Genomic DNA, 259,221 nt, shown 5'->3' with positions numbered 1-259,221 from the left:
ACTAACTCAGCGCTGTCAGCATCAAATAAACATGACTTCTGTGTTTACTGCTTTCAAATGTCTGAACAAGGACACAGTCAAGCTGCACAACTAGATTACACCACGAGACTGGACTAGATTACACCACAGATTACACTGGATCTCACAGAGTCTGACAACCAGTCTGACATCCAGGGACAAATCAGAGTCAGAATTACACTAGCGCTCAAAAGTTTGGAATAATTATGATTTTTTTCATAATTAGAAGTCTCTTCTGCTCAGCAAAGCTGCATTACTGTTTTAAAAGTAAATGCATTTTAAAATGTAATTTATTCCTGTGATGCAAAGCTGAATTTTTAGCATTATTATTCCAGTCTTCAGTGTCACATGATCCTCATGAAATCATTCTGATATGCTGATTTGCTGCTGTAAAAAAATATTGCTATGGTTGAAAGCAATTGTGGTGCTGCTTCATATGTTTTGAAACTACACTTCCATTAAAAAAAAGTGTTTGGGTTAGATAAAATAAAAAAGAAAGTGAAAAGACATGAATGATACAGTTAAACTGATACTGTCGAAAATGTCAGTAAAGGCATGTATAATGTTATAAAACATGCATTTCAAATAAATGCTGTTCACTGAGCTTTCTATTAATCAAAATGTATAATTAAAACCACTATTTATAATTTAACACCAATAATATTAGATAATAATTAAGCAGCAAATCCTCATATTAGAATGATTTCTGAAAGATTATACAACACTGAAGACTGGAGGAATGATGCTGGTGTTTTAAACTGTAATGATATTTCACAATATTATTGTTTTTACTGTAGAGACTTCTTTCAAAATCTTACCGACCCCAGACTTTTGAATGATATGGTGTACATACAATAAAGTCTATTAATCATTAAATTTGTTGTTATCAATATAATACATGGTTTGAAAACTCTGATGCATGAAAAGCTAAAGTGTCTGGGCACAAAGTAACATTCAGCAAATCTTTAAGCATCTGAAAGCATCTGCTGCCCATTTGAAAGGGATTTATGAGTGAAAGGATGTGTAAGAGGGAAAAATTTATTTCAGGACTTGATTTCATAACTGATTATTGGATGGTGCAATGTGCTAAAGTTAGACAAAGAGAAAAGTCGAGAACAGAGATCCTTTGCTTTAGACGTGCAACACATAACTGTGCACAATAAGACCAGCAACCTGCAAGAAAGGGGTAATATTTTGACTGTATTTCACATTCTGACAGTCATCACAGCTCATAGAGCTCATATCACATCACAACTAAACCCAGCTTTCTCTATATAATCTGTTAAAACATAATATTTCCTGCATGGAGCTTGATAACACATCAGTTCTGGAAATAGAAATGGTTATGAGTGGGAGAGACGGAGCAAGAGAGAGAAAGAAAGAGAGAGAGAGAGAGAGAGAAAGCATGTAATTAGATGACTAAAGACTTAATTGTCTCTCATCTATAAAGACATTTAGAACACTCAGCTGTTCCAGCATGCAAATACAAGAGGACACATTCCCTCGCTCGCTCTCCCATCTCTTTTCATGAAGTCAGTGAATCAGACACTTATTGTAAGCGTGATACACTAATAGCTTTAACTGATTTCTTAACTGTTCTCTCAGGAGAGATCCCTCCAGGGGTGTTACACCAGCTCATGTATGCATGTTTGAGTGATATTTAGACTTTAATTGCTTTAATAAAGTGGTGCACCTTCATCCCAAACCTTTCCAAACTCATAATTAGAAGTTGACAAGTTGAGGTTAAAGCGATCGTTTACCTGACATTGAGATTCTGTCATCATTTACTCATCCGCATGTCGTTGCAAACCCATTACTTTCTTGTTTTATCTTTGGAACATAAAAAAATATGTTTTAAAGAATGTTCATGCTGCTCTTTAATATGCACTAATATTCACCGTCGAGCTTCAAAACAGAAACATAAATCATTTTACAGAATAAAGACCATCATAGAGGTAAAGTTAAACTTTAAAAGTGAGCTAAATTTCACAAAAATCTGTCTCTGATCCTCTCTTGTTGACAGAAAAGTACATACAGTACATGGCGTATGCACAGATTTGATCTTAGTGTGTTTGTGTGTGTGTGTGTGTGTGTTCACTTAAATTGACGTCAATGCTCATATTTGTAAAAACTGCCTATGACATGGAAAGTTATACACACTTTTCTATTTGGAGTATTCCCTCTTAAGGTGTAAAAGTTGTTTTTATTAATTTAATTTATTTCTTGTTTGTTTATTTATTTTTTGCTATTTTGGAATCACATTTGTTTTAATTCACAGGGAGAAAACCACAAATTAACCATGATTTTTTTCTAAGTTAGAGGGTAAACTTTATCAAGTAGACCTACATCCTTGAAAGCACACAGTTTTAGGTAACACTTTAGAATAAGGTTCCATTAGTTAATGTTAGTTAACTACTTTCGTTAACATGAACTAAGCAAGAACAATCCTTCTACAGCATTTTTAAGTCTTAGTTCATGTTAATTTCAACATTTACTAATGCATTATTTAAATCAAAAGTTGTGCTTGTTAACATTAGTTAATGCACTGTGAATTACCATGAACTAACAATGAATAACTGTATTTTCATTAACTAACATGAACGAAGATGAATAAATACACTAATAAATGTATTATTCATTGTTTGTTCATGTTAATTAATACATTAACTAACATTAACTAATGGAACCTTATTCTAAAGTGTTACCCAGTTTTCTAACATATTTTGTTAACTTCTTAGGTAATGATATGAGATAATATTTCAGATGCAGTCGAAATTACAACAACAGTTGTTACAAACAGTTTTGTAGTTGGATCATGTGACACTGAATACTAGAGAAATGATGCTGAAAACTCATCTTTAAACACAGACACACAATACATTTTTGAATATAATCAAAAAGAAAAAAAATATGATAAAAGTAATAAAGTTTCACACTTTTATTGTATTTGGGGTTTAAAAATACAATCTTGATGTGCATAAGATTATCCTTTCAAAAACATTTTAAAATAGTATAACCTAAAAATCTCGAAAGGTAGTGTATACATTGCTAAGTAGTCTGAGAATGGATCTCAGTGGAGAAACTAAATGTGATTTTTACTACCGTTACCATATGAGTCTTGCTTCAGATGTAGAGGTCCAGAGTTCAAATCCCAGACAAGCCCCCGATTACGGCCCACTTGAGCTCAACGGTCCAGGGGGTGCAGAGACTGAAACAAGCACTAGTTTCACACAGACTTTAGGTCAGAACAGTCACATTCACGAGTAACTTGATAATGACATGAAATATTAACACACCCACATCCCCCGTCCCCCAACAAGCACACACATTGAATATTAATGATCTTGCAGATTGCATGTAAACATGCATGTTGTGTATGACACATGATCATCTACTCCGAGACGTGCCGCTTTTCTTCAAGGAGTTGAGACTGTGTTCTCTATCTATCTGTCTGTCTCTCTCTCTTTTTCGGAGATCACTTGTGGTAGCTGTGTGAATTTAAGTAGTGATACATGGTAAGTGCTTTCCGTTAATTACGGCAGAGTGTGTGTGTGTGTGTGTGTGTGTGTAGGAGCGATGGAAAACTCATTAATGGGGCGGTTAATATTTGATGTGGGTTCTGCTGGTTTGGTTACGGGCTGAGTGGGTCGTAGCGGTGATGAGGAGGGTGAGAAAGGGATGCCGTCGCTGTGGTCACCCAGTGAAAGTGAGAGAGGGGTGAGAGAGGAGATGATCAGAGGAGCAGCAGATTCATTAAGAGAGAAATGGAAAAACGCCTCTGAGGCCAGATACCTCCTCCACACCTGTGTGTGTGTGTGTGTTTGTGTGTGTGTGTGTGAGGGAGAGGACATGTGTGTGTTAGTTCTATACAAAATCATCTTTACAAAATTATGATGTCTGCTTCATGTTTTTCATATTAATCCACATTCTGTAATAAAATTATTTACGGTTAATATTTAATTTAAAGCACATTTGTTTGGAAAGTCATAATTGCAAAATTAGGCATAGACTGAAATCTGTATCTGATAATCAATATATACTGCAGTTCAAAAATTTGGGGGGCAGAATTTTTTTTTTAAAAGAATTATCTTCTATAAAAAGTATTTTCTGAAAAAAAAGAATACAGTAAAAACAGAAATATTGCAATATTTTATTGCAATTTAAAATAACTGCTTTCTGTTTGAAAATTTTTTATAATGTAATTTATTCCTGTGATGCTCCGCTGTATTTTCAGCATCATTCCTCCAGTCTTCAGTGTCACATGATCTTCAGAAATCAGAATAATATGATGATTTACTGTTCAGGAAACATTTCTGATTATTATCAATCTTGAAAACAGTTCTGCTTAATAAGTTTAAAAGTTCTGTTCAAAAAGTTCAAAAGAACAGCATTTATTTGAAATAGAAATCATTTGTAAAATTATAATTATCTTAACTGTCACTTTCAATCAATTTCATGCATCCTTACTAAATAAAAGTATTAATTTCATATGATTTCTCATTTGCATATATGGTCTTTCTAAAAGTACCTTTGAGTATCATAACATGACATCAGATATGATATATCATAAGCATGATGGTATTACCATCTGATACAACACACTTTTGTTGGTTACACTTTATTTTAAGTTGTCTTTGTTACAGTGTAATTATACATTTAAGTACTGAGAAATATTAATTACCATAACGAAATGCTCTTACCTTATGGTTAGGGTTAGGATTAGGGTTTAGTTTAGTGTTACTTGCTTGTAATTCTGCATGATTAATTTCAGTTATAATAGTATGTAAATGTAATGTGTAACAAGGACACCTTAAAATAAAGTGTTACCCTTATGTCTCTATCTCCTGTTCCTTTTCCAAATAACATTAATTATGTCCAAATTGGATTTGTTAATTAAAGTTTCTCTCTCCCAGAAGACATCCCACAAGCCCCGGCATTTCTGCTCATTAGTTTCGCTTCTGAAACAGACACTTGTTCCATTCAGGCAAAGGTCAGGAGGTCAGTCATTAATGCTAAAGGAAAAAGGAAAGGTCTCCTTACGCAGAGCGTGACCTCTGACGACGGGCCGTCCCGTCCTCGTGCAACCTGAAATCCAAGAATGGCTCAGCCCTTGACCTTGGACAACACTTTCACCGTCACACACACACTTTAAGAGCTGTCAACCCTGCAAAACTCTACATTGATAATAAAAGAGTGCGAGAGAGAAATAGAGGGAGAGATAAAGGTCTTTAAAAGCTCGCAGCGCTCCCACTTTCCTCTCGGGAACGACAGGCCTAATGCAGGATGACTGCACTCTTTCTGTAAAGGAACGACAGACGCACAGAATGAAAAGAAGAACTGTCTGATGCTGAGCTGTAGTGACTTGTGTAAAAGACTGACTGAAAAAGCAGTGAAAAGAAGAAATGACGTAATGAGAAATTGTATGAACTGAAAAGCATAACAGCGCTCAATAGAAGCATTACACGGGCCTAGAAAACCTCATGAAGCTGAAGGGTCAGCTTTCAGATCATAATGTACTACTAATGTAAAAGCTAAAACAGATATTTTAATACGTGTCTTATGAAAATATGCTTGTCAAAGATTCATCCCAGAGGTCCATTGTTTTCAGAACTATTTTTAATTTGATATGGAATCTTAAAAACACTATTGATCAGCATTTATGTTAAATATCTCTTTTTTTTTTTTCATTTTTATTTACTAGTGCTATTTTTGTAATTTTATGAGTTTTTAATTTTGTATAGCTTTAATTCATTTTTATTTCAGTTTTAGTAATTATTTTTGAAACCTCAAAAGGCAACATTTGCAATTTTTCTTCGAGTTCAAGTTTTCCAATTAATATTTTTATTTTAATTAATTACAGCTTTAATATTAATAATAATAATGATAGCATTAATTCATTTTTATTAAAGTTTTAGTAATTTTTTTTGAAACCTCAAAAGGGAAAATTAGCAATTTTTCATTTAAGTTCAAGTTTTCCAACTTACATTTATATTTTGATTAATTACAGCTTTTTTTATTATTAATAATAATAGCACTAAGGGATTTTGATTGCTGATGCTTTCACCTGACAAAACCAAATTTAAACTGTTTTAATTGTAGTTTATAATGCGGATAATTCCGGTCCTTGATTCTGATTGGTTGAGCCAAGTTCAAAGCTGTTGTAAATTACTCTAAAAAAACATACACCTTTGTTTACTTCTGTGTGTTGCTCGACAACCACTTTGTTGCAACAACAACTGTTTTTGAGGAACTACATTGTTTGGTGGAAGAATACTGTTTTTATTCGGATAAAATACTCTGCTTTGCATCGTGCCTAACAACGCCCCATAAATTCACAGTAAACCACGGCTTCTCGGAGCTCATAGCTTTACAATAACAACACTTTTTGCCACAAGATGTTGAAATGGCAGTGAGATTCATTGTAATGGCTAAATATGTACATGCAGGACATTTAAATGGAGTAACAATTGAAAGATATATTATAAAAAACTAAAAACTTTATTAGTGAAAAAAAAAACGTGACAAATCTATGGAAATCTCATGTCTGAATAGAAAAACAAGTACTACAAGTACAAAACTAAATTCTTTGTTAATTTGAGAATCTGAGCGGAACATACTGTACACAAACACACACACACAATTGTGCAATGATATTTCCGTATTTTGACCTTCCATGTGCTCTTTGTGTGGGAATTCCAGGAAGTGATATGGATGTGATGTAACGCTCTAAAAGCAGTGTTTATATGGAGCAAAACTCCATTCACAGGAATAGCATCAGTAATGCATGACCACAAGTTCCTCCACCTAGAAAATTAGGACAATCAAGAAAGTTTACAGCTTAAATAACAGCTGAACAATTGTTTTAACAGAAGTTCAAGTTTGACATTTCTGCTTTTAAACCAATTGTAATTTGCAATCTAAACACCTATTCTGCGGTATGTGTATTGTGTGCAGAACTGTGCATGTGTGTATTGTGCATGTTTGTGTTGAGCATCAGCTGTGTGTCTGTGGGTGGAGCAGCTGTCATTCATTCCCCTGTGAGGGTGCTTCAGACATGTAACCTTGCTGATCGTCATCCAGTCGGCAGCGATTCAGAGGCGTTCAGATCTGACGCCGTTAAATAATAACTTCATGCACGCTGATGGGTTACAGCAGGTCACATTATACAGCCAGACACAAACATGCACATTCAAATATTATGTGCAGATCACTAAATCATGTTCAGATCTAGACACAATCACTTATTCTCTAACAATACTAAAGCATTTATTACTTGCAATGTTAATCTCAACAAATACTAGAACATTATAAAAATCTAAAGTTGTATCTGTTAACATAAAAAAAGCTATAATGAAGCTGTATTTTCATAAGGAAGTCTGTTTAAAAAGAAAAGGTGATTGCGACTTTATCTCACAATTCTAACTTTTTTCTCGTAATTCTGAGTTCATATCTTGCTATTCAGATTTTTTTCTTGCAACTGTGAGTTTATATCATGCAGTATTAATGAACTTTATATTGCCCAATACTGACTTTATAATATGCAAATGTGATTTTATATTATACAGTTCTGACCTTAACCATGCATTTGCTATTTTATATCACACAACTCTCACTTTATAACATGCAGTTGTGAGAAACAAAGTCATATTTGTGAGATAAAAGGTCACAATTACCTTTTTTATGTTTTGTTCAGTGGCAGACAATGCTGGGTAGTAACTGATTACCAGTAACCTGGATTATGAAATCAGATTTTAAAAATTGCAGTACTTGTAACTGTTTTATATTACATTTTAAAGTGTTCATAATCAGATTACAGTTACTTTTTTATGGATTACAACTTCCGCTGAAATTTAAAGTTAATATTTCAATAATTTAACAATTGTCTTTTAATGGTTATTTTGACAGGCAAACAAATACAATATTTCATTTTTTTTTTTAGATAATTTACATTTGACATTTTTAAGATTTAATTATTAGTTTTACATCAACTCACACACCCCTGAAGTTCTTTAACTTACCCCAGTTTGGGAAACCTTGGTGTAATGTAATTTTGAATGCATTTGATGATGTTTTTTATTATTTATTTAAAAAAGAATCCCATTTAAAGTTAGGTCAAAAGTAATCCAGAAGTAGTCAGAATACATTACCTGAAGAGTAATCTAGATTACATTACTGACTACAGTTTTCATCATGTAATTTGTACGAAAATGTGATTCCATATTTTAATGAACTATTGTTAACAAAGATGAATAAATACTGTAACAAATGTATTGCTCACTGTCAAACGTTAACTAATAATACTTTTTGTATTCTAATAGTCTTATAACGCTCTTCTCTATATTTTGCCCTATATTATGAACCACATAATGAGCCATCATTATTTTTTAATATCAGCCCATATGCTGTAAAACTGAAACATGCAAACATAGACAAGCAGATATGAAACAAATGTGTCAAGACACAAGAAAGAAAACCTACGAAGTCGAAGAAATGAACTAGGCTGTGTATTAAACTGAAGCATTCTGAGGAAAAACAAACCAGTCAATGGCTTCAAAGATGTTTCAGTTCTTGGAAATGAAGTTGTTTGCCTTTGTTTCCGTGTTATGACACATGAACTACCCAGAGATGGCTTGTTGATTTATTGATGAACTCCTATAAGAGGTGGATCTCTGTCTGTCTGGAGAGATTGAGAACGTCTGACAGTAAAGGTGCTCTGTCTGAAGTCTGCTCATCTCTCCAAACTTTCAGATTTATGCTTTATGACAAGGTAAAGGACGAAGCCACGGGTCAGTGTGTGTGTGTGTGCGTGTGTGTGTTAGTCCTGTCAGGGCCGGTTTTGTTTATTCGTGTGTCCTGCGAGATGTCAGACTGTTATCTGGAGGTATAAGTGTGTGAGGGTGTTATAGCATCATCTCAAAGATATATACAGTAGCATAAAGAACAAATGTGAGTCTAACACACACACACACACACACACACAAGCAGATGCCAACAAAAAATACACCACATATTGCATCATATTTCAGTGCTTTCAGCACATTATTTGATTCTAATTGTGTACTATAACGAGAAAAAAAATATTAAAGCAATTGTAAAGCATCCTTTTTAATATTCAAGGTATTTGATGTCCTTATTTCCTTAATCCTAAAGTAATATTAATAATTAACTAATATAGAAACCATTTCCTTCCAACTGTGCACTATAATGTGAAAAAATAGTATTAATTTATGCAAAAATGTATGTATGTATATACACTGTAGATCACAGATCATAGGTAAATCACATATATGTGATTGTGATTTTAATAAAACTAAAATAAATAATTATGTCTGAACAGAATGATTTTTGTAACAGTTAAACAGTAATGAGTGTATATGTATACAAAAGTAAAGTCAAATGTCAAAAGTATTGACATATGTATACACATTTCTTCATGATCACCCGGATTTTTCCTCATGAGATTCACCCACTAATATCTACTCAGACTTTTTTGGGATGAAGGTGAATATTTAGATGAGAAGAAGTTCAAGATTTGAAGAAGAGTTCCTTTCTCAGATTATTACTCCAACAGGTGAGTCACTTCACAATCCTGCACTGCAGTAACAGTTTTCTTTTCTCATCTGAACAGACTCTGTTCCTGTAATGACTTACTCCTGGCCCAAAATATCAGCAGCTGCGCACCTGGAAACCTCTGGCACCTCCACCTGTCCTCGTCCCGTATCAGCAGCAATGTCATGTGATTGAATGTGTCCTCCACCCACAGCACCGCACACACACACACACACGCACACACACACACACACGCACACGCACACGCACACACACGCACACACACACACGCACGGTTACTTATCAAAATGAGGACGCACCATATGCTTCTACTGTTTATATATAGACAATTATAATCATCCCTGGATGTCCAGAAAGATAGTTTTGGCAGATTTAGCTTGCTTCTGGACACAAATAAATGCTCAAACTAGAGAAAAGTAAATCTATACCCTCAAACGCTAGACAATTATTAATAATATTAATACTTTAATCCACTTAAATGTATTTGTGAACATTTTATTTAAGATCAAGAATATCATAATTTTCATTATTAGTTATAAAATAGATATATAATAATAATGATATTATTAAATGACAAAATATTATGATTTCATTTAATACACTTGCAGTACATCTTTTAAGAAAAATGATTAAGTGTTTCCTCTGGTAATTCATTCAGGTAATTTCTTCAGGTATATATCATTTTGTGATTTTTCTTTTTTAAATATGGTTTGCTTGTTTGTTCAGGTTCCTGTGTGGAATAAAAGAGTCGTGTACCCTCCAGTGTTTGTGATCTTCAGGTAAAGCATCATTCATAGTCATGTGAAAACACTGCAGGATGAATCACATGCTAAAGTTAATACTGACTGTTAGAGATCTGCTCATGAGAGAGAGAGAGAGAGAGAGAGAGAGAGAGAGAGGCACCATGGGAAAGGCCTACTTTTCTGCCCATAGACACACAGATTAAAATAACCCAAAACCAACAAAACCGTCCTGCATGTGCATTTCTGTGTGTGTGTGTGTGTGACACCTGGGCATCAACCGGGGACACATCCGGAGTGAGGCAGGTGTGTGTGTGTGTGTGTGTGATGTGTCCAGGTTGTATTTTGGGGCTTTCTAAAAGCGGGCAGCATGATAAGTGCCCTACAGTCATGTGAAACAGCAGAATTGTGTTTAACCCTGCAGTGAATGTGCCGAGCAGATAAAGCTAACTTTTCTCTTTCTGCAGAGTTGTCAAGTTTGTCCTGTTTTCTGATCAGGTGCTTTCAAATAAAGGGGGGCGGGGGATGGGGGGGGGAGACAAAATTGGACAAAAAACACAAGAGACAAATAAACATGCCAATTAAGCAATTTTTTGCATATAATAAAAATGATTATCATTGTGTTTAATTATTATTTCACAATGCAAGAAAAAAAGATAAAGCATTTAGTTTTTCGTGGTTTTTACATAATTAAAATAATAACTTAAATGTTATAAAAAATAATATCATAATGCAAGACATAATGATCCTAAAACAGATAGGTATCTGTTTTTCCTGATGATTTTTGGGGTTAAGTACATCTTTTTTGCACAGTTAAAATAATTACTTAAATGAAAATAATGTCACAATGAAAGACGTCATTAGACTCATAAAATTTAATTAATTATATGCATTTTTAAAAAATAATACACCGTTTGCTTAAAGAAAATGAAGCTTTCGATCTGTCATGAAAACATTCACACGATGCAATGATTCAAAAAATCATGCAAAATGTTATTCATTGTTTTTTTTTCTCTTTTGTGGTAAATTTGATCTTACTTGATTATTTTTATGAGATTCACACAGTAGAAGTGATTTAAGACACATCTGCTCTATCCCGGTGTATAAATCATTCGCACTTACACTCTCACACACTCACACACACTCACAAGTGTGTTTGTAACTTTATCCAAACTCTTCTAATTACATTGCCCCACACAACTAATTGATATTCCCTCCAGTAGAGATGAGTGTGTGTTAATCCACTAATTCTTTTCAGATATCTGTTACTCATTGGTAATCTTGATGCCATTGTACATAATTGGTTGCAGTGTGACATGATGCACACACACACACACACAGGCCGCTGATGGGAGCGTCACCCCCGCGAGGAATCGTCCGATCACCCGCGATCAAACCCCACACAGCTCTTCTGAGGTGTTCATGACATGTGACCTCAGGTGACCTTACAGGACCAGCACTAAACTAACAACACCAAACACTCAGCACTGGACCAAATAGTTAACTACTATTTATGTTTCAAGAAATTAAAACTTGTATTCAGCAAGGACGGATTGAATTGGTCATTTAAATCATTTACAGTCTCACTAATGGTTTCTATTTCAAATAAATAATGATCTTCTGAACCTTTTATTCACAGAAAGATTTTTTTTTTTTTAGAAAAATAAAATGTATCACCATTTCCACAAAGGTATTCAGCAGCAGGTATTCAGTGTTTTCAACAATGATAATAATCTTTTTTTATTTTTCTTAAGCAGAATATCAGAATGATTTCTGAAGATCATGTGACACTGAAGACTGGAGTAATGATGCTGAAAATACAGCTTTGATCACAGAAATAAATTACATTTGATAAGATATCCACATATAATAAAGTTCATTTAAATTGTAATAATATTTAATAATTTTACTGTATTTATAATCAAATAAATGCAGCCTTGGTGAGCAGAAGAAACTTCTTTTAAGAAAAATCTTTCTGAAATCATTAGTGCACTATAAGGCTACAGAGGAAAAGTGAGCGTGATGTACAGAGAGATCCTTCTCATAATGAAGCTTTAAAATTAAAAAATTAAGATTTTATTTCTGGCCATGTATGAAGCAGTATCTATGACAATGTGAGGATCAGTAAAGAGAGCAGCAGTGTGTTGGTGTGTCCATGGTCATCACATGTTAACCGCTTCCGTCACTATCAGTGCTCTTAAACTCACACATTTACAAGAAGTTGACAAGAAATCCTTCAGAAACGATAGTCTTACTCAGCCTGTGAATTCCGACTACAACTTCTCTGTTTTGTGTGACTCCAGTGAGATCTCAGAAGCCCAACTCGCCCGACAGAGGTTCAGAGCCTGTTGAAAAGTGCAAGCCGTGCTGTGCTGTGATGGATAAGCACTGAATTAGTCCGGCTAAATCCATGTGCACTGATGGGAACAAAGAGGGAATGAGGAGTCCGGACATGGAGCGGAAACACTGCATTACAGCAAAGCCTGGGAGAATGAAGCTGATGCAACAGCCCAGAGATGACCAGCACACACACTTCACACGCCAACACATCAGTTTATCAACACACTGCTATTTATACCATATCTTTTGACCAGATCCTCAGAATTAAAAATAAGAGATTGTTGCATTAAAACATTTTTTTTTAACACAATTTCTTTTTTTAAATCACCATTTGAGCAGTAAAACAAATGCTGCAGTACCACATGTTAAATATTAAAACAAATACACTATTTTCAGATGTTTAGGGGCTTTTTTCTGCTTATCAAGGCTGCATTTATTTCTCCCAAAATACTGTAAAAACAGAAATATTGTGAAATATGTTTACCTACTGTAAAGTATGTTTTCTAGTGTAATATATTGTACAATGTAATTTATTCCTGTGATGCTCCGCTGTATTTTCAGCATCATTCCTCCAGTCTTCAGTGTCACATGATCTTCAGAAATCATGAAAATATGATGATTTACTGCTCAAGAAACATTTCTGATTATTATCAATGCTGAAAACAGTTATGCTGCTTCATATTTCTGTGATAAATGTTCTTTTTCTGGATTCTTTGATTAATATAAAGTAAAAAAAAAAAGAATTTATTGAAACTGAAATCTAATATATCATTATAAATGTCTTCACTGTCACTTTCAATTTAATGCAGAATAGAGGAAGTATTTTATTTTATTTTAAACAGTAGTGTATGGCATAATCTGAATTTCTGGAAGCACTTTATATTACAGTCCTGTTACTCGTTTAATATTATAGTAATTAGTTACTAACCCTAACCCTACTCCATGTAGTTACCTTAAATTCCCTATACTTTCTTATGTAGGTCCACTGTAAGGACATGTAAGTGCACGTACTGTAAAATAACAACAATGCAACCAAATCTGAATATTCTGTTTTCTTTGTTTGAGTATTTAAAAACATATTATAATCATGCTATTATAGTGTAGAATTGGAATGAACAGACTCAGTTACATCATCATCATCATCTCTCTCTCTCTCTCTCTCTCTGTGTGTGTGTGTGTGTGTGTGTGTGTGTGTGTGTGTGTGTGTGTGTGAATGGTGGATGTCCAGAACTGCCTGAAGTTAGACCTTCTTGTCACTCCACCATATGCCTCAGCCAGTCGGCATATGTCTGACCAACCCATTTACCACACACACACACACACACACACACACACACTGCCAGAGACCTGCTGCTTTAAACATTTATTTCATGCCGCATTGTCCATTTAAACCACTTTAAATTAATTGTTCACCACCCAAAGATCTATTTAAAACTCTTATACAGCTTATGCCATAAAACACAGTTACTATATGTCAAGCTACAAGAAAGACAAAAACATACATATATAAAAAACATATTCAAGCTTCCTCAACTACTGTCAGGTAGCATTGTTCAATTAAAGATTTTTGCACTTTATTTGTACATACACATACACACACACACACACACGTCCAATTTTTTTGTGCTCTACAGTATATATTTTGAAAGAATTTACATGTGTATATTCATACAATTTATTTTATAAATAAATAAATGTAATATATAAACATAACCTATTTTTATATATTATAAAATACATACATCATGTGAAAAATAGGTTATGTTTATATACATGTGAGTGTATTTATATAATACATATATACAGCACACATACAAATATTATGTAAACAAAAACCTTTATTTTGGATGGAATATATTGTGATGAATCGTTTGACAGCATTCATTTATTGCATCAATACAAATATGCATTATGTTTTCAGTCCTTTTCAACAAGTTCACAGAAAAAGGTCAAAATTGATGTTGTATTGTTCTATACACTAAATACTCATTATTCTCTATATTAGAAAGAAAGACCAAGCAACTACCTGAATTAAACATGACATTTTAAAATAGAAAGATTAAAATAGTATTTTCCTGTAAGATGCACACAAATAATCTTTATTTTATGTACAAACTTTTACAAAAGTTTAAAGTGCACCCAAGATAAACTAAAGCTTTAAAACCATATTTTTAATGCAAGTTTTGCATCAGCAGTTTTCTGAAAGTACTCATAAAGAAAATAATGTAGACAAGAACAGATCACTTGCAGTGTGTGTGTGTGTGTGTGTGTGTGTGTGTGTGTTCTGGACTAAACTGGGTTCTGCTGGCAGATGGATTTAACTCCCTGAGAGCCTAACCAGCTACAAATAGCACCAGTCTCTCTCTCTCTCTCTCTCTCTCTCTCTCACACACACACACACACACACACACACACACACTTGTCATAGCATAGACAGTAACAAATCACTCTCTGGATTTATCACTTTTACACACACACAGACACGTCTCTCTCGAGCGTGAGAGCTACTCAATGTTAAGGAGGCTAAAATTAGCACTAAAAAGCTGATGAAGTTTACAGCCAAGAACACATTGCTGGACAAACAGGTGGGAAAAAGAGAGCAAAAGAGGACATTCTCTTGTCCAAATTTTCTCCTGATGCTCTGAGGCTGGCACACTCACGGAGACCCTGCTGAGAAACGGCCAATCAGAGGGAAGATCCGCCCCCAGGAGCCGTCCAAACACATCACATCTCACGACCAGAGAACGTGGCACCACACTCCACACTGACCAGCTTCATATACACCCATCCATACATCCATCCATCCAGATAGATAGATAGATAGATAGATAGATAGATAGATAGATAGATAGATAGATAGATAGATAGATAGATAGATAGATAGATAGATGAAATAATCTTACTAAACATGCTTGAATTATATAAATTAATAAATTGTATTACCATTTTACAGTTAAGAAAAATTATGTATTTATACCTAAGTAAAATTATATAATTTGAAGGGATAGAAATTATATTAAATGGATTGCTATGATCACAAAACAGTCTGAAAATGTTACAAGCAAAAGTTCTTAATGATCCTAAAATATGCAAATATTACATTATATATATATGCACACTGTGAGCTGTGAGACTCGCGCGTGTGTGTGTGTGTGAGTTCGTGTGGGTCTCTGTCAGTCACAGGGTGTTTAGCGCTGATCTCTGTCTGTCATTGTGACTCTGCGGGTGTGAAAAACTATCAGCCATTAGATCCGCGCTGCTGTCACCTCTGTCCTCACTTCTGTCCTCCTCCATCCCTCCATCTCTCTACAGACTCCCCTCTACGTCACCTTTAACCTCTCTCAACTCCACATGCACATTTCTCTGGATATCTAAATAATCAAATCTAAATGTGACTGAGATGATCTACTTATAATTATTGCAGATGAACTCAAAAAAACTCAGCAAGAGAAGACTTTCAGGATTGTTAGAATAAAAATAATGTGATGTACTTAAATTGTGTTTTACAGTTGAGGATAGGAGATGCTTTTCAGTTCAGTTTTCAGGGTAACACTTTAGAATAAGGTTCCATTAGTTAATGTTAGTTAACTACTTTCGTTAACATGAACTTAGCAAGAACAATCCTTCTACAGCATTTATAAGTCTTAGTTCATGTTAACTTCAACATTTACTAATGCATTATTTAAATCAAAAGTTGTGCTTGTTAACATTAGTTAATGCACTGTGAATTACCATGAACTAACAATGAATAACTGTATTTTCATTAACTAACATTAACAAAGATGAATAAATACAGTAATAAATGTATTATTCATTGTTTGTTCATGTTAATTAATGAATTAACTAACATTAACTAATGGAACCTTATTCTAAAGTGTTACCGTTTTCAGTTTTGCTAAATTTGAGTTATTTCACACACACACACACACACACACACACACACACACAGAGAGAGAGAGAGAGAGAGAGAGAAAGAAACTTTTGAAACAGTCACACCATGCAGTTATATCTTTGGATATTATAATTATGAAGAATACTGAAGAAAAAAACAATAAACAATGCATGTAGAGGAGTCTGGACAAATAAAATAAAATAAAATAAAAATAGCAGATTACAGGTAAAATGTCAACATTTTGTTTTGGCAAAAATAAACTATAATTATTATTGAATAAATGTACAAGATTTAAATATTTAATTTGCACCATTAGACAAGAATAGGTCCGTTCCATTCTTAAGAGTCTCCAAAATTAATGTCACTTATATATATATATATTTACAATAATATTTAATCAGAACTTTTGATCGGCTGAAGGGTTTTTTTGCATCTACCAGCAGAGGCAAACTGAACCAGGCCAAAGCCTAAACCCACACACTTTCTCTTTAAAACCAAATCACAGCAAATCCTGTTGCATAAATTGTCGAGTGCTATGGCTCAGGCAGGTGTGATTTCTGCTCCGTCAGTGATGTATCTGTCAGGTAGTAGTGGGGTACTACACAAAAATCACTTACAGCACTACGAAAAGAGCAACATCTGAGCAATTAAATATTCCGACTTACACAGAGTCACACTTAGTCACTGAATGTTCAGTGCATCCCAGAACAAAAGCTTCACTGCAAACACCACGCAAAAAGAACAACAAAACATGATGAAGGTGTGAAAAGAGAAAATGGATAAGCAACAGAAAACACACATTAGAAGAGAAACAATGAGAACTGGCTCAAAGACTAAACCTGAAATAGAGCAGAAAGACTAGAGAGAGAGGAATGGGCTCTGAACAATAGTCTGCATGTGGGAGGACGAGAATCTCCAGAAGCAAACACAGCACAAGAGAAGAGCAGAGGGATGCTGAGTAAAGCAGCAGCTGCTTAGTTAGAGGGCTTTTAGTCAAGCATCACTATTGGATCTTATCTATTTCTCCTACTTAGGGTTAGTGATTTGAAAACAACAAATAACCCCATCTTTTCCCATCTGAGTCATTGAATCATTCCCTAAATCATTACGTTTCTTGTAGAAAGGTGTACTTTACCCAACTTACCTGAGTAACTGCATAGCAATGTGTTAAAAACACACTCTTAACATCCACCTAGCAATGCTCTAACATAACTTCATAGCATTATGCCAAAACCACCCATAACACCCTAGCAACCTAAACAACCATAAAGCAACCCTCAGAATTGCACATGGGACATTATAGAAACTGTATAGTAAAATAAAACACTCCTTTACAACCACAAAGCAATACTTTAGCAACCACACATTATTTCTGTACATTCTAACAGAATTGTGAATGGTGTTATCTCATGCAATTTATTTTTTATAGTGTTCAGGGTAAACTGGCATATAGTTGCTAGGACATTCTGGCTGTTTGTGAAGATGTTACTTTGTGGCTGTTTAGGTGAGTGCTTTTTTTTTTCAGATGTTGCAATGCAGTTGCTAAGCTGTTGCTAAGACGTTGTGAATTTTTTTTGCATGTTACAGTGCAGTTTATACGCGGTTGTGATGCTTGAGTACACATCACTTGTTAGGTGCTATCTAATGCATTTTTTTTAGCATTATAGAGAATCTCCCAACTGACTGCTGCACATGACATTAATAACAGCAACAGTGTGAGACAGCGCTTCAACAGGTGTGTGTGTGTGTGTGTTTACCCCTCCAGTACTTCACGTTCCATCCATCTTCCCTTTCTCTATCCGTTTCATTTTTGGAAAGCGTGATGCTGAGCTCTAGATCACCATGGAGACCCTGACTCTCTCCAGGAAACACCTAAAATGCTTCAAAGCGCTGATGGTATGCCAATCACCATGGAGACTTCAAGTGTTCAGAACCTGCCCGCCGGACACACACACACACACACACACACAACAGTTTTAATGAAATCTGACATCTTCACAGTTTCGTGGGTAAAAACAGAAGTGCTGATGTTTGGTTGTTATTGAAGATTCTGAGCTAAGATTAAATTTAGTTTCACAAAAACTGTTGTGGCAAATACTTCAGAAACAGACAGAGGGAATGCAAGCAGTGGCAAAACTGGAAGAAAAGCATCACCATTGCTAATGCTTATAATTAGAACTAGCATTGTGATCAAGTGTGCTAAAGTTCAGTGGGAGTGATTCAGACATATTTAACAGAGCAGAAGATCACAGATCAATTTATTACACAATACTTCATGAATGCACCCTTCACTAAACATTTATACTTTGCATTAAGAAAATCAAACCCATTCATATTTTTTGCATTGCATTTAAGCACATGAAATCTGATTGCATTATTGTAATGCAAAAAATTATGTATTATTTAAATTGTTGCATGTTTATAAATTGTGAAAGTATTTGTTGTGCTGCCTTTAATTTATGCTGATATTAAAATTAAATGCAATTATTGCACTATAATACTCTTTACTATGATGCAGTAAAAATTATATTTAAATTGTAAAATATATATACAGTACATCATGAAAATGAATTTGATAATGAATTTGTTTACTGCTACTGCTAATTTATGCTTTTTATAAATAAAAATGTACTATAATACTTGTTACTGTAATGCAGTGAAATATTTAAATTGTAAAACATTTATAACTTGTGATAATTTGATGTTCTGATTTTAATTTATGCTGAAAATTAATTTATTTACTATAATACTCTTTACCACGACACAGTAAAAATTTAAAATGAAAAAAAAATCAATTGTAAAATATTCATGATTTATGATAATATTTGTTGTACAAATCTAACGAGAATTTAAGACGGATTCCTAAAAGACTTGAAAGTCAAACCCCCAGATGCATTACAGTGATGAGGATTTGGTAACAAAATGTGCTCAAATATCATAAAATTGTCACGAGTGCTGCTGGAGAAGATCAGGCACTCACTGAAACAGCATTCACACACACAAGCAAATAAAAAAGCTCTTCATACAGGAAGATGGAGAAAGTTAGTGAGCCTCTGTGTGTGTGTGTGTGTGTGTGTGTGTGTGTGTGTGTGTGTGTCTATATGACCACAGCAGAGCATCAAGTGACACAACGCTGGAACACTTGTGCCGTGGGAGGGAGAAAAAGAGCGGGAGGGGTGAGAGAGAGCCAGAGGGATGGAGAGAGATGAGAAAAGTGCAGCACTGATAGATCTGATGGCAGATGAAGATGAAGCCAGCAGGTGCATGAGAGAATATCCCTCGCTCGTATTGGGAAGAAAAGAAGATCTGAGTGTGTAGAGAAAGAAAAGAGGACAGTGGAGTGGAGGAGAGAAGCAGGAGGACACGCACGACTCCAAACTCAAGAGTTTCTTCATGACTTTCTGTCCATCATGAGCTCACTGATGCTCTGATTCAGTCTGAACTCACTGTCCGTTCACTAGAGAGACTCTCGGAGCGTTTGGGGCCGTTTCTCCTCCTCTGATCTGGAATATACATGCTTTCGCAAGGGGAAGAATGAAAAAACAGGTGGAACGTAGGATATGAATGTGAGATGGACAATGTGTGTGTGTGAGGTCGAGATGGCAGAGCTCTGGATCCCCATCACGAGCTGCACAAGCGCTCATCAAATGCTCCAGTTTGGATAACGCACCACAACGCCACAGCACACTTGCCTTGTCTTTGTGCACACACACACACACACACAAACATACACAACACACACACACTTTCAGAGGGCGAGGACCCCTTACAAAAAGCAAGGTAAGCAACATATCTCTAAACTTTACTACTGTTTTCAAACGTGTTACTGTTTAATATGATTCTTTCACTGCTAGAATCTTAGTTATATGCACAGTTATTACATATTACATCATTGCTGTCAATGCAAATTAAGACAACGCTCTAAAAATAAATCGAGAAAGTTTGTAAAGGGTTAATCGTGATGCCTGCATAACAGCTGGGGTCTGTGAATACTGCGGGTCTAAAGAGAAGTATGAAACTAAAAATTATTTTAGAAACAATAAACATAGGGACTCTGTATGAAATAATCAGATTAAAACATTTTTTTTAAATAAAATTTTATAATTATTCAATAAAAAGACAATATTTTAAATCATATACAATATTTACATTTTTAAAAATTATTTGAACTCCCCGAGTTGAGAGTTGAGAGTGAGTTATTTTAACTGCAAGTGCATAAATGTTTTAATGTGTGCTGGGAATAATCAGTCTTCATAAGAACATCGTTAACTGACCTGATTATGATGACCTGATATTGAGCAGAAAGTTATGCATACTAAGTGCTTTTCAGAGCGTGCTGTAAGTAAAAATGAGCCGTACTGCCATTCTGTAGTGCAAGAATGAACTCAATGAAGCTGTAAACTTTCACACGTCTTTATCTCCGACGAGTCCCACTTTTATTATCTCCCTGACATTTAGAGATGCCAAAAGTGAAGTCCATCATAACATAACACATACGAAACAAGCACGTAATACACAGACTCCAGACAAACCAAAATGCTAAAACTTTCTGCATTTACTTATGAATCATTTTCTGAAAATGAGGACGTCCTGAAGTGTCCCCAAAGGGAAGTTTTGTCCGATTTTGCTCACTTCTGAGGACAATTTTGTCTCCAGAGTCCCCGCTCTCACACACACTTCTGTTCAGGAACTACTTCAGATGTAGAAACACTGTGCAGATGAAAGTGTGTGTGTATGTGTGTGTGTGAGATAGAGTGCGTGACAGTCCTGGTCATCTTGCTGGAGAGGTCAGAGCTCCCCTGACCCCTGGTGGTGCTGGACTGCGCAAACTCATCTGCTATTTTAGTGATCTACAAAGGTTTAAATGCTAAAGAGTCATCACTGTCAGACCAAATCAACACATGCAAGGTCAACGTTTGCTTTAGAAAATGTCTGTAATTCTGATCTAAGAGTACTGCATCTCATCTACAGTTTCTGAACAGAATCTCACCTGCCGTCTCGAAGGTTCTGCAGAGTCAGATGATGATAAAAAAGCAATTCAATCCTGCAAATGATTCAATAATTCATTGACCACACAGTAACCTGATTAAGAGCTGGCAGCAAGAATTTGAGAGTGACAAACCGTCGGTTTTATCAGTCGTGACTAGAAATACTGTCAACATTACAGCATTACACTACACTGTTGACCTTACGTAGTCTAGTCTTTTCAATCATATTAAATATTTTTTTATGGACTTGACATAACTGTAAAAAAAAAAAAAAAAAAAATCTAAATTTCCACACATATGTTCAGTGTACATTAATGTCAGAAAAATAAAACTTAAATGCAGTTTGAGTAAACTATTGTACACTGTAAAAATGATTTTACTGCTGGTTTAATTAATTTAACTTAAATATGTAAGTTTACTTTTTTGTAGCATTAAATTGAGTTCCCAGCATGCAGGGATGCAGGGCTGCATCAGAAAAGTAAACGTTGTAATTTTTTTATTTTTTTTATTTTTTTTTTATGTTTTTGGGGGAAAGCCCTAAACCTAAGTTAAGTGATTTTATTCAAGGCAAAAATATTATTTAATATTGCTAAATTTACCTAAAGAAATTTTTGAGGGACTTTTAAGGGTTAAATCAGGTATAAATATTTATTTCGGGTATATTTATGACATGCAAAAGAGTTATTTTAAACATGCAATCAAATGTACATAATACTTGCTTTTTATAAATATTAGTTTGAGAAATGTAGACTTCTTTATGTGTTAAATTTAGGAAGTCTTTCTCAACGCGGGATGAAATCTACCCGAACAAACAAATTGCAAGTGGTAAATTCTATAGGTTTCTATTTTAGTGAGGTTCAAGGTTTTTTTTTTTTTTGCAGTGTAACATTGAGCATTACGTCAGTGAATACAGAAAGCTAATAGCAAACATTGTAAACTTCAGTTATCTTTACTTTCATGCAACAACAGTTCATTTGAGATTGAATTTGCAACTTTCCCATAAAACACCACCTCTGTCATAACCGTGACCCATATTCTGTTCCACTTGGGTTCACGGACAGACATCATGACATTCTCCGGTCAAATCTGCTGCTACAACCTAGAACTCACTGTTCCCTCACAAGTCAACTACCTCCTGAGGGTGCACCGTAGCCCAAAAATCAGCAACACACCACTGTACGTCACAACTTACATCCAGTTTGGAACCTTCTGCTAAAAGAACGCCTCTTGTTCATGCATTCATTCACTTTAGAGCTATTTTAACCTGAGCTGACCTTTGGTGTAATTTTATGCATTTTTAACCTGAATAAAAATTACATTACGTAGAAATCACATGCAACACATTACAAGCATTTGCATTATATTGCATTGAAATTAAGGTTTTATTCTGTGTAATTTATTTGCATTTAATTCTGTTGCAGGATTTTGTTCTAAAGCGTTCACAGGCTTTCTGTTTCTATCTCTGTTATCTGAGACAGCTGTGGTAAAAGCCCTGACAATGCTGCCACTGAAATGATGTGAGACACCGAGAGCTCAGATACAGGCAATACTGCAGTGTTTCTGTGTGTGTATGAATGCATGAGTGAGTGTGTGTACAGATCAGGTATCATGTTGTTCAGCCACTAATTGTAACCCTTCTGCCTTCTACCTGCAGACAGCATAGAGACGCTTCAGCCGCTGTAATTATGTAATGATGTTATCAAGTATCACATCCAACAAACAGACCCTGTCCTGAAAATTGTGAAAAGGGAGGAAACTGAAAAATAACAAAAAGTGCATTCTCTTCAAGTTAACCACAGTATAGACCCAATAAACACAATCTCTGTAATCTTTTATCTAGAAAACAGAATTGCAACACCCAGGTAAACTAATAAAATGACAAGCACACAAAATAATTACTAAACAAACTAAAATTAAAATGAAAATATAAAATATAAAAGCGCAAAACATTAAATACTATATATAAAAATATATATAAAAATATCTTTAGAGTAATATTCTCATATATATCTCATTTTAAAACAACACATAGGCAAATGGTGAGCAAAATGTAATACTGAATATTAAATTGGCATATGAGTTTTAATTAGTCGTGATATTGTTCATTAAAAATATGAAAAATCCTTTTTTTTATTGAAATGAAGCTGAAATAAACTGAAATACAAATATTAGATCAAACTCAAACTTACAAATTCTGCATTCTGCATTCTGCAATAAAATAAATAAGTTAATCTAAGAAAACAAATAATGAAAATGACTAAGCTACATGAAGTTAAAATTAAGACTTTAGTTTGAAGGACTTCTATCAAGATTTTTCAGTAATCTGTCATGCAAATTATAAGTAATAATAAACTCAAATAAATCGAGTGTTCTCCAGAAGAACAGGTATTAATCTGAAGAATAAGTGAAGAAAAGCCAGCGGTAGTGTAAGTGTGACAGTAATGACGACTCTGTATGGTTCGCAGAAAGAGGCCAGACAAATAAAGCACCAAACCTCTCTGAGAGCGGACTGTGTATATTTAGATTTCAGGCCACGGGGTTTCCTCCCTTCTTGGTCTTTGTCATACATCAGCTCTGTCTCTCTTCCCTACTTTTTGCTTCATAACCTTCATTTATTCCACGTCTTATGTTAATTTTCTGTCTATCCCCAGCCAACTCATGGCCCTCCCCCTCTTCAACCCACTTAGCATCTCTAGAGGATTGTGGGATGGCACCCATGGCCAATGCCTCATGCAGACACAGGTCTCCTGAGTGTCTGAATGATGTGTTTAAAACTCAAGCGCTTGTGCGCAAACACTCTCAAACACACACGGGGCACAAGCACAAATTCCCAAAAAGTTAACTCCCCTTTTACGTCATTTTTACTTTGGTGCAAATATTTCAAAGGGTAGGAGTTGGGTCTCCTGAGGGACATCTGCGGTTATGTGTGTGTGATTTGATAGCCAGAACATATCTGTTGTGTTAAGCAGCTTTAAAACAGAGCTCTCATCAATAATGCACAAGCTGAGAACAAAAACACATACATGAGAAACCTGAAATGAAACCTGTGTCCCGCCTTGACCTTTACACACTGCTATCATACAAAGTTCTGTGCAACGACAAGCTAATGTCAGACAGAGAATCTGATTGTTTCCTTAAAATGAGCCAAAAACAAAACAGCCTCTATCACTCTTCATGATCAGTTTTTGTATGAAGATAAAACACACACCATCTGAAAACCAGGTGAAAATAATGTAAGAAAATAAATTCCATATGGCACGTTTTAGCTATAAACCCTAGTGAGCTGCCTTCACATAAAGCATTTTAAGGCATCATAGAAGCAATTTTGATGTCAAAGATCTCCTTTCACTTACATTCTAAGGCAGTATTCTTTACAAAGAAAGCAATCCTAAAAAGACCTGCAACAAACTCAAAGAAAACAAAAATGAAAATAATCAAAATGGCAGAGAATGTAAGAGAAGTTTTGGTTGTAAATACTTATATTTTTTACAATGCAGAAAAAAATAGAACTTCCATCCATAGCCTAGCATCTTGCAAACATACAGAGCACCCTAGCAACCACCTAGCAACACCCCCAAAAAATGAACACTGTGACAACCACTTAGCAACATCCTATAAAACATCCAGAAATCTTAGCGACCACCTACAGTAGGAACACCCAAACATTCAGCACACCGCAGCAACATCCTAAAAAACAACGTCCTAAGAAAGCTTAGCATCCACCTAGCAACACCTTAACAACTAGCAACTATCTAGTAACACCCTAACAAACATTCAGAACACCACAGCAACATCATAGAAAACACATAGAAAGCCTAGCAACCAATTAGCTAACACTCTAACAAACACTCAGAACATTATAACAACATCCTAGAGAACACCCACAAAGACTGGAAACCACCTAGAAACACCCTAACATCCATCAGCCTCTTAGCAACACACTAACAAACATTCAGAACAACGCAGCAACATCCAAGAAAACACACAGAAAGCTTAGCAACACATTGCAACACCCTAACAACTAGTAACTACCTAACAACACCCTAACAACTATCAACTACCTAGCAAAACCCTAACAAACATTAAGAACACCGCAGCAACATCCTAGAAAGCACCCACAAAGCCTAAAAACCACCTAGAAGCACCCTAACATCCAGCTATCTCCTAGCAAAACCCTAACAACTATTGACCACCTAGCAACACATTAACAAACATTCAGAACACCGCAGCAACATCCTAGAAAAAACACAGAAAGCTTCGCAACCACCTTGTAACACCCTAACAACTAGCAACTACCTATTGTAGCAACAACCTAACAACTAGCAACCACCTTGCAACACCCTAACAACTAGCAATCATCTACTGTAGCAACGACCTAACAACTAGCAACCACCTTGTAACACCCTAACAACTAGCAATCATCTACTGTAGCAACATCCTAACAACTAGCAACCATCTACTGTAGCAACGACCTAACAACTAGCAACCACCTTGTAACACCCTAACAACTAGCAACCATCTACTGTAGCAACAACCTAACAACTAGCAACCACCTTGTAACACCCTAACAACTAGCAATCATCTACTGTAGCAACATCCTAACAACTAGCAACCACCTACTGTAGCAACAACCTAACAACTAGCAACCACCTACTGTAGCAACAACCTAACAACTAGCAACCACCTTGCAACACCCTAACAACTAGCAACTACCTACTGTAGCAACACCCGAACAAACATTCAGAACACTGTAGCAACCCCTGGCAACATACTAGAAAACACACAGAAAGCCTAGCAGCCACATAGCAACACCCAAAAAAGCCTAGCAATGTCCCAACAAACCATCAGAACCCCCTAGCAATGCTGTAGTAAACACTGACAACACAAGAGCAAACACATAAAATGCCCTTAGCAACACCTGGCAGCGCCCTAGTAAAAAACTCTGAACACCCTAGCAAACACTCTACCAAAGATTCAAGACACCCTAGAAACCATCAATGCCCTAGAAAACATTTAGAATATGGTCGCAACCACCTGGCAACATCCTAACATACATTCAGAACACTCTAGCAAACACTCAGAATGCCCTGGTAATGCCTAGCAACCACATGGCAATTCCCTAGAAACCACCTATCAATGCTCTAACAAATACTTTTAACACCTTTTATATAATTATAAATGCAGCAAATTACTTGAAAGAATATCTGCTGAAACAATTACTTTGATATATGAATGTTTATATGTGCAGCATCTCTCTCAAACGGCACCATTCTTATTTTTAGCTTTATGAACTGATACAAACATGCAGCACTAATGATGTGTTTCATTTCTCAAGGGTCTGAGGAAACCGAAGGGCTTCTACTTGGGATTGGACTTGTCCCAACAACACTACAACTGAACCACCCACCACCCTGGACTCGTACTACTACTAAACCGCTCCAAAAGAGAGGAAACACCAGATCGCAAAGATAGGAAGGCCAAGGAGTGCTAAAGAGAATGAGCGTGGGTCGGATCGGTCGCTACAGCATCGTGTCGACGGAGGAGGATGGTCTGCGCTTGACGACCATGCACGGTGGAGGGATGAATGGATACGGCAACGGCAAAATCCATACTCGGCGGAAATGTCGAAACCGCTTTGTAAAGAAAAATGGACAATGCAATGTGCAGTTCACCAACATGAACGAGAAGTCCCTGCGGTACCTGGCGGACATATTCACCACTTGTGTGGACATCCGCTGGCGCTACATGCTACTTGTTTTCACGCTAGTCTTCGTGATTTCTTGGTTAGCGTTCGGGTTGGCATTTTGGGTCATTGCGCTTCTTCACGGTGACTTGGACAACCCGGCAGGGGACGACAACTTCACGCCATGCGTGCTGCAAGTAAACGGCTTCATTGCAGCATTCCTGTTCTCCATCGAGACGCAAACAACCATCGGTTATGGTTTCCGCTGCGTGACGGAAGAGTGTCCTCTCGCGGTGTTTCTCGTGGTCTTCCAGTCCATCGTGGGCAGCATCATCGACTGCTTCATGATTGGGGCAATCATGGCCAAAATGGCACGTCCCAAGAAGCGAGCACAGACTCTGCTGTTCTCGCATAACGCCATCATTGCCATGCGTGACGGAAAACTGTGCTTGATGTGGCGGGTGGGGAACTTGCGAAAGAGCCACATTGTTGAGGCACATGTCCGAGCGCAGCTTATCAAGCCGAGGGTTACGACCGAAGGCGAGTACATCCCCCTCGACCAGCTGGACATTAACGTTGGTTTCGACAAAGGACTTGATCGCATTTTCCTAGTCTCGCCAATCACCATCCTGCATCAAATCGACCAAGAGAGCCCTTTGTTCGGCATCAGCAAGCAGGACCTAGAAACAGCGGATTTTGAGATCGTGGTCATCTTGGAGGGAATGGTGGAAGCCACGGCGATGACGGCGCAGGCGCGAAGCTCCTACTTGGCTAGCGAGATCCTCTGGGGCCATCGATTCGAGCCGGTGTTGTTCGAGGAAAAGAACCAATACAAGGTTGACTACTCACACTTCCACAAGACGTACGAGGTGCCGTCCACACCGCACTGCAGTGCCAAGGACATGATGGAAAACAAGTACCTGGTGGTGCCCAGCGCTAACACCTTCTGCTACGAGAACGAGCTGGCGATCCTGAACCACGAAGAGGAGGAGGACGACGTTCCAGAAGGGATAAAGCCAGAGCGAGCAATGAGCCTCAGCCCAGAGAGAACCCCTCGACATGAATTCGAACGACTGCAGAACCCTCGCTGCACAGAGCAAAGGTCATACCGCAGGGAGTCGGAGATATGAACCTTTAGTACAAACTTTTTGATACTCAAATTTTGTGTCGCATTCCTGGAGATACTGGAGCTTCTACAATGCAGAACAATGCAAAGTGCCAAACGGAGAGAGTGAGCGCATGAATGAGCGAAAAAAACAAATGGGTGAATGTGTGAAAGCTGGAGAGACGCTTCGTAAGAAGATTCGAGAAAGAGAAGGGCAGTAGGAATCTTTTTTATCCTGCATGGAAAACTTGAATCTTTTCCTCATTTTGTTTCATGAAAATAGTTTAGATGTTAAACTCTTCATTCTTAAAGAGATAGTTCACCCAAAATCGAACAATCTGTCGTCACTTACTCGCTCTTGTGTCGTTCCGAAATGGTATGACTTTCTTTCTTCTGTGGAACAAAAAGGAAAGATGTCAAAAATTAATATAATTGTAAAAGTGCATATTGTAAAAGTAAAGAAACAATTATCTATTTATAAAAAAATTATACACTTCCATAGTATATATTAGTGCTGTGAAACCATTAATCACGATTAATCACATCCAAAACAAGTTTTTGTTTACATAATGTGTGTGTATTTATATTTATTATGTATATAAAAATACACATACATGCATTAAAAAAATAAGTTGAATTTATCTATTGAATATATTTAGAAATAATTTAAATTATATGAATATACATATACTGTATGCATGTAAATAAATTTAAATATTTTCAGAATATATACATGCATGTGTGTGTATTTAGTATACAGTACACACACATATATTATGTAAACAAAAACTTTTATTTTGGATGCAATTAATCGTTTGATAGCACAATGTATAATATATAAAAAAATCGTATTTTACATAAAAATATTTAAAATTTGCATTCCACAATAAATTAATAAAAGCATACACGTTTGAAACAACATGAGGGCATGAAGACAATGACAAAACAATGAAAAAAATATTGGGTGCACTATTCCTTTAATGTGTAAATATTTCTGCATAGATACATGGTTTTGTGTGCGGTATTAATTTCTAGTGAGAGAAAAGCAAAGGCAATGCTACCTATACAAAGAATTAAATTAATATTTTTATTTTTGCATTCAATCCGAGCACAAATGACAAGCAATGTCACACTATCCCTGGAGGTCTACACACACATTGATCAGTGAGACATGATAAATTCCCCTTTACAACTGCACTAACTAGACAGACCATGTGAACAATGTGAGCACCTGAGTGTGAATGTGTGTGTGTGTGTGTGTATGTTTTTGTGCAGCTGAGCACAATGCCTCATGTGAGACGCACAAGGAGATGGTTGAACGGCAATCACTCCTAAAATGATGACAACATTCTCTTGCATATGTTATATAGATATATTTACAGCAAACAGATATTTATATATTTAGGTAGATAGATATATAATTTAGACATTATCAGTTTGCACCACGTAACCTAATATAGCAGCAGATCTTCAGAGAAGTCAATGGGTAAAATCGTGTTATTTAGATACTTACATCTATTTTCCCTGAGGCTCTGACAGAAACGCCTGATAGAAAACTCTGTGTGGATCCAGAAACTTCCCTTCAAAGGACGTACTTTAAAACATTTACCTCCGTCTTAATGTATTTCATATTTATGCTGAACTTTTCCTGAACAGAATGGGATTCAAGAATGCCAACATTTTTGCATTTCTATAAACATAAAAGAAAATTACACACCTAACTAACTTGAAACGTTAAGAATGAGAATGATAGTGTAAACAATTTACTGATCTATGCACACTGTCTGCAATCTGCATTTCATTCTCTCTTTTCTATTATTGCGACAAAAACCTCACTTGAAGCATCTGTGACACTTGACCACAAAACCAGTCATAAGATTTATACATCAGAGGATAATAAATAAATACGCTTTCCATTGATGTATGGTTTATTAGCCTCTGACAATATTTGGCTGAGATACAACTCTTTGAAAATCTGGAATCTGAGGGTGCAAAAAAATTGAAATCAATATCAGAAATATTCAAAACTAAATATTTAGAAAAGTTTTTATATTTTTACAGTAGGAAATCTACAAACTATCTTCATGGAACATGATCTTTACTTAATATCCTAATGATTTTTGGCATAAAAGAAAAATGTATCATTTTTACCCATACAATATATTTTTGGCTATTGCTACAAATATACCTGTGATAATTATGACTGCTTTTGTGGTCCATGGTCACATTTTAGCAATTCAAATAAGGAATGCTTCAGATTAAATAAAGCTGTCAATGATTACAGAAAATATTCAAATTTAATTGGCATCTCATGTAAAAACAGACAAAAATCATGTTTACAGGAATGCAATAAGAAAGTAGGCTGTATGGGGCAAGGCATTAAAATACAGTGTCTTTGATTCAAAACCTAATGAGCTGTCTACATAGGGAGACTTTGAGGTGATCTCAATGTAAAAAAAAAAAAAAATAATGAAAAGAAAACGTATTTTGGCCAAATTCCAAAGCACCATCTTTTTTTGGTTGTACACAGCGAATCATTTTGCAAATTTGTTCAAATGATTGGATTCAGGGTTTTGGAAAACTTCTCCCACAATGTTGGAAGAGGAAAATTTCATTCAGTCTGTTTAAAAAGACTACATTATCCAATATCTGTACTACATTTTATGTTTATCGTTATATTTTATGTTTATCACATGAATTCATTGTGGGTCTTGTTTGAAATGACCTCTATGTAAAGCCAAACTGATCACTTATGAGGTCTCTAAATTTGAGTTAAAATGCTTAGAAAACAGACATCAGGGCTGCTTACTAGGTTTAGGGGCAGAGATATTGCTTATGAAAGTATCACAAAACATTATATATGCTGACATGTAACTACAGTGTGATAAAATCACTGTTTTATTTGATGTGTACTGTACAGTTAAATCCAATTTCTCAGATCCTGTCATGACCATTTGAAGGCAGTAAACACATGAACTTATCCACAACAGAAAGTGACTTTTACCTAGAGAAAACGCCACCTATAGGTGTAAGAGGGGTAGGGCACAAGCTTTAACAGAGGGACAAATTTATAATTTGGTGTGTCTGATAACATGCCACAAATAATTATGGTGGAATATTCTATTAAGAAGAAAGACTAAAGACAAAATTCACAGACAGAAATAATCACTCATTAGACAGTGTGGCTCAGATTGAATGCTGCTGCATTTCACAAAATACAGTACATATGTGTGTGTGTGTGTGTGTGTGTGTCTTATGCCATCTGTTTATGACTGAATGATAGCATGAAGGGCACATTCATGAAGCAATAATGAAAAGATCAAAGCAATACATTATGTATCAACCACAGTTTATCAGGACAAAAACATTTCGATTTTACCAGTTTGAAGTGAAGCAATGTATTCCTTAAGAAAGCACAGAGAATTATAACTTTTGTGAGCTGTACAGTACAACTTTTTTTTTGTATAAAAGAAAAAAAAAGAAAAAGAAATGAAGACTAGGTCAGTCTCTGCTTCTGCTGTTTCACTATTATTCCAAAGCCTTTTATATGAAATTATACACATTCACTTCTTATATGGATGAATGATTGGAATTTTAATATCCTATATAAATATTAAAATTTGATTCATTCAAAATTTACAATCAAGGGAAACTGCAATGCAAAAGATCTTGGATAGTAACTATGAGCCACAATAACAGAAACCTACAGGTCAGGTTTGTTCTTATGCGAATCGCTTTGCCCGATGCATGGAAGATGACGTATAAAGAAGCAAAGTGGTAATGCTACCTTAAGCTTTGCAGGTGTTTGTTAACAAAAATGCCTCCAAGAAACCAAACTGTAATGGATGAACACTGTAATACACTTTTTATACATCAGTCTTTGCAGATGTTATCATTTAACATCACAGCTTTGACTCTATGATGCATTTTAATGGCTTAAAAGTGAATGTTTATCATAAACTGTGTAGAAGAGTTGGATGTCTTATGAATTGCAAATAATAATTGGGGAAATATTTTAAACCTAGGCTGCTTTTCTAACTTTGCCTATGTATTCAATATAAAATACTGCATTATACAAGGGAATTATACAGGCCATGTTAAACCTGAAACTGAATATATGTGGGTCCCACAACACAAAATTAACAAAAAGAATGATTGGTTATGGAACAGCCACACAGCTGAATTATATAGAAATGTTGTGGGGAGTTGAGTTACTGTAGGTAGAAATGGGCAAAAACAGCCAATTTAGGAGACTGAAAGACAATGACAAGAAACGCCTACGAGACTACGTGATTTCTGCCAAAGAGAACGACATGCTACAGAAGCGAATGTGTTTTTCTGTTTCATAGCAGAAAACTGGATTTTAATTTGTGTTGTACTGGGATTTTTTTTTTTACCGAGACTCATTGGCCTGGTTATTACAAATTAAATCACATACAGTATTGCTGACATGAAGATCAATGTAAATGTTTATGGGGTGTACTTACTTTTTCACATCAACGTCATCATGGTTGTGCACTATTCATGCCTTTTGAATTCATTCTTTTCCTGACTCTGACCTGAGAGAGCAAACATGAAGAAGAACTGCAGTTTGGATTCAAACTTTAAGTGGAAGTAGAATTAAAGGGCTAGTTCACCCAAACATCATTATTTCTCACCCAAACATTGTTCCAAACCTGAATGAGTCTCTTACTGCTGTTGAACATGAATAATACGGGTTACTTACCAGACAGTTGACTTCCATAGTATTTTCATTCCATACTATGGAAGTCAGTGGCTACCATGAATATGGCTTACGTAAATTCTTCAAAATATATATCTTTTTTTATGTTCAGCAGCAGAAAGAAACTGCTACAAGCTTGGAACCACTTGAGGGTGAATGAATAATGACTCACCATGCAACCGGAAATGAAAATCTTCTGACTATCGTTTAAAAGAAATTCATATTCTGTAACTTTAAACTACAAGGTAAAGTGTAAATGTTGGCTTGACATAGCCTTCTTTGAAAGTTTTAAATAATGCTCAAAAAGCCTTTTCAAAGAATGTTTGAATGTTTATAAGGCTTGCAAAGAGTTAGTTGCTACGTCTGACAAGCCATGGCACTCTCACGCTACACATCACGTTCAAACACAGTGAAAAACACAATCACAGAGAGGACACTGACAACACACCGACAGACAAGACACAGCAGGTTACTTTCAGTGTGAAGCAAATACTCAGTTTTAAAATCTGGTCTTTTTAAGTTAGAGCGGCATGTGAAGCGATTACCTCTTGCACTTTGCTAGTTATAACACAAAATAAACATGAATGAACATCTGATGGTATCCTGTCTCATAAAGAGGTTACCTTTTTTAATTCAAGTCTAGTAATGTTAATCTACTTTTCTGTCTGTTTATTTTATTTTATTTTGATATCGCCTGTTAATCAACCTCCTGGACAATTATCCACCATCTTATTTTTTTGGTACAAAAGCTGCGTGTTCATTTTAAACTTGAATGTGTGGGGCTTCCGGTCTCATTGCTTCCAGTTATAAAGTTATTAACTCTACACAAACAGTCCATGGTTGTTACTTGATGTTGCAAATTAGTATTTGTTATATTATTATTTTAATTAATTATCGTGATAATAAACTAACTGGTATCGTTTATCGTCTAAGGTTACTTATCTTTGTCATTCTCCAGTTACTCGCCGATCGTGGCAAATGAACCGTAAGTCTCGCACTTTCACATAAAATAGCTTACTTCTGAGATGAAGAATGAGGTGGATACAGTTTAGTACTGTACATATTTGAGACTGTGAAATGATGCCATCTACTTGACTCCCAATGAAATCATCAAACAGGAAATCAAAAGTCAAATAAAACAAGGAAGGAGATACAGGTAAGACATCATTTGTATACATTTCATACTCTCCATCTCGTGATTTGTCCTCCAGAGTTCAACTCAATCTGTGGATCCTTTCAGAATGTATTTAAAATCTCTCTCTCACTCTCTCTCTATATCATAAAAATAAAACTGTAACTGATGTATAAGCAGACATTTCAAATAGAAAAAAATTATCAACCACTGAATAGATCAAACTGAATGCAATTTCAAGATTAAGTTATTTACTAATTATTTACTCTCTTCACATTTCTTCACAAATATAGGTTATATGGGTTGTGAAAGATCATTGCATATCAAAAATAAAGTTTCCTAGTGGGAAATAAATGATCTTTTAACTTAAATCAAGCTATGCAAAAAAAAAAACAATTATAATAAAAATAATCTTGTTCTATTCACCGTCACTTAAATTATGCATTATCATGTGCGGATTTTAAACTAAAAAGGACAAATGCATCATGCATGTTCAAAGATAACATATTGTTTTTCTAAAATGCGAAGGCATTTTTGCAGCAGAAATCAAGATTTTTAATTTCACAAAAGATGTCATTATCAAAATGTCAGAGATTCTTTTTCATATAAAAAGCTGCATAGTTACCGCTGGCTGTCAAAGTCAACTGCAATTGTCTTTGTTTATTAAAACATCTTATAAGAAAGGTGAGAATTTAAACTCGAGTCCCCTAACCAAAAATACCAAGATCACTTGAGGTAAATTAAAGACTGAGACAAAATAAAAGACCTGAATCGTGACTGCCCTCTGCTGGCCAGGACAAACATTACTTCTTTATACTTTCTTTACTTGTATTTCTCTTTTCTCTACTCAAAGCTGATCTAGACAAGTATATGGAAACTATCCGAAGCTCTGTTAATTAATACTGAAACAGTGAAAACCACACTGTATTTTTGATTCAAAAACATTTTTATTATTACAGATGTATCACATTCAACACACACCAAAATAATTTGTTTAGGTGAGATTAGGTGTAGACATAACGCTTATAGATAGATATAAAGATTTTTTTTTTCCTCTATGCAGACCGAGAGAACAAGATAAAAGGAATCTTCTCTAAAACCAATTATTTACAAAGCAAATAACGAATATTATTATACAGTGAGTTTTCTTTGTTGTGTGTTCAATACTTTCTGAATTCTGGAGCAGAAGGAATATGGAATCACGTTTCAGAACCAGAACACAGAAATTAACGACTCAAAGTGCTTCATATTCATGCAAAGGCCAGTATTAAACAGCACGAACGCTGTCCCGCGTTCAGATCGAATTACAAGACGAAATAAGCTCACTATCAGTAGCAGAATGAATTTATGCCAAAACATCCCACAGCAGAGATCACGTTTGGATGCTCGAAATTTTGCACGTCCGAATAAACCAGAAGCAACACAAAAAGCACTTAAAACAGCAATTAGATTCTCCTTATAAGTAAAACTCTCTGACGATCAAAAACACTCCACAAACACACTCACGTTACCCAGCTTATAGAAACCACCTCATTTCATCTCAAGGTTACAGTACTAGAAAGTCTGAAAAAGTGTTATCACGTACACGACGTTACTCATATTTACAATATCATTGGCAAAATAACATCTCTCTCTGTCAGTAATTCTTTTTTCTCTCAGAATAATCATAAAAATGTCACCAGGGCAGCCCTATAAAGACAAAACAGCAGCCATTCAGAAGAGACTCAAATGAGAAACACACACACACGTCTTGTAAGTGTCCTAGTTCAATACTGAGTGTGTTCATATTTACTGTGATGATGAGGAACAGCTTCAGGACTTCTAAAGACCAAAAAACACCAAGCATATAAGGTTCACCGTAGCTGAAGGTTGGCAAGAATGGTCTGTGTCAACACTGAAACATGTCATTCCCTTAATTCACACAGACAATATTAAAACACAATCAGCAAGCTACCAACCAAGAAGATCTAAACGAAGAGCGAGAATACAAAAAAAAGAAGAAAGAAAGTGTGTGAGGTGTGTTATATCTTTCTGGAGTCTTTAGTTTCGAATAGCTTCATCCTCTCCTGTACGGTCAGTCCCTCTTTCAAACTCTGAAAAAGAAAGAGAGAAGAAGTTGAGATTACAATTTTTTCCATATTAAATATGAAAATAAAAACAATCTTTAAAGACTTCAGTTTGCACACAGAATACACTGTACACAAAATTTGCAACTTTCATTTGCAAAATTCAACTTTGATATCATTGCTAGCTGAGGCCATAAAGGTGGTTATGCCAGATATTGAAAAATTATTTTACATTTCCAAAAATATTTCCAAATTTGATGCCAGTATAATTTTGAATTCAACTATATTTGCTGCTTTATTAAAAAATACATATTCTCTGCTTTATATAATAGCCTAAATTAAATTGTAATTAATAAATAACTAAAAATAAAATTCAATAATTTAATCTAAAAATGCTAAATATAAACATAAATAAACACATAGATGAATAATAGACTGCATGTAATGTTACAGAACTACACACTGCAAAAATGATTTTCTGTTTAGTTTTTCAAATTAAGTGGCCAACATAATTTCCAGTTAAATCATATTTAACTCCGCTGTAAATAAAAGACTGTGGTCTGGACATGCACATTTCTTAAAGGGACATTCAGGGAGTTTTAAACCAAAGCCCGTTTCTATGTTCACTTGGTTTTCTCTAAACAGTTTTAGATCCATTGTCTTTATGTCTGTAATTCACTGGCTGGGTTTCTGTCATTTTGCAACGAGACACCAGCGAAAGACGTTCACATGAACACACTGTACACACACACACATGCACGCACCAGTGTCCAGTTTCTGTATTATTACACTATTAGATCTGTCTCAATGCCTTTGAGACCTAAACAGGACACATGACTCTTCATTTCCTCGAGTCTTTAAATAATGAAGAATATTTCAGCAGGATTCGAAGATGTTATTTAGTGACAGTTTACCCCAAAACTACACCCAAATGCATTTAAAACTAATTAAGAGTGTCCCAAGTACAGTTTGGAAGTATTAAATATCCTTAAATATCCCTTTAAGTCGTATAATATATTCACAAAAAACGATGACACACAAAGTGTATTCAGACGGTAAGTGTTTTACACACGAGCTACTTCAGCATTTACAGTAGCTGGTCAGATCACATCTCAATAAGTCAGTGTTTTTATTTCCTGAATGAATTTTTGTCACATGTGAACAACTAAATGCATTGTAAATGCAACTGTTAATTCACAAACAATTCCGTTTGTGAATTACAAACAATACCGTCTAAATATAACAAATTTTTACTTAAACACCAGAACACAAACCACACACACAGAAAACAAGAAGAAACCCAACATAACACTCAGATAAATGTGATCTGTGCTGGTTATGTGTCGACCAGCCAGACCGGGTTAAGTTACAGCTGATTTGTTAAACTGTCAGGGAGTGTAGGGCTCATGCCGGATTCAAAGGCTGTGTTCACAATGGACTAAATACTGCACAGTATACAATTCATACCGCCTGGCATCTTAAAAATAATACTGCATTTGAAACAGTATGCATTTTTTATGCTAAAGCTTCCAAACTATATTGTTGAACTCAGAGCATGTGAGTGGCATCCAGTGCTTCTGGGTTACTCACAAAACTGGGAATGAAAGGTCAAGTACAGTATGCTGTGCAATAAGCACCATATCCCATGCAAACACAGCCGTACTCTCACAAGAGCGATACCTGCTTCACCTGTAGGACCTGATGGGGTCACAGCGGTCAGCTACACCCGACCAACCCCTCACTCTCTGCCTGACAGGACAACGCACACATGTGAGGATACACACACACACACACACACAATGTATACAGTGTTCCGTAATCCACACACAAAAATACCAGGGCTGTCACTTAAAAAAGTACAGCTATTTTAAATTCTCTAGCATTTACCTGTTTACATTTATCATTTATCAGGAAAAAATGTGCATTAAAAAAAAAAAAATTGTAAGTACATGCATACAAGAATTTGGTCTGCCACAAACAAGCCAAAAAAAAAAACCCCCCGGAATATACTATGGACTTTTTGTAGTTTATTCGATGATTTATTCAAATATGATTTATTTTAATCGACTGACAGCCCTAATAAACACAAGTATATCTTTCTCAAACACTCATATACACGGCATAACATCAAACAATCACACAAGCAACATCATTTTCTACATAAATGTACAGAGGAATATCAATAGAATCAATGGATGACGAGTGTATATTTATGACACACTTTGACCTCTCACCTTTGACCTGACCCCACGTATCTGTTTGGATTTCTCTTTCTTCAGGAAATCTGGGTTACTCTTTGACTTCATAATGTCTGCAAAGGACACAAATAAAGAAAAATATATATAATTTAGTTTTTGTAAACACTCTTACTGTAAAAAATTAGATGATCAAATATGAAATTATCAGCATTAGCCAATAATAGAATACGCTTGATTAAGATTAACATGGACAATTAACAAATGTAATCTAGGTTTTTTTATTTTTTTGTGTTAAACAATTCTAATTGTACAGCATATAGCATATAAAAATAAGACAATAAAAATAATAATCTGTTTGATTTCAGTCTATGTAATCTCAATTAAACTGAAAATTAAAAATGTAATACTCCAGCATCAGACACTGAATAATTGTGCCTTTTTGTACATTTGTGCACTATTAAAGAAAAAGTCACACAGAACATGGGGATGGTTAAATAATGAGAGAATTGTGTAAATTTCTGTAAATCTCTCACCATATCCGGGAGTAACCGCACTTCCTTCAGCGTCTAATTCCCCAAGAGCTTCTGTAGCAGCCAAAAGTTTCTCCCTCAGCTTGTTAATGTCACAGTCCGCTTTAGCTTTGACGATACTCAGCTCTGTGTAAATGTCCTTGTACTTATCCGAAGCATACTTCTTATCCTGAAACACATGTGAGTGACATTGAGCACTTAAAGAGAAACACGTACAGAGCGTGTAAGTGTGCGTGTATATTACTCGAAGTGCCGACTGCAGCTCGTCTTTGAGAGAGTTTATTTCCTGTTTGAGGTACTGGATCTCTGACTCCTTCACTCGCAGCAAAACCTGCAGCAAAACAATGTTTAGATGTTGTGCATGATGACATTATATGATCTAAATTTTAGATGACAGAATGGGTGATGTACCTCCAGTTCATAAATGTCTTTGCCTTGTGTCGGAGAGGAAGTCGATTTGTCTTCACTGATGCATGAGTGCATTCTGGTGATCTCTTCATTCAGACGATGATTTAGTTCCTGTAAACATAAACCATGCAATGTTTTGTTTATATGATGGTGGCAAAATGTATTAGCTTCTACCAATCCTAAGGCAAGATCATTTTTCATGCACTGGTCATTTTTGAGATTTTGGCTTTTTGTAATGTGTTGTTTTCAGAAAACATCCAAAAACCACATTTAAGAGTTTATGTTATTGTACTTTATTTTTGCATTTGTAAACTTCAATTACAATACATACATAAAGGCCATTTGCTTCAACAGCACTTGCATACACCAAATTTTACAGGTTGATTCCCGTTAATATTCTGATGGTGTCTGCTGAAGGGGTTTGTTAATATATAATTTGCCTATATATTTTATTCCTAAAAATGGTTTAAATGTGTTTTATTCTGGCTGTTGATTAGGTTTTTCTGATTAAAGGAATATTTAAAAAAGATCCTCCGAAAATCCTCTCTGTAACAATCTTTGACCCTAATGTCATCAAAATGAAATATTTTGGACAATGCTTTATTTGCATATTATTATAATAACATTACACAACAAAAATGTTTGCAATTATTAATGTACCGTATTTTCCGGACTATAAGTCGCACTTTTTTTCATAGTCTGGCTGGTCCTGCGACTTAGTCAGGTGCGACTTATTTATCAAAATTAATTTGACATGAACCGAGAGAAATGAACTAAGGGACATGAACCAAGGGAAAACATTACCGTCTCCAGCCGCCAGAGGGCGCTCTATGCTGCTCAGTGCTCCTGTAGTCTACACTGAAACCATAGAGCGCCCTCTCGTGGCTGTAGACGGTAATGTTTTCTCTTGGTTCTTGGTTCTAAAGACATGTGACTTATACTCCAGTGCGACTTATATGTTTTTTTCCTCATCATGACGTATTTTTGGACTGATGCGACTTATACCTAGGTGCGACTTATAGTCTGAAAAATACGGTAATCAGTCTACCTTGGGAAGTATGATTATTCGGTGTCTAGCCTTAAATTCTGATTTTCAAACCCTAAAGAAAATTGTATTTCTATCAACTTGTCAATTATTATAAGACGTTTTATTTTATATTTCAAGCTGTTCCTCAAGAAAGCTCATGGAGAAATGTTCTTAAAGTTCATGTTGACCTGGTTGTGTATATGCAGTTTCTGGTTCTCCCGCTGGCACTGTCCTAGTGCCTGTCTCTCTGCTTCCAGCGCTTGAGCCAAATGTGCGTTTTCTAAACACTTCTGAGAATACTGCTCAGACAAAACCTCCAGCTCACGATGGTAAGACTGCAACTCCTCTCTACAAGGACGAAATGTAAAAAAAAAAACACATCAGAACTATTGCATGACCACTCGCTTGGTAAAAAGCATCAGTGAATAAAAGCAGATCTTCCTAGTGACTAGTGAATGTTTTGTCCAGATAAGGTGATGTTTAGCATCTTACTCGTACTGTCTGTGCAGCTCCTGAATGTCTGTGCTCACTCCACTCATCTGCGACCGCTGCGTTTTCTCCAGTTCCTCGCGATGAGCATTTTTCATGGCCTCAATCGCTATGCACAAACAAAACAACCTACTGTGATGCTTCAATTCCATGACATTAAACATTCATTATACAACTAGATATAATATTGCATTAAACATTACACTCCTCAATTAGCATTCACACTGACATAAATTTGGTGCCAAAAGTAATTCACTTTCATATTTGTACTTTCACTCCCCTCGCCTACAATTCCTGCCGGCCTGAGACTCAAACCCACAGAATTTGGATTATGAGTCCGAATTTCTAACCATTAGGCCATGACTTCCCCTTTTGGTGTATACAGTGATGCATTCATTACCAGCAATAGTGGCGTTTGTTTCCTCCTCCAGCAGTCTTTCTTTCTCCTCCAGAAGTTTCCGGATTTCTCGCTGATGCTGCCTTTGGATGTCCTCGATCACCTTCTGATGCGTCTCCTCCATCGCTGCAAAACCACGCTCGCATGTCGCCTGCATTCCACATTAAATATCAGATCACATATGCATACAAACACCAAACAATCTCTACTCTAAGCAGGCTATGTACTAGGGCTGGATATCTGCAATTGATTCCCTGAATCGATTTAATTTGGATTCAGATTCAGTTCATTACATCTTGGGTTGATGGTGGACAAAGTGTATGATTCACTCAGCGAAGCCAATATTTTCACACTTTTAATAATCAATTTTGGAAACTGTTTATTCATTCACTGAAAATGTAGAAGTTAAATTATTTTAATCAATATAGTCAAATTGTACAAATTCAGAAAACCAATGTCTACCCAGACCGACTTTTTAGAAAGCTATGCCAACTATGGTGTTCACATATTTAAAAATTTATTTATGAGATGAGAGATGAAAGTAAGCACAGAGGAGTTAAAGGAAAGCAGCAGTATCGACAGGGTTAACTAGAGAGCATTCATGTATTCAAACACACACCAACACAATGCTAAAGGTGTTTTTGAACAGAGGAAGTCCTCAGCAAGCATGGTACAATTATTTATGATACTTTTGTCTGTAATCATTTGTACATTTGTCGTGTGTGCTCAAGACTCCCAGTGCTGCTAATGTGCACTAAAGCATAGGAAAAAGGGGAAAGCATAATGGTTATGAGGCTACTGGGTTGCAATGGTAATCTTAGCTTTATTTTTTAAATAACATTTTAAGAAGCAAAACCCACTTGATGGATATAATAAATAATAGTGTAGATTTATAATTTGAAATGTGTACTGTTTCTGAAAATTGTATAAACAAATACAATAAGAAATACTCAGCTAAAACCACTGCAACCCAATCTAACAGTAACAACCTACTGAAGGTCCTACAAACATGGCGCTATGGTGGTGAATGGGTGTGACATTCAATTTGAAAATTGAAAGGTTAAACCTTGAGGCTGTCCAAGTCTCGCTGGTATTTCTCCTTCAGGCTTGTCAGATCTCCATCCAGTGGTTTCTGATCCAGCTCCTCCCTCATGCTGCTCAACTGCATTTCAAGCTCCCGGATTCGGAGGAGCGACTCCCTGCACGTTACCTGATCAGTTCCATCCTCTTCCTCCATCGGACACGAGTCAGCCTCATCTTTATTCTCCACTTGTTCGCTTCTCTCCTCTAGCGAGCAGACGGTCTGGCTGTAGCATTCTTGTAGCTTGCGGAGCTCCACTCTGTTGGCGTGTTCAAGTTCCTGGACCTTACTCTGAAATTCCTGCTCAAGTTTTCGGATTTGCTCCTTGTGCCTCAACTCAGCATCTTCCATTTCTAGTAGCAGGGTCTCCAGCCTGTGTTGGCTATTGGCAGCACTCTCCATTAGTTCAAGCTCTCTAGTTATCTGCTCCTGCTCGGCCCTTCCCATCTCATCTGCATGCCTGCTCTTGAGCTCTTCTTTCTCCTTATGAAACGCCTCTTCCAGCTGGGTTAAGTTCTGCCGTTGCTCCTGGAGCTCCCTGAGCTTATAGGATAGTTCTCCTCGAAGCATGTTGTTCTCCTCCTGCAAGGAACTGATAGTGCCAGTGAAGCTAAGATGTTCTTTCTCCAAGCAGCTCTGGTAGTGCTTTTGGATGGCTGCAACACTCTCAGCATGTTCCTGGACGAGCGCTGCCATGTTGCGGCTAGTCTCCTGGCAGAGAGAAAGTTCCCTTGTGTGACCTGCTCGCAACCTGCAAGCAACATATGCGACCTGCGCCTGCATCAAAGCTTCTCGCATGCAAGCAGCGCTGGAGTCATCGCGCCACGAGCTCATCTGGATGGCATCCGCAAGTCCAGAAAGTGAATTTTTTTCTCCTTCCTCGCAGATCTTCTCAATTTCCTGAGAGAGACCACGGAGGGCTTTCGCTTGCTTTTTGAGTTCAGCGATCAGATTTTCCCAGCTTGTTTGCAGATGCGATTCTGATTCTGCAGTATAGGATAACATGCCGCCTGCTAAATGTCTGTGGACAATCTCTGCCGCTAAACTCTGAGCTTCCTCAATCTCAATCTGCTCCATATAGGGGACTAGTTCAGGAGGGGCGATGTCACCAAGATGACCAGAATCACTTTGGGTCATACTCTCAATGTAAGCGCATTCGGATGCACTAACAGCATCTTTCACAGCCATGTCCCTTTGTTTCAAAGTCTCATTCGCCTGGAGCAAGTCCTTTTGAAGCTCATCAAATTTTTCCTGGAAGTTCATTGTCAGATTCTGAAGTGAATAGGCAAGCTCAGCACTAATGCAGACGTTCTTGATGACATCCTGTGAAAAAGCACTATTTGATAGTTTACTCGTCTCAAGCTTGTCCATCTCTTCCAAGAACATGGTCTCCAGCATAAGTTTTCTTGTAAGTACATCAGCATAAACAACTGAGAGACAGCCATTGCAGGTCTTCTTGATGTTTTCAGCATCCTTGTGAATGGAGTTCAGGGCTGACATAATATCAGAGTTCAGGTCTTGCAGAGAGAACCCCATCTTCTCCAGAACCTCAGCTTCGAATGTTAATGTTCTGGCAAATCGCTTTATACCTTCCTGCATTGATTGCATATCTGGTGCATCAAAGATCTGGCACGACTCATACAATGTGCCTCCCTTCCTCATGTACATGGTGGCACAAACCAGACGCTTCTCTACTTCTGCAAGGGTACAAATGAGAGATTCATCAGAACTGGTATCTTTCTGATTACTGAGAATTTCTCTGACTCTTTCTGTGCATGACTCTACTAGTGCCAATGCCCTCTCATATTCCTCACTGTCCTGCTCGCCAAAAGTCTTGTTGAGGAATTTCTGACTGGGTTCATCCATTGATAATTCATCACAGGTTTTAGTTGTGTAGTCCTCCATGGTTGCTCTGGTGCTCAGGTGTTCCTGCATCACTGAAAGATCTGGCTGGTCCCGTATCTTCTCTGTGAGGTGCCTGAGCTTCTCCTCTGTGGCCAATAGCTTGGTTTCCAGAGCGTGTATAATGGAGAGGAACTTCTCTGGATCTCTACACTGCTGGAATGAACTGTCACTGACTACACTGATATCTTGGGACAGGCTCAGGTCATGCATGTGGTCTAGGCTCAGATCTTGTGTCAGATCCAAAGATGTATTTTCTGTCTGGAACTTGTCTGCTCCCTGGGACCGGTGATAGGACTGGCACTGAATGGTGGAAAAGCGAATCCTCTTGCGTTTTACCAAGGACATTTCCGTCTCGGATCTGCTTCTTGCAAGCAGGAGTTGGGAAGTGCTTGATGATGAGGAAACATCATGTTGCATCTCTTTCAAACCATCAAGCAGGTTTTCCTGCGAGCGACAACGTCGCATCCGGAGATCTGCATAACCGAGCCGCAGGGCGTTGAGGTGTTCCTCCAGCTCAGCAATCCGATCCTCTGCAACCACCAGTTTTGCCTGAAGTTCCTGTTCCGCTTTACGAGACTCTACCAGTCCTGGATAATCACACTCCATTTTTGAAAGAAGTTCCTCTTTTTGCTGCAAGCAAAGTTCTGTTTCTTCTAGACTACTGCCTAGTGCTGCCATCTTGATGAGGGCCTCGCTCAAGTCCTGCTCCTTCTGCCTGATTAGCTGCTCGTACATTGCCTTTGTCTGCTTCACTTCCTCTTCCTTCTCTCGTAGCACATGACTTATCCTAGCAAATTCTTCTGAGACACGCTCATACGAGCTCTCAAGAGAGTGATAGTCTGTTTCCACCGTCGTTAAACATGCCTGTTGCTTTCCTACCTCTCGGTCGGCCTCTGCAATCTGATTGAGGAGTTCCTGACAGCGGCACGTAAGCTGGTCACGTTCCTCCTCCAGCCTCCTCACGCTCTCTCGCAGCATTTCCACCATATTCGTCTGCGCCTCCAACTCCTGCTGAAGACGAAAAACTTCCTCCCTGAGTCCCACAGTTTCCATCCCACCGCTCCCTCTCAGCAATGCCTCCACTTGTTCTTGAGCCTCTTGCAGTTGCTCTTCTATTTCACGCCTAATCTCTTCAGATTCCGCCAATCTCCGGGTCAGTCCCTGCCGCTCCCGCTCGTGTTTCTCCTCCAGGCTCCGCTGGTCTTTCCTCTCCCGCTCCTCTCTCATATTTTGAGCTTCCTCCATGGAAATCAGACGTCCCGTGGCCTCAGCGAGTCTCTCTTGTAGCCTCTGCACCTCTTTGTGTTGGTCCCTCTGCAAAGCTTGCTTCTGCTCGAGCTGTCTCAGTTCCTGGCTCTTCTCTAACAAACTTGCCTCGACTTGCCGAAGACGTTCCTCACTCTCTCGCAGCTGCGACCGTAACGTCGTCTCATTGCGGACACATTCTTCCTCACGTTCCTGACATCGAACCCGCTCGATTTTTAGCTCACTACGCATTCGTGCCACAGCCTGCTCACTCGCTATAATATCTGCCATGGCAGCCGTTAGCTTATCCTCCAAGGCCTCGATCTCTGCCTCATGGTGTCCTATTATATCTTTCGCTTCGCTGTAGCTACGCCGCAAGCTGCTAACTTGTTGATTGGCCTTATCCTGCTTCCATCGCTGGGACTCCAGTTCGGACTTTAGATCCTGGTTCAGCTTGCTGAGTCGCTGCCATGGTGCTCGGTGAACCGCAGTACACACAGCATCAGGCGAAGGCTTTGTAGCGGTCGTGTCACTCTTTAAGAGATTAAGAGCAAAAAGCAATTAGTAAAAGGAAGTCTTCTTTTTTATGGCCACAGACATGATGCTCAACATCTTCTGGGCTGTGGCTGGGAACCCGGGAACATTTGGAGTTAAATTTCTGAAGTTACATACTTACTCAAGCTTTCCACTGTGCTTTTTCAAGATGACATCAAAGATGGAGAGAATGGTGCTCAAAAATGAGGGAAAAATGTGAACAACACAATTAAAAAGGGAAATAAGTGATCTAAAGAGGAACTATCGAATGCAACTATGAAATGCAACCTTGTGATGATGGATAACACAAATGGAACTGTACAGAAAAAAATACAAGAGGGAACAAGAGAAGGAAGAAGAAACTAATGGAATAACACGACGCCAGATTATTACACCGCAACTAAAGAAAAATGAAAAACAGAGTAATGGTAACACCATGCAAATTATGCAAAGAAGAGAATGACAAGAGATACAAAAACAAACAAAAAGTAGAAAAGCACAGCTGAAAGCTTGTCAGATGTTGTTATCTTCAGCAAACTTGTAGTTTGGTTACAAGAATTTTAATCAAAACCCAGTCAGAGCCCAGGGAGAGAAAGACATTGCAGTTCAGTTAGTAGCACTCATGCAGTTTCATTAACACCCCAAAAATTATATTAGTTTTGAAATAAAAAAAAGCGAGAGATACAAACACAAACACTACAGAAGATTTAGATTTTTGTTTATTTTCTGACTAGGTCCAGTTGATCTGTTTGGGTACCTGGAGTACGTATCCTTCCCTGGCACTCTGTTCTCTTCCACGGGCATCCTGAAGTTGCTCTTGTAAGATGCTGTTCTGCTGCTGGAGTCTCGCCAGCTCCCTTTGTGCCTGACCTAACTGTGGACATCAGGCAAAAGATCTGAAATTATTACTTATCAACATTTTAAGATGGAAAATGAGGAAAGAAAGAAATTCTGATGTTTCTTACCTCTTTTTCCAGTGCATTGGTCAGCTCTTGCGGAAGGGCTCTTTCTCCAACAGGTACATTAGAGCTGCCAGTGATCGGTACCTGCTTTTCCTCTCTGAGGGGTGTTGTTTCTACCTGATGCCACCTCTGCTCAATTTCCACTTGGACATCAGAGTTTCTGCGGGCCGTGCTTTGACTGTCAACCTCCTGTGCGACTCTGGCATGGTCTACATCCATTCTCACCTGTTCCTGTGGTACTTTATGGGGGAGTTTTGATGGGGGCTCTGCCATCGTTGTCGCATTGACTTTGCCTATATATTCCTGCACAACTTCTTCATCTTGCTGTGGCAACTTATCAGTATGGCTGGTGGTAGTAATCGAAGAAGACGTCTGATGAGAGGAGGTGCTAGAGATTGGAGAGGAGTCACCGGTGGACGTGGAGGAAGAGGAAGATGAGATAATGACTGAAGTGTCTGCCCTCTTTATTGAGGGTGGTCCGCTCTCGTTTTCCTGTCCTGGGCGGAACTCAGACCAGTCGAAGGTTTTAGACCGTCCCTCGCGCTTGTTTACCCGGCTCTTACGGTGATCAGAAGTAGGCACGGAGTCTGTGATGTCCTCGTGCGACTTTTTAGCTCCAACTACAGAGCTGTTAGAGAGTTGCGAAGAGTTAGAAGGTGGCTGGATATAGTTTTGCTCCACATTTGATCTGGTTCGCTCTTCTGGAAGGGAACTGTGAGGCAAAAAGATACTGAATCAATACTCTAAGTATCTGAATTACTAGTGGTGTTTGCTAAGGCGAGCATCACAGCTACTACTTCAATGTGTGTTTTATCGCAAAGCATTGAGGCATATGGCATTGTGGGGAAATCTGAATTATTCTATAATTGTGGACATAACTGTAGCAAGATGTGTTGTGAAGATATGTGCAACAGCTGTCGAAAAACACATACCCAAACCGCTGAAGACAGAATGGTTTGATTAATGGGTAGTAGGGTGAGGAAAACCATCTGGTCACTGCATGGCATTCAACTACTGTCAAACATGTCGGTAAACACTCATGTGTGCCTGCGCTGCAGGGTGCAATCTAAAAATGGGCACTGATGCAATGCTATTTTTTCATCTCCTTCAAAGAAGCAGCTGGTGTAACTTCACAATAGATGGAGAGACACTGGCGAGTCGTGAACATCAAAATGCATTGTACCAGTCTAACCTAACTAGCTGCAAATAACTGTTTAGTTTTAATGCACTAAATTCTTTCATTTAAGGAAAATCTTACAACAAAATTCGCCTTGTTTTTCAATTGGATGATTTTATTACTGGATGATTTTTTTTTCTTTTTGGCCAAAAACAATAAGTATCATCCAATAATACATGACTGACAACTTTGAAAACAAATGACTTTAGCTTTGTTAGTTTTTGTTAAATGTCCACAATTAAGAGGTTTAATTTAGGTATATCTAGTGTGAAGCTGACAAAATGTCCATTCGTTCAGGCAGGATTTCACACATATGACTTAATCGTCTCGCGTCTGGTTAGCAAGTGGTGTGAACCAGCTGGGAAGTCAAATAAGGTAAATGTGTTAAATGCACTGAATAAATTAAAATCTGTAAAAACGGTCTCAAAAATGAAAAGCCCAAAACAAAACATCAACAACAATACCGTAAATACACTGTCCAAATACACAAAGCGATGGTGTAACAACTCCAAAATAACCAAACATACATTGCAAAGGCTCTTCTACTCCATTTATCGCCATAATCGTAATAACACCATTAAAAATACTTAATTAACATGCTAAATTAAAAGCTCCATTATAAACAGAGCAGACAACACAGCCAAATGGGAACAGGAATTATTGACATAGCAGACAGAAGCCAGAACATCATAAAAGCACATTTCTACATTCAGCTCAGACATGACAGCAAACACACACACACACACACGGTTGTTTTTGTGAAAAGTGTGTTCATCCCATAGGTGTAATGGTTTTTATACTGTAGAAACTGTATATTCTATGGCCCTACACCAACCCTACCCCTAACCCTAACCCTCACAGGAAACTTATTTTTTTGCATTTTTACTTTCTCAAAAAAACTAATTCTGTATGATTTAGAAGTGTTTTGAAAAATGGGGACATGGGTTATGTGAAAAGTGTGTTCATCCCATAGGTGTAATGGTTTTTATACTGTAGAAACTGTATATTCTATGGCCCTACACCAACCCTACCCCTAACCCTAACCCTCACAGGAAACTTATTTTTTTGCATTTTTACTTTCTCAAAAAAACTAATTCTGTATGATTTAGAAGTGTTTTGAAAAATGGGGACATGGGTTATGTCCTCATAAGTCACCCTCTCCTTGTAATACCCGTGTCATACCAATGTCATTATAAAGAGTTGTGTCCTGATATATCACAAAAACAAGAGTACACACACACACACACACACACACAGGTTAGAATAAGAACTGGAAATGCCAACCTTGGCATAAGAACCGAAAGTTTCAGAGACACATTTTTCCTGTAACCGAAGCAGGCAAAACACAAGGAAAAAAATTATACATGTAAGTTGGGAACAGAAGAAAAGAGAAATAATTACAAAAAAAAAATAATAAAAATGTGGAGTTTGAGGAACCATTTAGGAGACAAAAAAACCTCAAGAGGAAATATGAAAGTTGACATGCGCTCAAATGCTTGGTATGTATGTAAATGGTAAGTATGTACAGTTTATGTAAGGTTGTGGATCTTTAAAGGTTAAATTTGTCATTTCTCTGCCATTAGCTGCAATAAACCGAACTGGTTCACTATTGGACAGACAAACAAGTAGTCCAAGTCCTAACCCACAGCATTAGTGGAGCCAGTGTTGTTGTTATGCCAGTCGAATAGATTGAAAAAAACAAGGTCCAAAAATGACAGACTTAACTTTAATATATTCTAGAATAGTCTAATTAATACAGAGGGAAGTTTACTGTATAAATGTTTGATGTTCTCTCCTTTTTTTTTCACACTAAACATGATGTAGAAGCTCACCGTGTGACATCAGGAGCGACAGTAGGCCGCATGTTCTTCAGAATGGCCTGAATCCAGTTCCGACGTATCCCAGAAGTCATAGCAGACAGCGTGAATGCCCCTTCCTTACTCTGAGAGGAAGACGAGCACATGAAAGATCAGATCAGTTAACACATGCATGACAGTTAAACAAACATTTCTGATATTGCTGTTCAATTACAATACAACTATAAATCCATGTTTTGACCAATGAGTTTCTATAACTGACTTTTCCAGACATGATTGGACAAGGATTATTTAAAAAATAATAATGATAATAATTGAAATATAATGTTGTACTATATTTTTAATAGCTTGCAAACATCCAACAATTCCTAAAATATTTTAGATGCAAAGAAATATACTGTAAACACATATAATAAATTGTCAGAGCATAAAAATGCTATTAATTACAGGAAATCAGATTTGTAATAATTGCAAATATTTTTACAGGCCTAGAAATCACTATTCTTTGATATTTCTACATGCTACGACTGTGGGACACTGTAAATCACAAAATAAATCAACAAAATAGTGTCACAGGCCTCACATCTTTTATTCAGAAACAATATTATTCCACAAGAAACTGTCCAATCACATACATGAATAAAACTGATATATAGAATAAGTGAAAACTAAGATCAGACGAGGTAGAGGAGTTTCAGACGTGAGTTTAGCATTCTGTATCCAAGGCATAAAGATAGCAGGCTGAAGTTATATTTACAGTTGTTATTCATTTCTTGACTCTGACGCCCCGCTGTTCGTCTGTACACAGAGACGGCCAACGCTTTCTGCTATTTCTGACATCTCTAAAATAACTTTCAAAACAGCACCGGGGAACCTACAGTTATTCGCCACCTCGATGAACAACACAGCATCAAGTACATCTCAACAGCTTTATTAATAAAATACAGGAGCAAGCATTTGTAAATGTAAACTACTGCATTATATTTGTACTTCTTTTGAAGTCTAAGTGGTGCTTGCCTGTGCAAGATTTGATGCCAGGATGTTAAGGTGTTCTGAATGTTTTTCAGTGCACTGCTAGGGCATTATGGGGGATTGCAAAGTGGCCCATATCCAAGCATCCATGTGATATTGTGGTGTCTAGACATGGCCTGGGATTCTAAGTTAATGTATGTATTTTTTTTGCATTGACCAGATGAAATATAGAGTCAAATCTCTTATTTGCCATATAATCCACTAATTGCCATTTATGAATTTTATAGTACAGTTGTTGTTTGAAATAAACCCATTAATTAAAATGGTAATAAGTGATGACAATCTGAAAAATAATGTAATTTTTATATTAAAAACAACTATTTGATATTAAAATACATCTATTTTCCCCATTGTGAAGTCGAAAGAGTTTCAGACGAGCGTCTGATGTGTGGCATTGGACCTGCAGGGTGTTATTTCATAGAGATGTGATGATGTCACTGCTGCTGACAGATCAGGTGACATTAGTGATGAAACAAAGCTTAGTGAGGAACAGCGTTAAGGTTAGAGATAACATCACCTCAGCTTTATTTAGGTGGGAAAACATACCATTGCAAACCTACCAGACATATTTGTCTAGCATCAATACCTCAAGAGCGCGGGGATGGGCGGAAACATATATTGAAGTATGAGTTAGGGTTAGCTAAAATAGTCCTGTCTGTTGCCCTGATGTGGTTCATTAAGCAGTTTTGGTAATATACATTATACCAGTCCTACTCACAAGGATTTGGAAGCCATAGTTCCTCTGAACTTGGAATTCGGTCACATCGTAGCACACTGACAGATCGATCTCTCCGTCCAGATCAGCGGCCTGAGAAACATGAGGGACATCGTTAAACAGTCACAAGATCAGAGTTTATTGGCTGATGAAAACACGTACCTCTTCAGCGATGGAGTCGCGGTAGAACCTCAGGCTCTGATCGGTCAGAACAAACCAGTGTTTCTTCCACTGAGAGACGGAAGCAGAACAAACTTTTTGAATAACCTCCATATTAAATATTAATATGAAGCACAAGGGCATAAATTCCTGGCTTGAAAAGCTCTTTGAAGAAATTATTTTAGACTCACCAATCCATCTTCGTATAGTTTGGTCATCCATCCTTTCTTAAAGTTCAGCAGGTCCGGCTGAAAAATAATAGATGAAATTAATAAACTACCAACATTAATAAAAAAAACACAGTGCTGCAACAAATGCTTTTAAGCAGGGATTGTTTATTTAAAATAGATTAAATATTCAATTGAAAAATACATTTTATTATGTATTTTTTAAATCTAATCCAGTTTGATACTCATTTAATTAAATGCTATAATTCACTGGAAATTGTTTATATAAAAAAAAAAATATTGTGTTTTTCTGATTTGTAAGTATATTTTGCCTCTCAAATATAATTTATCTTGTAGCCAGTTCATTTCAGACCATCAGAAAAAAGAATAATATCTTGCCATATTTTATATGTAAGATTTTTGTTCACTATTCATGATATTTAAATTTATTTGCTATTTAAAAGGAGTTAGGGAAATGTTGTTTTAAAAAACTTTGCATGCAATTTGAAACACATAAACACCTTTGAATAAGACATTTAAGAGTTAACATCTCTTAAACAAAAAATAATGTAACTCATGGATTAAATATTAGTACAACGCAACAAATATGTATATTCAGGAGAGTCTGCATTTAAAACCCAGTCAGAAGGGTCCCGCACAAATACAGGCAGTGGCACCTCACAAAGCAGTATACAAACTAATCTACAACCTAAAACACCACAACCAATAATAATACAAACCCTCTACCATCTAATGCAGGTGTTTAGAGCAGATCCAGTCAGGCTGAGATCACACCCACCGGCCGTTTGCTAGTTAGCCGTTAGGTTCACAGTACCTTAGTCTTGTTGAGTTTCATCTGTGACCTGTTCTTCACACGCTTCTGACTCACATGCCGTCTTTCTGTGTGTATGAACATGAATCTGTGTTCTCGTGTGTGTGTGTGTGTGTGTGTTTGGGCATGTGTCGGGGTCTCTGGTCCTAACACTCGAGCGAATGCTATTTATAATCAGGGGTGGTGTAGTGGTTCTGTGTTGGGTTCGTATGAACGAAGTACTAACAGCTGAAACACACAGACACTCCTTATAAATAATTATGCTGTGTTCTTAAGAGCAATTAACAATAGAAGAATATTTTATAAACACACTTATGTTTATATGACACTAGCATACATATTTTTATTTTAAAAATTATAAATTAATTTTATATTTTTTATATAAAAATATGTATGCAAGTGTCATATAAACTTAAGTGCGTTTATAATTTATTTATTTTGTTCTATGTTGTATGAGTACTATGCCATACTTTTTTAATTTTGCATGTAATGCGGTCTAATTCTAACCAACAATGTAAAGGTGAAATATTTATTGTGAAAATCATAGTCATAGACTCTTGCATCTTAATGAACTACAGCAACACAAAAGGAAAGCTGATCCAGAGGTCAAGTAAGTCTTTGGTCATGCACATCAGTTTTCAAAGGCCCCCTTTGGGACTTTCACACTGTAATGTACATTAAAATATGACACAGACATGCACAACAAATTGTTTCTGACTAAAGTCATAAATTAAATGACGATGATACTGAAAGATGTGGCATTATTTGAAAAGAAACTCAACTTATTCTTAATGAAAAAAAATGACATTTCTATATATTCACAAAATGTACAATATGGTGAATTTTTCACTGATTTTAATTCAATTAAAATAAATAATTACTTTATTTAAAATAATAAAAAAATCATTTTTATTTGATTTATTTACTATATTTTTAATTAAATTATCCCTTAATGTTCACCTACATAAGTTACATTTTGTTGTTTATAATTTAATAAAATAAAATAAAACTAAATCTAAAATCATGATACCTCACGATCATGTCATGCATCATAACCAGTGCTATATGATAAAATACATTAATGTATACACAAAATTGCAATTAAAATTCTTGTCAATTATAGCCACGATTAAAAGACAATGATGTGTGTTATATGTGTAGTCTTACAGTCATGAGTGTCTCTGTGGCTCTGCGATCCAGACTTTTGGCCCTGCGATAACCAGCTAGTGAAGAACCATCATCTGTCCGGCCTTTAGCTGAATCCAGTGAAAATTCCTATAACAGATTAAGAAAGAGATGAGAAATTAATGAATTCAAGGAAATTTTACTGCTATTAGGCCTTCTTGAAATTTCATTACAAAACATACAGTGACAATCCAATTGGATGAGATTAAAAGCTCTTAGAACTGGCAGACTGCTTTAACAATACAAAGCAATTCACTGAACATTAAAAAATTTTTGTTTATTCATTCCTGCACACTCAAAGTGCTAAATACTGCAATTTATACATCAATTTCAACAGATGCAGTTAAATCAGAAAAAAAAAAAGTTAAATGAGTACCTGTTTCTGATTGGAGAGGCGTCGCTCATTGCGTCCTGCTCTCTGATTGGCTGTTTTAGAATAAGAAGGGGCGGGGTCTGTTGAAGAATTAGTTGTGTCCATTTGCTCTGGAGTGCTGACAGTGTCATGACACTCAAATCTCTCGATGACCTGTGAACGTCTGCTGTAAAAAACACCCAGAGAGGTCAGAAGAGAAACAATGGGAAAATATTGCATAAACACATGCTTTCCTTTCATCACAGATCTCCATACTCTATCTCTGACTCCAAGAAAATGCTATAAACTATAAAGTTAAATGCAATGGATAATTCATTAGGCTGGTAATGCACATACATAATAAAAATTTTCATTTTCAATAATAAGCAATAAATGCACTCAACATTTCTGTCTAACACTGAGGGATGTTTACATCTACTGAGGAAGGATGCTGGAGAATATTTCATGGAAAGATGGGAAAAACATTTCCTCTGTTCATTTCTGGTCAGTCAGCTGAAACTGACCATTGTGAATGACCTTGACACGGTCATAAATCAAACAGGAAATGTGGCTGGAAGTTGTTTCTCACTGTTTTCCCTCTATTATGAAGTTAAAGCTCTCTAGATTGCCTCAGAATGGCTCTGTTTTAATGAATTACATTCAAAGCTGATGTAATGTAATTATAGCCATCTTTTTTATAATGCAGCAACTCTTTAGTGTTTGAGCCTGTAAGGCTTTTCTCAACAGCAAGTATCTGAGATGTTAGCATGTCACTGATTTGTGATTGTTTGTCTTATAAGAGCAGATGGTAGAGCAGAGGGACAGACACAGGAAACCAGCGACAAGAGCCATGAGCCGAACCCCAGACAGAAATCAGTCTTTGTCCCTGTGTACACCCATGTGTTAGTAATAATTCATCTTTTACACCTGTTTCACACCGAAATGAAGCAGCAGCATACATGTATTGTTTTCACACAGCCTTTCTGATGCACAGAACTAAAATAATTCATTAAAATACATAATGTCTTTACTTAAAATAGATAAATTAAGATAATTTTCTTTCACCCCTTCATATTTACCAACATAATGGTTCCATTTTATTGTTAATTTAATTAGAAAAATTAGAAGAATTACATCCTAAAACCTTCTACCTCTGTATCACAACCATTAAAATACAACGCTATTTGATATGACATTACCAAAAATACAATACTGTAATTAAAAAAATATTTTATTTATAGCAATACACTAATGTTATTATATTAATTTGCGTGTTCTGAAAATTCTGAAATAAATTACTAGAATTTAATGAAATTTTAAAATATATTCAAATAGAATACATTTCTTTTTAATTGTAATAATATTCATAATATTACTGTTTTTACTGTATTGTTTAATCATATAAATGCAGCCATGGTGAGCAGAAGAGACTTCTTTAAAAAAAAAAAAAACTTAAAAGTTCCACAATTTTATTAACAGAACTGTACTTATATAAAAGCTATTTGTTATACATAAAAAAATAATAAATATATATATACATTATATTTATTAATATGAATATGTATTATAAATTATATATACATATATATTAAATATATATACATATATATTATATATATATATATATAATATTATTAAATATTTATTTGGAGGGGCCCGAGAATTATTATTTAATAAAAGTATCTAAAATCAAATTTACATAATCACATTTACATTTAAATGGTACAAATCTCAGCTAAATACAACTTAAACCCTAAGGTCAGGTTATAAACTGCTTAATCATCTATGCATCACTGTGCTGCTTAGGTGGCCAAAATAAATAACTATGTGCTGCTTGCGTTGTGAAAAAGGCCTTTGTTTTTATGTCTCTGATTCTGAGATGTACGTGTGTGTTATAGTTTGGCCCCAGCAGGTGGAATGAAAGTAAGCAGTGGGCGTGTCAGTGGGCGTGGCAGGGCGCGGCACAGGGCAGGAAGTGCAGAGTTTCAGAAGAATCCCTGAAAAAAGAGAAGAAATAGATCAAATAAAAAGCATGAGAGAGAGAAAAATCTGAAATGAGAGGAAAACAGTGCAGAACATTTTAAATCGCAGATACAGAACTGAACTGCACAGCATTCAGGACTGCACTGAGATTCCAACAAAATGGAAGAGTGAGTAGGCTGGAAGTTCAGTTCTACACAGTGTTCACTAGGTGGCGCTAAAGCTGCGAGAATGAGATGAATGTCATGATTCTGAGTTTCTGCATTGGTTTGTCCTGACTCTCACTGACAGGTTGTTCCTGCCGGCTCCAGCAGGTGGAGATATAACCTTCACGCTCGCTCTGAGACGTAAACACAGCAGGCGTGTTGGCTCGGATTGAACGAGCAGATTGTGTTCATACTGCAGGGGAAGTAGCTGCGTATCTTTAGTTCCCTGTTCAGAACTGTCTCTCCTCAATTACAATCAGACTACGAACTAGGTTAATGATGCTATAAAACATGAACGTCTCTTAACAAACGCTTCATTTATTTAAGTAGAATGTCTGTGTCATTGGCTCTGGTACAAACTCTAATGACTTATCTACCTAGACAGCGTTTTTAGGCATCATTAGCACAGTACCAATAACAGATACTGTAACCTTTTGCATAAATTAAATTATAAGATGATTATACTGAAAAGTACAGATAGACTCTAAATGCAACTTTATTTGGGTGTGCTGCGTATTTTTGTGCCAGTTAGAGCATCAAGTAACTAACTTAATGTTAATAACGCAATTACATTTCTTCTATTGGAATACACTGAGAGCAAATGTATTTTATTCAGAATGGATTAAAAAAACACATTTAATTAAAAAATGAATGATTTAATGGTAATTTTGTTATAATATTACTTGTTAATATTCATTTTAATATTTTTTTTAAATATAATTGATATTAGTTTGAAATACTGATATTATTATTTACAAATATTATTGATGATAATATTATGAATGTTATTCGTTAATTATATTAATGTCTATTATTAACCCTTTAAATATGGGTATTAAGCCTAAATATTAATACACAGTTAACTGAACCTTAAAAAAACAACAACTAAAAAACAAGTGAGCATGTGTGTTTATATATTTGATATATCAAGCTTTTATGGCTCATATAGTATGATATAGAAGAAAATGTAGTCAGGATTTTATTCAGAAGCCCTAATTGAGCAAAGACATGCAATTTGGTGCAGTATATAATGTTGATCATTTAGTAGCCTTAGAAATTTGTGTCTCAAATGATACAGGAGGCTCAGAAAACCAGACTACTGGAATCAGCTGAATGTGTTTTAAGTGCTGTTTAAAGGCCGGGACACAGCAAGCCAATGGTTGGCCGTCGGTGAGAAGCTGTAAAGCTAGTTGTGTTGAATCAGCATCGAGGCGAGTGAAAACTCTTTAGACTGGATCTTCAGTTTACTGAATGAGTCAGTGTCTGAGAATTAAAGCAAAAGTGATGAAAACTAGCAAGTAAACAGAACAGACAGAAGGCTTATCTAATGTTACGTGATCATTCCATTTTCATAATAACATGAGGTGCTTAAAATGAAGAAATTTATCAACATAACTGATATTCAAAATGGTGAGCAACCGGTGCTTTGTTTACGTTTCGTCTATCTGTGTATATCTCGTATATCTTTGTTTCGGGTTCTCCTTTTGAATGACGAATATTTACTATTGACAGCTGCTAATGTAGACAGCTAATTCCTCTCACGTTTTAGTTTGCAGTTCTTTGTATCAAGTTATCTAGTTCTAGTTAGTATCTAGTACTTAATGTATATGGTTCTTTGAAGTCGGCTTGGTGTGTCCCAGCCAATTACAAGAGCTGCCACTCATGTAGAGTTTTCAAATCAGTTACTCATAAAGATGCTGTCTAAGAAGATAGTGTTTGGAACAGAGCCTTTGCATGTGAATGAAACCGTACAAGGTCATCACCTGCGTTCACGTCCGAACAGCCGTTCCACTTCCTCCCTGCCCGGGCTCCTCGTGCGTGCTCGCAGCTCCTGCCGTTTCTGACTGGATCGGTATGCATCCCGGTGACTGAGTCTCCGTGCTCGGGGCACATCTGCCAGGGTGGCATAACCCTGCACACCTCGCCCCGCCCTGCCCGAGGCTCCGCCCACACAGCTCTCCGGACCCTGCTCAGAGTCTAAAGAGCTCTGAGAGGAAGACAGGGACGATGGGAGGACGTTTGCATGTGAGTTTGGACTGGAGAGCCGGTCTGGGCTGGGAAGGGGACAGAGAGTTGCATCCGAAGAGGGCGGGGAATCCAGGGCTAGAACGTGCTCCTCTGATTGGCGGAGTCTCTGTGTGTTGTGTTTGTGAGCGCAGGCGTTATGTGCAATGCTGTAAGTCTGTGTGCTAGCAAGGCTGTATGGGTCATGTGACGTGTGTTTGTGTGAGCTGATTGGAGAGCTGAAGAGCTTGTGATCAGAGGAGAGATACCTGGAGCGAGAGGAAGAGGAGGATGTGGTTGAGGAGGAAGAAAGCAGATGCTGCTGTTGCTGATGTGGTGGTGGTGAAGGCTCTTGCTCCTTCTGGCGATGCTGCTGCCGTTCCTCATCATCTTCGGGTTTCGATTTTTCCAGCGAAAAATATCCACTCTCCACCCGTGGCTTACGACCAGCACTTGCATTTCCTGAATCTGAGCGTGAGAAAGAATGAAAAATCACAGTCAGTACCTTTATAAAAATACACCAGGGTAACATTACAGCTGCCAAAATACCTAGTTACTACTGCAAAATCATACTAAATGAATCTGGGATCTCTTTCAAGCCAGTGTAAGACGTTTTCAAAATCTGTCATTTAGTTTAATAACAAGAGTGGTGACTAACAGCAGGTCACCGCAGTTTTATTGAGGTAACAATCACTGTAGAATTTTGTCTGAAATGATGGTTACTGTGGTTTTTGTGATGGCAGTGGGCAAATGTAATTAAATGTTCTTTTCTGTGTTTACCCAGAAATCTGAGGTCAACTGATTGTATTATGTGTGAAGTGGACATTTTCCTGTAAGATCAAAAAAGCCAGTTTCCTGGGGATGTAAATCATTTTTATAATCACATGTATTGAACATGATGGCATGTGACGCTACAGTCAGAGTAGATATTTAACAAGATATTAAGAAGAAAATATGACCAAAACTCACCACCACAACATAATGCAAGTGTCTGCCCATTTTTTTTTAGAGGCCATGGTTCCAGAAGCATTTTTCCCATTCAGTTCTCTCAGAGATTTTTAAAACCTCTTTGTTTAAGAGTTATAAGCCATGAACAGAACCAACTAGCCATAAATCACAACAGTACAAACTGATTTGAAGCAAAAAAAAAAAAAAAATGTGAGAGGCACAAGAATGTGACCTTAACGGCTTTAATCAGGGAAAGAACTACAATCCCATGAGGCACTGTGAATGACAATCGAAAAATGAATGTAATACTATTGATTGTGTATTTAGAAAACATATTTTGCATTTATTGCAAAATATGCACATATATACAAATATTTAAGTAGACTGATTATGCCATTTGCAGTTAGTTGACTGGTGCTTAGGGCCCTATCATACACCCGGTGCAACGCAATACACTTTGTGTTTAGATCATTAAAATAGGGCCCTAAGAGTTCTTCTCGTTGTATTTTCCTTGTTTTAATTCTCTGACTGGTGCCAGAATCAGGAGTAATGCACTTTTAACACTAGAAATTTTGCTTTTTAGGATGAACAGTTCAAATAATTCAAACTGATGTCTTCACCAAACAACAAACTTTTAGCTCACAGTGGGTCTGTCTTTAAAGGTCCATAAAGTTACAAATGAATGGGATTTTTACTTTTGGAACTTGCTACAATGTTGTGGGTGGTTGCTATGAAGTCGCTAAGGTGTGTCGAGTGGCTGTTTGAATAGAATGTTTCTGTTCTATTTTTCAAATTTGAATTTAAAATGTATTTTGTGGATTGCAAACTTTTGTTGGTTGAATGACTGGCACCCAGGTTCACACAGCATGTCATAACCTTGTTTTTGTTCATTTCTAATGAATTCTGAGTGTTGGTACCCAGCTGACTCAGGCTGCCGGTGCTGCAGCTTGTGGGTAAACTGGCTCGACTCCATGTTTCCTCCTGCCACAGGGTGGCCCTGGTGGATGGCACTCGCTCTGCGTGAGCTATAGTGCTGGGGAGACACACCATACTGCTGCTGGTACTGGTGACCGTCACCTTCGCAGGACCTGGCTCCTGAACACAGAGAGAAAGAAAGAGACATACAGACAAGCATAATATTTAACTAACCCATAGTCAAGAACAAAGAGCTCTTTGATGTCAAAAACACCTGTGTGTATGTGTGTGTGTGCAGACAGATACACACATGAATGTAACTGTCTAAACTTGCAGGCTGATAACAAATGAGCTATTGTGCCATGATTTCATACACACGCTGATTTACACTCAGCACCACACCCCACACTAAACACACACTCGCAGATTAGAGTCTGTGTCTTTCCTGTTTCCACCTGACCGCCCACTAATACCTTTTTGATTAAATCATAAAGTCACTCAGTGCATTTTTCTGCATGAAACCAAACACACACACACACACACACGCACACAAACACACACCTGCGTGAGCCACCCAGCGTCCCAGCAGAAGCACACACATGAGAATCATTTACTAGATAAATTACAATGAGGTTTCCAAAAACACCCAGAATTCATGTATTGATCAGATCCCTGTGCTGCACTCTGATTGGTTGGATCATGCTGGTCCTGGACTTACAATAAAGCCATTGATGTTCTGCTGAAAGCAATGACCTGTTAGCAGATCAGCAGCCTGACAAAACACAGGTCAAGAGGTCAGGGAAGATGTAAAGCAATCCTAACGCTACAAACACAATCTGCTTAAAACGCTTCATTAATGTATTAATTAGAGGATTGAGCAACAGAGTGCTGCGCAGGACAAAACTTGACGGGCGGGTAGAGACTTGTGTGTGCGGGATCTGGGAGAATAAGGGTGTACTCAACACTAGGCTATCTTAACAGTGCCTGAACGCATTTGACCCAAAAGCCAAGTTCGTTTGACTAGTGTGATCACTCCGTGTCATTCATTTAGCCGTCCTTGGCTCGGTTGGAAAAGGTGGGACAGAGTGCGGTTCAGTTGGGCCTGCATTCTTAGGTCCTCCCCAAATGCTCTCATTGGCTGAGATGGTCTTGACAACCATCCCAAGCCAGTACTGATCAACATCCCACCCTCTTATATAAATATATATATCAACTTTTCTCCTAATTTATGTCCTGGTTTTCCAAGCAAACTAAGCCAATAAACCATATTATCTAAGGAATATGAATAAAGGATTTTCTGAGCTACCGGTGCATGAAGATGAAGAAACACCTTCAGACTCCAGAGTAAGTTCTTTTTGCAGTCATTCACCAAATGAGGTGAGTGAAAAACTTTGCGAGGTTTTGCATGTAGGTGTGTGTGTGTGTGAGTTTGTAATTGTAGTTCAAGAATAAAGACAAATCTCATGATTTGTACAGCAAAACTCACATCTGTTACAACCAGACGAGGACACTAATTCCAAACTCTAATAGATACAACACTGGTCTTTTTAATTTTGGTCTAGTGATGGTTTAGCTGGAGGACTAACAAGTTACCCAGTAATATACTGGCAAAAATGCTTGCTGTTTAAGCTAGTTAAAGCTAAAACTAAAACGTTTAAGCTGATTTTAAGTGACTAAATGATTCATCTGGGGTGAAATTGTTCTTTTAAAACCTCTCGAGTATATACGTGTACCTGTGGCGTTGGTGTTTCCACTTTCCGTTTCTTCTTCTGGTTTTGTTTGTTGGTTCGTGGGAACACCATCAGAGCCTCCTGCCACCTTAAGACACAAACAACGCTTGGGAATTATTTCAAAACACAATTAGTTAATAATTGCTTATATAATTATATAGTCTGAATGATGAGTGTAGTTCACTAATTACAATCAGTGAGTGATCATATATTTTATGTCTTAAAACCAAACCCATATCAAGCTTTACCAGATGAACAAATGAGATAAACACAAATTGTCCTTTTAATTAGGATCATGACGTTCATAAATAAAAACTCTTTTGTGTTTCTTGCCAGTTTTGACATCTCGATTATAAATTGCTTGATATTGCACATTTGTACTGTAAGTCACTTTAGATAAAAGCGTCTGCTAAATGAGTAAATGTTAATGATTAAATGCATGCAAGTCACAATTAAATCTCCAATAGTTCAAAGTGAGAATGTGCATGCAGAAATGAAAGGGAAAAGATGTTTTTTTACTCAAACATAATTAATCGTGGGATGTTAAATTTACATTTTTGTCCCTCAGAAGCTCATCACATCATATCTTATGATAAACTGTGACAAAATATCTTATGATAAACTGTGAGATATGAATGAATGATGCTTCATCTGTGTGTGTGTGAGACTCACCCATGTATGATCTCTTTGCTCTCAGCACGTATGTAATGGTCTTTCTCTGGCGTGCAGATGCACAGCGAGTGTTTCTGACCCGTCCGGCTCTCACCGTCCACAACATCCACACACTGATTCAGGTTTATGGTGCCCTGTGGAAGAGTGCTGGCCTGAAACACACACACACACTCAATTAGATACATAAACACATTTGATAACAATAATAAATGTTTCTTAAAAAGCATATCAGAATGATTTCTTAAGATCATGTGACACTGAAGACTGGAGTAGTGATGCTGAAAATACAGCTTTGATCACAGGAATAAATTATATTTTAAAATATATTCACATAGAAAATGGTTCTTTTAAATTGTAATAATATTTCAAAATTATTCTGTTTTACTGTATTTTTAATCAAATAAATGCAGCCTAAGTGAGCATTCAGAAACATTAAAACTGACTCTTGAGCTGCAGTTCAAGCTAAATATATCCAATCACACGTGTTATGTCTGATTTTAATCAAGTATGTCTACATAAATAATGTCATGAATAATGCTTTGTACAAAAAACCTCAACAACAACAAAATCTCCAATTCATCATTTGACGAAGTCAGACAAGATGTGTTTGATTACGCGGGTTTAGTTTGATGAATGATTTATGAATTACATAAAATAAGAGCATATTCTTTTAGAATTATTAGATTAGGTTATTCTAATTATAATTGGCTTAATATCAAATCAACAGAAGTCTATGCTACGTGCTCATTTAGGTAGGTAGTGTAAGTAAACATGTGTGTTTGTGTAAACGTGGTGCACATGACCTCCCTCAAACACACACCACAAAAACACCACAAACTGGTTCATTCTCTCTGTATTTGTCATTCCCTGACGATCTCATCCAAGTTTCTCTCTCACCTTCTTTCACAACATCTCTCGATATTTTACTACTTGTTCAAGACTAGTTGCAAAATTCCTTCTTTGTTGTGCAGCCAGCATTAACACACTCTCTCTCTCACACACACACACACACACAATAACTCTTTCAATGGGAAAGACTGACACACACAGAAACAGTGACCAAGCAACACACACATACTCATCAGAAATTTGGAAAGACGAACAGCACAAAACCCTGAAAAAAAGAAAAAAAACAGGCGTTTCTTTTCCAAGGTTGAGTTTCCAGCTTCCTTTTAATGGCTTGTTTACCATGTTTCACTCCGGTGCTGCTGTTGAACGAGTTTGTTTGTTTTAAAACCACTGATGACACGATGCCGACACGTCTGAGTGATGACAGCGGAGGTGCAGATAAGGCTGCTGAGGCATCATGGGACAAATTCAAGTTCCATAAAAGAGACATCATCCATTTTTAAAGAACTGTGGGGGGTTTTAGTCTACGTAATAATCCCAGCAGGGTTCACTCGCAGCCAGAAAAACCCTTCACCTCCCTTATCATGTGGCCTAACCAAACCTGACATCTATCAGCTGCTTGCTTTCTGTTTTTCAGAGTGAACTGCTTCATATAGTAACATATTTATTATGACATACCTTCTGATTGAGCATTTTCATTTCTTATTCAAAAATACTCTTCGCAGCATACATTGAACTGTTCATGTTCAAAGTCAACAAACACATTTTATTACAGACTGATTTTCTGTGAATCATATTTGCAGATCAAAGTTCCTCGAGCACAAATATTGTGTTTGACTTCTGCCCTCTATTTACTGCCAGACTAGTTCCAACTAACTAACCACCGCTGAACTCGTTCATCCACCACCTGTGCTCATTGTGGTGCTACATATTTAAAATAATAATAATAATAATAATAATAATAATAAAAAGTGACATTTAGATCTGGAACCACGTTTGAAAGTATATGTGCTCCTGCAGTTTAACAAATTCATTTAAAAAAGTATTCATACTCTATGTAGTTCACTAATAAGTTCATTAAAACTTCCAGTTTTAAAAGTAATTTTAAATTAAATTTACATTTTAAAATTTAAATTGTAATCATTGTAACATTCTATAATTCACCTGAAAAAAAAAAAATTATATATATATATATATATATATATATATATATATATTTTTTTTTTTTTTTTTTTTTTTTTTTTTAAGTTTAAAATAATTGTACTTTAAAAAACTAAACATTATTTTCAGGTGAATTATAGAATGCTACAATGATTACAGCAGGGCACTTCTTGAAACTTTGTCAACTAATCATAAAAAATATTATCTAGATCACCTTTGACCTAAATGGTTAAATGGTTTATTTAATTTAAGTTAAATAAAAAAATTGTGGACACACTTTATTTCAAAGTCCAATTCTCACTATTATCTAACATATTTGTCTCAATAAACTAATCTGATTCTTATTAATACTTAGGTAGTTGTTTAAGTTTAGATATGGGGTAGGGTTAAGATATCTTAAATATGGTCATGCAAAAAAAAAGGAATTAATAAGCGCTTATAAGTCAATTCACCTTTATTTATATAAGGCTTTTAACAAAAGAGATTGTGTCAAAGCAACTGAACAACATTAATTAGGAAAAAAGTGTGTCAATAATGCTAAATGACAGTTAAAGGCAGTATAAGTTCTAATGAACATCCAATATGCTAGAAATATTAATGCTAGATAATAGTGGGAATTGGTTCTTAGGAAAAAGTGACTACATTTTATCAAAAAAACCCAGTTTGGAAATCTCTGGTCTAAACGGTTAATAAACTAGGAAAAGAAAGACATGCGAATGAAGTGGGAACGTTGTGATGATGATGATAAATCGCATTAAAACTCCTCTAGTGCTGCTCTGCGTCCCGTTGTCTTTAGAGAAGTGTCTCTGGGAACGCTGCCCGACTGACTGAGCGTTTTTTTACGCAACACAAAGAGACTGCTGAATCTGTGTTCAGCAAAGCCATGTCCACAGGTCAGCATCAGGGGGCGATTCTGGTGAACGGGTCACTGAGAACAGGCATTACAGCATGTGCGTTCAATAACCGGCCGTTTAATCGCAACACAAGCATGCATTCACACACAGATGCAACTGGTCTGAAAATAGCAGCCAGGCTTCTGTTGTAATCTTCCTCTCATCCTGTTCTTCCCTCCTACACATGTCTCTCTCTTTCTCATGGCTCTAAGTCCAACGGGGGCGGACAGCAGAGGAAGAGGAAGGTGAACGAGAGGATGATAGGGAGACGAAAAGGCTGTCAACTGATTTTAAATATGCAGCTATATTAATTATGTAGCCGAACATGCTGATTAATTCATGAAAGTACTCCACTCATTGCATACATCACCCACAAAATAATACTAAATAAGCACCATCCTACATTTTTTTTCAATTGAATATCATGTTTCAAATTATATATCACAATTTCATTTTCACTTTAAAGTTCATTTAAAATTCAATTTAATGTTGTTGTATTTCCTATTGAGATGTACAAACCCGTATATTGGGTCAGTTTACCAGATGTCGAATGCTTATTTGGTGACAAGGTTAACATTTGTAAACAACATCAGTTAACATGGATAATACTTTTAAGCATTTATTAATCTTTGTTAAATGTACATTTAAACATTCATTAATATATCATTAAAATCAAAGGTTGTTAATTTTATTTAATGGAGCTCAGCTAACATGAACTAACAGTACAGTTCGATTTTTTATTAAATGATATTATCAAAGATGAATAAACACTAAATAAATGTGTTGCTAATTTTTAGATAGTGATAGTTAATGTATTAACTAAAGTAACTAATGGGAATTTATTTAGCAAACATAAGTAAAAGAGAGAAGTGGTGCAACTGATCATTAATCTCACAGTTCGGATCATATTACATGTTTTGAATCACAGATCGAGTAATTTTCTTTATTTTTTAACACTAAGCACTTCATCGGGACCACAGCAAAAACTAATTGCTTAATATTTTCACAGACAAGTGAACAGTCCGTAATAAAATGAGAACAAATAAACAAATTATAACTAAAAAAAGGGACAGTTTAAGAGAGTCAGTGGGGTCCAAACAACAACAAACTTCCTCTGTACTGACAAAAACACAGTCATGTTTTCATAATATCTTCTTTTGTGTTCTGTTGAAGAATGAAGGTTGGTTTGGAGAGACATGAAAGTGATTAAACAATGACTGAATTCTTCCTTTAATGTTCTGAATAATCCTTGATGGTCCTAAACAAGCCTTTCTGCTTATTTTTCAGTAGATTTAGGGGTTTCTTAGACATGTTTTCTAATATTCACCGCTACATTCTGTATAGTAAGGTTTGAGTGGTCATTATGGAAACACATGCTGAAGAGCAGCTCTAAATATAGTGTGAGACTCTAAACGTGTTCAAGCATTAGGCGTCCAGTCCACACCAGACATCCTGACCTCTCACGAGACCTTTTCATCCACTTCAGCACCTGTTTCTGAAGGGACCGAAACCCTGCTGATGACATCAAAACACACACTCACACGACTAAATCATCTGCATTAGAAAGCATTTCAAGAGAGTCTGTGTGTGTGTGTGTGTGTGTGTGTGTGTGTGTGTGTGTGTGTGTGTGTAACAAATAGCAGTGCTGTTAGTCTGAATTAAACAACAACTCTATCTGTGTTATTTTAATATTATTTGTGTGCTATTACAGAATTTATTAATGTTTTGAACTAGCTTTTTATTTCCATCTTTTATAAATTTTAAGTTTTAGTAATTTTGTTTCATGTGTAAATCATTGTGTTTACTTTTAGTGTAGTTTAATCTTTTTCAATTTAGTTTTATTTAGTACTTCAGTTTAAAATTACATTTTTTGTAGGCAATGCAACATTTCTCATTTTCATTCAGGTTTTTCATGTGATATCTTATATCTTAATTTCAATTACCATATATATATATATATATAGTTACTTCATATTAATTACATAATTACATATTACAATTACATTAAAACACTTAAAATGCACAAATTCACTTTATTTCTTATTTAAATGTGCTGCAGGGATTCCCAAACTTTTTTTTTTGTCAGCAGAACATCTTTCACTAAATATATTTACTTCAAGATTTTAAGGTAACTAATTTTTTTTTTTTTACATTTTCATGTTCATGTAACAAATTAACATTTTTAATGTAATGGTTTTATGATTTAATTGATTGCTTTTCATTAAACTTGATGTAATAATGCACTATAATGTTGTTTCTAACAACAAATAGAATATATTTTCTTATTTTAATACAAGATTATGCTATTTAAATAATGTGTTAAACGACTAGGGTCAAAAGTAATCCAAAAGTAATACAGAAGTAGTGAGATTATATTACATAAAATGTGTAATGTAACAGATATCGTTACTAACTACAATATTAACCATGTAATTTGCAATCAGTGATGGACTATCCTACAATTTGTGCACTGGCCACTGGTTACCATTCACTTTAGTCTTTCCCAAAATTAGACATGACCTAAGAAACAGTAGGGGAGAACCGGGGCGAAAGTAACACGGGACGAAAGTAACAAAGCGATTTGCTCCGAGCCTCTTTCTGCATTTGCATTCCCAGCTATGTCAGCATGTTCAGCATGCAATCTAGGGCTGCACGATATTGGGAAAAATTTACATTGCGATATTTTATTTTTCTGCGATATATATTGCGATATGAAATAAAAAACTTTTCTTACAAACAAAAATGGGGTGAGCACACTTACATTCTCATTTTAAATGATTTAAACATCGACACCATCGTGTCAATTGATTAATATGCGCGAGGGAGAGAGAGCAAGACAGCGCTCGTGTTGTTTGAAGACATTGAGTGTGCGGCCAGGGCTCGCTTTGCGCGCGCGCACGCTCTCTCTCTCAGGCCTGTGACAGGTTCAATATAAATAGGCGTCAGCTCTATTTCTAGCATGCACGTGTTTTCCGTGTTTTGTCTCATGCAGGCAGTCTGCAAGATCTAACCTGTTAACATCGGAGCCGAATTAAAAACGGACACGCCACGCAGCTGAGACGCTTGCGCCACGCATCTAGTGTGTCGCCGGCCGCGCGCTCGCGCTTTCTCTCTCTCGCACTTTCTCTCTCTCGCGCACGCTCTTTGGCCCATACAGTTAATGAATAACGGATCAACTACGACAGCCTACATCGCACATCCTGCGATGTGACTATCGTGGATTTGTACATCGCGATATCGATGCTTAAACAACACATCGTGCAGCCCTAATGCAATCCTTGACGGAGCTGAGAAATATCACGCGATTTCCTCATCGAGTTAGGTCCGTAAAACTGTTTTCGAGTACAAAAAGTAAATTATTGGAGCGGTAATTTTTTTTTATTAGTCGTGTTGTTTTTCTTGTTTCATTTGTCAAAGTAATGATCAATCTACAGGTTATTTAGTGTTATTGAGGTTAAATGTCAGGAGTTCCTGTCGGGACGAAAGTAACAGTTGTTACTTTTGTCCCGCTACAGTCAGAAAAATATTTATTTTGTTCCAGTGCAAGCTATACTGTAAATTTCTATGTCTTGCATCATTTCTTACAAATGTTTATGTCATATTATACCAAAAGAATATGTCTTATTGAGGGTCAGAAAGACAGACAGAGGTCTGGTTTTATCCAGATGTTTTTGAGAGGGTGTTTCTGGACATAGATGAACATCACTCTCTGGGCAGCTGCTACATCACATTTATATTTAGGTTTTAGCCATATCTTAGCCTTTACACCTCCACCTGTGAATTTGCAGTGTTTCCAGATGTTTTAATGCACATTTTTAATTTATGCATAAAAACAACTGGATGGAAACATAAATAGGCCTACTGTTACATTGTGTTTAGAGTTTTTTTTATTATGCTAATGTGATTACATTTTTATATTGTGCATTCTGTATAATTTTTTTATTATTATATAAAAATACATGAAATTTACAATAAAAAAATACAGTCAGGTTTTAAGACATCTGATGAAACTTAAACTTAAATTTAAAATGAAAATATGAACATGTAATTTTTGAAAAGATAAAGGACAAAATATGTTTGCAGTTATTTATTAAAAAGGTCACAATTAGGTATACTTAAGAAAAATAAGACTAACAGAAAAAAATCTAGCTTATATTGTTGTGTTACTTTTGACCCACCTGTGTGTTACTTTCGTCCCAACCGATGGGGTTGAAAGTAACAATGTGCAACTTATGTTCAAAGTGAAATAATACTGAAGTCTTTCTACATTTCTACAAAATACCACCTGGTATTGCTAGACCACACTTCTGACTTACTGGCCACAGCAGAAATATATCTGAAAAATGGTACTTTCGCCCCTGCTCTCCCCTACAAGCAACTGACTGCAATGTCCATCAATCATAGCCTCGTTTGTGTCAAGTTAAACACAGCATCTGACTACAGTCTGTATCTACTAGAGAATATTATCACTCTCTTATCAAATACTTCTTATTTGTTCTTCTTTCTCTCTCGGCTGCGAGCGCTTCTCCAGTAATGTGTACATTTATCTCTGTTCCTGGATGTCTGAGTGTAGGAGGGAAGTGGGCACAGATGGATTGTGGGTAGCTTTCGAATGCAGCGCCGCTTCACCCACCCACATACATACTCACATAGAGATCATCATCATCCAAGCCGGATCAGACCTGGCCTTCATCAGTTAAGCAATGATGGACTTTATGTTCATTTAGTTCCAGAATCACACTTATGTAAACACACACACACACACACACACACACACAAAAGAACTCACGATCACGTGTGGGCTGAAGTGGTGCTTAATAAGAATCACAAACACGCATGAATGCAAATAGAGCCAAACTGCTTTTCATCCTTTATGCTGCTCTTTGTACATCCATCACTCACTTCCCTCGTCCTCTCCGAGAGAAAGAGAGATGAAAGAGAAGTGAATGAGATGAGCGAACAGAAGAGGAGGAACCAGCCATCAGCTGAAAATACACCTCTGTATATGAAAGCCTTTAATGATATTCTAGATTCACCTTATGACTGAGTTATTTGATCTGAAATGGCTTGCATGAAATGCCTTTTCAGTCAAAATATCCATCATTTCAGCCATCTTTGCCAAGAAGATAAGGAATATTCCTGGTTTAGTACAAGTTAAGCTCAATTTGTGGAGTCAATTAACAGAAAAAACAACGTCAGCATCTTAAAAACAAAAACAAATGATTAATCTGGTTTACAGCAAAGCACTTACAATGGAAGTGAATGGACAATCTGTAACATTCAATGTTTCAATCTTACGTCATATGTTTTGTGTAAACAAAACAAAACAAAAAACAATACCTAAAACCCTAAAAAGACCCAGAAATGACAAGAATGATTAGACAGCTCAAATAATACACAATAACATTTAATTTTAAGTGCTTTTATAAAACTAAGAGCTTCAAAATTTTAATACCTCTAAAAATTGGCCCCATTCACATCCACTGTAACCCAGATTTTGGTTTTTCTAAAGAAAAACAAGGACAAGCTGAACTTGTATTGAACTTGGCATATCCTTCAAAATATTCAATGAAAGAAATACTTTCAAATGCTGTAAAGTTGTGCACTAAATGAAGTAGTATGCCATTAGGAACATCGTGTTCTCTCTCACGATTATGCATCATGAATCCCTGAATCCAGCCATATTATACCAAACAATGCATATACAAACACACACAACATACAACAGACAGGCAGCAACATAAACACCCTGAAGGTCTGTCCACACAGAGCCGCCCACATACTGCAGACAGAACATGGCATCAAGTACACAACCGTATGAGAATAGTACACACTCACCATGTCATCCAGCGCGTAACGCAGGAGTCCATGCTCATACAGAAGGAAAAAACGCCTCTGCCATTTCTGCAAGAGAAGACATTGACACTGCATGAGTGAAAGTGATGCCACCTTCATGTTTTAGTTCTGGAAAGAGTTTTAAGTTTGACTTAAGTGTCTGAATAGCTTTTTAGGGCCAGTTTATATAAAGGATAATGTATATATCATCACACAAGCTGATTGATATGGTACCTGCATGACTGATTTACAGAAGTCAACTGGCATTTTCCTCAAATAATAAACATTTTCTGTTTTCAAATATGTTCATTTGGGGTAAATATTTAGTGATAATTTATTTTATTTACAAACACAATATATTGTGTGTATTTATTTATTTATTGACTTTGGAGATTAGCACTAGCCATTTGTTTGACCACCTCATCCTACACGTACATACTTGTATATACTACATATTATTTGGGTTATTTTTATCATCTTTCCATTGTTTGTCAATCTGTGATTTCCTGTTTGCTGTCGAATCGTTTCTCATCCCACAAACTCCCTCCTGCTGTTTCTCATGAGTTCAGCTTGAGAGAGAATGAGAGTGAGTCAGCGACTCTACGGCCCCCTCAAACACACACACACACACACACACACACACACACACACACACACACACACACACACACACACACTTGACTCTTCGTCCCTTAACAAGCATTCATACTGTCCAGTAAACACACACACATACACACACATACGACTTGTTTGTCCCTTAACAAGCATGCATACTGTCCAGTAAGCACACACACACACACACACACACTTGACTCGTTCGTCCCTTTAACAAGCATGCATACTGTACAGTACAGTATGTGATAATAGTGCCCCTGTTTATAAAGAGTGCATAGAAAAGGTTCTTTATTTTGTCCTACGAATGAAATTTAGAATGTTTGTAAGTACAAAAAAATATGTATTTATCAAACATGTGCAAACGTGTGCACCAGTAAGTAATCATTGTTAATAAATCCCACTTTTTCTTAAAGGGACAATAAGTAACTTTTTAGGTATTTTATTATCTAAAATCAATATTTTTATTCATAAATATGCCCCTCAATGGTGTACAAATACCTATGCCAATGTTTAAACTAATCCTCGTAAATGAAGAATTAATTATCTTTATATACATGGGACGGGTAGGTCGACGGAGGCTTCCATGTAGTTCCGCCATCTTGCAAAACTATAATAGCAGAGAGGAAACGTAATAAAAGGAAACGTGACCGTAGATTACAGAAAACAAGAGTTAATGCCGGGGAAGCTTTTTCTAGGTGGAAAGAGCTAATGCTGGATAAAGATTTCAAAAGAGACGCTGAAGTGGCCAGTTTTCTTCTCGACAGGTAAGTCAGTGTTACAATCTATATTACATTATTTTTTTATATCTAACAATGCACATTATTCAGAAAATATAACGTATAAAGAAGACATAACTACTAATTACAATATTTCATGTTTTCCACAGTCAGTAATTCATACTGTAACATTCGTTTGTTTATGGTCATGTTGCAGTTTGTTTGAAATAACACACCTGTTCACCTGAAGGAAAACTTGACGAAGTGCTATTAGAAGACATCCCGTCAAAGCTTTTTGGTACATATCGCCTACCGTAGATGCAACGCGCATTTGAAAAAGCGAGGCGCTGGAGAGCAAAATTAGTTTGAATGCAAAATACAATTTCACCACTAGATGGGAGTAATTCCTACTTACTGTCCCTTTAAGCACCATGCTCGATCATGTTCCTGGTCATTTTCATTCAGATATCCCTCCAATAAACCATATATGATGATAAAAAAAACCTCCCTTTATTATCACGTGAACATATACGTCCTCACCGAAGAAGAAGCCACTCGGTGTTCTCAAACACGTTCTCTGCCCAACGCATGGTTCGCCAAATCTTCCAGCAAAGCGAGATCAGCCATGACCATATGACTACATTTTAAATTGACTACTGTCCTTCATAGCTTTTCACTCTAATTGTGCAAATGTTTAAATTGAAATATGAAAATATTAATTGAGTATTTGCAATTAAAGGACACATACGGCAGCACTTTCTTGTTGTAGTGTCGCCATTCTACCACTAGATTCTCTGCATAAGCATTTACACACATTCTTATGTATAAGATCCCACACATCTGTGCATACACACTGTTGATAAATATTATGCATGACATCTAATATGTTCTTTAATATATTAAACGGCACTAACAATCATAATTTATCTCACGTTTGTTAAGATGGATTTTTTTTATGTCCGAGCTTCCAGAGAGCCAATGACATGCATGTATAATTAACCATAATACATATATTACATAATTAAAACATACATTTTGAATTAAATAACTGACTAATAAATTATAAAAGAAACATTCATAAATATAGCTTTAAAATAAGACCATATAATAATCATGCTCTAGAACTGATCTTAAATTATTTTACTAACTTCATAATCAAAGAAATTGAATTGATAATCAAAATTTTTGTATTATTTTTAATTGTATTAACAATCACATCTAATTATATCTATCTATCTATATATATATATATATATATATATGGACCTGGACTTCAATAATATTTAATGCAGGTAAGAACTAAACTTGACTGAAAAGCACATTCTGGAAAATGTAAAAAAAAAAAAAAAAAAAATTCTTTAATAGTTTTGCCAAAATGAATTTGCTAGGTACATAAGTGCAGAGCTGCATTATAATCCATATGCAGAGCAATTATACGAACCCGTGATCTGTGTAGAGGATTGTCAAAGTTTGTTCCTTCAGGTGCCAGGAGCAGCCATCCACCGTAGATGGGTTTTGCCTGAAAAATCAAACACATATGACGTAAAAACAATGAGACCATGCTTCAAAACAACTGATCAGTTTTTATATAAAAAAAAAACCTGATCCTAAATATATATAAATGCACATAAAAACAAAACAAACTGTGGTTGGTTGTTTTAAATGTCAGTCAGATGGTCTTTTTTGTCTGCAGTGTGGAACAGACTTCACTCCTACAGTATGTGAAACCCTGGGATATGAGAAAGTATCTTAACATTGAAAAGCAGATTTCACCTTTAAAGAAACATGCCAAAGAAAAGCACCAAAACAGGAATAACTTTTCTGCATGTGACCCTCCTGTGACTGCACAACAAAGTGCCGACGGACGGATTTGTAATATTACAGAAACATCAAAGAAAGCACGCATGAGAGAAAAATGAAACGCTAGGGGAAAATTAAGGTTCCTCTTCCAAAGCTCAGCAGACTTACTGGAGATCTCAGATAGATTTCATTTTAGTACCAACTTGTTTTTTTTGTTTCTCCTAAAATCGAGAAACAAATGAAATATGAAAGTATAAAGCTATAAAATAATTGGTCAAGTTCTTTTTTTTTTTTTTTTTTTGGCAAATCTTGTCCAGTTAAGTTGAAATCTCTTTTGAAACTCCAGAAAAGAAACATGAGATTATATAAGTGTCTTTTTGTCTAAGGAGAAACATCTGAGAAGCAGAACACTTCTGTCTGTTTGGGAGAAACAAATGAGGAACTAAAGAGATCCGAGTTGATTTTTCTCTCCTAAGGTATGGAAAAGAAAGAGCGAGCGAATGAATGCCAGTTTATCGTCTGGTTAAAGGAATGTCGGTTTGACAACTTGAACGATGGCCCGTGAAAACGTCTAGGCAAAAGAAAAACGTTAGAAAAAAGTAAGATCAAGTGCAAGAAGAAGGAGACAAAAGTGAAATTGATTCTTCTAGTTCTTGCACAGCTTCACTGTACTGACTCTCCCAAAAATAACCCTAAATATTAAACGTATGCGATTAAATAACCCAAACAAATTAAACAGCACGTGCATCGTTTCAGACTGAGTTTTGTAAACTTAAGCTCAGCATTCAAAATAATCTTCAATAACAATGACACAGTGAACTGTGCTTGCTACAGCCTGATGAAAATAAAACGTACCGAAAGGTTTAAGACTATGCTTTTCCTTCAGGAAATGCAAATCTAGTTTCTCCTGATCTCCTGCTAATGGGAGACTCTGTGCTCTGGGAAATCAGGGATGAGGAGCGGACAGGGACGCAGAGAGAGAGAAAGAGAGAGAGAGAAGGGCTAATGTAGGCCAGATTTTCCTCTTCAATGGTTAAAGTTTGTTCTGTTTATTTTTACAGCCCCCCTTTTTCTCTCATAACAGCAGAACTGAGTGCCGACTGTCTCACAGAGAGTGTGTGTGTGTGTGTCAAGGGGGAGGGTGGATTCTAATAGCATGACAAAAAGCATGGACATAAATATGTGTGGAATGAACAACTCGGAAAAACCTGACCAACTGCAGCGAGACAGAAAGAGGGAGAGAGAGACGGATATATTGACGTCTCTCGGACCTGAATCATTATGACACCTGAACAACAACAGCTAGCACAGGGTTTTGCATTTTCTGATGACAATGTGAGCAATGCTTGCCACGCATGATGCTTTCTGCATCTGAATCAAACTGTGCATTTAAGTGAATCGATTCATAACACAACAGTGCACTGAGGTCTTTGTGCAGCTTTTTCAAGTACTGCAATGTTTTAGTAAAGAATATCATTTTGAATGCAATCATCAAGTATGCATGAAACTCTAGACTCTGGAGATAAACCTAGTTATGTCTAGATAAAATCAAAACTGACTGAAGATCTAAAGATTAGTCGTAATATGCTGAGATTAAATCCCTGTATCCTCATAATTATATTACTTTATTTTCACATTTTTGATGTCATTCTCAAAATACTGCTCAAAATACATTTTAACCTTGTAATGCTAGGAATTTATATGATATCTATCTGATATCTATATGATATTTATCTTATAGTTTTGACTTCATATTCAAAAGTTACAACTTTTAATCTTGTATGTCTATGCCTTTAATCTTGCAATTTTGACTTGATTTTCAAAATTACTACTTTATTTAATCATATAATGCTATGACTTTATTTTTGAGTATTTGAGCTTGTATTTTTTTCACTATGCTTAAAATTTTACAACTTTATTCTTGTTTAGCCATGTAATTTTTTATATTTGTAACATTTTTACATGACACTAAAAATCCAGTGGATATAACTCCCTTAACGTTATTCTAAAATAATAATTTCTAAAACAAAAACAAAAACATACTCGAACACCTGTAATTCAGAGACATTTCTCAATGGATAAAATTAAGCCTGTAGTTTTTAATAATCAAATATCTCTGATTTTTTTTAGAAATACATCACATCTCAGAAGTAGAATGGGTTTCTTTAAAGCAAGAAGACAGAAGAAATTAGAATTAAATGCAAAAGAAATTCTGAACCTTTAAAAAAAACGTAAGATCCATAAACATGAGGATAAGACTCTTAACATATGACTGTGACTGCCTTAACAGGTGCTAAAGACCTGATTCACTTCACTGTCAACTCAATTTCTAAGTGCTTTCTAAAAAAAGACTTCTGTGCCGCTGTGAGGCTCATTTCACTGGCTTTCTCCCTCACATTCAAAGACACAAGCGCTTGCTTCCACGTCCAAATATTCAGTCTTGCTTTGCTTCATCACTTCTCTCTTTGATAACAATCCAACCTATACAGTGAGACAGATGGCAAACGGAGGCCACGTCACTTAGTAATATAGCCGAGACCCAGCTGTGTGTGGTAATTTTGAAGAATCCCGTCTGGAAACCCCCCTGTATCTGCGTGTGGGCTTACTGTAAAACAATTCTGGACTTGGAAATAAAGCTTAAAATAGTATAAAGCTCCGATATGACACATACCTTAGGTCTACAGCTGGTGAAACAACACTAAACTATGCAACTAATTAGTAAATTAGCAGACACTTCTCTAGTCAAACAGGGTCAATTCTCTTGGACTTGATCAAGGTCACAATGGCAATGGGTTCGAACCCACAACCTTTTAATTACAGCCCAGATATTAGCCATTGCAAAGCTAGGTGACTAGTTTAAAACTTCTAAACACCGCGCGCAGCAGCTTGAAGCCAAACGGCATCATTAATTACTACTAATCACTAATTAGTCATCTGTCTGACATCTTTACCCAAAGGTAACCCAAGGGTAAGTGCCTCGAACAGAGCTCTAATGGTAATTAGAATGGATTAACCTCTCTAGGGTTTGAACCTACAACCTTTCAACCAACCCTGATATTTAACCACTACTCCCAAGCACATGCCGCGGAAAAAAACAGATGTTATTAGTTAAAACCTGTGGTCTATAGTTTCACAAATAGGGGCTAATTAAGTGAAGTGACATTCAGCCAAGTATGGTGACCCATACTCAGAATTTGTGCTCTGCATTTAACCCATCTGAAATGCACACACACAGAGCAGTGAACACACACACACACTGTGAACACACACCCGGAGCAGTGGGCAGCCATTTATGCTGCGGCACCCGGGGAGCAGTTGGGGGTTCGATGCCTTGCTCAAGGGCACCTAAGTCGTGGTATTGAAGGTGGAGAGAGAACTGTACATGCACTTCCCCCACCCACAATTCCGTCCGGCCCGAGACTAGAACTCACAACCCTTCGATTGGGAGTCCAACCCTCTAACCATTAAATGTTACTTTATGCATAAACCATGGTTTTTCCATGCTACATTTACCCCCAACAAAACAATGGCTCTACCACAATACAAGTATTAAAAAAAATGTTTTTAAATACCATGGCATTATTGTAAGGTAGTCATACTGCGCTTATAACCATCCTCTTAAATAGGCTGAGCATCAAATTCTAACGAGCAGCTAAACCTGCCATCACTATAGTACTTTATTGTTAGTGTAGTTTTGAAGTAGTTTGGTGGTTTTTGTTTTACCATAGTATATTACCATGTTTTTTATCATACTTCATTTATTTCCAACAATACCATATTTGTCTTTAGACAATGGAATTATGGTAAATTATTTATATTTTTCTTACTCTCATCCTCTTTGACATTGTTACCATGTCTAAAAAGCACAGTATCACCATGGTACTTTATAGTTAGTTTAGTTTTGAAGAAGTTCCAGCGCTTCAGCTTGGCTTTAATACAGTATGTGACCCTGGACAGAAATCATTCAGTTGCTTTAATATATATATATATATATATATATATATATATATATATATATATATATATATATATATATATATATATATATATATATATGCGTGGGTTTCGACGAAAATAATTGCACATCTCAGAACGTTCGTCAGCCAATCAGATTCAAGCATTCAACGTCCCCGTAGTGTATATGTATATATATAATATATATATTTTTTTTTTATAGTTACTTCGTTTTATCGTTGTACATCTACTATATACAGTAGGCTATGGTGTATTACGATGGTTTTTATCATACTTCATTTATTTCCAACAATACCATGATACATGCCCACAAAACATGGTATTATTATTTACAAAACATATTATGATGTTATTTATATTTTGCTAACCGTCATCTCCTTTTACCATGTACTTTATTGTTAGCGCAGTTCCGAAGCTGTTTACTGGTCTGTAAATTATCAGATTAATCTAAAGTAATTCTGAGGTGATTTTGCAGATATATTACCTGTGAGAAGTCTTCATCACTCAGCAGGTGCGCGTCTCGGGCTTTGAAGCAGTTCTGGCATTTACTCTTGTTGAAAATATTGGCCTGGAATTTTCTGCAGGCGTTATCTTTTGCACTCTGTGCCATGAGTGTGTGTTTTTGTTCGCGGTTTTCCGTTATTTTAAAAACTGCGCAATAATTCCAGCGGAGAGTCCTCCCGCACGCGCTGCAGTCCGCCTCATCACAAACTATCTACGATGATTTATTTATGCACAACAATCACCTGACAGGACCCACGCTAAGGGGACACTACTACTACTAATAATAAAATAATTTATTTAGCCAAAAAGTTTCAATTTGGCCGAGCTCTCCTGGGTTGATTTCTGAGGGGACGTTCCGCGCTCTCGATCCATGCGCGTCCACGCTTCCCCCGCAAGCACACGGGCACGCGCTGATGCGTTAAAGTGCGAGTTCCAAAATAATGTGGCAAACTTATAAAACCGCTCCAAGCAAGCAGTGATGGAGAGGAGGCGTTTACTTTCCACTAGCTTACAGCCCCTGACGAAGCTTTCAGCTGTAACGTTACGTGAAGACAACTATCACGAAACTCCATGCTGCGCCTCGGTGTTTTCTCTCTGGAGTTTCCGCTACAAAAAGACGGATTTTTGTCCGTTTCCCACGGTCACAGCTGATCACACGGGTCCGGCTCGACTCTCCACACACACTACACACTCAACACACACGCAGGAATGAAGGGGGCGGGGCACTACGCTACCGAAAGATACCGTGAACAAATCACAGGAAGGGATACGCCTACCGTTTGTAGTCAGAAGACGAAAGTGTCCAATCAGATTGTTCAATCGCACTGATTTTATGGGGAAACAACAAGAATCAAGGTAGGTGGACTGCGCACGGGGTAAACTGAAGTTATTTAAACTTACACTCAGGATTTTAAATGTATTTAAACTGTGTTTTTAGTGATTTTCGTTTGGTTGTAAAACAAAAAAGCACAATACTAAAAAAAAATCATGCGTTAAGATTTTTGTTAACTACCCTTGTGACGCCCCCAGACAGTGACCAATCCTACCTGAGTGGCTCTACGGTGCCCTCGTCTGGCTTTAATTAATATAAAATTTTAAATTTAATAGAAAATGTAATATTTATTATTATTAACATTAGTAGTGGTAGCAGTATAATATAATAATATATCACTAATAAAAACAATAATTGAAATGCTATTTCACTGCATTTTAATACTAATATTTTAATGCTAACTTTAATATTATATATTTATGGATAATTATAATTTATAATAAAAATGTAAAAATATTTAAATAATAAATTATATTATTATATATATCTTTATATATTTTAATTGTACATTTTTAAATATATTTTAATGAAATAATTATTTTGAATTTCATTACACTATTTTAAAATAAATATTTAAAAAAATGTAGAAATTAAACAAGTAAAAAGAGAACAGTATTCATGATCTCTTAGTGACACAAAACTTTTTTTTTTATTATTATAAAAAAAAAACTTACAAATTGCAAAATGCATATTATTCAATCATTTTGTAAGCAGCCATTAATGCAAGTTTAAAGGCAATGTTAACTTTTCATGATTTGTGGATCTGACAATGACATGACATGTAATAATCTCAAAATTAGGAGGACAATAACAGTTCCTTTGTGAAACAATGGCTTATAAGAAAACAAACTGACATAGCTGATGTTTGTCTGATGTTATAAAACAGAAGAGTGTCAATATTTCCACACCAGCTTCCATAATTTATAAGAAATGATTACTGATCTTTCACATTCTTGAAAGAATTACATTAAACTTGGTAATCAAGAACAGAGTTTAAGGAGTGGCCTGAGAAGTCAAACTCTTCAAATGAGGGTACCTGAAGTCTTTCTGTTAGCGTTAATACTGAACACCATATGACACGTTTCTGAAAGCACGCGTTTCCCTTTAGTAACATCCAATGACACGAGACACAGACTGTGAGCGATTCCTCTATGTCCTGTTGATGGATGGAGAATTGTTGATCTCCTCGTTGTCCTCTTCATTCATCAGCGGTTCTCTGTCGGTCTGAGCAGGAGCGCTCTGAGCCGCTGACCTCTTAGTCGTCTTATTCAGAGTGCTTCCCTATAAACACACATGTATCATTGCATTAAACAATAATTCATAACCTAAATATCTTAAGTTCATCATAAAACTATTTAAAAAAATGGTTCATTTTATCTACTGATTAAGATCCTGAACATTTTTTCTTTGGTATCACATGCACTGATGAACTGTGCATGATACGATCAGGAATGTGTGCAGTATTACAAAAGTAACCAGGGTTAATTTTCAGTTCATTTCCATTGCATTAGGTCATGAACGATACTGTCAGAGATACAGAACGATCCAATCCACCTCTAATGGATGCGTTTTCAAAGCCAAAAATAACCTCCGCTGTTCCAAAGCACTCCAAACTAGTGATCGACCGATGTATCGGTTTACCGATATTTTTCCCGATATTTAAGCATTTTTCCATAATCGGGTATCGGTTTTGTAATATCGGATTCGCCGATTTACGGCGCCATCTTGTGGCCGTTTTGAGATTTCCGCCATTGCAGCCCGGGCGTCTGAGGTGATCAGTCAACAACAACTCAGTGCACAGGTAAAGTATATGTTCTACTTGGTTTGCTTTAATTAATCAACTTTATTTAACATAACAGACATGCACAAATGAGATCTGAGACATAAATTCCTGATATAGTTAATTTATGCAGCTTGTTTCTAAACAATTGAGACGAACTCATCGAGTTACGTAGTGTTCGTCATGTCCTGCTCCAATAAAGACGTATCTTTAAATGAATTAAATAAAACAGACATGAATGAGTGCATGTTGAAAATAAAAAAAATGTTTTTTTTTTATTCTTTTATTATGTGTTTTATGTTCTGTCGCTGTTATTCTGTTGTACTGCGGAGCTTCTGTCACGAAAACAAATTCCTCGTACGCTATGTGTAAACATACCTGGCAATAAAGCTCATTCTGATTCTGATTCTGAAAAGCGTTGAATTTAATTCTCTATCTGTTGTATTTGCTCACCATTAGTCTAGAAGAGAAAGTTCGTTCATATTGCTTAGCAACTGACGGATGATCTGGAGGCTTAAGCACGGCCACTGAATGAAACTTTTGACAAGATTATCTTGTTTAGACACCCTAGATTATATTTTAATTTACTACATAACAATTATTTCGCTAATACACATATAAATATAGCCTACCGCTTTGTGGAAATTAATTATTTATTATCTCCATGCGCGATCGCGGTTGATTAAGTTATAATCAAACAGCACTTTGTCAGTTGGCATTTCATGATTAAACATTAGATTAAATTTAGATCATAAAATGCCAACTGACAAGTGCTGTTTAACTTTATATAGTCTCGGGAAAAAAAGTTCGTTCATATTGCTCAGCACCTGGGTTGATGATCAGGAAGCCTCAAGCAATGCCACTGAATGAAACTTTTGACAAGATTATCTTGTTTAAACACACTAGATTATATTATCATTTACTACATAACAATTATTTCGCTAATACACATATAGGCTACATATACCGCTTTGTGGAAATTAATTATTTATTATCTTCATGCGCGATCGCGGTTGATTAAATTATAGTCAAACAGCACTTTGTCAGTTGGCATTTCATGATCTAACGTTAGATTGAATCTAGATCATAAAATGCCAACTGACAAGTGCTGTTTAATTTTATATAGTCTCGGGATAAAAGTTCGTTCATATTGCTCAGCACCTGACTGGGTAATGATCAGGAAGCCTCATGCACGGCCACTGCATGAAATTTTTGAAGGAAGCAGGCTTACAGGGCAGAATGCTGAAAGACTCTGTTTTCTACACTAAAACCTAGTTCTGCTTAACTGGGAGTATTAAGTTACACTACTAAATAGCTATGCACTCCTAAATAGCCCTCCCGCCCCCACCAATATGTTAGAATCATTTTTGTGCTTTATTTTTTTACCCGTTTTTATTTTTTTACCTCATCAAAGCTTTTATTTTAAAACAAAGACACTTGCACTTGCACAGTGCACTTACATTTTTTGGACTCAGACCCCTCTATTTATTTGTGTATAAATATAAAGTTTTTTTTGTATGCAAGGAAGGAGTGATTGTTATAAATAAAATGTTTTTTTTCAGCTCATTTGTGTTGTAATAATTGTCAGAAACAGAAGTATAACAGTAAATAAATATCGGTTCTGCATATCGGTTATCGGGTACATAAACATGCAAATAATCGGTATCGGTATCGGTTATAAAAAATCAATATCGGTCGATCACTACTCCAAACTCACAGTTCATGAGTCGCTTGAGTCATGCATTAGTTGGAATCCACTGATAGCAGTTTCTCTCACTCTAACGCATGATGATAATAACAGGATCAAGGTCGCGTACACTATCACACATTCTTAAACATCATACCAATGTGAACTTGTTCGGCTCTGTGTTTCACAAACTCTTCACAGTTCTCGTTCCATCTTACTGTTGCTATGGTTACCTGATGGCTGATTCAGAGAGATGTGGCGATAGTGGGCAGATGTGTGTGTGTGTGTGTGTGTGTGTGTGTGTGTGTGTTACTGTACCTGTCTGTAGTCAACGATGTTGAGGATGATAGAGGTGACTATGCAGCTGATGGTATTGGCCAGCATGAAGATCATCATGTATTGCCATCTCCACAACGGGATCTTAACATCACTGTGCAACACACACACACAACTCACATGGTACTCAAACATACTTCAGAGAATATCATGATGCTGTCAAAAAATGTCCTTTTTGTGAAATAATCAAATGTGCATGAATAAACATAACTGTATTAAGTTTGAGTGTGAGTGCTGGTCATTTATGTCACCTGGATTTGGTTCCCAGAATCTGTCCCACCACTAGATTAGAAACGCCGATGCCGATCATCTGTACGGATGTGGCCAGTCCCATCGCTGTGCCCAGTGTGGCTTGAGGAACCACCAGCGGGATGGACGGCCACATGCTCGCCTATAATATATTATCATGCAGTGTTTATCACAGGTCTTCACTTTCTTATTTTATTCACAAAACATCTGAATCTAGATGAAATGACATGCAACACACAAACAAAATAGAAAACAGATAAAAAAATGTGAGTCTAATAGAAAGATTTATAATCATGTTATGCCATAGGGCTTGGATATATCTTTTGTTTGGCTTTATTTGTGAACATATGAATGTGGGAAATGTGTGCGATATAAAATGTATGCATTATTAATATATAAAAATAATATTAATATTATTTATAATACCAATATACATGCAAATCTATCTATCTATCTATCTATCTATCTATCTATGAAATAGTAAATATAGAACTATATATAAAAATCTCTAAATATATATATATATATATATATATATATATATATATATATATATATATATATATATATATATATATATATATATATATATATATTTATAAATAAAGTATTACTGAAGTATTAAAACACACTCACAATTGTGTGGTCTGCAAACTTTATAAGAGACCTTGTGATTGGTTAAAGTATTAATCTTATATATATATATATATATATATATATATATATATATATATATATATATATATATATATATATAATAAAATATATTTCAGTTTTTCTCTCAGGGATATAACATTTCTAATTTGTAAAAATGAAAAATGTTAAAACAACAAATCTAATAAAATTATTGCTATAATATTGCTATATTAAAATATTCTGAATACACTCCTTTCTTCTGGTTTACAGCTATCATATCATTATTAAAATGTAAATAACATACAGCACTTTAAAAGACTTTTAAAAAATGAATTAAATATGAATTTTCCATTCATTTTGTAATTCATTTTTTTTTTTTTTTACTTTTTACTTTATTACTTCCTAATCTCATCCAGCAAGCAAATCTCAAATGCCACATGTTTTAAAATGTCAGCATAATGCTCAGTGATAAATAATTAATACTTTAACCAATCACAAGGTCTCTTATAAAGTTTGCAGACCACACAATTGTGAGTGTGTGTTAATACTTCAGTAACATCGGATAACTGGTGTCTATAGTGTGTGCCATGTGTGTGTGTGTGTTCATGACTGATACTCACAGCAGCGAATGAGTAAGTGATGCCAAGCCAGATGGTAGATATGAGAGGAGGGACGAACGTGAAGGCCAGCAGACCAAACACAGGCAGTGTCAACACGGCACAGAGCACCGCAAACACACCGCGCAGCCCCACATGGTCCTACAGCACAGACACAAACACAGCTAACATTAAACACATGACTGAAAACACAACAGAGGACAACGTACTTTAGTGCCATCATATAGTGATGCTTTTTATATTTCATCATCACACATTTAATAAGTTTGGGGTCGGTAAGATTTTTTTAATCATTTCGAAAGAAGCCTCTTCTGCTCAGCAAGGCTGCATTTATTTGATTAAAAATACAGTAAAAACAGTTAAATTGTGAAAATATTATTATGATTTAAAATAACCCTTTTTTATTTGAATATATTTTTAAATGTAATTTATTTCTGTGATGTGCAGCTGTATTTTCATCATCATTCCTACAGTCTTCAGTGTCACATGATCTTCAGAAATCAGAATAATATGCTGTTTGCTGCTCAAGTTGAAAACAGTTGCTCTGATTAATTTGTATTTTTTTCAGGAGTCTTTGATGAATAGAAGTAAAAAAATAAAAATAATGAAGCATTATTAAAAAAAAAGTATGTTACTTTTGACCAATGTAATGCATCCTTGCCGAATAAAAACAAAGCGTGTGTATGTGTGTAAGCATGTAAATGTAATATCTGAGTGATATTTATCTGTGAGTTGAAAGCGTTTGGTAGTGTTTGACTTACGATGAGGATGCCGACGACAGCAGACAGCACCAGTGAACTGTCATACACAGCTCCTGCGATGTACGCCGCCTCCTTCTGACTGTATCCACTGTATTTATCCTGGATGAACTTACTGAAGACACACACAGCAGCACATGAACAATGCGTACAAATCCATTTTAATGTAGAAACATCTTCATGGTTCATAACTGTACCTGGCATCAGCGATGAAGGGGAAGATGCCATTATAAAAGAACATGATGGTAAGAACCAGCAGCCAGTATCTGAGAGACAGACGCTTCACATCCTGAACTCTCTACACACACAAAACACAGCAGCTGTATCTCTCACAACAACAAACCATTAAAACCTACCTAAAACATAAGACACACACACACACACACACACACATATATATATATATATATAAGAAAATGTAAAATATTTATTATAATAATAAATGCTAAATATTTATCATATACTTTTAACATTACACACACACACACACACACACACATATCCTGTATATATATATATATATATATATATATATATATATATATTATCATCATTATATTATACTGCAGCAATAACAAGACTAGTATAGTAGTATGGTACTCCCAACATATATCAGCTTATAGCATCTTTGTCCATCTCACCACTTTGCGTGACTCCTCCTGAATCACTCCATCCAATCCCAGCTGCTTCATGCCCATCTTATCCAGAACGCTGACAGTTATAGCCGACAGGAAGCCAAGAACACACAGGAACGTGCCTTTGCACATGAGACAGGTGCGTAAGACTCTAAACATCCCCAGAACGTCAGATCAAGAGTCTGATCGTGTGCATGCTGTGTTTCTCACCTCCCCACAGCGTCCACTGCATACCGTACTGAGACTCAAACCTCTGCGTCAGGAAGAAGTTCAGAACCGAGCCCAAGCGGGAGAAGGCCAGGGTCAGCCCAAACGCCAGAGCCAGCTCCTTCCCGCGGAACCAGAACGCTGTGATACGGTTCTGGACAACTGAGAGATGAAGAGAGACACATGATGAGATTCAACGTGACTTAATGCTTTTTCTGGGTGTGTTTGTAATATTTCTGCCAATGAAAATCCTTGTTTATTAAGTGTGTATAGAATCTGAGAAATAAAAGCACATTTATTTCAGGACTTTGAAGGGTTTTCTTTCATAATGCAGATAGATAGCCAACCAGTGGAAAAGAATGTTAAAATGTTTTACTTCTGTAATATGACATATTTCTGATTTTCAACGTGCCATGGTGTCCTGAAAATCACAACAAATTCCTTGTGCATTTGTGCGAATATAGATCATCTGCATTTACAAAAACGTCTAATCATTTTTGAAATGTTATGTGACCACATATATATATATATATATATATATATATATATATATATATATATATATATATATATATATATATATGCATGCATCCAGTGCTACTGAAAACCTCATCAAATTCCAGTGCACCCTTGGTGAATAAAACTAACCTGAACTATCCTAACCTATAAATTTAGAGCTAAAGATTTGGCGTTTCTAGAGTTAAATCTGCATAATGTCAGTGGTGTTACAGGTGAATATCTGATGTCATACTGGTCAGGGATCCGTTTCCAGAACCAAACAGAAGTCGTCCGGTCAGCATGAGGGGTAACAGGTATGTCGTGCCCTTAAAATGAGACCCCAATGCAAAGATAGCTGATCCCAGCACAGTCAGGAAGGAGAACAGGAAAACACCAACTACAGGAGAAGAAGTACAAACACATAAACACACATTCAAAAAACTGAATTCTGAATACTGATGAAATTCAGAAGGATTTCAAAAGATAAGATAAGGAAAATGTTATCCTGCTTACAGCGGTTTCCCAACTTATCAATGAGGAATCCTGCCATGATGACCACCACAGCATTCCTGGGAAAACAAGACAAGACTCAGTTTAAAGCTGATGAGTGTGGTGAAGCTTTAGAGGGTGACAGATGGAAATGTAATTATTGCTGTGTGAGTCTCACGTCCAGGCGTAGATGGCATAAAGCAGGTTGTACTCCTGTGGCGTCATTCCCAATCCTTCCACACACGCTCCTGTGCCATTAGCAGTGCTGTTACTCAGCGTCCCGTTAGGACATGTCAAATTCTGTGAGAGAAAACAAAGAAAACATTGGTTCCCTCATCTTGTAGCAAGCATTAATGTATTATATACATACAATTATCTGATTTCAGACTATATCCTTTTATCTATCCTGCTCTCATTATGTTATTTTGATTGGTTGGCCAAGTAGTTTCTGGTCACCCAATAAGATTTCACTTTAGTATAAATGTGGGTGGTCGTATATTCAGATGTATTCAATTCATCTCTCTGGTAATTTAAAGTTTATGCAGCTCATTTTTTTTTCAATTATTGCTCTGTTGTATATGTAAACGCTGCCACTTATCTAAAAAAATCAAGGAAAATGTGATTTCTAATAATATGACCAGATCTGCCTAAACTAAGGGTAAGAGACGTGAAAGTGAGGTCAAAGGTCAGTAGGTTTATGCTCACTCCCTGAAACTGCTCCTGGAGGACACTGGGGATGTCAAAGCAGAAATAAGAGCCGAAAGTCAGCATACAGTTAAAAAACAGGACCACAAACCGGTAATAGGCTGTAAAAAAACACATAAACACACAGATTCACAAGAGTTAGTCATCGTGTAAGGTTACATCAAACCAAGACAGAAAAAACAACGCTTATGAGCTATGAGTGTCTCATTAAGTATAAGTTTAACATTAAATCCATCCCATCCGCTTCTGTTTATTTTAAATGGCACTGAAAGCAGTGAAAAGCTAAATGTACCTTGTTCTGCAGCTTTGGCCATCTCGAGCTCATATAAATCGCTGCAGTCCTCCCAAACAACGACAAAGCAGACTCAATTCTTTTTGTTTACGTGACCCACAAAGGTGGAGAACTTCAGAATGCACCGGAGATATCGTATGATCTATAAATCATGATGAAATTAGTAAAAGCGTTAAACTGCGGGAACAGTCGATCCGGATTTTCTATCGACTAATAGTCGTCCGCGTTTCCCGTGACGTCACAGCATAGGCGTCATGTGACTAGTCGAATGACGTTGTTTTTCGCAGCGCTTACTCAGCGTTTAGTGTTGATTGGGTAATCACGAAACAGTCGAGACCCCAGATAACGAAGAGATTAGCTTATTTAATCATGTTTGTTTATTCGTGTTTTAAATCAAATCAGTGCTCTTTTAAGTCTCATGATGTGTAGGGAAATCTGTGGTAAATTAAAGCTCTTTAAACAGGCAAAAAAGACACAAACCCCTCAGTTTCACAGACTTAAATGTAAATCTGAGCTGTTCCAGATGAATGAAACTAGCACTGACTGATCATAAAATATATGAATGCTTTTCTTTTGTATCAAGATGGACACCAGTATTTTTTTTTTCTATGGCACATTTATAAAAAAGACTTAAATTTCCTAATTGACGTATGGCATAATCCTGGTTTAGTCTAAACCCTGTCTGCCAAAATATAAAAAAATGGATTTAGAATTTATATGTTGTTCCAGGTTTGTTCCACACACACACACACACACACAAATGAATTACACACACATAATGAAACTGAGGATGAACACTATTAACTGCAATGAATATATGTTGCAATTAAACTTTGCAATTTGCAATTTCGAAATAACACTGTGCAAAAAGCTGACTTCCACAAATTCTTAGTAATTTTCTAAACGCAATTCGTACTACTCGTGTCCCTCTCAGCACTCCGTATTTGTTTACATTCGCAGCCTGTTGGAAACTAGCCATTTACAGACAGTGTAGGAAACAATAAAACGCATTAAACGATATCTGAATCTCAATGTACATATAATAACTCGATTATCATACAGCAATATGCTATAGTTTATATATATATAGTTATAATAAATGATTTAAAGGGATGCCAGCCGTGCAGAGAGCGAACACGTGGGAGATATCAGACTCAGAGGAAGAGAGTGATTTAAATAAACCATCATCTTCATCATCAGGAGAGAAGAAGAAGAGGAGGAGGAGGACACGAGAGGAGGTGCAGGAGGAGCAGGAGAACAGAAGAGCTGCCAGAGAGAAACAGAGACAGGAGAAGAACAAGCTCAAAGAGGAGAAACTAGAAGAGCAGCAGAGGAGGAGAGAGGCAGCGGTGAGAGTGAGTCTGTTCAAACCGGAGAACTTCATCAAGAGTCTGACGCTCCAGATTCACGCAGGTCTGCTTCCCTCTCCACTCACTTCATCACACAAGCAGGAATTCATCTGGTTTTACTATTAGTTATACAATATTTACTATGTGTGTGTATTTATATATACAAGTAAACATACGTAAATTACACAAACATAACATAAACAAAAACTTTTATTTTGGATGCGATTAATCGTTTGACAGCACTACTTTATTTTAGCTTTATTAAATTGAACAGAAAGACAGAACTACTTTCCATCAGACACCAGCCACTGATCTGGTCACCAGATTTACTAGATGCCTGTACAATTCATAACACCTTTAATGAGTTCTAGATTTTATTATACTTTTTGATTAGATATTGATATCAGTGTGTTCTTTCTCCTGTCCCAGTTTTTTCTAAATTAAACTTAACCTAATCTCTTTTCTCTCCAGCGCTGCTGCGGGACGCTGGCTGTGATGTGTTACTCAGGACTTTGGATGGGTTACAGTGGAAGAACTGTATAGAGAATCAAGGTCTTCCCAACAGCATCAGCTGGACACGACCAGCCCTTCAGGTCATTATAACTCACACTGTTGCTTCTAACGTTACCTGCCCATTAGTGTTATATTATTATTGTAGTAATATAGGCAGAAGTTTACGTGCTCCTGAATGTCTCAGAAAGTGTTTGTTCTTCATGTGCAGACTGAAGATGAAGCTAAAAATGGAGTTATTGAAGAAGATCAGGTCCTGATGGTGATCTCCCATTATGAGTTTGAGGACATGGTGATGTCACATAAAACTGAGACCAATCAGCCGGTCAGTCATTAAACATATTGATATAATGTACTATTTAGTGTAATATTATGAATATTATAGAATTAAAATTAATTATACATTATTATATTTCAATTATAAATAATATTATACTAATATATTGTTTTTTATCACATGTATAATTATAATATATTATGAATTATACATGAAATGTATAATACAAACAGAAATTATGATAATTTTTTATTTTTTTACAATGAATATTAATTATAACATTTTGTATACATGTTAGTTACAATATATTATTTGTTAAATTTATAATAATATGAATATATATATATATACTTTTGTATTTTTATTATAATTTATTTTAAATAATTGATTATAATTGTAATTCTAGGCTCCCATTGGTGTTGTGTATGAGGAGGCGGAGTCTCTGTTGCAGCATCTTTATAAATACTTGACCGAAGCCTCAAGGAAATTTGTCACAGTTTTGGTGATCAGTCATCAGCAGCGGTACGCACATCTTCTCTCAAATCAACTTAACATAAGTATCACAATAATGAGGCTATTGAATGGACTTCTGTACAGATCAGGATCTGGGGATGAAGATCATTTTGACTTTCACCTCAGTCAGCATCATCTGGACACAGAAGCGGTCAGATAAATCCATCCTCACACTTGACATTTTTCAGTAATGTAAGCTTGCAGTAAAATCATGTCTTGTTTCTGTGACGGGCAGCTGCTGGTTCACCTCCAGCTCTACTGGAATGTGTCGGTGAACTTCCTGTTCGGCTGGCAGGAAGTGACCGATCATGTGGTTGCAGTTACCAAAGCTGTATCTAAGAGACCTTACAAGTGAGGTTTTTTTTTAATTATACAAAATTATCTATTCCCTAGCATATTATCTTTTGTACAAATTTAGGGTACACATTATTTATACTTCTTATTAATTGTTTTTAGAGGAATAGTTCACCCAAAAAAAAGGTACTCACACTCAGGCCATCCCAGATGAAGATTTGTTTCTTCATCAAATTTGGAGAAATGCAGCATTCAATCACTTGCTCAGCAATGGATGCTCTGCAGTGAATGGGTGCCGTCAGAATAAGAGTCCAAACAGCTGATAAAAACATCAGAATAGTTAACATCTTGTAAAGCCAAAAGCTCTGTGTTTGTAAGAAACAAATCCATAAAGACATTTTTAACTTCAAACTGCTTCTGACTAAAATATGGTCTATAATCCATAATAATCATCTCCTGTCGTCTCTCACAATAAAATACACCCACATATGTTTTGGCTTGTAAACGGGACTTGATCTGTGCAGATTTCTCTCTTGATTCAGGCGAGACGACTTTTACACTGGAAAAAGCAATATTATGGTCATTACACATTTTAGCCGGAAGCAATTGATTAACATTAAAACATTAAACGATGGATTTGTTTCTTACAAACAAGCAGCTTTTGGCTTCATAAGATGTTAACTGATGGACTGAAATAGTGTGGATTATTTCTGGATTATTGTGATGTTTTTATCAGCTGTTTGGACTCTCAATCTGACGGCACCCATTCACTGCAGAGGAGCCATTGATGAGCAAGTTACGTAATGCAAAATTTCTGATGATGAGAGAAACTCATCTACTTCTTTGATGGCTTGAGGGTGAGTAATTTTTAGCTGAATTTTTGGGTGAACTACTCCTTTAAGAAATCTAACCGCTGTCTAGTGTTATAGACCATGCATCCCGATATCCAGAAGACACTATTCTTGTGGAACGATAGCTCTGTGTGTTTTGTTCTCAGGGCTTTGTGTGGTGAGCCTGATCTGGGGTTCTGTATGGACGGCTCGTGGTCAGCAGGTGTGCGTGTGGACAGAGACGGCCGCGGTCTCGCTCAGGTGTGGACACGTCAGATCCAGCAGCTGAACCGAGTCAGTCCAGCTCTGGCCAAAGCTGTGACGAGTGTCTACCCCTCTCCATCTCTCCTGCTGCAGGTGACGTGTGTTCAGACTCTGAACGCCTCTCTTTATATGATCTCACTCTCATCTGCTCCAACAGGCCTATGAGCAGCAGCCGTCTGAAGAGGAGCGACGCAGACTATTGGCTGATCTCACTGTGGTGGGCGGAGCCAAAGAGAGGCGTGTTGGTCCTGAGCTCTCTGGCCGAATACATCGCCTTCTCACTTCCCAGAATCCTCATCTGATGCTGGATTAAGGCCAGATTTTTGGGAGAGAAAAACTCATTTTGCACTTTATCGCCAGTATAGAAGACTAACCTTCTTCTATAAGCTTGTCCCTCAAATTATTGCATATATTGAGTTCATAGATATGCCATCAATACTTGAAAATTAAACACTAATTAAACATTCTATAATGTTTGTATGGATTATTTAAAATTGACAGACTGAAAAAGTGAATTTATGATATGAATTGAAAATATTAGTCTATTAATTGGTGTTGGTGAATATTATGATTGAATTATCATGATTTTAATAGAAGATGAATTTCATTGATCGCTATTGATTTATTGATAAGATTATGCTTTTATTAAAAATTGCTTTGCATTTTATCAGTATATATGTTTGGTGAAAATTGAACAAGGTTGTTATCATTAACTAAAACTATATAAAAAAAAATACTAATTGAAATAACATAAAATCTAAAAATTTTTTAACATTTTATAATTTTGTAATTTAAGTATTTTTTTTTCAGCTAGATGCCAAGACAACAATTTCTCTTTTTCATTTAAAGCACTAAAATACCTAAAAGATATTGAAAAAAAACACAAAAAAAATGATTTAAACTTTGACTAAAATTTAAATAAAAACCAAATATAAAAATAAAATCCAACTCAACAAACAGTTTGGGATGAGTTATGCTCAGAAGTTTAATATTGGTGGAACACAAATTTAAAAAGAACAAATTATATATACATGCAAACATGCACTTATGTTTTTTTTTTACCTCAAAACATTGTAATCAGTAAGAAAACATGCAAAAGAGTACAAAACCATTCATTCATATATAGCGAGGACTCAAATATGAATAATTACAGAATGGGGTTAAACTAATGAATAAACGTTAAGTGAATACACACACAATCCTAACTGAAAACACAATCTACGGTGTTTATCATATCAGACATGCAGTTAGCTGTCATAGCAGAGCTGTAGCTCTCTGATATTGAATCAGGATAAATAATGTAACGCTGTAATTAACAGTCTGATTGACAGGCTCAGATATGAACCTGCGCTGGTTTTTCATGAACTCTTCTCTCAAAGTCTGAATGAATGAACTCAAACAAAATGATGACTACAATATTTCAATGATGCTGCTGCAAATAGTTTGGCATGTGGAAGATAAACTTCTCAAAAAAGGGTCACCTGACTAGAAACATTGGCACTGGAAGTGAGCAAGTTTATGAGAAATTTCGATCTTTAACCCCATCCTGAATCCTGAATAATGAATGAACTATTTGGAAAAAAAGAAGTAGATTACTACGGACATTGATTCACTGGATTCATGATTCACAACAAGTCCAGTGAATGTATTTTGATAGCTTGGCAAGGGATGAGGATGAATGGTTTGAGTTGAACTGATGCCGTTTGTATTTAAGCAATAGTTCACCTAAGAATGACAATTTTGTCCAAACCCACATGACTTACTTTGTTCTGCAGGACTTAAAATGAGGTCTTAAGCATAAATAAAGACTCATACATAGGGCTGCACAATTTGGAGAAGAAATTAGAAAAATGTCTGATAAAAATTGTGACTGTGGTTTAAAATGCTCTTTTAAAAACTGTTTGTAGGCCGGCAAAATTTGCCTAAAAAATATGTGATTATATTTATGACTTGTAGTAATAGTAATAATTAATAATAATAACAATTGTTGTTGTTGTTGCTGATTAGTGATAAATGTATATTTTTAACAAAAATGTTGTGTAAAATTTGTATAATTCATATCATTATTTTAGAGTATAACTGCCAAATTACAGTACTAATATATATGGCTTAATTTCTTCTAAATCTTCAAACATTATTTTTGGCAGAAAAACATCAAGGAGCCCATGAAGCCCTATTTTTGCAAACAACAGATATTTTCTAAGTGCTTCTCTTTACCAGTTTTCTTTTGTTGACATTTTTAATTAAATAGCAGTCTTTGCGATTTTAAAATCGCACAGAATCATATCACAATTTGGGTTAATCATGCAGTCTACTTGAACAAGTGTGAGTAAACCATGAACTCTGCCCTTAAATGTGACCTTTGACCTGTGATTTACAAGTACACACTGTGTGTCTCATGTCCAGCGGCAGCGTTTCCTCTGATACATCTCTAGCTCTGCAGAGAAGCCATCCGAGCCGCTCTCAGAGGCGGAGTCAGGCCAAAAAGGGGCGTGGTCTGGTGGAGTGTAGGAGGAGCATAGAATGCAAGAACCGCTGTGTTCCGGTTTACACACAGAACTGGCATCATTTCCTTTACAGTCGTCACCGGAAACAGATTCTGGCGAGCCACAGCAAGAACAGGAAGCAGATCTGTGCTGATATTTAGGGTCAGGTATGGAATTATGATCAGGGCTGGGGGCGGAGCCACAGTAGAGGTCAGAAGCGGAGGAGGGATCAAGGTAACAGGCTACATCCATTACGGAGACGCCATCTTGATAATGCGCATCATCTGGACAGGAAGTAGAATCAAGAGGCTTATCTTTACTGTGGTAGGAACCGGGGTTATCAGAGAAGGAACTAGGAATAAAGATGCGTTCGTTGTCAGAAGGATTGTGGGAAGGAAAAGGGCTTGTGTATTTCTCAACATCGCCGTCTTCTGTTTGTGTGGCCTTGTCTTCCCTGTTGAGTTTGCAGAATCGAGGGTCAGCACCGAGGGTCAGCACCCATCCCAGCTGGTTAGACAGCAGCAGACGCAGACCCGGCGGCAGAGGCAGCTCACGCAGAGCGTCTGCGCAGTTGGGCAGCATTTTGCGCAGCTGTGTGCAGCACAGATACTGTAATGTTGTGGCCGCAGAATGTGAACGGATCAGCTTCATGCTGCTCTTGGCCGCAGTCGAACACACCATCGGATACAGACGCTTATTCTGCAAGTGAGTAGCTGCTATGCCTGACAGAACCACAGACAGAGGTGAAAAAGGAAGGATAAGAAAGATTGCAGTTTCAGTAGGAAGTACACTGATAGAGGAGAGAAGAGAGAGTCTTACCGATGCAGCGGCGGTTCTTATAGAAGCTCAGGGTGCCGTGCCAGCTGTCCAGATGGACCCCGATTATGGACCCTTGACCGAACCGGGATGAAAAGTTCACCTTTGACCCCTTATGGTGTAGGTGACCTGAACCACCATAAACATAGATGAAGAAAATCAGTTAAAAACGCATAAATATGTATAAACCTAAATAATGTTTTAAAATGTTTTTGAAAATCTCTTCTGCCCACCAAGGCTGCCTTTATTTGATTAAAAATACAGTATAAACACTACAATTGTGAAATGTTATTACAATTTACAATAATTATTTTCAATTTTAATATATTGTAAAATATAATTTATTCCTGTGATGCGCAGCTGTATTTCCAGCATCATTCCTCCAGTCTTCAGAGTCACATGATCTTCAGAAATCATTCTAATATTCAGTTAAAAATGACAGCGTTTATTTGAATTAGATTCTTTTGCAACATTATAAATGACTTTATTGTCACTTTTGATCAATTTATTGCATCCTGGCTAAAGTATTGATTTCTTAAAATATATATATATATATATATCTAACTGTATCCAAACTATTGAATGGTAGTATTACATACAAATGGATAAATCAAAATGTAAGTTAAGACAGTTTTATTTAAGTCGAAACGTTACTTAAAAAGACAGGATTAAGCAGGCATGATTCAGTTTAGTAATTTTTAATGATTAAATCTGGTCAAAATAGTCCCTTATGGTAATAAATGAGTTTTACTTATGTGTTTTTTTTAATACACAGACATGTGTGGGTTATTTAATATATTTAAATGAATAATAGTGAATATAGAATGCAGGGGTCACATGACCTCTGACCTCACCTGTATAAGACAGACCCCAGCTGTCTGCATCCGTGCCCAGCAGACTGCAGAAACTATGTTTAAACTGATCCAGGTTCACTTCTGATGTCCCGACACCAACCATCTGGACCCACAAACACACAAAATACATATCTATATTGATCTGATGTTGATACATCATCAGTGATGTGATTTAGTGTCTCTGCTCATCCAGTCACCGTATCTCTCACCATATCTGTGCCGTAGACAGGAGATGTCATCTTGATTTCCCAGAAGTGCTGTCCGTCGCTGAGAGGCTTGGCTCCTCTGATGGCGGCGGTTCCACAGCTGTACTCCGAGTGGAAGATCACCTTCTGGTTAAAGCAGCTCAGAGACACTGAGGATGATTTGCTCTCCTCGTCCCAAACCCAGTCACACCCTTAACACAATGACAAACACAAGCCACCATGAGTTCAGCTCTTCACTGTCAGAGAACACAGCAGCATTCATGGTTTTTATTAAAGGGCAGTATTTTCCTCTGTACTGTTGCTGATTGTTTAGGAGTAGGACTTTTTTTACATAGTGGGTGCATTTTTCCCCCCGAAATGTTCAATTATTTATTTAACTGAAATAAATTCTCATTGTGAAAAATGATGACTGTTAAGTTAAAAAATATTTTTTTATTCATTCTGACTGTAATGTATTAAACTGTCTAATATTAATAGATGTTAGTGTTTTTCATATCTGCTTGGAAGTTATTTGGATGTGAATATAATCAGGGGTGCACATACTTTTTTCAGCCTGGTTCTCATAAGAGAACCTGGAGATTTGATTTGGTTCTCCCAATGCATATAGCGTTACCCATTAAATATAACTATAAAAAATGAATTAATAATAGTTATAATATTATTGCACTTTATTTACTTTTTTAAATAAAATAATAGTAAATAAATGAAATAATAATGTGTGATAATTTATTAAAAATAAAAGGCAGTCCTAGCATTAAATACAAATACAGTTATTTTATAGTTAACTTAAAAATAAAATGCTAATATTTACTACTACTTTCTTTGTTTGCCTCTTTAAGAAGAATTGCTTTATGTATTCCCCAATTTTAAGTCACTTTGGATAAAAGCGTCTAAAAATAAATAAATAATAGCGTTTTCATCATATTCAAACTTAAAATCAGCAGGCTTTTATTTTGGCGGGTTGCCGCAATTAAGTATACGAGCTTCCGGGTTTAGCGCCGCTGATTAAAGAACGTCAGTGGATGAATTTCTTTTACTGTCTATGGGATGAATGTCACAGTGCTTTGAAAACGACATGGCATACCCTAGATTTATGATTTCAGGTTGAAAATTAAACTTATATACTACAGTTTGTGTTCTAAAATGGTAATTGTGTATTAACAGCTGTCAGCACGCAAATGCGCTGTCAGAACATATTTATATAACAAATTTTTTATTTTGGTGGCGCATGCGGACCTGCTGACCACTTATATGCACCCCTGAATATAATGGCTTATTCTTATTCTAGTCTATGCATAGTTTCATATGTGCACATAGATTTTGACTGTGCTGGGTCAATCTGTGTTTTAACATTTTATTTTTATTTACACTACCGTCCAACAGTTTGCAAGGTCAGTAAGATTATTATTTTTAAGTAGTCTCTTCTGTTCACAAAGGCTGTGTTTTTTTTATACAGTGAAAATAGTTATATTGTTAAATATTTAACCATTTAATTTAATTTCTATTTGAATAACTTGTAAAATATAATTTATTCCTTTGATGAGCAGCTGTATTTTCAGCATCATTCCTCCAGTCTTCAGTGTCACATGATCTTCAGAAATCATTCTGATATGATGATTTGCTGCTCAAGAAACATTTCTTTTAGGATTCTTTGAATAGAAACTTCATTTTTGAAAGAAATAGTATACTATACTGTCTTTACTGTCATTTTTTAATCAATTTTTGATCATTTTTTAATGCATTGTTGCTGAATGAAATAAAATCTCATTGACCCCAGACTTTTCAAAGGTTGTGTATGACATGACTCAAGTCAGCGCAGTGTGATTCTGTTGTCTTTAGTGTTAAATGCATGATTCAGTGTGATGAGTCTGACCCTGTTCTTCCTCTCCGCAGGTGCAGCTGAGGGTGTAGGGGTTGATCTGGGCATCTGAGCTGAGCTCTGTTTGAGCTGGACACTGGCAGAAGGACTCGCCCGTTACTGGCACCACGGGTGGCAGCTCGGCTGGCACACACACCGTCACCGGCTCGTACCTTGAAGAGCTGCCCTCCGACTGACCGCACAAACAAAACCAGTCACACACCACCTCTCAGAAATGTGCAGGTCACATTTTAAAATCAAAGGAAATATTTCACAAATTAAATGTTTGGTTACACTTTATTTTAAAGCCTGAAGTGTGAGGAGCTGATTTAAAGCAGTGCTGCAACCGTTCATTTGAGACTCTGATTGGCCGGATGCCCAGGTAATGTAAAACTGGTGCTAGTTAGCTCAAAATAACCCGACAGAAATAAGCAGAGCTGGTGAGGACAGAAGTCATGCTCACCTGTGATCCCACAGATCCCTCGTCTGCTCCGAGGGGTGTGAGGGGCGTGGCTTCAGTCTCCGGGACATTCTCACTAACAACATACTTATTCCAAGACATTCCTGCAACACAAGAACAGAACGAGACCGTTAGTTCTTCCATCCGTCTGTCTGTCTGTCTATCTATCTATTTGTCTATTTATTAATCTATCCATCTTTTTTTCTTTCTATCGATCCATTTTTCTCTGTGCATCTGTCTTTCTTTCTCTCTGTCTGTCTCTATCCATTTATTTATTAATCAATCTGTCTCTCTGTCTGTCTATTTATTTGTCTCTCTGTCTGTATCCCTCCATCCATCCATTCATCTACTTATCTATTCATCTGTCTGTCTATCTATCATCTATCTTTTTATCCATCTGTTTATTTGTCTATATATCTACCTCTGTCCATTTTTCTTTCTTTCTGTCTGTCTGTCTGTCTATCCATTTATCTATTTGTCTGTCAATCCATCTATCTGTCCATCCGTCTTTCTTTCTTTCTTTCTGTCTGTCTATCCATTGATTTATCTGTCTGTGTCTATCCATGTCTATTTGTCCATCTATCTATCCATCTATCTATCTATCTATCTATCTATCTATCTATCTATCTATCTATCTATCTATCTATCTATCTATCTATCTATCTATCTCTGTCCATTTTTCTTTCTTTCTTTCTGTCTGTCTATCCATTTATTTATTTGTCTGTGTCAATCCATCCATCTATCTATCTGTCCATCCATCCTTCCTTCTTTCTGTCTGTCTGTCTGTCTATTCATTGATTTATCTTTTGTTCTATCCATCCATCTATCTATCATTCTATCCATCCATCTATCTATCCATCCATCTATCTATCTATCAGCTGATCTGTGGTTTTCTCCGCATCACTTCCTGTAGCTGCTGACTCACAGATGTCAGGTTTTGCCATGAGCTTGTTTTGCTCTGACAGACTGCCTCGGCTGACACTGTACCCTACTTCTGATCGCTCCATATGCCAGGGCTGGCAATCTGAGACTCTAGTCTTACATGCTTCATGTGACCGGCTCAGATCTCTCTGATGTTTACACCGTGAGAGCTTTCAGAACAGCCCAGGATGGTGAAGAAACTCTCAAAAGCATCACCAGAACTGGCTCTCATTGCACATGTGTACACAGAAACTGGCTTACTTCAATAAAGTGTTTGTCATATAAATCTGATTTATTAATGATTATAGGTTACGTTTCTTTACCCCTTGATATAAGTGTATAATTGGATTAAAAGACTTGATTGATTCTGTGTACGCAACACAGCCAGGTGTTCACTAATTGATGGATAATGTGTATCCAAAACGAGATTCCTGTCCTGGATACCTCCACCGCCCCGGAGCTGACCAACTGGCCCATCTGTACTTGTGTGCTTCTGGGAAATGCAATGGTGCAATAAGTTTGCATTACACTGGCATGAGCACATTTCTCATGCAAACAACATATTGACAACAAACATGATTGCGTAAAAGTAATGTGATAGGAGTAACACTACATACACTACAAGACTTTAGCTTGAAATGTGTGTTTTTTTTTTGTTTTTTTTTTGGAAGTACAAATCCTTCATGTAATTATTTAATATAAGCTAATTAAGCAGAATGCATACTAATTATACAATAATTAGTCAAATACTTAAAATATACACCATGTCACATGGTGCTTGACAACTCATCTATGCTGAATTGTTGTTGCAATTTTCATATCAACAATTAAAGCTGCTGCACATTCATTTAAATATGAATCACATTTAAATACACAGAAAACTAATTTCCTAAACCTCTGACATGAATCAAAATAATACCAATACTAGCTGTACTAAATATAATAAACTTATCTTACTAATATATACTAATACTGAATATTGTCATTAAATAATAATAAAATATGATTATAACATCTCAACTGTTGTTATTATTATTATCACTAATTACATTCATTTAGAGCTTTTCTTGACACTCAAAGCAAAATCTAGTCAACCAACAACAGGTATTATAGAGGTATTATAATAAATCACTATTATTGCTATAATGATAGGATTATTATATGAATAAATTAATAGAAACAACATTTTAGACTGCTATCTGCTGTTAACATCGAGTCCTTTCACAAAAACAGACTTTCAAAAAATCTATAACTATTTCTTTACTAAAATGATGACATAATTAACATATGAACTCCCATACCTTATAACGCTTTCGTCGAGTTTATTCGCTCTGCTTCAAACACGTGTTTCCATCAGGAGCTGTTGTAAGTGATATAGCTGGTGCGTGTTAGTTTGGTGACCTACATCTACAAGCACAACACAACACCGGCGGCCAGTCAGTCATACTACGGAAAAGGCGGAGTTCATGAATATTAATTAGGTCATGCCGCCGTTGCCTGATAACAGGAGCTCTGGGAGCGTCTAGTGACTGACCTAATTAATATTCATGAACTGAAGATTCATTGGCTAGCGCCCACTTCAATCGTTTCCTTCAGCCAATCGGGTAGCCTATTGCGCGAACGTCTTGTTAAGTAGTTAATATTCATGATATGAAGCCTTCGCCTTACTAGTGCTCGTAATTTAGCAGACGGAACAGGTCGATCTGTCTATCATCCTCATTAAAGGCCGCTTTAAGGATCAGCAAGCATCAGTGACGTGTTAAACTTAAACCCTGCAAAACATACAAATAAACGTGTGTAAGGTATTAGAGTTTTTTTTTTTTCACAGATGCTCAAATAGTGCCTGACATTATCAGGAAAATATACTTATATAGAGCGGTTGATATAAAAATATTAACAATATTATAAACAATATTATTAAAAAGTATTACAAAATTAATTATTAATCAAGTGTGAATATTTCAGCTCGACTGGGAACTTCATATAGCTACTTGAAGGATGTTAACAGGGGCGGGACTAAGTCGATAATGACCAACAGGAACGTCATATCCGCACTCATGTTTTTCATTAACAAATCTTTATGGTTATGTAAACCCAAAGCTATTATCTGTTGAACATGTTGTTAATTTTCTTATATTGAATGCAAAATTATTTTATTCATAAACAAAAATGGCTTAAAGGGATAGTTCACCAAAAAAAAATCAAAATTATGTCATTAATAAATCACCCTCATTTGGTTCCAAACCAGGGGCAGAGTTAGGGGTGGGCTAAGGGGGCTGGAGCCCCGAATGTTTTCAGTAAAGCCCCGAATGTTTTTATTACCACCATGCCATCAATGAGTTTTCATGCCCAATAAAGTAATTTATATTAGAATTTAAATAAATAAATAAATATCACTCAACAGTGTCTGTAAATTTACCCAAGTTAAGCGTTGTCATTCACACCCGACGAAAACCTGACTGACATGTAAACTGGCAAACCATCAATGAGCCTCTGTACGATCCAGCCAATGAAATGAGATCTTTTTGAGGCAGGCGGTTTGTTGGCATGTATTATTTTACTAGATCAATTTATTTGAAAATTAAAATGGATATTGCAAAATTCATCAAGATACAACAGCTTCAGGTATCTGTAACTTTTAATCTTATTTCTTTTTCGGTTTTAAATTGTGTCTGATTTAACGTTACATTTTGAACATCTAACAGTTAACGGTTGCGCATCTTGTGCAACTCCCAAACTGACTCAAATGATTCGCGATCCCCAAATTGACTCAAATGATTCGCGATCCCGCTACGAACTCCCAAGCTGATTCAAATGATTCGCGATCCCCAAAATGACTCAAATGATTCGCGATCCCGCTCCAACTCCTAAACTGGAGTCAGATGACTCAAATGATTTGCGATCCCTCTACGAACTCCCGAACTGCTTCAAATGATTCGCGATCCCTGAACTGACTCAAATGATTCGCGATCCCGCTACGAACTCCCGAACTGACTCAAATGATTCGCGATCCCCAAATTGACTCAAATGATTCGCGATCCCGCTACGAACTCCCGAACTGATTCAAATGATTCGCGGTCCCCAAATTGACTCAAATGATTAGCGATCCCGCTCCGAACTCCCGAACTGACTCAAATGATTCGCGATCCCGCTACGAACTCCCGAACTGACTCAAATGATTCGCGATCCCGCTACGAACTCCCGAACTGACTCAAATGATTCGCGAACCCGCTACAAACTACCGAACTGACTCAAATAATTCGTGAACCCGCTATGAACTCCCGAACTGACTCAAATGATTTATGATCCCCCCACTTTTAAGGCCACTGTTTTTGCTTCATGGTGCATCATAATCATTCTATTAATGACATTTACAGAAATATTGTTTATTTTGGCAACAGAATTTTTATATTTAACTAAAACGGAACCTATATTTCCATTACTTTAAATAAATATGAAATTAAATAATTAAACTTGAGGTACTAAAATAACAAAAATGAAATAAAAAATGGATAAAATCTGCACACACACACACACACACACACATACATATACATTATATATATATATATATATATATATATATATATATATATATATATATATATATATATATATATAAATTACTAAAAATGAAAGAAAAAAAAACAAAAGTAATGATTTCAGATTAAGTGAAGTCTAAATAAAAACTGATAAAATCTGTATAGACATACATTTAAAAAAAGAATAAAATAACAAAAAAATTAAATAAATAATAATAAATAAAGAAATAAAAGAAATTAAAATGGAATGTATAAAAATAAAAACAGAATCAAAATATTAATACTAAAAACTATAACAGTATATAAATGATACTAAAATATCATTGGCAATATTTACGTTTTTTTATTAGAAGTTGACATTTCTATTGCGAACGCCAGAGGCGGCGTTAGGGGTGGGCTAAGGGGGCTGGAGTCCTGTTTTCAGTAAAGCCCCGAATGTTTTTATTACCACCATGCCATCAATGAGTTTTCATGCCCAATAAAGTAATTTATATTAGAATTTAAATAAATAAATAAATAAATATCTCTCCACTCTCACGTCCACAGTGTCTGTAAATTTACCCAAGTAAGTTACGCGTTGTCATTCACACCCGACGAAAACCGCCCACTGATTCTAGTGCTTATGCCTGACATGTAAACTGGCCAACCATCGATGAGCGTCTGTACGATCCAGCCAATGAAATTAGATCTTTTTGAGGCAGGCGGTTTGTTGGCGTGTAGTATTTTACTAGATCAATTTATTTTATAATTAAAATGGATATTGCAAAATTCATCTTCTTCTTCTTCAAAAAAGGAAGTAAAACCCCCCCAGCCAAAACACTTGAACGCCAAGATACAACAGCTTCAGGTATCTGTAACTTTTAATCTTAGTATTATATTTCTTTTTCGGTTTTAAATTGTGTCTGATTTAACATTACATTTTGAACATCTAACAGTTAACGGTTGCGCAGCACAGTCTTTAGGACACACACACTCACACACACACACACACACACACACACACACACACACACCACTCCGAACTCCCGAACTGATTCAAATGATTTGCGATCCCCAAACTGACTCAAATGATTCGCAAACCCGCTACGAACTCCCGAACTGCTTCAAATGATTCACGATCCTCAAACTGACTCAAATGATTCGCGATCCCGCTCCAACTCCCAAACTGGAGTCAGATGACTCAAATGATTCGCGATTCCGCTACGAACTCCCGAACTGCTTCAAATGATTTTCGATCCCCAAACTGACTCAAGTGATTCGCGATCCCGCTACGAACTCCCGAACTGACTCAAATGATTCGCGATCCCGCTACGAACTCACGAACTGACTCAAATGATTCGCGATCCCCAAATTGACTCAAATGATTTGCGATCCCGCTACGAACTCCCGAACTGATTCAAATGATTCGCGATCCCCAAATTGACTCAAATGATTCGCGATCCTGCTCCGAACTCCCGAACTGACTCAAATGATTCGCGATCCCGCTACGAACTCCCGAACTGACTCAAATGATTCGCGATCCCCAAATTGATTCAAATGATTCGCGATCCCGCTACGAACTCCCGAACTGACTCAAATGATTCGCGAACCCGCTAAGAACTCCCGAACTGATTCAAATGATTTGATGAAACATCATCAAAGTAGTCCATGTGACATCAGAGGGTCAGTTATAATATTTTGAATCATCGAAAATACATTTTGGTCCAATAAATAGCAAAAATTACGACTTTATTCATCATTGTCTTCTCTTCTGTGTCTGTTGCAAGAGAGTTCAAAACAAAGCAGTTTGTCATATCCGGTTCGCAAACGAATCATTCGATGTAACCGGATCTTTTTGAACCAGTTCACCAAATCGAACTGAATCGTTGCATGGTTCGCGTCTCCAATACGCATTAATCCACAAAATATTTAAGATATTAACTATTTTAATGTGGCTGACACTCCCTCTGAGTTACAACAAACCAATATCCTGGAGTAATTCATTTACTCAAACAGTACACTGGCTAAACTGCTGTGAAGAGAGAACTGAAGATGAACAGAGCCAGCCAATGACTCGTTCACCTTATAACTTATAAATATTGAGAAAAGTATGGAAAAACATGTTTCAGGTCACTCAAACCATTTATGGAAATGAAGGCACCCTTAAATGGTTACTAATGTGGTTTGATAGTCATCTAGTGGAAAAGCTTGGTACTACGCCCAAACAAAATTTGACAAAATTTTACAGTTAACAGGTTAAATTCTATGCAAATCTATTCTGTTGTGCTTTTTATATTCTACTCAATTCTGTGATATTGTGCTCTATTATTTTATTCAGCTATATTCTATTATACTTGTTTTACTTGATTCTATTCTGCTCTATTCTGTTCTATTGCACTGTTATAGTACAGTCCTTAATTCCATGCTACTGTTCTTTTTCATTCTGCTCTATATAATTCTATTACACTGTGCTCCTTTCTATTGTATTTTTTATATTATGTTTTATTCAATTACATAAATTAAATTATGATCTATTCCATTATATTGTGCTTTTTTCTATTATATTGTACTCTGTTCTTTTATACTCAGTTTTACTTGATTATATTTCTGCTTTATTTTATTCATATTTATTATATTCTATTGTGCTATGTTCCATTACAGTATGTTCTGCTCTATATTATATTTAATATTATGTTCAGTTCTACGCTGCTCTATTCTATTGTGCTCTATTCTCTATTCTTAAATTTTATTCTTTTATATTGTGGTGTAATCTATTCTATTCAATTGTGCTCTGTTCTGTTATATTCTGGACTACGCTATTCTATTGTGCACTGTGTTTTTAGGAGCGCTGATCGACCCACACTTCTTCTTGTGTTGTTCCACCGTTCTCCACATGATGGTGCACAGCATCTTGTTTTGTGATTTATTTTGGTGAGTTTTGAACACAGGCTAGATGTCCAGAAGTCTGAGGTCACGCTGAAGATCAACCTGAAAAAGCGACATTAAAACAAACATATTGTGTAAAATTAATAAGAAATACTAAAGTTTCTGCTCTGTTTCGAAGTAAATTTCAATTGAAAATAATTTACTAATATTTAATAAAAATAAAAATGTTGGAATAAAAGATTAATTATAATATATTAAATTAATACTTCTTAGATAAGTTATAGAAAAAGACCAGTTATAGAAATTTTTAAACACAATATGCTAATATAGTCACTAAATCCAAAAATAAACACAGTGAGTTGTATTCACACACTTGAAAGTTTGAAAATAAAACTTTCAACTGATCAAAACGACATTTTAATTTATTTTATGAAATGCATAACAAAAAAAGCATTACCAAAATATGGAAATAACTTTTTTTTTTTCTGAGATAAAAGGGACAAATATCTCCAATGGACTTTAAGACCTTTTAATCCCTTAATTTCTACAAGGGCAAATCAAAACTTTAAAGGGCAGAAACCCTGCAATATAAACGAATTTAAATGGGATTAATTTTACTCCCATCTTCTGGTAATAAAAACAAGTAGTTTTGTGATAATTACTTGTGGAAATATCTAAAAGGTTAAAAACAACTGCATTGGAATGAGGTTAATAAATCAGTGTGGTGCAATAATCAGATTTTGTGTGTGTGTAAATGATGTTTATCGAACAGACTGAGAAATTCAAATAATTTCCTAAATTATTTTTTTATAAAATAGTAAACTAAATTCACAAAAAAAAAACTGGAAAGCTTTAAGGACGTTGAAATAATTTAACTGTAAATCTATCAGTGCTGTTGGTGAATTATTATCAAGGTTGTGACTGAAGGCAAACACACACACACACGTTTGTTTTTGTGAAAAGTGGGGACATCCCATAGGCGTAATGCTTTTTATACTGTAAACTGTATATTCTATCTCCCTACACCAACCCTACACCTAACCCTAACCCTCACAGGAAACTTTGTGCATTTTTACTTTCTCAAAAAAAACCAAAACTCATTCTGTATGATTTATAAGTGTTTAGAAAAATGGGGACATGGGTTATGTCCTCATAAGTCACCCTCTCCTTGTAATACCTGTGTCAAACCCATGTCATTATACGGAGTTGTGTCCTGATATGTCACAAAAACAAGAGCACACACGAGCTGTCAGATGATGAATAAACACAGGGAACACAGGCATGTGGAAATTACACTTGCGAGACCCATCGAGGGGCACAAGCACACCTTTAATACAACCAAACATCAGATATACACAGAAACAACCAGAAATACACACATCGAGCTGAAATACTCCCAGACGACTGCACCCCGGACGATACAGCTCTGTTCTTATATATAGATCTGGATTTATATATATATATATATATATATATTTATGTTTATATAAATATCAATTCAAAGGATCTAAGAACCTTCAAGTACATTTTCATGAACAATATTCATAATAAATAAAACCAGTGGAAAACAAAAAAGGACGTTTTAACAAAATCTACTCCATTCCACAGACAGACTCGTCAGTGCGTTTTTCCACTTCACAAACACTTTGACACCAATGTGGAAATGTATAAAACTCCCAAATCACGTGACGGGAAGAGACGTGTGTTTCCCTCTCTAACATGAAGGGAGTGAAAGAGAGCGCGTGATTGGCTAACAGATGGATAGGCAGGAGTGGAAACAAACAGAGAATGAGATCTATTACAGCATTATTATTAGGATTATATTATTATTATTCTTTTTTCTTCACAGACACAGGACGAAATCACTTTATACCGCATTTACAAGAAATAAAAACCATCAAACTGGGACGACTGTACACTTTCAGAGATAAACCCAAACGCAGAGCCTGTTATAATGTGTAGGAATATTTCCCCACATCTCAATTCTTCTAATTTCATTTTAGTTTAAGGTACCTTGATTTATTTTTTCCCCCCTTCCCACTTTTTTTGTTTGTTTCACGTGCCCCGTCTTGTGGTCCGGCAGCGCTGCATGCTGACTGCCAGTTTATTTGGTTGAGAGAATCAGGGCCACGATGAGGCCGTAGAGACCCAGAACTTCAGCGAAGATCAGGATGAGGATCATGCCCACGAAGAGGCGCGGCTGCTGGGCGGTGCCACGGACGCCCGCATCTCCCACGATGCCGATGGCAAACCCAGCCGCAAGCCCACTCAGACCCACACTCAGACCTGCGCCCAGATGCAAGAAACTCCTGCCACACACACACAGTGAAATTTGTCTCCAGTAAATCAGTGCTTAATTAAAATGCATTTATATTATTTATATTAAATAAATTAAAATTAAATAATTGCATAAATGTGTTGAAAAAAAACTATACGACCAATCTTTTCCACAATATCATAAAACTTTGGTATTGATATAAGATAAATCTGTTATTTTAGTACAATTAAGAACGTATAATAGTAATTAATCATTATGAATTGGTTTCTCTTGTCCATTTTTATTTAAAATAAACAATTTTGTTTTATGTTTATCTAATATTAATTAACTTTGTAACCTTATATATATATATATATATATATATATATATATATATATATATATATATATATATATATATATATATATATATATATATATATATATATATATATATATATATATATATATATATATATATATATATATATATATATATATATATATATATATATATATATATATATATATATAGGGGTGGTGATGGCGCAGTGGATAAGACGCATGCCATTGGTCGGAGAGACCTGGGTTCGAATCCACTGGTTGACACCAATGTGTCCCTGAGCAAGACACTTAACCTCTAGTTGCTCCAGAGGCGTGCGACCTCTGACATATATAGCAATTGTAAATAGCAATTGTAAGTCGCTTTGGATAAAGGCGTCCGCTAAATGAATAAATGTAAATGTAAATATATATATATATATAGTAATTAAAACAATGTTTTTTCAGAGTCAGAGATCTGTTGAACTCACTTGTACAGGGTGATCTTGTCTGAGATGCTGTTGGCGATGAGGACGGCCACCACCAGTCCGTATATAGCTATGATTCCCGCCATAACCACAGGAATGATGGACTTCATGATCAGCTCCGGACGCATCACAGACATGGCAGCGATCCCCGTGCCGCTCTTCGCCGTGCCATACGCCGCGCCCAACGCTGCAGACACAAAACCCACTTACTCTTCATGCACGCTTTTCATTATTACTGCAACAAAACTTCATCAGAAATATTAATAATCATATGAATATTTGGTGTATTTGATGTAATACAAATATGTTTACATACTTTAATGTTAAAAAAACACATTTTTTTTTTAAATACTGTACATTATTGTAGGTCCTCTAAGCCCCGCCTTTCTCAAACATCTTGTTCTACAAAGCCCCTCCTTCCGACAAGTGCAGTCTGCTCTGATTGGCCAACTGACCCAGTGCATTCTGATTGGCCGAACACTGCAAGCACTCTTCAGAAATGTAATGACCCTTTCCATAGTCACGAGCTTCATCTTTCAGAATTACTGTACTTATGGTCGTCCATAAAATACATTGCTGTTCTGTTGTAAGTAATCTTAAAGATTCCTAAATACATCTACTATCTGCTTTTTATTTCTCCTAGATACACAGCATCTTCCTGACATGACTGCTTCAACACTAACTGTCTTACTGAACCCACGCCTTCTTTCTTTGTGTGAACATTTGGGCGGCATTACACAAATATTTCCACATAGTGATGTAGACATGTGGAGGCGTGTTTACATGAGGTGTTTTAGGGGGGCGTGGCAGAGTCTTAACTTTGATAAAGAATATCTCTATCTATTTGAGACTTTAGTCTTTAAAACTTTAAAGAGCTTCTTACACTCCAAAGAGAAATGAACAATTGAAATTGCATCATATAGAACCCCTATATACTATACAGTTATTTGACTTTCCAATTAAAGTGCAGTAAAACAGAGAGTAAACAGTTATAGATACACTCTCAGCCCAGCTCTGAAAGGATGAAAAATGCATTAACAATATCATACAGATTTCAATAAAAAAAAAAGTTATCTGTTGTACATCGGAGGATGCATAAGATTGCATGATTTCTCAACACTGCCTGACTCTGCAGAAACAGAATGATTCACGTCTTCTGTGATGTTTCTGCTGTGAAACCAAAAGGGCAACAACATGAGTAAGAGTTTTACACTTCTGAACACAGACTGCCTGTGAAAAACTAAACCTCAGAGCACTGCTAATGGATTGCTAGAGCATTACGATCACATTCTGCAAGGCTGGGGGTCAGCTGCTTCACCTATTTTACTGTCCACAACAATGAAAACCATAAATCTGTCAACTTAGAAGATTAATAACAGAACCATTTTTAACTAAAGTTTAACAGTTGTTTCCAAAAACTTTATGAGCAATAGTAAAACTGAATACTGTATTATCAAAAAGCAATAATATGTAAACAACAATAATAATACAAAAATAATAATACAATAGAATAATTATTTTACTAACGAGCAAGCTACTCAAAATGATATCTATACTGACAAAAGAAATCTTTAATAATTTAAGCAAATAGATCTTACAGATTTTATTAATTGTATTTTTTATGTCTACATATTATTTTTATTGTTTCTTAATTTTTTTTTTTACTATTTTTTTATAGTTCATATTTGTATAATATTTCATATCTGACAATATATTTTCATAAATTTTTTTTTCAAGTAAGTATATTTTATATTTTTTTTATTTACTTGTTCAAACCATGCAATTGAACCAAGTAAGACAGGCTTTTTTCTTCTTCTAAATGAATCCTCAGTATTTTGCATGTGGCTGCAACCATTAAGAGTTAATTTTAGGACTAGTGAACTAGAGTAAGTGTTAATTCTGCTCACGCTTACAGCTTGTTCATCCAGCAATCTTAGTCTAATATTAGCTTCAAGGATTAAAGGGTAAACCCTGCTGCATTAACCACGATTACAACTACTACTGCAGCACAGAATCACACAAACTAGCCAATAACAGTGTGTGTGTGTGTGTGTGTGCCATGACAGATGGGCTCATGCGATGAAGAGCAGAATCAATCCTTCAGTGTGCAGATGGCCAATGTCCAAACACAAACACACACACACACACACACACACACACACACTATTTAAGACCAACTGTACCTGCACTGAGAACAACACACACAACATCATCAGGTAACGCAATATGATAAAGGAGTCTGATTTACTGCACTCACAGCTGATGATCAGTTCAAAAACACTGAACAAAATCTCTGTTGTCTTGTTTTTGCAATGAAAGTGCATTTTGTTTTGATGTTGATGCATCATTCATTTCATTCCATGACAGCAGCAGCTATAGCTTAGTTTCATGAAAAACACAGCTTAAGTGGTATAAATAATAATCATAAAAGAAAACCATCAAAACAATACAAATAAATCGATACATTAATTTAAAATCAATAAATTGTATTACAAATGTTATATAATAAAAATATTTCTTGCAACAGTATACAAATATATTAGTTGCCTATCAGTTTTATATTTGACAGAAAATTAAAACTTTTTCAGGGAGATGGTTTTTTTATACATGTAAAAAACAACAATAACAATTCTGAATAAAACCTATGCCTAATATAGGAGATTCATTTTAAATATGCTTTACTGTTGATGGACTTGTGTGGCCATTTAATTCAGCATTGTTAGCTCATGTCTATTTTTAAAACAAAATCAATAAGTAGACCTTTCATTTCTAACAGGGTCTGATGAAATCAGGTAAAACCATATGATCTGGCATTCAGATATAGGCTATAATAGATTATTTTTGCCATTGAAAAGTTTTGGATAATCCTAAAGAACCAGAACTGACCCTCTATTAATATGGACATTTCAACTGAAGGAAAAGTCTGGAATGAAGATGACTATCTTTTATGCAAAACATGCAACACTTATTCAAAAAACTCAATGCAATGACCAAAAATGGATAAGATGACTTTAAATACATAACTAAGAAGGTTTAACCATGCAACGGTCTTAACAGCTAAAAGTTTTAATTTTTTTTTTTTAAACATACTACTAAACTAATCAATTTAACTAATAAACTAGTGCACAATTGTGATATACTATTGCAATAACCACTTAATTTCTTCATGTTTTTGCCAATAAATGACATGATGACAGATTATATAAATAAACTTATAATTATAGCCTTCTTATATTTTCAATATCTGGTGCAGACAGGCCTTATGCATCTCACATCTAAAGCAGCAGATTCCCTCAAATATATAAATAATAAATCAACTTCAGCTGTTTCTTCTCTGCATCTGGCTTTCATGTTCAGTGATAAACTCAGTCTGGAGGCAGACTAAAGAAAGCCGTCATTACTGACTCACAAAGACACGGATGCTGCTGTTTGGAGCCGTTCTCATTAAGAAAACAGTTCAATCACAAACACACACGCAACATAACCTGCATTTGCTGACCTCACTTAATAGAATAATACACTCTATCCAGCCAGAACTGTACACATTTGAAACAAACACAGACCAGCTGCTGCTGTATTAGTCTGTTTGCATTACTGATACTAACAATAACAGAGATAACGTTACAGATAACTCTGACCAAACAGGGCTGAAGTGTGGTCTAACAGTCCAGTGGAGAATAAACAGCCTTGTGCTGGATACACACACACACACACACACACACACACACACACACAGATGCATTTGATGTCGTGACGTCCCTCACTGTAATTATGCACAATATGCAACACTTATTCAAAACACCCAATGCAATGAAAAAAAAATGGATAGGATGACTTTAAACACATAATTAAGAAGGTGCATGCAACTTAACATCTTAACAGCTAAAAGCACAGCCGATTGTATAAGAAAAAAATTTAAACATACTACTAAACCAGTCAATTTAACTAATAAACTAGTGCACTATCATTACTCATTCCCACATACATTTCAGCTTGTCTCAGCATAGCACTATTTCTGGAAAATTAGTGGTAAATTAAGGTCTCATTACAGAAAATCAACCAGAGATCCAAATTTGAGATTTATTTTCTATTTCAGGACAGTATTTTATTTTATAAAGCATCCTGCTCATCACAATCCCAATAAAGCTGTTAATGACTTAAATCTAATCTTAATAACAATATGCATTAGAACAGCTTTCAGTTTGAGGTTAATTTAACAAACAAACAAAAAATACCCTTAGGGCAAGTTATTTTTCATTGGCTCAAGTTAAAATATATAGATGTGAATCATTAACCAATTTGTTTTTAATTGGATGAATTAAACTTTTTTTTCCCCAGTGCTCCAATAAATCAGTATATAACACATTAATATAATGCATAACTACAGGCTCCACCTTAAATTCAATAGTTCAACCAATCAAACATGAGTGATGATCAATACCTGTGAAATAAATCTAGTTTAACCTTGTAAATAATCCCTTGACCTGCAAAAAAACAACAGCTATAATCTCTAAATCTACCCAAAGCAGGGAATGCATTGACTCTCACAGCTGGTTAAATCACATAAAGCTAAATTTGCTGACATGTGACAAATATATGAAAATATTTCATATTTTAAAATCAATATATGTGCACTGCAATAGTGTCAATAATTAATAATAAAAAAAGCAATTTTGCAACTGGCACATATATGGATTATGATCATACAATAATCATTAATTATGAGAAAGCAGATGTTAACTAATATGAAATGTGTAGTAATTATGGTCCCTTAAGCACGTATTTATTAACATTTTTAACAATATTTCATACGACATCAGGAATAATAGAACCAGCCCTGACAGGATTGGATTATAATGATGCAGACATCTTTTTTGACCTCACATCTGAAGGTGATGATGATTAATAAAAATTATAAAAAAGGTGTTAAATAAATACGTTAAGTGTAACGGTTAAGTTAATGTGTTCTCATAATGACAATAACGAATAACATCATTTTGAATGACATTTCCTCAGATATCAAGAATACTGTAACAACAGAGGGAGATTTTTATTACAATCAAGATGAAATAATTATGTGTAATCATATATAAATAAATGTTTAATAGATATGTTAAACAAATTTTGAAATAATATTTACCGCTGAAGACCATCGCCGCTGAGGCGCCCATCACTGCGAAGAACGACGAGTATTCAGGGCTTCCTGACGACATTATTCCTCTAATTTCACCTCAAACCTCAAAACCACCGAGCTGATGCTGCTGGAGAGGGGAGAACCGTTCAAATTAACGGGAACCGGGTTCTAGGGATGAACGGTTGGGTGTGAAACAATGGTTTTAAACTCAATCAAATGATGTAAACTGCTCTTAACGGATCCTGTAGGATGAATCTGCGGTACAAAATGGCTGTATAACGTCACCTGACAAACCGCGAGGAAAATCCCATCCGACTCCCGAAGGGGGAGGACATCGTGGAAATATGGGAATACGCGAAGATACTTCTTCAAATAGACGCAGAGAATCCATTTAAATTAAAACGAGTTATAAAACCATTAAACAGAGAGCATTTGGGTGCAATGGAGACAGGGATTTAAAGGTTTTGTGAGTGTGTGGTCTCCCCTATTAGGAGAGATAATAGTGCGCTCCGCTGCGGGCTTTCCCTTTACTGAAGATGTTTAAATCCATGCTTTTAGAATCTGGGTGTGAACAATATTATACTCTTAATAATATTTTATATATTTGTATATTTTATTTAAATAATTTAATACTGACAGGGAAAATCCTTGCAAACCTAGCCTCGCTGAAAAATATAGTACATATATTTGCAATCTAATGTAATCAGATGCAATCTAATGTAAAGCAGCATGTTTTAAAATCCCTCTTTTAAGGTTTTTTTTTTTAAAGATCAGTAGGTTTTATGCGTTATGTAACTTGTAAAGCATTAATTTGCAATCTGTCTGCAAAAACATTTAATATTCACATTGCGGGCGACACATTTCAAGATATTTTTAATTATTCAGAAATATAATTTTTGTCTATTTAACGGTTTTCGACTTCTAGATCGTGACCCTTGGGTATTGCATGCTGTTAATAATAATGCTTCTTTATAATGAAGTGATATTATGTCACCCACGCAGTGGATTGTGATGAGGAGGATTCCCGAGATGAAGGTCATTCTGAGCAGTGACGTCAATCACAGGACACGCCCACCGCCAGCAAGAATCTAAATAAGACTCTACCATAGACACAGATTATATGAGCTCATTATTAGTTTTTTTTTACGTCATGCAACTTTTTTTTTTAAATTAATATATTATATAGCTATACCTGTAATAATAAATGCCATTGTATCATATGTATCCAGCTACTGTAATTATGCCATATTTATTTCAAGTGTCAGTGTCTGCATGCCTGGTGAACACATGTTGTTCAGGACACATGCTGGAAGATCAATTAGTCTGCTCTCATTTAGCTGTGGGGTGAATCTGCATTATAAGGTCAATGATACACACATATCATGACCAGAAGAGAGTGGAGAATGGCATTTTCTCATCTGAATGTCCAATTGTTGGTCATTTCTGAATGTAATTAATTTTATAAAAATATTTCACTCAGAAAAACAAATTTTAGAGTAGAGCTAGAAATTGCACATTCACTATAGAATTTTCTATGACTTTTCCAGGCATGTAAATCACAGTTTTACAAATTTTGTATGAGTTTCCAGGACTGTGGGGACTTTGTTTACAAAAAATACAAAAACTACACACCTACATGCACAAAAACTGAACAAAAATCTTTTTTAATGACAGCTTGCACAGTTTTTATTCTTCATCACAACTGATCACTCCCTAGTTTAAAAGACAGAAATCATGACGCCTTCTATGAGCAGACCACTACCTGTTTGACACTATAATTTACGGTCGTTCTCCATGTTTTTCCATTTTTAAGACTTGAACTTCACACTCACATACACACTCAGGAAACCTGAGACACAAAACACACAAACACACCACCTGATATGGAAACACATCACAATGTATATGCACATTAAACATTCGTCAACAACCAGTTTTGATCACTGAATCTCTGATTCAAAGATATTACAGAAAAGAGCAGAATAAATCCTAACTGATACACAGAGACTGAAAACAAACAATATATTACTAATACTGATTCGCAGATGAGTAACTAACATTCGGCAACTTAAAATACATTCAGAAAGTGCAAAGAAAATGATAACTCATAAAATACTTCTCACTTAAAATAGTGCTGATTATGCTTTCATACATAGAATTCAAGCAAAGACATCGAACGATTAACAACAAGCTGGATCTCTGCTAAACTTTTTACACATTAATACATTAAACATTTGTTTAGCTAAATAAAAACTTTTTTTTTTGCAAGTATGCATGTTTTTTTTTTAGGATTTGGACCGAGTGATATGGTCATTATAGTCCACTGCTGATATTCATTCGGATACAGTGCATGTAACATGTAGAAAATTAAGATTGTATCATAATTTACTCGCCCTTATATTGTTCCAAAACTGCATGACTTTACTTAATGCATGCAAAACTAATTACAGGATTTTTTTAGGACTGTATTGCTATATTTAAAGTCTTCTGAGAGCTAAGTGTGAAAAAAGACTCAAAATGTCAAATTCTATGCACATATTCAAACTTGGTGCATCAGGTTTGAAATCATGAATATGCAGATTGTGTAAATAAGAAATAGAGAGCTACGATGTCTGTTCTTCACATAAATCTATTGTGTATAGTATAAGTGGAATATAGTGTGTATTTTTCACTTTTATTATTTTGCCTAAATGTAACTTTACTGGTGTTTTTTGTTCTTTAAGCAGCTCGGACCACTTGACTTTAACTGTATAAAAATGCTGCCTATTTTATTTTGCAATTTCTGTCTGTTTTGTGTTTCACTATAGAAAGAAAGCATGGAACAACGAGAGGACAGTAATAATAGTGAATGGTGCCAGAATGTTGATTTCTGATTTAAAAGAACATTGGAATGCCTTTGAAACTCAATAAATGCCCCAGAAGTACTAAGGAGGTTAGTGAAGAGCTCATGTTTTCTGGTCCTCTTTGTAAATTAGATTTTTCCCAAGTGGCACAAAGCTGCACAGAAGAACTATGGAAGCCCATTTCTGAATAAAAAAATTATTTTCTCACAATTCAGATTTTTTTCTTCTCTGAATTGTGATTACTCACAATTATGCAGAATTGTGAGTTATAAATTAAAAATTTCGAATAATTAATCAGAATTGCAAGATATGAACACAAATCGGAGAAATAAACTTGCAACTGCAAAAAATAATTATAATTGTAAGTTATAAACTTACAATTAAAAAAAAAATTAAGTCAGAAATGCAAGATATAAACTCGCAATGCAATTTTGGTTATATCTTGCAATTCTAACTTCGTAATAAAACTGTGAGCTTATATCATGAAATTGCAAAAGAAAAAGTTGCAAAAGTAGACGGGCTTCCATAAAAAACAGAGGGATTGGGGACAGAGAAACTTTGATCGTGTAAATCATGATAAATACCAGGGGTCATATTTCACCCCATAATGAAAATACATAATTTTTTTAAAAAATTATATATCGGTGTGTTTAGCACCACAGATGACAGATATCTGACAATTTGCTGGAATCACATCAATAAAGTCTTGGTTTTGATTAAACATGAAAGTCTCCAATGTTACTGCAGAAAAAGCAAAATACTGAATCCTTCAATACATAACTTCATTTCCGGACTAGATCAACACAGGCTTTCTGATGATATGAAATGAATCAAAATAAACCTTGAGATATGTTTTAAATAGATAAATATACACACTAAACTTCATCTTCACTGGAGCTCGGGACGGATGTTTTAGTGCACTGGAGGAGCATCATGTTTCTGTTACAACCTACATGAAGAGACGTCTATCACAACACAATGGAGCCGCTCTTATGAAGCCATGGCGTCTTTGAATCCCCAAACCTCCAGAAGAGCGATCTGGAAGCTCTCAGCACACAGCGGTGGGTTGTCGAAGGTCAGGCAGCGCTCGGTTCGGCCGTGGTTCAGCTCCGAGTCGATGTACAGAGCGTTACCTTCACCTCCTCCTTCATAAACAACACCAGACATCCCATTACAGAGAATCAGCTTTCACCGTCTTTCTTTCTATACTACTCCAAATAAACCTAACTGGATTTACAACATTCAAAACAATCATCATTTCACATGCGTCTGCTAAATAACTAAATGATTTCAAGCGAAGACTAAAATGATAATAAAGGAATCATGTTAGTGAGAAATGAGCATCTCATCACTCACCGATTATGATGGAGTCGACGTTTCCCGCCATAAACATGGAGGTGTTCCTTGAGTTGAGGTTGAAGTGTCTTGCGGAGAGAAATGGGGACAGGTGAGACGCGTCTGTGGCCGGTGTCTCGAGAGACTTCGGCCCACCGTTGTCGTTCGCTCCGGTCTGTTCATCATCTACAGCTTGAGACGAGTTCGCCAGCTCCGGGTGTTTGATGATGACCCACTCGTAACGCTCCATCTCCGGCTTCATCTGAAACAAACAAACACATTACTTCTGAAAGCACCCACACCGTTTCAGTGGTTAGTCTTGTGGTCAGAGAGCAGGAAGTGAAATCCCAATACATGCTGCTGTGGTTAAAATGTGGCTTAAGGTCTGGACGGCTAAAATATTCAAATTCTGTGCCCTGTATGATGTGAGAATGTGAGCAGAAACTTATTCAACAGCTGTTGGCAAAACAATTGAAAACCTTAACTGATGACTGGAGGAAAGAAATAGATAATGTTAAATGTAATCTCATTAATATCTGACTGTTTTCTCATAAACATAAATTATAAAAAATTTAATTACAATTAAAATCAGCTTCTCAGATGTTTTTCTTCTAATTTCACTTGATTTGCAAAGACTTGATTTGATTGGATAATTGTTTCAGTAGAATTCACTTTTTTTACCTCACTTTCGATTGATTATTAAATTAAATTTAATTTAATTAGATATAATATTTATTTAATTAATTGTACTATTTATAATTAAGTAATCATAATTTTTTATTATTTATATATAATGTATATACAGTAAATATGTATACATTTATTTGTATAAATATGTAATTTTTATTATAAATGTTTATTTAAATAAATATGCTCATTATGTATTATTATAATATTATGTATATTATATATATTGTTTTATATTAATACTATGTTTATTATAAATATTTGTCATTTTATATATATGAATATATTTGTAAATTAATATTTATATTGCTATTTTGATTTATTTACTATCCTGATATAGCTTTTAATCACTTATACTGTACTATGTGTAATTATATTTTCATTTGTTTAATAGCTTAAATTAAAAGTGCTTTGAATTTAAATAAATATACTTGCTTTTCCTTAAAAAATCAAGTCATCTGAGCTGCTATCCACAATAACTGAATAAATTTATCAGATTAATCTATGTCCCTTTTACCAGAAACATCTTTTTTTTCTTTTTTTTTTACATAACTAAGAACTCCATTATAGCTTGAGTTACTAAAGATCTATAAAATATTCCTCTGAGAATGTGACAAGATTAAACTATGATGGATGAGAGGAACTTCACACACTAATGCACTGTAATCTAATCTAATACTCAGTAAATAGTGCCGCCTAGTGAGTAATTAACATAATAATTACAAAATACTCCATAAGGATGACCCTAATTTGATTCGTAATACCTTAATTTGATTATTTATATCATATATGTTATTATTTGCAAGCAAACAAATAAAAGTCATGAAAAGAACGTACTTTAAAGACGAAACACTCTCCAGTGCCGAAGAAGCTGAGCTTGTTCCCGCCCCTCTTCCGCTCCTCCCAATCAGTGGACAGGAAGGCTCCACACATCTGGAATGTGATTGGATGAGAGGCACATCAATCACAGTCTAACTGAGATCCTGAACAACTTCCCTGCATCCAAACACACTACTATCCTTCTTACATAGGGTGCAAAAATAACCTAAATAAGCGCTAAGAAAAAAACTAAATGACAGAAACAGAGAGAAAAAAAGAGCGAGACACAGGGTTTTGGTACCTCTCCATCTGTAGTTCTGAGGAGCATTAACGTCGGCTCATATCCCTCACAGTGAGAATAAAACCTGAATAAAACATTACAAACCATATTTATAAAACAGTTCAGAAGCTCACTCGTATTTAAAGACTGTATATAGTTTAACTGAGTAATAACGATTACCAATTAATAACGTGTGTGTGTGTGAGAGAGAGTGAGCTTGTCTGTGTGTGTGTGTGTGTGTGTGTGTGTGTGTGAGAGAGAGAGTGAGAGCGTGTCTGTGTGAGAGAGAGAGCATGTCTGTGTGTGTGTGTGTGTGTGTGTCTGTGTGTGAGAGAGTGAGCTTGTCTGTGTGTGTGTGTGTGTGTGTGTGTGTGAGAGAGAGAGAGAGTGAGAGCGTGTCTGTGTGAGAGAGAGAGCATGTCTGTGTGTGTGTGTGTGTGAGAGTGAGATTGTGTGTGTGTGTGTGTGTCTGTGTGTGAGAGAGTGAGCTTGTCTGTGTGTGTGTGTGTGTGTGTGTGTGTGTGTGTGTGTGAGAGAGAGAGAGAGTGAGAGCGTGTCTGTGTGAGAGAGAGAACATGTCTGTGTGTGTGTGTGTGTGTGTGTGAGAGTGAGATTGTGTGTGTGTGTGTGTGTGCGAGAGAGAGAGTCAGAGCGTGTCTGTGTGAGAGAGAGCATGTCTGTGTGTGTGTATGTGTGTGTGAGAGTGAGATTTTGTGTGTGTATATGCGGGCATGTTTTTGTATCATATCAGGACACAACTCTGTATAATGACATGGGTATGACACAGGTATTAGACGGAGAGGGTGACTTATGAGGACATAACCCATGTCCCCATTTTTCAAAACACTTATAAATCATACAGAATGAGTTTTTTTGAGAAAGTAAAAATGCACAAAGTTTCCTGTGAGGGTTAGGGTTAGGTGTAGGGCCATAGAATATACAGTTTGTACAGAATAAAAACCATTACACATATGGGATGTCCCCACTTTTCACAAAAACAAATATGTATGTGTGTGTGTGTGTGTGTGTGTGTGTGTGTGTGTGTTTCTGTGTGTGTCTGTGTGTGTGTGTGTTTCTGTGTGTGTGTGTGTTTCTGTGTGTGTCTGTGTGTGTGTGTGTGTGTTTCTGTGTGTGTGTGTGTGTTTGTACCTGTTGAGGCTGCAGCCGTGTGTGGATGTGGTGAAGAGCAGCTGCGGCTGACATAAAGCGAAACGCTCCGGGATCCACGACCAGATATCTCTGATCTCTTTAGCGCTGACGATCTCCGAGCTGAAATTATCAGCGTTCACCGCTAACTGCACATTTTGTCTAGAGAGAACATGCAAACAATATGCATATTTCACTGTGCATCAGAAAACTAACACAACAGAAATAAAGTGGGTCAGAAAAACGAAAATGAGTGAGGAGGATGATGAAGAATGATGAAGATACCCACCTTTTGATAGAGCTAATGGAGAGCACAGAGAGTGGAGAGCAGAAGAAATGGAAAAACTAATGAAAAAAAGACTGTGACACAATGTGAACAAAATGAGGAAAGGAAAAACACAAGCAAATCAGAGGAGAGCTGTAAAACAAAGCCAAACACAAAAGATATAAACAGACATAAAACTTTTTAAGATGAACAGGGACATAAATACCTCAAAAATGATTATTTAGTAATAGTTAGTATTTAGTATCCTTCAGTACTGTAAACTACCTACTGTAAACATTTCAAACAGTAGCATCTTACATCTTAATATATATGGTAAACAAAACTTTTGAACAGTAATGTTTAGTTCAGCTAGAATAATCACATTTGAGTCTTAGAAATATTAAAAATAAGATATTTTTTGCATTTTTAATCCAATGTTGTGTATTTTTTAAATCAAGCAGAAAATCACTATTTCATGTCGAGCACTTGCTGTAAATATACACACTCCTTTAGACCTATTCATTTATTATAGAGAAATATAGAAAACATTCATAGAAACGCTGCTGGAGTGATGTATATTTAAACATAAATTAAAGTGACTTATTTAAGTCACATTAAATTTGATTAAAATAAATGGATTCAAATAAATCTTATTTGATTTAAATACAGAAACAAATAAAGGTATAAAAACTAAACGAAATGAAAACATTTTAATAAAAACATACAAATTAATTATATTTGATTTAAATACGTAATAAAATATGGAAACATGTTTCTGCCACAGAATAAATAAAAAAATAAAATGTAATTGTGATTGTAAATTGTGAGAAAAAAAGTCACTATTACTTTTTTAATAAATTTTTTTATTCAGTGTTGGAATCAGGCTTCCAAATAAATAAATAAAATAATGAAAACTAAACATAAACATTTGAATAAAAACAAATTGAATTTGATTTAAATAATGATTAACAGTACAGTTCTAAAGCAAGTACAAAACAAAACGCAGTCATGTAAAGTAACAGTCATCAATACCTCTTCTGTTTGACGGTGATGCCTTTCTGCTGGAGTGATTTCTCATTGGCCAGCTGCAGCAGTGTGATCTCTTTCCGGCTGAACAAGCGGATGGAAAAGGCCTTTTCAAGCAGCTTTTCCGGCGTCACGCTTTTCCCGATATTCTGCACGAATGCCTGTATATCGCTCCTGATCGCCGCCGAGTCCTGCTTGGTTAAAGCCGAGCTTGTTGCAGCGCTGCGCTGCTTGCGGTAGAACTTCAGTATCGCCAGCGCCACGCGGTAAAGGACCTTATACCCCTCCACCAAGTAGACGTCCATCACACGCGCAGCGAAGCTAAAAGGCAGGTCGCCCAGAACCCATCGCTGCCAGTCGGAGTAAACCTCCAGGACGTCTGTCGCGGTGGCCACCATCAGTTTATGCGCGCCCGGGCAGTATTTATGCACAAGGTCGCCAAAGGTCATGCAGGCCGATTGATATGCAAGGAAAGTCTGATCTAATAAACGGCGCCCGGGTTCGTTGCAGGCCAGCATGCGGCTGACGCTCTCGAAGCACTGCGCTTCATCGGCGCTCCAGTGCAGCAGTAGCGCGGTCACCGCCGGTAAAGACGGGCAATACGAGATATCTGGGAACTGCCCTGCGATGCAAGAAATCACAGCATGCACTGATCCCACAGATTCGGCCTTCAGACAGTAGCGTGGCACTGCCACCCCGTCCACAAACTCTGGCAAGAGGTAAGCGGATGGGTTGCGCTTGCTGTTAGCACTGCCTACGATATCGCGGTAAACCGCGGCGTCCGGCGTGACGGTGCGACACGGCAGAGCTTTGAGCAGCTGCTGGTAAACGGCCGAGCGCTGGCTGTGATTTTTGGCCCACTGGCCCGAGCGGGCGTGCTGCTTCAGCTCCTTGAAGTCTTTATATTCGATCTTACCGGGAGTCGCGTCGTGACTCACATCGCCCATCTGAGACCAGTCCACGAACACGCCACAATCAACAGCCATGACCTCTGCCTCAAGCGTCAAACTGCACAAAGAAGGACGGACAGAAACTATCTGGTCAACTAACACGTCATATTGCTCCAGCTGTTGAGAGAGAGAAAAAGAGATAATATTAAGTGATAGGGATGCACAATATAACAGTGATCATAACGAACAATGTTTGAACTCATTCATTTAATGTAAATGCATGGATGTAAAATACAATATCAGTATCAGCCAATATTAGCATTTGTACCAGCATACACCTGGGGTATAGATACTATGTTAAGACTGTGTCTTACAAACTAGTTTGATCAACTAGCAGTTGGCCTAGAAATAATCAGTCTCGCTTTTCTTATTAAAACTGGGCCAATCTACATTAACAGTTATGTCCAGTATAGATGAAAACAAATTAGATTCCATCGTTCTTAACTTTTAATCAGTTTATGCAACCGGCCCCTGAAGCACAGTAAATAATATGAATCTTCAGTTTTCAAATTCAAGAAGTACACTACAATTTGTTGCAAAAGTAACTTTTTTTTTTTGTTTACTCATTCTTTAACATGCCTTTTAGAAGCCTTTGTTAAACAAAAAATTGCTTAAGGTATAATACATTTTTGCAGTGCTGGGTATTTAGGGATGCAAAATTTAATCTTTTTTTTTTTGATACAGTAAGTGAAAGTTTTTAATTCACAATTCAAATGTATTCGAAAAAATTACATATTTCAACCAGTAAAGATGCAGAAAAGTTTAAAAATGCTATTATTTGAATTTAAATACTTAATCATATTAATGCATAATTTAAAAATAATATATATTTTAGTAACAACATAAGAAAAAAATAATTCTGTCATCTATCAGTATCTGCCTAAACTGGTGTATCCCTAATAAACACACACACTAAAATAAATAAATAAATAAATAAATAAAGGGAGCTTTTTCAACTAAAAATGTATTAATTTATATTTTTATAAAGCTTTTCTATAACACTGAAAAACAAGGTTAGGTTATATATATGAAAAATATATTCAAGAAAAAGAGAAAAATAGAAAAATAATTTGTTGGACATAAATATATGAAGTTACCCTCAAAGGAATCACATCCAATTCTCTTTCAAGCCTTCTGAGAGTCTGTCTGTGTATTTGTGCCTTTCTGAATAAGTTCATAAGAGTTTCCTAATTATACTCATTAGATTTTGTCTGGGAAAAAAACAGGAATCTCAGCTTTCCTGGCCCTGTTTTCTCCGAGTGCACTGGACTCTGGGACTTTAGGGTTGCTGTGAGGTCAGAGTCAGACCTCGTCGAATGTCAACATCATATAACTATCAGGACAAAGTGAAAATACTAATGTAGGGTAATGGAATCAGTGCTCTAGAGGTCAAGGGTCAAGAGGCTCTAATCCATTTACACCAGGACAGGTGAGCGTGCATCCGACAGGCTTCGTCTATTACTGTGCTGTCAGTTGTTTTAGCAAAATGACATGATTTCATAGTCAAACACTGACTAGAGGAACATTTAATGAAAAAATCCATAAAAGCATACCTACTGATACCATGATACATTCGTTTTTGGTCACACTGTATAACCTTATTATGTTGTCAAAGTAAAAATTAGAAAAAGAAAAGAAAAAAAGAACATTTCTAAAATAATAAAATTAAACTTCATAATATAGTAGTTTGTATAACCATAATATATAATAATATCTGAACTATTTAAACAGTGTAATAAGCTTCCAACGTCATTCTTTAAAAATATATAAATATAGTGTTATTGTAAGGTGTATGTAATGTATTTAATGATAGCGAATTAATGTAAGGGTAACGATAATGACCCACGTCAGCAGTCTGTCAGCCAATCAGCGAGCGAGAGAAGCGCATCACGCGCGCGCCGTCAAGCCCACCTGACACGCGCACTGTCTCTGCTCTAATGCTTCCGATGTGCATAAAACACATCTCTATATTTCACACGTCAACTTTCATTGACAGACATAAACATTACGACACGCACACATTTCCCTCGTCCCTATCCGCCTAATGGACGATGTTATAGACACTCACACACTAATAAATGCAAACATAACTGATGCATACAGAACACTGACAGCTCTGTGGCGTATTCGGTTTTATTTAAAGTGACTCTAATACACGTAGACGTGCACATGAAACGGCGACGCTTCAGATTAAGCTAATGTGAATAGCTCCTGCAGCTAATGTGCAGGCATTAGTGAACTACATTACGATGTCAAGCCATTTGAAAGTATGCAATGCAGCACTTCAAGTATATTAATCGCTAAAGTATGCGAGGAATTTAGAAAATGTTGATAGAAACAGAAATTTGAATGAATCCTCTTACCTGATTTGCTGTCGACTGTATGTCAGGCAGCGGGCATATTTGTGATTGCGTGCGCATGCGCAGTGAGCGCTGACGGCACATAGCACGCTGGGCGAAGAGACTTACACAAAAATATACATATAAATTAAATAAATGAATATATACAAATATGTTTGAATTTTATCGATCGATCTATCTATCTATCTATCTATCTATCTATCTATCTATCTATCTATCTATCTATCTATCTATCTATCAAAATTTACACTACCAGTCAAAACTTTGGACACAGCAGCTTTATTATTTCTCGTTTTAGTTTTCTATATAAGTATCTGTCTATTTATAATTACCTATTTTTCCCGTAATTAAAAAAATCCTCTTTTTGCATTACTAGAAAAAAGAAATGGTCATCCCGTATCACCTGACCTGTTTACAGTTTTATGGTCATCTCACTGGCCAGAGAGCTGCTCTGGTAATGAAACAATGCCGGGCCTTGTGCACAACATCCGCCCAACACATGACAGTCATTAAGATAACTCAATCAAGGCCGCATTGCTGCATGGAGACAGTTCTTCCCTTCGCAGAGATTATAGACTCACGCAATCCTTTAAATATAGATCACCTATAAGAACAGGTTTATACAAATGATTCACTAAAAACATTTATATCATCAAATAATATATTATGTAAATAAGTAAGATACACGGATGCAGTTCACCAGCAGTCCATTTTTTTTATCTTTTAATATTGCATAGATTATGCATAATGATAATGCATGGTCATGCATGGCTAATGAGTAAATAGGACAACAGGAAACCTGCTCCACATTTGTCACCAATATGATATTTTGAATAATATGGTAACCAAAGAATTGCTGGTAGTCATTGGCTTCCACAGTAGGAAAAAAAAATATGGAGGTCAATGGCTACCAGCAGAAGAATAAAAACTTTATGTTTGGAAGTTTCATTTTTGGGTAAAATATCCCTTAAAACTTCAATAATGAAACATTTCTGTTTCTAAAATCATGATAATATTGCACATTTACTGATCTCTTTGGCTGCAAACATCTGAAGCTGCTGTTATTCTGCACATTCACTAGGGGACAGATGTTAAGGGCAGATTTGAGGCTGCAGCAGACTTTAGATATTAGATCAGCCTGAGCGGTAATGCTAAATGACAGTATTATTAACACATATAAACAGAAATATTAATGTAGTTCTCTGAAGCACAGCTGCACATGGTCACACTGGTCTTCATGCTTGAATTGACAAGAACAATCTCATGCTGTTAGATTATCACAGGCACATTTAAATAAAGTCAGGACATTGACAGTATCTAGATATTATTCAAAGATGTTCTTCCAGCTAAAACTCAGTGGCACTGAGGAAAATAAGCTCAGTTGCAAACTGAAGGTCATTTCTAGCCTTCTAGCTCTCCATAATATGATTTTGACAAATAAATAACAAAGATTGTTGAATATAATCAATGGTTGTGAAACATTTTACTAATGTTCCTCCATTACAGTGCTGTTTTACACTGTAGAATTTAATCCAGCTAAAAGTAAAGATGTTCAGAACTACTTTCTTCGTTGAATTTGATTCAAAATTGCACTAACTTTGCAATACAAACAAGGTTAATGATGCTTTAAACTAAATTGTCAGCTAAATAATGACAATTATTTTCCAAAGCTGAAATTTAATTTGGTTCATAAATGATAAACTTTGCAACATATTGAACGGAACTGAATCAATATAGAACAAATATATATATACAGTACAGACCAAAAGTTTGGACACACCTTCTCATTCCAAGAGTTTCCTTTATTTTCATGACTATGGAAATTGTAGAGTCACACTGAAGGCATCGAGGGCTATTTGACCAAGAAGGAGAGTGATGGGGTGCTGCTCCAGATGACCTGGCCTCCACAGTCACCAGACCTGAACCCAATCCAGATGGTTTAGGGGTGAGCTGACCGCAGACAGAAGGCAAAAGGGCCAACATGTGCTAAGCATCTCTCTGAGAACTTCTTCAAGACTGTTGGAAGACCATTTCAGGTGACTACCTCCCGAAGCTCATCAAGAGAAAGCCAAGAGTGTGCAAAGCAGTAATCAAAGCAAAAGGTGGCTACTTTGAAGAACGTACAATATGACATATTTTCAGTTGTTTCACACATTTTTGTTATATATATATAATTCCATATATAATTTCACATGTGTTCAATCATAGTTTTGATGTCTTCAGTGTGAATCTACAATTTTCATAGTCATAAAAATAAAGAAAACTCTTTGAATGAGAAGGTGTGTTCAAACTTTTGGTCTCTACTGTATATATATATACATATGTGTGTGTGTGTGTGTAGATATATAACTAAACTGAGCTAAATTTATGAAATTTAAGTACTTATATTTTTTGGATTAAATGAATCAGCTTTGAAATAAGGTGAATATAGTGAATTATGACACTGGTGATTTCTGTAGAACTACTTAATAGAATTGAATTAATTGATGACCTTTGCAAAATTGACGGTTATTGAACTGAACTGAAGCAATACTCACTGTCACTATTGTCATTCGTAGAGCTGCTTTACAGCTGAATTGAATTTGTGTCATAATTGAAGAACTTTGTATAAAGCACTATTAATAAATGTGACTTGACTTTTGAGTATCTTGACCTAGTGATAATCATTAGGCAGAGGTGGAGCTTTACGGTGTCTTGATCTGACATGTCATGCCTTTTTATCTTCCTCTGAAAGCAGCTCATTTTCATAACGCCTTCAGACCTGTCGAAGAGCCACTCCACGCCAAGATGGAAAAGCCCAAGTTCTCTCTCTCGGCTCTGAAGAGCACTCGCGGTGCCCTGCACATGCTGCAGATCGTGATGTGTGCGGTGACGTTTGCGGTGAGCTACGTCTGGGGTCACCCGCTTCACACCTACTGGATCTACTGCATGCTGGTGTGGGGTCTGTGTCCCATCATCTCGCTGGTCATCACCATAGTGGAGATGTTCCTCATCCACAAGCTGATCCTGGGGTTCTTCATGGACTGGGACGACTTCACGACCGGCATGGCCATGATGGCGTCGCTCTGCACGTTCTCCTGCACGGTGATGTTCGCCAACTTCTACATCTGCCGGAAGTGCATCTGGGGCTGGATGGTCACCATCCTCTCTGTGGTGTGTTGTGCGCTTTACTGTGCGGAGACGTTCAGGGACAAATGTGATGCGACACGCTCTGCAACATACGTGGCTGCGCTTCCAGGCTTCATTAAGATTCTCGAGGCCTTCGTTGCATGCATCATCCTCATATCCCTGATTGGTTACGTGGGTAAACCGGCTCTGCTGTGGTGCATCGTGGCCTATGCTATTCCCTTGCCTCTAACCCTCCTGACCATCATCGTCAACATCTTGACCAAGTTAAAGAACTGTCTGCCCTTCAGCATCGATCGTTTCACAATGATTTTCCTGGTCATATCAATTCTGCTTTACATCTCTGCTGCTATTCTCTGGCCCACCTACAGCTTCAAGGGAAACCCGCGGCCCAAAGACTGTCCGGGAAACAGCTGTGTATGGAGCATCCAGTTTGTTGTGACCATCATGACCTACATTAATCTGGGCCTGTATGTTGCTGATCTGGTTTTGACCTGCTTGGGTATCTGTGGATTCAAACGCTCTCAATAGTATCAGTGCTGTATACTTTAAAAATAAAGGTTGCAAATTAAAGCCATTAAAGAACCGTTTTTATTTCCCAAAGAAGTGAACAGTTCTTAAAATAACCTGTGAAGAACATTTTAATTATCTTAAGAACCTTTTTTTCTACTTTAAAGAAGCTTTTGTGCATTGGAAAGTTTTAGTAGATTGTAAGCGTTCTGCACTTAACTATTGATGTCCACAGCATTTTTATTTTTAAGAGTCACTGTCATGGTCACTGTTTTCTTTTTTCTAGTTAATGGAAATGTTTATGTATCTTCTATTTCACTTTCATAAAAAGCTTGATTGTTCATAATAAATGAATATATTTAATTTCTGTGTTTTTATTTTTTATTAAAGATCTACATACGTTTGTGTGAACATTTGTATTTATTCATATATAATAACATTATCATGTATTTTATCATGTTAAAAGCTATTTAATTTTGGAAATAACTTAACATTTGTAATTTATTTCCTATATGTATATTATACACACACACACACATATTTATATTCTTTAAATGCACAATTCAACTTGATCCTGAATGCAAGTGTCCTGCAGATTTTAGCTCCAACTTGCCTCAACACACCTGCCTGCATATACATAATATATACATAAAACCTTGATTAGTATACATAAAAACTTGATTAGCTGGTTGAAGTGTGTTTAATTAGGGTTGGAGCTAAACTCCACGACCGAGTCTGGTGACCCACTGATCTAGGCTGTCAAGCATACACAACTATTAGCCAATCACAGCATTGGGTTTACTTTCGAGTAGAAGAAGAGACTTTCTTGCTGAGAAAATCTAATTAAATATATATTATGTAATATAAATAGAAAGGGATCATTTGGAGGTCCTTGGCATAACACTGTTTAAAAACCCTTAGTTCAAATTTCTGAGCATTATCCCTCACTTATGCAGAAAACCAGTCTTTTTGAAACTGTTCATACTTTCATTAACTCGTTAAACTAACTTTTTGTTGCTGTCAGAAAGGTTACAGTGCATTTGAGAAATGAACATTAGACCACTTTATTTAAAGGCTTTATCAGCAGTGTAAATGTAAATCAAGCAGTGTGGAGTAATGGTCCGCTTGAACACACAGCTCACACTTCTCTGGCATCAGATGAAGAACAATGTTGTTCGGACTGAGTCTCTCTCAAAGTTTCCGGATTCTCCAGATGGTTTTCTGCCTATTGGCCCTGATCATCCCGATGTTTCGTGGCCCCATGTCCAGTCCGTATGGGATCTGGTGTGAGTTTGTGTGGGTATTCGGACTCATTGTGGCTGTGGTGGTCTTCGTTATGGAGAAGTGCCTGGTGGATAAACTGATCGAGCTCCTTGTGCTGAAGCACTCTTGGAATGATCTCTCCTGTGGTTTGAACCTTCTGTCGTCCCTCATGCTGTTGTCTGCGTGCCTCATTTACTGCACCGTGTTTGTGTGCACAACATGCATCGCAGACATTATCTGCGCCATCGCCTCCATCTTGGCGTTTGGTGTGTATGTGGCAGAAACCGTGATGTTAAAACGGAAGTGTCCTGCAGGTTATCTCTCCAGCCTACGAGGCATCCTGCGCTTCAGCCAGGCATTTGTAGCCTGTCTCATCTTTACCGCGGTATACAGCTACTTCAAAGGAGTTGAAAACCGGTTCCGGCCTGGCGGTTTGATCTGGTGCATTCTGGTCTACGTGGTGTGCTTCCCTCCAACCGTGGTGGTGATCCCGTCACACCTGCAGAAGTGTGTGGATCTGCTGCGATGCTGCGATCTCAATAAGTTGGAGCTGGTGCTTGACGCCGTTGCTGTCGCTCTTTATGTCTCTGCTGCCGTCCTCTGGCCTGTGTTTGGCTATAAAAACTATAAAAGAGACTCCAAAACCCACGATTATCGATTTCATGACCTTAATTTGGTCACAGTCCTGACGTATGTGAACTTGGGGCTTTACCTCGCAGACCTCATTTGGACTTTGATTTTACTTTGTAAAAAAAACTAGACGTACTGTAGAGTCATGAATGTAAAGATGTGACCATGTTTTGAACTCTAAGGGGGAACAAACCAATTTTTGTAGGTAAGGGGGTCTTTTTATTGAAATAAATTGAATAATTCAAGCAAATTAAAGGAGTACATTAAAAGTGATTTAAAAGATTGTCTCATTACATTCAATCATAGTCCTATGCCTATTTCGAAAATGGCTTCGTTAAGATTCAGTTACAAATTAAACAATAGCCAATCAATAGCGTACTTTTCAATTCAAAATGGCTAAAGGCTAAATTTGACAAACTTGAGTAGTTCTGCATCATTGCAAAGGCTACTTTAACATTTCTATCATAAAACAGTTGTCAAAAATGACATGTTTAGCCCAGGTTTGCCAACATTCGCTTATTAGGCATGAGACACATGCTTCAAGGATCTGTCTTCTCACACTACAAGCGACACGCAACAGCAAGGTAATACAATCCCGTTCATTTTAATGGCGACCGGATGGGGCGTGTCCAGCGATGCAATAAAGTTCGGAATCCTTCAACATTATGCAAATGAAGAGCGACGCTCGGGAGCAACAGCCAATAGGATAGAAGACGGCAGAGGACATGTGATCGTTCTCCACTCAGTCGTAAATAAACATACGCAATTTTTGTTTGTATGTACAGATTTAATTTATATTTAGATTATGTTTAGTATTTTGCCTCCAACATGTTTGTATTTAGCAAAAAAGTCGCTGCTAGTGTGAACCGGACTTAAATTTCACTCCAAATCGGCAACACTGCTTGCGATATAAACACTCTAAGCTTTCAAATTTTGTAAGTTTTCACACTAAATGTAACTTAATGTGCTATAAATCGTAAAATGTAGCGCTTCATTTAAAGCCAGAGCCATTGAAACAGAGTTGCGAAAACGCTTTGATCTCGCCGCACGGTCACGTGGTTCATGGAGCGCTCCAAACAATTCAAGTTTATTTGTACAGCGCTTTTTACGATACAAATCATTGCAAAGCAACTTTACAGAAAATGAATTTCTACAATATTTAGTAGTAGCTTATCAGTGGTGACTGTCAGTTTATGTGCATATGACAGAAAGTTTCGGAAAAATTAATAAAAGACATAGTCAACCAGACGATGAATACTATTAACAGCAATTATTATATGATGCAATCACACTTGTAGCAATATTTGTTAGTTCTGTATATTTTTCACGGTTAGCATCTTCTGAGGGTCAGCATCATCTCTGTAAGCCCGTTTTAAATGATGCTAAAAAATGCATTCAACTGGATTCAACAAGACCCCCCCCCCCCCCATGTACACTAAATACACATGAATTGATATTAATAAAATCTACATTCAAAAGATTTAAATGTTCATTCCTTAAAAAAAAATAAATCATAATCATAAATTAAACTAAATGTAGTTATGTTTGAACTGAATCATTGTGTGCTAAGTGCATCATTTGTATGCTATCTATAGTCTTTGGATTATCTTAAAATGACAAGTTGATTTAGCAGTATATTTGCATGATTTTTGAATAAACGCTAAAGGACTTAAGGCACACTGAATTAATGAGTTAAACAAATTAACGCAGTTGTAGAAATCAATTCATACACAGCCAGCTGGACATGTAAGCAATATTACAGGCCTTATTTAATACATTAAATACATTGATCCCATATTCGTCATTAATTTTCAATACTACATTGAAAAATAAAACCTAACATTTTAATACTTATAAATACTTCAATAAATAAAGTTCTAGTGAGAGCTCAATACATGAAGAAGGTAAATTCTGCTCTGATTACTAAATCTCATACAATTATATGGAGGGCATTGGAAGTATGCATATAAATATGCATGTATTTAAGACATATGTTTAATGTTTATGTTTAGTATTTTGTTATCATTAGTATTTTTGGCACAAACATGAACAGGTTGTGTAATGCTCAAAAACATGACACAAAACCATGCAATATCAATCAATATTTTGGGACAATAGAGGTCCTAGAGAAGGTATATTATGCTAATAGTATGATTACTATTGCTGCTAGTGTTATTGCAAAGAGCAAGACTGTTTATGAATAAAAGACATTTAATTTGATGTTAAAAGTGATTCTTTAGCACTAGTCTAAACATGCGCTGCTCGGGATTCAGCAGTCACTCCGACTCTTTTAATGAATGCTGAAGATGACATGAGGATGAAGCAGAGTGAGAAAACAGGAACTGGGGTATTAATGTAGTAGCTAAACAGCAGATTGCACTGTACTTGATTTAATTACTAAACAATAACTGAGGGCCTTCATGAAGTCGGAGTAAATGAACAGAAGCACAGACAGCTGCTGGGATATTTATATCCCCTCTCGAAATACTGCACCGCATGCAATGAGACAGCTAAGACAACTAATAAGACACTAATAGATAGATAGATAGATAGATAGATATTTTTTTGTGATATATATATATATATATATATATATATATATATATATATATATATATATATATATATATATGTATTTTTTTTTAAAGCAGGAGACAAAGGCCAATAAATAGCTAAATAGGCTAAACAAATACATGAATAGCAAACAGATTTTAAATAAAAAAATAAACCTTTAAACTTTAATGTCACTTGCACTACAAGACATTGTCTCCTATACTGTATGAGCTTCAGACTAATAGACACTATAGAAAAATAAATACAGACGCATCTTGTATTTGCTATATAAATGTTTTTATTAACTTTATAAAGCTTCTTCCATATCAAATAATCACTCAAGTGAAACTAAAACAAACAGATACAAAATCTGGCACAAGCTCTCTCTAAGGAATTAAAATAGATGTGTCTTTTGGTGTTAAATAAAAATGAATGATTATAAAGATTATTTTTATTTTTAATTCTGGAGCACAAAAGCAGTCTTAAGTCTCTGGGGTATATTTATAGCAATAGCCAACAAAACATTGTATGGGGCAAAATTATCGTTTTTTTTTTTCTTATATGCCCGAAAACCATTAGAATATTAAAGTAAAGATCATGTTCTTTAAAGGTATTTTGTAAATGTATCTCAGCCAAATATGGTCCTATCCTGACAAAACCATACACCAATGGAAAGCTTATTTAATCAGCTTTCAGATGATTGTAACATTCCTATAAAAAAAGGTCACATATAATATGATATGATATGATATGATATGATATGATATAATTCAAACTTTTAAAGAGCAAATGAAGAAAATGTCATATCAGATTTAGACACTAGGGAGCGCTAAACGTTCACTAAATTGTGTTACATTTGCATTCTACATTAATGCATTTAGCAGACGCTTTATCCAAAGGGACTTACAGTGCATTCGGGATATGCATTTATTTATTTTTTACTACTGTGTTGCAAACAACTTTAACAGCAGTTTTACGTGAAACATTTATTTTCTTTTTTTTTTAAGATGCATTCAGCTGGTTTCTGAATGAATGAAAGTGATGGATCTACTCCTCCTGCTGTGTCTCCAGCAGACCCTGAAAGTAAATATAAAAGGCGTTGCAGTAACTGGGGGCTTTGTTTGGGCTGGACTGGACCTGCTCGGGTTTCTGTGAGCTGAAGGGATTGGGTCCGGTGTCTTTAACGTCCATCTCCAGCTCTATGAGGATCTGCAGGGAATACTGGAGCTCAGCATCACTGCAACAGACACAGCAGAGAATCAACGACAGTCATCCTCCAACCGGAGACTGTGTTTGGGCTTGGGTTGGGCAAAAATGTAAAATGCCAAAAAATGTACAATTTGAATTTAATTGACCCACAGGATGTTACAGTGAAATTGGAACAACAGGAACAACACTGAAGAATTTCATTAGGAATGAAAACATAAATGTATATGCATTTGGCTAATGCTTTAATCCAAAGTGAATTGCATTTATTAAAGGCATACATTTTTTAATGCTTTCTTTGGGAATCAAACACCATGGTCTACTTGTGGTAATACTAATAATATTGTTGATTTATTATTGTAAAATAACAATAAATAAATAAAAATGCAATAAAATATAATGTACTGTTGTAAAATAACAATAAATAAAAATCCAATAAAATATACTGTATATATACAAATTATTTTATATATCATATCAAAATATATCTAAAAATATAATATATAAATACAATATACATAATAAATATTATTAATAATAATACATATTTATTTCTTATTATGTACTGTTGTAAAATAACAATAAATAAATACAAATGCAATAAAATATACTGTATATAAATATATAAAATTTATTTTATATATCATATCAAAATATATATATATATATATAAATAATATATAAATATATAATATACAAAAAGTAGTATGCATATAAATACAAACATTATATAAGATAAGATACAGTATAATATATTAAAATTATAATACACACACACACACACACACACACACACACACATAATTTTATTAATACACACACAGATATAATAAAACAAGTATACAGAAAGTTAATCAGTCAAACCGAAGTTTTGATCAGTAAACTGAAGTTATTCTCCAAGTCATTCTCAGTTCACATGGCATGTAAACTCTGAACGTGAGTCACTCACTTGTACATGGTGAAGACGGACGGGATGTTATAGTCTCTGAGCAGCAGTAATGTGGGCAGCCAGCCCTCTCCTAAACCCTGAGACGCGTGGAACCCTGCAGCAGACCACAAACAACAGAACCGGCTCAGCAGAAAGAGAGGACAGAAGCTGACAGCTGCAGATCATCAGATCACACACACAAAGAGAGTTTAGCTACGTGATTGATAGCGTGTATATCCCCTCTTCCCAGATTAGAAGTGTGCTCATGTGTGTTTGGACATGAGGAGACCCAGAGAAACAGCAGTGTTATAAAGACTCTCGCCCCGGGTGAGAATGATGGAGCTGTGTGTGTTTGGGCAAGAAGTTCTCTTGGTTTTCAGCAATATGAACCTTGTCTGGATGAAAAGCAAGCTCCAGAATCAATTACATTTGACTATCATTGATTTAATATTATAGTTTTCATTAATATTTTTAATTAGACTTTATGTATTTTTTTATATGTTTTTATTTATATATTTTCTGTAATTAGACTTTATGCACATATATCTGTTCTGTATATTTTCTTGTTGATTTTTTTCCCATTTTAGTTAAAGTTTTCGTCATAGTCATATTAATTAGTTTAAATGTTTTTAATGTATATATATTTTTATATATATGTTAATATTTGAAGACTTGATTTATATTGTTTTCTTATTTATATATTTGTTAGCAAGCAAGCTAGGGCAAGGTTGGGGGTTCGATTCCCCGGGGAACACATGATAGGTAAAAATTGATAGTCTGCTAAATGCATAAATTTATTTAAATTTAAATGTTTTTCTTGTTGTCTGTAGTTTTTATTAATTGTTTACATTAATATTTTAAACAGACCATTTATATTTTTCCTTTTTATTTTCTTTATATTTTCTTACATATTATTTATATATATATATATATATATATATATATATATATATATATATATATATATATATATATATATACAGTATTTGTTGTATTTATTAGTTTTATTATGCAAGGCAAGGAAAGTTTATTTCTATAGCACATTTCATACTCAATGGTAATTCAAAGTGCTTTACATAAAAACATATTAACTATTTTAAATGTCTATAGTTTTTATTAATTTTATTTACTAATTAAGTTATTTTAGCACTTAAAGTTAAACTAAATAAAAAGGAGAAATGTTGACAACTAGCGGAAAAAAATTAAAAAAGTTCATATTCAGTTAACATTTATTTTATAAATAATGATTTTAGTTTTAGTTTTATAATAACTTTATTATAAATGTCATAAGACCATTATAGAAACCACTGAATTGTATTTAATGAAAATAATATTTTATTATTAATATTTCAAATAAATAATTAGCCGTTTTATCAAATTTTATAAATTAAAATAAAATCAAAAAATTGTCTCAATATTGAATCCATTGATACCTGATAGGATTTTCTGTATATTTTCGGCCCTAAATATAGATTCCTGGACACTTTAAGTAGGAAGTAAAACTTCTCAACATTTGGTGCTAAATTTTTCCCAGACGTGAAGGTTAAGGACTCAAGCATCTGTCACTGAGCCAGTTTAGCAGGTGAAACTTCTCAAGTGTTAATTTTACTGCTATGTAAATAAGTCACTGATCATTTAGCAGATGCTTCGATTCAAAGCGACTCCCAGTTCATTCATATCATTCATTTCAGCTCATCTTACGTCCAGGATTAGAACCAACAACCCTCTGGGGTTTAACCACTACACCACCACAGCGAAGTTAAATGTCTTAAGATCTTGTTGTTAAATGACAGCTGTCTCTATGAATCACTGCTAGTAAAAGTCAGAGCTGGTGAAGCGGCACCTGTCTCTACTGAGTGAATCTCCTCAAAGAATCAACTTAGTCTGAATCTAAAGATGGAAATGAAACCCCCACTGAAGCGTGAAGGGTCAAATGTCTTTAGACGACGGTGAAAACTCCTCAACACCTCGGACTGAAGAACTGAGACACACACTACACAAACCATTGCTATTCATTTCAGGGAACTGATCAAAAAACCACTCACTGATTCATTCCTTTTCAATTCACTGCTTTCTGTAGTGCACTATTATTTTTTGTATTTTCAGTTTATTAATTGTAAGATTTTTTTGTTGTTGTCATTTTGTTAGTAGCTATTTTTCATTTTATTATTTTTTAATTTCTGTTTACATTTTTTTGGTCACTTTTGTATTTATTTCACTTTTATTTTCCATCAGATACTTATATTAAATTTTTTTTTTTACCAAAAATGACTTTTACCAGTTTTGATCTCTTATGCAGTGTTAATGCATTTGTTTGTTTGTACCTGGATGAAATCCGACCACTAGATCTGGTTTGGCCGCTTCTCCTTTCTCCACAACTTCCTCCCAGAACTGATGATAGAGGCCCTTGTAAGCGCTGATGTACACCTTTCCCCGGGGTCCGAACGCTCTCAGCGGGGGCCTCATGATGGGCCCCTGGACCACCTCGGGCCCCACCATCACCACCTCCAGCCCCTGGTGCCCTGGGAACATGCGGCTGAGCTCGTCCATGTCTGTGGTTCTGGCTCCCAGGGTCTCGTTGTGACCGGCCCCCACTAGATGTACGGTCAGAGGACGGGAATACGGGTCCAGACGGGCCATCTGTATCCCGAGGCCTAGCGTCAGCGACCGAGAGAAGAACTCACTGCACACTCGCCACACAGACTTACGAAGCTCCGCCTCCTCCGGCCGCGGCCTGCAGGCATTGGTCCAGAGCTCTGTCATGTTTTGTCTGGACAGGATTGTGTCCAGACGGGGCGTCAGATCTCCCTGCATGAAGACCCAGTCATCCCAACACCTGATGTCTTTGGCGGGACGAGACCACGCCTCCGTAGAGAAAGGAAGATCTCCTATTGGAGGACAGGATGATTGACAGAACGTAACTTAGCAACCTCTCACAACTCCAACCACACACAGTGGTGGCCAAAATGATTACAACACTAGTATTTTCAGCAGCTAAAAACTGTTTTAAGTCACTTATGCATATCTTTTGCGGTAATGTGTTAGTAATATCACTTTACATTTCCAAGCATTAATTTTGCCATTGACCTGTGTGAATGAGCCACTCCACCAGTCTGTCGATGGAGACCTTATGGAGCATCTTACAGAACTTCTTATGCAGAGACCAGTCCTTCTTCTGACAGTCTTTACTGCAGTAATACACGTTCAGACACCTGGGAGCACAGAACCAGACGCTGAAGAGTTAAATCATGCTCGTGCTAAACCGATTGCATAATATCAACTGTTACGAGTCCAGGCTTCAGCAGACAGATTAAAAGGTCCGTGCCATTTTTAGCAGCTGCCCTCATCATTTCAGTACTTTAAGTTTTTATTGTGTGGCGGCATCATGCGATGCGTGTGACTCTGTCGTAAACTTTTCCCCTTTGCACAGAGGATAAAAACTTGGATCAGGCTTTAAGAGAACAGCCAGCAAAGACAAAATGAGACACAACCAAATATAATGAAAGATGATATATAATGCAATAAAAAGATATTGAATATAAATAAAATGTAATTTAAAAAAAATATTTATATTGTTTAATATTAACACACACACAAACACACACTTCAAATATATATGTAATATTTAATGAAATATATAAGCATATTATGTAAGTATACACTTATGTTGTAAGTGATTATTATAATTTTTTTGTTTGATTGATATATATATTTATTTATTAATAATATATAATTAAAAAGTTGTGTAATGTAGCTAAGTATGGTATTTTATATATTATAAAATATCAAAATATGTTATACATCTTAAATATAATTTCTATAATTAATAATTATAGAATTAATTTATTTGATAAACACAAACAAACACTATGGAATATATATGCTACTCAATTAATACAATAATAATACAATAAAATGAAATATTATAAAATATAATGTAGCATAATGTGTTTTGATATAAATACAAAAATATATATAATTAATATTTTATTTGTAATTTAAACAATAATTCTTAGTAGACTGATTTATTAACAGTGTGAACTGATCTATAATGTTGGCAATTTTGGGTCACAAAAAAAGTCCCAAAAGCATGGCTACAAATTCTTTTTACTATGATTTTACCACAAATAAACTGAGCTTACTGTAGTAAAACCATTTGTTACCAGTTACCCCCCATTTTTTGCATGGACCAATCAGAGTCTGTCTGACACACAGCACGAGCACTGAGGAGCAAACACACAGAGACAGTGCTGGGAGAGGCTGTTTATCATCAGATCGTGCAAATCAGTGGAAAATTAATAGAAATGATGATTCTGTCTGAAGAAATATGAAGTAAACATCAGTAAATATATCCATATATCTCCGCAGATATGCATCTTTGGTCTATAAATCCTTATTGACGCTGTTCAGTGAGTCTATGAACACAAATAAACGCTGCAGATGTGACTGAATATGAGTGAGTGGTGAATTTCTATTCAAAATGTGGCATAATACGGATTTATTATTTTGCACTCCTGACATAAATTACTGAATAACTGTCACTGAAACAAAGTTTTATCAAAACATTGGTCAAATATCAAAGCTAGAGTCTTTAAACTTTCAATTGTTAAATCTCCACGTTTTTACAACAATTTCAAAACTATGGATGCTTATCGTATTAAAATATCTTTTAAAATATCTGTTTTTCTCAAATCTGCAATATCTCAGAATCTCGCAAATGCACGATATATAAATCATGTCAGAGTTGTGTTATCTTTATATACATTTTGATATATTATAAAATATATAATTTATTTATTATATAGATTACAAATATATTATACATATTACGTGTAATTTTTACATTACTTATTTGATATATAAACTGTTTTATAATAAATATAACAATTCAAATTTTTATTTTTCTGTGATTATATACATTAAGATTGTTAGTTATTAATGCTGACTATTCAGAATTTTGATGAAAAACTGAGATGATAAACTCAGTGATATTTTATGGTTTATATTTCAGTAATCTTCACATCTTACATGGAGTGATGTTGTGATCTGTGTGTCTCTACTCACTTAATGCAGCGTTTGAGTGCCTTCGGGTCTGGAAGGTCAGATGGGAGTTTGGAGCAGCAGGTACAGAACTTAAACGTCTCTTCTAGATTCTGAAACATCTCTTTGTGAGAGCGAAACCCCACCCTTCCTTTGCCCTCGAGTGCAGCCCTGAGAGAGAGAGAGAGAGAGAGAGAGAGAGAGAGAGAGAAAGAGAGAGAAAGAGAGAGAGAGAGAGAGAGAGAGTCAGAGCATCCGAACACTACAAGTCCGAGCCGGTGTCCTCTAGAAGTGTGTGTTTCTCACCTGTATTCTTTGTAGTCTTTCATGTTGAGTTTTTCTAGGATGACTTTAGAAAGACCAGGAACATTACTGTCCAGAGAGTAAAAGCCAAACTGATCCGAGTAAACACTGTCTGAACTCGGAGTAAAAGAGTCTGGGAGCGCTGGAACTGGAGCGGCCATTCTGGGTGAGCTCTACACATACACACACACACACACACACACCACACACCACATACCACACACAAACAACACACACACACACACACACACACACCACACCACACCACACACACACACACACACACACACACCACAAACACCACACCACACCACATACCACACACAAACACCACACACACACACCACACCACATACCACACACACACACACCACACCACAGACACACACACATACACACACCACACCACATGCAGCACACAAACACCACACCACAGCACACACACACATACACACACACACACACACCACATACCGCACACACACACCACACAACATACCACACACACACATACACACCACACACAAACAAACAAACAAACACACACACACACACACACACACACACACACACATCACACCGCTTGTCCATTAGTTCATTAGCTCAGGAATAGAAATACATACATTTATTTATTTATTATTATTATTATAATTTTTGTACATATTATTACTATTTAATATAAGTGATTTCTATGTGAATATACTGTAAAATATTATGTATTTCTGTGACGCACAGCTGTATTTTCAGCATCATTACTCCAGTCTTCAGATTTCACACTCAAAGCAGTTGACTGAAATATTATTTCTAATATATTCCAATTTTCGCACTCAGGCCATAGAAACCCTGTGAACTAACAAACTTGAAAACAGAAATGATCAACGCAGAAAAAAATGTAAATAAAAATCTGAAAGCTTGAAAATGAATACTCACAGTGAAACAGCAATGCGTCAGTTCTTTCTGTCACATATGAGCAGCAGAAACTTGATGAAAATCCCGATCCAGTCTCAGTGTGCTGCTTCTCTTCAGTAACTCCACCTCTCTGTCATCCACTCATCCCGCTCTCCTTTTTAGGGACGAGGGGTGAGCCTGACATCCGTCCAGGTCCAGGTCTCTGGGAACATGTTCAAGTTAGCCAGAAGGTTTTCCTTACCCTGCAGATCTCCTTCCCCCAGACACTCCAGGAGCTCTAGAGTTACGCCGAGACCCCACCGGCTATTTATTACCCAAAACTACACTTCCTTCAGTGCACCCACATTTCAGTCACCCCTTCATACTGCCATATTATTAACCCTGCACTGATCCTCGCTCTTACATAGATGGAGTTTACCATCTCATATTAAATGCATTTACATGACGAAAGCACTGGGTCACTCAGGAAAAAAGTAAGAGTGTGTGTGCATGTATATGTGTATGTGTGTATGTGCATATATATATATATATATATATATATATATATATATATATATATATATATATACATACATTTATTAGGGCTGTCAAACGATTGTGATAAATTGCATCCAAAATAAAAGTTTGTTTAGATATGTGTTGGTATTGTGCATATTAAATATTATATATATATATATACACACACACACACACACACACATATACAGTTGTATATATATATAAGTAAACTTATACAATGCACGCACATATGCAAACAAAATTATTTTGGATACAATTAATCACAATGATACAATAATTGTGTATATGTATATATATATATATATATATATATATATATATATATATAGTACATATATAATTCTTATGATCAATGTATTTAAGTGAAATTTCAGGGTCATTCTTAGGACAAAGTGACAGTTGAAATAAAAAAAGTCTAAATTATTACATTTCTAAAAACTATATATATATATATATATATATATATATATATATATATATATATATATATGTGTGTGCATCTTAAATAAAATTTAGGGTAAGTTTGTTTCTGCTGTTTAGACTATAGCCAAATAAAATATTGCAGTGGTTACTGGGGACATTCTATTAAAAACCAAACTAGATTTAAAATGTATATATTATTCTACAAGTTGTATGTATTTTGGTTCTATTGGTTATACGGTGTTAAAAAAAAAAAAAAAAAAAAAAAAAAAAACCTATTTGGCGGTATTATATCTGTATATTATATCGGTATTATATCTATCTGGATCAGAGAAAATTCACAATACATTAAAAATATAATATAAAGTTGTAATGTAGAATAAAACTGTTAGTCCATCATTTCTGCACCACCAATGAATTTACAAAAAGTATAAGAACGCTGAGAACTCTATATAAATATAAGAATGTCTACTACATTAAACTGTGATATGAAAACTATTTTAACACTTAAAAAACAATACACTTCAACTTTAAGATGTGACAAATAGAAACAAGTCAGCAACTCATGTGTCTTGATTTAAAAAAATGAAACAAAGCAAAGACTTTATTAATCATTTGGTCCAACAGAACCTGAGATTGCAAACGAACCGTACAGATTTTAAACTTTTATATATATATATTTTTTGTCCAAGAATCAATAAAATATTCTACATATTATACTCCTGGTCGATAGAGATCTGTATAATTACAGCGAGTTCTTCTGATGGGATTGTGCAGAGGGGACCAGCGCTGTACAATTTACAAAAGAAAGACATAACGTGTGTGTGTGTGTGTGTGTGTGTGTGTGTGACGTCAGCCCAACACACACCAACAGAGGGAGACACTGAAGGACAACATTCAGAGGAAAAACACACAGGAGACGCTCAGTGCACAAGTAAATTCCAACACAGGTGAAAACATTCCCATGAGCCTCTGCACATCAGCTCGCGTTCAGCAGCTTCTCTTGTGCTTCTTTACTTAAACACAGCATTAATAAGTTAAAAGATGCTTCCCACATGTGCGGTCAAACACATAAACCCTTCCATTCAAATCAAGTATCGCCATTTGTCCTTACATTACCACTATACAGAACATGTGACCACAGAACAGGCCGCTGATTGGCTGTCAGAACGGCATTAAAACTAAATCTCAGAAAATACGTTGAGAACTCGGCACATTTCACCTTAAGATTAAAGGAAGAATCAAGATACAAGGAAATTAAAATTGTATTCAGGGCCTTTAATATACCCTCCCCCCACCTCCACAATTTCAGATGAATAAAAAACATTAAAAAAAAATAAACCTTATTATAGAAATGTGAAAAATCAGTGATATGATATTAACATTAATTTCTAATTATATTAAATAAAATTAAATCGTAACATTTGTATTACTGCTTAAGTGTGGTTTGAATAAAAAATAAAATAAAATAAAAAACCAGTAAACTATTGTTTTTAATTTAACATACTGGCAAAAAAACAAAAAAAAAAACAAATAGTATAGCCAGAATGCACTGTAAATCACTTTGGATAAAAGCATCTGCTAAATGCATAAATCTAAATGTAAATGTATTGAAGTAATAAGCATCTAGTAAACATATTCTTACATAAAAAAAAGAAAAAATGAAAACAAAGTGAAATGTCCAGATATGAAGGGAAAATTAAAGGGGGAAAAAAATCTAATATAACTGAAACTAATTATAGTAATAATATTAAGTATAACAATATTAAAATAAATCAGAAATGTCTAGAAGCCAGGAGTTTTACAGTAATGTGGATTTCAGGCAAAAACGTGCGTAATTGCCATGTAAGTTAAATATAATTGACACTAAAATAATAATAATAATAACAACAATTATTATTATTTTTACTATTTTTAAGTCAGAAATACATAATTTTAGGGGGAAAAAAGAATTGACATGACAAACAATTTAATACATTTGAATAAAATGAGTCTTAAAATAATATGAACAGAAGGGGAAATGTGCCTTATTGTCATAATAAAATAAAATAAATTATATATATATATATATATATATATATATATATATATTTGAAACTGAATTAATAATAATAACAATCCCTAAAAACAGGCTTCATTTTGCCATTTAAAAAAATACAAAATCTTTTAATTCTTGGTGAAATGAGCCGTGTGCAATATTAGGTGAGATCTGACGTCTGACTGAACGCAGGGAGAGAAAGTAAAGTCTGGTGACAGGACTCCAGGATGGATGTGAATGCTGCTCATCAGGACACGCCTGACACGGTTTGCAGTGGGCGGGGCTTGGCTCAGTGAGCAGACGTGTGATTGGCTCAGTAGTTCCACCCAGTCCCTCCCAGTGGCTGTGTGTGTGTTCTTCATCATCATGGGTCTGAACTCATCGTGGTGGTTTCAAGACTGGACAGTGTGTCTATGTGTGTGTGTGTGTGTGTGTGTGTGTGTGTGTGTGTGTGTGTGTGTGTGTGTGTGTGTGTGAGCGTGTGTCAAAGCGGCCGCGGTCTGTGCAGTCCGTCTGTGTCGGGCGTGAGCTGGGGCGAGTGTGTGGCTTTACTAGACGTCCAGTCGCCCAGAGACGCCTGCGCCGCTTTCCTATGAGCCAGTCTGTGTGTGATGGAGAATCCGGCGTTCCCCTCCAGCTGGGACAGGACCACCAGCACCTGCCTGAAACACAGGACAGGAGAAAACCTGTGTTAATGAATCACACTGCTGCTCTGAACGTGAAAACACACACAGAAAGCACCTTAAGGCACAGGTGAGCAGCAACATTATAATGCATTCAAACATACTTTCTTTGAATAAGAAAATCTGAAAATGCATTGTAGTGCGCTCACTGAAAAATGAACTTTATTAACATTATAAATGTATATTTCAATCAGTGGTAACAAGTAAAAAACATATAATTTTTTTGCAAACACCAAAGTCAGCTGTGAGTTGAAGAGAAAATTTGCTTAATTGCTATAAAAAAAAAGAAGAACAACAACAACAAATAATGGTTTTAAAAACAGACTTTTATAAACAATTTATGGAGGATAATTTGAGAGAAATTTACATCATAAAAATATTTAGTGTTAGAGAAGCATACAAAAATTATATAATTTAGTTAAAAAGTAAAAAGTAATATACATAGACAGTATATCTATAAATAGTTAATTATTGTTAATTATTGTTAATGTTTGTGTGTGTGATATGTATATATACGTTAAATATAAATATATATTTATAGACACTATTTAAATGATAACTAAAAAAGCATTAAGCTCTTCAGTACAGCAGGACTATGATGCTCTGTGAGACGAGCAGAGTCTGCAGGAATCAGAGACGTGAGAGAGGATGAGTTGACCTGTGCAGCGGCGGCACGCTGTCGATGGTCTTCAGGCTGCCGCGGGTCGACACCACATTGAAGCTGTCGCTACAGTCACAGGACACGTGGAGGTAGTACTTCGGGTGACGGTTCTCCACCACCACGATAAGCCCCGCCCACCCGTGAGTCAGGTAGTAACACGTCATTCCTTCCCGACCCTGATGAACAAAACACCACGTTACTCAAACTTTCTCGTTACTTCCTCTTAATTATTGTGGACCTTTTTCACATTTTCTCCAGGTTTCTCAGAAGAGGAAGTCATCACAGTTGGTTAAACATCTCTCTTTCTCTCTCTTTATACACACACACACACACACACACACAGTAAAATCTACTGTAAAATAGTAAATCAAATTATATAATATTGATAGAAAATGTACACACATGTGATTAATACTATATTTATGATTAGGTAATAAAAGTGTATTACATTTACAGATATACAACATTTTTACAATCATATAATTTATGTGTTAATTATATATAAACTATTATTATACAAAATTACTAAAAACGTCTAAATATATACATTTGTAATATATAACTGTTAATTATGTGTAATTGTTCACTTATAAATGACATTATTATAAACTATTTCTAATAGATAATATGATTATAAAATAAAAATATACTATAAATACTATTCTAGTATTTAATTATATATGCATCAAATAAATGCATAACAACAATATACATAATAGAAAATATTACATTATTCCCATGATTAAAAAAAGTTTGAAATGATGAAAAAATCTTAATAAAATACACGTAAATTGAACCCAATTTCCCATCATTCTGCTCAGTGTGATTTCTAAAAAATTAATTTTGTGTAATACACAAAAAAAAAGAATTAATAAAATCATGCAGAAACACTTCTCAGTATTAACTAGTTGCTTATTAGCATGCTGTTTATTAGGCACATATTAATGCCTTATTCTGCATGACTATATTCTAGATCCCTAAATACAGGACCTTAACAACTTCCTTACTAATTATTAATAAGCACCAAATTAGGAGTCTGTTGAGGCAAACTCTCAGTTAACAGTGAACATGTGTTCCATAATCTAAAGTGTTTGCAGTTTTCATATTTATCTTCATGCATTGGAGAAACGCTAGTGAAAGTTCTCCCTGCAGCAGGTGTACCTCATGTCTCTCTCCCTTGTTCTCCGTCAGCAGGATGATGGCGTCGGCGAGTGTAGTGGACACGGCCTCCACCTGCTCCACCATCACCTGTCTGGAGCTGTAGATGGCCAAGATGTACCCTGGGAAATCCTGACTGGGCCTGCGAGCGTTGGTGGGGCTGGACACTGTAAAAACACACGCATGCCTTCTTAAAGGGATAGTACACCCAAAAAGGAAAATTCTGTTATTAATTTCTAATCCTCACGTCGTTCCAAACCTGCAAGACCTTTGTTCATCTTCAGAACATGAATTAAGATATTCTTGATATAGACAGTAACACAACTTAAATGTTTCCTGTCCTAGAAACGGAGAAGGGACATCGGTAAAACAGTCCATGTGACATCAGCTTAATTTTTGCAAAGCTACGAGAACACTTTTTGCGCACAAAAAAAAACTTTGCATGAACACTTTTTCTCCCTCTCATCACCGTCTTCTGCCGTTATAGAGCATACCGAGATGCATTCGTGCGTGTCCCCTGAACGTATTCAAATGAACGTACACAACGCTGATTAAGTTGATCACATTAAAAGAGGAGAACACGCACATGCATTGTGGTACTCTCCATAACAGAAGGACAACAACTGTTAAATACATTTTTTAGTTGTTTTCTTTGCGCACAATGTATTCTCACAGCTTAGCAAAATTGAAGTTGAGCCACAGATAAGTTCTACAGATGTCCTTGCTAGGTTTCTGGGCCTGGGAACACTGCAGTCGTGTTACGGTTTACAGAGAGTCAGAGAGCTCTCGGATTTCATCAAAAATATCTTAACTGGTCTTCTGTAGATGACGGTCTTAGAGGTTTGGAATGACATGAGTGCGAGTAATTACTGACAGACGTTTTATTTTTGGGTGAACTATCCCTTTGATCTCATCTGAAATGATTCCTGCGGACTCTCCAGAGTGTTTGTTGTGATTAAGTGTATGTGTGTGTGTGTGTGTGTGTGTACCTGGTGTCGAAGCCCCCGTCAGGTCCATCTGCCAGTGATTAAAGGCACAGCAGACGACAGCGTACTCTCCCGGCTCCAGCATCACATCACATCCTACGAACTTCTTCACCGCGCGCTTGCTGTGCCCCAGCAGACGTCCCAGGACCAGCTTATTCCCGTTCCCAAACGAGGCCCGGAAGACCATGATGCACAGATCCAACAGGTGACTGTCGGACGTGTCTGAACGCCTGGAGGAGTGACACAGAACTGATGTTGTTGTTGACTAATATTTCATGTCTCGTTCTTTATTTATTTGGCTGGTGTTTACCTGCTGCCCTCCTGGAAGAGAGCGAACTCCAGCGCGGTTCTCTCCAGGACCGTGAGGGCGGTGACGGTTACCGGTTTATTCGCCCGGCTGGGGAAACAGCCCTGCAGACGAACTTCCTGCCAATCAGCATGAATCTTGCAGATATCCACCGAATCAAAGTACCTGCACACAGAACATACAATCACCACAAATCAAATAACAGGGTTTGTGCTCTAGATGTGGTGGTCTGCTGGATGATTGTGTATTACTGCATCAGATGATAACAATACCTGACTGGAATTCAATTAACTTTTAAATAAATATCATTATTTTGTCCATCTCATTTACAATAATTAAAGATCATGTATTAAATGTTTATAAAATTTTACAATTGTTAAAATGCTTATTTAAAATATAATATGCATTTAACAAAATTCATACATTTGTAACATTTGCAATAAATATAATGAATATAATCTTTTTCATTTTCAAGTGCATGTAGATCTCATTTGCCACCATTTAATTTAATGTACAATTAAAATGTTAAAGTAATATTTTTTATATATTTAGCAAAAAGTCTCATGTCATCATTAAATGATTTTTATATGAAATAAAATTGTAAATATGCTTTTTGTTTTAAAAAAATAATTTTTTTTCAATCTTTTTAAATAAAAATAGCATACATTTTTTTTTTATTAATATAGATTTTAATAATAATAAATAAAAAGGTGTAAAATGTGTCTTGTTTATCCCAAGTTCATCTCATTTGCTCATATGTATATAATTAAAAAATATATAGAAATGTAATAAATAATACATAATATAATACTAATGACATATGGCATATTTACTTCAAATTTTCTAATTTAAGTAGATGCTCGTCATCATTAAATATTGTGTTTATATTATTTAAAATGAATTGAAAATATATTTAATTAAAATTATTTTTTAAACAATTTTCAAATGTTTTCACTAAAATGAATAATATAATACAGTTCAAATGCACAGGCCACTAATGAGGTGCTCTTTATTTATGGAAAGCTCTGATGAAGCTCCTCTCAACTGAACACAGATGACTCACTTAATGAAGTCTCCGTACTCCATCCAGAAGACGCCTTCACTGCTGCCGTGTGCCATGAGCTCGTGACGCAGGTTCTGCGGCCAGTCGGCCCACTCGTCTGACCACGAGCCGTTCCAGGAGAACCGGCCCCAGGGGTTCCTCAAACGCAGCAGCCTGAACACAAACCAGAAGGACTCCTGATTTACAGCTCTGTCCGGTTTAATGACACGGGAGCGGCACGCGTGGCTCAACATATAAAACAACTCACTTAAGTTACTCATGCATGCTATTGCATGACCTCAGAAAACCTGTATGGACTACATTTTTTGTTCATTGCATAACTGCATGAATTATTCTCATTATATGCAAAGCAGTATGTATGTCACAGTACACAAAAATGACAGTTTGGTTTTGAAGTCATGGTTCGGTACGTTTTCAGGAACAGGAACTAAACCTACTCTTTCATCAAACAGTGGTTTACTGTACAAACTGATGCTCGGTTTTTAAATAAATGCAATTCAAATAAACAAAAACCAAATCTCTAAAGCAATGCTCTAAAGTTGAAATACATACAAATAATATGTAATACTTAAATTGCATACAAATGTAGATTATACACAAGGCAGTATCTACATTAACTTAAATCTAACCATATATTTGTTTCTACAATTTGTTCATAGTCATAACATTTATTTAGACATAATGTGAAACTAAATGCGAAGCTTATTGCGTTTATAGGACGACAGGTGCACTATATCAATGTCTAATGTTTTATTTAATTTTTTTGATTTAAGAATTGATGTTGTTTAATTGAAATGAAGAGTTTGAACTTAACTTCTGCATATGCAGAGGTTAAAACAACACTACTTACTGAACCGAAAAGCCCCACACTGAATATTTTTAGTGTGAATGTGTGAGCTACAGATCATCTTCTCTGTCGTATGGGTGAACAGACCCTTGTTGGACCTCATGCATGTTGTGAATGTGTCTGACCTGTAGCCCTGGACATCCCTGACGTCCAGTATGGAGTAGGCGTGTCGTGGGCGGAGCCCCAGAGATTCATAGACCGCATCATCCACCTTCATGTTCCCGCCTCCACAGGACGCCCCCATCAGAAAGCTGAAGCACACACAGACACAAACATCGTAACTCACTTCACAATTACACTACTACAGTGTAACACTGACTTATTTTAGTATCTTTGATACTTTTTTTTTCTTATAATTTTAAATTAGTTTACATATAGTCCATTAGAAATATTTTTTATTTTTTATTTTATTGTGCATTTTTGGTAATTTTTAATCTTTTTTTAATGTCTTTACAGCTTTCATTACATTTTAGTTCAGTCGTAGTTATTTTAGCACATCAAGCTAAACCAAGAACATTTTGAAAACTAAAATATATATATATATATATTTATTTTTTTTCGGTTTCAAAATTTTATATTTAATTTGATTTCAGTTTAAAAAAAATATTTCTAGTAAAAAAAATATATATTTTTTTAAGGATTTTAGTTAACAATAATACAAACCCTGTTATATAAATACCATATGAATATTCAAATTAAAAAAATAAATGTATAGCATATACAGCTCAAAATATTTTAACCTTGTTTATTTCTATTTTCTAGCTTTAATTATTTTTTTAATTCCACTTTTTAGTTTCAAATTCAAAATCAACAGAACTTAACACACCAGAATCACTAATAAAACAGTAGGACAGAAACTTAATCAACATTGATATTTATATTAAAATAGTAATTACTTCATTTAAAATGATTACAACAACTTTTAAATAATGGCTGAAAATATCCAACAGCGTTTCTTTTAGATATAATGTTTATTATAAATTCTAAAAAAATAATAATAGACATAATATGTATAAATTAATATTATTATCAATCTTTTGCAATATAATTTGCATTATTCTGCTGATATTGTATGTATAACGAATGCTAGTATGTGACACTAATTGTCTTGTAATTGTCAAGTAGCCCGGAAATACTTTGTATCGATCCATTTTGTGGGAATACACTTTAGATGTTCGCTCTTTTAATTCATTTATTGGCTTTTTGCCTTTATTATAAAAGGACAAAGGACTCCTTGTCATCTTCTAATGTGCCTTGAAATTAGCGAGTCCGGAGCAGTGAATAAATGACAGGGCTCACATTACAGGACAATTAGTGTAATGATCTGGAGTGTGTTTGTACCCCGCCTCTTTGCAGCTGAGCATCTTGGCCCATATGAGGTCCGTGTCGATGGGCTCTTCTCGAGGGTTGGTTGAGCTGACCTGCAGCATCAGACTTTCACACGGGGCGCCAGTGAGCGTCGCCAAACCCTCGATGGCACGGCCGGCCTGCAGCGCAAAATACGAGCCGTGCAGCTTCGCCAGAGCCTTTTCAATCAGGGCGACCCACAGCTGCCTCCGCTGAGCCTGTCCCAGAAAAAATATTTCAATTAACATAATAATACAGGCCATTAGCTGGAAGTAAAGCAACCAACAGGGATGTAATGTTTGCAGTAAAAAAAAAATGTTTTTAAAAATACAATTTAAATTTAGACATTTAGCAGATGGTTATGTCCAAAGTGACTAACAAATGAGGACAATAGAAGCAATCACAATCAATGATACACAAGTGCTAGAACAAGTCTACGTTAGCTAAAAGCAGTATACATAGTAAGTATTTATCTTTTTTTAATCATATAATAAATAAAAAGAAAACCGATATACTTGAAAATGAATGGAGCAAGCTAGTGTTAGAGGCTTTTTTTGCTTTTGTTAATCAGAAGAAAGTCAGAATTATAATTGTATAATAAATAAAAAGAAAATAGATAAAATGCAAGAAGATAAGATAAGATAAGCAAGTATGTTTGAAAAAAAGAAAAGAAAACAAGCAGTTAGTAAATAAATAGAGTGCGAGTCTGATAGGGGCAAGGTTTTTTATATAAAAGAATAGAAATAGAATAGAGAAAATATATTTAAATAAATATATATTTATAGCCTATACACACACACTACTTTGTAATAAAAAGCCTTTGTAAACTAAAATATATAAATATAATTTTAATTAATATAATTATGTTCCATATATTTAAATCCTAATAACATTTTCATGTTAATAGTAGTATATCAAATGTATACAGTTATATTCAGTAATAATAATATTTAAAATTAAAGTTAAATTCTTTAAAAATATTAAACTCTTAACAAATGTTTAAAACACTTTGAACTAATTTCTTAAATACTTTCCAGTAACGGTCTAAAATATCTGCATACATAATAAACAGTACACTAATACATACATTTACATTTACAATAAATACAACATTTTAATCTTGTTTACTTATTTTTCTGGTGCGGATTAATTTTAGATTAATTTTTGGCATAATAAAATCATTTAAAATATTAAAATTTTTACAACGTTTAAATCACTTTTTTTTTTAAACAACCGATTAAATACTTTCCAGCAAAGGTCTGAAATAATTGCATATATAATAATCATCAATAATAGCATACATAATTATCATTCCTAATATTACAAAATTATTTTACAATTGACAATTTAATGCTACATGACATTGTTTAGTTAGTTAAAGACGTGCAATTCTTTATTTTATTTAAATTACAAATATTTTTATTTAAATATGTCTTTATTTAGATACATTTAGATCTGGTTCCAATATGTATGCATCAAAACTATTTGCTGTTACAGTTAACTACAATTAATTTATCGCCACCTCTGGTTGTTTACTAGTACTGTAGGTAAAAAAATGTGCTATTATTTACTGTGTTTGATGACAATATTTGAAACTGTTCAGTGATGGCAGTTATCTCAAAAAATCATGATTAGTCTACGAATTGCAAGTATTTCTAAAATCAGTCCACACAAACCTGTGAGAAGAGCAGGAACCCGTATTCGTCGCAGGGCAGCATGTCGTCCACCAGAACCGTGGTCCACGTCCCGTCTTTACAGAGCCGCACCTGATACGCTCCCTCCTGACATATAGTTCTGGTGATCATCACACGCTCCACCAACTCGGGCCGCTCTGCGAGCACCGCCAGAGCGCTTAAAAACCTGTGAAGCACACCAGTGCGAGTTTGAGAAGAGCGACGCCGTGAACATTTCACTCCTACATCTCTAATCTGAGGCTGAAATGATTGTGTGCACAACTCATCAGCTAAAGGAGACGCCACTTGAGGTCATGTGACGAAAAAAAGTGTTTGAATGCATAAAAAGTTACTTCACGGTACTCCATAAAAAAGTAACTAATTGTGATACTTCATTACATTTGATGGGAAGTAATGCATTATGTTACTTTCTGTCACCTGAGCTTGCTTATTTATTTTTAATAATAAAACCCCCCAAAAGTTGTATTTTTGGCAACTGTAAAGGCCTTACTAGTTACTTGAAAAAAGTAATCTGATTACAAAACTCCTGTTACTTGTAATGCACTTCCTCCATCACTGTGCATAACACATACTGTTTCACATACCGTATTTTTCGGACTATAAGTCGCACCTGAGTATAAGTCGCATCAGTCCAAAAATACGTCATGACGAGGAAAAAAAACATATAAGTCGCACAGGACTATAAGTCGCATTTATTTAGACCCAAGAACCAAGAGAAAACATTACCGTCTACAGCCATGAGAGGGCGCTCTATGTCTTCATTGTAGACTACAGGAGAACTCTGGCGGCTGTAGACGGTAATGTTTTCTCTTGGTTCATTTCTCTTGGTTCATGTCAAATTAAATTTGATAAATAAGTTGCACCTGACTATAAGTCGCAGGACCAGCCAATCTATGAAAAAAAGTGTTACTTATAGTCCGGAAAATACAGTACATTTTTATTAAATGTGATCCTGGCTGTGAAAACTCAGCTAAAGTCATTTTATGGTGATTTATTTGATTTTCTACATAAAAATCATCCTTCACACAGGATAAAGAACATTCTGTAAAAATGTAATCGTGCTATCTTTAATACTGACTGAGTAAGCTCATGTTAAAGATTGAAATCTAACTCTGATGATTGTTATCTCATAATTTGATGTACAGTATCCACTAAACACACTGAGCTGTGTGCAGTAAACTAGTACTTCATTCCAAACACAGCTGTAGATAGATGCACTTCTCTTACCAGCAGTTTCCCAGAAGGCCTTGCAGTATATCTGAGGGGCGTGGCGTCCTGAACACAGACCACTTCACGCCACGATCCTTGAAGTTATTGCAGTTAATCTCGTGAGGGCGGAGCCACTTTTTGATTCGCTGCTGGACGCTGTCGTTTTCGGGGAACCCGACCGAGCGTGGACCGGGGGGGAAACTGTCATCCACGAAGTTCACCGTGTTCTACAACAAACACAAGAATTTGTGACCCTGGACCACAAAACCAGGCATAAAGGTCCTTTTTTTTACATTGAGATTTATACATCTGAATAAATGATCTTTCCATTGATGTGTGGTTTGTTAGGAGGACAATATTTAACTGAGATACAACTATTTGAAAATCTGGAATTTGAGGGTGAAAAAAAATATAAATATTGAGAAAATCATATTTAAAGTTGTTCAAATGAAGTTCTTAGCAATGCATATTACTAATGATAATACATTTGTTATATATTTATGGTAGGGAATTTACAAAATATCTTCATGGAACATGATCTTTACTTAATATCCGAATGATTTTGGGCTTAAAAGAAAAATCTATAAATATACCCCAAAGACTGCTTTTGTGCTCCAGGGTCACATTTAGTGAGATAGCGCACCCAAATCAACATGAATTTGCTATTATTAAATAATATTTACTTAACATATAAAGTTTTCAAATTTGAAATATATTCTGAATAAATATGCTGTGAAATTAATCTTAATTTTAAAATGTAGAAGTCACTCGCTATCATAAAATTAATTACAATTTTAATATAACATTTCAATAAATAGGATCTGTCCTTCACATTTATATAGATTTAACTTGTCACCATTAAATAATATGCATATATTATAAAATTTACTACAGTCTAGTCTAACAACTTTTTTTTTTACTAAATATCATGTGATATTTAAATTTAAACATACATACATATATATATATATATATATATATATATATATATATATATTTAAAAATATCTATTTAGACATTATTTCTCATTGTTAAATAATTTTTAATATTTTTAATTTTTAATAAAATTAATACATTTTACTACTACTACTAATACTGCTATTAATATTAAAACAAATAATAATATAACAAATTTTAATAAATAAGGTCAAAATAATTATTCAATAGCTTTTTTCCCTAAATGTATGACGTCATTTGCCATCATCAACTAATATGCATATGATATACACATACATTAAAGAAGTAATTGTTCATTTTTACCATTTTAACCCTAAAAATAGACAAACTTTCACCTTAAAACCTCAACTTCTGTTCACTTTGTTAGTGTGTACATCATTAAAGAGCCGACATGTTGTGCATCATATGAAGACACAGTGAAGAGTGAAGAAACATGTCAAATTCAAGTAAACCAGTCCAGGAGCTTCTGGAGCAAAAGTGCAGCAGATATTCTGCAGGAGCAATAAAGCTTCAGACGTATTCTCACGGGCAGCAGCAGCTCTCACCTGAGTTTCTTTTCTCTTTGCAGGAAACACGTGTATGCAGAAGAAATAGGGGTCATTTTGACTCCGGGGAGATGTTTAATTGCTTCCGCAACCGTTTCTAAAAATAAGCCTCCCAGGTTCGAAGCAGACGGACACAGAACGCGGCGCAACTGTGTGTTAATCCGTGTTCGAGATGTCCGAAATGATTATTTTTGTAATTTGCAAAAAATGTTTTAATATATAACGTGCAGACAAATACAGCTCAGAAGCATGTTCTAAACTTAATTTGTGATGCATTATCTTTCATTATGCAACATTTCAGAAGTGAGCACATCTGGGTCAAACCAAAGCTGCGCTCAGACCTGTTACGAAACATTCAGTCGGGCTGATCTGATCACAAGTAAACAGGCCAGAACGCTCTCAGATCAGATCACTCAGAGCATCTTCAGGGACGCGTTTACACTGGAAACACTAACACATCCTGATGTGCCCCAAAAACACTGAAGGACCATCTCGTCACGTAACACGCAACAGAAAAGCAAAAAGATGTACTTCATCTCAGAGAAAACCTAAGCATTCTCATCATGTTGCATCGAGCCTCCTGCAGAAATAAGGAAACCAGAGAACACATAAAATCTCAGATCACAAGAGGTCACTGAAGAAGCATTTGAGACCACGAGTGTCTTGAAGCAGCATCCAAATATAGATTTAAACTCTGAGATTATACTAACGAGTCATTAGTGACAGGTGATGTTGAGATCACGAGCTCTCTTTGGGATCATATTGTGATTTCTATCTTTGGTTTGAACAATCACAGTACTTTAAGAGGCATTTGACTGACCTTTTTTTTTTCTTAATGTACATAGATCTCATTTGTCATATAATAAGTAATTAATATAAAATGAAACTTTTACTAAAATATTGTAAAAAAAAAAAAAAAAAAAAAAAAAAAAGGTTTTCATTTCATTTGTATTTTATATAAAACTGACTACTTTTAATATGATATTTTAATGACATAATAATGGTAATTTGTTTTTAATCATTAAATATGTGTAGAATATAAAAATAGCTAAAATTTGAAGATATAAATTAGTATTTTCAGTAAATAATACGGTGTGAGATAATTTTTTTTCTTTTTAATTAATGTAGATGTCTTTTGCCATTTTTAAATGGCATTTTGTGTATATAATATACAATTAATTACTGTTATATTATATATATATATTTTTTATATATATATTTATAGTGTGAAAGGAGTATTTAATTAGCTTTTCAAATGTATGTAGATCTTTACATCAAGTAATATGTATATTATAAAAATAGCTATCATTTTAACATTGTGTAATAGTGTTTTTATATATAGTTAAATATTCTTCATGGATACAATGCAAAATAAGTATTTTATTTGTTTTTCATATTTATATATATCTTTTTTGTTATCATTACATAATATGTATACTGTATAATGGAAAATTATTTTTAATATGTAATATTTTAATACATGTAGATCTCATAAGCTATTTTTAAATAACGTATAGTTCATATGCACACATTTTTTTTATGTGCACACATTCACATGGGAATTATTTGTGCATTTTATTCAAAACATCTACGTAGCCTTGATTTATCATGGTTTAAGCATTAAAAAACATCTTTAACTAGAAAAATATATTAAGCACCTAATATGACACGAACAAATAGTTTTTATCAGTTACTGTAGATAAGCTCTCACTGGCATCAAACTGTGGCTCGTTTTGATTTCAACCTTTGGTTTATACCATCACCGGTCTTTAAGAGCAGAAAATACAAAGGTTAATCTGATTTGACCAATCTCAAGGCTAATATATAAAAATTAACCAAGACATATCTATTTCTCAGGACATCAGAGATATCAAGGAGTTTCGAAGTTCCTAGAAACACATCAGGAAGCTGCTGAACTTGTATTAATGAGTCTAGAAAATAAGTAAATCTAGTAAATCTCCTCTAACACAAAGTCTGAGCATTTTCTTTTCCAAGAAGGTCAGAAATATATCAAATATTCAGGAGATATGAGGCGGCTGTGTTTTTGATATTGGCTCAGCATCAGAAACAGAGCTGCGGTTTGATACCAAAGAAATGTCAACAGAACAGAGTAGCAGGATGTTTAGATTATAAGACATTAAAATATTAAGTTTTTAAATGAACATAAGGAAGCAAAATAAACCTAGCCTAATTAATAAACTACATTTATCTACATATGTTTACATGGAAAACATTGTGCATCTTTCAGGATTAAATTAAATTGACAATTTAAACCGAATTCAATAATTCTGACAAAATTTCTGTAACTGAAATTCATTATAATATCATCGTAATGTCACTTAAGCCACGTATCATTCCCAGGACTTAATTATTTGTTCATGCATTTCGGCTACTAACTTTATTTTATTTAAATAAATTCAATGAACTTAAAATAATCATTCATAAAGTTTGAAGCGAATTACAAAGGTGTTCACAGTGGGATGTATTTACATTAATCTTACGTCATAAAAGCATTTAACCACTTACATGACTAAGGGCTCTTCTTCGTGTGCATTTGAGCGTGGGGTTAAAACTAGACTAGAGCACCTCTGTTGTTAAAAACTAAGCTCAGCATTGATTCCAGAAAGAATCGCGATGCATTCCGATAATCTCAGAATCGATCTACGAATCACAATGCATGGATTTTTTGTCCTAGTCCTATTAAAACCCAACTCAAACTGACAGTGTCTTACCTCTCTACAGAAGCTGACAATATTTTCCAACAATTCCTTGGCTTCTCCCTCATCCGTGCGCCTGCGGGCCTCCACATTCATGCTCTCCCGGCGTTTGAGCGGCTTCGTGATTTTGCGCTGATTGAGGTACTGCTGAGGAGTGTGACACGCCACGCAATGCTTCATCCTCACTTCGTTCAACAGTGTGCAGGCAGGACACGTCCACTGAGAGGCGCTCTTGTCCAGCGCCAACGGGGACGAGACGGAGGAAGAGGAGGAGGAAGTAAAGGCACGCATGTGGGAGTGTGGTTGTTTCCGAGAACAAGATGAGCTGTTGGACGGCTCAGAGAAACCTTGCAATTTGGATGATCCACAGGCCGTGCAGTTGTCTGCACCCGTTGGGTTGCGCAACGTACATTTGGAACACCCCCACGAGCTGAAGTCCGGACTGGACGGTGACGCCGGCGTGAATCGCACCGACTCACCAAGTACATCTATGACGTCAGCGCCCGAACCCGGCCGTGACCTTCGACATGCATCACAACGGCCGGCGGATGATGAAGGAGGAGCTGTAGGGGCGGAGCATCCGGGGCACTTCCAAGAGGGCGGTGATGTGACTGGAGGGGCGGGTTTGTTAGGCTCCTCCTCTTCCAGCATGCTGAGGCGCTTGATTGGATAGTTATCTGATGGTGGGAGGGGCTTGGATTTGGTAGGTGGGCATGTTGAGGGTGATGTTGGAGAGGGGGCAGGGTTTGGAGGACGTCCAGGGGGTGGGACTTCCCTTCGGCTGCGAGGCACAGGGTTATTTTGAAGTGAGGACAGGGAAGGGGGCAGAAATGGGACGGGGGGCGGAGACGGGGTTTCGGATGGTGCTTGGGGTGGAGAATCTTCAGTTAGATCAATGAGAAGCGGTGCGGATGGTCCTGCTGTTTGTGTGGGAAACCCCGCCACAGGTGTGCGCACTTCTGGGACCACTAGCGCTTCGGGAGGGATTTTTGGTAAGGAGAGTTTCCTCGGACCACCGCATGCTGAGCATGATAACGCCACCGGAGTGTTTACTAAAGTACAGCGAGGACACGCCCACTCTGACGACCCCTCCCCTCCTAAAGACACCTCCCCGTTGGGTTCAGCGCACCGGGACTCCCCATTGGCTACTGGACCTTTGGCTTCTGGGCTGGAGGCGGGCTCTACTGGAGTGGGCGGGGTCTGCTTGGGTGGGAGGGGTCCGTTGGGTGTAACTGGAGCTGCTCCACACACAGTACACGAGCCTAATCCATGGAGATTGGACACAGTGCAACGGGGGCAGGACCATCGAGGTTCCTCAGCACTGCTGAGGCGCAAAATATGGTTCAAATCCGGCTTCTGCCGAGGAGCTTCACAAATAGAGCAGCGCAAGGAGCTGCTGGAGTTAAGAAACGTGCACCGCCCGCATGACCAATCAGAATTCCTCACGACTGCGGCCATCGAACCAGGAGAATGAGAGTGACTGAAAAAGAAAGAAATGAGAAACAATTACTGAATTAAAGTACACAAAAGAAAGCAGAACAGAATTGACAAAGAAAAAGGAATAAGTAGAGGGGAAATACAAATAGGATTAAATAAAGAGACGCATATGGAAGATTAATAATACAATGCACTAATAATAAACCAATATTATCAATATATCAATATATTAGCCTTATATATATATAAGGCAGGTTTGCTTGATCAAATGAAATTGGGCATATTTAAAACCAATTTATTTTATTGTTTTATGCTATGTTTGAGGCCATTTCAATGGCCTATTTTGGGTGGGTAAATTGGTAATAAAAGATAGGTAAAAAGAAAAAGTAGAAACATACCATGATGTAGACAAGCAGGATAAAAATTTTACATGCAAAAAGATGAAACCTACATATGATTTTTTTAAGGTGAATTTAAGGTGTGTGTGTGTGTGTGTATATTTTAATAAGCTGAACAAATGAATAAACATAATTTAACAAGGCGATAAGGAAAAAATGCATGCGAGAAGTCTCTCTACAGAAATAAAAATATGCAACAAAGTATTATAAAATTGCATAATATTTCATTATAATCCACCCTATTCCTTAGATGTAAACCACAAAAAAAATTCATATCAGTTGCCCATTACTATCAATTATTAAATACTCTTACTCTACATAAGAAATGACAGAGTAAAGATCAATATTTGATTAATTAAAAGACAAAATACCTAAAATGATAACAAGAGCATACAAACATGATATTGGGCAACTATGAAGACCCTTTCAAAACTGTTTTATATACTGTTGGTCTTTGGATCGGTTCCCTGTGAGCGTGCTGAGACAGTTGGCCCGAGTCTCCAAAAACCATTGCATACACGCAAGAAGACATTTGTACAGTGAGTCACAGTCATTAGCACTGGTCTAACAGAACTGGCCCTCATCCCACTCCTTACTGAGTGTGTGTGTGCGTGTGTGTGTGTGCGCATTATATGAGTGACTCAGTAGTGATACTAACCGTCGACTCAAGGAGGATCATGCTGATAAATAATGCAAAGAATTAAAGCTTGTGTGAGTGTCTGATCATATTGTGCGTGTGCGTGTTCATTCTGCAGTGCATGATGGGTGTGTTCGGTGACCTGTTTAAACTGCTGGAAAACAGCGAATTATAGGCGGAAATAGTTTTTCCAAGTAACGATCCAACAGCATTCCAACAACATAATGATTTTGGCTTTGGGCTAATGAACATCATATAAGAACAATGTTGACTAAAATTCATTTTAAAACGGTCACATCTGAGTCACTTAAGGAAAATCGAGGCAATCTGGGACAGATGAAATCTGAGCAAGGAAACCTTTCATTACACAAACGAGAAAAGGACACACAAGGTCAAAGAGAATTCATTTTTATGAAATATGAACATATGCATTCAGGTTTGATGTGTCCCATATACAGGGAGAGACTGTCACACTTTTACTTGTTTCTAAGCGTAGACTATATTCTTTAAAAGTCCTATACACACAAACCTTAAAGTCTCAGCTACAAAATAACTATTTTATTTGCATTTGCATGCCCACGAAAAAACAATGAAAGTGAACACTAAAATATGAAACCATTGTCTTAGCCAGTAAGTACTGCAATGAATACATTTCAATTCTCAACTTAATATACATGAAAGCATGTTTCCCAACAAACCAATTAAAAATATGATGACCCTGGCATTTTACTTTAGTAGACTGACTTTTGAAAGCAACACACTAAACCACGGCATGTGTGTGTGTGTGTCAGAGAGAGAGAGAGATGCACGGGGATAGTTTATTCTGAAATGTGATTGGCTGAGGAGATAGGAGCTTGTTACTATGGGAATAAATCCTCAGTAAAGCCTGAGAGAGCAGAAACTCACTTTCTCTCGATAAAACACTCAGGAAGCATCCTGATAATGATCATACACACACACAATAGAGACATACAGCTGGGTTCATGGACGACATGTCACACTGGGACGTCCTACAGCACAAAGGTCAAGATAAAGGTGAAGTGTGTTATTATATATTAAGTGGAAATGGTTGATCCACTAGGATGCTGGGCACTAGTTGACCCTCATGATCCACACGGGTTTGTAAAAAGAGTCTGAACAGAGAAGCAGCTTACAGTTTGACACGGATGGAAAGGGATTACATGAAGTGTTTCTGAAGCTGCCTGGATTCTGTTAACATGAGAAACCCTTTTAAATAATAAAAAAATAATAATACAAGGACATGTGGAGGTCTTGTACTGCTCAATCCTTATAAAAATAATATGAGGGAATTGTTTTAGCAGTAAGAATAATTCATATGCGCCATGTGACTCCAGCTGAGAGCTTGTTTCTTCTGTCTGTGGCGTGTCAGTTGTTAAAGAGGTCGCTGACAGCCGTTTGTTTCACTCCCTGAACGCCTGGAAATGAACAGCCGCGTACAGCAGATGGTGCTGTGGAAAAAAAGCGGATGTTTCTGCAAGCCTGACAGCTGAACTGCTGTTTTCTTTACATCGTATGCTCAGATGGATCAGTTAACTCGGTTAAATAATGTACACTAGCTTTTTCATATCTGTCCCTTAGGCTCACTTTCGATCACAGCCAAGGTTTCTTGTGCTAATGTTTTACTTTATGAGCGTTTTCAACCCTCTTTCTGAGCCTTAACATTAAACAGGGCATTTCACTATTGCGCAATAAAGACTTCTTTATGCAAATGACTTCACTTATTTTTATAATTAAGATCCACACACACACACACACACACAAGACTAAAAAGATGGCAATGACAAGACATCAAGTAGCAAGGCTGTTGGATGACTGGATAAGAAACTTTTTTTGATTACAAATTGTCATTTTTGATGCTCAGCAATTCTTCTCATTCACTTTAATTACATGCAAAACAGCAGCGTGAACAATCGACTGAATCTTTGCTATTGTGAGTGATCCATAGATAATAAAAGCCTCACAGACTTGGGTGAGAAAATGATGACCAAATGTTTATTTTTGAATGAACTATCGCTTTAAATGAACATCAGCGTACATGCTGATGTCACACAAACATGATTAACATTTGTGAAACAGAGAAGAACGTCAAAGATGTGTGTTATCAACACACACGAAACCTCACGGGTTCATGGGGAGCCCCTGACAAACAGCGTTAAAGGGAAAATCCTCTAGTAAAAAGATGCCTTCAGTCAGAGAGGCTGCAGTAGCATCTGCTAAAACCAAACCATCTGCTTATCACACACACACACACACACACACAAAACGTCCAAGACATTTCAGCTATACACTGTATTGACACACACTTCATTAAACATGATCCTACTGAACTACATACCTTCTGCTCAGCAAAGCTACATTTATTTGATCAAAAATACAGTAAAATGTTGAAATATAACACTTTAAAATAGCAGTTTTTTTATGTAATATATTTTAATTTATTCCTGTGATGCACAACTGAATTTTCAGCATCATTCCTCCAGTCTTCAGTGTCACATGATCTTCAGAAATCAGAATAATATGATGATTTACTGCTCAAGAAGCATTTCTGATGTTTACAGTTGTGCTGCTTCATATTTGTGTGGAATCTTTGATACTTCTTGAAATAGAAATCTTTTGTAACATTATAAATGTCCCTACCCTCACTTTTGATCCATTTAATCAGTCCTTGCAGAATAAAAGTATTCATTTCTTTCCCAAAAAAAAAACTTTTGAATGGTAGTAAAAAATTAACCAACAACAACAACAACAACAAAAAAGGACTCCTTATCAAAATTGTTTCCAAATGAAACCTAAGATTGAATTTGATCTGATTTATAAAGAAATTACTTAACAGTGGGTGAACATTTCCTTCAGAATAACATCCACAGATGAAACAGTCACAAAACCACCAGAAACTTGCACTGAAATATATATTCAGAATATATTTAGGCCTCAGTTTAAGAGTTCACTGAATTACATTTCCATGCATTTGGACTACACAGTTTTAAAAAAACTTAATGTGATGCATATTTGTCAGTGATACATGAATAAAACAGGCCAGATTTCTGTAAAAACAAACTAAATGTGTATTAAAATATGCAATAGCCAACTTAATATATCATTAATAATTGAATATTATTTGTTCCATATTTTAACCATGTACATACTTTTTAACTGAATAAATGTTAATAGTTCCACGATTCAATTTGAATGAATGCATTTTGATTGAAATCAAATCAAACTATGCCAGTGACCTTTTTCATTGATGCATGACTGACAAATATTAATCACACTAGGTTTATTAGTAAACTGTGTGATGATCAAGTGCATGCACTTTAGGCCTAAATATTAGTTTGAGCATGTAAACAGTCAATCTGACACCATGTTGACTTTAGGTCAGCTGATGAGGCGATGCACGTGTTTACCTGCGCTCTCTATGAGGGACAGGCTGCTGCTGCTGCTGCTGGCGGGTGATGAACGTGGTTCCCCACACCGGACTGCTGTGGCTGGTCCTGAGCCAGCCCATCGGAGCGGCCGGTGGGAACGGAGCCGTGCCAAACCCGTGATCTGATTCTCTATCCGTGGTCAGAGACGACGCAGAACTCCCCATTGCCACGAGCAACTTAGAAACGCACACGCTGCGTCCTTCTGTTTGTCTTTCATGCACATAAATACAGTCAAACACAGAGGTCAACGGGTCTCAAGCTCAGTTCACAGGGTCAGACATCTTTAGTCTGCCAGAGATCAACATCAGGAAGTGGCTGTGATTGACAGCGCTCATGCACACAAGCGAGTCTTATATATAATCCACAGTTGCAGTTTTCCCCAAAGGTGTGCGAGGGCCACGAGCCCTCAGGTGGTGTTTAACCTGCCATAACCTCGCCTGAGAGGAAGAACGACGGTACAACACATTACTGAAGCACTAGAGACTAAAACACTCTGTTTAGGGCTTCAAAAGAGAAAGTTTGACGTAGCGAGAAAGTTTCCAGTCTCCAGTTTTTCTATGCGTCTGGTTGAGTCACGGCGCAGTCCCTCTAATCATGTCCGCTGCCTGTCTCTCTCTCTCTCTCTCAGTCTCTGTCTGTCTGTGGCTCATCTTTCCACAGCTGTCACCGGGATTACGATGCGTCACATTTCATCCAGCCTGCAGAAGCAAATATTCCTTTCACCGCAAACAAACATCAGCGTCCAGAGAACAAGCATATCAATCTGTGTGCATCTACGCATGCGATTGGGTGCATGTATGTGTGCGTGCATTTAATCAACGATGCATGCGAAGAGCAATTTTAAAAACTATTTCTACACGGTATAGTACAACCTGTTAATAAAAAAATCTTACTTTTAATTACAATTCAAGAGCTTTTAACTAGTAGAAACAGGCCAAATTTATATTGTAAAAAATATTTTTTAAATACATTTGTTTTTATTTCATTTCAACATTTTAAAGTATTTTTGCTGATACCAATAACCACCATTACTTAATGTCAAATATGACTGATATAATGATTTTTCATGCGTTTGCATGCTTACATTTTTTTGTTGGAAAGTTCAGAAAAAATTATTATTAAAAAACACCAGTAAAAATGTAAAAATCATGGTAATATCTGCCGATACAATCTAAGCCACCAATATTCTGTGCATACCTTGTAAGCTCTAAAAAACGAATCAGTCAGATATAAAAATGGCATAACATGACTGTGCATGCATGTGTGTGCAAACCCCTGTATCCGTATCAGTGTGAATGCGGCTGCGCATGCATGTGTGTCTCCAGCATCAGTGGACTCAGATGACACAGAGAGGGTTTCTGACCCAGCGGAGGCCCTCAGCGAGTCAGACTGCAGGTGCTGCAGTGAATCTCGTCCTGCATGTGTAGATCCAGCTGCTCATCTCATCTGAGTCTCATCTAAAGCTCGTGCAGATGTTCATAATGTGACAGCGACGGCTGTGAAGGTTCTCATCTGTCTCTCCAGCCACCGGAGTATCAAGTTTGACACTCAGATCGCGACTATGAATATTTAACGGCGCAGAGAGGCTCGGGTGAGGTGCAGTGGTCTCGGGCCCGGTGAGGACATGAGTGCTCCGGTTCCGCCGGTCCTCCGGTCCGATGTGGGTCTCAGCTGCGGTCGAGCGTCAAAAGCATCGGGATGGATGAAACAGACAGATCCCTGCTGCAGTCCAGATGTGCGGTGCGGCTCGGTCCCGCTCGGTTCTTTTTGCCGGTTCGGTCACTTATGATTCGGCTGGAGCGGATGATGATGATGATGATGATGATGCCGCGCACCGCAGAAGCACACACAACAGCCAAACCGCAGCAGTGTTTTCATGCATTTCCTCACGGGAATCATGATGAAAGCATGCGTGTGTATAAAGCGAAGTTTGATGTGCATGCCTATGCTCCAGTTATTTATTTGATTCGCTTCTTAATTCAGCCCGTTTCTCTCCAGGACGCGCAGACGCGCGAGGATTACGGCGAGTCAGCAGCGCGCATGCGCAGATGTGACGCTCACCCTCTGCCACAGGACTCGGATTCTCTTGTTTATCTCGTGTATAAATATATACACTAATAATCTAGAGACAATAGGTGGGTGAATTTCACAAACCCAGTCGAGAGCACGTCTTGGTCATTTTTCATCTCAAAATCATAAAACGACATATCTAATAAATTATTATTTAAAAAATATAAACTATTTCAAAAAGTTATAAAAATATGTTTTTTTAAATTTAAGATTAATTTCCATTCAGAATGTCGTGGGAAAAGACCTAACGAATAGAAAAAAAAATGAAGGTTGAATGAGCTTTGGTGAACATATTTGGACATCAGTTGTGTGTCTTGCATTGTACTTGTAAAGCTACTCATTTCTTCTATATTATGAGACATACTGAAGAAAAGTTAATAATATTCCAGTTTAGAGCATTATTATATGAGAAAACAAATTATGCTAACTGCATTGATATGTACAGTATGCAGAAAAGGAAGTGTCCCTGTCATTGTTATTCATTACTTAGTTGCATTATTAAATATTCTTAATACAAACTTCAGAAACTGGAGCTGTGATCCATGACATAGCAACATCAGTTGAATTTGAGCAGTAGGTCAAATGTGTTGAGAGTTTGTTAGTTAATTAGGTGTGTGTGTGTAAGTCATACACAGGAGATTCTATGGAAATTAATTTATTGCACTCTCTCAAGAACTCAACTGATAAAAACCAGTCTGACAAGATCTTACGCACGCATACGACAGCTACAGATTCTTGTGGTGTGAGAGAGCCGATGTGTGAAACAACTAACTGAAACCACAACAGACTTGATTTTGGATCGTGTTAACAATGACAAAACATGCATACAATATTTAAGGCATGTGACACTGATGACTGCCGATTCAGGAGAAAATGCGTCACTGTTCAAACACACACATACGCACGCACACACACCTTCTTCATAATGAGTCTCAATGAGCTCAAAAGACTTCTACAGAGCTGATACTCAAACTCTGTGCCCCAATAGACTGTTTTTATTTTAGAGTTCTAAAACATTATTTGTGCATTTCCTGCCTAAGTTAGCTAATTAACCACACACACACACAGTAACACTGTATATTCAGAGCCAACTGACCCATGAGAGACAGACAGATTGCTGAATACATATACAGACAATCTACTAAAACTACTATACTTCATTATTCTTACAAATGAAAATTGAACATGATCTAAAAAAACAAACAAAACAAAAACAAAACAAAACAGAAACAGAAATGAGAACTACAGAGAGAAAAGATATTCAGTCTGAATGAGGAATTGATGATGATTGATAAGTATGGTTATATTATTCATAAACATGAGCTTCTTTAAAGTCATTCATATCACACACACACACACACACACACACACACACACACACTCAGTTCAGCTCAACAGTTAGATGTTTTACACAGCACTGCTTAACATACCAAATTTTAGCTTCTGAGGGAAACTTCCATATCTCCGAATTCACTTCCTAGTTCAGAAACATCAATAAACCAGAGCCTAAACCAGAGCCTAAACCAGCACGTAACCCCTGACCAAACCAGAGGTTAAACTATAAAGAAACCAGCGTTCGAGTTTAGAACGAGGAGTTCTCTCGGTGGCAGAGTGTTACATTGTATCACTTCGTCAATGAAGTTTTAAAAGGATGAAACGATACAATGTAACATTCGATGCGACTGTCGCTCGAACAATTAAAGAAACAGAACCCGCCAAAACACAGCGTATGGAAACACATACAGGCTACATCATATTACATACAGCTTGATATATGAGGTTTTTTATTGGCTGTTTAATCTGCGTTAGAAAAGTGATCTTACTTGTGAAGCACAGGGGGACCTTTGGATGGACCGATGATCTTCTCTTCCTTGATTTGCCCGTTTAACTTTCCCTTCTGTTGTCCGAAACGATTCATTTCCTCCCCAAACCCTTTATTCAAATACGTATTGACCCCCCACGAGCTCTCTCTTCCTCCAATCCATACTCGTTTGTGGGTGAGTTGATGTGTGATCTGGTTGGTTTGATAATCTCGCAGGGTTACTCGTGCTCCTCAATTGAAATAATCACAAGAAACAGATCGCCGCGCATTCGACGTAAACCCGCGCTGGAACCCCGCACTACGCTGATAAGAATGCGTAGCTCTCGTTCAGAATGCGGATTTCTCAAACTCGATTCCCAAAATGCCTTGTGTGTGTTGGAGAGAGATAAATTCTCATTGGACCGCGAATGTTGTCGGACTATAAAACAGTGTCCTTGGAATACATGGTTTTTTTCCTACAGGGGGCGCCTTACGGCTCAGAAACCTGAATCGTCATTGAGCCGCGTTCAAATCCCACGACGGTTTTTAGTTATTATTATTTTTTTAACTGTACATTTGAAAATCTAAAACTTACAACGATTCATATTTGAAAATTTAAATCACAATCTGTGTCAACAGTGTTTATAAAAGTATATATATATATTTTTAAATCCTCAATCAGCCAATCGTGATTGGTCCATCCCGACTAGCGTTGAGAAAAGTAACAGGTATCAGGTGACGTGCCGTCTACCGCAACCGCGTCTTGACAATATTTTATTCACGAATAACGACGGTATGGTATTTTAATGCTCGCTGAATTGAAAATAAAATGTAAAGGCTATTAGGATATCGTACTTGAATAATTATAGACAACCTCTAGGTCGCTACGCTTTATTTTCCACAGCCTCTCTATCTCTTTCTATGAGAGAGACTCCCGGATGTAGTTTAATCGAGTCGGTTTTCTCAACTAAAACCGAAACTGACCCTGTGGTAAATTATATAAGGATGATACGGAATACACTAAACATATCTAAATATTTTAATATGGATATATCAAAACTTTATTCTAATAATAAATAATATTTTTTTCTAATAAAAAATAGACTGTTTAAAAACGTAACAGTTTGAGGAAACATTTACTGTGAAACTGACAGGCGACACAGTGATTAATAATTTACATGCACATTGTATTTTCACTATAACAAGAAAAGCGGTGACTTGAGGCGCCGCTATTATTTTGAGGGTGATTTGCGACATCTAGCGGAAGAACGATAGTACTACTAAACTTCAGAAATAAACTGTGTCTAACTGATGGAAGATTGATTAAAAACGTTCCAAGTGTTCCATCTAGTGGTAAACAGTGGAAGTTCTGAGAAAATAAGGTCTAAGATTTCTTACTCTGTTAATGGATGCATGCCATTCTTATTAGAGCAGGCATATATAATTATAATCATAATTCTAAAGAAATATTAAGGCTTATTTGCAAGTTATAGATTAAATATATAGTTTAAAGAAAGACAGAAAATGTTAAAAGTCCTTAGTTTAATTGAGTTTGATTATATTGGAATGAAATATCTATTTAAACGGTAAGCCAGAGAATAATTAGTAATAGAGTCATAAAATAATAACATAATGCAGATGCATTTTGGTGCAGTGATACTTCAAAGGACTTTGTAGCTATTAATCCAGCGGCCACTTGCATAAACATAGTGTGTTAAGACTTTGTCTTGAGAACTAGACCAATTAGCAGTTAAATCAGTCTTTTCAGATTCAGATTAGAGCATTTTATGTAACTGATTTTTAAAGAGTCTTGCAGGAAAAAAAAGCATTTATGCAAAGAAAGCAGTTTATGCAACTGGCACCAAATCTTGGGGTTGTGGGGGAATAAAAGAAAACCCAAACTTCCCAGTTTCATTGGCATTCACCATATATTCAACAGTCTGTTCTTATAGCAGCATGTGAACAGATTTAATCCCAGTAATTCTGTGTCACCCGCTGCATTTGTGCTTGTATAATACATGTTTCAGGAAATACTACATTTGCCAGGAGTTTGGGCTTCTCCCTCCAGTATTTTTGGATTGTTTCCTATTTTGGGTTTCACTCCTATTTTCCCTCTGTAAAACATAAATAATAGTATTTATATAAGTCTATTCTGAACCTAGGAACTTTAAAAATCACATTTTGAATATACTGTTAATGTGTGCCATATGCCATTTTAAATAATATTTTTTACAAAATATTTCATATACAAAACTTCAGATTTTGAATATATTTTGAAATATCTGATGTTTGTTTGTTTGTTTGTTACGTTGTGATGACAAATAACTAGATAAAGTATACTTTTCAAGAATTCTATAAGTGCCTTTAATTGAAAAATTGGCCATATTTCTAGGGCCTGTCATTAAATGATAATAATTAAAACCCTCCCTTAATTTGGATGAACGTGTTCTTTTTGTTATGAATAGAAACTCGTTTGAACGTGTCACATCTAATTAAAATAATCCGAGACATGACAAAAAAAATCGCATTTTCATCTCGGGAGGAGCGAGAGAGACGCGAGACATACATATATATCTCGTGAGACACACACTGCTTGAGTTTTAAATCCCACAGAAATAAATTAAACACCTGGAACTGCAGGTAAATTTACAGTGTAGCACGCCGTGGGCGTGGCTTAGTGGATCAGGCTCGATCCTTATTGGTCAGGTACGATCGGTCTATTAAATAATCATCAGACTAAATAATTTTAAATAATTTTCTAAGTGTACGTTCTATTAAGTTAAAGTTTCTTAAAGGTAGTATTATCAAGGCTGTCGATTTCTAATCATATATCCACATAATGTATTAAACATAGCGTAATATAATAAACATTTTATATTAATAGACAAATACAAATAGATTTAAGACAGTTATGTTCTTTGTTTTTGTAAATTAAAATAACGGGTTTCATAACAAGATTAAATATTAAGACACAAGCCGATGACGTCGTCACGTGATGCCTGTTACTTTTTGCAGCTCAGATCAGAATGCGATAGATTTTAAAAATATTTTAGCTTTTTGACTGCTAGATATAACGATTTTTGGCAGTGAATCGTCATTTAGATATGATATGTGATTTTTAGAAATAATAATATTTAAACGAATGCACTTTTAAGTCTCAAAAAGCTAAAATCATCGGGATCTCTGTGTGGTGGATGAGCGGCCGCGCGCCCCCTGCAGGAAGAGAAGGGTGATGTCACAAAGGAAACTGTTATTATTAGTAACATAAGTAACATTTGATGCCCAAAATGTAGCCTCGGTAAGCAGTTCACTGTTTAGAGATACAGACAACAAGTGAGTGGACAATTAGATCTCAGCGAAACCGGTGCTTTTTGTATTCATCGATTAAATCAGAAGAGACTCAAAAGCGATGAGAGGAAAATCAGAGCTGAGACTCTGGAGGAGTTAAAACTTTCGGAGTTTGGGAACTCAGCGACTTCTTTGTGTTGAAGGTACGCGTGTGTTTATCAGACACTCACTTGACTGACTGTGTTTGTTGCTCTCGACTGTGGGTTGTGTGTTACTGAACTGAAGATGGTTTAGTTTGTTTATTTGGTTTGGGATTTGAGCAGGTTTTTGTTTTGCGCGCTCATGTTCAGCGGTTGTCATGGCGATCAGATGTCGCTTTGAGTTCACATTTCCAGACAGACACCGAAACAAATTGAGTGCATTCAAGAAAACTTAAAAAAAGAAAACTAATTTTGAGTTGTTTTTTTTTGTTAGGTCTGAAGGGTTTGGTGTTTCAATGTCAATAAGAATGTGTGTGTGTGTGTGTGTGTGTGTGTGTGTGTGTGTATATATATATATATATATATATATATATATATATATATATATATATATATATATATATATATATATATATGTTAATGTGTGTGTTTGATTAAATGACGAGTGATTCTCAAGTATTTTCATTTCATGTTGGAACATGACTGAATTCATATTAATTATTAGTGTAAGTATTATTGTTATTATTAGGTGACAATTTTTAAAACACTTCTCAAGTATTTTATATCATGCATATCAATCACAAATATTAATGCATTTTCTTGTTACTCTATTTGACTGATTGAACAAAATGTGCCTTTTCATGAAAGGCCAAATTATGCTTTCTTTCTTTCTTTCTTTCTGTTTAATGAACTCTCTGTGTTGTCAAGATCATATTTCATGATTTTCTTGTCACATGACATAGGCTTGACGATATCACCCATTTAACATAATTTGTGGAAAAGTTTAACATATCAAAATGACTTAAAGTTCAGAAACTGAAAAAAATGTCCATTGTGTTCAATAGATTTTATTCTTGGTGGTGCACTTCATTTTCCATGTCTTTATTGTAATGCATTTAATGTATTTTAACAAAGAACAAAAAAGCAAACAAACATTTAGTTGATGTACTAGATCTAGACAATCAAATGGGCGTCGCGTCATTGAACCGCATGTAAACACAACAGCTCATAGAAGTCAGAAATCATAAAAGTCTATGATGTTCCTATTTATAAAAAGTAAACACCGAGTGTGTGTGTGTTTGGGCGAGTGTGAGGAAGTCTGATGGTAAGGTGTGTCCTGTATACAGCAGGGTCAGGAAAAGGATGCTTACACACACACACACACACACACACACACATTATTATATGCCCATAGTGGCTAAAGGAAAGGGCCTCTATTGTTGCTTATGAGTTTGTGAACAGATGGATCCCAAAGTGTGTGTGTGTGTGTGTGTGTGTGAGTGGGAGACGTTTGGATTGAGATGCATTTGTCCAGTTCCACAGGAAATGAGCTGCTATGAAGTGTGTCATTTCCCCCGTTCATTCTGTTCAGCTCGTGAATCATTACATGGATGGTGAAGTGGACTCTCTTATTTCCCGCTGACGTTCAGAGAAGTGAGTCAGAGGCGCGGGGAAGGTGAGCGTTGAGGGAGGTTGTGATGAGCTGTCAGGTGGGTGACTCACAGGAATGACATTATCCAGTAAATATCAGCGGAAGGTTAACGCGGTTGATGGCTTGATTGAAAGATTTGCAAAGCATATGATGATGAAGTTGCAGTCATGCCAGGAGCATCTGTTCACGTCGAGATGAGACTCTGTTTGAACTTGTAGAGACGCTGGAATACGACGGCTGGCGGCTTATGTAGGGCTCACGTTAAACACACACACACACACACACACACACACAATGATGCAACATCCAGGATGTGAGATTTCCTACCAGAAAAGCATGCATGATCATACAAAGCTGTTTCCTTTGGAAGCCTGTTTCTGCCACAGGATAAAAAATAAAAAGGTAATTGCGACTTATTATGTCTCACAGTTCAGACTTTTTCAGATTTGAGACTTCGTCACTATTCTGACTTTCTTTACATCTTAATTATTAGATTATATCACAATTCTGACTTTTTTCTCTGAATTCTGTTTACAACTCGCAGTTTATCTTTTCGCATTAAAGAAGTAATTGCTATTTTTCTTACACAAGTAATGTGTAGTTTACATCTCGCAGTTGTTTCTTTGCAATAAAAATGGTAATTGTGACTTTATCTCAAACCCACAGTTTAGGCTTTTTTTCAGAATTGCACGACTTAACCTAAATTCTGAGTTGACATTTTGCAGTAAAATTATAACCTTTTTTTACTTTCTCGCAATTCTGATTTTTTTGAGTTTACATATTGAAATTCTGAGATTGTATTTTAAATTCTCTTTTCTCTGAATTCAGTTTACATCTTGCAATTCAATGTTCTGATTTTAACTCAGAATTTCAATTTCAGGTTTTAATCTCACATTTTTGTAATTTACATAAATCCAATAAGGTTTTGCAAAAAGGTAATTGCCTTTAAATCCTTTTCTCTATGAAATGCAAGTTTATTTCTCTCAATTGGTCGTTTATATCTCTTTAATCTGCATTTATATCTCACAGTTTTTATTTTGTAAATTAGATTTAGTTTTCTCTGAATTCTTCGTTTCTCAAAAAAAAAAATTGCACATTTATATCTTATATTATATTCTGCATCTATATTTCACAATGCTGAATTTATATACTGCAATTCAGGAATTTCTTCTCAGAATTTGTGAGAAAAATTCTTTATTTGTGACATAGAAACACAGAATTTTAAGGAAAAATTTAAAAATTGTGAGAAAAAAGTTGCAATTACGTACTATCATTTTTTTAGTAAAGAAGTTTCAAGGTTGATGTGTTTGAATTCATCATCTTTCCCAGACGAGACTATCCAGTGTAATCAGCAGAGTTGTGTTTTTTCAGGTTGATTAGATTGGAAAAACACACTAATTGGTTACAAACCACATTTAAAGGTGAAGAGGAACAGCTCTAGTGATGATTCCTCTTTTCCTGTGTGAAATCCTAACCGCGTGTGTCTGTGTTTCTCTCAGGATGTTCGCAGGCTGTTATGCTGATGTATTCAGTACGGACACGCTAATGGAGTAAGTCCTCATGTTTTGCATTTTATTAACACACACACATCAATATTCATCATGTTTAAAAGCCCTGAAGACAGGCCTTGATGTTCTGTGCTTTTAGACAACTATTCAGACGCCTATAAATCAGCATATATATATGAACATGTTGAGATAATCAGAATTTACGAATATTAACCCTAAAACATATTTAAAGTTAATAGTTTAATAGTTAAAGTGAACATGTGGACAACTCTAACCCATATGGGAAGTTTGGGTTGGTGAGATTTGTGATGTTTTTAAGAGACTCTTCTATTCACCAAAGATTCATTTATTTACAATACCAATTGAATTCAGTTCAATAACAATGGTTATATTATGAAATATTATTACAATTTAAAACAGCTGTTTTCTGTGTAAACTGTAATTTATTTCTGAGATGCACAGCTGAATTTTCAGCATCATTCCTCCAGTCTTCAGTGTCACAGGATCTTCAGAAATCATTCTGATATACTGATTCATTGCTCAAGAAACATTTCTGATTATTATCAGTGTTGAAAACAGTTGTGCTGCTTCATAATTTTGTGTGAATGTTTTTAAGGATTTTTTGATTAATACATTAATTTAAAATAAAAGTGGAACATTTGAAATGTATTTATTCTCACTTTAGATCTAATTAATATGTTCTTGCTGAATACAATTATTAATTTATTTAAAGTAATAATATATATGGGCCCTAAACTTCAATTGGTAGTATACATTTAACTTTTTTCAATGTTTATTTTAATGCCTTATTTAACTTGAAGCATGTTTCTCCTATATTGAATGGTATTTTTGGCTTAAAGCAGATATAATATCTCTCATTATATTGGTTAATTATCATACATAACAGGAACATTGCTCATCAGTATCTGCCATAAAATGTGCATTCATAAAAAAAAATCAGGCAATTTTTTCGATATTCTCATTTAAGTAAATATTCAGTACCTTTACTGAGATGCCTAATTAAGCTCAAATGTATTGATGCACAATTGATGAACCGTGGTGAAAATCATTCTGTTCAACAGGAAGTGCTAATGTCATTTTGCTGAAATGATGCACGCACTTCCTTTGGGCATCACAGTCCCAGACTGAGTGTCATCTCATTAGTGTTGGATTTTATAACCCATCATGTCTATAAAGGGAAACACTTCTGGCGTCACTCGATGAGGCACAGCGTTTCGAGAGTTGAAGCTGGTTAAAGGTGACAATATTGGCTTTAGCTCCTCCTACCACTCATTCATCATCATCATCATCATCATCATCACACCCACTGCAGCCCATTTGTAGTCCAGTGTAGGTGTTAAGTATACAATATCAAATAATTGTTCACTCGAAAATGAACATTTGTTTCAAATGTACTCACTCTCAGGCCATCCCAAGAGTTTGTTTCTTCGTCAGATTTGGAGAAATGTATAATTGCATCACTAGCTCACCAATGGATGCTCTGCAGTGAATGGGTGCCGTCAGAAGGAGAATCCAAACAACTGAAAAAAATGTCACAATCCACAAGTAATTCACATCACTCTAGTCCACAAATTAATTTCTTGTGAATCCAAAAGCTGTGTGTTTGTAAAAAAACAAATCCATCAAGCTATTTTAACTACAAACCATTAAAACCTCTAAAAACCTCTAGTCTTCTATAGTAATGCTTTCTCAAGTGAAAAGCTGTCTTCTCTGAATATAGTGAGAAATAGGTACAGATCAATTAATTGTGTTTTTTTTATCAGCTTTTGGACTCTCATTCTGACGGCACCCATTCACTGCAGAGCAAAACCACCAGCATCAATGATCCGTGATTTAAAAACAACATACTGGCTCGTCCAGTGTGTGTAAGACACTAGAGGGCAATGTTCCTTCTTCGTCTGTCTCTTTGAAACAGCATAATACAATAGTGTTATGACTGTTTTTGTAGTATATAATATTAATGGTGTGCTCAGTAAGGGGCAGAACATGTGTGAACATGTTCTGTATGCAGAGAATAAATATGCAGTCATTGAAGTCATCAGTCAAAATGCTTATATGGAGGTCATGCACTAATATTGAAAGGTTTTTTGTTACAGTTATTCCTCCACATATTTATTAATTTCAATGGCCAGTGATGTCATGCTTTTTTTTTTAATTGCAGTGAAAACAGTGGCTTGTTTAGTCCCTTCCCAAACTCATGCAATTGGTCAAGTGCTCGCCGTGATGCTTAGACAAGCATAATATCATATGAAATATCATTTTCCTTTTGCACAGGCTTGGATGTTTGATAGTGGAGAGTCAGGTTAGCACGCTAACAAACACAAATAACAGCTGTGTTATGAAGCTGTATTGATCGCAGCAGTCTGGTCGTGACACGTGTGCTATTTTTGATGTTTCTCCCAAAGGCAGCAGATATCACCATCATCATCTCTATTGTTGTTACCAGCATGGGTTTTTTAAAGCGAGATATCTGACACATGCTCCGAGCCATTGTCTGTGATGTTCACACATTTCTATTTTGTGCGCTCATGAACTCGCGTGATGCTTTTAATGCAAATATCCACCTAATTCCTAGTTTACAAATTCATATAACCTGATGCATTTCAAGCTATTTCATGCTGTATTGTTAATGCCATGTATACTACTGTTTGAGGGCAGTGAGACTCTTCTGCTCACCAAGGCTGGGTTTATTTGTTTAAAAATTCAGTAAAAACTGTAATTTTATGATATATTTTTACAATTTAAAATGTATGTTTTTTTATGTGAATATATTGTAAAATGTATTTTATTCTTGAGATCCTAAGCAGAATTTTCAGCATAATAACTCCAGTCTTCAGTGTCACAGGATCTTCAGAAATCATTCTGATATACTGATTTATTACTCAACAAACATTTCTGATTATTATCAGAAATTGAAAACAGTTGTGCTGCTTCATAATTTTGTGGAAATGTTTTTTTCAGGATTTTTTGATTAATACATTAATTTGAAATAAAAGTGTAACATTTTAACATTGGTGAATATTTTCGAAGAAACCATAAAACGTTTTTCAGGATTTCAAAAGAACAGCACTTGAAAATATGAAATAGAAATATCTTAAATGTATTACCTTTTGCTTTTGGTCAATTTAATGCATCCTCCTCGCTCAAAGTATTAATTTTATAAATGCTAGTGTATATATGATTTTTCATCACCCCTTTTCACTTTTCACTAATCTTCATGCAATTTAAAAGAAATTAAATTAATTTAATTTAGTAATACTGTATGTTTGGATTTCTTTGTAATTTTGGGGGGATCTGTCTATTAAAATGATTGAAACTGCATTGGAAATGAAAACCTTCATACTGTCAGTAAGCAAGAGTCTTGCAATGCAGTCACGCAGACCTGGCTTAAATGAATCCATAATGATTGCGCTTTGCTTTGATGCGTTTCATTGCGTTTTCTTTAATTAGTTTGCTTGATTTCACTCTTTCAATTAGCATGACCTGCATATATAGTACATTCTGTTACATCCATCCCCACCATATTCAGCTTCTATCAGGAGAGCAAAACCGCAGACAGCAGCAGAAGCGAGATGCTGCGGAGAGGAAAATATTCTGGACACAGTTGCACGCTTGAACACAATTTATTCTCAGTGAGAGCGGCGGACACAGCCCTGTAAATCTGCCATCAGTGTGCAATATATATGCACTCAGTTTTGCTTGCAGCAGGCAAAAATGGGCCAGCTGATAATGCAATCTTTTACCTGTTTTTTTGCATTTTCATTTACTTTCAATATCCAGCCAAGAAGTTAAAGAAAAAAAGGATGCAATAGATGAACTGGAGCACAAAATGACAAGCAATGCTCTCCTGTCCTCAGCCAGTATTGATTTTATGAACTCCACTCTCTGAAGTGCAGCCCAGGCTGCCGTCTTTATCAAAGCAGGATACACACACACACACACACACACAAACAGAGATGTGTCGTTCTGAATGCAGAACAGTTGGCAAAAGCCACTCGTTCCAGCAGCGTTACTGCCTTTCTCTGATTGATATTTTTCATCTTTACTCATTCATTTTTTGCTCCTCCTCTGCTCTAGATTATATTAGTTCTTTCAGAGCGTTCGGCACGCATTTATGAAACAGAGAGAGAGAGAGAAAGAGAGCGAGCCAGAGAGAGGCTGAGTGAGAGCGAGAGATGCAGGATGCTGATGTTGTTGCCGCAGCACTGATGATGCTCCGGAGGGAGAATGCTGAAAGAAAACACTAAACTCGCTCGCGTCCGTCTCATTGCATCTCTCTCGCGAACAACTGCTGCTGCTCCGCGCTCACTGCTGTTTCTGTGGGGATGTGAGAGAAGGAATATGACACAGCCGCTCGTGGAATAACAGCAGAACGCGGACGCACACAGGCACGCACGGGAGGGACAGAATGGCAAGTTTTGGGAAACTTACGGATTACTTTAACCGCCGGCGGTCCAGGGATGAGCTCATGGCTCGGAGGGACGGCCGTCGCAGTGGCAGTTACTGCTGCACGGTAGCCGAGGCCAGGTACTCCCAAATCACAGCGCGGTTTGAGAGTGTGTGTTCTGTGTGTGCATGGATGCATATGTGTCCTGCTGCATGAGATTTCAGACCTTTATATTGAAGATGACAGGTGTGGTTGGTAAATACTATAGTGCTATGCTGACATATAACATGTCTCATGTGGCATTACCTTAAAACAAGACAAGCACATTCAAGAATCAGTCATAAATACAAGACTTCAAGGACACTTGGAGACGTCTTTCTTTTGGCTAACAGTGTTTGATGTGTGTGTAGTGTGTCCTAGACGGTTAAAGTGCGGTCAGTTCACCTGGATGGGGCAGAAATCATCTGGTCAGTGTGCGGACAGAACAGGGTGGGATGAGAGAAATGGGCAGCCAATGAAAGGAGAGAATTTAGATGGAGGGAACAGACAGGGAACTGATTGGCCGGGATAGGACTGACTCATTTGAATGTTGTTGTCCTCAACCTTTGAAAAGGTGTAAATAGATCAGATCTGTGAATGTAGTCTGGTGTCTTTGTCTTTTACGGTTTTTATGATACATTATAGAGCTGTAAATCTGAATGAATGTGGAGCAGCTCATATCATATCGAAATCTTTTATTTTTGATCACATACTTTACTGTCTTGGCAAGTTTAAGCATGAGATTATTGGAGCCTTTTTTTCAGGAGAAATATCGGAGACGTAGATGATGTAGAGTGATGAACATTATGAAATAATTTACTCATCCTCATGTTGTTCCTAATTGGATTAGAGATTTTATTTTTATATTTGCTTTTATTTATATTTTATATTTATTATATTTTTTGTTATTTTGTGTGTGCCTTTGTCATTATTATTAATTATATATAAAAAAAAATATTTTGATTTAATTTAAATTTATTCAAGCTTTAGTTTTAGAAATTTCAGGACTTCAACTTTTTATTTCAGTTTTGACCAAAGTAATATTTAAGTTCATCTTTCTTTAATTTGAAAACATTTGAAAAATTCTGCCAAATAAAACATTACTGTACAATTTAAATAATATATAAGTTCTCACATTACTGCAGTGTTTTTTGCATTAAATTCTATTAATAAGAATAGTGTGTAAAAATCAGCCAATTTTTAAAAATGTTTAAGTTTACATTTTTAATCTAATATTTATTTTTTTTGCTTTATTTCAATTAAAAATATATTTTTAGCTTTAAGTTTTACTTGACAGTAACAAATCTGCAGTTCTGTCATTTTAAAGTCATGTAAGAACATGTAACAAGTGAAACATGGTATAAAATGAGAAACAAATGTAGGTCAGGATTTGTTTTTCTCCGGTGATTTGATGCTGGGATCCTAAAAACTCAAGCCAGAATTAGGAAAAACACTGATGTCAACCAAAGCGAGAAACTATTTCAGAGCAAGTTATTACATTTTGACAAAAGATTACAAAGACCAACATTTTTTTTCTAGTTTAATTTGGAATTACATACACCAATGAATCACAAAAAGATTGGGAACATTTAAAAAAAAAAAAAAAAAAACCTGCTCTAGTATTAAACTTTCTTTATTAAACTCATTAGTGAATATTAATTAAATCACATTTTCTTTACTACTTCAAATTTAATTCAAGTCCGTAATAAAATGTAGATGCTCTTTAATGTCATAATTTGTAACATTTGTCAGTTTTGCATACCAAGTGCATTATTTATTAAATGAATAGTTTAACTAAGCTTGTCTAATGATGGGAAAACCTCTAATATTTGATCAATAGTGAAGTATATATATTGGCACAGACCTCGATCAAACTCTCTGCAGCTGCTCTTCACATCTGCGCTGCCTGTGGCTTTTCGTCGTTTTTGGGATGTTTTGTAGTGAGATTATTGTATCTGGACTTTATAAAATGCAGAACATCTTCTGTTTGCGCTGTAGCTTTGATTTACTCCAGTGTTTTGGATGGAAATCGTGTTGCATAACCTGACGCCTGTTGAGATCAGAGACAGACGGCATCACATTGTGCTGTAGAATTTCCTCGTGCAGTTGAATTCGCTGCTCCGTCGTTGCCAGACACTCACACGTGAATGTAGCCAAATCTCTACATGCTGTTACTCTTCATTTTGCAAGCTTGAAAAATAATGTTTTTAACATTATTGTAACCTTACAGAGAGACCAATATAAACATGTTCATGCATGCATGAAACACATTGTCTTGAGACACATTAAAACTACTTTATTCCATGCATTAAGTATAGTGGCACTAATTATTAAACCATAACAATAAATAAGTAACAAATGAATGAATAATCTCAAGTGTTCAAATACACAGCCACACACATGCATACAATGTAAAGTGTTGTTTATTTTATTATTGAGTTTATTTATGCATGCATTTTAATGAATGGGACTGTGATTGAATATTGATGTATTATTGGTTCTGATTGTTCGTGCTCCAGGTCTTTGGAGCGACGGCTACAGAGGCCTCTCTTGGCCAAATCCAGGACATTACCCAGCATCCCTCAGTCCCCAGCCTCCGTCCGTGTGCAGCAGTCGGAGAACATTTGTGAACGTCAGCGGCGTCCGCGTGTTCCCTCCAGCCCTGGTGGTCTTGAGGCGTGTACCCTGCCTCCTGCAGGTACTATGTGTGTGTGTGTGTGTGTGTGTGTTTATTTCAACTGCACAGCCGTGATGGCAAAACATATTTTTCTGAACTCTGCTCTTGGTTTTAGTAAAGCTCTGTTCTTGGGTGAATCTCATGGAAAGCTCACATTTCACCGAATCATTTCTTCTGAATTAAGTACATTTAAATTTTGTTTTCAATGTTTTAATTACCCTCAAAAAGGAGTCCAGTACCTATTTTTGTAAGTTCTTAAAAAAAATGTACATTATAAATTAATCATTCTGTTTTTATGTTAAAAGTCTATAAAATAATTACATTTATTCTTAATGTTGATTCCCATTTTACATTCATAACAGTTACTGTAATATCTTGATTTGGCTAATTAAATCATTATTAAAGTTAGTAAATCAAATACTACTATATTAAATAAATAATGTAGAATTAAAATTTTCACATTACAATAATATTTAATATACTATAATATTCATATGTTTTGCATTACAGAAATGTGAATTTGTAGCTAAAATGTCGTGAAGATGTCAATATATCATAATTAAAATCTTTTTTGAGATTTCTTTCTTTTGATTGTAGGATGCTTTTGATTTTGAAATGTTGAATTGGCTTTTATTCATATATTTTTAATGCTTTAATAATTGTATGTGCTTTTGTAATTCTTATTAGATTTTTTAAATAAATATATATTTGCTTTAATATATTTTTATTTCACTTTTTGCATTAGTAGCAATTTTAGTACTTTAACTTTAGTTAGTTGGCAAAATAAAAGTACAATTAATAGCAAACATTTTTTTTTAGTTTTAGTTAACAATAGAAACACTGTCAATTCTATAATTTTTTTGTTTTACAGTGATAAGAATTAGTAGCTAAAATTGTCATGAAAACGTCAACGCAGAAATTCTTATCGTTCCAAAAACGGCTGCATTTTCTTCATGCAAAACATAATTCTTTTGTTTTTTCTTTTGATTTTAGAATGCAATATGTTTTGTAAGCTCCATCCTCTTCTCTTTCAGTCTGAATGGCTTCAGCATTTAAATGCACAACTATCCATCAGTTGCTCTATTGAGCAAAAATAAAAATGTGATTAAAACATCAGCGAGCGAGCGAGCGAGAGGCTGAACTGATAGAATTGGCAGTGTAGTTGTGAATGGACGAGGTCTGGAACGGGAAGCGTCCACGCGGCACATTCCATTCACAACATGTGTGAGCTTTACTCCATGTGTGATTGTTTAGGGCGTCTGCGCGTACTCCATATTTACTTCAGCCCGCTGCACTTGGCCAAATCCCCCCTCTCTCGTTCTTGCGCTTTTCTCCTCGATTCTCACAGCTGAGCTGCTCTTGTGTAAAGCTTCTGTGAAGGATTTTTTCACTGTCTCTCAAATGTTAAAACTAAAGTCTTTGGCTTCCTCCCCATTCTAGTTGCTTAGCAACCATAATCGCCAACAGAGGAGCATGCTGCCGTTTCAACACACACACACACACACATCGAATCCCAGCTGTCTCCCTCAGCGTGTTTGACGTGCTCATTATGTTGGGATCATGCCAAATGAGGGCCGTAATATCTGTTCGAAACTCTGACCCAGATTTGACTGACTCAAGTCTAATAAACACGAGTAACTCTGTTCCAGCGGCCTGACAGCTCCCTAACATCCTCATCTGAGAGCCACAGATCTAGCTGGCTGCCTGGGAATATCCAGCGGCGAAATAAGGTTAAATACGGCGTGTGTGATGTGTCAGTGATGTGTGATCTGTCTGTCCTCAGGCGAGATGTGGCGGCTGGAGGATGAAAATGAGGTTGTTGACCCGCGGCTGCGCTCTCAGTCGCCCTTCTCACATTTCCGGCGGCGGGCAGCGTATCTGAGGAAAAGCATCTCGGCCGATGATCACCTGGGAGAGGCGGAGTTTGAAGCCGCACAGCCGGAGGGGCGGAGCTTCGCCGATCCCAAAGTCAAACTGAAGAGGAAGTTTGTGAGTAGAAACTTAGTTTCTTTGAAGGGACAGCTCACCCAGAAATAAACATGTGGTCTTTATTTACTCAACCTCATGTTGTTACTCAAACTCTATGTATTTAAGTGCTCAGAAGTCATTTTATGCAAACTGGTGCAAGAATTACAAATTTGCGCATACAATTTTAGATTTGGACTAAGTCATTTTTGCTCACCATGGGTGCATTTATTTGATCTAAAAAATAAACTAAACCATTATTCCAGTTTTAACTGTTTGACTGTTTTCTTTTTTTATCATAGTTTAAAATGTAATTTATTTCTGTGATACATTTCTTATTTCATTACTCCAGTCTTTAGTGTCACATGATCCTTCAGAAATCATTCTAATATGCTAAAATGCATAAATTTAAAATATGCTGATTTGCAGCTTAAGAGACATTCCTGATTAATATCAGTCAGTGTTAAGAAAAAGTTTTTTTTTTTGCTGTCTAACATTTTTGTGGAAACTGTGTGGAAACACTACTTTGTAAGTTTAGCATAAGTAAAAAACGAGAAATTAATACTTTTATTTGTCAAGAACACATTAAATGCATCAAAAGTGACAGTAAAGACATTGGCAAAATATTTCTGTATAAAATAAATGCTGTTCTTTTGAACTTTGTTCATCAAAGACAAAAAAATAGCTTGTTTACCACAAATATATAAATATTTTCAGCATTGATAATAATAATAACAACAATCATTTTTAATAATTGAGTACCAATAATAAATATTTGAACAGCATATCCTCATATTTTCATGATTTCTGAAGATCATGTGACTCTGAAGACTGGAGTTATGATGCTGAAAATACAACTGTGCATCACAGAAATAAATTACAGTTTACAATATATTCAAAGAGAAAACCATTCTTTCAAAAGGTAATAATATTTCACATTTTTACAGTTTTTACTGCGGTTTTAATCAAATAAACACAGCTTTCGTGAGCAGACGAAGCTTAAATTAAATACATGAAGGAAAATTTTTGGCCGAAGTAATTCCCTAAAGTTGTGTTTCAAAATGCACACGGAGGGTTTTGTATGAATATTTAATGTAGTGTGTATAATAGCATGAAAAACGAGCCCTCATTACCTGTCTGCGGCGTGTAATAGAGGCTCAGGTGTCCGAATGCAACCTGACATGTCTTCAGAAAGAGTGTGTGTGTGAGGGTTTCACTGCCAGGATGGGCTCTTCTCTGGACCTCATGAGTCGTCTGTGTTTAGGGGTAAGACGCCTGTGTGTGCTTAAATGTGTTCCTTAATATTGTATAACTAAGCTGGTTAAGGGACTAGACTCATTTTTTTGCGATATATTGAATGCAGCCTTTCTATACGGTAAGTGATAGATAACAGATAATTATAAGCTTTTGCACAAGAGCATCACAGTCGTCACACAAATGGTGATGTACAGGCTGTGTATAAAAACAGAAATGTTGCTCACAGCAGGCAATATCAAGTCGAAATGTACTGTGTTGTTGCAAACGGTCAATTTATTAGAAAAGCACTTTAGAAAAGAGACGGTTGGATTGATTGAGAAGTTGAATGAGTAGTCCACTACTCGTGTGTTTTCTAAGCCCTTGTCCTCCTGAATCATTCAGTTTCAGCGCAGGAGTTCCATTGTACAGTAAGAAGATTATTTTGTTTTTCCTGTACTGTATGGTTTAATAGTTTTCACTTCGCTGACGCATTCAGAAACGGTTCCAGGGTTGCAGAACACTTTATTTTCAGGCAGCTTAGTTGTTACAGTATTTGTAGAAATAAACAGCGCTTTGGCTGTCGGCCAACAACAGCCGGCTTAAAGTCAGAGATTTGTTGGAGAAAATGCTGGGAAAAGCGGTTTGTGTGCATTAGTGTGAATGGCCTGCTAGATGATTGTACACAGTCTTAGTGAACTTGTTCTGCTCCATCTGTATGTGGAGATAAATGACAGCAGAGGATGTTTGAATAATTCATTATGATATTCATGGCAGGTATTTGTCATATATTAATAAGATGTTTTATTTAATGCACGGACAGTGATGCAGTAAGGCTGGACTTGTTTCTGAATTATACATTTCTAGAGCACATGCATATAGTACGTATTTCAAAGTTGTGTTTGCATGGGAAATAGAGCTAAGAAAATCATGATAATTGTTATGTTTAATGGTGATTCATGACTGTGATAAAATTCGGCAATGATACTTTACAGTTCTCATGCATCCGGGTTGGATTAAAATGAATTTGTTTTTTTACAAATACTACATGTCCAAGTCATATTTCACCCCATAATTACAATAATAATATTTGAATACATATTTGTACTTTTTTTGTTTTGCATAAAGGTAGTGTTATTTTAGTTTTATTTTAAAAAGTATTAATATTTTTTAAAGTAATTTTGTAGTTTTTGTCCTTTTTTCTGTTTAGCTTTTCTTTTTATTTCAATTGAGAAATTTTACTTTTTCAACTTGAACTCATTTAATTTTAGTTAGTTGCTGAGACAACATTTCTAATTGTTAGACGAAAAACAAAAAAAATCTTTCATTTCATATTTTACCTTTATTTCAGTTAATAAAACTGTTTTTGGAACTTCCTTTATTCTGTTTTAGTCTAATTAAATTCTTCTTGAAAACTTATGGTAAAATTAGATTTTTTTTAATTTTTTTTTTTTTTATGAAATCAGCATAAAGTTACAAGAGTACAACTTATAAATACTACCATACTAAATAAATAATTTGTAAAAAAATTTTTTATTATAAGTGCCCTAAAAATCTCTCTCTCACACTCACACATATATTTATATTTATATATTTATTTTGGGGGAGAAATAAGACATGGACATGTTTTTATCAGGTTTCATGAGATTGTCTTTTAACAGGTTCATCATACACAAATAAAACATTCTTAAAATAAGCCTAATTAATCTTATCGTGAAATTCATTTTTAATGATAATATTGGTTTAATTCAGAGATTTAAAAAATTTTTTTTTCCAGGGTAATGTTTGTGGAATCAGTTTTATGAGAGTAATTTTCTCAGTACATTTAGTGCAGGATTTTCAGAGGTCACTGAGTGTGTGTGTGTGTGTGTGTGTGTGTGTGTGTGTGTGTGTGTAGTTGTGTAAGCGGAGCTCTAGATGGCAGTGCTGAATAGGCACAGACTCTCTCTGTCAGTCGGTCTTTAAACATTGAACTGAACTCAAGATCATCACACGCCTTCATTAAGAGCACAAACACTTAGAGAACATTCACAAAAACTACAAATGCACAGAAGACGAGCATCGCTGATAGGAGCAGAAAGAAAAATCTAGAAGAAACGGTGAAGTTTAGCGAGTGTCTTCTCTTTTGTTTGTGCTTTGTGCTGTTTTCTTCAAAGGCACACACACGCACACACACTCGAAAGGCAAAAGGCTGGACATTTTTTCTTTGCAGCAGTGGTTGCTGTTGGTAACATGGTGAAACGGCGGTCATTAAGGCTCATTATGTATTTAGATGTGGGGTGTCGCTCCCAAACTCATCCTCACTCTCTTCCCTCTGAAGTTTGTCCTTCTTTTCACTCTGTCTGTGTTTTATCTGATCTGTCTTCCTAACAGAAAGCTAATAAAACTGTTTAGTTGGTGCACAGTTTTGATAAAGCGGGAGTGTTTATAAACATTAGTCTGAAGATGAATGAAACGCATGTTTGGCTGTTGTTTGTGCATGTGTGGATGGGAATAAATGATTTGAATTGGATAAACGGAACAATCGCTCAGTCTTTATCAAATCAGTTGGGTCCCATGAGAACTTGTGTTCAGACTAACAGCTAAAATCAACAAACATGTTTCATTTCTTACGTGCAGTAAATGTCAGCCAGACCCGACATGTGATTCACACGTTTGAACCAAAAATAAGAAATGAAAGAGGGTTTGTGAGAGGGGGTGGAATCAGGATTGAGTCAGGAAATATGAGGAATCCAAATGTTGATATCATTTTTGGTTGTTGTTGATTTAATCCAATTACTCGCCTGTAGTTTAGTGTGTGTCTCTCTGCAGCATTTTCACAAGAGGCTGTAAACAAACATCCTAGCAACCATTTAACAACATTCTAACAACCACATAGCAACACTGTTGCAGTTTTTGTCGTCAAGTAACATTTAAGACTCTTTTCAGAAACAAATGGAACAAATTGGTTAAGAATTGTATTTGAAATGATTTTCATTTAAATTGCTGGTACATTTCGAAAAATATGACAATGGAATTAAAACAAATTTTTGTATAAGTATAAAACTTAACGGGGTCATATGATGCGATTTTAAATTGTTGCTTTCTCTTTGGAGTGTTACAAGCTCTTGGTGCATAAAGAAGATCTGTAAAGTTGCAAAGTCTCAAATCCAAAGAGATATTCTACCCCCCCCGACTCGTTCTAACATTCTAACACATCTCTACATCACTATGTGGGAAGATTTGCAAAAGGCTGCCCAGATATTCATGCAAAGAAAGAAGGCATACCATTTATTCTCGTTATAGTATTGTTGTTGCCGCACCGCCATGACATATAGATGCTGTGTGTTTCACTGTGAAACTGAAACTACTTTGTTTGGCCTTCCAAAAGAGCACGAAATCAGCTTCATCATGCCTGTAGCTGAGGAAATACATCAACTTTGCACAGAAAAACACATCTTGAGAGTCCAAAGCATTCACTATGTGATGAAGCATATTAAGAATACTATTATATGAAAGCAAAGTAAGTTATGCAAGCAAAAATATCCCTGTATGTTTTTTTTATAGTATCAATATCATACAAACAAGAATGCTGTTTTCCTGAATATCAGCGTATGAGCATGATCGCAAATGCGATATAAATTTTATACAACTGTTCAACAAACAAGTTTCATTTCAGATACAATAGTCTCTATTTTTTCTGTTTCACCAATGAAAATAGTTTCAAATAAAGCCAAAGCAGAACATCTTTGCATCTTTGAGAAACACTGCAGTGTTTTGTTCATAAATTAATCTGTTTTAGAACGAATCACGTGAGTCAATCAATCAATGATCTATTCATTTCTAAATGAATCAAGCGTTTTGAATGAATCATTTGAATAAATGATTCAGTGAATCACTCATTAAGACTTGGACTTTGTGCCACCTACTGGACGTGACCCTCCTAAATCAGCCAAGGGACCAGGACAAAAAATACACTTAGCTTAATATAGTTTAATTATCATTATCTAAAAAATCCGTGAAAATATTTAGAATGTTTTTTTTTTTTTTTTGCAAAGTCACTGTAAAATTAGGGGTTTCAGAGCAAATTGTTCTTTAGTTGAAGCTTAAAGCTTCAGTCTCCATTCATAATCGCCTGGTAAAACAGCAACCAGTGCAGCCTTTGGAATTTCTTCTTTTATGTTTGACGGAAAAAAGAAAGTCAAGGCAGATTTGGAAAAACATGATGACAGAATATTAAAACATTAATTGGTTTAATACTGCATTGTCCTAATTTTTAAATCCTGCACTGATAAAGTCTTCTAGAGCGTGATGTTTTATTTGGGTTGCGCGCAGCAGAGCGTCTGCAGTGCTGATGTGTTGACGTATGGCTGTATACATTTACTGTGCTCACTGTGAGCAGCTCTATTCATCAGTCTTAAATAATACGGCTGCACTTACTGACCCGCACTGATTGATTTTATAGCTCTTGGGTTGAGCTAGTGTACTCGCGGCCGCTTGTTTGGGGTTTGTTGTTGCAGCGGCTGCACAGGTGGACGGCTGATTCAACTGCTGTATTTCTGCTGTCAAATTAATGATTCCTCGTTAAGTATAGCTTTGCGAGCATGCCATTTTTTTTGCAAACGCTTGACGTGTTTTCTTTGTTACTGTGGCTGTACCTGGCCTCATTACTCAAGTTTTTTTCAAATGTCTGCGTCAGTAAACCAGATTTTGTTATTATTCAGAAAGCTAACTATAAACATGTTGTCTTGAGTTAATATTTTCCATCCGAAGTGGTGGACCTGAAAGAAGCGTACCATAGAAGGAAATATTGTTATGCTAATGCATGCTATAGCACCCCTTGTGGCAATGCAGTGCATATGTGTGTTGTACTAAACAGACCCATGTCACAGACTCTAGTAATGTATTTCCACTATAATTAAGAGTTTTATTTTTTGGATTTATATATATATATATATATATATATATATATATATATATGTGTGTGTGTGTGTGTGTGTGTGTGTGTGTAATATAAAAATGTTTCTGTGTGTGGTGTGTAACATTTTTTGAATTACACACAAAGTTATACACACATATCCCTGTTTATTATGAATTGTTCCAAGGTCTGTCTGAATACTGGATTCTGATTGGCTGGCAGGTATGCAGTTAAACCGTTTAATGCACAGATAGCTCCAAGTCGGTTTAATCACCGTTCCATAATAATGAGCTGCTTTAATTGATGCACACAAACCCAAACACATCACTCGCTCGCAAACACACACAGAGCAAGAAGAGAGATTGCTGATTTCAGTCCAATATTGCGCTGCAAAGAGCAATGCTATATACACACACACACACACACATACATGTGCTAAAAAAGATTGGTAAAATGTTTTTAATATATTAGCTATTTTTTATTATTATTCTTACTATATATATATATACATGTGTGTGTGTGTGTGTGTGTGTGTAAAAAAATTAAATATTATTACTGTTCTATATACTTAATAGATTAATGCATACACACACACATATATATATATTCTTACATTAAAGTAATTTTTTAAATATTCATTTTAAAATAAATTAAATGTATTATTATTATTATCATTATTTAGTGTACATTTACAACACTTGTTTAATTTTACCCATTTTTAACAAAAAAAAAAACACTGTTTTTTCCCTTTTTTGAAAATTTGTGAAATGTAAAAAAAGTTTTCAACAAAGAAAAAACACAATGGGATTAGTGTTTGTCTCCCATGTGTCTCGAAATAAGTTTCCCTTGCTTTACTTTCCTTCTGTGTTCCAAACATGACATTATGAAAATAGTGCATGAAATTGTGCTTGCGTCATTAAAATCATCTGTGTTCTTCTCTAAAGTATGTTTCATAAAATCACTCGGTGACTGCATTCTTATTTCTTGTGTTGTTTCGCATTTAATGGATTTCGTGTCCCGCAGTATTTCTGCGGTCAGTGTGCACTGACAAACACAGCAGGCTAGCGCAGTTTCAACCGCCAACTTTCATTGAAAACGAATGACTTGTGGTTGCCTTATCGCTCCGGATCTCTTTGAGTGTGAACGCCCCTTTAAGGTGGACTGATTCAGTCGATTCCTCTCGGATGAAGTGGGCGGATTTATTACAGCTTGTTTACAGCCGATTTTTTTTGCTTTTGCCTTCATGGTCTGCAGCCTTCTGTCAGAGACTCCATTTTGTTTTTAATAAACTGACACTTATTGGTTGTTCAACGTGAAGGGTGTATAAATATATATGTGTATGTGTGTGTGTGGACTGGCTGTCTCCCAGCCGTACACCCAGAGAATGCAGCCCTTCATATGCTTACAAACAGTCCTTGGAAAATCCTACTTACACAGAGCGCTACTACAAGAAGAGGAGTGTGTGTGTGTTTATAAATATGTGTCTGTGTCTCTGAATCTGTCTACTCCATCACACACACACACACACACACACACTACATGCTCTGTGCCATGCACATTTCAGAGCAGCATGTTTTGTAACCGTGAGGACTCTGGGATTGGCTTGAGCTCCGTTTGCAGACTGATGTTTTGAATGTTTAAAATAAAACACATTGATGCAGCCAGTCAGCGTAAACACAACCTCAAATCCAGATCCAGAAGATTGTGTCATTAGACTAGCTTAGTGATTCCTCTTAGTCTCCCGACTAAACACAGAGATGATTTAATAATGTTCAAGCAGCAAAAACAGCATTAGAGTTAAGTTTGATTCAATTCTGTTCATTCAGTTCAAATTGTCCATTTCAGAGAAAGGATTTTTCTCTTGATTCAACAATTCACTTGTATCAGCAATGTTGCTTTTATAAATCTATATTTATAAAAAAAGTTTATTTTTATGTTTTTATACAATATTTATTTTTATTGTAGTAATATTTTTTTAAATATACAAAATTAAATATACATTTGAAATATAAATGTAAGTAAATATTGCTGTTAATTATATTAAATATATATAATATCTTTACATAATATCTTACTTTAGAAATTTTGCGTTTGGTCTGTTGAAATGATGTTCCTCTAAAATATATTAATTAAAATTTTATGATGATATTATTAATATTATTATTTTACTTTTTGCACAAAAATTTAAATCTTAATAAATAGTGAATTATCCTAAAAAGGCTGAAAAATCTTGAAATATTTGAACTATATCATTCAGTCTACTTCCTCTTCCAGCTCCGGGGGTGCATTATAATTGGGGCGTATCATAGTCTCTTCATTTTAATTTCTGTCAGTCTTATTCTTCCAGCTTTGAGGGGTTGAACATCACCGAGGATGTTTTAAGGCTTTCTCATTCCTGTCACGTTCCCAGACGAGTGTGAAGGAACTTTGACACCATCAGAGAACGCAGACGCTCTTCAAAGATCTTCCAGAGAGCAAAGAGATAACAGAGACTCTCTGAGCTTTTGTGTTCGAACAGACGGACATTAACGGGGCGAAGCAGAAGGTTTTCAAAGGACGTTTTCACAGTCATTCGTTTCAGTGCGAAAGCTAACTTGAACTTCATTTGGGTGTCGAGATTGCATGCATCTGATTAGATTTAATGAATGAATCAAATCTGAAATCATTAGGTAGTTAAATATTTAATTGAGTTCAATTTCAAAGCTAAATCACATTAATAAGATCCAGAAGGCTTTATGCTCACATCTTTGCTTTGTGTATTAAATGGATTTCCAACTTGTAAAACTACCAACCTCAAAAACAAAAAACAGCCTAAAACATTGAATCTATTTAAAGAGGATCTTAACATGCGCATGCATCTCATCTCAGCGTTTGTCTTTTATCATCATCCTTCTTTTGGACTGTTGTCATGACAACACCAGTTATCGAATAAATGAAATATGAAATATCAGACGCACACATGTGTGCGCACGTTTCTTGCGTGTAATCGCGAGCGCGCTCTAAAGAGCTTTCTGCCTTTGAGCGTTTGTAAATATAATGCAGATGTGAGTAATTATAGCACTGCTTGAAATCTTTGTATATAGTGAATCACTGGTTATGTCACATAAACCCTCTCGGGCTCAAAACACATGCTTTCCTGCTTTCCAAATCACATCGACTTCTAATTCTACTCATGTTGCATATTGAGCTGCTTTTTCTGTCAGTTGTTATTAGCAAAATCTGTGTTTTTATGTATGAGTTGGCTGATATTGGGAGGTGATAATATCAGGGATAACTGTATGTTTTTCAAATCAAACAGTAAACTTTGGTCGTAATGTTTAGCGATATAGCCAGAAATGATCACAATATTTTTTCCCATATCATACGATTTCAGTATTTATCATGATGTTCAGGAAATGCTTTCCAAATGTTTATTAGACCTCAAGAATGAATTGTTTGTTCAGAATTAAACACCACAGAGTAGCTACTTTTTAATTTAGGACTCTATACAATAAAATAAAAAAATCTACAAACAATGCTAAAAAAATTAATACTAAAAGTACGGTAAGTTAAGAATTACTTATTATTTTAGGTGTGTTTCCATTTTTTCTGCATTCTGTGTTTAATGGTTTTATATAAATAATGCAAAAATGGTGCGTATTGAAATGAATTAATACAACTTTAGCAAAAGCGATATTTTAAAATGTAATTAAATGAAAATAGAAAAGTTAATTTACAGCATAACATTGCATTTTGTTTTTATAAGATGCAACAAATCCGTTATTAAATATATCTTGGGATTTATGATTTTCCTTAATTTTTATTATTATTACTTGTGAATTTCATTTTAGTATATAATAGTAATATATTTGTTTCATAATTTCTTCAAGTTAAATCAGACTTTTATTGTGATGGCTTGCCATGAAGGGTTTTCTGTTTTAATTTCAATTTTAGTGTGCATTAGACCATTATTTTTTTTCTCAAATGAAGTGGTGAATTAGTTCTTATAAAGTACATATAAATGGCTAAATTCTGCATGAACATATTCTAGATCCCTTAATTCTTCCCTATTCCTAACAACTATTTAATTTAACTACGTTGCTAACTATTAATAAGCAGTAAGTTAATAGTTTATTGAGGCAAAAATCTTAGTTAAGAGTTAGTTAATAGTGAAAATTGGTCCACAAACTAATGATGGTGTGACCATCGTTTCTATAGATTCACTAGTCTTATTTATTTTAAATTTTTTTGGTGTAGGACATAAAATTATGCCGGATGGCGCTTTTCCACACTGTCGCTTTCTACCTGATGACAGATGCTGATATGTCTGAGATGGACAGAGAGAGGCTGAACTGGACTGTGTCCTCGTGTCCCGCATGTCTTTGACACTGATAACACACACACACACACACACACACATGAATCACTCATTCAGCAGACAGACGGGCATTAGACAGCAGACAGCTCTCAGCACTGTCTGACACACTGCTGTGTGTGTGTGTGTGTGTGTGTGAGACATGCAGTAGTTGATTATAAACACTAACTGGTTGATATGGTTAGAATTCTGTATGTGTATGTGTATCTAACTCTCGTTTGCTCATGAACAAAATCATAATAACATTGAGTTGAGTCCACCCCAAAATGAAAAAGTTGTCATTAATCACTTACCCCCATGTCATTCCAAACCCGTAAAAGCTTTGTTCATCTTTGGAACACAATGTAAGATATTTTGGAGGCTTGAGACTGTCCCATGGACTGCCAAGTAAATAACAGTGTCAAGGTCCATAAAAGTATGAAAGACATGGTGAAAATAGTCCTTCAGTGTTTCAACCATAACGTTATGAAGCATACAGTGACGTGACGAGACACAGCGGAGACTGTTGAACAAGGGATTGTTGAATAAAGTTTTCTTCGCTTACAAACAAACAGTAATGTACCTTTATGGACACATTTTTAAATTAAGTTTAAGGAGGCTTGTATATGGTTTCCAGTTTTTTTTTTTTTTTTATCTGTCAGAATTTACTGAAAGGTTTGTTTACTTAAGTAGCTATTTTTCTGTTTTTCCTAAATATATGCTATATTATAGTCTGGAATATTATATATTAAAATATATTAAATGCTTTTGCAGGTAAAGAAAATAAGTATTCTGTTTGGTGGCATTTCCCCTGTATCTGGGGCTTTTTGACACTTCAGCTGTCATTTTTCCATGAAACTCAGTCATCTGATCAAATGTCATGCTGATTCAAACTTCAATGTAAATGTTGAGGTATGTGTGTCAGTGTGTACGTATGGGTGTCTGAATCAGTGTATGAATGTGTGTGTGTTGGCATAATCCCGTTCAGGAAACAGGTATTCTGGGCTGCTGGCTTCTATTTATTCACACGGACACTCAAAGGCTGCCGTAAGCCTCCATTAAGACAGGAATGGAATGTATTGAGTCCTGTCTACACACACACATACACAAACACACACAGACATGCGCTTGCAAATTTCCATGGAGCAGGTCCCTACTTTAGCGTAGTTGAAAGCTGCTCTGCTGCTAACTTTAGAGCGCTTAAATATTCCAGCATAAAAACACATCAGCATGGACTACACAGATACACACCGCCATAGTAACACACACACACACATGCACACATCAACCTGCACATGCATCGCACATGCATCACACAGCACCGTTTGAAGTGCATTAATATTTCTCTGTTATCAAACACACACACACACACACACACACACACACACACACAGGTGTCCATTCATAGACCGGGCTCTCGCCGTCTCAAATCCCTCAGATTCCAGGGTCTGATCCAGGTCTCAGCGGGACATTAAAGTTTTTTCCGCTCTGGAATTTTGGGAAATTATATTCACGTCGTGCAGCGATAGCGTCAGCGCTCCGAGCACTCTGATTGGCCGCTGTGAGAGCGATAGAGGGATGAGGAGCGAGTGGAAAGTTAGCTGCAGTGGACGGCTGGGAGATGAAAGGACGGCTAAAGCTGGGATGGAGGGGTTGACAGAGAGAGAGAGAGGGCTGATATCTCTTTATCCCTGGCGTCTGGCACGCGGCGCTTTGTTCTGGATGTGTGTCTGTGTGAGGAACGGCTCGGTGGCACCACACCCCTCAGATGATAAATAATACAACTGATTTATCGCACATAATAGAATATAAAAGCAGGCATGTCCACTGATTAAAAATTACATTATTATTTCAATTTGCCGTTTTTAAATATTAACAGGAATTTAGTGATAAGATTATACATATTAAATGTTTAATGGTATAAAATTGATTTAATGCATTTAGTTCATTTGAGTAAATGTATTATTATTTACATGAATATTTAGGTATTTTGATTGAAAATTAATTTTTTCAGATATTTCAATATTAATAAAATTGTTTACATATGTAAATTATAAAATTAATTCACATATATCAATGGCCAATCAATTGGACCTCACCACATTTCAACAATATGCCATAATTTCGATAATTAAATGCATTAATATTTACAGTGCCATTTTTTTGCATATTTGTCACTATTAAAAGATTCAGAACATCAAAAAAAAATTTGTATTACACAAAGATGATGCAAATAAATACAAAATGCAGTTTTTAAATGATGAATTCATTTATTAAGCGAAAAAAGTTGTCCAAACCTGCATGGCATTATTTGAAAAATGAATTGCCCCCTCCTGTTAAATTATGAAAGAATTGTGATTACTCGCATATTATTTGAGAAAACTGAGTTAAATTTCACTAGCCACACCCAGACCTAATTACTGCCAGACCTTTTGAGTCAAGACATCACTTAAATAGAACCTGTCTGACAAATGAAGCATGCTTCAAGAGCAACACATCATGCCACAATCTAAAGAAATGTAAGAACAGACGAGAAACAAAACCGTTGACACGTATCAGTCTGGAAGGGGTCCAGCGAACCACAGTCAGAGCCATTATCAACAAATGGAGAAAACCTGGAACAGTGGTGAACCTTCCCAGGAGTCGCCGGCCTACCAAAATACTCCTAGAGCACAACAACGACTCATCCAGGAGGTCATAAGAGAACCCAGAACAACGTCTAACGACCTGCAGGACTCACTCGCCTCAACTAAGATCAGTGTTCATGATTCAGCAATAAGAAAGAGACTTGGCAAAAACGGCATCCATTGGAGAGTTCCCAGGCAAAAGCCACTGCTGACCAAAAAGAACACAAAGGCTCGTCTCACATTTGCCAAAACAATATCTTGATTATAAATGTTCTGTAGACTGATGAGACAAAAGTTGAAATTCTTGGAAGGTGTGTGTCCCGTTACATCTGGTGTGAAACCAACACAGCATCTCATAAAAGAAACATCATATCAACAGTTAAACATGGTGGTGGTGGTAGTGTGATGGTCTGGGGTCAGGACCTGGACGACTTCCATAATTGATGGAAACATGAATTCTGCGCTGTATCAGAAAATCCTGAAGGAGATTGTCCAGCCGTCAATTTGTGACCTCAAGCTCAAGCGCACTTGGTTTATGCAGGAGGACAATGATCCCAAACACACCAGCAAGTCCACCTCTGAATGGCTGAAGAAAAACAAAATTTAGGTTTTGTAGAGGCCAAGTCAAAGTCTGGACTTTAATCTGATTGAGATGCTGTGGCATGACCTCAAGCAGTCCATTCATGCTAAAAAACCCTCCAATGTGGCTAAATTAAAACAATTCTGCAAAGAAAAGTGGGCCAAAATTCCTCCACAGAGATGTGAAAGATTCATTGCCAGGGATTGCAGATGTTGTTGCAAAGGGTGGCGCAACCAGTTGTTAGTTTTGGGGGGAAATACATTTTTCACATAGTGCCAGGCAGGTTTGGACAGCTTTTTCCCTTAAAAAATAAAATAAAAGGCATCGTAGATAAATATTTAGATGAAAGATTTCTATAGAAAAAAGTCTAGACTAGATTTTAAAATACTCTAAATGTGCGGGCGATGTGCGATGAAAGCTACACGTGGCAGTTTGTGAACTAAAAAGCCTTTAAAATTTTAATATATAAATTTAATTCATAATATTTGAATTTTCATGTTTAGTTGTGCATCCCATAATAAACCAGGAAAAGACGTTTTTTTGTGTTAAATGTATAGAAGAAAGTACCTCTCACACTGATCTGTTGTGCATATATTTCGCTTTCGCAATACTCCAGCTTTGCATAATTATATTAGATGGTTTGGATGCAACAGAATAACTTCTGAATGACTCTGAATTTGATCTTGTTTACTAGTAAGTGGGTTTAGGAGTGGCGTCATGGTTACGGATCTGGGCTCACAGCCCAAAGGTCACAGATTGACCCCTGCTGTGAGTTCAATCCATGAAGTGAAGATTTACAGAGATCCCGCAGCCATTGTGCTGTTGAGCGCGCCACTTAACCCGAGTGTGTGCTGCGAGGCGTCTGAATGACCAGAGCCGCTGGTAAGATGCTGACCACCAGCACTGGATGGTCGGGATGCCAGGAGGGTGCTCTCATCCTACGATGCATTTCCCCTGGTGTGCTGTAATAAATATTTGTGTGTGTGTGTGTGTGTTTTGGGGCAGATCGCGGCTCGTGGATGCAGGAATGTGCCACAGTTATGTGCAGTTGTTCTAGTAAGAGTGATCCGGCGTTCTCTGTAACCGCTGCCACACAAGTGTGTGTTTTCAGCTATTATGAAGGAGCACAAATCAAAATTACTGTTGGAATATGAATGTATTCTGTGGAATTGATGACTAATGCATTTTCAGTTAATAAATCTGTTGTTTAAAACTCTACGCCTGGTCATGTGATCTCAATATGAGGTGATTCATTTCATGTGAAATGACATTTTTTCAGCTACTGATGTGACTGAAGGCTTTGTTATGTGTGGTTTTACCAGTGGTCAGTTGACTTCACAGCTGTCAATCATGATTTTCTTCTTGCATGTCTGTTGCAGGGGGAGGGGCATTCTTTTTATAGAAAGCTTTTGATTGGACGAAAATCTTTGTAGTTCAAGATGATGTCATCTGTTTTTCTTGTTATTTTTGTTTTTAATTTGCCCTCCCAGAAGCAGGCTTATCATTATTAAATAACATTAAAAACTAAAAATTATTTAATTGCTTGAAATAAAATAAACAATAACTGAGATAAAATATAATAAACATCTTTTTTAATTTTCTCTTCACAACTTAATTGTAATTAATAGTGCTGTCAATCGATTAAAAAAAATGAAGTAATCACTTTTTTTTTAATGAAATAAATCACAATTTAATCACACCTAAAATTAACGTTTTTAAATATACTTTTATATTGCAATATTTTCACATTCCAGCTTCGTAAAATTACCGTTTAACCCCCGATGTCACGTGGAAGGGTCAGAGATCTCTCGAATTTCATCAAAAATATCTTAATTTGTGTTCTGAAGATGAACGGAGGCCTTATGGGTTTGGAAAAACATGAGGGTGAGTAAATAATTACAGAATTAATTTTTTGGGGTGAACTGACCCTTTGAATAGAAGTTTAAGTACTAAATAACTAAACATAAATAATAGTTCGGAAAAAAAATAAAAAAAGGAACACAAATGGCTAAACAAGACAAAATTACTAAAACTTTAAAGTGAAAATAAAATAATAGAAAATATTAAAATAAAATGGAATAAAAATATATACATTTATACAAGTATAAATTTGCTAAACATTTATTTTGGCTATGTTTAGAGAAAAAATATTACATTATTTAAATGTGAAATTATGTAAAAAAAAAAAAAAAAACACTGTTATACCGTTAAACATATTTGTTTGATGTCATTTTATTTTTGGCAGTAACACTATTTATTCACCATTAAATCTAAAACTACAGTGTAGCTGAAAAACAAAATCAAAACTAGGGGGCATTTTGAGAGCAGTAGAAACACAGATGTACTCTCACACACTGTCTTCTTCATTAGCGCAGGACTCATCGAGGTCATGGAGCGCGATCGCAGTTTCAGTTACAGACAGACGGCCAGTAAAGGAAAGAGAGACTGATGCTGTGGTGATGCAACTTTAGACCTGAGCTTTTCCCATAGAGCCCCCCTCAGCTCTCACACACACACACACACACACACACACACACACACACACACAGGGAAGGTTTGAGGTGGCGCCCCGACCTCTTTATTTATTAGCTCTGCTGAGCTGTGGAGTCTGTGGTATTTTCTTCCGAAATGCCATGCATGTGTGAGTGCATTTACGTCCGTGTGTGTGTGTGTGTGTGTGTGTGTGTGTGTTTGCGCACTCAGGCTTCAGGTATTCAGCAGGTTCAGATTTTAGATCACTTCACCAACCATGACGCAGAAATAAACAGCACTGGAGAACAGATTAACAGCCTGTAGTTTATCTTTCCTACATGCCTGTTTTAATAATATTGCTTTGATTTGTTGTCAATTTTTTGTCTTAAATTTTTTATATTAATATTTATTTAATTTTATATTTCTTATATAATAATTTAATACTTATATTAGTTTAGGTTTTATTTTAATTTCATTTCATCTATTTCATTTCATTCTATTTTTATTCTGCTGTATTTAAACAAATAAACATAAACAGTACTGCTTTTCTCATTTAGTTTAGTTTAATTTAGTTTAATTTGAAGTACTAAATAACTACAAATAAATAATAATAATACAATTCTTATTTTCATTTAACATTTTAATATTTTTTATTTTAATATTTATTTTGTATTCATTTTAAAAATTATTTTTTAATATACATTTTATTTAATATTACTAATTAGAATTAATATAGTAATAAACTAAAATAATTTTATTTACTACATTTAATTTAATTTACAATTATATTTGGTGATGCAAGTGGTTCTACACCTACACATGGTTTATAATGATTTGCTACTTTTTAATTGGTCGCAGCTAGTATCAGTGGGAGGGACATTTGTATTCTTACACATTTGATTGGACAGAAATCGGTACAGTCCAGGATGAGTCATCGATATATTAAATCTGTTTTAGAAGATAAAGACTGTATATTTTAAATGTGAATATGTGCTAAAATAACATTTAGGAGTATACTAGCATATCGACTAACTAAAAAGTTAACAAACACCCACTTAAAGCCACTAAATTTGAGTTTTGATATGTTTCTAATATCATTTAGAGATTAAGGCAGTGATAAAGATCAGTATCAGAGTAATTTTGGGTTGTAACATGTTGATCTGATCGTACACCTCAGATATTGATTGCGGTTTGTTGCTGTGCATGTCTGTGTTTATGTGAGTGTTTTGTGTCTGACTGCGGCACATAAACAAACCAAATACCGTGGGAACAGAGAGGTGTGAATCAGAGCGTCTCTCTCTCTTTTACTCGGGCTCTCGGTCTGTCTCCATGTCTGGCTCCCGACTCCAAACCAAAATGACTTTTCCTCTTGTGTCAGCAAATAATCGGAGATCGTTCCTAACCCTGCGCAAGCCTATCACACACAGACACACACATGCACGCATGCTGTCTAAAGCAAACACATCAACCAATCAGTGCTTTCAAGTATTCACCAGTCCTCAGGATCTGTTCTCTGGAGTGTGTTTAGGTATTTATGTTGTTTTACTATAGTTTCTGCACTGGGACTTCAGAGGCTGTGTGTATATATATATATATATATATATATACATATATATATATATATATATATATATATATATATATATATATATATATATATATATATATATATATATATATATATATGTATATATATATGTGTATAAAATATTTTTGTTTTGTGTAATGTGTGTAAAAAATTGACATATTTTTGTTTTTTTATTTTAATTATAATTGACCAAATGTATTATAATTTGTATAATTATAATAAATTAACTCAAATAATTTATATAAAATTTAGTTTGTATAAAAATAAAAATATTTATAATTTGTATTATTATAATAAAATAATTAACTCAAAAACATAAATAAATAAATGTAAAGTTTGGGACCAGTACACTTTTTAAATTCTCTTATGTTCACCAAGGCTGCATTTATTTGATCAAAGATGCAGAAAAGGACTGTAATAATTTGAAATAAATTATTACAATTTAAAATAAGTGTTTTCCATTTTAACATGCTTTCAAATGTAATTTATTCCTGTGATGCAAAGCTGAATTTTCAGCATCATTACTCCTGTCTCCAGTGTCACATGATCCTTCAAAAGTCTTTACAGTATTTTTTTTTAATCAATTTAACACATCCTTGCTGAATAAAAAAATATATAGAAAATTATTTCTTAAAAAGATTTTCCTAACCCCAAACTTTTGAACAGTGGTGTATATTGTTTCAAAAGATGTCTATGAGTTTGAAGGCTGTGAATGGATTGAGATGCTGTAGTTCCAGCTTCCACCAGAAGGGGCGTCCTGGACCATGATAACCCACTCCACACTAGTCTCCACTCATCCACCTCTTCTTCTGCTCTCTGTTGCTCTGCCTTTCTTTATAACTTCTCCTTCCTTCTCTTTTCATCTCCCGCTTCACGATTCCAGCAGCATGAAGAGCCAGCCTAATGTTTGATGATTAATGGCTCATTTAACACTAATGAAGGAAAATAAACAGAGCGAGCTGAGAGAAACAGAACATGCAGAAGTGACATAAACAGATTTCTGTGGTCTGGATCACTCACAGTCATTGTTTTGAAACGTGGCAGCGTGCAACATTGAGAAAAGAGACCCACACCCATAATAAAGCAAAAAAACTGATAGGAACTGTAGATACGGCCGTCGTTCGTGCAGCAGTCAGTAAATCAGCGTCTGATGGACCCACCGCCGCGGCTGGCATCGGCCTGCATGCGAATGACTTCATGCGGATGACAGCATGTCTTCTAGCCCCATTACCCTGATTTGAGGTGGCTACGCTGCAGAGATTTATGGGTAGCATTGAGTCGCTCCCCACAGGAACCGCAAGCGTGGTAGATTGTGCTGTAGACACACCCTCAGCACTCACACACACTCGTGAGGTTTCAGAGCGTCTGCGTCTCCCACTGTGACTCACTTCACATCCATGATAATCGTCCAGTGACACTGAACGCAGATCTGCACATTCCCTCTGTCCACAGCATCCTCACCCAGAGGAATCTTTTATTGCTCTGATGCCGCTCTTTAAACACAGGCTTCCCGTGGTCGTGAAAATATGTCAAATGGATCAGGGAATTTTTATTTTATTTTATTTTTTATGCAGGACACGTGTCAAAAACAAATAAATAATTAATTGTTTTTTATTTTTATGCAATGCACAACTTAAAAATATAAACAGAAGAAAGTGTTTTTAATTTAATTTAAACATTTTATGCAATGCACAACTCAAAAAAACATGAACAGGATAATAATAATTATATTTTTTTATGCAGTACAAAACTTAAAAACACAAACAGAAAAAAAAAAATATTTTTGATTTAAGTTCATTTTTTTCAACGCAATACACAACTCAAAAAACATACTCTTAAGAAGCATTATGGTCGAAAAGCTTCTGCTCACTCAATTTTGTAGATAAATTAAGTGCGAATTTCTTTACAAAAGTGACATGTTAATTAAATAATTATTTTGGATGTATCTGATTATTTATGGTAAGAAAATTGTTTTATTTTTCATTTATTTTTAAGCAATACACTTAAAACAGAAAATGTTATTTTTTATTTTTATGAAATACACAACTCAAAGACATTAAATAAAATTTTTAAAGACATTAAAAAATTACATTTACTTTTTCATGCAATACACTACTCAAAACTGTAAAACACATAAGAATTCAATAATTATTTTTATGTAATACACAATTTAAAACATAAACAGATGAATTCATTTATATTTATTTTATTTTAAATAAATTTTTAATGCAATACACAAAAAAAAAAACGTAAATATTTTTAAATGCAATACACAACTCAAAACTAAAACATATCAGGGAATTTTATAATTATTTTATTTTAATAATTTTTTTATGCAATAAACAACTCAAAAGCGTAAACAGAAAAGTTCAGGGAATTGAAAAATGTCAAAGTCAGTTTTGTAAAGAAATTCACACTAACATTTGTCTATTAATAATTTAAGCAGAAGCGTTTAGATCAAAAATCTTTTTGGGGTCACGAGAGAAAACATAAATCCAGTCAAATGTTTCCAAAGGTTTCACTGCTACTGTATATGTTTTATAGTCTAAAATAAACCGAAATATGGAAGAGCAATTATAAAAGCTCTTATGTTTTGGAGAGCCGTTTCTATGATAATTAGCTCATAGCCATGCGTGCAGACGGGAGCTGAACTGCGGATCATTATGGCAAACGAACACAGAGAAACACTTTGAGATTTTCCATTTCATATAATGTGCTGCAAATGTTTCCAGTTTTCCATTTCATACTAAAACAAGCTCATTTGGTTAAAGGGGGTGTGAATGTGTGTCTGGAAGAGAACGCAGGGCTACAGATTCTGACTCTGAATTACCAGACTTTTAGTTTTGGTTAGTTTAAATCTCCCAGTGTGTGTTTATGATCATATATTCATATACAGTCAGCATCACTAGTACATTAACCTTGTCTTTCGAGTGACGTTTGCCCAGCCAGTGTTCCTAATCCCTGAATGACATTATTGGAGCTCTCTGATTGGTCGAGACACCGCTGCCATGGCAACTTCAGCAGGCATCGCTTCCCTACTATAGACAAGTGTGTGTCGAGTGTGTCTGTGTTTTAGTTAGTTTAACATTACAATTGTGATTTACAGTCCTAAAAAAATTCTAGAGTGGATGTGCATTTTCCTGTCCATGCATGGAGTTTTAGAAAGCTGGATCTGTTGAAATCTAAATTGTAAATTGTTATAGTTATTTTATATAAATAGAAATATTAGTAAGGCTGTCTGTGATTTGTCTAAATGTATATAAAAAAAGTTTTTTAAAATGTTGCATATAAAATCATGAACTAATGAGAAAATGTGCTTAAACTAGGAAAATTCATGGATATTAGTTCTTCAAAAAGTGTAAAAAGCCCTATTTTTTGTTTTGCATCTAAAAGGTGATTGTTTCTAAAAACATCATTAGTATATTACTGTGATTTATCTGTTAATGCATCAGATATTCTTTTGCAATTAAGGGCCCTATTTTAACGATTTAAATGCAAAGTGTGAAGCACACGGCGCAGGTGCACTCAGGGCCCAAATTTTGCAAGTTTTCTATTTTATCGACGGAAAGTCGGAAAGTATATTAAGTGTAGAAGAAATTTGTATTAATATTTTAATTATAAAATTTTAAATAATTGAAATCTATTTTTATTTTCTAAAATAAGTTAAATGTAATTTATTAAGTGTATTATGGTTTTCTGTTGATGTGTCATACTTTTCACAGTTAAGTTTAATACTCTGAAATTATATGTGTATTTAAAGTTTTTCTTTTAATGGTTAAAGCATATAATATATTTAAGTATAGGATTATATTTTAATATAATTTACAGTAAATTATAACCTTATAATCATTCAAAATTGTTCATAATAAGTAAATTATTATGATTTTTTTGTTGATGCATTAAATATTTTTTTCAGTTATAGTTTTAATATGATGAAAATTGTATGTGAATGCAGAGTATATAAAATGTATTAAAATATAATTAACTAAAAATGAATATTTAATATAGAGTACTTTAATAGTGTTTAAAATGTAACATTTGAAATAATTAAAATATATTATTTTCTAAAAAAGCCAAATGTACTTTATACTGTTTATGCTTTATATAAGATGTAGTGTAGCATAGTAGCTGAATGATTCTTTTTTCAAACTAGAAGATTATTTTTAAAACATGGATTATTAATTTGTAGTATTCTTTTACAGGTAAAAACTTTTTGGTATTATGTAGACTTTGTGAAGTATATAGGGAATATATCAATATTTTTAAAAATAAAATTGTAAATATAATTTATGTTTAAACTGTATGCAGCTAAATGATTATTTTTTTTAAAGTTAAACATTTATTTCAGAGTTGCAAGACATAAAAAAATATTATTATTAATACTGACAATTAAATATTGCATATTTACAAATGCATCTATTTATTTCATTGTCTGTTAGTCCAGTGCATCACTGAAGAGCAGGTTCATTCACAGAAAAGCAGCTCATTTTCAGGAACACAGATCATCATGCACAGCAGCTTCCTCACCCGAAGCCGTTTTTTTTTTAAATTGCATTTGTTCGGCTGCTAGTCTGCAAGCTTCTGAAGGAATATTTGAAGAGCTGCTAATGATGCCGCTTTAACTAAATCAATGGAACAAAAGAGAAACGGCATGACATAAAAGAATAAACGAGAGAATCAGGAGCTGATATTTCATACCTGCTCCTCTGCATTAACCAAATGTCAAAGAGAAATAAACACCTGCAGCAAAAGTGACTGACAGCTGATGTTCTGAGCAGTTTAAGATCAATACATATGGAAAATAAAACTAGTTAGTGAGTCACTGACGACAGATGAGATCAGCACCTGCTCAACAATGAGTCAAATGTGCTGCTAACACACAGCTTTCCAAGTGTGATGCGCCACTGGCCTTTAGTTTAACTTTTATTGTTGCAGCAATTAGTATTCAGCACCGTTTAGAACACCTCCCTCCCTCTCCCTCTCTCTCTCTCTCTCTCTCTCTGTTTACTGCACAGTTAGTATAGCTTATCGCCTGGCAACCACAATAAAAGTACACCAAGTCAGCAGCAGCAGAGCCAGGGTCTGATGAAACACTAGAACACCTCCAGCAGCGAGAGAGAGAGAGAGAGACAGATGTGTGTTTGAGTTGGTCTGCACCTGAAGTGAAGGGAAGACGAGTGTGACAGGTGAAACTGGAAGTGCACAGGTATGTGATCAGTGTACGTGTGTTTAGTAGTTTTGTTAAGCGGTTTTTGCGTACTAATCACACTCGATGCGTGTGGACTGCGGTGTTGAGAGATGTTCTCAGTGAGAAGTTCTGCTTTGGTCAAGGCACTCATTTGAGCTGATGAACGGTCAGTTGGTGTGGTTTGCCGCTGCTGAGGTGTGATGATGTTCTGTGACTGCAGCAGAGGAAGGTGAACAGGTGGATGAATGAGTTGGTATGAGGGAAGCGTTGAGATCTGGCTCTAGATGTTCTGAATGTGTTTCTCGGTGTCGGAGACTCTGACAGGTAAAGGTCAGGATCACAGCGGAGCTCCTCCACACTCCAGCTGATCCAACCGCTTTGAAACAACCACACACCTTCAAAGGTCACCACATCTGTCTGTCTGTCTGTGTGTGTGTCTGTCTGTCTATTTGTCTGTCTGTCTATCTATCTATCTATCTATCTATCTATCTATCTATCTATCTATCTATCTATCTATCTATCTGTCTGTCTGTCTGTCTGTCTGTCTGTCTATCCATCTGTCTATCCGTCTGTCTATCTATCTATCTATCTATCTGTCTGTCTGTCTGTCTGTCTGTCTGTCTATCTATCTATCCATCTGTCTATCCGTCTGTCTATCTATCTATCTATCTATCTATCTGTCTGTCTGTCTGTCTGTCTGTCTGTCTGTCTATCTATCTATCCATCTGTCTATCCGTCTATCTATCTATCTATCTATCTATCTATCTATCTATCTATCTATCTATCTATCTATCTATCTATCTATCTATCTATCTATCTATCTGTCTATCTGTCTATCTATCTATCTGTCTATCTGTCTGTCTATCATTTTGTCTATCAGTCTGTTGTTATTATGTCCATCGGTTAGCCACCATTCTGTCATTCTTTCAATCTAACGTTCTTTCCATCTTTCTGTTGTTATCTATTTATCTTTATATTCTGTTATTTTGTCTATCATTCTGTTTAATGTGTCTGTTATCTACCCAGCCAGCCATCCATCCATCCTTCATTCTCTTGTTCTTTCTATCTGTCGTTCTTTGTTATTCTGTTGTTCCATCCATCCATCCATCTATCGTTCTATTAATCATTCTGTGGTTCTGTCATTCCATCATTATTCCATCCATCTATTCATCTTGTCCATCTCTCATCTACCCGTTTAAACCATCATTTCATCCATCCCTCCATTGATAGTTGAATAGTGAAGGGTTAATGTAAGGTCAGGCAGACGTCTGACTGTGTGTGAGCACACTTATCTCATGCCTGCTTACCAAATGAACAAATAAAGGCCATCAAATACTAATTTGAGTTTAAATGACTGGATTATGAGAGAAGAGAGTGTGAAGTGATACATGAAGCAGATACAGTCATTATCCCAGTCAACAGTCAATATTTGACCACAGAATCGAGCGACTGACCAATCAGAATCGAATATTCCGGAGTGTAATAATCTGTTAAATGATGCAGTGTTTTGAGATGACTGTATTTCTGTAAATTGGTGGTAACGCTGTGTTTGTGTGTGTTTCAGAGTCTGGGCTCCATCGACAGGAAGGGAACGCGGCAGAGAAGGTGAGACACGTCTGTGTCATGCTCTCGTTTGGGTGATGCTAGGGTTAAACATGGCATAGGCATGTGTTTGACCTTAACTGGTCCAAGTGACCCACAGAACAGAGAGAGAATCTAGTTTTCTGGAGTAAGCATTTATAATGCCAACCTAAATCCGATTATGTGTTAGTCTGAACTGTTCGCCAAAGTGGGAACTTATTTCTTTCTTCTGAGAGAATTCAAAAGTGAGAATTTTTTTTTCCTTCGGGGCGTTTCTTCATTTTTTGAATGCATAACATTTTATTTTAGGGGTAGAGTTAGAATGTGTTTAGAGTTCATCTACAGTCAATTTAATTAGCTTAAAATTCTAATATCCATGTAATGGATTTTCTAAAAGTTGACAAAATTAGCAGATATATGCATGTATACAGTCCTACAGTACAGTACAGATGAGTTGTTGCTTTGTTCAATAACATAGATTCACTTAGTGATAATCAATAAAGAACGAAGAGATTATAATAAACATTGAGTTGAAAGTATGCTTGTCACGATAAAAACTTTTTATTGTGTGATATATTGCCCCAGAAATAATTGCCATAATCAATTATTGTCATTTTAAAGACCATTTTATGCCACTGAATATAAAATCATAACAACATAAAATGCAAGACCTACACACTTCGCAAATGACAACAAACTTTTAATTTTTTAGAATTTTTATATCATGGAATTTGAGTATCTAAATATTAGATACCTTAAAAACCTTAATAAATAGTAAATAAACTTTTTTTTTTTAACAAAAAGTGCAAAGTAACGAGTAGAAAAAGAAAAAGTAAAATACACAATGACTTTGTATGGAGATTTTTCCATCTACAGATTTTCCCGGACCTTCTTTTCTCTGTAAATTACACTATTACACTATTAGACTATTAGACACTATTGCTGAAAAACACAATCCCTACAATGCACAAAGGCACAGATCACTAAACGAAACCAAATCTGCAGATGAAACTTGTGTTACCTGTGGGTTACACATCACTTGTATTTGCACATCTGTGTTGCATCTCAACAGTAAGTGTCTTAAATATTTTAGTGCTCCGACATGTTAAATCATCTCATTATTGTGGGTCTGAGTCTGTGAATTATGAAACTGTCACACAATGTAGCGTAGGAGAGCCTTCCTATCAACAAGAACACCATGTTACCTTGGTTACTCCATTGAAAATGGCAGATCTCCTAAATCTGTCACTAATGGCTGACTAATGAGAACTGAACTGCTGATCGGATCTGATCAAAGACGAAGCCTTGTGTTCCTCTCTGGGTAGGTTATGTAAAGCTGCTTTGTGAGATTTCTCACCCCAGATCGATGAAAGCTGATGTAGTGTTGGTTATTTGGGCTAATTAGTATGTCATCATTGTCAGTAATTAGTTAGTGTGTGTGTGTGTGTGTGTGTTCTGGTTGCAAATAAACAGCTCCCTGTAGCAGTTTAACAACGAGTCCTTTCCAGAGGCAATTTTTCTTCCTTGTTGAAAGTGAAACGCTATGCCAAGCAACAAAATCATATTTAAAGATTTCACAAAATCTAAAATCAAACTGACAGCAAAAGTTCAAAAGTTTGGGATCAGTAAGATTTTTAAATGTTGAATGTAAAAGAATTCTTCTGCTCACCAAGGCTGCATTTATTTGATCAGAAATACTGTAAAATTTGTAAATATTATTTCAATTAAAAAACTTTTTTTCTACATGAATATAGTTTAAAATGTAATTTATTTCTGTGATGCGCAGCTGTATTTTCAGCATCATTCCTCCAGTCTTCAGTGTTACATGATCCTTCAGAAATCATTGTAATATGATGATTCGCTGCTCAAGAAACATTTCTGATTATCAATGTTGAAAACAGTTGTGTTGCTTCAAATTTTATTTTTCAGAATTCTGTGATGAATATACAATTCAAAAGAACATGCATTTAAATGTTTTCACTGTCACTTTTGATCAATTTAATGCCTCCTTGATAAGTAAAACTATTAATTTCTTAAATGAATTAAAAAAAGCATCCTTTTGAACATTTTAGAGACCTGTCGCATAGAGTATATCCCATAAGTTGTCTTCAAATCAAATTGAATATGAATCACTTTTTCCATTTTTTTTTACCTAAAAATGTGTGTAGACAGTTTATTTTTTGAACATAACTCTGAAATATACAATTTTGTTTGTGCATATGCGGTTTACTTGCTGCTAAGTGTCTCGGACTAAATGCTGGCAAACTTTGGAAGACTTTCCAGTCAGGCAGACAAAATGAAACCTGTGTGGCCTCACGCTCAGTTAAGTCAAATTCAGCCAGTCACTTTGTTTTTGTGTGCAATTAGTGAACGAACTGAATTAGCGAGGAATAAAATGCATGCACCGTAACGGTCTCACGTTTAAACATCTAGCAAGCAATTGTGAACAAATCACATAAACCTTAAGTTGTCAGAATAGTTATTGTGGGTTGCATAACTAAAGGGAGAAAATCAAATGAATTAGCATGAGTGATATATGGCAGCAGTGTGCGCATGTTTCTCCGTCTCTCTCTCTCTCTCTCTCGCTGACCCACATAAGCATTTTTCACATAGACAGTCTAATAACTTTAATAAGTGTGCATGTTTCAGTGTTTGGTTTTGTGGTTGATGTGTGTATGTGTAAAGGTTGACTCAGCCATGTGTGTGTGTGGAGGGGCTGGCTTTGTGGTTTGTGTCTTTGATGTGGTTTGGCCATGAAAAGTCTGACGGTTCCCCAACAGTGCCGCGCCAGACACACACACACACACACACACACACCTCAGTAAGTAAGCCCCACCAGAGGAACTTTCCCGCGAAAACATTGCCTGGCATCTCACTCATTTCTGTGTGTGTGTGGCATCGTCTTTTCCATTCTCTCGCACACAGGCTTATATATGCGCAGGTTTGGCCGGAGGTCTGGTTGTAGGTATGGAGATGACACACCGGAAACCACCGGCTCGGAGAACTTCCTCACAAACACACGCTGTTGTGTGTTACTGAGCGTGTGTGTGGTTTACATCTATAAATGTATGACACGTTCACACACTCGTGATCTGCCCCAGCAAAAAACAAATCACTGTGATGGCCGTCTCCACTGTGATTGGAATCTTGACGCCTGTGGAATTGTGGGATTCTGGAGGGAACGACAAGATGGGAGACGCTTTCGTCCATTACGGCATTCCGGCAAAGACCACAGAGAGAGAGAGAGAGAGTGAGAGAGAAAGAGAAAGAAAGAGAGAGACTGGGCGAGTAGGTGGGCCTCTAGAGAAGCCACTTTTATTTCGGAGTTCTGGGAAAATGAATCAGAAATGTGTACTAGACTGTACTATATGTGTTTATAGCTGTATTAGATTAGATTACATTCAACTTTATGTCATTGCACATGTGGGTACAAGGCAACGAAATACAGTGATATTAGGTGTTGATATTCTTTATAATCGAGAATATACCTACTATTCAGCTTCGGAATTTACTTTTTGACTAGAGGTCGACCGATGTATCGGTATTGCCGATTAATCGGCACCGATAGTTGATTGCTGAACAATGCTGCCTTTTTAAATTCAAATTTGTTTTCCAGATTTGGTCCAAATTTTGTAATTGCAATTCAAATTTAAATGTCAGGAAGAAGAATGGGAATTAATTGCAATTCAAAAAAACTAATTTAACTTTTTTTTTTTTAAACTAGCATAATCGAGACAAACGTTTAACCTTGATTTAAAGTTTTGCGAAAATTTTAAGAAGCCTTAGAATTTGATGGTGTATATAGGTGATGGATGGACAGAGATGGACAGATAGAGAAAGAGAGAAATTGTTGAATGGAGAGATGGATAGAGAGAGAGATTGAGTGGTATGGATAGATGAATGTTTGAATAGACAGATTGATAGATGGAGGGAAGGAAGGAAGGACGGATTGATTAATAGAGAGAGACAGATAGAGAAACTGAGAGAGAGACAGATAGATATATGGATATTTAAATGTACAGATAGATAAAAAGATTGATATATAGAGGGTTAGAGAGATTAATGGAAATCTGAATGTATAGATGGATGGATGGATGGATGGATGGACGGATGGACAGATAGATAGATAGATAGATAGATAGATAGATAGATAGATAGATAGATAGATAGATAGATAGATAGATAAATGGACATTTAACTGTTCAGATAGATAAAAATATTGATATATAGAGGGTTAGAGAGATTAATGGATATCTGAATGTATAGATGGATGGATGGATGGATGGACGGACAGATGGATGGATGGATAGATAGATAGATGGATATTTAACTATTAAGATAGATAAAAAGATTGATATATAGAGGGTTAGAGAGATTAATGGATATCTGAATGTACAGATAGATGGATAGATGGATGAATGGACGGATGGATGGATAGATAGATAGAAGGATAGATTTAATATATTTTTTGGGATTTGTATGGAAGAACACTTCATTTCCCAGAATGCATCACTGATGTTGAATTTATTTGAATTGTGAATTCAGTAAATTCCAGTTAAACTTCCATTGAGGGGTGTGACTGATTCAAATTAAATTCACACTCATGATTTGAAGATTCAGTCAATTCTTCTCTTCTGAGACATTTTAATGATGAGATTTGTTCTTTGAGCACACAAGCCCCAGCACTAATGTGTGTGTGTGAGGGTCAAAGCCTTTAAATGGAATAACACACATCTGATGTGTGGTATGGAGAGCTTTTGTTTTAGCCCTAACTAACCAGTTTGTGTCTGCGCTGGCACTGCTGTTTAATACTGCGTGTGTTTGGTATTTATGTGCTTGTCTAATGAGCAGCCTGGGCCGAAGCGCTGGATCTGTGCGCCCATCAACATCAAACAACACAGACAGACGCTCGTCTCTCCCTCGCTCTCCAGATCCATTCCAAAACCTAGCCAGACGCCTACCTAGACAGCATAGAGATAGAACTGCCTTCACTCAAAATACTTTGAATTGTGTGCCAAATTTCCATTAACAAACTAATTAACTTAATCAGTCAGTCACACATAAATGAAACCGGCCAGATTTGGGTTAAGTAATAATATTTTCAAAATGCATTTATTAATATTTTTATTAGTACTACTACAGAAATCTGACCTGTTTTATTTAGTATGCATTTAGAAATGATGTTATATCAACTATTTATATAGAATTGTTCTATATTTTATACAATATTTAATGCAGTTACATCAGAAGTAACTGTTATTACTTTACTTTTAAGGAAAAAGTTACAGTAAGTAATTACTTAGTAATGCATTACACCTAACACTGCTGCCAATTATGCATCTCATCAAGTTTATTCACTTTTTTTGTTTAAACGATGTACCAAAAATACCAGTTCATTTATAAATCCATTTCATTTCATCTGAATATTGCTTGTTCACCACTAGCCATATTTTAACCATGTTGATTCTTTGTAACTGAATTAATATAACTGATTTCACAATGGTGATTCTAAGCAATTTTATTAAATGTATTTTGAAAATATTCAAATAGAGGCACAAAGTTAATAAACCAAGTCATGCTTTTTTGAGTGCATGACTCTTATTTGTTGGTTATTGTGTTTTTAAAATACATTCAGTTAATTGTTACCATTACAGAAGTCTGTTTCATTGATGTATAACTGGCAAATATGCATACAATTATTTGTTTAAAGCTGTGCAATCAAAATGCATGGACATTTTATATGCAGTTCAAATACATAAATTCTTAATTTAAGCACAAATATTTTTTTGAGTGTCCTGTCGGCCAAATTCATCAGTGCATCCTTCATAAAGAAGGCAATCCCAGAATGCTTTGCGCAGCTGAGTTGATTTTGAAACAGATCTCTCGCTCTCTCTCTCGCTCTCAATCATGTCTAAAAGTGCATACGAATTAACTTGTGCTGTGTTTATGTTTGGTATTTATTTTTACTCCGGTGTTTGTGTGTATGTGTCCGTACGGCGTGGGTGAGCTCTTGAAGGAGGTGATGTCATCACTCAGGCCTTCCTACTGTAAGAAATCTTCTAATGGCATTACATCAGCACATGGGACCCCGACCGAGCGCAGTGTCATCCAGAACAGCTGCCGGCGGAATCAGATTCATCCCGCTGTCCTTCTTCCTGTCTTATTCCCAAACGGCTTCTATCTAGGAACATTCCCTCTAGAAATACGGATGCGGTCACCTCTCGGTGGCCTTGTCCTTCACTGTTTAACCATTCTTCAGTCTCACTTGTTGACAAGTTTGTCATTAAGAGATTGCAGGATCGTTCATTCACGCATTTACAGCGCTGTCAGCCTCTCACACACACACACACACACACACACACACAGATCTGCATATATAGTGTCTGCTTCTAGTGTTGTGACGACACTGTTGCTAATAACCACAAAATCAACACACACAGTCCTTCTTACATTGAGTTTTACAAGATAATCTCACAGAGGCGTTCCAGGTCATATTGCACATTATTGCGACATTAGTTTTTGATTATTAGACATATTTTCCTTCCAAGTTTTTAAAAAATGTAGCATAAAATAGTTTCAGACCTCATTAAAATCTTCATAAGAAAAAAAAAACTGTAAACAAAGTTTTAGGATTTGGAAAAATGTTGAAATATCTAATTTATTGTTTTTTTAAATTTCATTTGTTTATTATTTGGTTATAGTTTCTACCTTTATTATTATTTATAATAGTAGTAATAATAATTATATTATTAAAAATAGGCCTATTTGAGTAGTTTTTCATGATGTTTGTCCTTTTAGTTTTGGGCGAAAGGATTTTTGATTTAACCAGTATAAAACATTTACATATTTTAAAGTGATGGTTGCTTGTACTATTTGTTTGTAATTAAAGATCCAATATTTAATACACACGAAACATGATGGAACAATATGTTGGAATATATTTGGTGAAAACCTGGAAATAAACAAGATTTTAGGATTTTGAAAAATGTGAAACAATGGAAATATGTTATTTTATTTATTTATTTATTGATTTTAATTGTTTATATTTATTGTTTGTTTTGTTATAATTGTCCATATTTGTATTATTATTTATTATTAGTATTTTATTACTGTCCATATTATTATTATTATTGTATTTTTTATGTTTTATTATTTTATATTTGTATTATTATTATTAGATTTTTATTCTTTTTCTATTGTTTGTTTGTTTGTGCTTATTATTATTCATTCTTTTAGTTTTGGGCTTGAAGGATTTTTGATTGAAGTGATAGAAAAAGTAGATCTGCATTTTTAAAGTGACACTGAATTTACTGAAATTAATTGTTTGTAATTGAAGATGAAATATTTATGAAGGAACTTTGATGGAAAATGTTTGGTAAAACTCTGGACTGCTCTCAGGCAGCTTGTGTGTGTGTGTGTGTTTTAGGGAAACATTGAGTAAATCAGTGGATCTATTACAGTAATCATGCTATTTGCGTGTGTTTGTGTTTCTCAGGACTGAGTCTGGGATCGTGAAGTTCACCCAGAGACTTTCTTTGAAGGACAAACACTGCAAGGAGGACAGGAGTCAGTCGTCCAGACCTCCGGCCTACAGGAGGCGCTCTCTCAGCGTAGACTGGTAACAAAACATTTACATCAATTCACTAAATCAATCAGCTAAAAACCAGTTCGCGAGAGGTTGACCAGACAGTTTGGCTCAACAGATGCCAGAAAAGCCGTGCTGGCTCTGAACGCCGCTAGTTAGCCGTGGTTTTTCCTCCGCTCATCTCTACAGACATCATGACTCCAGCTCTGACTGTCTCTGCTCTCCACCCTCTCCGTCTGTCACGGCTGATGCATGTCCAAAACTCACAAATCTGACTCACTTCCAACATGCTTTTCTTGGGAGCTTTTACTGAGATCATCAACATGCACATTGTTTTAAAGGCACATGAATCTCTCTGCCCCTTTTTTCTTTGCCGTTTAAGAAAAATTACCAGACCTTAACCACAATTACTCATTTTGGAAATTCTTTAATGGTGCTTCAAAGTACTTTAATGAATAGCATGGTATTAAGTCAGATTTGTGTAGTGCTTTTTACAATTCACACACATTGTTTCAGAGCAGTTTTATGTGAAATCATGATGTTAATAATGGTAATGCATTTATCAGATAATATAATAAGATTTTGTTACGATACAAGCAATCAAGCAGTTGAGATTTGCTGTATAGTAAATATTGCTTTATGTGAGCATTTATGTGACTTACTTCATATATCCAACATTATTTAAAGAGCTGGTCATTAATATAGTTATACTAGCAAACATATAATTAAATAAGCTCAAATGATTTTATTTAAAAAGTTATTTTTGATAATTTGTATAAATATAATTAGACTGCATACGTAGATAAACTTTTTTGGTTGAATAAAATATGTTTATGATATTTAATTTTATCACGTTGGACTAAAATGTACTGACTTTGTTCACAATAGTATAACAGCTTCCCAAAACTGGATAACTTTTGTACTTTTTAGGGATTTTTTGTAACTTTGTTACACTTGTGGTCTTCCCAGTCAAAAATGACCGGCATATAAATGATTCATTATACTTTATTACTACCAAATATTGGATTCAATCTTTTTGACAGCTTGTTTTCTGTAAGTTAGCACGTGTTTTGTATTTCTTTTTGGAACTGATTGATCCTAGACCTCAATGATCTGAGCTCATGCACCTTGACATTGTCAAAGTTATCCAAAAAATCTTTCACTCCAAAATGGACCTACAACAAATCAGTTCCAAGAAGAAACCTGCGTTAATCAGAATATTGAATCCAAGATTTGGTGGTTATACAGCATAATGAGAGATTTACAGGCAATTTTTAAAAGGCCAGTCGTTTTTAACTGGGAAAATGTATTTAAAGGTATAGTTCACCCACAAATTAAAACTGCATCTTCTGTTGAATCGAAAAATCAAATATTTTGGTTGATGGTACCCATAAATGTGTATTGATTCCCTGTTTGACGGCTCTGGATATACTGACACGTCCGCCATCTTGGAACGGTCAACGTGACATAATTTCCATAATAATCAATGAATATTCAAATATATACAAGTGTATAACTTGCTGTTGTAGATGCACATGGTCAACGCACTCAATGGTTTGCAGACCGTTCCAAAAATGGCAGATGGCTTGGGTATCACCGCCCATAGAAACAGTATCTATATCTATGATGGTACCCATTGACTTCCATAGTAGTTATTTGTTCATGTTGTGGAATTCACTGGCTACCATTCGTTAGATTATCTTGTTTTACGTTCAACAGGAGAAGACTCTCACACAGTTTGGAAACAACTTGAGGTTGAGTAAATGATGACAATTAAAATTGTAGCAAATTTTTCCTTCAAGTAAATGAGTTTTAAAGTAAGTATTTAAATCATCTGTTTGTAAACCTGCTATGCACTTCCCAAACTGTGAGTTTATGTGCTTCTGTTTGTGCATGAGAAGAGGTGCGTGTTGGCGGTTGTGGCATATGGCAGATTGGGAGCCGGGCTCCAGAGACGTATATAGCTCCAGGGAGTCTCGGGCCGGCGTGTCCCCAGGATGTAGCCACCCTGGCTGGGCGCGATGCAGGCAGGGCCCCCCTGTTTTCAGGGCCGTGCAGAAACTCAGGCAGACTCCGTGTCACCTCCTGCACGCCGAGCTGTCTGTCGCCAGAGCCTCTTAGACAGGCCTAACATCACACACACATGTACAGGGCCGATGCACAAAGACACATCGACGCACACGCATTCATACATTGATTGATCCCGCGCTCACATGTGCGTCTCGGAACATCCCCATGGCGACGGTCTTCTGTCTCTGCCCATCAGAATTAGAGAGATTTGCCCCCTGGGGTGGGGGGCAACAGGTGGCGGGCAGTTGTACTCCACACAGCAAACAATCTCACAGGGGAGCGACTACTACTGCGTCAACACACGCGCATACCGCCGCATGCACACAAATACTCCCGCGCTTAATCTCTTAATCTGAGCGGATTAGAACGCATACGCCCGCCACAGAAACACGCAAACGTGCGATGGGAAAAGACCACGGCTTTACTGCGTTAAACAAACTCGCTCCTGTTCTAATGCCATCAAAGCGCCACCCGTTCATGTGTGCATGGGTGAGTCTCACGAAACACACTTCACGGCAAATTCAAATGAAATTGCATTTCATTTCATGAAAAAATGTAACTTTTTGGAGGTTTTTGTTTCTGACAATCTTTTATTTATATAGTTATAATGCAGAAAGTGTATATATTAAACATTATACCTTTTAAAATATATTAAAAAAAAATTTAAACATTTTGAAGACACTGCAGGCAAGAAAAGGTCAATTTTGTGGTCAATTTAGTTTTTTCTAATTTTATTCAATCCCCTCCCCCATTTTTTTCAATTATTTATTTATTTATTGCAATTTTGAGTGATGATTTTATCTATCTATCTATCTATCTATCTATCTATCTATCTATCTATCTATCTATCTATCTATCTATCTATCTATCTATCTATCTATCTATCTATCTATCTATCTATCTATCTATCTATCCAAAATATGCCAGCACAAAGAATTTACTTTTTTTTTTTTAGTAAATTAAAATTTGTATCCTTTTAATCTGTATTATGAAAATGTATAATAAGAATCAGTATTGAGAAAAAAGAAACTGAAGTTAAACATCCAGAATCTTTAAAGTAATGACATTTTCTGGTGGAAATTTTGCTACATTCTTAAAGATGTACATTGATTATACAAAACATAATATTTTATTTCTTGTCTGTTAATTTTGAGGTGAAATGTGAGATTCTGATTCTGAAGTGTGTTTGCGTGCTGAAGATCTCAGTGGTGACAAGCGAAGCGGTCGGCGTGTCTTTCAAGCGGCGAGGGAATCAACTGATTAGCTTTGATTCCCCATTGTGTGTGTGAGAGGTCGAAGGGTTAGACTGGCTCCACTAGGCCTGAAGTACACAAGAGAGAGAGAGACGGATTCTGTTGACCCTGGTAACACACACACACACACACGCGGTAATACTGTCCTTGCTGCCCCCCTCCTGTTGCTTACTGTCACACACACTCCCCCTCCAAATTTTGGCTGGTCGGACTGCAGTCTGTCTGGTGCCAAGAATCAAATTTCAGACTCTCCTTCTCGCAGCCACATATAACCCTGGGAGAGGAGTCCCTCTGCCCCTTTTCCGTCTGTCATAGCCAGCTACTCTAAAAGAAAGAGAGACGTCGTCCCGTCCGCTCTTTGCGCATTTGTCATAAAACATTCCAAATGTCACCAGAGTTTCATTTGATTGATGACGACGACGGGAAAGAATTGGCATGTTACTTCGACTGAAGTTTCTCGTCACATATTGTTATCGGTGCATCTATTGCAGTCATTTATTGCCATAAACTCCATACTTGCTGTTGTTTAAAATCAAGCGTTTTTCTAAATGTATACTTAACAGGTGAAATCCAATGTTTGATATGTATTACCTACTGGCTAGCATTACCTGATGTTCTTACTTGGTTATATTAATTCAATGCAATGCAACTGAATTGAATTACGTTGAGTCAGAGAATGTGAATTGCTCTTACAGTTGTTTTGCAATTGTGATCATTCTATGAATGCAACACAAATATATAATCGTTAGCTACACTGTAACTTCTACATTTACATTCCAGATTTTAAATTAAGTGCTAAATAACTAAACTAATAATCATGCACTTTTTTTTGAGGATGCATAATTCACAGTCAAACGTATCAATGTTGTAAATAAAACTTTTTTTCCATTGATTTTCTCTACAGTAATTTCAAACACTGTGAAAAATGCTGCTGCAATTAGTTAGAATAAATTCAAATTTGTTGCCATGCCTAAATCCACTAAATAAAATAAAAATAAACTAAATGTATAATTCTAAGCCAAGCATGAACATTTAAATTTTTTACATTTACATTTGCTAAAGTACGTACTCTGTCAAAATCATCTTTTACTAAAATCAAACGCTATATCTGTTGACATTAGTTAATGCACTGTGAACTAACATGAACATTTTTATTCATATTAGGAAAGGTTAATAAATCCTGTAAAAACTACTTTTATTGCATGTTCATGTAATGCATGAACTAATGTTAACAAATGAGATCTTACTGTAAAGTGTTAGGAAAAGAAAAAAAAAAGCTTTATCTTTGTTCTTGCTGTCAGTGTTTATCTGTTATGTGTAAAATTGACATTTTAATATACAAAAATGACATTTCATTTCTATAATCTGATGCACTTTTGCTAAAATAAGGCCTGAATAGCTATTTGGCTATTGGTTAACATTACTGAATGGCCTGAATGATGAATGGTATTAATAGAACATTTCAGAGAAAGTGCGATTTTATCATTTTTTTTTACGAAATATGATGTTTTTTTTGCTTCATGCATTGACAAATTGTGCAGAATAAGCCCAGGAACGCCATTAAGAAAGCACAGAATGTTCCCGTTGTCATTTATTTCCTGTATAGCAACATCAGATCTAAAAAACAAGTGACAAAAATACTCTCAGGCTTTTCTCGTTGTCTCACGTGAAACAAGGCGGATAATTTAGTGGCCACATTAGCAGTGCTATCGGGCAGAGTTTGATCTCGGAGGTAAATGTGAACATGTGTTCGGGGAAACGGTAAAGAGTAATCTCTTACCATCAGTGAGCTCAACACATGCACATGTGTGCGGGATTGCATGTGTTTATATGCGCCTACTGTTCTCAATGGCTATTATTCTTAGACGGAGGCATTACTCACTAAATTTTCCATACTATGGCCTATTCTCATTTAGCCTTGACTTACTGGACGTGTTAAATGTGCTTGTATTTGCGTGCTAAATTTTGCTGCGCCTTTTGATGTGATGCCAGACACAATCCCCAGATATTTGAGCACTTTTGCCCCTAACTTGGCTGTGTGTGTGTTACTGTGCGAGCATGTTTCAAACGAATAGCATTTTGAATTACAAATATGTTTCGAATTGAAAAATCAAGATGTTCTCCAGCGTGATTTGAGATTCAGTGGAAGAAGACAATCTGACTGTCTGTTCAAAGAGTCACATGATCAACATACAGAAGTGTTACAATGTGTCTTTGTTTGTGAATGTTTCAGAATTCTAAATCGTCCAGATTCAAATCAGATTTGGAATTCTGGGTTTTTCCGTGTGGTCTCAGACGTTTGGACCTCACAGTAGTTGTGTGTGTGTGTGTGTGTGTGTCTGTTCTCTTCTATCACTATTCCTCTGATGGGGTGCTGAGACGGCTGTGTTAACATGTGGTGTCCCTGTTTCTTTTGTCTTTCTCTCTTTATCCCTCGTTCTTTCATCTGCTAGTCTTTCATGTGAGTGCGCGCTGTTCGCTCGGCAGCCCGTGTGTTCGGCACAAGAGGAGAAACTTTAAGCCTGGAGATCAGCCGCCTTTGAAACGGATCCGGCCTGCCAGAAATATACCCACTTTTATCTGCACACAGCACATACCTGCCCGTTAAAATAACCGCGTTATTATCAGAGCACTCGGAGGTGTTCGCCTGTATCCCACGCGCCGTCCTAATACGAGAGCATTTGTGACAGTTGTAGTTCTTGGAGCGCTTTGTTCTCTTTCCAAACCTGAAGCCCCTCTGAATGAGTCTTCATATACGTTTCAATATTAATATATATTGTCAATCAATATAGGTTTTTTTAGCTACTGAGTATTAAAGTATGACTTTTAGTTCCTTCCATTCTTACTCATTTTATTTTTTTCAAGAATAAACCGCATTCATTTATTCTGTTTTAGAATAAGAATTTGCGAGAAAGATCGTAAGCGACTAAATTTAGGACTTATTCAGACTTTATTTAAAATGTTTTCTCTGAAAAGTTAAGCATAACTTTGCAACTCAAGTCAAGTAGTTTTTTTTATGTAATTTCAATAATAACAATCAGTATTAATTAATTAATAATAATTATAGTTTATTAGTTATTTATTAAAATTTTTAAGGATGCTTAAAATAAGGAACTATTAGTTGACGTTAATACATTAACGAAAATTAACTAACAACGAACAATACATTTTTACTGTATTTTTTTTTGCTGATTTAATTGAATTATCATCTCAGTTCCGTTAAAACAGCGCTTTAATAAAAATGTGCTAGTAAATATTGAAATTAACTAACTAAGAATAATACATTTATTTTTATATGATTAATGTTAACAAAAGGAACCTTATTGTAAAGTGTTACTGAAATATTTAATGGAAACAATAGCAAAAAAACCTGTTGAATATATTTTTCTGGTTACAATAAATAGTATAAAAAAAGACTTTTTATATATGTATGTATTGAAGTTTTTTTGCACACTGAAATTTCAAAGAAAACAAATGACACTTTTTTTTTATTATTGTTATTTTGTCCTGAGGCCAGTGCTGACAGTATCTCTTGTTCCTCGTAAATTCTCATTTGGTGTGTATTTTCTTTCTCAGGGCCGAATCCAAAATGACTCAACAGATTCCCGACCCCCATCCTCTGATTCCACGCAAATACTCCAGCACGTCATGTTCGTCTCCGCCGAGCGCCGCGCGACGTCTCTACAGAAACCTGTCTGGAAAGTTCCGCACGGCCAACTTGGCTCTGGAGGATGCAGTGCTCCCGATCCAGTCGGACAAGGACCATTCGCACAAAACCACCGTGGTGAGATTCAAACACTCCAACGAGAACTATGCAATAACAGAAACTAAAAATAGTCTCACATAGCTGTTAAATTATGACTTTGCTTCTTGTTCTTCTGGTTTACATATGTTCCCCTGGACCACAAAACCAGTCATAAGAGCTCATTTAAAAAAAAAAAATGCTTTCCATAAATCATCTCTCCATTGATGTATAGTTTGTTAGGATCAGACAATATTTGGCCGAGATACAACTATTTGAAAATCTGGAGGGTGCAAATCTAAATATTGAGAAAATTGCTTTTAAAGTTGTCCAAATTAAGGTCTTAGCAATGCATATTACTAATCAAAAATGTATTTAGAAAAATGTACCATAAGAAATGTACAAAATATCTTCATGGAACATAATCATTACTTAATATCATAATGATTTTTGCCAGAAAATAAAAATCAATCATTTTGACCCATACAGTGTATTGTTGGCTATTGCTACAGATACACCTGTGTTGACTGGTTTTGTGCTCCAGGGTCACATGACTGACATATAAAGCAACCAATCACAAGCAATGATTCTTTAAACTTCAAACAACCTTATTGCAAATCATATTCAGTCGAAAATGGCATTGATATATTTCATGCATGCATGTGTTTGCAGTTTTAAAGCATGCATACATGTGTTTGCATGCGATTTTCCACTTGAGTGGTATATCTATGCATGCATGTCTAGTTCCAGGGAAACGAGGCTCTGTTTGAAGCTGTGGAGCATCAGGAGCTGGACGTGGTGGAGTCTCTGTTGAACACCTTCAGTCTGGAGGAGCTGGACTTAAACACACCCAACAGTGAAGGACTGCTGCCGCTCGACATCGCCATCATGACCAACAACGTCCCCATGGCCAAACTTCTGCTGAGAGCCGGGGCCAAAGAGAGTCCCCACTGTGAGTCACACGGCCTGTGATCAAACACATGCAGCACGAGCCCCGCTTTATGAATCAGAAACCATACATCTACAGATGTCAGCCACATGCTATACATTACAATAAAGCAGTAGTGGCTTATTGCTTCAATCAAACAGCGGCAGCAGCCATTTGATATGGTATGCAACACCAATGATCAAAACATAAAGTCAGTTTTTCCACCACTTTATAGAAGTATCATTATTTCTACTTTAGTTTGTATGTGAATGTCCAGATCATCTTAAAAAAAAAAAAAAAATTAATTACATTTAGTATATAAAAATATGCACATTATATTATTTTACATTAAAATAATATATGCACATTACATTTACAGTATTATATTATATTATATATTTTTTGCATGATAAACGTGAGGTGTAACTTTAGGAGAACGTGAGGTTTTAATTTTCATTTGTATTTTTTTTTTTTATTAAATAATTTTTTTGATTGTAAATAATCACATTGTAAATTATCATTATAGTATTTTCTGTTCTGAACTTAATTTATTTTGATAAAATAACATTTAATTGCTATTACCATATTCAAGTAAGGAAAAGTAAGGAAAAAGGTGTATTTTTATTTATTTATTTATTTATTTTTACGTTGAGGTAATGCAGTTTTTAGTCAAATGTTTCATAAAAATTTACAAATCTGAATGCTTCTAAAGAAATTCATTTTGGGGTAAAACTATTATAAAACATTAAATGAAACATTTAAGTATGAAGCATTTCATGAAATGAAACCAAATATTGTAACAAAGTATCAAAGATAGTTGCTTATTTAGCCTTAGGGGGAAATACTGTGAAGTTTTCAGTAGAATTGAAAAAGAAAATAGAAATTGAGCCCAATATTTTTCAAAGTAAAAAAAAAAAGAAAAAAAAAGCCATCTTTTCCTTTCTTGTCATTCTTTTTCAAATAATAATAATAATAAAAACATTTTAAACTTCCTGGGTTTAAACATTTGAAAAATCCAAACTCTGGTTTATTTTATGTGTTTCTTGTGTTCTCTAGTTTTAAGTCTTGAAGGCAGATCCGCTCACCTGGCCTCGCTGGTGCAAGAGGCGGAGCATCGCAAAGCAGAGCTGGTTGCCCAGGTGACGGGGGAGGAGCCTGGGGAGGGGGTGGAGTCAGACAGAGAGAGGCAGCTGAAAACCTGGGAATGGAAGCTCCGCCTCTACAAACGCATGCAGACGGGATACATACACGCCAGTGAGTAACACACACACACACACACCTGAGGCTACAGCAGCCGTGTGTGACACTGAGTGTGTGTCTGTGTTGATTTCAGGTCCTCCTGAGCCTCCCAGCGTCGTCAATCTATCTGTCAGCAGTAGCACCAGTCTCAGAGTTTACTTCCAAGAGCCTCTCTGTCACAACTCTGCTGTGATTACCAAATACCGCGGTGAGTGACCCCTGACCTGTAAGGTTCATTTTAATTATACCACTGAAGCACATGAAGTCACACAACTGACCGGTCAACTATCCCGTGAGAATCAGCGATTTGACGGCCAACTAGAGAATATGCAGTCGAGATGATGCCACATATCACATATATCATGTTAGGTCAAAAATGTTAACCTGAATGAACTGTTAGTCGATTTGGATAAAAGCGTCTCTAAAATGCATACATTTTAAATTTTAAATGTCATTTAATATCATGTAAATCCATTGCCTAATTCTCACATTATTATACTCTTGTATCATTTATGAATATTTTTGATAGCCTTTTATATAGTTTCAGTTTTAAATAAGTAGTAATAAGTAGAATACGTTTTTTTAATTTTATGTAAATTTTTGCTTAACTTTTCTGTTAATTTATTATTTAATTAATTAAAGGGATAGTTAATTTTTATTATTATTATTATTATTATTTAATTTATTTTTTTAGCTATTCATTTTACGGTTTTTACTACTTATTTCAGTTAGCAGCAAAGGTAAATATTCCAATTTTCATTTAGTTTAAGTCTAATAGTTATATTTTGTTTTATTTCAACTGTATTGCAAATGCTTTAGTTTTAGTGTTTGTTTATGATATAATATCCCGAGTGATGTCATAAACAGTGTCAAAAATAGACATGCTGTATAACACTTACCTGTAGTTTGGGTCAGGCATTGGGTTTGTTTAATGGCTCTTTGAGGTGTTCAAACTAATTTAGACCATCTTAGGAATCTGATGGTCTGATAAAAAACTGTCCAGAATCTGTTTAGTTTCACATTTTGCCATCGCAGGTTTCCGTACAAAACACATCGCACACAAACACAGTAAAGTGCTTGTGACTAGTGGACACAGGCCCACAGCATGGTGCATCTTCTGAATGACTGCTTCTTATGTGTGTCTCAGTGAGCTGGAGCAGCGCTCCTTCATTTACTCCATTACTGGGTGAGACGGTCATTGAAGACGTGACTCAGCTCCAGTATGACATCACTGGACTTCCAGCGGTTAGTATGAGGAGTAAAACAAACCACAAACAATATTACCACAGCTGCCAAGCTCCAGAAGAATAACCAAAGAGCACCATAAAGTTCATAACACACAACTCGTGCACTGTATTTCAGGTTTTCTGAAGCCATATGACAGCTTTGTGTGAGAAACGGACCTGAAATTAAAGTTCTTTGCAACCTGCTCCATCTTTATGAATCACTTTGATTTTTAGTTTTATGAACGAAAGTTTTCTGAATGAAAGAACAGACGTTTAATGAAAGCAGTGGTTTTCAACCACTAGGAAGCCTCAGCAAACTACCAAAGGGTTCTCAGGACGACTATTAAAATAGTTTAAAATAAGAAAAAAAAAAACACGAAATTGAAATAAGCTAAAACAAATAAAAACAATCAAGAGATTTCTTATTTTAATTCACCTTCTCAACAGCTTCATTTTTAAAAGAGTGATACCTGGGAAAGTCAAGTAAAGTCATAAAACTCCATGGGCTTTTATATAATAAACACACGCTTTCATCAAAACAGCTATTTTTATGTCCAACAAAAGAAAGAAAGTAAACCATCCCTTTAAGCTATAAAATTTGCTAATATTAATTTTCTTTTGGTTATGTCAGGAGTACAGAAAAGTTATTTATTAATTATACAAAAACAATTTTAGTAACTAAGGAATTGTGCACAAGTGTTAAGTAAAACTTTAAGTTTAAGAAATTTTGTTATGTGCTATTGTAATTTTTATTCAAAAATTAAATTGATTCTATTTATTAGATTACGTTTTTCCAATACTTTTTTAAATGGAGCATCATTCACAGATCTGTCTGTCTGTTTCAGGGCACATGCTGTTATGTCCAGGTCTCAGCATATAATATGAAGGGATGGAGTTCACCTCAGATATCTGAACCTGCTTGTGCTACAGTCTCCAGTGAGTACACGTGTGTGTGTGTGTGTGTGTGTGTAATTATTTATGTGTGTCTGGCTTCATCTGTGCCATACTTGTGTCCTCATTTTTATGTTTGTGAGGACAAGCCCTCCTTTTCCCCCATAAGATTTTAGGGCTCTTTTACGTTGAGTGTGTGCGTGTGTTTTGAGCATGCTAATTTAAATGTGTGTGTTTGTGTTTTCCATTTCGACTCCCTCTGGAAATATTTGCATGTCTGTGAGAAGCTGTAAAATTGCAGACAGAACGGCTCTTATACACCAACTCAAAAACACACACACACACACACTTGTTGTCTCCCTCTACAATTCACGCTCACAAACACACACCGCTTTATGGCCGCATGCAGAAATGATTTTCACTCAATTAATTTTATTTACATGATGTTTGCATTCCTTTTTTCCTTTTGCTCTATCTGTTTCATAACACACACACATGCACACACACTCTTGGTGAGGTTAGCCGACTGAAGAGAAGGTCTGTGTTAGACATTCCCGGAATAGAGCGTCCATGTTTTCTCTGCTTCCTCAGGAACTAGCCTGCAACCAACACACCATCAGAACATTGTCCTGTTTACCGTGCCGAGAGAGCGTGTGTGTGTGTGTGTGAGTGCGAATCTGTGCAAGGTTGTGTGCACATGCTTCAGTGTGTGTCAGTGTGTGTGTACGAGTGTGTGTGTGTGTGTTTGTGAGTTTGAGTGTGTGCAAGGGTGTGTGCACATGCTTAAGTGTGTGTGTGTGTGTTTGTGTGTGAGAGAGTGCGAGTGTGTGTGTGCGTGCATGCATGCATTTGAGAGTATATGCGAGTGCAAGTATGTGTGCAAGTGTGTGTGTGCACCTGATGCAGGGATATAAGGCCAATACTGAAAGATTTACTGCCAGATTAGCATGCAAACATAACATAACCATGGGGATGTAACGATTCACTCAACTCAACTCACAATTGATTAAATTCACAATTTTTAACAAGTTACATTTAAGTCCTTTTATTATTGCTTGGACAAAATGCTGCACGTTTCTTTGTGAATTTGAAATATAACACCATAATAATATTACTAATATAGCACTTGCATATTATTGCTCTTTTGTTGGTTTTGATTGCCTCTATTGTCCTCATTTGTAAGTCGCTTTGGATAAAAGCACCCGCTAAAAAACAATATGTAAATATATCACTGCATTTTAATCATTATCCCCCCAAAAAAGATGCTGCAAACATGCAACATGAGCAGTTTTTAATCTAAATTAGAATATATAATTGCGAAATTTTAAGCAAAAACAGAATGATTTGACTTCAGTTTTGTGAAACTACACTATGAAACAAACAGTAGACGAGCTGAATGAGACGCAGATTCACTCTCTGACAGCAGGAGGCGCTTAAAGCGTTTCTTTGGTTTCCGCTGTAAACAAAGCAACACTGCACTTATGAACTTTAATATGGATTATACAGAGGCAAGATCAAAAGAAAAGACAGTAAGTTCCCCTCACACATGCATTCAAATAAACTCCTATGCCTTATTGAATCGCTAACGTTTAGATCAGAATCGTCACATGTTTGAATCGATTTTTAACCGGCTCGTGGTTAATCATTACTTCCCTACATAATCACATAGTTTTTGTTTGGTAGTTTACATACCAACTACAAAGCAAACCTTCTTCAACACCCTAACAACCAAACACAACTGAACCTTGAACACCTTAGCAACCACATTGAACACCTTCTTCAGGTCTTTTCAAATGCGTCTGTGTTTTTTACCCACAATGCACTGGTCTTATCTCTGTCTGTGTGTCTGTAGGTTGGAGGGAGGTGGATGGTCTTCTGCCGCGCCAGCAGGGTCTGAAAGAGGCGTTAGAGCAGCTCCTGGGGCAAATTAAAGGGGCGCACCGTCACTGTGCCTGCCACGGTAAACACTACTAGACCTGAATGAAACCCTCCTCATTCACACCGAGCAGCAGCAACAAATATTACAGCACTTTAAAACAAATGCAGAGTTAACATTTGCACGGGTCCTGTTTGTTGGTTTTAGGGCAACAGCGCTGAGGGTTTATTTCACTGTGAGTTAAAGGGGATAAATTAGGCAGGGATTAAGACACACACAGACTCTATCACCGGCTTCGGATGCTTTACTTTCATTCACACACAGCATTAAGATTTGCACCCATTTTAAGTCACTTGCATTGGGATCTGTTAAATAAAGACAGGTCATTTACTGCCAAAAACATCTGTTGAATGCTATAGCTTTATCATAGTACTTTGTGCATGCTCGTAATAACACGTTTTTAGTAGTACTTTCCACTTGACCTACAATGTTAATATCTTTGTACATGAATATAATAATTTCATAAAACATTATCCTTATTTCAACCCAAAATCTAACGGAAAAAACAATGAAATATTTTGCACAAGAAAATGCAGCTTATTTTAAAGCGAAGCTTTTATGCAAAATTCACTTTTACATGATGTTTGAATATAAATGTGTGTTGGCAGTGTGTGTACACAACCACCCTATAATTATAAAAATCCACCTGCTCTTGTTTTGTTTTTGTTTTTTTATCCCCGTAATGCATAAGCAGTGTCTATAAAATCGGTAAAATCTGTAAAATGTGATGGGAGGCAGTACCCATCCCACCCAGCCATGTAAGAATGAGTTGCACACAATCTGCCAAGTTTGTCTTTAAAAGCACCATATCACTATAAAAGCAGCACTCAAATAAGAAAAGTCTCCTTATTAAAGCTACAGAAATTTGAGTGATTTTCTGCTCTTATTTTATTGTTAGGGTCATATTACTATATTACGCTGTTGTCACGTTATACACAGATCTAATCTAATCAATCTAATAATCTAATATTTTATTAGCATATTGTGGAAAAGTGGGCGGGGGCAGCAGCTCATTTGCATTTAAAGAGACATGTACTAAAACTGTGTGTTTCTTCCACTCTAAATAGACATTTTCAAAATGATATAATAAATGATCAGAGGGGTATTTTGAGCTGAAACTTCACAGACATATTCTGGGGACACATGAGACTTATATTAAATATTATAAAAAAGGGGCATAATAGGTGCCCTTTAAGATCTGTTTTTTTTTTTGCATTGACATTTTATTTCAAACGTTTAAACTGCTTTAAAATCCCTGTACTTTACAGTAAGTTTGTTATTAAAATAACATCTCAGTCTACTAACATTTAAAGTAAATAATTATTTAATTACAGTAATTACATTTTTATCACTTTCATACTCACTTCATCAGTTTTATATGCACTTCATGCTTCGATCTGAAGTTGAAAAGCAACAGCTATTTCTGTTGAAAAGCAAATACTGTTAGTGATCTATCATTTAGACTGAAAGCTAAAACCGCACACCTGAACACACTGTGCTGTGTTTGACATTTCTGACCCCTCTGTGTGTTTAGAACAATGCAAAGCCCCGTCGAACACCAGGAAACACTCAGTCTCTAAAAGTCTGAGGCATCTCTTCCAGCCCACCAGCAAATTTGTCAAAAATCTGAAAAGGTGAGAGAAAGCAACATCAGATGCTGATTGCTGCAGTGAGGAACGCTCTTGCTTTATCCATGTCTCCTCTCTCTCTCATCCTCTCTGCAGAGGTCTTTATCTGGCCTGTATATTTTATAAAGATGAAAACCTTCTGGTGACTCCAGAGGATCAGCTGCCTGTCGTCGAGGTGGACGACTCGTACAGCTGTCACGCTCAGGATTTACTCTGGTTCACAAAGGTGACAAAGTGTTGCACACAAACAAATCACTAGTAGTGACCAATCAAAGCTTTCCTTATAGTGCTGGTTTGGTCTGGCTTTTTAGTTTAAATGAATCTAACTGTTATTATATGGAACTGTTAATATTATATTTGTTTTATTGTATATAAATATATATATTATATATCAGTCAGTCACCTTTAATTACCCAATACAATATAGATAGTTTTAAAGCAGCTTTACCGTTATAGACAAAAACATACTGAATCAGTGATGCAAACAAAATTCTGCTGTAATGCAGCTCTAAACATACACACACACACACGTAATGTTTATTTGATATTTATGTATTTAAATCTATAAATAATTATAATATTTAATTTATCATGTAATTATTGCAATTTTTACATGCTATATATATATATATATATATATATATATATATATATATATATATATATATAAATAACAATTTATATTATTGGTATAATTTTATATAATAATTTTATATAATATTATATAATATTATTTTATGTAATAACGTGTGTGTGTGTGTGTCTGTCTGTGTGTGTGTGTGTGTGTGTGTGTGTATATATATATATATATATATATATATATATATATATATATATATTAGTGCTTTCAAAAAATTAATTGCATCCAAACTAACTAAACAAACAATTATATATATATATATATATATATATATATATATATATATATATATATATATATATATATATATATATATATATATATATAGAATTTGTTAAAAAAAATACTTTACTTTTTTAAAAATCACTCAAAGGACTTCAAATCTATAAATAAATACCAACATATATATATGAAAATATATTTATATAAAAGCAATTTATATAATTTATGTATAATTGTAATCAAATATATTTAACATATTTCACATTATTAAATATAAATGTTAAAATCCAACCAAATTTGAATCCGTTCATAGCAACAACACTGAACCAGTAATAAACAGTGTCAGCATTTGAGAATGAACCCTTGTCTCCATGGTAACGTGCACTGACAGGTGTCACATCTGTGGGAGGAGCTCACCTGGATGCAGCAGTGCATCAGTCCTGCACACGCCTCCAGTTCCTGCACGCTTCAGATGCGCCTCAAACTGCTGCAGGCGGCTGCGCAGCTGCAGGTGATTCGACAGTCACTAGGGACATTAACGTGCATCATAATAACCAAAGCTCAGAATCATTTGCAAAGAATTGCAATCAAACTGATGTTAGAGTTGAGATTTATTTACACTGTTTTTGAATTGTTCTGCAGGCGCTCCTGGGCACAGTGGATCTGGGACAGGTGTATTTTGAGCCCATCAAGGACAAGCACGGTAACGCTGTGTTAGTGCTGATGAAGGACATGAGCGCATGCGTGCCGCTGGAAGGCGTTCGCTGGATTCCCGTCAGTAAATTCCAGCTGCAGCGCAGGTCTTCCTCTTCTTCATCAGATGAGCCCAGCGCACTGGAGACGCTTCTCACCTCACTGCATGTGAGTCTTTAAACACCAGTGCATCACCAGAGTGTCACAAACCCAGTGTAGCACCGTGATCACTGAAAAGATTGAAATACTTACTTTAATGAAGTCAGCTCACCAAGGCTGCATTCATTTGATCAAAAATACAGTAAAAATAGTAATATTATGAAATAAAATTACAATTACAAATAATGGCTTCATAGTGTAATATCTTGTAAAATGAAATTTATTCCTGTGATGCTCCGCTGTATTTTCAGCATCATTCCTCCAGTCTTCAGTGTCACATGATCTTCACAAATCATTCTGATATTCTGATTTGCTGCTCAAGAAACATTACTCATTATTATTATTAATGTTGAAAACAGTCGTGTTGCTTGGATCATGTGACACTGAAGACTGGAGTAATGATGCTGAAAATACAGCTGCGCATAACTGGAATAAATTACATTTTACAAGATATTCACTAAGAAATCAGTTCTTTTCAATTGTAATTATATATTACAATATTAGTATTTTTACTGTATATTTCAGCACATAAATGAAGCCTTGATGAGCAGAAGAGACTTCACTAAAAACATAAAAAATAATGCACAGTAATGTTTTCAAACTTTTAACAAGTGCTGTATGCATCTTAAAACTACTTTTTTAGAATAATAAGAAACATAAATTCAGTCTATTGTGTCCAATCTTCTGAATTTGGAGTCATTTTCTTCCCGCTGTTCGTCGTGCCCGGTTTGACGTCAGACATCATTGACTTTCTAGTGTCTGGTTATTGACGTCAAGCCTGGAGTGACTCATTTTGACAATTTCAGAGCACAATATGAATTTGAAACAACTTTGAAAAATGAAGAATAGGTATAATTTGGACAAGCAAATGCTTTACCTCAACAGGTTTCAGACTCTTAAATAAATAGCCTGAAAATCTGTGAAAAAAACCCCATTTAGCTGCCGCTAGCTTCTGTGTTGCTCGCTCTGGTTCCTGGAGTGCAGTGGATTGTGGGAGTATAACAGTAGCATTGTTCATTTGATGGTTTAGTCTGAGCGCTGTAAACACTTCACCCGCCGCTGATCGTGTGTTTGGAACAGCTCTGGCTCGGGAACATCAGCCTTGGTGTCAAAATGATGTCTTGTCTGAGCGGCTCAGATTTTCCCTGCGGTGAAGCCGTGTGTGTGTGTGTGTGTGTGTGTGTGTGTGTGTGTGTGTGGTCAAAGTGGTTCCACAGCTCAACAACCACATGGCTCCAGAGTCAGTCTCTCTAAACTCAAATAGTTTAGAAATGATAAACGTGGGTCAATTTCAGGCTATTGCAGGAAGTTCTTCATACCTCTGTGTGTGTGTGTGTGTGTGTGTGTGTGTGTGTTAGTGAGAGTTTGCCCATTTTTCCATTCCATATCATTCAGACTGCACAAAGAATGTTCCAGACACTGTACATACAGTGTGATGAATTTGTCATATTTCACCTTAAAATAAAAATAAAAATCAGAAATATATATAAATAAAAAGTCATTATTTAAGATGTTTTGATTGTGACAGACAGGATCTTGTTTTGTTTTTTTCCTCCTGATATTATATAACATAAATATATTATATATAAAAAATTATTAGTCTAAATTAAAAGCAGTTCATCAAATATACCACAATATGCTTAATATTGCATAATAATTTTTTGCCATTTTGCAATGTGTAAATGTAAATATTTCCCTCACATTATAGTAGTATGAATAAAAATATTTAATATTTAATTGTGAAAAAAAATTGCAAATCAGTCAGTCTTGTTTTTTATTTTGAAATATTGTCAATTTGGCTGTTTATTTTTCTGCATAATCAAAAAATATATCCATAGACATAATGGAAAAAGCTGAAAATGCTGATATGATTTGAGATATTTTATTAGCTTACAGAATATGAGCACAGTTTGTACAAAACACACTTTTCCAGGTAAGCAGTCATTATTCACACATTCAGAAATATTTTAGATCACGTCATGTTTATTGCACTTGTGTTTGGGATGAATTTGGAGCTGTTCCAGACAGGTTTGACGAGGTTGGCGTTCTCTAATGAGCTCTTGGTGTGCAGGAGAAGCTGGCGTATCACCGGCGCAGCAGGAAGTGTCTGTCTCCAGGCCTGTATCTGGGATACCTGAAGCTCTACACCTCGGTGGACCAGATCAGGATGCTGGTGTCACACAAACACCCAAACGTGCTGTGCCACGTCAAAATACGAGACAACGGCCACGTCTCCAGGTATGACGTGCTCATGGTTGAGTCATGCATTGAGATGTCGTTATATACGTATAATAATTACGTGTGTTTGTCTCGTAGGGAAGAATGGCAGTGGCTTCAGTCGCTGAGTTCGCTGGAGGACAGCGCAAAGGTTTGTGACGATGTCCAGAGCGCTCCACATCGCCTCCTACTGGATCTGCGGAGCGCCGCTAAAGATTTACTCGGCTACATCAACGTTCCCAACCTCCAGGTGCACACATCCACACAGAGACATGCAATTAGTTTGATTGCACAAGCAAATTAATGTCATTTATGTGGGAATTGGTAGCAAATTTCCCAAATGATTAAAAAGAAATAAGTAACACACTGAATTAAATGTGATTTTTATTATTTTTTTTTTTTAAGTAGAAAGTCTGAAATTGTGTTTTTTGCAAAAAAATATTTATGTGTCCTCGCTGAATAAATGTATTAATTTCTTTAAAAAAAATAGTGCCATAATGTACCATTAATAATGTTTTACTGTGTTAATGATTGATTTAATGCATCCTTTCTGCATAAAAACGATAATTTCTGCAACAACAAAAAAAGTCATAATACAAGTAATATTTGACTGTCCTTTTTGACAGATTTAATGCACCCTTTCTGAATAAAAGTATGAATTTCTACCACAAATGTGTTCCTGAAGCACAAAAGCAGTCTGAAGTCTCTGGGGTATATTTGTAGCAACAGCCAACAATACATTTCTTGGGTCATAATAATTGATTTTTCATTTATGCCAAAAATCATTAGGATATTAAGTAAATATCATGTTCCATGAAGATATTTGGTAAATTTCCTACTGTAAATATATAAAAACTTAATTTTTGATCAGTAATATGCATTGCCAAGAACTTCATTTGAACAACTTTAAAGATGATTTTCTCAATTTCGATTTTTTTGCACCCTCAGATTTTGAAATAGTTGTATCTCAGACAAATATTGTCCTCCTAACAAACCACACAGCAATGGAAAGCTTTCAGATGATGTATAAATCTTTTGACACTTAAGTGGTGCAGGGTCACAAATAGTGTTTTAATGTCACTTTGATTAATTTAATGGATCTGAGTCGGATGAATAACTTGGAATGAAGAACTAGTTTCTAATTTCCAAAACCATATAACCCTATACAGCCAAAATAAAACACAATACAATACTAACATTTCTGGTGTCCCTCATACATCAGGCGCAGGATTTCCGTGTGTATGTGAAGGAGGTGGTTGAGTTGGGAGGGGGCGTGTCCTTCCTGTTGCTCCTCCCACCGTGTGAGGAGGTGTGTTCACCGCCCGGACAGAACCATCTCTACTCGCCGCGCTCGGGATTCTTCACCCTGCCGCTGCAGATCTTTGAGTTAGGTGAGACCACACACACCGTTAACATGTTCACACACACGTATCTTCTGCCCGTACCCTTCCGTGCGCTCACTCTCCATCTGTGTAGTTCATTTCGAGGCCTACTGCCCCAGTTTCATCGGCCTGTACTGCCGTGTGTCGGCTCTGCTGGCTCTGGAGTCCCTGATGTCCCAGCAGACTCTGCGTGAGGCGTTCTCTGAGTCCGAGCTCTTCGCTGCCAAGCAGAAACATCAGCAGGTTGAGGAATATTTGCAGGTATTTCTGTCCTCTGTGCAATTCAACACTGGCAGCCCGCCGCCGCTCCAGTTCAGCTTTCATACGTGAAACTGATGACAGTAAACCTGCAATAAAAGTCAGAACAAACTGTTCGACTGCGGCATTTACAGTATCATCTTTAATAGATACAGAGCTGAAGATCAGCTGATATGATCCGCAGCCAGAGCTAAACCCTTATTACTTTAACACACCGAAGATTAAAACTTATTCTATTTTTACTCTGTTTTATTGTTCTGATAAATTATATAAGTTTACTTAGAAAACAACACTGTATAAGATCTTTCATCTTTTATTGTAACTTAATATTATATATCTTATATTATATTTTATTTGCTTGTTTCAAAAAAATAAAAAAGCTTTTATCTTAGTATTTCTTTCAAAGTTATAAAATAATATAAATTGAAAAGAATTTAAACAGAGTTGACCTTGATCTATAACATTTGATTAACATTCTCTTTAATTCTCAAATAATACAATAAGTTAATCAAATTTTATGTGCATTTATTAATTATTGACTTGATAAGAAGCCATAGTTTGTAGTAAGCAAGATAAAATTAAAATGTAGTACAAATATCATTTTACTTTCACTTTTGATCGATTTAATAAATCCTTTCTGAATAAAATTATTTTTTCTGAAGTATTTCAGTCATGAATTATAAAAATTTAGGTTTGGATCATGCACATTCAAGTCTATGTTCAAAAATGTGAGTGAAATAAATAAAAATAAAAAAACAAATATATATGTATATATATCTCAAATCATTTTTATTCTTATTTTATATATAATATATTCGATTCTTAGCCACACAGACACCACGAAGTAACCCAGAAATGCATGATTTTAAAGCAGCAGTTGTGTTGTTTCCTGTTTGTAGTTGACAGAAAACAAGGTGAAAACACCAAAACAGCTCTGAGGTGGCATTTTCCTTGCCCAAATCTACAAATGAAAACCTCAAGCCACCTAAAACATTAACAGTAATCTACTGCTTCCTCAGGTAGAGTTGTGTTGTGGTGATTGACCCGTGTTGATCTGTGTTGTCTCTCAGCATCTGGAGGAGCTGTGGCGTGATGCGCGGTGGATGGTGGTGCTCCAGTCGGCTCGGTATAAACATCAGAGCTCTGGAGTGAGCCTGGCCTGCATTATAGACTTCTCCAAAGAGAGTATTCCAGAGAAACAAGCTTCCACTTCCTCTCAGCTGGACTACCTGCCCTCACCGACCCCGTCACCAGAGAGCACACGCAAACACAACGGTGAGAGACAGAACAGATCACACCAGCGATCAGATCATCAGTACAGTGTAGCTACCACATCAATGTGTGGGAAGAGGATTGAAATTACAGTATTTTCCCGTAATAGTCACACTTTTTTTCATAGATTGGCTGGTCCTCCGACTTTATAGTCAGGTGCGACTTATTTATCAAAATTAATTTGACATGAACCGAGAGAAATTAACCAAGAGAAAACATTACCGTCTCCAGCCGCCAGAGGGCGCTCTGTGCTGCTCAGTTCTCCTGTAGTCTACACTAAAGACACAGAGCGCCCTCTCGCGGCTGTAGATGGTAATGTTTTCTATTGGTTCTTGGGTCTAAATAAATGCGACTTATAGTCCAGTGCGACTTATATATGTTTTTTTCCTCGTCATGACGTATTTTTGGACTGATGCGACTTATACTCAGGTGCGACTTATAGTCCGAAAAATAGGGTATATACATTAGGGACTCCAAGATCTTTTTAAGCCAAATCCCTTTATTATTAGGCCATAAATGTTCTGACTTTATTAGTATTAATAATTACAAAATAAATCAAAAATATTGCAATACAACTGTAATATTTTACAGTAAAGAAAAAAATTGTATTTAAGGAAAATCATATAATAAAGTTTTTATTTTTACATTACAACTGTAAAATGTTAATACTGTTATTTATGGCTGTCTTTCTATATTTCACAACTCAGTGACGGAAACATGCGGCTCATATATTTGTTTCATTAAATCACAGTCTTTGAGATTTGATCATCACAGTAAGCCATATTGCGATTTAGTATTTTATTTTGATTAATCATGCAGCCCTGTATTAAACTGATATGATTAATTATGAACTGTGAACTGTGATGGGTTAAGGTACGGTGAGTCATCTGACAGAGTCACAAAGAGTTTGACTGTAATTGTAGATCTTTGTGTTGTTTTGTTTTTAAAGCAACATTAAATTAAATTGTATTATTTGCATAATTTTTTATTATTTCGAATATGTTTTTTGCAGAACAGTAAAATGTATTAAATGTTTATTTAAATTTTTAAGTTTATTTATTTTTTTCAATTGGATACAAGTTTTAAAAATTACAAAAGGGCACAAGCATCGTAAAATGTGCATAAAAGTCGCCCATACAACCAATGCACTGTAACTTGGTATATAAATTATATAAAAAATTATCAGTAAATAATGCCTTAAATTATGGTCTGTTCCTCTTAGGATTTTGTAATACTTTTCCATCCTCTTTTGAGTTTGACCTTCGATGGTCACTATGAAAATATAACAGCATACAGGTTTGAAATGTGACCCTGGAGCACAAAAACAGTCTTGAGTCTCTGTGGTACATTTATAGCAACAGCCAACAATACATCGTATGGGTCAAAATTGATAATTTTTCTTTTATGCCAAAAATCATAAGGATATTAAGTAAAGATCATGTTCCATGATGATATTTTGTAGATTTCTTACTGTAAGTTTGTTTAAAACTTAGTAATATGCATTGCTTAAAACTTAATTTGAACAACCTTAAAAGCGATTTTCTCAATATTTTGATTTTTTTGCACCCTCAGATTCTAGATTTTAAAATAGTTGCATCTCAGCCAAATATTGTTCAATCCTAACAAACCATACATCAACGGAAAGCTTATTTTTCAGCTTTCATGTGATGCATATATCTCAATTTCGAGAAATGGACCCTTATGACTGGTTTTAAGATCACAGATAACCTGAAGGTGAGTAAATGTCAAAGTGAACTGCTCCTTTAAGAAGTCTCTGTTTCTGGCTTCCCTCAGATTGCCAGGGTCTGTCGGATGAGGATAACTCATCGGAGGTGTTCCTCACCACTGACAGCGAGTACAGCTCCAGTGTGGCCCAGAGCACCAGAGAGCTGGACCTGCTCCCACCGTCTCCCACCAGCTTCAGGTCCGTGGCGTCCACACAGCCTTCCTCCTCCTCGCAGTCCTCGCCTCGCTCCTCTCAGCCGGACGTGCTGCAGACCGGAGGAGGGGTGAGCAGACGCGAGCACATGAGCGCCTTCGACAGCGACTTCATCCTGCCGAGCCGTCAGATCGAGCTGCTGCGGGTCACCGAGAAGAGAACGGCGCTCTGCGTCCGCACCAGCAGTCTGGAGTACCCGCCTCCCCTCTCCACGCCAGCCACGCCCACCAGCTCCTCCAATCAGAAGCGCTGGACACGCCCCTCCTCCTTCGACCTCTGCTTCTCCGCTCCCGAGCCCCGCCCCGCGCCGGTGCGCACCCTATCAGAGGACAGCGGCGTCCAGCGACTCTCCGCCGGCTCCCCTCTCCGACTATGCCACAGCACACTGAGAGTTTACCCACAATACCGCACAGGCTTACCCAAAGACACCAGTGTCAAAGTGAGTGTGTGTGTGAGCTCATGCACTAATCAGCACAGTAGTGGATGAAGCTCAGGGTGCTTTAGTGTGCAGTTCAATTTCACTGGCCCTAATTTGTATAGAAATGGCAGTAAGAGGAATTCAGTTCAAAGAAATGTAACTGCAACACTCAACACAGAGGAATTTGAGTCATTATTATATAACCCTGGAGCACAAAACCAGTCAGGTACCGTTTATTTGTAGCAGTAGCAAAGAATACATTGTATGGGATCATAAGGATATCAAGTAAAGATCATGTTCCATGAAGATATTTTGTACATTTTATAATTTCAGAACATAATTTTTGATTAGTATGCATTGCTAAGAACGTCACTTGGACAACTTTAAAGGCGATTTTCTGTTTGTAGCTGCGCGTGACTCCAGAGACGTCGGCTAAAGAGATGGTTGGTCTGGTGGTCCAGGAGATCAACGCCGTGTGCCGTCACCTGCAGAACGCAGCGCAGCAGCGCACCTGTGCCCCGGCTCAGTGTGGATACCCGTCCTGTGCATCTGAGGTGTGTGTGTATGACAGCGAGCAGCTCCAACACTTCGGCCTGGTTCTGCTGGTGGAGGGGAGAGAGAAATGGCTACAGGACGATTTCTGCCCGCTCAAGCTACAAAACCCATGGACTCGCGGCAAACTCTGCGTCCGCTTCAAAGAGTATTCCCCGCTCGCGCTGCAGCACAGCAGAGCCACGACTGTTTGATCACGCAAACCTGTAAATACACACACACACACATACACACACACACACTGGCTGAAGTGCATAGACTACTGGTGTTCTGCTACTTGTTTGTTTCGTTCTTGAATCACTTCATGATCTCTTAAGGTTCATGATTAGCTAAGCGGCTTCGCCAGGACTGGGTTTTATTCACACTAACCTTATGACAAAATCACCTTCAAGTGCTGATCACTCACTAGAAAGAGTTCAAGTCAACATGAAATCAAAACTTATGAACTTTCTATTCATCAAAGAATCCTGAAAATAAAACGTTGCATGGTTTCTACAAAAAACTAAAACAATGAAGAAGCACATCTGTTTCCAACATCGATAATCATCAGAAATGTTTCTTGAGCATCAAAATCCTCATATTATTCTGATTTCTGAAGATCATGTGACACTGAAGACTGGAGGAATGATGCTGAAAATACAGCTGTGCATCACAGGAATAAATTACAGTTTACAATATATTACACTAGAAAGCCATTATTTTAAAAGGTAATAATATTTCACAATATTATTACAAAATGTACTGTGGTTTTAATCAAATGAATGCATCCTTTGTATGCAGAAGAGACTTACAAATTGGAAAGTGTTTTTACACCAATACAAGTACGTGTGTGTCTGTGTGTGTATACAATATATATATAATTTTTTTTTAATTCACAGTTTCAGGAAAACTGCAAACAACATATTGATAAAAACATATTATTAAAAAAGCATATTCTTGTAAAATATTCTCCAATAATCTTACTTTGAAACTTCAAGCAATCATTTTTTGCATTGTACTACTCTATGAAATAAAACACTTGTCTAGGAAATCCATCATACTACTGAGGTACATTTGGCATTTGATGTTGATTTGAACTCTTTAGATGGATAACATCAGCATCATCAGCATCCTAACACTCGAGTGTGTCTTTATCGGCTCGTTTGATTCAGTGCCACTGAAGCAGAAGGTGCAAGTTCAGTCTGGACAGAAGCTCTTCCATACGGATTCAGAAGTGAAATGTTTACAGCTCGCCGACGGTGGTTTGAAATCACCAAACAAACGTGACGTCATGATTTTTGATCAACATTCTTCCTCAGGATAACGTTAAACCCTTCCACCGAATTGTACACACACAGAGCCGGCGGTCGGACTCATCCAAACTGTGAATACTCCATTGGGATTCTCCCATGAGCAAAATACACTGAACATTTCTGTAAGCCATGCACTTGAGAATGAAAGCAGCAGCAGAAACCCCAGATTTGGTTGTTTGTGACTGAACGAACAATGCTCTGACAGACTCTTCCTGTTTCTAACGTTCCAGTAGCATTTGAGGAGCGGTGACGTTGTTGTAGTGCGGTGAGTTTATTCTGGATATTGTGTTTACCGTCTCTGTTTGATGGACATGCACGAGTGCGAAGTAAACGTTTTGGTGCAATAATATTTGACACTGTAGCTCGGAAGCAGATTTCTCTTCCGGATGAACGTTGATTTGTGGAATCATGTACAAATACACACTTGAGCTGATGCACAAGCTCTGTTTCAGATGATGTGTGCTTTGGCATGAGACGTAAGACTCTGTGTGTGTGTGTGTGTGTGTGTGCGTGTGTGTGCGTGTTCCTAGCATGAGCTCATAGTCTTATGGCTGTCCATTTGATGAAAGCATAGTTTTGAGCAGCTGCAGTGTGTGTGTGTTTGTAGTTTACTACATGTATTAATGTGTTTTATTTACAGCTCCAGCAGCTATTGTCTGATTCAGATTCAGTGAATTCCTCCACGCGCCTCATAATACAGTCGGGTAACCGATAAAGAACATTCATTTTCTTCATTTAATCGATTTTTAACAATAGCTTTTTAACGTTTTTCAATTATATATTTTTTTATCATATTTTATATATGTATTTCCATTAGTGATATGCCCCTTATACTGAAAAAAAAAATCCACCAATCAGAGAAGATGCAGTTACCATGGAAACAAGTTCACAGTCAACTTAAAGTGTTCTGTGTTTTATGGAAACTGTTCCTGCTACGGGTTAACTTTTCTCACAATTCTGACTGTTGTCTTGTGAATCTGAGTACAAGAAAATAGAATAAGACACAATTTTGACAAATTTTCTTAATTCTGAGTCAACAAAAAATTAATTCCAAGATTTTAATTTAGAATTCAGACTATTTTTGGAATTCTGAGTAAACAAAATTTATAGTGAGATATGAACTCAAAATTTGGACTATATATTTTTTTTCAATTTATAGTAAAAAAAAAAAAATGTAATTGCAAGACATGAACTCAAAACTCAAACTATTTTTCTTGGAACTCCAAGTAAAAAAAATGTAGTATGCTTTTTTTATTATTATTCTAAGTAAAAAAATAAATAAATCGCTTAGATATTAGATATTAACTCAAAAATTAAGACTATTTTTCTTGGAATTCTGGGTAAAAAATAATAATTGCAAGATATAAACTCATAATTATATCTATTTTTCTAGGAATTCTGGGTAAAAAATGATAATTCCAAGAATTATAAACTCAGAATTCTGTCCGTTTTCTTAGAATTCTGAATTCTGAAAAAGTACAAAAAAACTTTATGGCAAGACTTTTTTCTCCAATTCCTAATTTACATCCCACAATTCTGACTTTGCATCAGAATTAAAAATGTAATAATCTTTCTCACAATTGCAAGTTTTTATCTCACAGTTCTGATTTTACGTCTTCTAATTCCAGCTTTATGTTTCACAAATAGTTTTCTCCAAATTATGGGAAAAAAAGTCAGAATTGTGAGATAAAATGTTGTTAATGTCATTCACAGTGCTTCATGGGTAAATATCTAAGCTTGTATTCACCAGATTTAAAACCCATTACGATGAAAATGAAAGTTCAAGAATGCTTTAGAACTGTTTCCTGCAGCACTGTATTCATAAAGATCTGGTGATTTATCTCATCCATGTGGAGAAGATGAATGAGAAATGCTCATTGCTAAGTTTGCATGATTTTGACATACGATTAATTTCACATTAAATGGACCAACATCATTTTGTTGAATTTAAAACAATATGCTTTTGTAAAAAAAGCAAAAACCAGAGATTCAGGGATGTTAGTTTGAGAGACACTTCACATCTTTTCTCGTCATTAGTGTCACTTTTCTTCAGTATTTTTGACGTTTCAGTTTGTTTGAATCAGCATTTACCGTTCAAAAGTTTCTGATCAGATTTATTGTCATTTTTTTAACAAAAGGAATACTTTAAGCAAAGATGCATTAAATTAATCAAAGGTGACAGTAAGACATTTATAACATTAGAAAAGATTTCTATTTCAAATAAATGCAGTTTTTTATTACTTTATATTCAAATAACCTTACAAAATAAAACATCTGCACATCTGTTTTCAACATTGATAATAATCAAAATATTTCTTGATCAGCAATTCAGTGTATTTTCATGATTTCTGAAGAATCATGTGACTCTGAAGACTGGAGGAATGATGCTGAAAATACAGCTGTGCATCACAGGAATAAATTAATTGTTTTAAATATATTGCAAAAGAAAATAGTAATTATAAATTGTAATAATATAAAAAAAAAAATCCTGTATTTTTGATCAATCAAAATGCAGCTTTGATGTGCAGAAGTTAAAAATGAAAAACTATGCGCTAGCCAACTGCGTCTTTTAGTGCAGATTTGTCATCTGATTTGATGTTTGCTCTCTAATGCAGTGACTTACAGACGTGTGTCAGAAGTGTTTCAAGACGTTTAGTGCTGCTGTGATCTGTCTTCAGTGAAATAATAGCTGCTCTCTGATTGACTGAATCCACACTGAGTGTCTCACTTCTGCTTAGTAAAGTGTGGGAAACACTCGACAAACACACACACACACACACACTCTCTCTCTCACACACACACACAAGTCCCGCTCACAAAAACAAACAGGCACAACACAAACTGGCAGACCACACACACACTGGTATACAAGCGCTCCCTCTCTCTCTCACACACACACACACATTAAAGTGCAGTGGAGCGTGTGGAAGACCACACACACGCTGCACCTTTAAGGCCGTCGCTGTGACGGTTATCGACAGTAACCTTAGAATTGTAGCAGGGTTCTCACACCTCCTAATTATACCGTGTAGACTCCGGGAAGACCTGCGCTAAATTTAGCCCTCTGCGGATCTGCAAATACTGTTAGCAAAACATTCCCAAAAGAGCCTGAATGGATGTGATTCAGGGCTGGAGCTCTGCGTCGCTGAAGACGCACTCATGATGCTGAGCCTGATCCAAAGGTTCATCGAGCCAGATCTGAGGCAGCATCGCACCGGTGTCTGTAGGGACGAGACAATGGCCAGAATGCATAGAACCAAATCTATCCAGTTTTATTCTATTTTATAACTATTTATTTTATTTTATTTTCATTTTGTATATTGCATTTTGCATATATATATATATATATATATTAGGAGATGGCAAGTGAATATATTGAGTGACATCTCATAAATAGTTATATATAAGGTGAATTATTAAAACATTACTATTACTTGATTATTAAAATGTTTTAAAATTATTAAAAAAGTAGTTCAATTAATAAAACATAATTCACTCCGATTAATATGATTTTTTTAATTTATCAGATTACTTTTATTTTGTATATATATATATATATATATATATATATATATATATATATATATATATATATAATGCATTTAACAACTTGCTATTATTGTGTTAACACTTATTATATTAATTAAATTATATATATTTAAGTATATAATTAATACAATTAAAAAAAATATATATATATATATAAAACATTTGATATATAATAAATTACTAGAAATAATAAATTACAAATTATAATGAAGCACTTTGCATGTGTTGTAGAGTGTAAGTGAACACAAGTGAGCTTCGTGACAAATTATTAAAATATGATTTAAAATGTAGTCTTAAGTTTAACATTACTATGTTGTGCCCTTTCTAAAAGTGTGTTAAGAAGCATGAAAGTGTCTCTCTTTAAGTACACTTAAGTAGACGTTTATTTCATTAATATTCTATTATAAGCAATATTTCTACACATTTAAGACTAATTTAAGTCCAGTTAAGCACACTTGTGTTTCACAAGGCTGTCAGCACTAACTTCACCTTTTCCTCTTTCTTTGCACCAGTAAAGTCACACACACAGTAGTTCAACACGTGTCGGAGTGAATGTAATTATATCTCTCCTAATTGAGGAGCTCATCACTAGGTTCAGCCTCTATCTTTAAACCGCACAAACCGCAGCCTGTTATTCCCATCACGGCTCTGATTACAGTCTGAATGATAACGGACGTTCTTCTGCATCCGGTGCCTGGAGATGGGTCTGTAAGTCTATATGTGATACGAACACAGCGTCCTCTGTGCATTTATAGCTTGAAACGATCTGCAGAAGTGCGTCTGGTTCACCTGTTCTGTGCTTATTGTGTACGTTTGTGCTGGAGCTCGAGACAGACCCCCCTTCGCTCGGGACCCCCGGGGGCCGTAACCCTTTAAAGCACCTATAAAACATTTGGCAGGAGCGTTTGAAGTTTTTATGAAGCGCTGCAGTATTGTTCCCCAGAGAGACGGCGCACTCCACTGGCGCCTCACTGCCCTCGTACACTGCCAGAGCGCGGGAGGGGAGCCGCACACGTGTGTGTGTGTGTGTGTGTGTGTGTGTGTGTGTGCACGCATAGCTCTGTTTGTTCTTTCTTACTCTGTGTGTCATAGATGGAATGAAAGTGTGTGTTTATTTGTTGCCATGGTCTTTCACTGTAGTGAAGTTGGGGAGTGTTTGGCTGCGCTCACACTACATCATTCTGATCTCCTCAATGCTATCGTAGTATTCTTAACATACTGTACTAGTTTTTATTTGTATCTTTTATTTTTTTTTAATGTTCAATTTTAGTTGTGTTTTCATCATTTTTATTATTATTATTTTTTATGTCTATATAGCTTTACAGGTAAAGTGGAAATGTTATGATGAACGGTCAATGGCATCTAAATGGCTACGTTATTCTTTATTATTTTAAGATTAACTAAAGATGACTTTAATAGTAGAATAAAATTGTGTATGCATAATGATAGTTTAGTCATAATCTGTGTGTGTGTGTTTGTGTGTGTGTATATATACATATTAAGTGTGGGAATCTTATGGTACCTCATGATGTGATTAAAAATTGATTCACGATTTTCGATTTTTAATCACCACTCATGATTTTTCATCAATATTTTTGGTGCACACTGGACATCAAATGCACCAATATTTTGACACAAAAACACACCAGTCTAGTATGGATAAGAACTAATCTTATTAACTATTAACTTCCTAATAAATCTAAAATATTTGACTTCTCATTTAGGATGTGCCCGAATCCGAATACTGTGTTCAGAATGGAAATGATGTGTAATAATGATAATGTTGAATGAAATGAGCATTTTTCCCACCTCCTACTTGGAAATAACATCTGGAACACCGCTGCCTGTGAATTCAGGACCGATCGATTTTTTTTTCCTTCTGTTTTTGCCATAATTGACAGAAATATGTCATACGAGACGTGTGATTGACTGGAACGCACTGAAGTTGGAAGTAGGACATTTCAACTGCGATGTTCCCTCTTCCCGGCATAAATATGAGATGGGAGGAAAAATATATTTCAGTGGTTCCTCTCATAATTATATTGTTGGCTAATTCTATATATTGCGGGCATATCTCCTTACTCTGTTTATGTGCTAAATACATTTTTTATATACTGTATAGTAACAGGTCAAACTTGAACTTCGTTTTCTTGCCTTTCTGAATACATATTTTCTATTCAGGCATATCCTTATTTCCCTAATAACAAATCATCAATAATTTCCAAACACTTGGCCTTGCTCAAAGGTGTTGGTTTTTCCTCCTCCGTTGCTGCGTGTGAGGTGTGCTCTCAAGTTTGGGTTCTGCCTTTTTGTTACAATAATATTATTAATATATAATATTAACTTGAAAATATATATTTTTTTAATTTGTAAATCAATGCGATTCACAAATATATATATGGCGCCTCATATATATATTTGTATATATTTCTTATATATATATATATATATAAACATTTAGTAATTTGAATGTTTTGTGTAATTTCAGTTTTAGTTTTCAGGATAAACTAAATAAAAAATTTGAGAAAGAAATAGTACAATTTCATATATCATTTTATTACAGTTAACATTTATTTCAAGTAACAAAAATGTTGTACATCTTACATAGAGTTGTACATACAGGAGCCAATCAGAGAAGGCTTTTCACATTTGTTTTCTCTCAGGTTGCTGTGTGTGTGTGTGTGTGTGTGTGTGTGTGTTCACACTCACGCTGCAGAGTCTAAAAACAAACGCCAGCAGCGTCTAATCCACTGGAGCCAGACTGTGTGTGTGAGAGTGTGTGTGTTCATTATTTCTGTTAATATAACACTAATAATCATTCATAAGCCTGTGTTTGGAGCCGGTGGGTGTGTCCTGGATGAGACACAACAGCTGGAGTGGACGTGCGTACAGAGTGATGTCAGTGTGTGTGTGTGTGTGTGTGCTCTTGTTCTTGTATAATATCAGGACACAACTCTGTATAATGACATGGGTATGACACAAGTATTACAAGGAGAGAGTGACTTATGAGGACATAACCCATGTCCCCATTTTTCAAAACACTCATCATACAGAATGAGTTTTTTTAAGAAAGTAAAAATGCACAAAGTTTCCTGTGAGGGTTAGGGTTAGGTGTAGGGCCGTAGAATATACAGTTTGTACAGAATAAAAACCATTACACCTATGGGATGAACACACTTTTCACAAAAACTAACGTGTGTGTGTGTGTGTGTGTGTGTGTGTGTGTGTGAGATGTTAAGTTGAGCAGTAGCAGTGACACAGCAATGAGAACAACCACCACATACTGTTGAATTAAGCATGCTACACACACACACACACACACACACAAACACACACTGTGCCATTGTTTAGAAATATAACTGAATTAGAGTTTTGAACAATACTGAGATCAAAGAAATCGGCTTGTGTATCTAACTATCTATCTGACTATCTATCTATCTATCTATCTGTTTAATTCAAAAAATTCTTCAGGATCTAAAAAAGCTACTGAAAAAGTAAATAAAGCATCTGGCATCTACTTTGAAAGCCCCCATGGACAGGATTGTAATAAAAAGTGATATTTTCAGCCATCTTCCTCAGATTTGATTAGACATTCTTGGACATAGAGAAATGCAGCTTTGCATCATTTGCTCACCAATGGATGCCCTGCAGTGAATGGGTGCCGTCAGAATGAGAACCCAACACAGATAGGGAAAACACCACAATAATCCACACCACGCCAGTCCATAAGTTATCATCTGGAGAAGACAAAAGATGAATGTTTGTAAGAAAAACTGTTGCTTCTGGCCAAATAACACTTCCTCCAGTGAAAAAGTCCATCTCCTGTTGTCTTTCAAATCAAAAACCAATGACACATTTGTTTAGAACTACTTTAGACTGTTGTAAACTGTGCTTGATCTGTGCAGATTTCTCTCCTGATTCAGGCAATACGACTTCTCACTGGAGGAAGCATTATTATGGATTATGGAATTACATTTTACTTGGAAGTAACAGCTTAATGTTAAAAACATCTTGATTGATCTGTTACTTACAAACATTAACAGCTTCTCAAGATGTTAACTGTGGACTGGAGTGGTGTGGATGATTGTGATGTTTTTATCAGCTGTTTGGACTCTCGTTCTGACGGCACCCATTCACTGCAGAGCATCCATTGGTGAGCAAATGATGCAATGCTACATTTCTCCAAATCTCCAAATGTGTGATAGAATCACTGCCCAAAGACACTCTTTCTCTCTCTCTCTCTCACTGTGTGCTAAATGAGGGATGGGTGTTTTCTCCGTGTTTGTCCGCAGCTGCTCATTTATGTGTGTTTTGATTAGATCACCAGTGTGAGTCAATATTCAGGACATCTTCTGTGTCTACACTGCATCTCTGTCCTGTGCTGTTCTGCATGCTGTCGCTGCACTGAGGCATTTCACAGTATATGTCCAGCGCACGCATACACACACACACACACACACACACTCAGAGCTACACTTTCACCTCAGAGAGACACACACACACACACACACACACACACACACACACACACACACACTCAGAGCTACACTTTCACCTCAGAGAGCCACACACACACACACTCAGAGCTACACTTTCACCTCATAGAGCCACACACACACACACACACACACACACACACTCAGAGCTACACTTTCACCTCAGAGAGCCACACACACACACACACACACTCAGAGCTACACTTTCACCTCAGAGAGAGACACACACACACACACACACAGTAGCGAGTGTGATGGCAGACAATGATTTGAAGTCTCTGCTGCTCTCCAAGACTGCATTTATTTAATTCAAAGTGCAGTAAAAACAGTAATATTGTGAAAAAGTATTACAATTTAAAAATAAGTAAATGTTTTCTGTGAATACATTGCAAAATATAATTAATTCCTCTGATCAATGCTGTATTTTCAGCATCATTCCTCCAGTCTTCAGTGTCACATGATCTTCAGAAATCATTCTAATATGCTGATCTGCTGCTCAGGAAACATTTCTGATTATTATCAATGTTGAGGGATCAGTTGTGCTGCTTCATATTTTTGTGGAAAACAAAAAAACTTGGTTGGGATTAAAGTCAAAAACGTATTCAAAAAGGAATCTTTTGTAGCATTTTAAATGTTCTTACTGTCACTTATGATTTATTTAAAAATTAAAGCATCCTAGCTGAATTTGAAGAATCCTTGCTTTTTTCATTTGGATCCAGTTCAATCAGAGGATTGTTTCCTGCTTAACTATAATGAATCCATCATTAACTAGCTAGAATGCAACTGTTTCCCACAACGAACACTGCTCACAACAGGACTTGTAGTGAATTTCATTATGCACAGATGATGGAGTAATAATTCAACAAAACTGAATTATTACTTCATTCCTGAACTGGAATGAAGGATATAGATTTCTGTGTCTGAAAGCAAAGGAAACTACGCTTCTAACCACAAGTTTGCGAATGTTCTTGGGAGGTTTGGGAATCGTTGAACTGTATTGGTAAGTGTTTGGGAATCGCACCCCAGATCAATCGAGGTGCTCACAAGAAGGCCTTTCAACCCCATCGGATTCTTTGCTTGCACATAAACAGAGCTCAACCTGAACTGTCCACATTGGGCCTCCGAGACGGACTCAATTACAGCAATATCTTGCGGTTATTAGGAACCGGGCTCCAGGAATGTGATGTCATCCCGCCCCCTCACTCTGGGAATGCCCTCTCCCTGGGTCTCTTCCTTTTCCCTGTCCTCCATCCCAGCAGGATATTTCTCGCATTCATTTTAATTTTAGGCAACATGAATGAGGGTAATCAAACTGGAATGCAGTGAAGTCACACACACACTGACCGCATCCCAATTAAACGAGGCCGAGAGATCATTATTGACCTGCTGCCCACCCCCTCTTCCACTTTTCTTTTCTTCCCGTGTCCTCTCCTCCCCTTTCTGCGCCACACGGTAGGCCTGAATAGAAGCGCGGTGCATTGGAGCTGTGCGTTCAGTCGCGCGCACACACATTCGGAGGAAGCGTCCCCATGCTGTGTCACTGAAAGCCCTCGCAGTCTGCGCTGTCAATCAAACGGAAGGTATGACATCAACTCACGGGATGAACGCACGCTTATAGCACCGCTGTCGCCACAGAGATTCACCAGTGTGATGCTGTTTACATGGCGTACAGTGAAAGAAATAAACAGGAAATCTTCAAACAGACAGCGCTAAACGAGCGCAGATTTCTCAATGCGGCTTCAGCATCTGCTTCCAGTTAGAGATGCTCTGATCAAACATCTGTGTCACTTCGAGCGTCGAAGGAGCGAAAAAGCAGAAATATTCTTATTACATATGCATTAATATGTATGCATTCAGCAGAGTAGGGACGTCGCATGTCTGTCTGTCTGGGAACGCTAACGTCCTTTAAAAGAAATGAACCAATGCTCTTCCAATCCATTAAACATTTTTCCTAAAACTTTTTTTTTAATGTTACCACGTTTAAGAACATTCATAGAATATTCGATGTTTACAAAACGATTCGGAATGTTCTCTTAACGTTCACCAAATCGTTCCTACAGCGTTTTTAAAACAGCACGTTTGAACTTTCAGAGAAATAACGTTTATAGAACTTTTGACATGTTTTGTTACCAGTCTATCTATATAGATAGCCTACTCATATAAGATATCTGCAGTATCTGAGAGTTTTATTTTAAATATTAAATATTAAATAATTGAGGTCAATGCTGGCAGAAATCTGATGAGATTAACACGGATGCATTTGAGGCAAAGACTATGTTTTTAACCAAATGTAACTTGTTTGTAACACTTGCATGACATCAGAAGCTCATGCATTGAAATGTGAATATGATTATACATGAAGCTAAATGTCAAGACGTCTCTATCTGTCTGAATGAACGTGAGCTGCTGCTGATTGTTTGTGAGAGTTCCTGCGCAGCGTCAGTGAGCCCCGCTCGCTCGCGCTCTCTAGCGGTCACAATGCGGCTTGACACCGGCAGCTGAACCGCAGAACCACAGAACCGCAGCCAGACAGTCTGCCACCGATCCACAGACTGCTGGGGCCCTGCTTTACATGCCTCACACTCCTCATGTCATGAAGCCCACAGCTCACAGAGGGATATCCCTACAGCCCCTGCAATCCACCACAGACAGCTTGAGAACAGAGAGAGACGCTTAAAATATCACGCTCATTAATAATAAGAACAAATATTAGCCCACTGCATCTTTTGTGCATTGTTGAATAGTAGTCTAAAATTATTGAATAGAGGTCTAAAGATGAATTCATGCACGTGCAAATATTTTGACAGCTCAAACATTACCGAATCGTTAATGACTTAAAGTTGCACAATTAAATTTGGGTTGTAAAAAAAGTTCACCTCGGCTCTTTCAGGTTTCACCTGTGAGCAAGGGCAGAATTTGTGCATGGCGTTGGAACATCAGGCTGCACATCGAGCTCAAGTTCTGGCACCGTGAGAGGTGACATGTCTCTATATGTGCCCATTTAAATACTTAATTGTGGCCGTTTATTTGGTGACCTCGAGAGTTCACGCCTGTTGGTTCCTGCCAGTGGCAAGAGCAAAGGTCGAAGCCGAATCCACAAACCAGAAGCGCTTTAATGGACCAATTATTGGATTCCTAAGCACTTCACTTTGTTTTTCTTTTTCCTTGGGAAAAGTGATGTTGCCTGTGTGTTTGTGTGTGTGTGTGTGTGTGTGTGTGTGTGAGAGAGAGAGAGAGAGAGAGAGAGAGAGTGTTTGTATCGCTCAGCTCATGTCAGACTACTAAAAAATGGCTTTATTGGGGGAAAGAAAAGCATTTAAATGATTATTCAATAAAATGCACAATATGCATCATGTGCCAATATGTGCAAAAGCCCCAGATGACTGATGCATCCAGAAAAGATTGTAATTTGAATGTGGTATGAATGAATTATAAGGTTTCCACTTGAACGTTATTTATGCAAGACTATGTAACTGTTCATAATAGGTGGGTAAGTGTCACGGAATGTGCAAGATATGGAAAATCCCAAATGTGTGTTTTCTGGTTGCTGTTCTGTAGCAGCCTGTGATAAATCTAGAGCTATTGTGGTTGAGATGTGTGTGCGTGTGTGTATTAGGAGGGGGGTCTCATTGTATGTGTGTGTGTTCTGCTGTCAGTCAGACTGAGAGTTCTTGGTGAGCTGGGTGCGCACACACACTCACGCGCGCGCTCATGGAGCGACGGGGGGAGAAGGGAAGGGGTGGAGATATTTAACTTGGGAAAGAGGGGAGTTCTCCTCCAGACGCGCTCATTCTCCTCTGTCCCAGATCAGGACCAGGCGAGTTTTTCGGACGTCTCTGCGGAGGAGTATTTCTGACACAGCGGGGATATGAAAGCAACGCGGCTGGAGAACATGCAGAAGACTTTCGCAGGAGCGATTGGCGCAAACGTGTAGAGGAGCCTGATTTTATTCCGTACTGATCCCGAACATGTTCTAGACGCGTTTGAGGCTCCGATCGTGGCGTTCTGCTGAGTCTGTGGAGAGATAGAGCGGCTCTCGTCCCGGTTCAACAGCGCCGGTTCGGCGGGACGCACTGGAGCCTGTGCACTCAGAGAGAGAGAGAGAGAGGAGTGCGTAAAAATAACATTGGCTAAGACGCGCTCCATTCCGCGGGTGCGCTGACATTTCAAGCGCCAGTTTGGGTATTTGACAGAATCCGAGCAGTCTTTGGAAACGGTGCCATCCCATCCTACCCCGTTGCCATGGTGACCCGTCGAAAAGTCCGATGAGGATACGGTTTTGCAGCGCACTTGGCACGCCTCACCTGAGCGAGTGTTCCTGAAAACAGACAGCCTATGTCCCATGTCATCCCGGGCCACGCGGCCGTCTATTAAAAGATCTCGCTATTTATGCGCGGGTGTGTGAGGGCGCAGTGAGGGCCAACTCCACTCCGCAGACAGACAGAAGACGAGTCATGGGCAGCATCACCCGCGCTTTGCCGCTGCTGCTGCTGCTCCTGTGCGCGCAAGGCGCCGCGGCCCAGCACTACCTGCGACTGAGGCCCTCGCCCAGCGAGCATCTGCCGGTCCCCGACCTTAAAGAGGACCCCGATCCGGAGCACGATCCGCGCGAGCAGGACCTCTCGGAGAAGACGCTGCGCAAGAAGATAGGCAGCAACTTCGACCCCAGCTTCATGTCCATCCACCTGCCCACGCAGCTGAACGCCAGCGCGCCACCGGAGCTGCCGCGCTTGCCCATGCCCGCAGACCTCAAGAAGCTGAACCTGACGGAGACCCCGTACGGCAGGCGCGTCAAGTTGGGCAAAAAGGCTCGGCGGAAGTTCCTGCAGTGGCTGTGGATGTACACGCACTGTCCGGTGCTGTACACCTGGAAGGACCTGGGCGTGCGTTTCTGGCCGCGCTACATCAAGGAGGGCAACTGCTTCAGCGAGCGCTCCTGCTCCTTCCCCGAGGGCATGTCATGCAAGCCGGTCAAATCGGTGACCAAGACCCTCCTGCGGTGGTACTGCCAGGGCTTCCTGCGGCAGAAGTACTGCACGTGGATATCGGTGCAGTACCCCATCATCTCCGAGTGCAAATGCTCCTGCTGAGCAGAGAGAGAGAGGGGGCTAACGATTGGGAATGATTGCACTGTTTACCCACGGACAGAGACGTGTGGCGCCACATAGCGAATCTATTTTTTTATACATACACACACACACACACACACACATATACATACACATACACATACATACATACATAAATACACACACACACACACACACACACACACACACACATATATATATATATATATATATATATATATATATATATATATATATATATATATATATATAGCTTTTAAATTCAAAATATACGACAGCATATGTACATATTTAAGTGAGAAGACGAAGAATGCAGCTATTTTTTTTTTGTTGTCGTCAAAGGATCAGGACCATGTTCTCACGAGGAGCACTTCGGCTCGTGGTTATTTTTATGAAATTATTGCCAAGACGCAAGAGAGAGAAGTTACCTTTCCTCATTCGAACTCTATTTATAGAGACTGAAGAACACTATGCCTAGAGGTTTTGTACAAATATTAATATCAATAATGATGATGATGATTTAAAAAAAAAGGCTGGGCTGAAATTTATACACGTGAACTCAGCTTTTTTTTCTTTTGAAAATTATATAGTATTTTAGTAATAAAAAAGCATATGTTTTATTTATTGTTTTAACGGTTGTGAGTATAGATAAAGAGAAGAGAATAGAATATAGCAGAAATTCTACTTGAAAAGTTCTAAAAATGAATTTAAGAAAATATTAATAATAATAATAATAAACATGTCCGTGTAAATGCCATGGTTTTAGCAATAAAATCTGTTAAACTTGGACCGAAAGATCCGAGGAATATGTCAGATGTTCTTGGTTTCTTTAGGTTAAGAACGCTGAATGATGCCTGTGTTGCAGAATGAATGCAGATGCGTGCGTGCTGAACATTTTGTGCTCTTTCTGAATGAGATCTAGGCCCTTCTGCGTGCTCATGCTGTGCAAATACTCCACGGGGAGCGCTTGGACACTGCGTAAAAGCGCGCAGATGTTAACACAGCGCTAAAATATGATGCAGCCATTTTCAAACACTGTCATTGGTGAAATAGAGCAGGGAGAGCCAGCAGCTCCTGGCGTACTGCTTCTGGGAAGGGAAGGGGAGGGGAGTGGGGGGGGGTCTGAGAGACAGAAATCTGAGCCCAATTCTTGTCCAAAAGTCTCGGCGTGAGAAACACTGCAACCCTCTACAATGCCTGTGAACTGATGCTGACGGTACCAGACTGTTAATTAGTCAGCAAACACGCTGTCTGCGAGTGTGAGAGATGCGAGACTCGTAAAAACGCGACTTCACAGTCCACAGACGCGCGTCAATCGCTCCTGTCATTACGCGGATCGCGAGAGCGCATGTGTGTGCGTGTTATTGCCGAGGTTATTGTGACAGATACACACTGCTGGGGCTGTGTTTTGGCGCAGGGTGGGGGCAGTTGTCAGCTCTGTTTCTTGACGATGTCTAGAGCTTTTTGGAGGAGGCTGAGAGTGTGTGCGTGTGTGTGTGTGTGTGTGTGTGTGTGACGCACCGGCGCCACTCGGCCGCGCACTCTGGCGAGCGCAGAATAGATTGAACAGTAACCCTTTCAGCCTGTGTGTGTGAAAGCCAATCCCCGACAAACTAGCCCTCAAAACACCCAGCCGTCAGACTGGCGGAGCACTTCAGCCTTCCATGAGGGGGGGTGTATTCATCATTAAAAATATGACCCAAGCTGGAGTGAATCAGGGAGTTCTTTCAGACCGAAGTTAAACACAATGTTTTCTGTCCTTGGCAGGGGCCAATGAGATACCAAATGTAGTAAATGCTCCAATTTGCAGTGTGCATGGAGACTGTGCTCGGAAAACAAAAGCAAAACAGCTCACTTATCGGGATGAATTACAGCTCTGAGAGGGAAACCGATGAAGAAGTTTAATAATCGATCATCTGTGGTGGTCGCAGGCCGAGTTTAGTAGCTTTTGATGTGATTTGTCCTGTGTTTTGCTGCATATGTGTGTGTGTGTATGGGAGACGCTTCCAATAGTCTTGTGGGTGACATTCATGTGCTTGGTGGACCACCAACAGTTGCCTTAACTCATGATGTGTGTGTGTGTGTGTGTGTGTGTGGTTACTACAGTCTGTGTGACTCAAAGTTTATGCATGTGTTTGAATCCCCAATCCCAAAATCTGCTTCTGTTTAAT

General features: G+C 36.2%; 13 protein-coding genes across 36 annotated transcripts; 6 read left to right on the top strand and 7 right to left on the bottom strand.

Annotated features, from left to right (window-relative positions):
* The first annotated feature begins 19,797 nt into the window (after positions 1-19,797).
* On the top strand, positions 19,798-28,870 carry kcnj12a (potassium inwardly rectifying channel subfamily J member 12a). The gene is made up of 2 exons (XM_052596651.1): positions 19,798-20,340; positions 26,884-28,870. The coding sequence occupies exon 2, from the start codon at positions 27,045-27,047 to the stop codon at positions 28,359-28,361; it is 1,317 nt and encodes a 438-aa protein (XP_052452611.1). The 5' UTR covers positions 19,798-20,340; positions 26,884-27,044; the 3' UTR covers positions 28,362-28,870.
* A 6,248-nt stretch (positions 28,871-35,118) lies between these two features.
* si:ch73-103b11.2 (myosin phosphatase Rho-interacting protein) lies at positions 35,119-80,077 on the bottom strand. Of its 17 annotated transcripts, none has more exons than XM_052596598.1 (27): positions 79,253-79,985; positions 74,435-74,512; positions 71,666-71,731; positions 62,925-63,076; positions 62,256-62,340; positions 61,241-61,294; positions 60,525-60,702; positions 58,419-59,127; positions 54,494-54,656; positions 54,100-54,207; positions 52,125-52,181; positions 51,937-52,005; positions 51,778-51,867; positions 50,043-50,152; positions 49,495-49,533; positions 47,037-47,745; positions 46,829-46,945; positions 42,373-46,071; positions 41,310-41,457; positions 40,913-41,018; positions 40,609-40,768; positions 39,397-39,504; positions 39,230-39,316; positions 38,989-39,154; positions 38,492-38,568; positions 37,938-38,006; positions 35,119-36,284 (listed from the first exon to the last, which is right to left on the bottom strand). In XM_052596598.1, exons 1-26 carry the CDS (start codon positions 79,376-79,378, stop codon positions 37,974-37,976), a joined length of 7,494 nt encoding a protein of 2,497 aa, XP_052452558.1. In that variant the 5' UTR covers positions 79,379-79,985; the 3' UTR covers positions 35,119-36,284; positions 37,938-37,973. The 17 variants fall into 17 exon arrangements, with proteins under 17 accessions (XP_052452558.1, XP_052452559.1, XP_052452554.1 ...); XM_052596599.1 differs by having other exon boundaries at positions 37,947-38,006; XM_052596594.1 differs by lacking the exon at positions 37,938-38,006.
* Positions 80,078-80,728: 651 nt separating this feature from the next.
* Positions 80,729-89,217, bottom strand: mfsd1l (major facilitator superfamily domain containing 1-like). The gene is made up of 13 exons (XM_052596650.1): positions 88,994-89,217; positions 88,702-88,802; positions 88,175-88,296; positions 88,021-88,076; positions 87,761-87,904; positions 87,013-87,171; positions 86,809-86,924; positions 86,365-86,465; positions 86,171-86,282; positions 85,413-85,550; positions 84,159-84,298; positions 83,890-84,001; positions 80,729-81,385 (listed from the first exon to the last, which is right to left on the bottom strand). Exons 1-13 carry the CDS (start codon positions 89,013-89,015, stop codon positions 81,254-81,256), a joined length of 1,455 nt encoding a protein of 484 aa, XP_052452610.1. The 5' UTR covers positions 89,016-89,217; the 3' UTR covers positions 80,729-81,253.
* Positions 89,218-89,919: 702 nt separating this feature from the next.
* LOC128013548 (crossover junction endonuclease EME1) lies at positions 89,920-93,502 on the top strand. Of its 2 annotated transcripts, none has more exons than XM_052596657.1 (8): positions 89,920-90,406; positions 90,814-90,935; positions 91,064-91,177; positions 91,563-91,651; positions 91,727-91,793; positions 91,878-91,993; positions 92,934-93,123; positions 93,188-93,502. In XM_052596657.1, the coding sequence occupies exons 1-8, from the start codon at positions 90,106-90,108 to the stop codon at positions 93,341-93,343; spliced, it is 1,155 nt and encodes a 384-aa protein (XP_052452617.1). In that variant the 5' UTR covers positions 89,920-90,105; the 3' UTR covers positions 93,344-93,502. The 2 variants fall into 2 exon arrangements, with proteins under 2 accessions (XP_052452617.1, XP_052452616.1); XM_052596656.1 differs by having other exon boundaries at positions 89,922-90,406; positions 91,536-91,651.
* A 488-nt stretch (positions 93,503-93,990) lies between these two features.
* Positions 93,991-102,079, bottom strand: spsb3b (splA/ryanodine receptor domain and SOCS box containing 3b). Its single transcript, XM_052596649.1, has 7 exons — positions 101,933-102,079; positions 99,714-99,814; positions 99,266-99,443; positions 97,396-97,583; positions 97,187-97,289; positions 96,336-96,461; positions 93,991-96,238 (listed from the first exon to the last, which is right to left on the bottom strand). Exons 2-7 carry the CDS (start codon positions 99,810-99,812, stop codon positions 95,427-95,429), a joined length of 1,506 nt encoding a protein of 501 aa, XP_052452609.1. The 5' UTR covers positions 99,813-99,814; positions 101,933-102,079; the 3' UTR covers positions 93,991-95,426.
* Positions 102,080-108,320: 6,241 nt separating this feature from the next.
* On the bottom strand, positions 108,321-115,516 carry LOC128013556 (V-type proton ATPase 16 kDa proteolipid subunit c). The gene is made up of 3 exons (XM_052596669.1): positions 115,245-115,516; positions 110,108-110,291; positions 108,321-109,347 (listed from the first exon to the last, which is right to left on the bottom strand). The coding sequence occupies exons 1-3, from the start codon at positions 115,315-115,317 to the stop codon at positions 109,143-109,145; spliced, it is 462 nt and encodes a 153-aa protein (XP_052452629.1). The 5' UTR covers positions 115,318-115,516; the 3' UTR covers positions 108,321-109,142.
* Positions 115,517-116,883: 1,367 nt separating this feature from the next.
* Positions 116,884-127,054, bottom strand: tbc1d24 (TBC1 domain family, member 24). The gene is made up of 7 exons (XM_052596635.1): positions 126,953-127,054; positions 123,646-124,706; positions 122,352-122,510; positions 121,224-121,287; positions 120,941-121,036; positions 119,438-119,678; positions 116,884-119,226 (listed from the first exon to the last, which is right to left on the bottom strand). The coding sequence occupies exons 1-7, from the start codon at positions 127,031-127,033 to the stop codon at positions 119,072-119,074; spliced, it is 1,857 nt and encodes a 618-aa protein (XP_052452595.1). The 5' UTR covers positions 127,034-127,054; the 3' UTR covers positions 116,884-119,071.
* Positions 127,055-129,639: 2,585 nt separating this feature from the next.
* Positions 129,640-130,606, top strand: LOC128013086 (myeloid-associated differentiation marker-like protein 2). The gene has a single exon (XM_052595808.1). The coding sequence runs from the start codon at positions 129,659-129,661 to the stop codon at positions 130,604-130,606; it is 948 nt and encodes a 315-aa protein (XP_052451768.1). The 5' UTR covers positions 129,640-129,658.
* A 1,070-nt stretch (positions 130,607-131,676) lies between these two features.
* LOC128013553 (myeloid-associated differentiation marker-like protein 2) lies at positions 131,677-133,726 on the top strand. The gene has a single exon (XM_052596667.1). The coding sequence runs from the start codon at positions 131,754-131,756 to the stop codon at positions 132,606-132,608; it is 855 nt and encodes a 284-aa protein (XP_052452627.1). The 5' UTR covers positions 131,677-131,753; the 3' UTR covers positions 132,609-133,726.
* Positions 133,727-135,306: 1,580 nt separating this feature from the next.
* LOC128013545 (putative protein MSS51 homolog, mitochondrial) lies at positions 135,307-143,687 on the bottom strand. Its single transcript, XM_052596653.1, has 7 exons — positions 143,439-143,687; positions 142,512-142,681; positions 142,230-142,376; positions 140,253-140,377; positions 139,490-140,053; positions 137,187-137,280; positions 135,307-136,268 (listed from the first exon to the last, which is right to left on the bottom strand). Exons 2-7 carry the CDS (start codon positions 142,667-142,669, stop codon positions 136,079-136,081), a joined length of 1,278 nt encoding a protein of 425 aa, XP_052452613.1. The 5' UTR covers positions 142,670-142,681; positions 143,439-143,687; the 3' UTR covers positions 135,307-136,078.
* Positions 143,688-144,919: 1,232 nt separating this feature from the next.
* Positions 144,920-170,770, bottom strand: LOC128013530 (calpain-15). 3 transcript variants are annotated; one of them, XM_052596624.1, is made up of 13 exons: positions 166,466-167,353; positions 160,584-162,048; positions 156,368-156,576; positions 155,123-155,306; positions 153,441-153,664; positions 152,225-152,350; positions 151,253-151,405; positions 150,193-150,354; positions 149,886-150,112; positions 148,900-149,063; positions 147,736-147,914; positions 146,871-147,056; positions 144,920-146,824 (listed from the first exon to the last, which is right to left on the bottom strand). In XM_052596624.1, the coding sequence occupies exons 1-12, from the start codon at positions 166,648-166,650 to the stop codon at positions 146,879-146,881; spliced, it is 3,456 nt and encodes a 1,151-aa protein (XP_052452584.1). In that variant the 5' UTR covers positions 166,651-167,353; the 3' UTR covers positions 144,920-146,824; positions 146,871-146,878. The 3 variants fall into 3 exon arrangements, with proteins under 3 accessions (XP_052452584.1, XP_052452585.1, XP_052452583.1); XM_052596625.1 differs by lacking the exon at positions 166,466-167,353 and adding an exon at positions 170,380-170,770 and having other exon boundaries at positions 144,920-147,056; XM_052596623.1 differs by having other exon boundaries at positions 144,920-147,056; positions 166,466-167,352.
* Positions 170,771-173,636: 2,866 nt separating this feature from the next.
* Positions 173,637-244,355, top strand: LOC128013529 (ankyrin repeat and fibronectin type-III domain-containing protein 1). Of its 5 annotated transcripts, none has more exons than XM_052596621.1 (25): positions 173,637-173,848; positions 175,218-175,335; positions 176,777-176,827; positions 183,752-183,930; positions 185,693-185,898; positions 210,357-210,397; positions 217,869-217,991; positions 224,858-225,065; positions 225,768-225,975; positions 227,008-227,205; positions 227,285-227,398; positions 228,338-228,435; positions 229,262-229,352; positions 231,160-231,267; positions 232,778-232,877; positions 232,968-233,097; positions 234,125-234,244; positions 234,376-234,594; positions 236,657-236,823; positions 236,902-237,052; positions 238,025-238,193; positions 238,279-238,445; positions 239,513-239,717; positions 241,509-242,092; positions 242,479-244,355. In XM_052596621.1, exons 3-25 carry the CDS (start codon positions 176,778-176,780, stop codon positions 242,815-242,817), a joined length of 3,975 nt encoding a protein of 1,324 aa, XP_052452581.1. In that variant the 5' UTR covers positions 173,637-173,848; positions 175,218-175,335; position 176,777; the 3' UTR covers positions 242,818-244,355. The 5 variants fall into 5 exon arrangements, with proteins under 5 accessions (XP_052452581.1, XP_052452580.1, XP_052452579.1 ...); XM_052596620.1 differs by having other exon boundaries at positions 175,218-175,679; XM_052596619.1 differs by lacking the exon at positions 175,218-175,335.
* Positions 244,356-255,622: 11,267 nt separating this feature from the next.
* LOC128013554 (noggin-2) lies at positions 255,623-257,863 on the top strand. The gene has a single exon (XM_052596668.1). It carries the CDS (start codon positions 256,415-256,417, stop codon positions 257,048-257,050), a length of 636 nt encoding a protein of 211 aa, XP_052452628.1. The 5' UTR covers positions 255,623-256,414; the 3' UTR covers positions 257,051-257,863.
* Positions 257,864-259,221: the final 1,358 nt, after the last annotated feature.

Source organism: Carassius gibelio, chromosome B24 (assembly GCF_023724105.1).
Source record: "Carassius gibelio isolate Cgi1373 ecotype wild population from Czech Republic chromosome B24, carGib1.2-hapl.c, whole genome shotgun sequence".
In the NCBI taxonomy this organism is placed as follows: Eukaryota; Metazoa; Chordata; class Actinopteri; order Cypriniformes; family Cyprinidae; genus Carassius; species Carassius gibelio.
The sequence above is the reverse complement of the archived record's forward strand: the minus strand, read 5'-3'. Positions and strand labels throughout refer to the sequence as shown.

Excerpts from the sequence above, each read along its gene's own strand:
- kcnj12a (XM_052596651.1), top strand. The coding sequence starts at position 27,045 with ATGAGCGTGGGTCGGATCGGTCGCTACAGCATCGTGTCGACGGAGGAG.
- si:ch73-103b11.2 (XM_052596594.1), bottom strand. The coding sequence starts at position 79,378 with ATGGCACAGAGTGCAAAAGATAACGCCTGCAGAAAATTCCAGGCCAAT. Across the intron at positions 71,732-74,434 it reads ATCCTCTACACAGATCACGG|AAATGGCAGAGGCGTTTTTT; the intron begins GTTCGTATAATT and ends CTTCTCTTGCAG. Across the intron at positions 50,153-51,777 it reads ACTATGGCTTCCAAATCCTT|AGTAAGGAAGGGGCATTCAC; the intron begins GTGAGTAGGACT and ends TCTTCCTCTCAG.
- LOC128013554 (XM_052596668.1), top strand. The coding sequence starts at position 256,415 with ATGGGCAGCATCACCCGCGCTTTGCCGCTGCTGCTGCTGCTCCTGTGC.
- LOC128013529 (XM_052596618.1), top strand. The coding sequence starts at position 181,215 with ATGGCAAGTTTTGGGAAACTTACGGATTACTTTAACCGCCGGCGGTCC. Across the intron at positions 227,206-227,284 it reads GACGGGATACATACACGCCA|GTCCTCCTGAGCCTCCCAGC; the intron begins GTGAGTAACACA and ends TGTTGATTTCAG. Across the intron at positions 238,194-238,278 it reads GCTGCAGATCTTTGAGTTAG|TTCATTTCGAGGCCTACTGC; the intron begins GTGAGACCACAC and ends CCATCTGTGTAG.
- LOC128013086 (XM_052595808.1), top strand. The coding sequence starts at position 129,659 with ATGCCTTTTTATCTTCCTCTGAAAGCAGCTCATTTTCATAACGCCTTC.
- tbc1d24 (XM_052596635.1), bottom strand. The coding sequence starts at position 127,033 with ATGTGCCGTCAGCGCTCACTGCGCATGCGCACGCAATCACAAATATGC. Across the intron at positions 121,288-122,351 it reads CACGGCTGCAGCCTCAACAG|GTTTTATTCTCACTGTGAGG; the intron begins GTACAAACACAC and ends TGTTTTATTCAG. Across the intron at positions 119,227-119,437 it reads CGTCGACTCCATCATAATCG|GAGGAGGTGAAGGTAACGCT; the intron begins GTGAGTGATGAG and ends TTGTTTATGAAG.
- mfsd1l (XM_052596650.1), bottom strand. The coding sequence starts at position 89,015 with ATGGCCAAAGCTGCAGAACAAG. Across the intron at positions 88,297-88,701 it reads TCCAGGAGCAGTTTCAGGGA|AATTTGACATGTCCTAACGG; the intron begins GTGAGCATAAAC and ends TTTCTCTCACAG. Across the intron at positions 84,299-85,412 it reads TCACTTACTCATTCGCTGCT|GCGAGCATGTGGCCGTCCAT; the intron begins GTGAGTATCAGT and ends AATATATTATAG.
- LOC128013556 (XM_052596669.1), bottom strand. The coding sequence starts at position 115,317 with ATGTCGTCAGGAAGCCCTGAATACTCGTCGTTCTTCGCAGTGATGGGC. Across the intron at positions 110,292-115,244 it reads AGCGGCGATGGTCTTCAGCG|CGTTGGGCGCGGCGTATGGC; the intron begins GTAAATATTATT and ends TTGTGTCTGCAG. Across the intron at positions 109,348-110,107 it reads GACAAGATCACCCTGTACAA|GAGTTTCTTGCATCTGGGCG; the intron begins GTGAGTTCAACA and ends TGTGTGTGGCAG.
- LOC128013545 (XM_052596653.1), bottom strand. The coding sequence starts at position 142,669 with ATGGCCGCTCCAGTTCCAGCGCTCCCAGACTCTTTTACTCCGAGTTCA. Across the intron at positions 137,281-139,489 it reads AGTGGTCGGATTTCATCCAG|GGTTCCACGCGTCTCAGGGT; the intron begins GTACAAACAAAC and ends GGTCTGCTGCAG. Across the intron at positions 136,269-137,186 it reads TCCGTCTTCACCATGTACAA|TGATGCTGAGCTCCAGTATT; the intron begins GTGAGTGACTCA and ends TGTCTGTTGCAG.
- LOC128013553 (XM_052596667.1), top strand. The coding sequence starts at position 131,754 with ATGTTGTTCGGACTGAGTCTCTCTCAAAGTTTCCGGATTCTCCAGATG.
- LOC128013548 (XM_052596656.1), top strand. The coding sequence starts at position 90,106 with ATGCCAGCCGTGCAGAGAGCGAACACGTGGGAGATATCAGACTCAGAG. Across the intron at positions 90,936-91,063 it reads GGACACGACCAGCCCTTCAG|ACTGAAGATGAAGCTAAAAA; the intron begins GTCATTATAACT and ends CTTCATGTGCAG. Across the intron at positions 91,178-91,535 it reads AAACTGAGACCAATCAGCCG|GCTCCCATTGGTGTTGTGTA; the intron begins GTCAGTCATTAA and ends TTGTAATTCTAG.
- spsb3b (XM_052596649.1), bottom strand. The coding sequence starts at position 99,812 with ATGTCTTGGAATAAGTATGTTGTTAGTGAGAATGTCCCGGAGACTGAA. Across the intron at positions 99,444-99,713 it reads AGGGATCTGTGGGATCACAG|TCGGAGGGCAGCTCTTCAAG; the intron begins GTGAGCATGACT and ends TTGTGCGGTCAG. Across the intron at positions 96,239-96,335 it reads TAAGAACCGCCGCTGCATCG|GCATAGCAGCTACTCACTTG; the intron begins GTAAGACTCTCT and ends TGGTTCTGTCAG.
- LOC128013530 (XM_052596624.1), bottom strand. The coding sequence starts at position 166,650 with ATGGGGAGTTCTGCGTCGTCTCTGACCACGGATAGAGAATCAGATCAC. Across the intron at positions 162,049-166,465 it reads GTCCCTCATAGAGAGCGCAG|TCACTCTCATTCTCCTGGTT; the intron begins GTAAACACGTGC and ends TTTCTTTTTCAG. Across the intron at positions 153,665-155,122 it reads GGTTCCTGCTCTTCTCACAG|GCTCAGCGGAGGCAGCTGTG; the intron begins GTTTGTGTGGAC and ends TTTCTGGGACAG.